The sequence below is a fragment of the Channa argus genome, chromosome 12 (genome assembly GCF_033026475.1).
Source record: "Channa argus isolate prfri chromosome 12, Channa argus male v1.0, whole genome shotgun sequence".
NCBI classification, from domain to species: Eukaryota; Metazoa; Chordata; class Actinopteri; order Anabantiformes; family Channidae; genus Channa; species Channa argus.
The window spans coordinates 12,261,715-12,545,210 of record NC_090208.1 but is presented as its reverse complement, the minus strand read 5'-3'; the positions used below and the strand labels follow the sequence as shown (position 1 = coordinate 12,545,210).

Here is a 283,496-nt window from a genome sequence, read left to right as displayed (position 1 = left end):
AAGGATCTGTCTCTCTTTTCTTCTTTTAGTGCACTCCTTTATCTGTCCCTCCATCCATCTCTCTCTTTCTCTCCCCCTGCTTTATCAAGGCAGTGAGACCCCCTGGGAGGCTTTGATCTCCAGTGCATATCCTGAAGAATTAATGACTTCTAATGTACCAGTTAATGCAGAAAAGGCGGAACATCCATCATAACTGACAATTTAATGGCGCTTTCATAGATGGGCCACTCACATCTCTCCCATTCTCCTTCACCATTTTTCCCTTTCCCCCCTCTTGCTAACAGACAGACAGACACACTCACACATGCACACAGCATCTACATTATCGCTCTGAGTGACTTCATGGTAAATGTTTCTAAAAGGTCTTGAGAATCATTTCATAGGAAGAATAAATTCAATCCGATCGGGCAACCCTTCCTAACGTAAATATAATCATAGTTATTCCAATCTGTAAGTAAGAGTATAACCAGCAGAAACCAGATCATCAGTTACCTGAGAACTGACTTCTACAGGACAGTAACGGAAAAATGTCCAATTATTAGTTCCTTGTTTTCATTAACATAATATTAATGTGCATTCAACAAGTGCAAATGGTCCATCACCAGAAATTCAAAAATGCCGAAGGAGTGGATTAAAAGAAAGTTATATTAAAATACAAATAAATTATAACAGTGCAAAAGTTTGCATCCCCCTCGATAAACTCTCTAGTTAATTAACTTAAGATCTCCAGGGGCAGTCTCTGCAGTTTGCTGAGAGAATCACAAGCATTTTGCACTCAACTGTATGTGAATATGCCTACTGAACATCTTCTTAATAAATTGTGCCTGATTAACAGTTAATCAGCTGCTAAATGGTCCAGAACTACTGGATAATCATGTCTTACCTACATATGAATTAGTAGGTTTGTGTATCTGTTATTAGCAGAAATGCTTCATTACTTACCAGTAAATAACTAACTGCTGAGAAATTAGTTCAGGAATGAGACAAGCCACAGGGTGAAAGAATATAATCACATGTAAGTGATGTACATAGATACATATTCACAACAATCCAGACACTAAATCTGCACTAATAAATATTTATGCGTTAATAATGGATCGACATCGAGGTGGGTACATTTTTAGAGTGATGGCATTTTCATGACAGACCAATATAAACCAATATGGATATTTATATAAACAATCCAATATAGACATCTCTCCAATGTACAGTCCAATGGAGTGTCTTTCAGCTCCTCGTTTTGGTTTCATGGTCTGCAGTGTTCCCTTAGTGTTCTCATTAGTTTGTAGCGGCAGTTGTCTGCTGTTGACTGCTGTTGGGTAGTACAATGTAAACCCTGGTGATTCAATATTTTATTATAGCAATGCATATTATAGCATAATACATAAAGTTAAAAGTCCTCATATGGAGGTGGTTGGAGAGTACAAGATGCAGGATTTTGCTACAAGAGACCGGAGTTCAACTCCCGCACAAGATGCGCATGTTAATGATGGTCGTTGCAAGACCTGTTGACCGTGGTGACTATAGGAAAGAAGTATGTGAGTAATGTTTTCCAGCATGTAGGTATTTAATGGTGAAATTTGATCTTTTAACTTACTCGTACCCTGAATGTTCTGTGCCTAACCCTAGCCCAGTCTGTGTGTAAATTCAACCAAACCATGATGTTTCCACGACGGTAACAGAAAATGTGATGGTGAAACATCCAACAACCAGGCGCGAACGTTCCTGTTGTGTCCAATATTGGCCTTCCTGGGGCGTCCAATAGTGACGCCAAACGGTAACTGTGGTGTGAGTTGTCACAGGTACACAGCAGCAATATTTGACATCTTGGGAAGCGCCATTATCTGACATGGTGAGAACGTGTTAAAGGAACCATAATGAAGCATTTAGCAGCTAGTGACCCTGATAGTCCCCCCAGGAGTAGGTGGAGACCAAAAGAGAGCTGAAATCATAATCAGTTTTACTAGTTAAGTATGCAAGAATCTATAGAATGTGTCTTTGTTGTTGATTCAGTATCAGTGACAATGAAGGAACTAATTAGTCTCAGATTTATTTTTATACCTGCTTCTTAAACTAAAATTAGTTTTAGTTATGGTTGTTTAGGAATATTGTCATTATTATTATTTCTACATTTTATAGATTTACTGTTTTGAATGTATGTTCTTTCATTGTCTACTCGCTTGCTTAAAGTCTGTTTGTTCCCTTTTTACTGTTCAATTTGACTTTATTTGTATTGAAAATAAGAAATTGATTAAGTCATATTTACATACCTATTATAATTTTAAGAGGATCCAGGAAGCCTAAGAATAATTTTATGGTGACTAAAGTATGTCATAGTAAATACTCATTCATTGTAATTTTATTAATAATTTCCTTTCATTCAACACAATATAGAAGGGAGATGATCCCTGGCTTACTGAGCACATCATAAAAGTATTATATCTCATACTAGCAAAACACTTGGACATGGATTTGTAACCACCAATTCATTTTTGACCAATGTAATACAACTTAAATCCAATGGATATTTACGCCAAAAGCAAATTTCAAAGCATAAAAGCAATGGAAAAAAAAGCATCCCTGGCCCAAAAGAAGTGATGTCAAGAAAAACAATACACGTACAGCGGTGTCATTTAGTGTCAAATGCTTAATTGCCCTAATCAGGACTTGAAGTCTGAATCTGCAGTAAACATAACTGTCATACACTGAGTTGCTGTAATACAGCTCACTGTCACTGAGCAGACTAAGAGAGAATTGCTTTGCTGCCCAGCCTCTTTGAGGTGATGTAGAGGACCAATATTCCCCGGAACAGCTTGCACAGGCAGCTAATGTCCCTTTCAACGCATCTAAAATTATGTTCAGAGAACTGTCCAATCAATGGGATTGTCCAGCGATGGGAGACCGAGCCACCTTGCAGCCAAACGAGTCGGTGTTTCATAATGGTGAGCTAAATTTATTGCAGCAGCTGAACTGGTCTTTGCAGGGTTTAGTCTGAGAGGAGGAGAGAGCTGATAGGTTTCACTAGGCTATTTCCAGACACCACAAACATAATTGAAAAATGCTGGAGACCAGGAGACACTACAGACTAAAATCTCAGTATATTGGCTAGACAAAGATGTTGGAAGATAATGAAATTACTGGCAACGTGGCAAAAAGTATAAACAAAAGAGCTGAAACGTAGGAGTAGTTCACAAAAATGGTTTAGACGAGTGTTGTTGCTCTAAAGGCCATGCTTAAATCTTCCTCTGAATAAGACAATAATGGCTCATTCACAGGACAAATGAGGGTGGAAGCTCATTTTACAGTCTGTTCTTCTATCATATGACACTGAACATTCAAAATATATACAGCACCTGACTTTAACCCTATGTGTCATCAACAGGTAACAACAAGCTATAAAACAATATCAATATATTATATTGATGATATGACATGTCAAATGTGTTAAACGGTCACCAATACATCTGAGTTGTATTTCTGGTCACCTGGAAAATGTAAGTTGAATATTTGCTGTTTTTTTTTTTTTTTATTTGTTAAATTTTACCCACTCTTTGGAAAAATATTGTGCTTTATCTACATGCTGCGTGGATCATAGTAGGTTGCATGGAGTTGGTTTTTGAAAGCTGCCTTATTCTGGAAAAACAAGGTCTTGAGAGCAGTGAGACTTGACCAAAATAGTTGTGGTCAGTAAAACCAAAACAAGCTGAAAGATGCTAAAATGTTCCTTGGAGCTGATGGGAACTGCATTGAAGCAACGATTCTCAGTTAGTTTATCAATATTCCCTTTTACAGTTCACGTAGTCCTTTGATCCATTATTGACATAAAAATGTTGGTAGGTGCAGCTTTAACTGACTTACCTTTTATAGTGACTGTACATCTCGTCCTTTGTGGATTTTGTACCTTAAAAAAGGGAAACCACTAAGGGACTGCATTTTTTAAATATCTGCTTTTACTTCATATTTATAAGGAGTATGGATTCTGCAAAATGGTTAAACGGTCGGCACTTATATAGCACTTTTCTACCTTAGTGGTACCCAAAGTGCTTTGCGGTTGCTTGTCAGTCAACCCCCCACACACACATACACACACACCTGACGGCAGCATGGTGCTGACCTGACCCATCGGAAGCAACTTGGGGTTTAGTGTCTTGCTCAAGGACACTCTGACATATGGAGAAGGAGGTGGAGATTAAACTGGTCATTCACAGTGGCAGGATGACTGCTCTACCTCCTCAGCCCCTGCTGCCCCAATAAAATGTTGCATTATGTATACGTGCATTATATACAGGGATAAAATAATGCATTGAGATGCATGGGTTTTGGTTTAGCTTAAAGTTTAGGAAACCAGTATGGACAACGTCCTGCAACAACAAGCGCGTGATGTGAAATGTGGCAACATATACTGGCACTAGTGGATCAATATGCAGTGATGCACAAGTAGTAAGGGAAAATTCATGAAGGTATAGTCAGCAAACATTTCCAAATGCACACGTTTGAAAGGAATACAGATTATATACCTATATACTGGTCTTAATATTTTTAGTATCTGGACACCTACAGTAATGTCAGTTTCCACATCCCATCCCTTGACTTCTCAAAATTGACAGCAGAGTCAATAATAAGTGACAACAACTGAGCTTTGAGAGAATTTACTTTTCCATGGAAAATTTAATCTGTGACAGATGCTTGTTTTTCTGGGGACATCGCTGCTCACAGGGCCGGGCAGGTCAAAAGTACAAGGTAAGCATGTTAGTATTGAATAGGCAGATGGTAGGGGAAAAAAAATCATTGCTATTGATCGCAGCAACCTATCAGATAGCCAAATACAGCAGCAAACTGATCCGATTACTTGCTTCTGAACGTGCAATAATAAGACCAGCAACTCAGCCATGCATTAAATGGGAAACATTATCACTGTGGTGGAGTCAATTACAGTTCTTTATATTATCTCAAGGGTTTTAAGGTGGTTTAGTGTGCTGTCTTCAGGGTGAAGTTCTTCCTTCTGTTCCTTCCAGTCAGTTTCCCCACAAAACACTGTTTATCCAAATACACCAGCTGTCCTATTTTTTAAGTGTGGCCAGAAAGAAATGCAGAACCCCCCTGAGCATTTTCTCATGAGGTAAAACGCGGGCTTACAAAGAATCACAGCGAATAATGAAAGGGAGCAAAATCTGGCTTTTTTCAATTCTGCCGGCTGAGTAGCAATCTGAAGTCAAATAGCCGCCGGTGACTGGTGGATGATGTTTAGCACTAGCTCATTTAATTCCTTTATTATTTCTCAGCGAGCTCTGTGTTTCAGAAATCACAGGAAATTGATTCCATTATCTGTATCACTTCTCGTCTGAGCAGAGCACCTGCATATGAAAAGCAACACACCCGCCATCTTAACATCTCTGCCATTGAAGTGACATTACTATTGTCATGGCAACAATCCCCCTTCTCCATAGAGAAAGTGTAGAACACAGCATCCTGTTTTTGGAGTCAGGTATACCAGATTTAGATTTTGTGCACACCACAGATCATGACTTCAATGACTTTAGGTTCATCCATATGAGCAGAGGACACAGGACTGCAGTGCTCTTGATGAAACTCTTGTGTATGTTCTGTACATACCAACTACGTTTACAGACATGTTCTGGTGTTTGTGAAGAGAAAATAATATTAAGGTTATTTTTTTTATACATATGTGATAAACACATCTGAGATAAAGCACCTACTGTATGTTGTCATGCTGTTTAGGTTTGTTCAACAATTTCTGTACAAAAAAACCCCAAACATTTTCTACAGACTTGTTAATGCAAATTTGATGCATATTTTGCACTTTAGGAGATACCCCGTGGAGTCTGTGAGCATTACGGGGCATGTTGTTGAAAGAAAGCGGCCTCCGTTTGGCCACGTGCATAAAGATGCTTTGTGTGGGTGAACAACAGCGAAACAAAACACAATCCTGCTACATGTTTCATTTCTGCTGAGGAATTTTACAATAGGTGTTGGTAAAGGCAAAAAAGTGTATGATGATGATTAAAAGCAAGCAAGCTGGAATTTGCAGTGAATAATAAAAAATATTCTAAACTGACTTTACAGTGTTTTGAGGAAGAACCTCTAATATAAATCATCAGCAATGGACAAGTAGTGTTGATAACATGCTAAATAATTTTAACGCTAATGTACTTCCAAAGTAATTCTTGAGAGGGACTTGGCTATGATCACTAATGCTGCAAATTTCAAGAGCAAGGAACATGACGGAGAGATCTCTTGTTCTCTACTGTGCCAAAAGAAATCATTACATTAGCAAAAGTGGGAGTTAGGTCCTCAAAATGCCTCTTTGCTGTTCAGTTTGCTGTTCATTGCAGATTTTTATCTGTATTTGTCAAAAAAAAAAAAAGGAAAATAAAAAGGACTGAGCGAAAGTGGAAAAAAAAGGCTTTTTCATGTGCCTATACTCAAGGACATCGACACAGCACCTTGCAAAATCTAATTTCCAAAGTGTGAAATTTCCTCATTCTCCCCCATGATAGCTTCATTTCATAGTGAAAGCTAATTATGGCCGCTATAATTTCCTTCGGCGGTCAAGTTATCAACTGGTTGACTACGGAGCGGCTCGCCAAATGACACAAAATAATTGCTGCTGTAAAATAACAAATGCTCTTCGTGATCCTAGTTGTAATATTTAAGACATTTTAATATACAGCGGCAGCAGGGATACTTATTTATATTGTCTGGCTCTTTGTTTGCTTGTGTGTCACTTGTGGTTACTTAAAACTTTTTTCACTTTGTTTGTTTCCTCACATCCCCTCACACATCACACTTTCTCATGCTGTGCCTCTTAACTTTTTTTTTTTTTCTCTCCACTGGAGCAGCTGTGTCTCTTTTCAACGCAAGTAGAAAAGCAGAACAACAGTTTTACAAGCAAAACAAACAGTCAATCTGCCCCTTTGACATTGTCTGGTTAAAAAAATAAAATAAAATAAATAAAAAATAAAAGGAGCCGACCAGATTTAAGATTCACTGGGGTTGCAATCTGCATGCTAAGGCCCATCAATTTTTCATGGCGCTCACACTATGAGCACTCACAGCCTGAAGGGGGTAATGCAAAATTGATTTGTGTATTAAAACTGCTTAGCCAAGCAGGCATCACTGGGAAATGTAGTGATTACCCCCTTGGGACTTTCAGAAGGCCACGTATAGCCAAAGTGATTGAAAAAGGGACTGTTGTGTCCACACAAAAATAACTTGTGCCGTACATCCTAATTCCAGTATGATGCAAAATAACTCAGATGAATGAACTATTAAATTAGAACTTTCACACACATATTTAAGTTTCAATATTTCTAAGCAATTACAAACATCTTTGGTTGGTTGATGGTGCAGGATCTTTAATGTTCTATAGGGTTTTAGGGGATGTTTCAAAGTTCGGAAATGCATTCATTCTGCCTAACAAAGTATTACTTTAAATGTTTTCTTCTCGCTAAAAAAGAGCAACCAGTCCTCAAACCTTAGCACCCACTGGGGTTGTTGGTCCCTGCCCTCTCACATGACCCACAGAGGGATTTGTTGAAGTAGTGTGCTTAAGTTGGGAGACAGCTGCCTGTTGATATTAACAGTCTTTCGTGCCAGATTCCAAATTGAGATGTCGTCTCTTACGGCATGGGTTTGGCTTAATTTAAAAAAATGTGGTTTCGCTTAAATTATCTGCCTCATCATGTAATGTTGGTCACGGTATTGTACAGCCATGTATAATGACTATAGGTTTAAGTAAGTACAGTTGATGTAATCTGTCATCAGCAATGAAACGATTTTTTTAGTCTTACTTCAAGATTGGTGAATTGCAATATCTTGTTAACCTGGAACCGAAAACCTAGACCTAGACTGATACTCTTAGTTTATATTGTTTCTTGTTTTCTTAAATACATAAGCATTTTCTGTAATTAAAGTTTCTGTAATTAAAATGACTAACAACAAAAAAAAAAACATTTTAAAACTTTTTATAAGATTAAATTGAGAGGTGAAAAAAGTACTCATTATTTGCTTGGTACAATTAGCAAGTAAACAAAGTAGAAACACCATGTTAAACTCTGTTTAGAGGCGAATTTCTCAAATGTTCAGTGAGTCTGACTTTTAATAAGCATCAACAGGAGCTCTCCACAATAAGATGCATTTCGCAGCCTATTTACTGTAGCAAATTAGCTTTAAGAAAAAGTATTAGCTCCAAAAATACCCGCTGGACAAAAATTAAAAGTACTCAGTGTATGCATTACATATCAATATTATTACTGATTTATTATTGTTTGATGCAATAATGTGTTTATTACTTTAATGTCACTGGTAAAGATAGAGCTTATTTAAACAACTTTAAATGATGTTTCAATAGTCATATTTATCAAATCTAACATTTATACAGTGAATTGCTTTACATACTGGAGGGTATATGGGTGAAAATACTACAGTATGTATAACTGATCTGATTCTGAAAACTAGCAACTCAGCCATATGAAATATTGTGAAATATATATATTACATTAGTAATTGTATCTGGAATATAGTGAAGTGTAAGTATAAAGTAGCAGAAAATGGAAACACTGAAGTAAAGTAGATACCTGTGCTTCAATACAGTATATTAAACTGTAGTTATTAGTTTACAGCGCATCGTATTAATCAACAATATTTCTCCCGTGCTGTTGTAAAAGCGACACGCACAGCTGCTCTCAGTAATGCTGATACTGATGTGTGACTTATGATGCCTCATGTAACGTACAACCCATCCGCAGCCTCAGGCTGCTCTGGTCGTGACAAAGCAGCTCCACCTCTCAGAGGTCACTCAGAGAGGGGGAAAAAAAGTGCAAACGCTGGTTGCAACAACACAATGTGTGTCCGTCCTGGATTTACAAATGCTCCCCCATTGGACTGTAACCTTGCCTGCTTGCACAAAACACCAATAATGCATACATATTTATCAAAGCACATTTACAGGGGTCATCAAACGGACTCTGGGCCAGTTCCCCTGCCTGCTTAAACCAAATATGTCCTTGAGTGTCAGAGGTGGATACCTGCTCTTGTGGAATAATTAAAAGCCCTTTATTTGGCAGTTTTAAACGTTATCCAAGGGATCTCTAATGTGGTCAAAAATACATATTAAAAATAATCCTAAAATGTTCAAGAGAATTATTTGAAATGCAACTGTCTTCCTTATCAGTGGGCTTTGAGAAAACAAATTTCTCGGGAAGAATAGCTTCAACAAAGGTTAGACTTCTTTTGCCAGCACCAATGTGAAAACAAATTTATAATGTCCCCATAAATTACATACCCATCAACTCACCCTCCCACATTATGCTTTGACAACACTTCAACTCTGAAAAGCACTCAAAGGTCATTTTTATCCCACAACATGAAAAGCTCCCTCCAATAAAAGCCCCTTAATCGGTATTTGCAACGGAGTTGGCACACGTCACTGCAGCCGCCAAACAAGTGGTGAGTCACGGTCGGTTAATGGTCATCCCAACAAGCAGAGTTTAACACAAATGAAATGCCATTTCTTAATTATTGCTAGTGTCACGTAAGCTTAATTTAGTGCTGACCCGCATGTCAAAACATGTCCTCAACTGAAAGGCCTGCAGTGAGGCAGTGAGCGGCTGAGCTGAGATTGAGCTGATTAGGTGGGCTACTGTACTGTTTGCCACCGAGGAGAAGAGGTGGCTGACGAAGGCCAGCAACATTTACCCACACGCAAACGCACACACACGTACACACACACAACTCTTAAATGATTTGAGCCAAAACGAATTCACCAAATTGCATCGAAATGCTGCCAAGTAAACGCAGGTCTATACACTGCTACGAAGCTTGAGTGGAAAAACAGAAACTCATTCCTGTCAGGAGAAACTTGTGATTGGAAATGTGACTGGAATTGGCAGTGTAGCTTTTTATCCGTGTTTGAGGAGCAGCTACTGACCTTTACGACTAAGAGCTCAAACATGTTGTATGCTACATCTGGGCTTTGGGCCTGGCAGTCGCTGGGCTTTACAGTGATTATGGAAATATTTGTAGATGTCTCTGCCTGGAGAAAGCCCAGGAGAGAATTTACCAGGCCTACCATCAAGCCTTTTCTTGTCCACTTGACTTCCATCTCCTTGCTGGATTCCTCCTCCTGGTGTGGCTTGGTGGTCATTTCTCAGCCTGCAAATTCTTTCCTCCACAAACCTTCTCCAGCTAAACAGAAGTATCACCATGGGGATGGTTCTGTTTGTCACATAACATTGTGAAACACACGCTGCTGCATGCACACAACGACGCGTCGTGATGATGTAAATATAACCATAAGTAAAACTCAGCAGAAAGTCATTACATTAAATGAACAAATGAGATCACGTCGGCATCACAGCTTTCCCCCCAACTTTTGCCAAATAAAAATAATCGGTACTGTTGCTTGAACAAAGGTATTTCTATTATTTTCCCGCCTCTTCCGTGCAAATGAAAAATTATAATAACAATCAATACAGTCAAAATTAAGTCTCTCTCTCTTCCCTTGAAGTGGTTATTTTTTTTTTATGTGTTTTCTTTTGAAGGAGAAAAGGCACATTTCTGTTATGCTATACAATCACTGCAATTGTTCAGTAACCTTTTGTAATTTGTTGATACAAAAAAGCTGAAGCTCGACAGAAAACAAGACGGATCGGAGGCAGATTTACTTTGTGAACAACATTAAGTCAAAATGAGTGATTGGGTGTATTTAGTAACTCAAATGAAAACAAATTGTTAATTTTCACTAAATTTGTTATTTTAATAAGTCATGCCCTCTAAGCAATGCAACAACATTATAGCAGCTAGAAAACATTTAGTTTCAGATGCTTAACTTCAGTACTTCTGGGCTCAGAAACATTTCATCTTTGAATGTTCTTTTAGGGTCACATTCACAATCTGAGCCATTCAAATGTATTTTTTTACCATTGGGCTCCAAAGACAGATCTGTAAGTGCACTATCTCTAGTACGTGGGAGGATCTTATCTAACCTTTCCTGCCTCATGAAAAATTCAGCATCCTGGCCACCAATCTCCGCCGTCTCAGGATGTTATGTCCGATACAGAGGCGGCGGTGCTGGGGAGAGAGGAGGAAATTGCTTTGGACTCCAGCACTGTATGATCAGTATTATCATCTCTATGGACCTCATTCACCCACATATTCTATAGCGGCCTTTACTGCGTACATTCACCGCAGTCAGATCTCATTCCAGCTGTGGATGTGTGTGTGTGGAGAATATGTGCAAGGCCCTGAGTTTGTGATGGGTCTTTGTGATAGGTGGCAGGTTACGTAATGAGGGGGAAGGCGGCGGTGGGGTGCAGAGGAGTTGAGCGGCAAACTGTGGCATGACAGCTTTCTGAACATAGAGGGAAGGTCTAATGTGGGTGAGTGACAGAGATGTCGAGATAAAGCTTCCTGTCAGTCTCGAGCAAGTGCTGCCCACCATCACCACCAACCCCCACCACCCCTTCTCCCCTGAAGGGACAGGCGGACAGGACAGAGGAGATCCTAAATATCAAGTAGCTCCCACGTTAGACAGGCCAAACATCTACTTTGTAAAGACACAGTCTGTCCTCAGTTTTTGCATCTCACACGGTCTCTCTCATACTGTTGTTTTTTTTTTTTGTTTAAGTAAAAAAGAAAAGAATGATTACGAATCAGTGTTATCATAGTTCTGCAGACAGGGGAAAAGACAGTTAAGTGACAGAAAAGGTTCCTGGACAGGTTTCACTTTGCCTTTTAGCTCACTCAGGGCACATTTTACATTCATGTCTTATGGCAAGTGGTTACTATTATTTTTTGGATGTTTTTCAGAGGACTAGTAAGTCCTGCACCAGTAAGAAAGTCAACTTAATGTCTTTCTTTCAGAGAATGGAATAAGTACATAGACAGCACTCCCATGTCTCATGTCGTGTTAAGTTGGGGTTGTTCACTTAGCTTACCACAAGTCGAGACACAAACAGCTTCTTAGCACCTATCAGAGTTACGAAAATACACCTACCGGTACCTCCACAGTTCTTGACTTAATTTGTTATGAATGTTATGTAATTCTATATCTTTGCACGGCTGGGGATGGGGATGGGCTGTGTTCAGTGTCTTGCCTGGAGGCACTTTGACATGTGCTTGGGAAGAGCGGGGCATGAACCTCCGACCCTATGGTCGGTAGTCGGCCACTCTACCAGCTGAACCACTGCCACCCCTCTCAACATTTGCACGGCTGCAATTTACATTTTTTGCTATAACGTTCTTTAACACACTTCTTGATCTTTTCTGATGATGAAAGATCATTTTATCGTGCTGATGTTGAAAATGCTATTATGTTTATTTTACTTTTGAAAGTTAGATAAGACTGTTGACACTCTCATTTCTGACAGTTTAATCAGGTTATGTTAGGAGGCAGCTTAGCTTAGTTTGAAGACTGACCAGGAAACACCTAGCCTGTGCAAAGGGTTGTTAGCACTCAAGCTATGGGACAGTAGGACCAGTAGGTCATTATTATTTGGTATTTTGTGCAGGCACAAAAATGAGAAGTTTAGTGTTAGTGAAAGATTGTGAGGTGAGTTAAAATACTCAAATAATACTGACTAATGACTGGGACACAAAATAGTGTCTCTGAGTTAAATATTTAGGGTCTTTTTATTCACTCACTCACTCCTAACCTTCTCAAGGTTATGGACTCTAAAATACATCTTAAAACATCACTTTGATAATTACTACAGCCACTAGATGTTGCTGATTTCCATGCACTGGGGAGTGGGTGACCTACCAAACCGTAAGTCTGGGCTGATAACAACTGAAAACTCTTCAATTACCTGATGATGACATGATTCAGTTTGGTTGGCACATTTAAATATCAATTATCTTGTCTGTTTATTCTGTCAAAAGGCTCTTTACACACAAAAAGGCACGAAGATCCACATGTAAAAGTGAACAAAAAATAAATAAAAAATACTGAAAAAATTGAAGAATTGTAATATAGATTATGACAATAGCTTCAATCACAAAAAATAATTTTACCTGATGGTTGGCTGCTGCTCCTCTTGCTACAGCAGCTGTGTTTTGGTGATTTTTTAAAAAAAAAATTTAAATCAAGTTTGCTTCTCTTTTAAGTGATTGCATATAACAATTTCTGGCCCAGAAACTGGTTATTTGAGAACACTTGAGTTGTGTTTGACAGAGCGCTGATTTGTTTACAGCATCCAACAAAGAAATGTCTGCTGCTTTAATGCACCGTAGGGCAGATGCAGGATAAAGGAGGTTGGCTAGAATGGCTACTACTGTACTGTGGGTTTAAATGAAAGCTTGAGGCGTGAACAACCCACGCAGCCCTGCCAGCCACCAACTGTATGTTTGCTTTGCTATGCACATAAGTGTGAACAGGACCATCAGCTGCACAATCTCACGGCAATGCCTCGGCCCTTTAGAGGAGTCACACTGCTTTTCTCCGCTGGGGAAAACGACAAGCTCTGTCCGAAAGCAGCGACCGCAGCCCACCCCCTGAGCCAGACGACAGGGAGCAGCCGAGCCAAGGCACCCGGCCAGAGGCTTGCCAGCGGGGATGCCTCGCCGGGGCTGAAGCAGCCTCTCCAGCTGGATGTCCACCTGGGTTATAAACACTACACAGTCCACTCCCCCCTAAGGGCTCACAGCAGGATGCAGCTGCAGAGTCGCTGCTCCTACGAAGAGAGGAAGAAATGTACAAATGTGTGTTGGAGAGATGTAAGGAAATAATCACAGGCAACGTTTGGTGTCAGAATTACGACACTTTTAGGAGTAAACCAAAAAGTAGACTGATCCCATTTAACACAGATGTTACAGCAACATAAAAAGAGGCAGGGGGAAGAGATGGCTAAACTGAGTGCTGCCTCATTTGAAATGTTTTGGTTCGATCAGGATAAGAACTTGCTCTTATTTGAACACAAAGAGGATTTAGAATCTGTTTTTTTTTATGTAAAAAGAAACAAGAACTCTATCACATTATATAGTGTAAATGACCAGTTTAATGTGTTATTCAGTGTTTTTTTCTCTGTTAAAAATAGTTTGAATCAGTGACCATTAGTGCACGTCAGGGTGTGACATTTAGAGTGTGAGACACGGCCACATTTGTTATGTAAATGTGGAATGTGAAAATCAGCACAGGCTGTCTTTTGTGTCTGTGTCAGCAAACTATGTATTAACTGACCGCGTGCAGTCACCGAATGCAGCAATCAATGTATATATGGATGCATATTGTTGCCATGGTTTCACGTCCCGATGAACACTGGGAGCTGATCTACGTTCGAGAGTGAGCTTTGTAATCATGTGGGGTATTGTAATTGGAGAAAAGCTGATTTTAATTGTGTAGCATGTTCAGAATAAGAGATGGATCCGCTCTAGATGTCACAGTTTGGTTAACTTTGAACAGATATTAATGGCTTTAATAACCTGTTGTATTGCTGTTTTTGTAATTTTATTTTATTGATGACCAGTATGTTGACCTCACAGGTAACATTGTTAAAAAGGGGCCAACTTCACGTACTATTAGGAGTCTAATCGATGAGGTAAAGTTGTCTCCTCATAGTGAAGCACAGACAGATAAATTATCTGAAGGTAATCAAGATAACGACTTTCATTTACTCAATAAGCAGATATTAATTATCTGTCCAGCGGATTAGAGGGCAGACTTATTGAGAGCCTTGAGATGAATGGCTTTCTGATCAAGATATAATGAAAACCTTTTTAGGTCCTCTAACCAAACACTCATAAATCTAAATTTTAATTCCTGTGCTTGTTTTGGCAATTACTGGGGATTTCAAACCCGCGCCACACCCTTACGGCCCTGCTGTGTTTTGTTTTCTTCGGGGAATTTGTTATCACAAACACGACGTCTCCACTAGCCCTCTCCCGACCGCCTCTCTCTGTGGAAAAGTAATGAAATGATGAATTTGTGAAACAACCGCAGGGTGACTATGATGAATTTTGTGGTATCTCTCAGATTAATAGCTCAACAAGAACAACTCTCGCTAGACGAGGGCAAATAGGCAAAGCAATCATGATATTTGTGGTTTAATGCACAAAACATGAGCGGCTGCAGTTTAAATTGAGGCTGCAAATATGTCTCTGATGAGAGAGGTTAATCCAGCATTGATTACTCAGGCCACCATGTTTTTTCCACAAACACTGAAATGCAGCTTCCATCCCCGGCTGTGTCTCTCTTCAGAAGCATATTTGCCAGAGGGGTGAGCTGATTTCTAGTGGGCCATTGTGCATTTGGCTGCTGTCCAGTCATTTAACCTGCAAATAGCAGCATAATCTTGGAGATACTCACGAGAACAAATATTGCCCTGCAGCCGAGCCTGTGGCACAGAAAGCAGCCTGGTTGCTACCACAAGCCGATGGAAACCTTATCTAATAACTGCCAAGGCATTCCTCAAGTTGGCGAAGTGTTGGTGGGCACTACGTTTGTGAGTTCTTCTTCTGGCTGTTAGGGGAGCCTTGCTCGGGGATTCCTCTGAAGCTACGAACCTCAGGGAAACACAGGTCGCATAAATTATAATTATTTAAACTCGGGCGGTGGGTGAGGCTTCTCTTATCTGCAGCACAGATACAGTGTGTGGGTGGGAGCAACCTTCTTCAATGTCTGCCAACGGCTACATTAAGTCAGTGCTACTAGATTCCCTGATAAAGCCATCAATAAAAATAACACTGACTTATACAATATCACATGTGAAGCATGTGTTGGTTAGCTGTAACTGTCTGTCATGGATGAATTCATGAGAAAATGAGGCCCCCCCCACCGCATCCTTCCATTTAGGATCCCCCATCCTGAGTTTCTCTTTTGATGTTTTTTTCTATTTTAGGTTTATTTTGTCTCTTTTATGGTTCATTTGAAGTTAATTTCATTTTATGGTCACACCGTGTCAGTTTTTAGTCATGTTATGTTAGTTTGTAATTGTCTGTTTTTTTTAATGGGTAGTTTCAGGGCCCAAATTTTGGTTCATTTTGCAACTTTTTCTGGTGCTTATTTTTCTCGACATTATAAGTCATGATTTCCTGTTTTAAAACTGAGATTATTTAAAAATTTAAAAAGAGTATTTCAAAAAGAAACAGTGACTTCATACAAAGACTTTGGTCCAAAGGCCCCCTTGACCTTCGAAGCCCCAGGCCATGTGCCCGATCGGCTCATTCAATAATCCATCCATGCCTCTTTGCTCTCTAACTTTACCTGTGATATGCTGGATCAAAGATTTAAGTGCAAAGACATAGCATTAAATTAATTAAAAAAGGTCCACATTACCAAGGTTAATATTGCCAATGAAGGCATAGTGGCTAACATTTCTATTCATTTTGTGATTAGGACTTTTACCAAATCACGCTGTTTGTGCAAATTCACAAACTACTACGAAACACAGGTCCACATCACTTTAGATATGTTTAGACTCATCCCGGATGAGTCAACACATTTGCACACCCTCATTTTTTGGGGGGAGAGAAACAACAACAACACAGAAGCCCTAAATGCTTTAAACCTCTAATTAATTTGCTACAGCGGCATCATCTTGCATTACACATGCATTGTTTCTTTGTCTTCTGCATGTGTGCTAACAGGGGGAGTATGTTGGCACATGTGGAAAAAAGAAACGGCCAGCTGCTAAAATTATGTTTTTTCTCTGTGTGTGTGTGTGTGTGTGTGTAGCCTGCCCGGTAACCACGGCACTACCTCTGCAGGGTGTGTGCGTCTGACCACATACCAATCAGTTGCCTGGATAATGAGTATAATTGATTGGAGCCTCATTCAAATTCTGTGGAATAGAGCATGCAAATTGTCCTTGCCAAGTCATAATGAGGGCCTTCTTTAATGGGACAATCAAAATTTTCACTTCTAATTTTGCAAACTGAAGCAAGTGCTCTGTGTTGATTGCATGGTCGGGTGCCAGCATCAACAGCACATAAATAGATAGGTTGGTAGTTTATCTCCATTTATTGAGAAAATATGCCACATGCATATACTTTAAACACATGGATGTGAGATAGCGACTGTGAGAGCTCATAATCCATATTTTATTCACTAGATGTTTTTTTATTGTGCCATTGATTGATTCTGACACTGGCCACAGGAGACGTTATTTCCTATGCTCCGTTGAGGGCTACTAACTGCTGAGACTCTCCATCTCCACCATGCTTACAATGTCAATATCATGAGCACTTGATCCTGCATTATCCTCAAGGAAATATTCACAGTGGAACCAGGCAATGGAGAAAGCACACATCATTTTAACGGCAAGCTCTTTATTCAGCCACAGTGAGGCTATAAACTTTTTAATTTTTTTCTGTTTGCAGTGCAAAATCTAATCTATCTAATATTAATGACCTCATACTGGCAGATTGTAGTAAACAGCTGCTGTAAAGTATTTTGTCTTCTTGCAAAATTTTTTGAACTGAGCATCACGAGGTCATTAGCAGTCCTGTCATTCTTGAGCTAATGAATGAATTAACAAATGAAAGAGGATTTGCTTGTCTTGGGTTCTTCCTTCAATATGCTAAACTGCTTACAACCCCAGACTTTATACAAGCACCAGCGTTCTTGCGGCAAACTCACCGGCCTGTCCTGCGATGGCCTTTTGGCCCCTCCTTAATCTTTCAGGATCCCGTGGTCAATATCTTAAGATTGATTCACCTCTCCAGTCAAATAAACTATTAAATCCATTAGCAAGATGGCTCGAACTTACTTTACATTTTGATTACAATCAATTACTATTTCCTGCCGCAGGTCTGATTCTGTGGTTGTGTCCAAATGTTAAAAAGCTTGATGCTGCAGACTCAAACAGTGATTTTACAAAGTGAAAATTCAGCTACTGACAAAAGTTACTATTTAAGGGCATTGAAATTCTGTGCAATTACAGTTTTGTTCAGCGACCCTAGGCACTGATCATTATCTTGTTGGCAATGGAAGTAGAAAATGAAATCCTGAGGCCTCTAATGACAAAGATTTATAGGTGGGTGTAGTACCATATTTATCATGGATTTTTTTACAAAGAGATTTTCTGTGATGACTGCGGATGATGTGTGGGGAGCACAGACGTGGCACATGAATCAGTCTGAGCCGGATACAGAGTCTGGCTCTGCTACCAAGGACAAAGAGAGCATAATGCCAAAAACCACAGGAAAGAGTCGATTAGCAACCTGGAAGACAGCAACTTCTCAGCACATGGCCATAAACTTTTCGTGACCCACATACAAACCATTACTTTTGCAGTAATCTTATCAAAAAGATATTAATAATAATATTAATAGTAATGTGTGCTTCACATAACAAAAGCTACTGATGCGTATACATTTCACTCCCTACCAGTAGGAGCAGTAGCCGAGTTCATACACACGTCACTCTAACGTGGGAGAGGTCATGAATCATGATGACTAAACTAAACACGGGTTTTTGTTAAACTAAATTAATGACGGTTGATACTGCGTCAGTAATCGCTTTTAGGGGTTCTGTGTTGTATTGTAGCGAATGATCTAATGAATCAATGGGAAGCACTTAACAAAACATTGCCACCAAGAGCAGAGGTCCTAGTGATGTAAGTCTCAGGGACTGACGGGATAAATCATGCAACCCCGAGGAGGCAGAGAAGTGAAAGTCTTATGGTTGTTAGGTGATTGTCAACATTGATTAGTGCTCGTTTAATTACACTGTCTGATGAACTGTACCAATGTATTTGGTCTCTTTGTGAAAGTCCATCCTAATCCATTAAAAACTACAAGCTAGTGTCAATTAGTCAATTACTAAATCAAGCTGAGTCATTAAAAAAAAAGAAAAAGCCTCAGCTCCTTTTCACATATGTGTAAATCTGTACGTTAGTTTCTTTTAATCGCATGAAGTCACTGTAGCATAACCTCCAAAAATCAGTTTTGACTAATTATATATAGTTTTAATCTTAGTAATTATTGCTGATTTATATGTACACGCAGATAATATTTACTCATATATATTTATATAATTGTGTGTACTATTTGCGGGGTGATAGAAATATCATGAAATGCTAAAATATGCTGACATGATTACTGTACTATATGGCAGTAGTCTGAACATTAATGGTAACACTTTTATAACTTGAAGTATGTTGTGTTATTGTCATGAATATGGACATAAAGTTGTCAAAATTATATCAAAATTGCCCAGCATTTTAATCAAGGGTCAGGTCAAATACAGTATGTTCACTTTTAGCAATTTTACTGTGCAGTCACAGCTACACAACAGTTAGCTGATATAATCTGCAACAAAAAACTCTTAGTAGCAGCTAATTCCTACATAAAAACCCCTTTGTGCAGAAAAGGCTCCTATATTTGACATATTTTACAAAACAGTTGTTGCAACCTGTTCTTTAGCACAGAAACACGCCCTGTTTCAACATCTCTGGTTTGTGTATAAAATTGGCCAGTTGCACCCTCAGCCTCATCCCCTTGTTCATCTACATTATATCTAAAATCGCCCCCACCACCAATTTTTTCTTTGTTCAATCCAATTTTCCAATTTCAAGCATCTTTACTTATTAAAACATTCTTTCAAAAACATTCATGCCCCAAACTAGAGCTTCAAAAATCATTTAACATGCCCCCAATATACAAAGGTATAGTGTATAAAGGAATTTCTCTTATGTTAAGTACGATATAAACATAAAGGTCGCCATATTTAGGTACATTTTGCATGTCTGTTCTGTAAGGTGAATGTGCTCTTCTCTTCTTCTCTAAGAGAAAAAAGTGTCTCTCTGATCCAGGAGGGAGTAGATACATAGGTCCTGCAGTGCAACCGTTTCTGAGAAACAGAGTCATCTTCACCTGATACCAAACTGTGCAGTAATAGGGTTTTGGCTGCACTGGCTGATAAAGCCTTAAAATAGAGGCCCCCTAACCAGAGACCGCTGGGCAGAACCAACATGTATGGGCTTACATCTGTTGCATGAGTCATTGGTACAGTATCTGGATATATCTCGAGAGTTTGGCTTTGGAGAGGTGTCGTCGGTGGACCAACTTGACCTGCATTAAACTGTCTCTGGAGCATATTGAAGTTGTGTATATTTTTGTATTTTGTTCATAATCTCCTATTTAGAGCAGACAAAAATGCATAGAATCTTTGCTTGCAAAAGCTTAGATTCCCGATCCAGTTTTGCATGTGTTTGACGCTTGTTAGGCCATTTTTTTTCCCCTTTGCACACGTGCTTCTAGGCATGTTAGCGCACTCTAATCTGTGAATTTTTGCTCAAAATAGCTTCATAAGCTTACTGCAGTCCTACAGTTTGTGTCTGTGTCCTGTATATTCCGGGTGATACAATTTCTGCTAATCCTTTTGGATTAAAAAGACTTCTTGTAATACCTGGAGATGCAAGTCAACCACACTTAGTAGGTAGCGCGTGTAAGCCTGTGTTGCTGCATGAAGAGGAGGGAGTGTTCAGGATGAAGAGACAGACACGAAGAGAGAAGGAGGGAGCGAGGGAGGAAGATAGAACGGGGGGAAGAAAGAGCTTTAATGCCGGTGTCCCTTTTAGACATGCTTTTAATTCCTCTGCAGGAATATCAGCAATATTTAACTTGAAATGTCACAGAATGTCAAGTTGGAAAATGTCACTGGGGAAGGACTGGAGGGTGACCTCAAACCTCCCCTTTAAGATGAAATAAATATGCCTCTGTGGTATTGTAAAGACAGGCTTTTTTTCACAACATGATTTCTCCATTTTTACGGGGGCTATTCATTTTCATAGCAACAGAGGGGCGAAAAGGCAGAAGACAGGCCAGGGAGAGATAAATGAACTCATCAATCGTGGCGAGTGGGGACGCGGGAACGGCTGAGGTGTACCCTGTCATTTTCACCAACCACCGGGTAATTGTTGACTTGCAGCATCGCTGCATTGTTTGCTCTCACCTCCTATATGTGATTAGTCTAGCGAATACTAAAAGCAGTGGTTACTGTTTGCTAAATGATGTATTGGTCAAACATTAACATGTGAAAGCATACATTAAGGGGTGAGTCACTCACTTGATGAAGTGTTCGGTCTAGCTTCATTCAAATGTCAAAGCAGTTTTATGAGGAGAATAAGTTGGTGAGTATTCAGTGCTGTAACCTTCAGAGCACAGCTAAGGTTCTATAAATAGTGAAAAGATAGTGATTTGTTTATCTCGACCTTGTAAGGTATAAAAGAGGCAGATTATTACAGTGCAACTGGAGATGTCTGCACCACTGCTGGCAAGCGAGGCAGCCGAACACTCGAGCCGGCTCCTCACAGTGCTGTACTTTCATTTCAGCCATGACAAAGCAAAGATGCTATTGATGGCCACGCTCCTCCCATCTCCTGCATCACCCTGCACATGCAATCCCCACAAAAACCCACTATACGGTGCTGAACAGTGAAGCGATGCGGAATCTGTGTTGACATTTGAACCGATACAACATAGATCTATAAACAGCCCCTGGGCTTGATGAGCTGGAAACTTACACTACAGTAGGCAGCATTGTGACGTCTCGCACTGTACCAAAGCCTGAGATACAAGGAAACAAAAAGCCACTGTAATCCGAAATCAATAAGGTTGGAGACAGTTAAAATATAACACGAAAAAGAACAGAACAAGTTCAGCGAAAAGGCACAGGGATATTTTTTAGTTTCTTTCTCTCAAGGTGCACCAGGGATTTTTTTTTTTTCCAAAGGCAGAAATGATCCACTTATGCCCTATCAAGACATTAGCAAGGAGTGCTAGGTGTCAGATTAGATACGCACCCGCTTTGCTGCAGTGCATCAGAACATCTCTTTCCCCTCTCCTTCTCTGTCTCTCTGCTACATCTCCCCTCAGATAGCTACCTCAGTGCTTTTAACATTAAGGAAATTGATAATAACAAGATTGAGTCCATTCTCTGCTAAGGTTTATAGGTTCCAGTAATGGACCTAATGCAGATCATTATCAACAGAGCCAAGTTATAATCTGGCCAGGCAAACATATCCAGCTGACCCCAACAAGAATAGCAATAGCTAATACATGAAGCTTGGCAGAAGCAAGTTAATGTTTAACATGACTTTATTAATGCTGTGAAAGGTGTTTCTTCATCTTAGTGTTTATTCGGTCAGAAATGCACAAGACGAAGAGCAACTCACGCATCTTTTTACAGCACACAAAAACACATGGGTTAGGGTTAGACGCTGAATTAAGACAATAAGGTTTAGAAAAATGTGTCGCAGATAGGTTTTAACTATTTCCCTAACTTCATGGGCATCCTCTGACCACACATACATGGAGTTCTCACATACATCATGTTTTCTGGGTCACAATAACCACAGACCGTTGTTTCACACTCGACTCAAATGCTAGTTTCCTGTGGGCTTTCGATACCCAACCACCAGACCCGCCATTGTACCCACATGCATATTAAGCGATTGTCTCATGGTCAATGAAGACACTCGTCTGAATGTAATACTTTGGTTTAGGTCATTTTCCGTTGTTGGTACAAACGACCTACGTCTCTGAAATTCACAGGACAGTCTCATTTTGCTTCACGTCCAATGTGCACATACGTTGGCTCCCCTAAATCACCCATGCATTAGTACACAATTTTGATTCCGTGTGAGAAGGACAGACTCTACCAGTAACAAAAGAAAATGTCAATACAGCAGTTATTGCACTTCTAAATGGGTGTTTTTCCATGATGAGAGAACTGCTCATGGCATTGTAGTTATACTTTAATGATTGAGATGTTTAAATCACTATACAGCAACATTAGTCAAATACAGGTTAGTTGAGTTGCCGCCTATTGACTGTACAGTTGGCAGGTTGTGACCCGTGTCTTGCCCAAGTGTCCCCTGGGCAAGACACTAAACCCCAAACAGTCCAACACCAGCTTTGCAGTTTATGTCTAAACACCGGTCCCAGGGTTGGGGAAAATTGGCTAAGGGTTGCATCAGGAATGGCATCGGGGTTAAAAATCAAACCAATGTTTTGACTAATGATCTGCTGCGGTGACCACAAGATTATGGGATAAGCCCCCCACGCAAAAAAAGAAAGTCTAATAAGAGGTCGACTTGACAGAAATGCAACCCTCTAAGTACAGAGGAACCAGCAGCGATTGAAGCTAATTGTTGCCACGGCTCAGGTTGACTTCATCTTGGCACTTGAACACATTGTAAAGATAACAGCAGCCAGCTTCATTAATACATACATTCAAAGCAGTGTCAGCTTCTCATTGTCAAAACACTATTGTCACCACAGACGGTTTATAGTTACTTCTAAAATGAGTATATGTCTGATAAGAAGTTGTAAATAGAACTAGAGGTGCTGCCAGCCTCTGGTATATTTTCCTGCACGGATCCTTTTAGCTGTACAGCCAATCAAAGTTCTTTCTATAACCATTCAATATGCTGAGTCGGCTGAAAAATAGATCCAACTAGAGCGGACACACCAGGTGACAGATGATCACAAATAGCCCAACGCTGGCTGGTGGACATCTGTCAGCTTGGTGTGTCACAGCGATAACTTCCAATTTTTAATTATAAGAGTTCAAATAACTACTTTTATTTTATACAACTGTTGTGCTGACTAAAACATTGCTCACAAACAACACAGATGTAAAGGATCATGAGCTGCTGAATAGTGAGGGGAAAAAAACAAACCATATAACTACTCGCTATCCTTAACAACTGAGACACAGTGAAAACATGAACTTGCGGTCAGGCAAAATTAACGGCGTGATAACTTGACAACTGGAGACCAGTGTTGCTAGAAAGATAATTATGTTCTTTATATTCACTGTCTCCAAATAAAAATAATACGTTTTCTGATAGTCTTCCATTACTTTTCAGCCTTCAGTCTGTTCAAGAAAGTTAGAGAATTATAATCAGCTACAGTACATTCCAACGTTATACTTACAATTAATAAATAGACCTTTGGAACCAATTCTACACCTTATCACAAAATAAGCCCTTATTGAAATGTTTGGTCCCTGATTCAAACGAAAATCAAGTTTAAAGGTTTAACGGCAGCAGAAATTCAAAGTGTTCACTGAAGGTCAAGCCAGACATGCAGTGACACACAAAGGATGTGTGGGTTTTTTTTTTTTTTTTTTCCTTCTTGAGCTTTTGGCAGGTAATCATATTAAAGGTGCATTATTTCAAGGTCCCAGTCCTTTAAATGTGATAAAGTGTAATCTGCTGTCTGTGGCAGCTAGCTGTGTGTCCTTTTCTGGGGTCAGCTTGCTCCTCTGCCTTTAGCGTGCAGTAAGGCTTTTCTTCTGTCCAGAAAGCTCCTAGGATCCAAGTCTAAATAAGACACACTGATGCTCTGAAATACGTAAGAGATAGTCATTTCCTGCAACTTGAAGGTGCTGAATAATTGTTCTTTATTTCCCAACGCGTTTGTCAACAAGTAGGTGGTCTGGAGCTGCCGTTGGAAAGCGTGGGATGCAATGCTTTATGTAATCTGCACACAAATATGTTATGCAAAGCTCTTTTGATGAAGTTGCAGTCGAAAGCAAGACGTACAGCGGCTGAGACCTTGAACCGAGACGGAGTAGCGGTTAACTTCGATACCCGATGTGTCCAGTTGCACTGCCGTTTCACAGTGTTGCCTCTTGAAAGCCACCCACGTGAAGTGGCGATAACCCACTTGGAACCCAATAATCCTCATTCAGATAATATCTCTTATTACTTCTACCTCTAAAACCGTACGAGTCAAAATACACCAAGGCTTTTAGATCCAGGGCAAGAAAGGATTTATATTGTGTGACCCACCAGGAATTTTCCATTATCTCAGTGTACTGCTTTTAGGGTTGAATAATGTTATTCAACACTAAAACGGCTCCATGAATGACCACATTTGCTGCAGATTAAGCAATCAACAATGTACTCTGATCCTGGCTGACTTTACTTCAACCTAGTTAAAGCAGTTTAAGCCATTTTCAATGTGTTTTCGCTCGTCTGTCATAAATCCACGCACGTAATCTAAATCCACCTGACATCCTCAATACACCGACACTTTTATTGGCTCAAAAACCAGATACCGCATTGTGGCTTACGCACTGTCTTCTCAGGGTTGAGTGATGTCAGGGCAACGTTGCATTACTTCAAGAGAAGGATGAAATGCCAGAGATGTTCCTGACCATGTGCACTCCATCCCGTTTCCCGTTTCCATCAGACCTCGTGTCCCCAGGCTCAAGTGCTCCTACATGGGCCGAGAGAACAGACATTAACCTTTGAGGATAGGGCTTTTTTATATATATATCTGTTTTCAAGACGAAAAGAAAATAGGGCATCTGTTTCTATTGATTTTTCCTACGTCTGCTCTGAGTCAGTGGCCAAGTTTTGAGAGTTTCATATATTCTGGCTCCCTCTCAAAACTACTCCACAGATCTGTTTTTCGATGCCTTAGGGTGTTATTAAGTGTTTTCACTTTTGAGAAATCACAAAATGTACTTTAGGTTTGTCTTTTGTATCAAATCCTATTATTGTCTTCCCTTTCTGGTCATATAAAAACAGCCATTTTTCAATTTTGTCAGTTCAGTTTAAAGATTTTTTGTGCCGCATTTACCATTGCACCATGCTGTTATTATGCATGGCATTCATCTGTGTGACACAGCAGTAATTTCCTATTTAATGATTGCATTGTCCTCTCTTCTCTTCTCCTCTTTTCATGGACATTAATTTTTATTGTATAATAGCTTGGATGTGATGCTACACTAAGTTTGCCTTTATGGTTGTTCATAAACATTGACCACAGTTGCACATTATGGGTGACATTTTTAAAGTGTAAAGTAAAACAAAGTCCTTGAAATTGTCTATGATGAGAGGGTTTGGGTCCACACACATCTCGGATATGTGAAACTAAAATCCTTGGAAATGGAATGTCTGTAATTATTAAGGCAGATGATAATGGAGTAGGAGTTTATAACCATATAAATGAGCTGCACAAACTTAAAGTTGTTGAAATTGCCTCTGCAATACTTGCACGGAAAGTAAATGATCACATTTAAAGGTGTGATTTGGCTGGAAATATTTAAATACACTGCCTGGCCAAATTAAACTTATTGATGACCACCTAGATGTAAATAAGCAAATAGTTTCTCCCACTGGACAATTACTGCAGTTATTAATAGGACTCTTGTATAGGCGATAACAACAGCAACAACAAATCTTGACTAATACAATTTCTGCACCATTTTAGTGAAGAACAACCTGTAACCAAAACTTGTTGTGACCTAAAAACCGTGTAAACCCAATGGACGGACGAAGACCAAATAAAAGGTAAGAAAAAAGGCTGCAAGTGGACCAGCTATTAAAATTATTTAGTCAAAATCCAAATTTGGCCTTTTTTTAGTAAGATGGATTATTTTCTCAAAATGTCGAGCAAGCAATTAAATTAGGTTCTAATGCAATAGATGCATGAATGGAATAATATAAATGTTCAACATTTTAACTGTAATGCTAAAACAAAAGTCTTTAAAACAGCAGACAGGACACAATGTTGTTTTTTATTCATTTGTTCATTCATTATAAATTGTTAATCCATGAAGGTGCGAACGCAGACGCAAACCCAAAAGCCAGGAAACCCGGAAGCTCTCATTATACATCTATGAGCTACACCAAGGGGGCATAAATACCTTAGCTGCTCACACATATTCAGGACATGAGTCTGACTCCAGAGGTTCTCACAAGTCATGTCTGCAGTCTCTTATAATTGCAACAAGCAGAGTATCATTAGCTGCATGCCATCCAAACCACTCATAACACTGCATTGCTACATAAGGGGAATTCAAGGAGGAAGGGGGCTTCATGTGCTTCATCTCACAGGAAGGTGAGCTCTGCCTTGATGTCACTTGACTTAGATTTTTGCTTGTCTTGTACCTCACTTGTAAGTCGCTTGGGAAAAAAGCATCTGGTAAATGACTAAATGTAAATGTGAATGTAAATGGGCTAATAGCCAGAGGAACCTCCGCCATGGTGGCTAACTAAACTTCACATTATTCTTTGACATCCCCACTGTTACTATAGGACATATGAATAAGTTTAATTGATGTTTACAACACTAATAACACTAACCAACTAGGGCCCTGAATGAGTCCAAGTAATTGTTCCACTCAGGTCACTACTAAATACCAGTAGAGTGCAGCAACATGCCTTTGCTGCATCTGGACTGTTATAAATCTACCAGAAGAAGAAGAAAGCAGTGAAAGACATTTACCCAGTCCAGTCACAGATTATCTAGCTGTTTTTGCACTAAAATAGAAAGACTGTCTACAAGTTACAAAATTACAGTCACTCGTGTCCAACTCCAAAAAGGCTAAAAAAAAAAAAACACTATTGGGAAAGCTGTAAATTCTAGATGTGTGCACACTGCAGTTAAAATGAAAACAATATTTATTTTTATTGGTGAACTTTTTTTTTTCACAAGTTTGTGAATTTTGGACAGAAGCAGGCTACAGTAACTGTTGCCTCTGATTGCGATGACAGGCTCTCCATGTCGCTCCATGTTGTTAGAGAGTAATTTCGATTTTTTTCATCTCATATTTGCCAAACAGTTCCTTTAGGGTGAAATGGTGAACTCTAAAACATGGTATTGCAAATAGCAATTACAGTTACATTAGCGTTAAAACGTTTTACAACCCTGCAGATTCTCCTAAACATCAAGGCAACAATTGTCTGCATGTAGTTCAAACGAGCAATACGATTAATTTATTCTTTGTTGTCATTATTTTCCACTAAAACAATCACCTTTAAACAGTTGTTTGCTTTCGTCGATCCCCTGTCGAGTCTGCCACTGCTCACGTTCCAAAATTTCCGACTACCTCCAATCTGCAATTCAAATGGAAAGAATATGCAGAATAGACCAGATGGTGTATCCCAGCCTGCTATTCCCCAGCCCATCAGAGAGCCTTTTCTGTGCCTATTCTTCTGCACCCCCTTTAACAAATACTTTCAAAATATTTACAAATCTCAAGATGTCTCAGATGAACTGATTTGCATTTGTTGAATTAATTTGTTGAATACCTCAAGAAGATTGAGGTAAATTACATATTTAGCCCTGTCACAGTGCCAGTGCTGTTTGACTATATGTTAAAATGCACATACTGTGATGCGAGCTCTGACATTTACCGGCTTTTCTGCTCGACTCCAAGCCAATCAAAACAGTGGGATTTCCATTTCCACCAGACCTCCAAGAGTTCAAACATGCTGACTTTGCCCTTTGTCTATTTGTTTGCATGTACTCTGCCAGTTCAATCATAAAAACCTGTCAATCACAAGTCCATCAACCCACCCAACGACGGGACATTCAGTTTCGCAGCCTTGAATGCTTAAGCAACTTTCGGCTGCCAACCTTTGGCTCTCAAGGACCCCAAAAAAAGAGCAGGAAATGATCATTTGCATCTCTGCCAACCTGTCAAGTTGAACCCTCACCGACAAAATGAGCGCTGTCAAACCCTGACATGACGGGCAATTTTGTGCACACATGCCAAAGCGTGTCAGGAACTCATCTTCCCACCTGTCCTTTAACAACGCCACAGGGTGCCATCTTGCTTTTACTCACTGTGGCTGATGAGAGAGGGGCACCCCAAAATAGACCCCGTGTCTCATGTCCTTCTTGGCAGCAGTTGAGTCTTCTTTGTCATGACACACTGTCAAAAAGCTGCGCAAAGTAGCAATTTGCCCAGGTATGTGCGATCCAAATTTGAAATGCAAGTGAGACATGATCCCTCTAAATTTAGATCAAAATCCCATTAAGCTTGCGAACATCAGTGACACACTAGTGGAGGGTGTGGACAAATAACAAGATGTTCACACACTGCAATCTTGAGCTACTACTTTTCATTTGATGCATTTCATTCCACAGTTGCTGGGTTGTTTTTGTAGATTATTGCTACAGAATGAAAAATATTGATTTTTGTGCAAAATGACAAAAAAAACGTAAGATAAAAAAAAAAAAAACATGATGTAACTAATTTCCCTGAAAATAATGAATACAGAAGTGATGGGCGGGATGTATTTTTTTATTTAGTTTTTTTTTTTTCTTGTTTCTGAAAGAAAAGACTGTGTGGAGTAGACCACATCAGCCCGACGCCAGGTTTATTTGACCTATATGAAGCTTTTCACACCTGCGTTTAAATTTTCACAGTGCACCTTAGCAGCTCTTGATATAGGGTGCCGCTGTGTCATGCCGCTGGGTCGTAGAAACAAGCTGTTAAAAAGCACTAGCGACACCAATATCAGTAGACCTTCCCCAGAAATGAAAAAGAATCATGTCCATTACTGCTGCAGTGGAAATAAGATCAGCTGCTTTGTATTGTAGGTGTTGTGGTGTCCTGTTTTCACTAAGATAATCAGACTGCACGCTATTGTAAAGCCCATAAAAATAGAAGCCATAAAGCAAGCTAGTACCGCAATTCTTGATTAAAAAGAGTAGATTACGAGCCAAACTGACTGCTCCGCATGCAGACATAAGTCATACATGCTAGCCCTGCGTGTGAGCACTATGGGAAATTTTGCAGTCAGGCCCCCCGTCCTGTTCCACAGATAACACGGCACTCAGGGGCGTTCCTTGTACATATCATTGCTGCCCTCTGCAGTTTCACGTCCATTTGCTTCTTAATAAAGATGACACAGCCAAATTAGTTGATAAGGCCATAATAGGCTGCTGTGTGACAATGGTGAATTTCTAAGGCTGAGCAGGCTTTTGCTGTCCCACGATGGATGATTTGGTGAAAAGCTTCATCCCTTTATTAATATAAAGCAGCCATTTATAATGATATCAGTTGTGAGTGTTCTCTGCATGTCCTATATCTAAATCCAACAATTAAATTCCACAGAATTCTGCTCAAAAAGTGACAAACATTTAGAGCTCAATTCCTAACTTTAAACTTTTCATTTCTAGGACAAGTCCATTGTCCTATTTCTTACCCACTAACGCTCAGATCAACACTGACATGAATGTTCAACCCACACCTGTGGCGTGACACACAGCTCAACTCGTTCCCCCTTCGGGCCTGCCCGCTCGCCGGCCCGCCTGCCGCATAACAGGAGAATGCAATTAATGACAGATGGCCAAGCGATGATCACGTCCTTGAGCTGCGAGACTTATTGGCACCAACCACTAATTGTATCACATGCTGTATAACACAACTAAAAGCATAATAAATCTGAGAAAGAGTAGAATGTTTTATGCAAGCCCTCTCCTCTTTTTCCAAGTGGTAAATTGCTCTGCTCTTGAAATATCTACAACCTTATGACACCCATACTGCATTAGCTTAATTGCCTTTTTCTCTGCCCAGGTTCTTGGGCCCTGGGAAAAAAAAAGCAGCGGCGCATAAGAAATTGCAGGGATCTTTACAGTGATGAACAACAATTGTGGCCGATTAGGTGTCATTGCCTGCACAAAGTGATCTGAGGTGAGAGGGCATGAAATTATGATGTAAACACTTTTGAGATGTATTAATATCCCATGCGTTTCCGACAATAAGAACATCAGTGCAGCCTATTCATGTAGGTTTGCATGACATGGCAAGCATACAGATAGACTGATGTGTGAAAGGCAAGACTCGACATTACTCCATTAATGAGAACACTTCATCAGCTCACCTGAGGAGTCTCAGAGTCTGGCATTCATGTCCATGTAGACAGCTTGTGTCACTGCAGGGTTTTTCCCTCAACGCCGAGTGGCACTCCCCCACCTGCCGCACAGCCTTCCCATCTCACCCTGGGCTCGTTACGGGGAGAGTGATGACGATGTCTTGGAGCAGCTGCTGCTGCTGAGCCACGCTCCCTCGCCAACGTGCTAAAAGAAGATGCGTAGCCGCCAGCTCTCAGGTACGTGAGCGATATTTTGTCCTGCGGCACAAATGTGCCGAGGAAACCTTTCACAAATCCCCAGAAATTGCTAAAACAGAAGTGTGCATATTTTATGACTCTAGCCAAGATCAAACCACTCAATATGAAGCACCTAAGGATTGCACTGCCTATCTCAAAGAAGGGTTCATGTCCTCCACTCACGATCAATGGCTGATATTGACTTATACATAAACAACAGAGCTCAGACATGTGTACAGCAACACATCAAAGTGATGAGTGAATTAACAAAAGATCTGTTATAATCACATGCAAAGACCCTGTAGTTCATTCACTGTACAAACTAATCCAAATATTTCAAATTGTAACAAAAAACTGCTTCCACCGTCCTGTCTCTCAGACTTAATTCCCCCCTTTCAGTGTATATCAACTGTATTTTCCACAGGCCAATTTGCAACAGACCATCGTCCCCTGTGATAACTTTACTCTTAACCTAAGGACCTAGCAAATTAGTCTAAGCCTTCCATTCCATTGTCGATTATGCTGCAACACAAGCAGGGTAATAAGCCGTCAGACAAAGTAAATGCCCAGGATGTAGGCAACAAATCTTATTTGGCTGATGCCAAAGTCCACAACGTAAAGCTGAGTCTGCAGCGAGCAGGGCTGCTTACTCTGGAGGGAAAGGGAGATTTATTAACATATTTCATTACACATATTGAACAACCAGGGACTAAGAGGTTCAAATATTTGGATGCAGCATGCAACTTTGGCGTGGGATTTGATGGAAATGCTATGAAATAAATGCAGTGCATTTTAAGAGAATGTAAACCATCATTATCCCTAAAAGGCAATTAGTGATTATTTTCCCTGCTATGGATTAAAAAAAGTGGGGAATTGAAAGTTCACAAGCAAATGACATGAACATATGACTGTTATTCAATAATGTATTCACAATTATTAGCTTTAAAAACTCAGAGGGATGCAAATAACCATAACCAATGCTGGTCTTGTGAGTTAAAAACCTAATGTGATTGCTTTATTTTACAGGTACATCCAACTTTGTTTGCATTCAACAAAATTATTTCCTCATATCCAACTTCCACCTGTCCTAGATAATACATGAACTATTGAAAAAGAAAAGAAATGACTAAGTGGTCTGTAGCAACGGCTGCTCAGCTGAGTAAGCACAGCAGGGCAGATTTCCCCTCCCCACAGCAGGGAAGCAAACTAGCCCAACCCTTAAAACCATCGAGGCAAAGAGAATGGATGGATCACAATCCATCAACCTTGTGCCTGCATTCGCAACCACATGTGCGGTTAAACTCACAGCTCTAAAGAAAGAGGATTTCCAAGGAACGCCAGAATAAAGAAGAGACCACGGTGGCATGTTGGAGTGAGGAAAAAGTGTGAAAGGGTGGGGGGGGGGGGGGGAGCACACAGATGGGGAAATCAATAAGGGTGTGTGAGAAACAGTCTGAATGGCTTGCATTTCCTCACTGGTCATCAAAAGGTTATTTTACACCCAAAAGCATGTATTGATTGCATGCACTCAGCACAGCCTCTCAGAGAAAGCAGAGGAATATCTGCTGGGGGAATTTACACGTTTTTTATTTTTTGCATTAGGATTAGGGTGGGCGTTGGGGACGATCAATGCTTGTTTAATGTAGCTGCAGGCATGAAGACATGAATCATAGGCTCTAGGGCTATTGCATTTTATTTGGCATTATCATTGGTAGGCTTAAGGGCCCAGCAATACTTCACTTTAGTCAACATATGGAATTAAAGTTCCATGTCAACTCTCATGATGGTGCCAAACATATCTGGCACAAATGCGGGCATCCATGACAGAACAAGCTGTGCACAAATAACAGCTAAATATATGACAACCAGGCCAGCAACAGATATAGCTGAGAAAGATTTGGCAGCCCTCACTAATAAATGCATCCTTTATGAAGTTGTTTTATTTGCTGATTTGTTGATCAATTATGAAAAATTATTAAGAGCATCTCCTACTGCAGGTTGTAAAAATAAAATAACAATTGTTAGCATTATTTGTTCAATGTTTTTAACCATTTAGTACACGGAATTACATGACATATTGGCTTACAGCAGATCTACGAAGCAGTGGTGAATAGTTTATTAACATGAACAAACCATTAATGACAGGTTTTCTTCTTATGATTTTTTAACTCCAAGAGTTCTTTTTAAACATGCCAGCTGTCAATAATGGGGAGAAAGTGAATCGAAAAGCAGCACAATCAAAACTTTGTCCCAAAGACAATTTTGGTTTGACTTGTCTGGAATCTTTCCCAAGCATGCGAGACCTTTGGATGTACGCTACTGTCAACTGGCTGGCAAAAACAACCCCAGCCTTTTCAATTCATCTGCAGAAGTCTGAGTTGGAAATGTTTTATTGTGCAATGTGCTTGGTGATGAAAAAAGCAATGCTGGATCAGGGTCAAGATCCATCATGCTGGTAGAAAAGGAAGGAAAAAAAAAAAAACAAGTGTACTTTAGCAATTCTGCTGATGAGGAAAAGTTAGCCGAGAGAGCATGGATCATTTTCAATCTGCCATCATTGTAGTGTTCCCAGCTCTCAGCCCGTCAAGCTCCCAGCCAGGCATTGACAAGGACCACATAGCCAAGCAGCAATCCCGTGGTTCAGATGAATAATTCAACCATAACCAATAAGCCAATGTTCCAGCACTCAACCCGTGACACAAAAACGATAGCATCCCCACTTATGTCTGTTGAAATTACAGAGATTAATAAGAGCACACAACACTGACAAACAACCAACGTGTTTGATTTGTGTGGATTTGGAGCACGGATATATTTATGAGCTGCTTTGATGTGGCTTACAGGGGACAGAGAAATCCGACACGCTGTCCCCTTAAAAAGTTGGTTCGGTTGATCTAATCCAACTAATTGAGAAAGAAGTTGAAAACATGCACGAATCTATCACTGTTAGAGTGAGGGGGTGAAGTGTACATTATCCCAAAGTGAAAGTTGGCACTTACAAAATGTGATTTTATTGTATGTTAAAGAATTCTCTCAGCTCCAGCCGAAGTTTGACACATCATGTAATTTTAATGAGAAACCGTTTCACATCGAGATGTATTAGAATTAAAATACTCTGTGTGGAAGGTCACACTGCACCTGCAAGTTTAAATGTGACAATGTGCTCGATATCAGGTGTTAAAATTATTAGGAAATAATGATCTATTGTTAGGTTGTTGGGTCGTTTATTAAAGAACAGTCTACATGGCTGTAGACTGTTCTTTAAGGGTCCGACCACGTGACGACTGGTCCGACCTAGTTGGTTCTGGTCATTGTTAAGTTAAAAAGTCAAAGTCGCCATTTTCGACCATATTTGTTTTTGGCACAATCACACACAAGAATTTCCCGCTCTCTCGGCATTTGGTAGGTGTGTTTATCCTCTGCCCAGTCATTCCTGACCGGCCGCTAAGTGTGTTTTGGCCCCGGTTTACTCAGGCTTGGGCAACTTTCTGACTGTCTGTAATAGTTTATGTGTAAACTACCCATTAACAGCTGGCGCCAATAAAACCCAACTGCTGCACTGGCTGGTGTGAACTGGAAAGGTGAGAGGGGAAGAGCACGCAGCTCTGCACTATCTGCACACCCGTGAGAAGAAGAGAGAGCTGAAGACGAGGGACCCAAATGTACAAACTGTAGCTTTAAGTCAGCAGTTTCCAATGTCATTAACATTCACTACATTTCTCAGTCCCCGTCACGCACACATGTACACAAATCACTGATGAAAATGTTAACTGTCAACTGTGATTGCACCATAACACCCAAAGGAGGCTGTTACTACATCCTCCTTAGCCTGATTCATGTGTGTACGTGTCAAATGTAAAACGAGCCATATAGCTTCCACCGCTACCTCGCAAGCAGGAAGTCCAACCAGTTCAGCCTGGGCCTTTCTGTGTGAAGGGTGCATGTTCTCCACATGTCCGCATTGCTTCAGCCTGCACTGCGCTGACATACTTCAGAGGACTGAAAAGAACAGAAAAAAGTATAAAAATAACTATGAAAAGACTGAAACAATGTAAGTGGTAAAGTTCACTGAAGGGAAACTTTAAAAACAGCTAAGGTTTGTGTAATAGAGGCTATCTAAGATTTCAAGCCCTTTTAAGTTGAGGCTCAGATGGAGGCCTTAACATCAATGCTAGCTGACAGCGTGATTAGCCACTGACAGCACCATTAACTAGGAAAGTCACCCACATCAAGGGCTATCCTCACTTAACGTTCTTTTTTTACCTTCTTGTGGCACACTGTGCTATCAGGAGTCAAACATTTCTCTGTATTTACACAAGAATTGGCTGTGAAGTGGTGCTGGTTTGTTCACAGTAACTACACGGTGAGATGCTGTAAATTCTTAGGCCTGAAATATTTCTGATATTTTTGCTGATATTGATACAGGCAAGCCACATGCAACCAATAAACAAGTGCTGTAGGGCTGTGGTGCAACCGACTCCGAACAACCAAACACTGCAGCTATGGATCGGTATTGCTTTCTCTTGACAGCGAGTGATTGATCACGGAGCGACATGAGATTTCAAGATGAAAACAGCAGGTGTCTTCTCTGGAGGAGGATGTCGAGTAACAGAGCGTTGCACCCGCTGATGAAACCGACAGGCCGGCAAAGACAGAAACCAGAGCCTTCACTCGCCCACGCACCTTACGTGACTAGAGAGACTCAATTGAAGAGCCTGAGACTGTGGATACAGCAGCTCTTGCTGCTGCTGCTGCCCTGGAAGTGTGTTACAGTGCTCTCCCGCTGTTGTGAAATGATTTTATATAGAGTTTTTTATTTTTCGGGAGGGGGGCAGAGAAACAAGCCCTGGCCAGTGTTAAAGTGAGGTTCTTTTTCAGTAATTACGTGCCTACAGAAAATGTCTATTTTAATGGTTTTTCGATAGTTGTCTCAGGAGCAACGTGATGTTTGCATGCTGAGGATTATGGCGCTTTTTAAACATGCTGATTATAATTAAAGTGCACGCTTTGACATGTCTGATTTAGCTAATCCCAATTAATTCTGCAATTTGAGGCAACTGTTTTCTGCTGTCTTATGCTCATTTTTCACACCCATGACTTATGGATTTCTCTCAGTCAAAATAATGTGTGTGTCTCTCTGGCCCTTTAAATCTGTCAGAGAGTAGCTGGCTTTAGTGTTTCACCAACAAAGCGACTTAACGTAGCGCCCGGTTATCACAGCAACCACCACTGATAAGGCAGACCTTTATCGCAAAGCAGATGTTTAAAAAGCACAAAGCATTCCAAATTTCAGATGCTGCACATTCATCTCCCCTACTGTCCTTCTGTCTGTGTGTCCCTGATTATATATCTATAGAAATTATAATGCAAGGACTGTTCAGAGCATGAGGCATCCATTCAAGATTGATTACATGGATATCACATCCCATCAAGGACATCAGTGGGTTCCTGGCAGGCTAAAGTAATTCAGCCACATGTTCAGAAATGTTTAGGCCGGCTTTTGATACTTCAAAAAGGTTGAAATGTTTGTGATAACATCTCTTGACATCTTTTCATGTGGTGGTCTGAGACTGTGAATGCATCACATTGCAGGTTTTTCTAAAGGGCAGCAGTGACCGCTGAGAAGCAAAAGCATGTTTGAATCATGACATTTCATGACAATTCATGACAACGGAGACAATATCCATGCTTGATATTCACGTCTGCTGTCACTTACAGACCGTTTCCAAACCGAAACGGTATGGGGAAAAATAAACACACTGGTGACATATGTTCATGGTCTACACATGGTTCAACACCAACGCCAACACCAATCCCAGAGTCGGTGGATGACTGCTCTACCTCCTGCGCCACAGTCGCCCCCTGGCGATGTGACAAAATCTTTTTTCTGTGCAAAAATATTTTAAAATGCATATGTAGGTTCCAGCACGTTTTAATTTAAAATGTTGTATTTCTGTTACCCTGTTGAGTTACAGTGGAAGGTCACTAACAAAAGAGGGAATTATGTATTACAAAAGTTGCAAACCTATAAATATTTAATTAATGTGACTAATGTAGAGATGTGGACTTTGCCTAACATCCAACAATTCCTCCAACCTAAAAACCCCCAAGTCTTCTCTTGACATAGCACCCCCATGCCAGCAGGCGTCTTTAGAAATTGCACCCTAGTGGCCATGTATCTAGAAATACATGGACATGGACCTGCCAGCAGGTGTAGTCTCACATTGCACCATAATGGCGACTTACTTCATGAAAAGGGAATATAAAACACTTTGGCTGATAGGTGCACATAAGATATAAATCCTCGTGGCTAAAACTGAATATTTTCCAAAGCACATCAGATTTTGCTCAGAATAAACCTAACTATAGCATAGCTACTGTCAGTGTTGAAATCATGTCGGAAAAAACAGCAGCAAAGCAATTTCAGATTCGTTTAAATTCACAGTTTTCTCCCATCATTGCTGTTTTTTCTGTTCCTGACCTTTTCGATGCTTCATACAGTATGGACACATAATGTTTTAGGATAAGTGCAACCTGCTGCAAATGAAGACCTTTACTGGAGTTTTCGGGGTAGCCATCATGTCCACAAAGGCACAACATAAAAATAAAACCAAGTACATTAGAGGTTTCCAAATAAAGCACCAAGTACATTAATTGCAACCATGCATACTGCTTGCTATACACAGACTATTTTACCTAACGGTGATAATGCCCTCCAGTCTTACAATCCATTAGGACAACACTGCGTTGCTTTAGAGTGAAGTATTTTAAGCATCTCATATTAAAACAAATTAAAATTACCTCAAAGCTTCAGACAAGCCAACATGGGGTTTGTGCTAAAACAGCCTGCACACACTATATAGTACCAGTGACTAAGTCACTGTAATGATTAAATACATGTCCAATATGCAATAATTTTTCTGTGTCCTCTGGAGTTTTTTCACATTCTGTATCTTAACTAAACCTGAACAGAGGTCAACACAAACAACTTCCACACAGTCCAAAGGATCTCATACATCACTGGAGCGTTTAGGGAGGTTGGAACAGTTTAGTGGGAGATGAGTTTCCACATTGAGATGGTCTCCTCCGCCACAGACAGGCAGGGTCAAGGTTGGGAGGTAATCCAATAAAGCTGATTCACTGCGTTGCTGTAATGTAGGGTCACAATGTTCTCAGACACTGGGAGAGGAAGGAAACTGGTAATTGCCCTTGAGAAACACTGCTGCTAGAGTAATGCACTTCAAGCCAGTGGTGAGTTAACCTGACGACATTACTGCAGGCTGGCAATTAAGGCTCAAAACTTTGCTGACTCCAATCTTTTGAGGCATTTAAGTCTTTGGCTTGTTGATGATGTGACTTTCCAAACCAGTAAATTGAGAACGACTCTAAGATACATGGCGGCGACTTCCCGAATGCATTGGGACTGGCCTTAAGGGTGCCAATTGCACTGTTATGGAAATTGCATTGGCTGCTTATCAATAGTGATGTCTTGGGTGGCACGGCCACCTAATTGGTTTGAAAAGCATTGCGCTGTCTGGGAGAGCATATAAATGCTGGATAACCAGAGTATTCAAACAGCAGGTTCCCATGAGAGGAGAACACTGATTATGCATGTAAACGATGCCTCTTCACAGGACATACTGTGGCATAGGGCAAGATCTTTAGCAGGATGCGTACAATTATAGAGCTAACATAATGCAGGAGGTGAGCATACGTAGACATAAAACCATTTTATGAAGATGCAGTTGCACATTCAATGTACTTAAAGGGAGGAAAATGGCAGTAAATAATTAAAACCACCGTATGTGGAGATATTCAGAAATACAGCTTCATGATCACTAATGATCAGCTGTAAGTGCACAGTTCTTAAAGAACCCCAGCACTTTATTTAAACTGAAAGGTCACATCTCTCTCTCTCGGTTTTGCTTGTTCCCCTTCTCGTTTTGCTTTTAAATCTTCGTAATTGTTTTCTGTTCTGTCCGACTGCTTTGCCTCTGTGAAGATACAGTAATATCTAAACAAAACACAAATTGATTCTACTGCCCTTTTTGTGGATAATTTACATGTTGGACTCAGCTAATCTTCAGTAAATTGTGGTCCAAACTTGTAAAGGTCACACATCCTGGTACCTTTTGAGGACTGCCACGCGAGAGAGGCTGTCTGTCCGAGCTCATCAGTGCTGAGAGTCGGCACATGGGAGCTGACAGACAGCATGGGGGATGATCAATGTGGGCGACAGCTATTAGGTAACGGGGGCTGAAAGGGCAAGTGTGTTTAAGTCGAGGCACCAGGGGAAGCATGGTTTCCATCACTAAAATGGAAAAACACCATTAAGATCAGCTAGTCACAGTGCGTTTGGAGCTACAGAGCACAGAACCACATCAAATATAAGACGCACGGCATATTAACAACATGGCAATTAGTCAAGCTTAATATCAGACTGAAGGTAAGAAATCAATTTATATCATTGGTGTTTGTTTAACTTGTGTATGCAGACTGCAAATTAGCACAAACAAAACACTAAATCTTTTGGGAAATCAGTGGTAATATTAGTAAGGAGACTACATTCTAGGTTATAAGCAGCAGTCTTGTTTGCAAGTTTTTACACGGAGTGGAAACAAATTGAACTGGAAGATGGGACGGTGTAGACTTGAGGTGAAAAAGTGAAATAAGGTTCAATGTTGTAACAACTTTATTTATGGAGGGTTTAAAGAATATTGTTGAGAACTGTAAGTACACATGACTATAAATCGACACCCTTTCTGCTCCCCTAACGTTTTCGTCCATTGCTGACATGGGAAACACTGACCTAACTTACAGGATAACTTCAGTCATTTTCAAATGTAATCATCACATTTTCATCAGTCCCCACCACAAACACTCATTTATCATCTCTACTCATGTGTAACCTTTGTCCTTCTGCAGCCTGGATGGTTTCTCCGTCTGTGCCATAGACCTGGAAGATCTGAATCGCACATAACTCCACCACATGCACAGTTGACTGGTTTGCTTCAGACTTCTGTACACATGATGGCGTTTCAGTGCCTTTGTCCAAAATTTCTCACCCAAGCAGTTTGGGATGAATAAACAAGCGTCCCAGAGGAGCTGATGCATTTCTAATAGTTTTTCAAAAACAACATGTTGCAAACCTTATGGTGAGTAGACATGATTCATTGGCCCTGTATGGGAACAGTGACAATAAAAAAAAAAAAATTCTTAACCTACTGATTTTTGGAAAGAAGTTTAGGGTATTGGTATAACTTTGAAAACACCGGGTGGCTTTTTTGTTGTAGTGGACAGTGGTCAGCCCGGAAACAATGGTGTCAAAACACGCAGCTTGCTGCATTTGCATACAGCACAACACTAAAACCACCAGGTGGTGGTGTTGTGGCTGATCACTGTGAATTTCCTTTTAAAATTCAAGAAGTAGAACGTTGGCTTTTCAAAGACGATGTGGTTTGTTTTCCAGGCGCTTTTATGATGCCCCTCATTTCTTTGGCCAACGCGCTGCGCCGCGCCACGGCCTTTCTTTTAAGTGCTGTATAACTTTCTCTGCGACAAGCCCTTTTTTCAGCACCACTGGCCCAACTGAAACCCCAGAGCACTATTTCCAAATTTTAAAAAGGTCACAAAGATGTAAAGGAAAAGGGCAATCATGCCTCCCTCACATCGCCCTGTCACTTATGTGTGTCCACGAGGAACGGTAAACGACAGGAGGGCCTGTGGCAGCGTTTGATTGTTTGATGGCTCCCATAAGGGATCAGTGTGTGTAACCTACGCATTGAATAACAAATAGAAGACACAGCCAACTCAGGCTGGCCCCTTTTCTGCTTGAACACATAGGCATTTTTACATGGACGGCAATTATTGTTTAGTAATTCAGGACAATTGATTCAAATTATGGATGGTGTGAGCGAGACCCCGTATCAGGTCACATGTGGGATGATAAGGGTTACACAGAGCTAAATGAAAACAGATGAGATACACAGACAATCTATAATTGGAAAGTGGTGGAGAGAATGGAAAGAAACAGTTGAAGTTCTGAGGAGTATAAATAAAGTAAGAATCTTCCCAAGGTCTCTGTGTCTTGTTTGTTTGCTTTAGTAAAAGCAAATTACATCACAGCGAGAAGAAGAAGAAACAATGAACTGAGTACATACTCACCTTGCAATAAAATTTAATTTAAGAGCGACCAGAGCACAGCAAGAAGCAGCTGGTGTACTTAAAAGTATACGAGAAGCAGGTTTTGTATCTAAAATTACAGAAATGTAAATATACAGTATATTGAATTGGGATGCTTATGTGTCTCTAGCATCATTATTATGCAACATAACTCAAAATGTATTAATTAGGTTTATTAAGGTATATACAGGTCAGGTAGCTATAGAGCAGGGTCATGCACATACATTTGTTCTGTGTTTAAAACCCAACTGTATCTCAGTGGTAATGCTATAGAAATAGTCTAAGAGTGTGTGCACAACACACATAATGCCAACCGTTTACAACAGATGAAGATGAACGGTGTCTATCATCTCCCACAAACACAGAAGAAGTGGTCATTTTTTAACCCCCTACAGTGGGCACAGGGGGCTAACTTCTTAGTGACTCTTCAAATATTTTCTTCAGATTTTTTAGTGATTTTAAAGCTCACTGAAGCCTCATTTTAAACACCTTGGTTAAAGACTGTGCTAATTCACATTAAAGGACTGAACCTAGAGATGATATTCAATGTTATAACAAAGATAAATGCATCACCAAGTCTGTACAACCGCCATTAATATTAAAAGGGACAAATTCCACCTACATGACATAATCTATTAAAATTACCATCACATAATTTCCTGAAATGTCATGACATGCCATGTGTTCATTTCCAACCTCATACCTTCTCATGACCCTGCCTCTATTTATGGTAAATATGATCTGATCTGATCTGACTGAGTCACAGCAGTGGCAATCTAGCAGTTAGTGATGTCACTTATTTCCAAAACACAGGTGACTGGTGCTGCAATCTGAAAATTGGCCTGCCCAAAAGATCTGCAATTACAGCACATCATAATTAATGGCCTGCTTTCCAGAAATGATTCAACTTTTGTCCTTTCGCAGGTTTTCTTTTTCTTTTTTTTTTATTTTTGCCTAGAATTAAAGCTGCCACCTGAGGAAATGCGAACACACAATTACAACAGACATAAAGGATTGGTCATCATGGGTCACTGTAATTTCAATACTCATCACAGGTGAAGGGTAATATTGTAAAAGCTGTCCTGTGGAGTTAGGCTACCTGTCAGAACGTTGGACCTCTTTGCCATCATGGATGACACTGATGTTACAGGAAAGCACTATGAGGCCACCAAGCCCACACAATCATCAAATGAACTCTTTTACCAGCAGATTTCTGAGGCCTCTATTATGGTCGCAGCGTCTATTGCAGGGGAAAGCATACACATAAACAATGCATAACTTTTAAAAGCTTGTCATGCATAATGAAATGCAGAATAAGTTATTTGAGATCCCAATGTTTCTGCTTCCTTGGCACACAGGAGTTACATGGTTAAAGGTGGTTGAAAGCTGTGGTTGGCAGTGACCATTGGTACTGTGCATAAATCGTGAGGTGCAGGATTGTCAGATACAGACCTATGAATGTAGGAATCATGGGCTGATTTGTTTTTGTTCACACCATTGCTTCATGGGCATAGCCAATATAACCTGAACTTGGAAGAAGGGCATTATGATTAATTCATTTGTTGCCTCAACTGACCTTCATTTATTATTTTATGAAGAGTTCTCATATTTGGAGATCAAATTAACCTCGAATTTGCTTAAAACTTGAAAATGGTGCAAAAAAGGAGCAGTGATTTAGGGCAAACACAATGCAGCTACAGTAATGAAATGGTTAGTCACATTACCAGTTTATGCCAAAAAATAAAATTTGCAGCACAACAGACTCCAAGAGAGTTGAGAATTGAGAGAATGCACAAATTTGGACACAGCTCATGTGTCCCTTGACATCTGCTGGAACACACTGGCTAACGCCATAAATGTTTCTGAGATGTACATAGAGTAAAATTGGATCTGGACATCGGATAACCGACTATTTCTGCTGCTGTATTCTGCTCCATGGTGGTATTATGAATTGGGAAGGCATTTAATTAAATTACACATTTTTTTCCAAGTACATTTACTTACTAGTACTTTTGATGCCTGGAAATAGGGGTGGGCATGCTCTATTGAGAAATGTCCTACGGATTTTGGAACTTTGTCGCATGGTACAGATTTTGTCTTTCAAATGGACAGAGTTTTGGCCCCCGTTTGACTCCATATATTGTTTAAAAATGCAAGGCACACCATTTAGTCTCACCTTAAATACGCTTGCTTATGGATTTCTACATAATGCATCAATCAATCAGACATTAGCATTAGTCAAGGACAAGTCACACCCTCTCTCATCGTCCCACAAGGAAGGTTGCAGATGCTTAAGTGGCCACGTCACACAGGGGTGAGCACGAATGGGAGGCATCACCTTCGGTGTCACTGTCGGTAATGTTGTACATCAGTGCTTTGTCATGCTAAGAAGTCAAATAATTTGACAAAGGTAATAAAGATGAGGCTGAGTAAGGATCTTCAAAATGAGATGAGCTTGATATGTGTGTATTCATTTAGTTGAGTGATGGGAGTTCAGCACATAATTTATTCAATGACTCACTTGTACTCTTCACATACAGCACAATTATATGAGCATCAACACAGTGAATGTGCTCTGCCTCGTTTCACGAAAGTCTGAATATAGACCTAGGTTTCTAAGGAGGAGCACTGAAAGCACAGTTCATCCTATTGTGGCTTGAGAACTCTTTCCACAACAGGTGCAAAGAACCTCACTTTTTTGTCTAGAAGATCAGCTGCTTGTCATCAGTTGCTTCCCCTTGTAGCACAAGAGGCAAAGCAGAGAAGCTTGGTGCAAAATGCAAAAATACATTTAACTTGACCGTTAGCTTTAGCCAAACTAACTAAAATCAAAACGTTGCAGAATGCAGCGTTACACGTACTGTATCATTCAAATAGACTAAATCAAGTGGACTAAATAATGTTTAATTAGAAAGGTGAACTGCATGTAATTGTGAGTGGAGGCTAAGCATTTTTGTGTTGATTTCTCTGAGGTGAAAGATTTAGGTCTGTAAACACACGCGCAATCAATTCGGAGGTAACCCAAGTCTGGCTACGGCTTCCTTTTAAACCAAAGACTTTTTAGCTGCCAGGGGTTGTTTGTGCTCATTCCACACAACACACATACACGTCTTGGACACAGTTTAATTGCAGATTTACTCGGCAGCTCCAGTATTCGGGCCTCCCCTTATATATGTGGTGGACAGCAAACCTCCATCTCTGCCAATAGGTGTTGTTTAAGGTCCTATGGCAAATAAATATCCTTTCCCCCCCAATTTTTGGTAGTGTAATTGAACTCGTCTGGTTTGCAGGGAATCAGCTTGAAGGAATGTTTAAATTATCTTAAAGCAGCTCCCTAGGTGTGGTGCAAATTGCAATAGGTGTTGGTATAGACTTCACACTAGAACTGTGATGTGCTCCTGTCCTTCAGTGTATAAGTGTTACTTTCCAGAACTGACTGAAAAGAGACAAGCTATTTTGCTCTCTTAGCCACAGGGAAATCCGAACATTGCTTAATTTAAAGATTTAAGGCTTAATTAAAGCACTACATGCAGCCAAATTCTAATGAACGCTCTGTCACTTCACTACCCTGTTTTGAATTAAAAACAGCCATATCCGGCTTGCAATCTGTGTAAACAATCGATTTATTCTACTTGCTTTATCAGCCTGGACAGTTTCTGAGCATTATACAAGCTTTATCCTGACTCTTCGGCCTGTCTCGCCCATGCTGGCCTCGTTCCATCCGGCCCAGATCAGCCATTCCATCGGATTATCATTGACAGGAAGTCCGGACCTGCTGAGAGAGGCACTTTCCCCTCATGATTCTCGATCTGACACTGGGACGGACAACAAACAAATCTTTTCCACAGGGAGCGCAGTGCTCCATAATCCATGCTGACCTTCCCTGGCTGCAATTCAGCTTTATTTTTAGTCAGGCTTCTCAGTCAAGAGAAGAAACCTAACCATGTGTTCTTGATGCGGAGAGCACTGCAACAATTTTCCCAGCAGTACTCCACCTCATCACTGCTTTTTTTTTGATGAGTAGCAAAAACGACTAATTCAGTTGCTTGGAGCTTAAACGCAAGATGCCTTCATGACTCAAAATCAGTCCACGTCTCTTTGTGGGCAGAACATGGACATCCTCATGGACATACTGGGGTTAGACAGCATAATTAACAATAATTCTTAGAGAAAGTTACTCATTCTGTTTTAAATTTAATAAGGCACAGTAAGTGGTATATACATTATTTATGCAACACACATGCATATTTTCATAAGTTATGACAGATTGTTTTTCCCAAACATGTATCAATTCGCTGTTAAAAATAGTCCCCTGCAGATGTTTGCTAAAAACTACAGTACAAAGCTTTACCAGGTAATTATTTAGCCTTTGATGGAAATAAAACACTGTTCCGTGCCATAGACAGTGTGAAAGAGAATTTAAAAACATACTAATCCATTTGTTTTATTTGTTTTCTCTGGACTTATTAATAATTAGAACATTTTGGAATAACAACAGCCTCATCATCTACTTTTTAGCTACAGTCAAAAGTTCATCATAAGTGTTTGGATCATAAGATGTAAAATTGTGTCAATCTCTGTCACATTGTTTGGAGGATGTGGATAAAGCTTCACAGTATGTTCTTTTCAGCCCTGTCTACTAAACATTCTGTTCTTGTGCAAATAAACTGCAAATGTGATACATTTTTGTGGATGATTATTCTCAGATGAAAGGTATTATTTGAATGAATGAAGTGCTACAGTTATCAACAGACTGCAAATCACAAGACTGCATATAAAGTGCAGGGCTGTGGTACTACAGACTCCTGTGTGCGGTTGGGTTTAGGCGACAAAAGCACTTAGGTAAAGGTTAGAGTTAGAGGTTTTGTCCAAAAACAACCACGTTATGTAGGAAGACGTACATATTTAATGTAATAGTGTATGCTCAGTCGCCTATTTACAACTTGCAGTTGCAGTATTGTTCTTTAGTTTAGCTTTTTTTTTTTTTGTCCTTTCGGCTTATCCCGTGAGTTCAGGGTCGCTACAGCGGGTCATTGTCCACATGTTGATTTGGCACAGTTTTAAGCCGGCTACCCTCCCCAATTTCTACCTGGCTTGACCGGCACTGCACAGCTGGGGATGGGAATGGGAAGCGTTTTGCCCAGAGACACTGCGACATATAGCCGGGACTGGGGAGCTACAGCCGCCCCCTATGTTCTTTAGTTACGTTATATAGAATGAAAAACACTGACAGAGCAACTGTCTGTCTTGGATAAACTCTAAAATCATATCACTGCACAGTTAAATGACAACATGCTTTGAAAAACAGTTAATTTAATTAAAATTCTTAAATTTCTACAAAGACACTTCTGCTATTTACATACTTTGGTTGAGCATCAAGAGGCCGCAGCACCTGGAGCAAATTAAATGAAGCTTTGTGTCAGAGATATCTCAGTGATTAATATTTAGGAATCTTAATACCTGAATAAGTAGGTAAGGAAGAAAAAAAAAAGGTGGCGTTACCTAAACCTGCATCAGTGTGTGTTTGTGTGTACAGCAAATGCATGCGTGTTGTGTGTGTTTAAGCAGCTGCACTGCTTTCAAGTCTCAGAGAGTAGAAAGTACAGAACCAAGAAATGGAGAACAGGGGGAGTAAATGTTAAAATTACCATATTGATGGATGTTACAAAATAGGGGCTTCATCTTTTTCATCTGAATTTCAATGATGCATAATCATAATGGCCATTTGCTTTGCCTATTTGCATAGTTCCCAGATTTATTCAATTTTTAAAAAAAAATTATTTTACCAACAAAGAGAAATGAGTACAGAAACTACGTTTTCATGTGGGTCTTAATGACGTGTCACAAACTACCACTTGGTGGAGTACACTTCAAGCTGCGAGCGCACTGGAAATTTTCTTCTTTAATGATACTTTAAGTATAAAAAGAGCCTGTATCACAGGTTTAATCACTGACTTTTACAGGTCATAAACATGGGCAAACACATACTGAGATTCCACACTCAGATTCCGATTTAGAGAGAAAGGTAGAACATAATTCATATGACTGCCTGAAGTTACTGTAAGACCCCGCAAACTACAAAATCAATATTGAGATCTCGACACCATAAAACGCATATCAGTCAAGTACATTTTTTCATTAAAGCCACAACGGCTAGCTGCAGTGCGAGACATCAATCAATAATATGCAAGATACCGTTTTGTGTCACCATGTGACTCATACAGAGTTTAGGCTTCTTTGATTGGTTGGAAGGGCGAGCTTCACCGAGTAACCTTTGGAAAGGGAATATCTCTGCTCTGCTGCCAGTGCCGGGGCGGCGCCTCTAGCACCTCTCCCCATCAAGATAAGTTACGGAGCACATCTCTGCTGCAGACACAAAACAGCTGCATGCTATATCTATACATACCATATTGCATAATACCTTTTTAATAAGAATTCTTTGTAGGAAATACATGGGGGATTTTACAGTTGAACAAGTCTTGCATGCTCCGTGAGGCTGCAACCATGCACGGCAGTGCTCTGTGCTAAGTACTACTGTCAGCATGCTGATATTTTTACAATGATAACGCTAATATGCTGGTTTTTACAAAGAATATTGTTAACCATAACCTGCATATGGGTTTACTATATTCACCCTATTAATTCTTGTGTCTTGTCTCGCTACTTTTTTCTGAATTATTGGTAAACACTCAGCATGATAAGTGTGTCATTTTTTTATTACTATGTTTTTAAATAATTTTTTCATTGAATCTTTTTTTTGTTGTTGTTGTTGTTAGCTACTTCACAGTTTTTGTTTTTCTGCTACTTCACAGTTAAGGATACAGTGTTAACATGTGAAATTTCATGTCCTCACCTGTGAATACTAACAGTGAGGACGCTGTCATGTTGCTCCATTGTTTTAATTAGCACACGCAGTGCTGCTGAGACAATGTTTAACCTGGCTGCCTTTGATGTTTCCCACAAAACAGTCCTATAGATCCGCTCATCTTTGTGTTTGCATAAAGTGTCCATGGACAGACTGATGCGGGTTCCTCACTAAGATCTCCATAGCAACACTTTGTCATCTGCGTTTAAGTCAGTCTGTGTAGCAGTAGTGTCACAGGGAAATACAGCCTCAGTACCCATCACAAAGTGACAGCGCAATTTACTTTACTCCCTAATCCTGTTTTCCCCCTCAAAGAAGCATCAACACCTGCATTACTTAAAGGAAACTGGGAAAGAATTCTCGGTAAGTTTAGAGGCTTTTTGTGTCAAAACTGATATTTGAGTTTACGTGTGTAAATTTAAGCCTATATAGACCCGGATGGACTGTATACAGTGTCTTCTTAAGCAGCCATTTCTCTTAAATTGCAGAGAATTTGCAGCCTGCCTGTGGCAGCCCAGAAGCCTATTTTGAAATTCATAACAACTCAAGTCACATAAATAGATGAGATTGTTGTCATGGTCTTATATCATGGCACAGACAGCTCATCCAAACAGTGCAAAGTGAATCTACATAATCTATCAATATGCTGTAAAGCTTTGGGCCTTCAAGAAGACTCAGGAGATCAATGCTTTGCTGCAGGTATTGACAGGACTTTAAATGGTGGCTTAACACAATGTGCAAACTCTGGAAACATTTTTCACAGTTTCTCCATTATCCTGTTGCACATTTGTTTCAGAGAAACAGCCTATACAGTCAGGAGGGGTTCTCTGCAGAGAACTGGGGGCATAAAAGGAGCGAGATTTAAAGCGAAAGTTAATCAAAATCTGTTCACCGTGTCAGGTTGTGATATAAACGGCTTCTCTGAGCACTCAGTGCCTGTAATCATACATCATAGAGATTTAGCTAAATCACTATAATGGACCATGACATGTGTGTCTCAGGGATCAAATCGAGCTGGCAGAGACAGTTATTGCAGAAACAGTCCAGCTTTGTGGACACTGACTGCTAAGATCTTGATCTCGTGACAACAACACTAACCACACTAGTGCTAGCAGTCCAGCTAACAGCTTCTGCTTATCCACAGTCGGATCACTGTGGCACTGGGTTCCGAAACATGTCTCTGTTCTGCAACATTTTCCTGCTCCTCCAACAGGACTCTGAAGCACACAACATTAACACCACATGGCAGTTCTAATGATGTGGCAGACAAGGCTCAGTATGGAGAAGATTATTGCTAGCCCTGACTGACAGTTACAGAGTAAGGGGCTGCATGGCCGCAGGCTGTTTAAAGTGCCCATGCTGACTCCTGATCACCGCAACTTGTAACATGCCCTGGATGAACTCGCCTGGAAAACCTCCGATGGAAGATGCCAAGGAGGCGTCCTATTGCATGAACCCCCTTAACTGGCTCTACTTCAAGCTCCCTCAGAATTCCTCATCCGCTGTGTCTACACAGACAGCATGTAGAGTCCTGTGCGAGACTCGAGTTTTCAGACAAACAGCACAGACAGGAGCCTAAAGGAAGACAATGGATAAGAGAAAATTAAATACAAAGCAATAGTGTAACCATCAGAAAATAGCACTGTTCTAAAACATTGATGTTAGAGAAGTTAGATTAATTGATTCAACTATGTGCACTTTTCTGAGGCATGTCTGGAGACCTTTGCTTGTGAGCATAGGTGAGAGCTGGTAAATTGAAAGCTTTGCCTCACAGCTCAGCTCTTCAACACAACGTTCTAAACTGTTTTTCTCAAACTGGCTCTTGTTCCCAATCTCAAGCTCTTACTTTGGTGCGTAAACTGTTATTAAAACAGTAAAAAAGCAAAATCAGTTGCAACTGACCAGCACCTTTGGATAACCATGACCTGGATGACTTAGATTTAGACTTAGATAGTTAGATTTTTAGTTATCTTAGTGGAAAGTTTATAGTGGTCTCCTCAAACACGCACAAATCATTTTCCATCAGCACCACTTTGGAAGGTCACGGTCATCTCATTATGGGCTTAGCAGGATGACATTCACTCAGCAACAGACTGAAAAACATGGGGACATCTGTCTGGACAATCAAGGCTAATGTGCTATGTGATCTGACTTATTTTATCTCCATAAATAGCAAGAAAAAAAGTGAAAAGAATCCATGAGTCAAATTCTGCCCGTGTCGAAGCTCTAAAAGAAAGAGCGAGGCTGGCAGCCAAAAATCCCACATTTTCAGCGTCTGATGCCCCCTCTGTGGGTGAAATTAGACAACGTCTGAAGATATTGAGAGATTAGTCAGTCGTCTAGTTCAATATGCAAAAAAGTGAACGGTTTAACTGCAAACACTAAGACGAGCTGTTCTGTAGAGCTGTGATGAACTTCACGCTTTAATAGATGATACCCACAGTAGATTTCTCTCTACTTGTTCAGAGTGATCTTTCATGATCTTATTAGCATTGCAAAAAAATACAATAAATTATCTTCCTGAAACAGAGCTGTTTCCTGGAAAATTCCATTAAAGCATATCAATAGAGTCTTAGCTACCATTTCTTTTTCAGTTGGAAGGGATTTAAATTCTGACTATAAATGTACTGATGCAGTGCCATAAAAAGACCTGACAGCTATTTTCTTATTCAGTGTAACTATTGAATAATTTGTTGACACAATCCAACAATTTCAATAATAATCCAGTTTAATAACGAAAGTTCTTGTCTTCTCGTCTTGTTTTCCGTCAAGTGTCAAATTAACTGAGCACAGCACAACACTGTGCCGCTGTATTAATTTAATGAGAAAAATGTTGACAACTATTGTTGCTTGATGCTTCATTCTCTATCATGTTTTCCTCTCTCTCAGCAGCAAAATTTGTGGGAAGCACCAAACCATGTGAATAAAGAGCTACTGTCAGTGGACACAGATACTCAGAGGTGAGGGTCCTTATGGGACAACACACATCTCCCGCACTCATCCTGATTATCACCACTTAATTATAATTTATCTACTGTCAAGTGAGGGAAATTACCATAACAGACAGCACCAACTGCTCCAAAAGAGCAAAGTGCTGTGCTTGTTTACCCCAAAAGGTCTAATTATCTTCAGACTCAGCCCCAAACCCTAAACTATTATACTAAAGCATTTGACACAGCGTTTTGTGTTTTATTTTGACTCTTTGTTAGCATGTACCAGCGTGGTGTACAGACCCCACAGAGCATGATGGGCATATAAGAAAAGAAAAAAAACATCTTGGACCAACATGAAAAGCAGAAATGTCTCGATCTGGAAACGCTGTCTCAAACGGCGAAAGCCTCAAGGTGTTTTGCTCTGCACTTGAAAAGACTGGAAACTGACGACTTTTCCCCTTTTGCTGCCTATGATGTGCATCTTGTGAGCATCTAAGTGCAGGCAGTGTAGGAGCAGTCAATGGGAAGCCCAATGGATCACCGCTGAACTAGTAACAGCACAGGCTGAGCTGAAGTGCTGGGGGAATATGGGCTAAGTGGGCTGTGAAGGGTTGGAACACTTGGAAGAGGAATCTGGCAGGCTGATGCTCCTATTTACATATCAGGGTGCTTAGAAATGTGTGAAAGACAGAGTCATTCAGAATATTACATTCATATTTAACAAATCCTTACAAAGACGACAGTCTTAATGAGCTGGCAAATACTGTAAATGCAAGCTAATAGGAATAAATAGGAAATCCTATACTGTAATCGTATACTTTGTATGTAATGTACAAGTTCTGCTGTATAGTGTCCAAAACAAACAAATACAAATAACAAAAAAAATCACAATTTCCATGGACCATCCAACGAACAGCAGAGAACACAAAGATACTAAACTAACAGGGATTCAAAAACAATTCCTATGATTAAACAGCTGGAACGTGGAAAATTCTGAATTTCTACAGCTCCTTATTCATGCAGCACCTTGTAACATCAAACTTCATACTAGGTGGGTTTTCATCTGTCTGATTCGATGCGCATTTCACTTTGTACACAAAAACCCTGAATGAAAACAATAAAAAAATAAAAATATTTGACTTGAAAATGTTATTGAGAACAGCAAAATGCAATGAAATTAGTTCAACCAGCTCCTTAGCTTTACGAGATATTAAGTTTTGCACAGTGGATAGAAAAATATTTCTGAGCGACACTAGTTTTCACTTTGTTCTGCAATTTAATACTACTTTGTATGACTTTATTAAATTTTTTTGGGATATTAACAATGTATCAAATAACTATGTATTCTAAAAACATACAGCATACTAATTATCTAACAATAAGTGCCTATTTGATCATTGTTTTTGTTGTATGGCAACAATTTCACTGCTTTGGTTCACTCTTAGTGTCCAATGGATACACTGCAGGATGCCGTTTTCAAAAAAATAAATACTGTCCAAAAACCCACTGTGCACTGCTCACAAAGTACCAATTAGCAGACAGAAGATGCTACTAACTAGCTGGTGAACATAGTGAATAGCATTCAGTTCTCTCTGTAGTTGGGGGAGACCAGAACAGAGCTAAAAGGGGGAGCACATGTCTACACTTACATCCATCGGGAAGCCAAAAATGTGACCCCAAATGGGCGTGTAATTAGGAATGTGTTAAAAAGTTCACTATATCAATACAAAATGCGAATGTTGTGTTTAACTTGTCTTCCCAAGTCTTTCTTGCAAAAGATATACTAAACTCTGATTCCATAAATAAACAACTAAGTGTAGCTTTAATATTCATACAACATAGAAACAACTGAAGGACTTTCAGAATTTTACAAGGGTATAAAGGATTTATTTTGGGGGCTTCAGTGTGACTTGACATTTGAAGAAAATAGCCACCGCTTTGCACTCAAACCTCAAAGTCATTTATTGATAACAAGCTGCCGTTGGTGTGTGCGGCCTATGAGTCTTGTGATCCTCAGTACCCCTCCTGCCTCGAACTGCCTGCAGCCACTGTGTGATTATGGGCCTACACAGGGGTAACAGCGGGGCCCCTGATTCCCCCCCGTGCTATAGTCATCAAAAAGTCTGGCCTTATTCTGCCATATCCATCTCCCACTACTGGAAACCTCTTAATTGATGGATGAGGACGTTATGGGAAATGGCAGCAGTCGTTATGCCGGTGATTTTCCTTTAAACGTATCTGCCAATTGGCTGGAGGAGGAAAGGATGAACGACAACTTTCTTGGACCCTGAACATGCAGAAAGACACGTGAGCTGGAGATGCCGCATCGGCAGGGGGCAAAAAAGCGAAGGGTGGATGATTGATAGAGACTTAAAGTGGAAGAGGGACACCCACCTTCTCTCTCACTGAGCGCCTATAGCCACAGTGTCGGTAATTTCCAATGTCTTGAATCAGGAAGGGTTTAATGAAAAAGGACTGTGCTCTTTTCCTCATCTTCATAGGCTCTCTCTTTCTCTGTGTGTCTCTGTCCTTCCTTGTTACTCACACCCAAGCGCTTTCTCTGCAGACGATTTCTCTATTGACAAAGTGTACTAATGAAATGTCACCTCCGACAGCTGGCCAAGAGGATTGATGTGCCAGAACTTTTCTCGCTTTATTTGAATTTTCTTTCCCTGCACTTTCTCTTCTTCACATTTTCTCGCCATCCATTTGGCAACAGTGGAAATTAAATTTTTTGGTTCAGAAAAATCATGTGTCGTGCTCACAAGTTTGGGCTTTAATGCCATAATTGGCATTTTAATGTCTAAATATTTCTAGTCAATAAAGTTCAGCATGCTAGGAAATAAGGCTAATCACTATTTCCCTTTAAGTCAGTTAAGCCACAACAGAGACCACAATATTTGCAGGGTCATGAATTCACATTACGCGGTTAGCTGCAAGATATAATGTTTCCACAGTGGAAAGAAAGCAGCAGCAACTCCAAAGTACACACGGTGACATTTACGTCGCAGCAAAATACTCAAAAAATATTCAGCTAGATTTTGCAGATAATAGACAGTATGATAAAGTCACATAATGGAAGAAAAGACAAAGGTAAAAGTAACAGTTGTTTAAACGTGTTATTTTAAAATAACATGCAAAGGGCCTTGATATCAAGGTTTCCAGGAAGTAGATTTAAACCTCCCCACGCCCCAATTTATAAATATTTTAATTGTTACACTTCATATTTAATGACATGTTTCTGATTAATAAAGCTGTGTTTTGTGATGAAAAAAACTGTCATAGCATAACTCCCTTAAATCAAGACAAGACAGCCTCTAAGGGTGTACAGTATCTCTAGGACATTAAGATTTGGGACTGTTGTGCAGTTTGGATACTATGGAGATCTATTGTAATTTAGAAATATGAGGCTAGGTCATTTATATATATTATTTATGTTGTACTAACGGTCAATGAATCACAAATAGACGAAAGGAACATGGTGCTTATGCTGATGAACATACCGTAGGAAAAACTGTTGCATTGAGGCTTTACTTTTATTTAGGCTAATCATTGGTTGCCCAGAGTAACAAGCCTGTACAAACCCCAAGGAAATTTGCCCATCCAGCTGCCGGCCAACTACTCCTATCTAAAAATTTAATGCAAACTTTCTTTCAAAACTAGGTCCCTAAACCCTTGAAATGGGCACAAATAAGGGGGGAAATTCATAATTCAAGTTGCCTGCCTCCATGACCAGCCTACCAGTCCCCAGAAACCTAGACACAGCACCGCACGGGTCCACTACATGAGCTGCTTTCTCTCAGCCCCAGCAAGGAAAACAGCTTGACTGAGTGACACTTGAGAATTGCATTGCATGCTGAGCTGCATCTCAAGAAAAAGATGGTAGATGTGGCTTTTATTTAATAAATAAAAAGAGAAGACAGAAGTGAGTGTACGTGGAGTTGGGTTTGGTAATTACGAAATTAAGAAAAAAAAGCTGCATAGTTGAAGCTTTTTTCACTTGGTGTATTGAGCATCGGGTTAACTTAAATTTATCCCGTCTGTAAAAATACCTTGTGCTCAAGTCTCAGTTTGCAAGTTGAGTCACTTTTGAGAGCTATAAATAGTCCTGTGTTTAAATTTGAAGGAAATCAGTTGGGGAGTAAATTGACATCTCTCTCAGTTAATCATGTCCTATTGTGGTTCAGCGTTAAAAGTGATTCATTCACGGGGTGAGACACTACATTTTCAATTATCAACACCCACAAATAGCTCTCTCTTTTAAAAGGAAGTCGCTTTTTAATGGGGTCTTAACATACAGTAACAAACACTGACCAGCTCTGTGGCACGTAATTTAACCACCAAATTAAAGTTTAATATGCAAAAATGGTGTACACACACACACACAAACACAGATATACTGTATGTATGACCTGTTCTTCTAAAATAATCAATTAGAAACACAGGCAGCATGCATCCTCTTGCTCACTACCAAAATGGCCTCAAACCGTGAATCAACACTGAATCACACTTGGCACAACGCTGCTGTAGGCATCAAAAACTGCTGTAGGCGTCAAAAACTTTCCAGCATGTTGCACCTCTCACCACACCCCATCATATGCCAAAGCAGGTGTTTTGCCTCTAACGGCTAAAAATAAAAACCTGTTTAAATTTGGTGGTGATTTACCCTCAAAAACCCTGAACAGGAAGCGCAAGGGGGATTGAGCTACAGTAACACAGTTGGGACATTAGCTGCATTTGTTGATATTAAGGGTCCGATGCTTTCTTTCTGCCCAGGGCTTAAACATTGCAGCCTGTACTCCGTCACTTTTATTTAACCTTGAGGAGATGGGAAGCACTGCCAAATAATGTCAAATCAGTGACTTAGCCCTTTAATTGTCTCTCGATACAGCTACAACACTGAAGACAATTGTTCCCTGTAGAAATACAGCTGAATTGTGTCCAAATCCATTTGTACAAAGCTGCCTCTCCCCTTGTTCCTTGTAACTTTTAGAGTATGTGCACTGATTCTACAAATGTTCAAATATATGAATAAATACATATAGAAACACAAAAGAAAAGCAAACGCCCTGGATTTACTTGATTTCAGCTTGTTATGGCCGCACTTCTTCAGCTCAGGTGGTGAAAAGAGCTGCCAAACTGTGAACGCTTAGCAGATTCGCTCCATTCAAAAAAATGCAAAAGACAGAACTCTAAAACTAAATAAATTCTATCTGTCCTGTCTTGCACCTGCATGTAATAAAACGGAAAGTGTTCTTCTCTTAACATTAGGTTTTATTTTCTCCTTGACTTACATTTTTACTTGCTTGGAACCGCACTTGTAAGTCACATTGGATAAAAGCATATGCCAAATGCCTAAATGAACCTGCTGCCAGACAGCTGAGTTGAATGCTGGTAACCATCCTGCACTGAACACCTTAGATTGTTTGGTTTCAATTATTTTATTTGGTTTATTAGGTCATTTCCTTTATTTATGTTCTGTTGACCTTTGTTGCGTGCAGTATTTTTACTATTTCATTTATTTGTTCTATCTGTAGTAAATTATCCATTAGCTAACTTTTGCACAGTCACACTTTAGTTTGAATTTTTCTTTTGTATTAATAATGATTTGTTGGAGTTACCAGCGTGGAAGATGCTGCTGCTGGAGAGACATGCTGTGAAAAGATACACCCTTGGAATTCAAATGTTTACCTATTCTGTTATTTGCATAGATTATATTCCTCTTGATACAGTTTTTACAATAATTAATAGTTAACAGTCTCGTCAGCCATCACTCGTCTTCCTCTTTGTGTTCAGCCTGGGAGGTCAGTTGGTCTGTTCACTTGGCTGAGTATGGGTTTATGGCCCCAGTTTATAAAAAATAAATGGTTCTCTTGCCTCCCTGCTTGGTCCCAGCTGTTTGACCTTCCTGCTTATGAGCATTTAGCAAATGATTATTTAAGAAATTTAAATATGTAATTTCACCACATAACCGAGATTCACATGAAGTGTAGGTGTGAAGTGCAATGAGCCTGCAGTCATCTCGGTGGCAGATGAAAATGATGCTGTCAGAATGGATTGAGGTATTTCAGCTCCTCAAGTGCCATCAAGTGTCTATGTAACTTTTCACACATGTGCACAATAACAAAATGGATCCAAGTATAATTAAGTGAATTGGAGAAACACAATAATGCAATCCAGTAAAACATTGGTGAAAGTCCATCTTGTCCATTTTAACTTTTTATCCATTGTGAACCGTATTTGGTCTCTACCGGTTCGTCCAAGTCTCTTTAATTTTTCATAGAAGGCTTAATAATAGGTTTGTAATTAACATGTCAAAGCCAGACCCTAATTTGATAAAATTCTCAGTTGTCTAATTGACTTAGAGTCGCCAACAAAGTGCAGGTTTTTCCCTCAGAACAGTGGTTGTTGAAATTACAGTTTCATTGAGTTAACTTCGTCATCATGGTTACTAAAAATAACTCAAAGGTCAGAGATCGACCATGGTTAAAGGAAATCACATTTAGGGCTTAGTAGTAAATGGGAATCAAAAATCAATTTTGTGTTTTAATTTTGTTGATTTTTTGGCAATTCCCTCGGTTCACCTGGACATCGTCCCTGTGACATCATGTCATGAAGTCAGGAAACACAACTTCCTGTTTAAATGATCATCAGTGGTCAGACTTGGAATCAAACATGAGCTGCATATAAGGACTGCATGAGCCCAGGTTTGAACAGCTTATCAATTGGGTGTGATTAGGATGATTGTTAGAGTCTTAGTGTCTGTGAGAGTGATTGTGTGAGGAAAGAGAGACACCGACATGCTGGCAGAAAAGACTTGCGTTTAATTTGAGACTGTAGGTCTTCTCAAAATATTGTAATCTTTCTCCAGTGAGGGTTTTTTTTTTTTATGTTTGTGTTAACGTAAATATAAACTGAACAAATGCTGCCCGGAGGAAGAGGGAAAGTCCCACAACACAGAGCAAGAGGCACAACCAGAACGCACAGATGAAGCAGCGTAACAAAGCGAGCTTCAGGCAGACGCCAAGGGTCCAGTGTATCAATGAAAGAGCTGGATGTGAAAGTAAGCTGTGGCCTAACTCACATAGTCTGACAGCTGCCCTTGTATTTAGCCCTGGAGTTGACGAAAGTACGTATAGCACCTCATATACATAAGCCCTAGACAAAAAAACGTTTTAAAGTAACCAGTGTGTTAAATATCAGGTGGCAGGTGACAAAAATAAAACCTTTACAGTGTGTTATACATTATGTACAGAGTAAACTGAATTATAATATGTAGTAATGCTGAGAAAATAAAAAGAGTAAAGTATAATATATTGTATATGAGCCAAAAATGTAAAGGTATTTTTCTGTTTGGTTGTGAAACTGCATTAGAATTTGTAAGGAGTTGGTTGAATTTATCACGGATTCAACACATAATCCACATTCAGCAACAGAAAGCTGGATCTCTTCGTGCATACAGTACATTCAGAAGCAGCAGACATGCAAATCAACCTGTTTCACTATTCTGGAAACAGGAGAGGGAACATTTTGAGGCTTTCATCTTCGACTCTGTTATTTGCTCACAAGCGGCTCCCTCCCTCTTGCTTAATTTATGCTATTTGCATTTAGTGCCATATAATACGTGATAATAATGACATTTTTATTGCCAAGTCTCCTTTGGTCTCTCAAAGCTGAGATCACAGGCACATCCTAGGGCTAAAGGAGGATTACTCAGTAGTGAGACACGGCGCAGCAGAGTTCACATTAAAACACAGACAGACCTCCTATGACGTTATTTGCTTGATTTCGTTCGTAGATGAAAACATACAAAGGAGCAGTGCAGTAAGAAAAAATGAAGACAATAAAAGAATCTTTGCTGGGATTTGATTTCTGGCAAGGAGAGAGGTGTGTGTGTGTGTTCGTGTGTGTGCCGCCCCTGAGTGACTTTTTGACAGCTGTTTGTTTTTGAAGAAGCACTGAGGTAATTTATTTATTTCTCTGACAGATTGTGGATATGTAAAGTGTCTTTGCTCTCTTTGCTCTCGCTATGGAAAATTCCTTGAGCCCTCTTTGTTATTCATTGTTTGAACAACACAATACGTGGGGTGCAATGTAAAACAATTCCCCTTCTAAATGCATAGAATCTGAAAGAATCAATCTTCTGCAGGTACTATTTAATACATTTCCCAGTTCGAATACAATATCGTGAAAGGTAATGAATTACCTAATGTGACCAATGCACAGTCATAATGCTAATTAAGAATTAACTGCTTCAGTTGACTCTCAGCCTTCAAAGCCAATTTGCCATGGTAATTGAAGGAGATGAAACTGTGAGCACAATGGACTTGAAGCAGCATACTGATTGGAATTGATGACTGCATTCACTGTCTCCACATTTCTTGTGCAATGAAATGGCTGCAAAGCGGCGAGAAGACAGAGCAATAGGGTTTATGCAACTTGAAGTTCCGTTTTAATCCTATTTTCTTCTCCATGTTACGTATTAGACAATGACCATATGTTATCACGTTAATTTGCTAGAAGCTCGGGAGACTGTCTTCTAATTTAGCACAGCTTCAATATAAATTGTCCTACAGCAACTCCTTACTGTTATCTAGCAAGCTAAGTTAGTTAGTTTTCAAACTTCAACTAACTTTGTGTTATTAAATAGCACCTCAGCTCCTGCTGGTCTGTGTTCTCCTCTGTGTTTAACTTCTTTCCATGTTACATCTCAATCTATCTGAATACAAGCAAGATAGTTGAAAGGGGAGTCAGTAGGATGTTGCTCTGCAAAAATGCTACAAGCTTGCACAGGGAGAGAGGAAGCTTTGTGCAAATGCAATTTGGGACTGTTTGAATGCTATTTACTGTGATTCTCCCATAGACAGCCTTTATCTGCCACTGGCTTTGTCAATACAGCCGTGACTTTTATTAATACCAATGCTGCACTGTGGCATTGATCAGAGCTTCTATCATCCCGATGATCTCATTTCAGGCTGTAATGTGAAACTAAAGGGTCAATAAAGACATCTTATTTTATACCCATATTTGGCCGGTTCAGTGGTTCGAGGAACTGAAAACCTGCATCTCTACAATAACCATTTTCAGTTTTATTTATGAGCTTGTAATAGCTGCTAACCCTGAGCTGTGTTGCAGAGATGTGCAGTTTTAAATGACAAGTCCCTTTGGACTGCACTACTTGTTGCCTTGTGTTACACTATCCTTTCTCCATGTCCTTGACACATTTACTGTCCTCTTTGGTCCGTGTAATGTTAATGAAACATAGCAAACACGGTAAAATGGTGCAGTTACCATCCAATATGCTACATTAAAATTACAATAGATTGTGACAAAGGTGGGAGTGACAGGAGTATTATTTGGCATGAAGACATATAGCCATTATCAGAATGTCTCGTCATAAAAATTTATCGCCAAAGATCCCATTACAGCGAGCTTTTAGGTCCAACATTATCCATCAAAGCAGCTGAAGTCTCTTTTGGTTTGTTTGTCTTCTCCCAAAAAACATCCTCTGAAAAACTCCCCACTGCCTAGACAGCTATAAACTTTAATTTCCTGTCTAAAAGCACATTTTATACAGCTTTACTATGTCACCCTGTACTTTTGCTTTTCTACAAAGTCAAAGGTTAAAGCAACGGAGAAAATTCACAGAGAAGCGCTGCAGATAAAAGCAATATGCTCCATATTAACTGTTGATATCACCATGCTCCTGTGCCTATTGTTTGTTATCAACACTACATAGTATCATATCGAAAAACAAACCTCGGAGAGAATTCTGAAGAAACACGCGCGCGATAAGGGTGTTGTGAGGTGCCCTTTACTTGCAGATAGGGTGTGTAATGAGGTAAAAAGTGGGGAAAACATCGGATTAATAATACATGGGTCATTTGTAAATCAAAGAGGGGGCGCCGGGCCAGTGAATAGGCTTGAGGATTTATTCTGATTACAGAATGGCAATAAAGGGCCATTTACAACTTCAATGGGACAGCTAGTAATTAAGAAGCCTGCCTTAAAACAAAGGGAGAAGGAGTTCCTCGGGAGTATGCTGTTAACTCCGGGAAGAACCACTGCATGCTAATGGCCGCTCTGTATTTCACCTGCAGTTGGTGGACGAGACCAAGAAAGAAAGTCCTCCAGGAAAATGTGCAGCAGCCATCCATCTTATTACAATATTTGGACCGCACTGCAGCATAATGTCACTGGCCTGCGATGGATTTGCTGCATTGTGAGCTGGAATATATTGGAAATTAAATGAGCGGAGTCAAAGGGGACAGGGAAGTTGGGTGTGATAAACCAACATGGTTGAAAATGTACACCCCGTGCTCTGAAATAATCCAGGCTTGCCATCAAAGGCGCAACCATTTTCATACCAACCACGACTTTTTCCTCGGGTTACTCTAATTAACTTCCACTTTAATGTACCAGATTGCAAACACCAACGTATCGACTACATTAGTGTGTCTGATTTTATCCTCTTGACAGCATGATGGATTAAGTGCTGGTGGCTGCAGTCAGCCACCTCTTTAATTGGTTTGTCTAAATGTTTTATGAAATCAAGATAAAATTCAATCAATGCCCCCAAACTGCTGAGTCATTCTAAAACGGCAGCGGACACTTTGATTTATATCAGCAAGGTGATGTGCGCCCGAGTAGCAACAGCTCAAGGTTAAAGAGCGCTAAAGGTGTTTATGACAGGAGGCTTGGACTGCAACCACCCACACTCAGAGGAGAAGCCTGTGGCTTTTACTGCAGGACACTGAGGCTACAACTGCATAGAAAAAGCTTTAACGGCAAGGCCTGATGGTGGGACGATATAAGACGGTACAACATACAGTTTGATCAATCGCGCCACTGAACTGACTGTTCACATCATCATCTGTTTATTCATCACAACGTCGGACTTTCAATGGAAATCAATGGCCATAAAGCTCCACCAGCAAATATTTGTTTTCTTTATTTCTCTGCTTGGTCTGGCAACTGTTTATGCAATGTTGGCCTCACAACTAGTCATGTTGTAAATCATTTCATGCAGTATCTAGAACTCCTAACAACTAAATCTAAAACACACATAAGCAGGACATGTAATGAACATCTTCATTACTTTGTTAATTAATCATATAGTCAGAACATGCTAGAAAAAGGCCAAAACCACAATTTATCTAAATCCAAGTTGGCTATTTTCAAAATGCTTATTTTATCAGATCATCAATCAAAAACCCCAAATTCTTTGAGTTACTTTTATTACAATAACACACCAAATATGGACATGTGTAATGTCTGATCGTTACATTTGTTACAGTTGAACTAATGTGGAACATTTTCACAAAATTTTATAGAACTCGATAAAGTTGTCAAGATATTCACAATTGTCAACCTCTACAGGAAAAGGCAGGGGTTTACCAAAATCAGGTAATCCTCAGGAGACCATGAATGTCTGTAGCTCGAATGATCCCTAAATTTCTTGTTGATTAATATTCTCTCGATTGACTAATCAATTAATTGACTAAGCTCTAATGACATTTTATTGTTATGCAGAACCCTACTCTGTATTGAATATACACTGAGAAATCCTCCATTTTATCTTGATGTGATTTTTAGTGTGAAAGTCTAATTAGTTTTAATGGGTTTTAGTAATTGCAGATAAATTGCTTATTTTGAATGAGGATTGATGTTTTTATTCAAATGAGATTGATTTCTAATTAAAAGCTAATTGTGCATTAATCTGGGAATCTTTTTGTATTGGAAGCAACCAAAAAAATATATATATTTAATTCCGTTTTCATACATCTGCACATTTTGCAGGTTGGGCTGAAAAGGCATTTGCTGCCCGCCTGCAGCTGTGATTCACCGTATCCTTGCATAGATATTTTTCTACAATGTGACATATGCTATCTGGAATGTCAGCTGAAATGAGAGGACGGCTGAAATGCAAAGCCATTTCCAGCTTGTTCCATTATGGAGCTCAGCCATGTTGCTCGTCTATTGTATGGCTTCCCCCAAGTTATCTGTCAGGCCTGGCAAGCACCCTATTATTTTCTGCCATTTGACTATCCCCTCTGCCACAGTGCAACACTTCTGTCATGCCATGTGATCAGTCTGATTCTTTTGACATCCAGCGATCAGTATCTAGTGATCTGTAATGGCAGTAATGTTTCCTGTCAGAAAATGGTCTGGAGAAAGAGGGTGAGGGAGAGGAAGCTAAAGTGAGAATAAGAGACTCAGAGAGAGTAAGAGGAGATAACAGAGAAACGCAGACAACCTTTATTACAGTCCAGTCTTTACCCAACGTCAGAAGCACAGCGGCGTTTTTATTGTTGTTCCCGTCTTCTGCTTCCCTCTTATATCTGCAGTCTCATTCCATACTTTTTTCTTACGCCTGTGAGTGAGGCAGAAAGCCAATCACAGACTGGGTGTGTATGTGCACACGGCAGCAAAAGCAGCATTATTTGAGAAGCTGTTAGTCCAAAATGGCTTATTCCTATTGATTCGTTGGAAACTCAGAGGTAAAAGATGGAAGAAGCAAACAGAAATGTATTCTGCTATAAATCCACTGTTGCTACTTAGGTGTTGTCTTTCAAGGAGGACACTGTGGTCAGCTGTTACTCTGGACGTAGCACCTCCCCCACCCACGTCACTCCAAAATGACAAAGCAGTAAAGTGCCTCCTTAGCTTGTTGATCTTTTCAATGTCACTGAGAAAGATTGGCTGCGAATAAGGTCTGAGTCGTTTCCACTTTATAGAAATCCAATGTCAACTTAGACCGTGAGGTCAAAAATTGCTGCTAAGAAGTTTCCCTCTTGCTCGGATTATGAGCTAAGTCCAATTCAACCGCATGTGTGCGAGCACACCATTATCCTGTGTGCATGTATCACACAATTGGTTTCGTGCCATGATACTGCAGTAATTACTTTTGCTTGCATCAGAAATTCTGCATTAACTGCATTCACCACTAGTCTCAAAGGCAACAACTGGGGGATAATGAGTGCACAGCAGATAGGAAACGTAAAAAAAATAAAATAAGGTGTAACAGTCCTAATAATGGCAAACTACCTCAGCAGAGGGCATAAAACTTGTTTGCTTGAAATCTCACTAGCTGCTATAATGATGTTCCGTGTCACTACCGTAAAACTCGGCAAGACTCTGTGACAGTAACTCTCATTGTATACATTTTTATGTGGTTTTAGAAAGTCTACTGGAAACACAAAATGCTCCAGAGAAAGAAAAAATACTTCAGAAATACCACTGACGCTGAGCAGAGCAAACACATTTGAAGAAACAGTATATAGCCCAACTTTGTTTTGACCAGTTTTTACTAGCAAATCTGCTCTACAGCTAATCTTACTGTGGAGAGGCCCCTTTGAAGATTTCAGTGACTTGGCATGTACAGCCTGGCAGCAGGGCAGAGATCTTCCTTCAGGCTCTTCCTTCCAACTAATAGCAGAATTTCAATACTTCTAAATTCTAAATTGCCCCGTATGAATGGTGTGAATGGTCTGCCTACAGTAGGCTTCTCTGGCCTGGAGTTAAACTTGGGACCTGTCCAGGGTGTAGCCCCACTTCTCGCCAAATGGCGTCTTTCAGCTTATTGTTTCAGTTGTTAAAATTTCATAGCTTTCATGGAGTCACGCCATAATTAGTGTTGTTTGTAGTCATAGGAGGAAGGATTTAGACGCATTTGCTATTGTTGTGAGCAACAACCAGATTTTAATAAAAAAGTATGGTGCCCAGGTTTGTCATAACATATCCAAGCACTTGCTTTGAATGTGTACGGTGTCTTTATTTAGTCCTATTCCGAAACCAGACATATAGTCCAACATGAAAATATCATAAAACCTGCGTAGCTCCTTGGAAATTAATATGCATGGTGCTCTATGCAGAGGAAAATGTAAAAGTGGGACCATGTCATTTTGTTTAATATAGTGCCGGAAAACACTCGCTCATGGAGCCCATAAGAATTCAATCTGGAGAAAGGCTGCCATCTAAAAAGGAAAGAGATGAACACTGAAGCAGGAGAGGAGCAGTACTTTGCAGTGCATTCAATTTGTGGGAGCAAATAATGAAGCTACAAGTTATCAGAACAGACCAGGAAATGGTTTCTGTTTTTCTAAGCCAGTTAAATCCTTAATCAGTCACCTCCCTATTGGTCTGCATATATCCACAGTCCGACAGATTTGGAAAGTGCGCTGAAAATACATATTTATAAAACCAGAAAAACAACAGTCAAATGTCTGCAAAATAACTTTAAGTAAAACAGTGTTCAAAGTTTGTCTCTCTCTCTCTCTTTTTCAGTGACAGACCTTAAACATTATGTCCAAATTGGATCTGGGGCGCTGCGAGCATAGTCTGCATCTGCTCTGAGAGACATATACACTGAGGCGGATGATCGTTCGAGGAGGCAGCGAAAATTGTCCTGTCATGGTAGAAAATGCTGAGAGATTAATATGGGTGCATTTCACTGCCATCATCTTGCTTTCATTATCAAGTAACAAGCAGTGGGGGTGGGGTGGGTTGGGGGGGGGAAGAAAGATGCTGCTTCACCACTCAACCTGAGATGTGAGTGTGACATTATGTTGACAATTCAGTGTGTGGGTACTGTTCAGACAGACACAGGCATATCAATGCGAGCCATTACTGTCTATAGTAGATTGGCTTAGCTTTGTGTTGAGGTGTAATTGCGCAGCTGTCTGGCATTAGTCCTTCCAAACAAATTGGCTTGGGTAAGACTGTCCTCCAGATGTACCAGAAAAGACACACGCTGCACACGCACACAGAGATTCAAATTTCTATTCTCCTTAGGACATTCATTTACGTAATGCCTTCCTTAGCCCTGACCTAACTAAACCCAAACTTAAACCTAATTCTAACCATAAAACTAAATCTAAAGCCTCAAACAGGCTTAAGTTACAAATTTGTTGGGACCAGCAAGATGTCCTCACTTTGCCAATAGCTCCTAACTCTGTTAGGAAAAAAGTTTTTTTGGCGCTAACTAGTTCACAAATGCAAGCACACACAGACAAACCCACCCACCCACACACACACACACACACACACTAGCAATCTTCTTCTAGTTTGCTTCTATCTTTTGACAATGAATGACAATAATAGTGTATTAACTTGCAAATGTTTATTATTCCACAATATTATTGTATTGAATCATTTAATGAGGGTCAGTCTCCCAACTGGAGCTGATGGCTGCACTTATATTGCGCTTTTCTATCTATTGGTACTTTACACTGCTCACCCCATCACACTCACAATCATACACACACACACTGATGTTGGAGCTGCTGTGCAGCTGGCCAACACTCACTGGGAGCAACTAAGTTGGTGTTCAGTGTCTTGTTCAAGGACACTTTGACATGTGACCGGAGAAGCCGGGGGTCGAACCAGAAACGGGGGAGATTGGTGGACGAACGCTCCACCTTCCTGCGTCAGCCGCTCCCAAGTGTGGTCAACATTGTGGGAAGTATATGAAAATGTACGATGTTGGCATCCTAAAACGAGTTAAGTGCTTAGTGATAGTGGTAACTTATTCCTGATTGTGCCTTTGTACGCACATGAAAGATCATTTCAGACATCCCCATACAAAGCCCAGGGTTACATGGTACAGTGAAAGGGAATCAATGCCTTAGCTAATGCAAAGCAAATAGGACATTTAAATGCCCTTGCAGCTACACAAAGAAACTGCTGGAAGCACTTCATGAATAAATGCATGTGTTGTTTGCATTGTCACACATTGTGCAACTGTGTCACTTTTTCAGTCCTTTTCCAGTAGCAGCAGGGCTGGCAACCCACAATGAGCAAATTGTCTGCAAGGGTTGCCCTTTAGAATCTAATCAGGCCAAATTTTCTTCATAAAGGCAGGAAATATCACAGTGTCACGGATGGATAAACATGAAATTACCTGGGGCATTGGTAATCTTAAGAGGATGAACCCAAATAGTGCTTTTAACCCCCAAGGTCCCATTTCCTCTGTGTGTCCAATATTTTTAACGATAACTTTATTCATTATTTTCAACAATGCCAATGAAGAAGGCTCTGTTCATGTTTAGAGTCAGTCAGTCTGCAGGGTGGATTAGCTTAATCGTCTGTGCTACACTGCCCCACAGGTCGCCGTGTTCCTGTATTTCAGAATTCTTGCTGTTATTTTGTTAGGTGTTGGTTTTTAGTGTCTGTAAGGGTGTTTGTTGATTTAGAAAACGACTGAGTCCATTTACTGGGTCCATCGCTGTTCCTGTGGTGCTACTGTACACTAAACCACTATTGGTTAGGATCCGTCAGTTTGGGGAAAGAGATATCCACTACAACAAATTCTGATATACATGGTGAACATGGTGGCCTATAGTAAAGCCTATAAAACCCACTTTTAGACCTTATGCCTATTTCTTTAACTTAACTTAGGGAAAAGTAATGGAAAGTTGTTTTTTTTTATTTTGTGGCTGAATTTGTCTGCAGTCAGCACAAGTGTGCTTATTAAAAAACTGTTAGTCAAAAAAAAGATCAAATGAATTTCTATGACAACTTCAAGTCAGCAGTCTTTTAAAAAATCAAAACATGATTAATCTCTCCCATAAAGTCTGCGGAACGGAGCCTCCTTTTTATGAATGGACCTTCAAACTCCTCAAGAGATGATTAATCAACGTCTACAGAAGACAGAAAAGAAACGTTCAGTTTTTAAGGGAAAGGGGGGACTTTTGTCAGCTTTGATTCTAATAAAACTCCCTGTAGAATTGCAGATTACAATTAGTCTTTTTTTCTGCCTTTGGATTCACCATTATTACTTGACATCCATGTTGTCAAATACAGTATAAATAATATCAGAGTCTGACCTCACGTGTCAAAAAGAAAGCGATAGGAAATTTTAATGCTGCTTAATAATGCTGGTTTGTTTAAGTGGCTGCAAATAAAGTAGATTTCTATGATTTTATCCACTGGGAATTTTCCCCAAAAGTGCTCTACACCATTTCATCATAAAATATCCTGCATTTCTGCTGTGAGCGCTCATTCAAGCTCTTGCCCACTGGACTGGCCAGTTTCAGGCCGGCTGGTGGAACGACGTGAAATGTAAATTCAGAATTTTACTTTCAAAGTAGCTTCGAGCATTAAGGAACAGCAAACTGCACCTATGAAAGTTTTATTCCAAGCTGCTGATGGTAATCTCGTTCTCATTACCCCCTTTGAAAACGTTTGGTTGGAGTTAAAAGAGGAACAATCGATAATGAACTGGATCTGGCCACATTAGAGCCCTCATCTGGGACATGAAGGCCCCCCCATAAATCCATAACATCACGAGTGACAAAGCTAAAGAGAGAATTTTCCCTCACGCCACAGTATTTTCAGCAGGATCCGAGGTGTCGTTTCCATGTGGATCTGTCTCAGGATATTGACTGAAAGTGAACTGTTATCTAATGCCCCCTCATTTTATCCTTTAGTTTCAATTCATATGGCGCCACATTTAGTTAATAATGTATAAAAAGCACATTCCCCTCTGCACAGGTTCTCTAGGTTCCTCTGTGGCTTTCCCTATTGTTAAATCTAGTCACGTGTGCCCTATTCCCTCACCTGTTTCCTACAGGGTCACATTCCACCTCAGTTAATTGAGTAATTAAATATTTTTATATCTGTGCTTTCACGGGTGGGAACAGCCATATAAATACTGTAATAACAGGGCAGACTTTCTGCTTTGAAGGTCAAGCATGTCGCACAGACTTCTGTCTGCCCATTAAATATTTCATTACTTCAAAATGAAAAATAGTACATCCAATTCAAACATACCTGCAAGTCATTCAGAGAGGCTTTTAGCTGCAGTGTTTACAATATAACGCTATGAGCAGGGTTGAGTTTTTCCTCTTTTGAATCATGTTTAGATCAATGCAATTATTTGCACTCATTTATACGCCTTTAAAATAGAGATTAGATTGATGATCTACAATGTCTAAAATGGGATCACTCCAAAGATATTCTGTTAAGAGTTTACCGGTTGGGTACTGAAGAAGCCTGCTTTAATTAGTGGAAGAGTACAAGACTAAGACATTCGGCATGCATTTAATTTGCTGCAAGAAACAAACCTAGTTGTTATCGATTAATCTGCAGATTTTTGGTAACAGTTTTTTACGGTTTAACAGAAGAAAATTGTTAAAAACAAAGAGACCAAGCTCAAACTTCTAAATACTTAGTTTCCTCCTATCAAAGTTACATTTTATGTCCATCAACAATTCAATCCCACTAGTATGAAAATCTTTAACGCTCCAATGCATTAGACAGTGGGGATGGAAAACCTCCTTTAATGGCCATCGGGAAGCCACGATTGACTGCTTGGAGTGAGTGGAAAGCAGAGGGAGAAAATAATAACGGCGAGAAGCAAGAAAAACAGTGGGCAGGCTTTTACACACAGCTCCAAATCCAGGTTACCTGCAGAAATGTTGTGCCCGTTTTGCAGGTTTACATGTTTCTGTTGCATAGGTGAAAACTTTGATCTGCTGGTGGCAATAATTGATAAGGCATAGGATTGCCAAGGTCAGGATTCATCCCCTTGCTTTGACATTTCAGGAAAAACAACAAACTGTCAAGATGGCAGAGGTAGAATAAATATACTCAGCAAAGTCAGATGGGTTCATTCTATGAGGAGCTTGAATGTCTATACAGAATTTCATAGAAATAGTTTTTTAGAATCCTCATCTGTACCACAGTGGAAGACCCACAAACAGGCTGACGTAGCTTCCATGCTACTACAGCTAAAATTCAAAATTAGAACAGTTCAGCTGTCGCAGCAAAACGACTCGGTGACATTTGGGAGCCATCATGACAGACAAACACACGTGGCTCCTTTGCCTTCCTGCTGCTGTAAATGCCCCCCTTCACTCAATAAGCAATAAACAAATTAAGAGACAATTAAATGCTAGGTCCAATGTCAGACACCAGTCCCTCCCTCGAACTCACCGTGCCGCTCCTCTCGAGCACGGGGGAGGTTAACCCTAGCTACCATTAACATTGATCAGGCTGCAGCTACCCCTGCGCGCAGGGTGCCAGGCCCCTGCTGTCCAATCTCCACCACCGCTCTCACCTTGGTGCCATTCTATCATTCTCAGAGTAAAGACCCCAATGTTAAACATTAATTATTCCACAGGCCAGGACTCATTTGCCTAATCAGCATTTATGGGACTCAGGGGCGCTGCGGCCTGAGTTGCAAATGCCAATATCCACTCTGTTGGCGGGGGCAGAGGGAGGGGTGACTATGGATCAACAAGCCAATATGAAAGAACTGATCCATCATTTTGTCAGTCATTGTCCAGAGGGTGAACTTTGTGTTTTGCCAATGAGAAGATGCAGCAGCGTTGGCAGGGAGGAGGATCAACAAGCTACGCCTCCCTGGCAGCGGCGTGACCATGCTGAAAAAGTCCAATCACAGCTTTTAATTACAACAGAGGAGGAGCTAGAGGTGAGGGAGGTGCACGCTCCTCTTAGCATCACTATACGAAACAATGTGGTGTCAGAATTGGTGCCCTACAAGTACTGTGAATTTTATTAATTTGTTTGAAAATCATAATACTCTTAAAACCCCACTATCAAAACAGCACAGACTTATGTGAATGACTGTTATTAAAGACACTGGACCAAAGGGTCCCTGAACTTCTCTTCAAACAGATTGTGTACACGTTGAACCAAAGTGGCAAAGAAAAAAAAAAATGAAAAGACACACAGTGGCCATATTTCAATGGTGCATAAATTATAACCTTTTTTCCTAAAAAAAAATGCACTCAATTCCATTCCAGCTTCCCACGCCATACAAGCATAGCATTTACAGGGAGCTTTTAACCGATTGCATTATTTAAAAAGCCACCCCAACGCACAAAAGCAATTTGGTAGAATAGCAGCCGTAAAATATAGCTTTCAGTATTCAGTCGTGGGCACAAATGGTTTGTCTTTCATCACCGCTTTTTCCTGTGACTGCTTCTGTCCTCTTTTCCAACATGGCACCCCCCCACCCCCCACCCAGATAAGTGTTACTACCACACTTCAATACAATTGATCTCACATCAGGTACACTTGAACCTTCCAACCTCACCCAATTTATGGAGCATTTTCTAGGGCGCTATTTGAATTCACATATTTAACTTTTGGCAGCGAATTCATGGTGAGCAGAGGATGGACAAAGACGCCACAGATGTTCAAATTCCCACAAGGTCAAAAACAAGGATGTGTTGTATTTTGTGAAGCATGTTCCCATTTCCAGGGTTCTGTAACTCAACGTCTGAAAAATATACGAAAAATTCAAAAAGACATGTCGGTGGGCAGTAACTCATCCCGGTGAGGGATGTGAAAAGGAGGGGAACTATGCAACTAATTAAAATGCTGAAATGGTGTAACCTTCAGAGTTTCTGTGTTTAAGCATGGCTTCTTGCTCCACCAGAAAGTGGCAAATTAAATCAGGTCTGAGCAGTGACACGCCGTGAGAGACAAGTTCAATATGTATGATTTATCTACTTAGACAAATGAAATCACTGTCAGCTTATTCTTGCGAAAAAGGTTTCGATGTCTATCCTTGGGAGCAAATGCAATTTGTATCAAATTTGATTTTGTCAAAACTTTTTTTTTCCCCCTCTTCCCCCCAGTGGCTCAGGGTAATGGCTTTAAAGGGTGAACTTGCAGTTTTTTTTTGTTATACAGGGCGACATATCCTTTGTCATTGTAAAGCAAAAAGAGCAGTATCGCTGCTATTGTTACATAGTGAAGATAAGAGACATGAAAAGACAAAAGAATATTAGTATTGTACAAACTTTGCTTATTTAATTTAATTTCTAATAAAAACAGCAATGCTTATAGTACAGTGCATTGCTCATCTCAAGCTATGCAGGTAATTAATTTCTTTTGTTTGCACGACAGAAAATTACATTTTGTTCACCTTGTCAGGGAATATTAATCCATTAGAGATGTCATTTTTATTATATTGTAAGGGATTTTTTACTGAAATGTATTCTTCTTCTGCTCCCCAATTGGAATGCTTACATTTTCTGATATCTGCCGATACCAAGTTTGATTACATTTATCGGTATTTATCCACAGTGATATTTCAGTATGTATGTATTTAACACATGAAAGAACAGCTGTATCTTACACTTTATTTTGTCCAGAGTTTCAAATAGTGGAGGCACTGTTTCAAAATGATTAATGATATAAATGAAACAATGGCTGGTAGAAACTAACAGGATGAGATCCTCTATGAGTTTAGACATTTCACACCACTGGATTTACTAGTGCTAAAACATTCATTTCACTTATGCTGGAACATAAGTGTTTTTTTCACTGACAGGTTTAGACACAATCAGCAAAAGCAGCAATAAGCACTAATTCTATCTGAGTGTTGTGGACACTGACACCTGCTAATAGTTGGCTAAATAGTGAATTTTGCCAACTAATTCAAACATTAGACACAAATTTTACTGCCACGGTCGAGCTTCTGATTTCTTTAAATAATACTGTGCCGATACTGATTCCTCCATTTCTTAAAAAAACTAGTTGTGAAACTGACCAAATTTTCTCTCAAGACTTTAAACTCTGAAGGTCTGGATCTCATGCTCTGAAAAATTAGTAAACCCACTGACAAAGTAAGGCTGACTGAAAGCAGAACTACAAAGAATAACATGGGTTACGATGAAATTTTGTATTCCTCAAAAAAAATGGATCCTTATGATTTTAGTATCCCTCAGGATGAACTGCACTATTTGTAGCAATTCCCTAAGTTTTCAAGTAGCAGTGGTTTGGTTCATGGCCAAATTACAGTAGATCAGATTTTATTCGATTAGCTTCAATAGCTCCCAAAGCATATAAGCATATAAGTTCAAACAATAGTATTATATACCTCTAAAGTGCAGTAGTACAGTGATGGATGCAAAACATACATAAGCTTAAAAGACATACAAAATCTCAAAATGATGATACTGTTTTAGTTGAATGTTACTGACAAAGTACTTCCCTACATCTGCTCTTGCAATAATATCATGTCATGTGGTCAGAGGCTCCTTGAGGTGATACGACTAGATGCTGTTGAAGACTGACGGATGCATTAAAATGAGAAGCAGCATCTATGGCTGCTAATTTAACCAATTCTGCAGAAAATCTTTTCGGTTAATGGAGACTTTTCAAACTGATACCAAAAATAGGCGCACGTCGTAAACGGAGTTTTCAATTCTCACCACAGGCAACAGAAGCAAAGTGTTTTAAAAACAGCGCTGACAGAGGATGTGTTTTAAGCAGCCAACACTTTTTTAGTTTTCAATTGACGAAACTGTCAAATACATTAGATCCAAACAGCCACTTTCAAGTAGGAAACTTGAAAGCTTCTTGGATGTAGTCGGCAACGTGAAGGTTGACGCTGCTCTGACTGAAGCAAACACCCTTTGAAATTTGTAATCTTGGGATAGTTTGTTGATATCTGTGTTGTTGTCACCTATGGATACAGAGTGCTTAAAATTATTTACTGACCTTTTCGTCATATGTTCCATTAGATAACCATTTACCCAGCCGCCTTCAAGATGCCTATAAAGAAAACCAACAGGCGTAACGACCGGATTTAAGTGCATTTCCCATTTATCCTCAGCTCGCCAGCCTATTTAAGTCCCCTGGTCTCATCATCTCCCGAATAGCACCCTCAATGGCCAACACCAGTCTGAATGATAACAATGACAAATGTGCTTACTTTCATTCTACAATCACCATCACCTCCAAATCCATAGTAATTTTCTCCAAAAAGGATATTCACATTAGCAAAGTGAATGATTTATGAACTTGTCCACAGCTTTAAATACAGAAACCACAAAAGGGAAGTTGGATAATCCCCCATTATATCTCTTAGTGGAACCTTTTAAAGAAATTATAATAAGACATTAAATAGAAATATCCACAAAACCTCATCCCAACAACAGCAGTAAAGAACCAACTTCAAAATATAATAAAAGGAGGCTTTATGTGATACACAAAACCTGTTGTGAATGAAATAGGTGAAATTTATTTTAAATTCATCTGAAAACTAACTGAACAATCATTCCAGAAACTAAAATACTTCGCATTGCTGACTGATGTGTGCAGCCTTCCATAAAATATATATATATTTATATTTGTGGCTAAAGAAGGAGAAATCAGCTGTAACCTTGGTATTTTGTTTTTCAATTTAAATCCAAACACTTAACCAAACTACAAATAAATGGATATATTTTAAAGATAAAAAGTGATGAGTGTTAACGACAGGTTTTTGATTCTTGTTTAAAGTAACCATCTGTCTGTCGGGATTTTAATTTAAGCTTTACCAAGGCCATCATGGCTGCAAAAAAAAAAATGTTGTGGAGCAAAGGTTTTGATACAAATAAAGACACTTAGCAAAAGACCTTGTGCCTTCTTTGCATGTAAAACAAGTCAAGAAGTAATTATTGATGTAGCACAGGATAAATACCAAGAATAAAATGTGAACAAACAGATACAGCAAACAAGTGCTGCCGGACAGAACAAAAAAATAAATAAAGAAAATAAAACCCTGTCAGCACGAGTGAAATACCAGGCAAAGAAATGTCACATTTACAGATAAAACATGAACACAACAGATCAGCATCTGAGGTTGAGCAGTGAGGCTGAAAAGCTAGTGGAAGACAGTGCCAAGAAAACGAAGCATCTACAGTACATCCACCACCTGTTCATACAGGGAGTCACCGAATCGCAGCTTGAATTTAGTCAGGGAAACGTCAGCTCCAAAACAGCTGAGGAGAGGAGCCAGTGTGGCTGAAAAGAGGGAGATACTCGAAAGTAATTTCATCTTGTGATCAACAAAAGAACTTATAAATAGAAGTGGGAAGCTACACAGCACCTTTCCTCTCTCACACACCGTAATTGCTTTCATTGTTTCACATACAGTACAAGACACGTTTCTACTGCATAGTATAAAATAGGTGATTGACACACTTTATAGCCCAAAAGACATCGCATTAAAGTAGAAAGTTAGTGGCTGAAGTGATTCTAGTTTGTTCAATTCTTAAAATAGTTCATTTTAACCGCGAGGCCTGAGAAGTAAAACAGAAACCATGAACTACAACAGGAAGACCAATATGTCAGCTGAGATATTGTTGTCATTTAAAGCATATGTAACGCTGAAATACTGACATGGGCTCGAACAAATCCATTGTCTTTGGGGTCCTAGTAATCTTTAATATTTCAAGTGGGACAACAAAATTAAGCAATTTACTAAAAGTTATGGTGGTAGACACCAGATATCATTGCCTCACTAATGAGTAAATGGGTGGAAAGATAATCCCTGCTGTTTTTCTCTTGTATTCCTTAAGTGTTTTTTTGTTTGTTTTGTTTTTTTTGCATTAATGTATTTTCAAAATCAATTAAACATTTCAACTGTAAATAATGCTGTTTCAATGATCCAGCACACCCAGAGCTATAGAAAATAGGATAATGCATATTTGTTTGTTTAACGATGCCTGCTATAAGGCAAGTTCCGAGATCCCCAAGGCATCACTGTTTCCTGATACAGCAATAATTGATGATGGAGCCCCCAAACAATGCTGCGGTCAAAGAAACACGTAGTTTTATTTACTGGGAATCCTGAGGTCCCTAGCTGTGTTGAAGTGATGTAATGGGGATCCTGCTTGTACACTGGTCTTCCTCAGTATGTTCACTTTGCTGCCATCTATTCTACAATGAGAAGACCTAGGAAAAGAGTTATGGAGTCAGTCTAGCTGAGGCAGTAATGTCCAGATCTCATCTGAAAATACCAGCTGGCTGAAGAGGGGGATTCTGTACTAAAGATAAGAAATAGTCTGACCTTAATCCCCTAAATGGAGCTTCCAGTAGCCTCAGAAAGTCAAAGAAGCAGTGCTCCAGCCAGTCTGACCATACCCGCTACTCTCTCCCTTCAGTAACACTCCGCTCTAGCTTCATTTTTTTTACGAGGCAACCTGCCAGTAAATGTCTGGTTTGAAAAAAAAAAAAAAAAAAGTCATGTAAACAAAACGCTTGGAAAAAGCTGCAGATCTAATCACAATTAGGGATATAATTGCTTACTGGTGACTATTTTCAAAACAGAATAATGATTTCCAATGTGTTTTGAAACATTGCTTAAGCAAACAGAAGTGGAGCTGGGCATCAGCGTTAAGGCGATCCATAAAAATGCCCCCAAGATATCGCTACTTTTCTTTGCCAACAACAATTTAATTTCCAGAGAATCTATTTGCAGCACAGGTAAAGCATATTTGTTTTACATTTCTACTGGCATTATTATAATACTTTGTCACATCAAAGCGATTTAGTGTGGTGTGGACATACTGTACAGTGCATACTGTGGACTTTAAAAGAAACTAAATTACATATAGAACCTGTTCTCGGCTCAAATTTAAAAAGTGATACCAAGGGCATACATCTAAATCAGGGGTATGTGAAGACACGGATCATGTTAATGGTTTCTCACAATAACTATCAAATGTGATTTAAAAAAAGAATAGCAACAAAAAAATGAGATGCAGCTCATTGGTAAGTGGAGCTACGGTGAGCTATTTTTAGAGCATGGTGACCCCTGATCTAACTGAAAACATACATCTGAAATGCACAATAACAACATTAGAAGTATATTAGTAGGAAATGGTCTTTTACTTCTGTTATAGGTATAGTGAAGATAATAACTAAAGTGTGAGGACATTGCAATTGGCTGAAGGAAACAACTTTGTTAGATTATGGTAATATAGTGGTTAAAATAAATAATAAATAATAAACATAATTACTTCTAAATATTTCTGTAACAATGTACCACAACATAGTCATTTCAATCAATGAGTTGTGATGCTTTAAAACTTGAAAACGATTGTGCTTCCCTGATACTATTAATTATAGTATCCCCCCCCCCCCTTTGTCACATACTTTTTAACATCCACAGACAGAATTGTAACCAATAACAACTACTACAACTACAAGGGCACCTCTACTTCCATCGGTTAGTCAGTCATCTCCACACCCCAGGGTCAGTTGTTCGACTCCCTGCCCCTCCTGACTACATGTCAAAGTATCCTTGGGCAAGACACTGGACCATAAATTGCTCACAGTGGGTCAGGTGAGCACCTTGCATGGCAGCCGCGGTCATGTGTGAATAGATAATTACTTCATAACCGTTCGTCTTACTTCTACTAAGCCCTTGAGATTGGGAGCCTTCAATTACAAAGAAATAAATACACTTATACACGTCAGAAATATGTGAAAAGTTTGCTATGTTTCTACTTAAGATAGTACAACCTGAAGCATTCAAATGGTAAAGGAAGGGAAAAAAAACCCTCACAAGTTGAAGCCTAATGTGTGTAATGGCTTATTTGTAGATAATTAAAGTTACTTGACAACAATTAAGAACAATTAAATCTGTAATGGGCAGGTAATGGATAATCCGCCTGTTGTGGCAGCCTGAAAACTCAAGTCAATACTCACTCCGTAATTATGAGTTATGTTAGATTAATAACTGCAGTAAGCCTCCAGTGCATGCAAGGCTGAATGTGCTGCCAAATATTAAGGTGATACTTCATTATCTATTCATAATTCATCATTAAACATTATAGTATCTCACTTAAGCAACTGTTTGTGCCCGTTACGCAGTATTATGAGCAAATATTGTACCAGTCCAACATTTCTCCTGGGTTTTGCTCCTTGGATTCAGCAAACTGTGAAACACTTGGGGACACCCTGAGGGACTGCTTACATTAAACATTAGCACTGACAGGTGTAGATGTTTCATGCCAACAAATCATCTTGCAAATCACTCTGGTACGTTCTTAGGTACTGGGGCTGTTGCCAAGAAGCCTACTTTAGTCATGTGTGAGCCGCTAGATCAGGCCCAATCAAGTCTGAATCAAGACCAGGTCCAGAGGGCATTCGAGACTCAATCAAACAGAGACTAGGGGAATGACAGAGATTTGAGCCAGGAAAAAAACAGTATCTATGCCTGTTAAAATGCCCAAATAATGTTTTGCCGAGTATTGAAAAGGTCAAGAAGGCTGAAAGATCTTCTGTAACAACCATTTAATATCTAACATATAAATGTAAAAAGGGTCTGGAACTGGCAACTATTTGACAATGCAACATTTGTGATGTCCCATAGCACAACATAACAACCCCTGCATTATATACTCCTAAACAGTGGAAGCATTTCGGTATTATGGCCCATAGATGTTTCTGCTGGGTCTCTGCTTTAATTAGCCACATTCTTTGTTCCATTGTTAAACTGTCACTTTTTTATTACTACCCATCTTTAAACTACACGAAGCTGTGCCAGAGGCATGTCAATATGGTATCCAACTCCTCAGCCGCCAATAGGGGTTGATAAGAGTTATAAATTACTTAATACACTCTGTAACTTCTTTTTATTGCTGGGAAGAAAATAAACTGAAGTGGAGCAGTTAGAGAAAAATAGATCTTTGAACCTAAGGCAGGTTGAGACAATATCCAGAGTTAATGCAAAAGCTAAAACTGTCACGAAGTCAAAGACAAGTGTTTACAACAGATACAGGACGTGCACACTCTAAAACTCACTTATTGTTTTTTTTTTTTTTTTTTGGAATATTTGACTATTTATTCTGTCTTCAAAAATTATATATTATTAAAGAAATGTTTTAGGGATGAGCTAAGATGTGCCTCAGGCATCGACGTTTATACAGGTTTGCCGGACAGAAGATCACTTCAAGGCACCACCAGCGCAAAGATTTCACTTTTTGAGCATTTTTGAACCATTTTCCTAATTACTGTTTTAAGTTTGTCTTTAGGAGGCACACACACGCGTTAATAGCATTGTTTTAAAGAAAAGGAGGCTTTAGCAACTTGAATTATCAGCAATTTTCAAGGTGTGCATTTTAGAGGGCCCTAGTCTGCACTCAATACGTTATAACAACAGGTACTTCTCATATTTGGAAAGCAAAAATAAGCAATTTTGTGCTCTTACTTACAAAGAAAGCTACTGAAATTGGGAGCAGACAGAGTGACAGACAGCGAGAAACGGGGAGATTATGAGTGCTTGAGAAGTATTTTTAAGACACTAGTGATGTATGTAAATCGATGCCTCCTCACTCCTTTGTGTATTTGAAAGAACAGAGAGGCTGTGGCTCTCTCTACAAAGAAAGATGGGGCATCATTATGAACTCCTACATTGCCCCCTGTTGGTGATACACAGACATGCATGATGAAGGTCTGCAGAGATTGAATCCACCAATTCATGCAGTGGGGCCATTCCCCCCATACAGTAACAATATGAAGCTTATGTCGGAATGATCTTGAACTGATTACACGGCCATAGAAAAAGACTGAATGGGTGGATAAAGATTAGAGTGTGTCCATAACATTTTCCATTGAAGGCAAATCGTATGTTGTTAGGTGAAGGAATCTTCATTTTATGTCATCTTTTGTTGCTTATTGTTTGCCCAGGGTGAAGAAATCGAACCAACGACCTGGGCTGGGAGCACACCTGGTCAGCAACAATGGAAGAGGGAGGACGGGATGGTGCTGTAGGAGTGTGAGAGCCCACACATTGGAAAATGAACTGCTGTCTTTCAAACCAGAAGCCCACATGATGGGAAAGCAGAGAAGTGGCTAAAGTGACTAACAAGGTGCTGTCACTGCACTGTGACAGCGCCTTGTTAGTGACTTTAGCTTTAAGAACTACTACTACATTTGGCTCCTTCTGAGAGCAAAGAGAGATATATAAAGAGAAGTAGAAGTGCGGAAAGCAGAGGCAAGAGATACAGAGAAGGGAAGGGGAAGGAAGAGAGAGAGTAAAAGAGATACAGCCACGGATCACCGGCCCTCTGTAGTTCAAGGAAAGTTCATTGGAACTCCTGCTCGGATTCATGTCATCTGTTTAGCCGTTCATTGGTCCCCGGGGTGCATTTCTGCTGCTTTACAGTCTGTTCAACTTGACAAAAGGGCAGGAGGCTTATCAAATCTCCAGCAGCCAGGAACAGGTTCTCAGCCAAGTTACATATTTCAAATGAAATTCACAATATCAATTATGGATCTCTCCCTGTGTGGACAAAGCAGTTTCAGTTTCTCACTGGCAATTGTAAGCATATGATGGTTTGGAGCATCTGAAGGAAAAACAACCAGTTATTTGGCAGGCAGTAATAGTAGTCTAACTAAAAACAGTGTCTCTGTCAGTGAGTAAGTGGGCATGCAGACCGGTAGGAAAAATTGCTCCTTCTGTCTTTGTCCAGATGACTGAAAAGCGACGGGAACAAAATGGGGAATCACGTGTAATTGCTGCGACAAATGCCAGAGTGGCAAATGACTGTTGTCAAACTGAGACAGTTTTATAAATGTAAACTGGGAAATTAGGTAGGGGATGGTCCTCGCAGTCTCCGGTGAACAACTATTTGTGCGCTGTATGTATCAATTAATAAGCTTCGCGGTGACAAAAAAAAAAAAAAATCATTACAATGTGAGCTGATACACTTGCAAGTCACCGGTGTTAGACATAAAATACAAAACATCAAAACACCAAGTCAAAGGACATTAGCTTCTAATGCTGCTGCACTGATAAATAACATTTTAGTTAAATGTCAATTTAGGCTACATAGAAGCTCAAAGAGTAATGAAATAAAAAGGCTCTTTTTTTTTAAGCAAGTGAGTCTCAAAGAGGTAGATAAGTGAGCTGAAAGTAGATTAGGTGGAAAAGAGTTATTTTTAAATGGCTTTGACATTTATGAAAAGGCCTAAATGACTGTGTAAAATAAAATAAACATGTCAGAAATCCACAGAATTACCCCCCAAATGTTCTATTCACCTTATTGAAGCATTTTAACGTCTTTCAGCTCGTTGTTTTGGTTGCTCCATACAAACATAACTACAATCAGCAGGCAGCTGTTTTAAGGAAAAAACATCACTAAATACAACAACGTGAGTGAATAGCAGCCTCGTAGTAGAACATCGAGTTGCTAAAAGGAGCTACAGTAGAAAGGAGAGTCAATATTAGGGCCATGACCAAGCCAGTAGTCGGCCCTCAGCCAATAGCAAGTCATGGGCGAGTATCTATGACCAATCTGATTGGCTGTTCAGATTAGTGAATAAATGCACGAGAAAAGACCCCGTAGTCCCATTTGCAAACCTTTTATCCAACATATCCACGATAATAAGTAGTTACTAATTGTCTGTGCTGAATGATAGTTGTGTAAAATGGTAGGGATACAGTGCTTTGTTTAAATTTTGTTTATCCACAGTCCCACGTCTTCTGCTTTCCCCTTCCTCTCAAACGGGCTCAGAACATGAGTGTGCTGGTTGGCCGTTAGCTGTGCTTTTAGCAGTGCCCATTATCGGCCAAACAAAGGCATAGAGAGCCAACGCGACGACAGTGGGTCTTCGTTGGTGCTAGTGATTTGATTTTGTCTTGGTGCGTATCTGCCCTTAGAGTCGCATTCATCAGGTGGTTTAGACGTGTAATAATAATTACTCGCTATAGGGCCCAGCTTGTAGGCCTGTTATTAATCTCTGCTGTGGCTTTTGTGCCTGCGTTGCGTTTCTCTTGATTCACATGTCTTTACTATGTTCAGCAGGAGGAGGAGCATTCACACTAAGTGGCATCAGTATGATCTAAATATTTTTAGAGTGAAAAGTTGAAGCTCTTTAAAACTCAAGCCTTGCATCTTGCCACCACCCAATTTGAAAAGCCCCCAGGATACAGCTGCTGGACAGCAGGCGAACAGACAACCAGGGAAACACCGTACATATGCTCGAACTCATAGTAAAAAGTCAACCTTTAAAACACAGGCCGAGAAATGCAAGGAGCTAAAGTTTCGGCCTGCAACGTGATGCTACAGCACTGACTTATCCGTTGGCACAACTCCTTCCGTGATGCTTTAGTAATTTGCGAGGCTTGTCCTACTTTGTCTTTTGAAGTTAAACAATGGACCTCAGAGGAGGAAGGACTGTGAATATAGAGGCTGAAGCTTCTATAGCATATGTGAGACATATATCTTCTAGCACTCAGCAATGTATTAAGCCACATTCAGAGCTGCAGTGGATTCAGTGGATACTGCCATTTTATGTTTTTATCCCTCAAATGAAAGGTAGAATTGTATTTTATAAAATTTGCCTCTCCTCAAATATATCATTTTGACAAACAGACCTTTCCGCTATGAAAGACTAATAAAATAACTAGCCACTTTCTACCCCGAGCACCTTAAACTTTTTTTACATTTTTAATTAAAAAATAAAAAAAATCAAGACTAGGAGAAGTAAATATTACATGATAAAAGAGGAAAATAGAATGATGTAAACTAGTGCAGGAAGGCAGGATATAAACCAATCGCACCGGAATAATCCTTTATGGGAATTTCAGGAGTGCCAAGTGCAGCACTGATTTCCGCCTCCTTCATCACTCAAAGAACTGGAGGTTTTCCTTCCTGAGGGATGCTTCACTTTGCCGCTACACGCAGCTCAATACGCTCGGAATTACAAAGAAGGAATGAAGCTGCTCCGATAGCAAAGGGGTGGCCCTATTCCTTGGTCGGTAAATAATATTAAAACAGTATACTATCTCATGTTTTCATTATTTTCTTTTTCCACCTACTGCACGACAATATTTTATTATGATACTCTCATGTACACAACCTGAAGCTGCGTAAAACAACAGAGACAAACATACCTGACACGTTCTTCCTGTATTGAAAAACTCAGTGTGATGTGTAAAGACGGATACACTCGATTTCTATCATGTATCAAACATCATTATCAAGCGTCCAACAACACAAACATAGAAATTACAAACGACATTTTTAACAGAATAAGATGCAACCTTCAAACGTATACCCTCTGGTTGAGTGGTGAAAATGAAATTGTTAAAATGTGCCTCCACATTTGTTTTATTATTCAGCTTAAACCGTGCTCCAATGTGATTAAAATAACTGCAACTGCTGAAAAGGCTGGGATAATAAAGCAAGAGGTTGTGTGCATGTATCATAATTCTTCATTTAGGCACTAATTCAAATTGAAAAACAATATAGGCTCATAGCGGTGACATGATTTGCTCACGCTTCTTTTCAGCAATGGCTTTGCTTAGAGCTGAGCACCTCTTAATTTGAGGTGCTGCTGTATTTTACACATTTCAAACAAAAACAACATTATATTGTTCACAAACACGTAAATACAAAGTGGGAGACTTTGAAAGATGTGTTTCTTACTGCAGAAAACAATTCATCAAATGTTTCTCAGCTGGAAATGATTTATTTCAGCATAGAGCGAGACAAAATGATATTTAATTTGTCAATCAGTTCTGCTGTCACATTGGGGAAAGTTGAGTTTACTTGGAGTTTATGTTTTAGACATCTGATTGTGATATGCAAATTATTCTCTCCTTATGGTTTGTGATTGGTAAGATTATGAATGATGACTTGTCCTTCACTGAGAAATAACTGAAATCTTTAGAGTTATTATTTCAGGTTACAGTACTTAATCATGCAACAGTACAACAGAAACATAACATATTAGCCCAGTGAAACATAAATAATTACTGCCTTTTATTTTAGGTCAGAAGAACTTCCATCTCCATGGAAAACACTGCATATATTTAAAAAAAACACGTACTTGAAACTAAACTGCATGACCAATCAGTCCTAAAACCATGTTGCTTCCATCCACAGCTGCACAAAACTGTGGAAAAACAGCAGCAAAATGGCAAATAAATCATAAATGAGCTCCATGCTGCTGCCATGTCTTTTTCCTGGAGCTGATAACTGTCTTTACTTTTGCTTGTTGACAGCTGCACAAAGTTCATCATCTTTCGTCTGCATTGTTTGTAGTGTTACTCTGGCCACATGGTGTATACAGACACTACTGTGTTAATACCTTTAGATCACTTTAACATCAAGTGGTTTTGCCACATTGCAGACAAAGCAGAGGATTTTTCCACAGTAGACCTGTGAGTCAAACAACTTTCTTATGTTTTTATTACATGTAATATAGTAAAATGTCGTTTTTCAGCCAAACCACAACAGTTTTTCTAAAACTAAAACTTGGTGCCCATACTTATACCATATTTCTTTGTGCCTAAACCTAATCAAACCATTATTGGCACATCCAGTGTTTTTAAACTGTTTAGGATGAAAAACTGCATTAAGCCAGCCGCCATTTTGATGCCCTTGTAAGAGACAGCGGTCACAGCTTTGTGGGTCTTTTGAGACAAACCGTGCATAGGTTGCAAGACTAGTTACTGAAGCAGGATCAGGTCAAAAGACAAAATATATGTGTATTACTGCAAAAAAGCATGTTATTTACACATTCTTCATTAACATTTTGTTACAGTCTGGATTGATATCGTCTTCCCAGTTGTCTCGCCAAGATAGCTGCCTTTTTGTGATTCTGATTCTCTTCCAAATACTGACTTACTATTTAACTTTCTATTTATTAAATCTCAAACGTAATAACACATGGAAAACATAGTCAAGATAACATTGTCTTCATATGCACAACAGCAATTCGTGACACAAGTGTGTAATCATGCTGCTTTAATGAAACTCGACTTCTAGGACGTATGTCAGAAAAAGACAGAGGACCACCACACCAGCTAACGTCAGCACAGCAAATCGAAACCAGCCACCTCCAACCACTAGACAGGTCTTCTTAGCCAACTTCCCAGCTTGCTTATTATTCTGTTTGGGTTGCCTCCATGCCTCTCTTTATTGCACAATTCATGGCAGCCCATAAAGGCCATTACGGAGCAGTTTAAAGTGACAAAGCATGTGATGTGAACAAGAAGCAGGGAGGCCATTATCACCATCTGGGGGCAAGCTGTGGTGCCAAGTCCAGCTGGTACCAGCAGCCCCACGGCAGTGCCCCCACGACGACCGAGTGTCCGCAGAGTAACACATGGGTCTCACAACTCTCCTGGAATACCACTGAACGTCATCAGGATTTAATGAGGTGACAGTGCATTGTATCAAAAGCTAGTAGGGGGTCTACTGCTGCCTTCCACTCTCCTCTCATTAAAAGCCTTTTAATGGGCTCTGAGGAGGGCAAACCTCCTCAAACTGGCTTAACGCTTGTTCAGGTTGTCAAGGAAAATTATTCTTGTTTAAGGATGAACTTGCTATTCAGCAATGAAATATTGATTCGGGTAAACTTCAAGGGAGGCACTAGGATAATGGGACAGTGTCTATAGAGCTGATGCCTTTCAGAAACTCAAAGACTGGAGAAAGAATACAGACCAGACTTTAAATTTAGCAGCTTAGGTGAGAAGTAACACTGAAAGTAGCTGGAAAGAATGTAGGGATAATCACCTAGTGACACGCCATCACTACTCCACAAAGTGCAGCATGTAGTCCAAGTTTAAACAAAGAAACAAAAGGCTAAAGTGAACACTGACAATCGGTTTGGAGCTTGTGTGACATTTAAAGGCCGGGCTACGCTGGCAACCTGATGACATTTTCTTACACCAACAGCAAAGCATGTCAGGTAAACAGATGAGAGCGAGTAAAGTATAATCTGTATACATAACACAGCCATTTGCAAGCCAGCAGTACCTCATCATGTTTGCGTTCACTGTGTGCATTGAGCTTTTTGGGTTCACGCCTCAAAAGCAAGCCTGCAGCCAAACAAGACGAGTATATTCTCCGTTCAAAGTGACAGTTTATGGAAATCAAACAGGAACAGGCATTAGAGCCGTGGATGAAGAGAGTGATGGTTTTTGAAATAACTAATTACGCCATTAAACACAACCCTGCATTTCAGAAAAGGGCAAACAACTTCTATAGTACAAAACACAATCTGTTTGCATGTCAAAGTAATGTGGCACTAGAAGATAGTGGTTAAATTAAATACAGGGCCAAATGATATGTTAATTACCATGACAGTAATTGTGGATTTACTCATTTAATGAGTGCAGATGCCTAAAAGTAGATAATAGGCCAATATGTCCTTAAGGTAATGTGATTAACATAAAATGAGCTCTTTTTCCATTCACGCACAGACACACTCCTTAGAAACCATAGTGGACGTGATTTAATGCGCCATGTGTAATCTTTTAATGAAAAATTGCTTATTTCTCTGAACACTGAGGAGTAATATTTTGTCAAGTATGTCACAGATCTTACCAGTCAAGCAGATCTGGAGAGCCAAAGGGTTCATAATTCAGTAAATGTCAAATGTATTTCTCGGCGTGTACACGAACACTGTATGGTGAAAAAAGTGCCAGCCACCCACTCTGGATGTTTCTATGCCATCCACAGGCTGTTGACTGTTGTTATCAGCACATTAGCTATGAGCCAGTAGTTGCCTCCTCCAATGCTGCGCAAGATCAGTAAGTCAGCATCATGCAAAAGTATGAACCACGTTGTCATTTGGTTAAAGGCACAAAAAGTAGCGTATAGAAGATGAACTACTAAAGCAGCACTTTGAGATGATATAAAACCTATACGAATGTATTAAATCACTGTATTAATGCACACAGAAGCTAATTAGATACACTAAGCTAAAACTAAAGCAGCCTAATGCATCATAAGTCTACACTAATGTCCCCGGTGATTTTAAGGTGCCTTTGAATGGTACTGCATTATACAGCCTTACTTAAGTAAACGGTGTGGACACAGTAGTACAGAGACATGTCGGCATACTGAAATACAACGGCAGTGGTGTTAGACCGCATTTGTTTTAGCTGGCTGTGCCTAATAAAGTGCCAGCTGGGTGTACGAGCACTGCAAAAATGAAAGCTCTACTATCGTTTGACCTCTGGACAGTTCTTACAGGTAATGCTGAGAATGCAAAAACTGTGATAGGATTTATTCTGTCATTACAATTTCTGTCACTTTAAAGTAGGAAAAAAAAAAAGGAAACGTCCAACAGGATGACCTCTATACTGGAGATTGTGTGACAGTGAAGGACACTTCAACCACTCCAGCTAATCTTTAAAAAAAAAAAAAAACCTAATACTTAATCGTTTTTGCACTTACTGTCAGTCTCTGTACTGGGTTATGACTTTCAAACCGCCTTGTCAAAAAGTCTGAAAACAAAGTTTACAGATGCAATGTCTTTTTTTTTTTTTCTTTTTAACACATTTATCATGTATTGTGCTATGTGCAATTGAGAGACAAACTTAAAATCCCTCAATGATTCTTGCATAGAGACACACTCTGTGATGTGAGGGGAAGCTATAGCTCTTCAAAACAGCGGTTGTCCCTGGCAATCTATAAACATACATCATCCGGTAACAACACATTCATCACAGAGCGGCAAGAAAAGAGCTGAGGAAGGAAAGGTTTGCGTAATACCTCTGATTAAATCTGTGGAAAGCTGCATGAAAGTTACATTCTCAAGCAAAATCATTTGTTCTTGGCAAATTAGTGTGGGCAGGTGCTATTATTCTCGCATGAACTCTTTGGCTTTGGGAAAGAAATTCATCTTTTCAGAAACAGGAGACAGCAAATCGCTGTGAAGTTATTCAATCACCACATAGTGATTTAAGTAAAATTACCTTTTTTTTTTTTGCTTTAAATGCGACTGCTGGGCTTCAGCGTAGATGGCATTTAGAGCAGTGATAGCGACTGTCAAAAAGGAGTCGCGCTGGTTCAGAGAACATGAGGACTGAAAGAAATAAAGTTACTGGACTCAGTGTAACTGCAGATTTCACTTTAAAGCTTCATTGACCCCTTAGATGAATAACCTATTGCTCCCCTTGCAAGGGCAAAATGCCAAGGTCTGAGCCTCTTCCCTTAAACAACGATTTCCACCGACAACACCTCAACGTGCTTAACTGACGCTTCCGTGCAAAAACCGCCACTGAACCCTGCTGCAATATGAATAAATAAGCAAACATACGCTCATCTTGTGCCCCCTCACACAGCAAGTACAGTTCTGAACTCAATTTCACACTTCACTGCCTTCTCAGACAATTTAGACAGGCTGATGCCAACAGCAGAAAGTGAAGAGACAATGCATTTATTTATCGACTTTTTGGCAGAAGGGGGGGATTTGTCAGACTGTGTGTGTGTGTGTGTGTGTGTGTGTGTGAGAGAAGAGTGAGCGTATGTCTGTGTATATGCAAGCATGTGTCCATGCGTCTATGACATAGACACATTGGAGGGAAGCAAGAGAAATGTGACTCAACCCCGAAGAGACACACACAGAGAGAGCGCGCCGGAGAGGAAGAGCGAGACAACAGGCATATCCAGGGGAATTGTTTTCTTAGTCACTCATCCGGTGTTTGTCCCAGCGCTTCAGCAATGTGTCTGAGGAGGACATAAAACGCACCCCGTCCACAGAGAGACAAACTCCACCGTGAGAATGCTGACAAAAAAATGCAGCTTAAATAAAAGTAGGCCAATTGTCACCACAACTCAAAACAAATCGTGCACAAAAAACCATGTTGCTTAAATGTTTTATGCAGTACGTGCGCTACAGGGCTGCATGTGATGGACCTTAAACGCAACACACATTTCGGAGACCGAAGCAACATTTTAGTTCTGCAAAATGTTGTTTTGTGTAATGCAGTTTCTTGAAATGTTATGGTGTTTCCAGTTTTTGTCAAACATTTTGTTTCCTGAAATGATGTTGTCTTTTGTAAAATGCCACTGTGTTTCCTAAAATGTTGGTGAGTTTTGTGAAACATTGTGTTTTCCTGAAATGTTCCTCTGTTTCCTAAAATGTTACAGTGGTAAATATTGTGTTTTTTCAAATGTTGTATTTGGTATCTCGGAGCCATCATACTACATATGTGTGTATATGCTCTCACTCTCCTGCCTGTGTTTGCTACAATGAAAACACTTTCCAGTTGGACCTAGTGTTTAACCTATAATAAGTCCTACTACTGTACGTGTGTGTTTTTAGGCTCTGCTGCTTTCATTTAGAACATCAGAATCCTTCTTGCCCACTAGGAAAAAACAATTTCAAACTTTACCATGTTGATACATGAGGAATAATCAGTTTGGCTCCATGTTATAAAAATACTACAGTAAAGCTACAACGGAAAAAAGAAACTTAAGAAAAGTGAGAAATCCTTTTTATTCTGTGTGAATGTTACAGAACCATTTCTTGGTTGCATTTTTCATTCCCCCTGTCAGTCTCTTTGTGTGCAGGGGTCTTGAAATAGCAGCCTAGGCTCCTCTTAAAACAGATCTTTAAGTCTTTATTTCTTATCAGTTGCACACACTTTGCAAAGTGGCGTCAAGGACAAAACATTTAAGCTGGCAGGGGGAAAATAGAGTGCCTTTCCAAAGAGGAATTTCTGCCTGAAATTTATTCAAAGCACAGCCTCGAATAAAGTAGAACTGGAGGTTCAGGTCCACTGAGTAGTTCCTTATCACAAAGTCTTTGTGTAATTGACTCAGACATATCAAATAAACTTTGTACAAAATTCACAAGTAAGCAGGTATGACATTCTAATTGGCTTTTTCATTAAGTCTTCCGGCAGGGGGTAATGTCTTTGAAATTAATGTGACATTTTCAACTCCAAAGAATTTCAGTCTTGTCCAGTTGGGATCTAATACAAAGCTGTGATGTTTAAGCTGTTGGCATCCAATATCCAACTCTGAACAGACACACACGCATAATTAGCACCGGGGATGAGAGCAACAGAGTGGCATCTGAATTAAGCAGAGGTTTCTCATGCAAGGGGAGTCACAGGGTCAAAGTGGTCTTTCATGCAGTGGTAGCTGTACTTCCTGAGACCACTGTGGGAGCAACTGCAGGGAAGGCACATTATTTAGTGCACTGGACAGAGTCACGGTCACAACTATAAAACAATGGATCAACGGCTTTCGGCTCGTCCCTTCAGGAGTCGCCACAGCCGAACGTGTGTCCGGCACGTGGATTTGGAGTTTTTACACCGAATGCCATTCCTGCCACCACCCTCTCATTTGGCCGAAAGCAAGGTCGCCCTTCCATCCGAACCCAATGCTCTACCACTGAGCCACCAGGCCCAGTACAATTATATAAAACTGCACGCTTGCTAGTACATTTTACTAAAAGGTCAATATGAACAAATATGACGCTCAAAATAAAATATCTACGTAGCACCAATGAGTGTGAGTACACTTTTCCTAAAGAGTAACTTAAAGGGTACTTTCTGTCAGGGTGCAATACATCCCTTATAAATACAGAAATGAAAGTGATTGATATGGAACACACTGAATATGCTAACTAGGAAAACTAAGGAGAAAATAGCCCGTGAAAGAAGATGAATGTCGTCTCTTTTCCTGCAATGTGAAGGGGTTAGTCTTCCCCAGTTGAGTTTTATCCAACACTCTGTGCTATTATCATCATTTCCCACTAAGCAGAAGCTCCCAGATACTCCCCAGAGAGCGGCATTGAGCTGTACTAGCGCCTTTGCCATGTTACCATGGAAACATTGCCATGGCATAGCCCATTACAGAAACAGTCACTTACACATCATTTCGGAAAAGCTTTCGGGGTAAGATTTCAACTACAGTATAAAGACACTGCAATTGTCTTATGCTCAAACATTAGACCTGAATCTCATATTACACTTTGTTGGGAGTGGTTTTTTTTTGTTTGGGGGGGGGGCATGTGTGGGCATGGGTGTGTCATGAAATTCTGCTCATATAGCTTTCATTAAAAAAACATTTTTAAAAAAATTTTTGGGGATGGAAGTGCATCATAGGAGGTAAATGCTGATGGCTGAGAGCACTACAAAAAAAATTCCTAAGGGTTTGCCGAACAATACTTTGATTTAATGCAGAATAAAATCATATCATACAATGAACTACTGTAATTATCGCTCCAGAACTTGAACTGCTGAATCATTTCATCAAGCAGAAATCTAAAATAACAATCAACTCCCCAGCAGCCCCTCGCCTCAGCATCTATGTCCTCCAGCACCTAAATGACCTTGATGAGGTTAAGCACAACACAACTGTTTCAAGTATTTAGCAACGGGGAGCCATTATTCTGCAGGTCTGCTTGGTTTGATTAAGTCACGTTTTAAATGCCTCTACAGATGCGTAATGAGCTTTATATGATATTGATAAAATATCCAAAGTGACTGTTATGACTTCTCAGCTATCTGAAAGACATTTCGGAAAAATCATCCCTGGTGAAAGCTGAGACGAACTCTCGAGGGCTGTTTGTTTACCTCGGGGGAGAACAGACAAAACGGGGATGGGGTGGGGATCTTCTTGGCCCTGACTGCAAAAAACAAACCTACTGAGATCAGACATGTGCTACATCACAGCTTGCATGTCTGCGAGGGACAATCATCACTCACACCCCCAACACTGATTGCTCTTTTATGACATGTCATTACTTTAGTGACTAATGAGTCACCTGTGAGTAGGTTGAGGTGAGGTTATCAATATCGACGAGCGCTATAATTGGTGGACGTTCGCAGTGAATGCACGATGAGGTGTGATGGATCCTTTCGTTTCAAGGTGTTGATTTTTGAAGTGACTCATCACTTCCATGTGACCTTTAATTGCGCAAAGTGATAGTCAATTCATCTTTGGAGAAAAACAGCGTAAAAGCTCAATTGTGAAGGCTTAAGGGGGCTGCATTTGCCTGCTACTGATTAGTTTGGGTTGGACCAGATTAAAACGAACGGACGGGACTGTTGATTAATGTTAAAGTCACTTTGAACACACCTTGATTAATTCCTCCAAAATCGTTAGTAGTGCGCTGAACTATTTAGCCTCTGACAAACAAATAGTTCATTTCCTAAGCTCATAACCAGGAGCAGAGCACAAATTCATTTGACGATGACATTTTTCCTCATCAACATTGCACAGAATGATTGTGTTCTCATTTGTAATGAATACATATGCCAACATAATTTCCCACTGAATTATTTGCAGACGGTACTGACAAATGAATGACAATGTGGAGCCACACTTTGTGCAAACTTACTGCTTCAGGCAGGCTGTGCAGGTCCTGAAGAGCTGGAGCTGATGGAGAAGCTTTGGGTACTTGGACACGAAGATAAACAGACGTCTTTTCTGCCCCCCAGCACGCAGATTCCATTTACCAGCAGTCCCAGTAACACCTGTTCCTGCTGAGGTACATATCAGGAATGACATTTTAACATCTGTCCCTCATCAACTCTGTGCTTGCTTTAACATTACTGATACAGTGACCTCGCTTTCAAAGGCAACACTTGAGAGGTTCATTAATTAAATGAGCAAAATAACCATTATCGTTACCATTACAATCATTATCAAGCTACAAAAACTGAAGGGCACATTGATTACACAGGGGCCAGCACATGCTCGTTACAGCTCCTGCCTTTCACTTATTACTATGTGGGAATTTTGGCCTCACAGTGACCAGTTTGCAGCAAAGTCTGTAGTTTCTAACATTGTATTATGAATTAGAGAAATTAACTGCAAAAGTACTTATTATTATTATTATTATTATTACAGCAATCAGTGCAAAGCGGCTGACGTATGTAGAATGTACAAATTCTGCAACATTCAAATGCTATGAGACGCCATGAAAACAATGCAGAGCTGACGTTTAGACATCTGGGATGATGGAATTTGACTTGCATTCATCCAAGTGTTGGAAAAACACAAGATAGTAATACAGACTAAGCTGGGAGAGATTGAATAAGTCTGTATTTTTTTTTTAGGGTAAATAAAAACAAACTACAATTATAACCAAAAGTGTCCATATCCGCATATTAGACAATATGCAGAAGCAAATGATGTGATAAAGGATTTTACTCATTTTGCGGTGCAGTTTATTGCAGTATTGTACAATCCCTTGCGGGTCCGTCAAGTCTTTGGCATCAAATTAAGGAAAATAAACAGTGTAATTTAACCAAAACTTGTACTCACACATTTTTCAAATCTCTGCTCTTACTAGCACTGCAGGGTTGTGTCTCATCCTGCCCTGCGTATCGGCAGAGTTTCTGATGCAATTGTTACTGGCTTTAAATGAATGTGTTCTTGTAATGGTAACCATTTCCCAGAATTCAGGAGGAAGCTTCTCCTTGAAAACCTGAAGAGCCAAAGGGGGGAAATCTTCAATCAGATTACAATGTTTCTTCATCTTAAGCCCATTTGTGGTGAATCAGTCAATAGATTAACAAAGAGCAAGCAAATACAAGGAATGCAGTTATAGGTAGTACTACTGTGTATTGGGGAACCAGAAAATGAACAGAACCATAAGACTAGTCCAACAAAATGATCAGCAGAATGCATTGTTATCTAGTAAAACCCATTTTAAATACCAGATCCTGATTCTGAAAATAAGTTGCTACAAATAGCAACACTGGAAATCACTTTATTCACTGCCCTCAGTAAAACAATTTCTGGTTGTTTTTGCATCAAAATGTCATTCAAGCTGCAAACTGATGTTTCTCTATAACCTCCAGAACAAGAGATAAGCAATCAGTTGGAGCAGCGTAAAGCAGACACTGGCTGGTTAATTGGCTGTCAAGAAGCGGAACTTAAATAGCACTCCATTCACATGACATGATGAGGAAGAGGAGAGGGTGTTGGGACTGTAAGCGTTTGTGTGGCTCACTTTGTTGGTCGCATGACTCACGCATATTGTATAATAGTTCGAGCGACTTAGACCGTAACTTCATGTCTGCTGTAGTCGCCTCCATAGCTTCGGAATCCACAGGAGTTCGTTTATGCTTCATTGTGAATCATAACATCAAAAGGAAAAACCTTTCTGTTGGTGCCAACGAGCAGAAATCGGAAGACATCATATGAATTCTGTGTTTAGACCCTGTGTGTCGCACTTAAAAGTAAAGGGAAAAACAAAAGAGTTAAGAGTTTCCCTGCAGAGCTCAGTGCTGCAATGTAGTTAAACCACACAACAAGGCCATTAAATGAAGGCTAAGGAACGTAAAACCCTGATGGTGAGACAGACAGAAACCCACCAAGCAATATACTCCTCTCTTGACATTCCTTTTGACAATTACTTATGTAATACAATTGCTTGCCAGCTGGTGGTGGGAAGCAATTTTGACAGTTTTATCACAACTTTGACAAAAGTAATTTAGTTGGCTCAGTCCTTTTGTGCTTCTGTGGGACATAAATCATCCAAATAAAAATAAATAAATGGCACCCCGCAACGATTTGACAGTTCAATGTCTTCCAGGCTCAGCACAAATGGTGTAGTCTTCACCTATAGCATCATAAAAATGTGAGTTTCCAGGGGCTGTATGCTGCCATCCATCATGTGTCTGGGGGACAGTTTGGTGGTCTGCTGGTGTTCATTGGACAGCTGGGACTACAATCATGCAGATGTTTAAAGAATGGCTTCTCAGAAAGCGCGATTCGTTTAAAGAAAGGATACAGAAACGCTCAAGTGTTTTTTTTTTTGGAAACCTTTAAATTAACATCAGCATGTGCGTCTGTATTTGCAACAAATACAATCCCAGTACGGCGGCATGGACACAATAACAACAGCGTTCCCCCGCACCACTAGGCCAGTGCAGATTCCAAACGTATTTATTTTAAATTAAATGGTTCAACAACAGTTACAACTTTAGAAGTATTGCTTTGAGTTTTATTTCCACTAGGAGGGAAGGCATTTTTTTTTTTTGACTAATGTCTATTTTATTAGACATGAAAGCTTTTATTTGAGTTATTATACTCAAATGAGCTTCAGAGTGTTTTTTGGTATTGATGCAGAAATATATTCTGATGCTCACATAATTATCTTGGGGGCTATCGCTCTTAATTCTCAAAGGAGAGCTAAATCTTTTGCATACTATTATAGATTAGGGCTGCCGTCTGCATACTTATTTCACTGGGAATCATTCATGTTTACTGATGAAGCTTAACTACATTACACGAACTTTTAAAAGCCCTGCAATATTACAGATTTACTAAGCCTCCTATTAGTTGTAAAATATATTCACTTCAGGCCATCTACCATAAAAATCTCTGTGAAAAAGCACAGATACCCTCAGGATGGAGCTTGTTGATCATGTTGCAGTTGCTGTGGCACTGGGAGTCTGCTTTGATGTAATATTGTGACATTCCATTTGATTATGCTGATTTGATTGTGCGAGGTGATCCATCCTGCCTGATGTCTCTCGATATCCTTCAAAAGCATTTTGCTTTATTGGCTTGTTGGTCTACCCGCCAGAATTTCAATGGCTGTTTAATGGTATTAATGCACCATTTGAATGCAGACCCTGAACTTGCAAGGGGGGGAAAAAGCCCATGTGGAGAAAGCATGCACAGAATCTGAAAGTCAGATGTCAGAGGAGTCAGTGCAGGGGAGGAATTTTCTCCAAATGCAGATACTACACTGGAGTGGAATATCAAACGTTCAAATCTCTTTCACAGATTGTGGAGTGTGGTTAAAAAGAAAAAAAAAAAGAAACCTAGAGTTCTTCTCTTTCAAATGGCACCAAACTTACAATAACCCACTTCACATTTTTCAAAAATGGGTTCTGCCAAGCTTCTAGCTCTCTGAGAAAAAAAGCCAAGCATTTATGCACGCAAATGAAGTGAATGATGAACAGATGTGCAGCACACCTGTGATCAAACTACAACAATTGTCATTCTTTTTCCATTCAGTCAGAGGTTTCAACAGAGAACAGAAGGATCCATTATTGCAGGACAAATAAGCCTTCAAATTATGTATGACATCTACTGCTGAAAATCTGAAAGATCACAAATGAACACAGACTTGTGAACAAGTTATAACTATAGCCACGACTGACGAAATAATCTCTATATTAAAATATAATCAGCATATGTTTACACGTTTTCTAGTCTGTAAGATGGCAATCATGGGTGTTTCCTGTGCGACAGTAATTAGCACTGTCACAGAATTAGGCATTAAATCAAAACACAGTACATCTAACGTCAAACATCTCCTCTACTTTAAGAAAAACGTGATTTGAAACGTCAAAAAATAAATAAATAAAAAATCAAATGTGTCCTGTGAGTCACTGCTGTGGGAAATCATTTCATTTAGTCATACAGAGGTGCTAAGTTATTTATTGCCTGTCAGCATGAGCTGTTAGTTCAATTTAATTTGTAGCTGCAGAAAAGAACACAGTTGCTACAGCGGAAATTTGAAGAGAATTACTTTATTTCTGCAAACAGGATGTGTGTTTTAAAAAATGACTTTACCACTTTTCAATGCAGCGTTTCCCCATGATGCCACATCTAGAGTTTTATATTGGATTGACGAATTTTGCTGTTCTATAGCTACATAGCACACGAAGAGCGCAAACATTTAGAGACCCCCCCCAAAATCTGGAAATACTGCAAAAGGACAAATACAATGTAATAATTAAAGCAAGATTTTATAAAAGATTTTGCAATTTAAAAAAAAGGAAATGCCAAAACACAAACGGCAGAAATGTGCAAAGGACGTGATTAATCTGTCTTGACATAGGAAAAGTCAGCGAAGCTTTCCTGTCTAGGTGTAAGAGAGTAACTATACAACGATGCAAAACAACTACAAAAAGTGACCAAGATGGAAACAATGACAGTGAAACAATGACCTACCGAGACACAAAACACAGGCGAAGACATGTCAAAAACCCATACACCAAGACAAAACTACACGGCGGCAAGTTTTGTGGTCACTTTGTGTTTCTTTTACTGTGGTGTGCTTGCTCCTACATGGGGCTGTGGTATCATAGTCTGCCCATGTGCTCACTGCACACAAGAAAGAAAAAATATTGTCTTAAAAAAAATAGGAATAACTGTAGCACTATTTCTGCAAACACTCAAAAGTGTAGCACCATAACAAGGTGGTTCAAACTCGGCATAGTTAATAATGTGGAGTTAAGTTTTGAGTGAAGCTACTGTCCTCAGCTGCTGCACCATCAATATAAACTTCACTTCATGTTTTACCACCACACACACACACACACACACACACACACACAGACACACACACACTAGTTGTGTTTAGTGAGCATGTAATTCTAACAGTCTATACCTCATCAGCAAGTGGTACAAAGGTATTACAATCACAGTACTTAATTTACTCAAGAACTGACGAGGTACTTGTATTTTACCTTATTGTATTTTAATATTATGCAGCTTTGTAGTTCTACTTTTCGTGTTCTTTTATGCAACAATTATAGTTACTAGTTACAAATTATAGACTCTGCACACCCACCAGTTATCAATTACCACGTCTCAAGTCTATAATGGAGCCTAACAGGTAACAACCACATGCGGTTTTACTAAACTGTGCACTAAAATTAAAATCTGGTTTAGTCAGCATTTTCTCCAGCTACAACATTTTTTTTGTCCTTTCGGCTACAAAAACATACAATAATGCACAGCGTATAATGAGTACTTATACATCTTACTGCACATGCCTTAAATGTGTAATACTTTGAATGCAATATATTTTAAAACTATCTGAATATTTTACACTTATTATTTTGTCTTGTCATAAACGCAATTGTTGAAGGAGTTGATTTTGTTTTAACCTGTTGCAGGTGACAATAAATAAAACGTAATGTGGACGTCTGCACAAAATTTCAAAAGTCAACTCATCTGGACACTTTATTATGGATCATCATTAGACCCATGCTGTTAAGTGTTGCTAAAAAACGCCTCTCCCCTACTTTGTTGCTGCACATTTCTTCTGTGGATTGACATTTGTGGCACTGTGCACTTAAGAATCTTTTCCTTTAATGTCTGTATCTCTTTTACCAAGGCAACAATCGCTATGTTTGAACAGTCTTCAAAGGGTGTGTAAACACTAATGCATCTCAAAAAACTTAAAATGTCACAAAATTTTATTTTAATAATTTAATTTAAAAAAGGGAAATTCTAGATTCATTCCATGTAAAGTGAAACATTTTAAGGCTTTATTTCAATGTTTAAAGCTCATGTTCAATAATAAAAAATACAAAAACCAGCATCCCAAAATTTAAATGTAGTCAATTGTCAGACGCTTTTATCCAAAGTGACTTACACGTGAGCAAGCAAAAATCTAAGTCAAGGAGTTCAGTCTAAATCATGGGCACGATTCCTGACTTGACAGTTGTCCAGAAGGTGATCTCCAACCCCCTTCCCTAAAGAGGGGAAGCCATGGAAATGCTGGCTCTTTGCAGAGTGCTGAATCGAAGCACATTCATGGGAAGTTGACAGAAAGGGAAATGTGTGGTAGAAAAAAGGTGCACAAGCAACAAAGATAATCGCAGGCTTAAGAAGACCGTCAAGCAAAGCCGATTCAAGAACTTGGGCGAGCTCCAGTAGGAGTGGACGCTGGAGTCTATGCATCAAGAGACACCAGGGCAAGACATCTTCTGGAAATGGGCACCACTTGCATTCCTAGTATTAAACCACTAGTGAACCAGACACATCAGAAGCAGTTTACCTATAGGCCAGGGAGAAAAAAAGAACTAGGCCGTTGCACAGTACTTCAAAGTCTCTCTTTTAATAGGAAAATAAATGTTGCATTTCATTTGGAAATTAAAGTCGCAGAGCCTGAGAAAAAGTGGAGCGGCACAGAATCCACATTGCTTGAATTCCAGTGAGGCAGTCGCACAGTTAGTGACGATTTGTGGTGTCATGTAATCTGCTGGGGTCGGTCCACTGTCCAGATTTCAGAGCAGTACACTCTTTCCATCTGGTCACACACTTTACGAATATGCAAATTTCATTTTCCAGCAGGACTTTCCAGCAGCTGTCCACAGTGCCAAAAGTAGAATAAACTGATCTGCTGACCATGATATTACAGCGCTTGTTTGGTTAGCTAACGTACTGAACCTGATACAGAACCTATTGTCAAGAGAAAGCTGACAAACACTCGACCCAACAGCACAAACTGAAGCCACCTGGTTCCATTAACACCTCAGCAGTGTCACAGCATGATCACCTCAATGCCACATTGCATGGTTGTAGTAATTCTTGTTAAAGACCAGCGCATGAAGGATCATTAAGAAGTTAGATATTTCTGCACATAGTGGATTTTTAATGTTCGTGAACTGTAAGTTGTAACATTTGAAATTAAAACCAAAAAAAGCCTTGAAAAAAAGTTTCCAGTTTTTTTGATGAACTTCTAAATAACAAGGTCAACAGTACAATTATCAAGCTTGTACATCTAGAAAACTGCAGTTCGTCTTGATTCCCCAAAATATGTTTATTATAGCACAAATCAACGCACACGGTATGTAGGTATAAATCCATTTACAGAACATCTAACATAAGAACACTAACAATATGTTCATTGTTTCATCTTAAGAATAATTCAAACTCAAGTTTGTGAGACTGTTACACTGTCAAAAAGAGTTGAGGATAAACCACTCTCCACTAAATGTTTTTTATTCTCTAATGAGCATCGCACACCTGAGGCCGGGTCACAGCACTGAGGAAAGTGACAGATGTGGCTATTAAACACATGAACCGTCGAACACAAGAACTTTTTGTACAACCTTGTTTTTAACTTTGATAATAGCACCATTCACGGACGCATCCTACCTCAATATTTTAATGATTCACCAGGTTCATTTGAATTCAAAAAGTACTCCTTTAACAAAACCGTATCATCTCACCTCCATCAATCCATTTTTCAGCCTACTCATTTTGAGGTCTGCTTAAAAAGCTATTTATCTGCTCATTCTAAATCATAATTGGCATTCTAATAGCAATAAAATGACACAGATAAATACTCACCAATCACGGAACCATGAGCACTTTAGAATCGCTGTATCCTTTTTACTAAAGTGGACATTTTCCTCTTGGAATCGTCAATGAGTACAATGATACGTGCACATAAATGCATTGAGAATGGTGCATTTAACCCTCACTTTTCTCAGGAAATAACCCTTTTATATGCAAATGCTCAGGAGGCGACAGGCTTCTTATACATTTCATTGTCTCCTTTCGGGGTCTGGGGCACAAAGCTGTTTTGCCCTGCATCTGCATGTAATTGCCAACACACACACACACACTGTAGTTCAAACTAAATCAAAGCGGAATGTGAATAAATTATAGTAAAAACACTGATATAAGGAGAGTGGATGTTATGTTGTTAGTTCTAGCTTCTATACAGAAGTATACATTTTTTTTTCAAGTGGATAAAACTATGAAGTTCTTTAACTTAACACAGAAGAGGTCTTATCTTGTTTTAGCAATTTCTTAGCCAGGGGCCACCAGGCTTTTTTGGTCAATTTACTAAAATTCTAAAGTGTTGACTCGAACTGGAGTGAGGCTTTAGAAGAGGCAAATTTGAAAGAGACAGCAGTAATTTGTCTTACTATCCATGCTTCAGCTTGACAAGTCAAACAGGTGCTCAGTGAACAAAATACTGCCAGTGTGTCTAAATGACAACACAGCACTGCTGCCACCTGCTTTGGCTTGCATAAGCATCCTCTAACACTGAGTAAATGGGAATCTCTGCCATTTTATATTATTAAATACCATCATTACCAAGAAACCTTGACTTCCATGCTGCTTGTGACTATTTTTTACTGTAATGTGAGCAAATAAATCATCAGTTACACACTACCTTGCAAATTACAAACGTTATCAGGAATCTATGGGGCAGGGTAATAGTGCCATCTAGTGTCCAATGAGACAACTACATTCAACAGTCTTGTGTTTACGGAAACCCAGAAGACATTTACTCAGCAGAGCTGTTTCTTCCTTTTTAACTCACTGAACCTGAATTAAACAGTCATGTTCATCATTCCAATATGGAGTAATGAAAACATAACTTAAATTATAAAACAATGCGTCAGTTTTTTTTTTTTTTAATATCTATAATGTGAATCAATACTGTATCCACCCGTTCTTCAGAGTGAATAAAATATCCTAAATGAAAATACGGCATTTTATACATTTTTTGCTGTAGAGGACTTATTTCCACCACTTGCTTTCATCAGGGCTTTGATCGCCCTGGCCCTCATTTCCAATTCCAGGAGCTCTAGTTGTTGAATAGATGGCTGGCAAACCACAGGTGCACGGCTTGGAAGCAGTCCTTCCTGGACAGGCAGACTATCATCTGCAGGCTGCTGCAGTACACTCTGTTCTTTGGCCATCTCTTCTGTCGCAGTGGGAGAAAATGCTAAAATCTCATTAACACTTTTGTCTATGTCGCTTTGAAAGTCTTTTTTGGCTTCCACTGGTTGAGAACCCGCTGGAGGTTCTGGACGTGCTGGGTCAGCAACTTCCTCTGTGCCGTCCCCTACTTTTACTGCTCGAGCAACATCCTTAACAGTCTGTTCTTCTTTGGGTCCCTCTATGTCACTATCGTAAGTGTCTGCGTTTATACTTAGGACGTCGCTCTCTTCGCCTGACCCACCACCATCTGTAAAGAAAATGTACAGACATTTTACATCATTTTTCATAGCTTTTCTCTGCTTTGAAGTCTTTCTGCATTACATAGTCATTACCTTGCTTAGGGTACTCCGGTTTCGCCGTCTCTTTGAAGCAAGAGGTAGAGTCCACATTATTGTCCTGCCTTAATGGAGAAAAAGAAAACAATGACAATAATAACTCACACTACTTACACTCCTGAAAAGTGCCCTGAACGCATTCGTAAACCATTCACTCACTGGCTTTCCAAGGTCTCCAGTGAGTTTTCATCTCCATTTCCAGATGTCAGTTCTTCCCCTAAACACAATAAACATTTTTTGGTGACTAAAAATGCTTCATTTATAATAACTAATAGTTCAAAAATTACACAGCTTTGAAAAAGTGGTTTCTCACCTGCTAAGATTTGAAAAAGATTTTTTTCTGAGATCGGCTCCAATTGCTCCAAGCACAGCTTTTTGATTTCGATTAAACTACAGTCCTGTGAAGGATCGGGTGTTAAATAGTATGTTTGACATTGCTTTAGAAACGGTCAAAAGCAACGACTAGAAGGCTACAACTACATTCTCTACTTTAGTGACATGTTACGTTATATTTCAATTCTAATGTACTTTCTATTGTTTTATTTTTTCATTTTTCTAGACAGCTTTACAGCTGATTTGTAACTAAAGCAATAACAAACTCGCAAACAAATAAAACACTTTGAACAAACGTAACATAAGCAATGTCATGTACCTAACAGTTTTTAAAGTTCTGCGAAAATAAAATGTAGACAAAGATGCTTTGAATCATAAAATAATATATGTGCACCACATATACACAAAAGATGCAACCTTTTCAAGAAATGGTGACCATTGTACAAGTGCTGGTGGAAATCAACCAACAGTGCTAAAATATGACTATGGTCTGTTGTCTTTCAAGACATAACGTTGGAAGACAAAACATAGTACAAACAAACCTGTATAAAAAAGTGTGGCAAAAAGGTTTCATTTTTTATGTAAGTAAAGTATGGGGGGCAAACACTTACTACAATCAATAGACATTTTATTCAATGCATTAATTAACGCATGTTAAAAACATTTATTTGAGGAAAATGTGGAAATAAATATAACTTTTATTAGTCTGTTCATAGCGCCATGTTAAAACCCTCACAAATCAATTTACCTTGAGTTCATCAGGCAGCATCTTCCGTAGCTTCTTCTCCCCCAGCACATGAAAACATTGCTCCAGCATTTCCCGTTTGTCAGTGATGTAAGCAGTGATGGGTTGAAATGGAAGGCTGAGGTCCAGTCCCCCCTCTTCAATGTCACTGCCGATCCTGTCTAGTTCTGCGTCAGCAAGCTCATCCTTCAAGTCCTGCTTTAGAGAGTCAACGAGATACTATATAAGTGGTATGTAAACCGTTAGAAGGTAAGAGGTTGAGCTACCAATGAAGGCAGTAACAGGAGAAGTCATCCACATTACACAGACATTTGGAAAACAAAACGGACACAAAGGGACAGACAGACTGGTGCATATTAAAGCTTGTCCAAAGACTTGTTTAGAGGAGCAGTAAGAAAATTGATCTTGTAGAGCTTGGTCTTGGTCAACCAAACGGAAGGTGCTGAAATTCATGGGCTAGAGTCCTAAATGCAAATTGAGCTGGCTATCCACCGAAACTACCTGGTTTACAGTGACTCTAGACTCGGACATAGCTCCCTAATTAATAACCGCTTAGACCATTTGGCAAGCTGGTCCCCAAACTACATCTCAAAATGGACTAAACGTTAAACAAACCTTTACTTCGTTACAGATTTCAAGGATTAACCTTCACACAAATGGTATTTATGGAGCTTTGACGTAATAAGACTTAATAAGTCTTAATAAGAGTTTTATCGAGGTGTACCTCAACTGTTATTTAAACGTGTACACTTACTTATTATAGTCTTTGGGTTCACTACGTGTAGCAAAAACGTGAAGTATCAACACCACGTATAAACTTCCAACACACGTCAACCCGCTTCATCACCAAAAGACAGGGGGTTCGCTTGTTTTCGTTGTTTACGTCACAACCACAACGAAATGGAACTTGGTTGCGTTTTAACGTTACAATTTAGCAAACGAAACGGAACTCGGCCAATGAACAACGTCATGGAATCTTTTCAATACTTTTAATTAAAATAGACGATAGGACATTTACGTAAAACGTGGTGCTTCCCCACTAGCTCATTTAAGTTGCCCCGAATTTAGAAGATTCAAGCTTGGTTTCTGGAAAGACGTCTGATAAACTTTCCGAACCCCAGAAATCTAGAAGCTCTTAACCATAACAAACGCAGATACACCGTGAAGCTAACAGCTCTAAGCAGTGTTAGCATGACGGTGACTGAATCTCTCACCTCCTGGCTGAGCTCCGTGCTCCTCCGTTTACCGCTGTCATGTCGTTCTTCAGACTGCGAGTGTTTCCGTTTCTTCTCAGCACTGCCGGATTTCTTTTTAAGCATGTTAAGCGAAATGAAGTCTCTTTTCTTTACAATAGACTTGAGCTCACGATCGCAAGTTGAACGTCGCGCGAAAAGTGTGTCACAAGCAAGCGACGAGCGCTTTTGACGTAGTGAAAAAGCCAAACGTAACGTGTTTGTTAGCGCCGCCTACTGGACCGGAGGAGTCCTGCCTCATTTGTTAAGTTCATTGTCCTACTTAACGTTTTGTGTCCTTGTTCTTTTGTATAGCAGTGTTAATTAACTTTACTATGTAAAACAAAAACTGAATAGAAAAATGTGCATTAGGTTTTGATACTTGTCCAAACTAACTAAACACATGAGCTAATGTTTTGTAATTAAATTACAAAATACTGTTATATCCCCCTCTGACTACAAGATTTATCAAATGAGAATTACAGGATAGACTGGATGTATTTGTAATTTATAAGTGTAGCGTATGAGAAGAAGTTTTTTGTCTTTAGAGCCACAGACATGCAGGCAAGTGTGCCAGTCTGATGCTATATGATAATCTATGAATCTTATATCTGCACACTTTGACGGAACTGTTCTTTTCAGTATGACACTTTTATTGCCGTAACCGCACAGATAGAAATGCAAATGCATTAAAACTTTATCCCATCATCATTCTACACTTCAAGGCTCACTTGAATTCCTAGTTACAGTCCATCCCAAGTCACATTCACAGTATTGCCATATCGCAGTTTCCATCAGCCTCACCATGCCATCAAATACTGTGTGTCGGATTCATTACTGCAAAAATCTTCAACCCTCCAAACCTCTGCTCATTTACATGATTGAAGTGTCCCTTCTTTTTCAAATCAGGCGGTACGATCCTCATCACTAAAGGTATTTTTGTTTCATAAACAATGTACAAAGGATTTTGGTGTAGCTGGATGGTAACACATGGGTCATTTCTGTTTGCACACCTGAGAGAAGCTACACTAATAATGATGCAAAACTAAGAAAATGTATTCTGTTGCTTTGCATTGTGTATCGCTCATGAAAATATGGAAGTACTATACATAAACATTAAAATAAATACATATAGTCTTAAAATTAAGATAAATGTATCCTGTATATTCTAAGGAGAAAATAGTACAGACAATAAAACTTCAAATATAAATTAAAATAACTACAACAAGGATGCAACCATAAAAGCCCAGTCGCTAAAAGCTTGTCTGAAGAAGAGTGTCTTCAGTTGATTTTTAAAAGAAATATCAAATTCATACAGCTTAGCATAAGAACCCATTGCAAAGCAAAAGTTTTTTTTAACTTAATGGAGCAGTTCATATTAAAAAGACTTTCAGTGCAGGAAAAACTTTGCTTAAAATTTCTCCAACAAACAACTGCTCCCTTTTCACGCCCTCCTTATTGGCGCCCAGGTAGCCATGCATTTTCTTTAACTGGACCGACCGAGACACAGTTTTCAAGGTGGTGACGACACAACCAAAGCTGTAAATCACTCTAATTGGCTTCCCCGCCTCTGCCTGAAATAAGGTGGGAGCCAATGCAATGGCTGCCCGGGCACCATGGCGACAGCTGTCTCCACATAATGCAGGTTGTTATCCTGATGCCATCCGCCAAATTATGCAGTGGATATGGTGGGAGGTGTGCATCGATCACAATCACGTCACAGTGTGTTTTCTTTGCAACATCTGCTCCCTTGCGTCTGGATATCACCTCGTTAAAAGGACAAGGATGGAGCTGGCACTGTTGAAGGGGACGCTGCGTTCAGGAGCCATGAAAAGGATCAGAAACACATTCACAGTGTGTGTGTGTGTGTGTGTGTGTGTGTGTGTGTGTGTGTGTGTGTGTGTGTGTGTGTGCGTGTGTGTGTGCGTGTAGATCCTGAGACCTATAGGCAAACCAATTATCACAGCAATATTTTACAAAGCTTTCTGATGAAAGACAGTTCTGCTCACAATAGCACATTATTGTGCCTGTTAAATTAAAGATTGCTCATAAAAACTGTTTTATGTCTCTCACTTTGCCTTCAAGATAGCAAGAAATGCATGGAAAATGCTGAGGAACTGTTCAATTAGTGAAAGAAAGAGAAACTTATGTGGCTGTCTAACCTCAAAAGAAAGCAAAGAAGAAAAACAAAGAGCGTAGCTTGATAAGAAACTAAACAAAAAACAAGCTCATGAAATTAAACACAATATAAAATATATGTAATACAGTCTGACGCAGGGACAACAATAAAAGTTATGATACAATATGCTGCATTGTTTTAGGCCATCAGATTTAGCGTGATTTGACAGCGGAAAAGCAGCAAGTGCGTGAACTTTGTGTCTAAATGCGTCACGACTTTACTGCCAATAACACACTGTGGTTGTATTCAATTAGTCACCTCTGTAAATCTTTACACACAACACAATACCATCTTTTTTCAAAACTGAAGCCGTACATAGAGTAAAACCGTTCAGGCATTACTGCTTAAACAATGTGGCATTTTCAAACAAGCTTTACGAGCCAGCGACTGTTTTCAAAGGAGAAAAAAAAAGAAACGTGTTAATTTAGCTCCGAGTACATAAATCAACACCCACACCTATCAGATTCACTCATTCTCCTTCACACGTCTCATAGTTTTGAACACATTCCTTGATGCCATATAAGTTATACGTGCGAACTCTCCAATCAACACTTGTCCCTCACAAATCAACACTTATTGGCAGTGGGATCGCTTTAGTGTAGAATAACAATTTCTCTGCCAGCTGAGCTGTGCATCAACTCGAGTCACTCGTGACTTAGCGAAAAACTGAAATTTAAGTCTTTAGAGTTTGTCTTTCTCTAACTTTACCCCTGTGAAGTCCGAACAGCTTAGAGTATTTTATTTAACATGTGAACATGGGCCAGGCAGCAGACCATTCTACCAGCCGTCCAGACTGTCCCCAACTATGTTTTCAGCGAGCATCCTCAGCTGTCGTCATCGATAACAGTTTCAATTATCCTTAAACAGCTTTGTGCAGCAGGCAGACAGCTGTCACCAATTAAAGTGAAGTAAGGTATTACTTGTCAGTGGTTATACAACTATAACCACTGGATAACGTTTTGTCTTAATTAGCAGTCTTCTCCACGTTTTAGAGACCTTTCTTTTAACATGAAAGTATCTGCTGCTAACTTCTCTTTTTAAAATCACCTCATTCTAGATTGTAACCTTTGAAGAAGCTGCAGTAGAGCTCGTCTCCCTTGACACGGCCCATACTTGAAATTAAATATTCGCATTCACATTATTTGTGTGCTTGTGGCAACAACTGTTTTTGATAATTAAGGCGCTTGTGTGCATTAAAGAGATTAAATGGATGCAAACAAGACCACTGTCAACACAAACAGAATAAGACATCTCATTAAAACAACTTAGAGGACAACATAATAGTACTGAATAATGGCAGTGAAGAATTAATTTTCTCCATTTGGTTCAAGATCACAGTACTACAGCTTCCCTCATTCAGCAGGATGTTAACTTAAATATCAATTGTTCTTACTTAAGGAGGAGCTTTTCTTCACAGCGCTGCTCTGCAGCTTGTTAGAGGACTGCAAAACAAGACAGTGTGTACACCGCGGTTGCCTTGAGTAATAAACGCCAGAGACGTCTTTTAAACATCTATTCACTGCCTCGTGCTGATGTTGAGTGAAGGTGATTTGAATCTGGTGGGAATTAAAACTTTTGCAGTGTTGCCTTTTGCCTTACAAGAGTGAGTTTCCTACCACACAGTAGAAGAGGCCTCTTTTGAATATTCACGACCCTCTGAGGATTGAATTAGCCATGTTAAAACAGGAGCAAGTAGGAAGGAGGAACACCTCAGGATCCCACTGGGTGGAGCTAGAAAACATAGGGAAGAGGGCCGTCTGGTCTACCTTGTGGAACTTTGAATAGGCAGATGATGGATAGTGGAGAGAAAGTGTTCCAAGACGTTTTAAAGTTATATTTGCACTTACAGTAAATGTAGAGTGTAGCCATGAATCACCTTGTCCACTTATCTTGTTCAGGATCATAGTGGTGCTGGAGACCAGCTGTCTCTGGCCGATCACCATGGTGCACTTTGTACAGGTCGCCAGTCTATCTCAGTCCCATAACAGAGACACACACACAGACAGACAACCATTCACACCTTGGGATAATTTAGAATCATCAATTAACCTAACATGCATGTCTTTGGACCGCGGGAGAAAACCCACACAAGCATGGAGGGAACATGCCTGACGTGACGGCATTATGAGAGCTCTTAAAAAAATGTAAAGAAACAACACAAAACAATTCTTAACTTTTTGTATGATTTTTAGCAGTAGTCATTAAAATGTACTTGCAATTAGTCCATGAACTTGAACGTAAATGGATTTAACTTATCTCAACTTTAAGGAACACTTTCAATGACAGACTTATAGAACACATTAACTTGCCCACATAAGTTAGCGGGGCAGGAATATGCAGTACATGACGTTCCATCAAATCTGGATTTACTCTCAAAACATTTGGTTTGCCAAAAACTATAACACTGCACCTCCACCGAGGCTGGTTTTTATTAAGTTTTTTTCCTCAAGAGAGCTGGAGCACATTTATGCTTCATCCCTCTATTCCAAGTGGATATTGTCTGGAGAATACCCGTCTTAAATCTTTGCTGTGCCATAGGAAAACAAAAAAACAAGACTTTATTCACAGCCGGCGTGCAATTCACATAAACCAGTCAAGTGATGTCAGTCATTCTCATATTCCAGCTGTCACTGCTGTAGTTTTTCCTACTGGGATAAGCCTCTCAGAACCCAAGCCTTGAAATTGTTTAGTAAATAACAAGATTAAAAAAAGTGCATTTCTTTATAGGACAGGCTTAAAGATGGGGAGGTGGATGTTGGATGAAAATCACACTGACATGTCTCATCTGCACATATTCATCTGGGACTAGCTTATGAATAAGCAACATGTGGGAGAGAGAGGGAAGGAGACAGTGGGAACTCGCCCCATCTGCACTGCAGCCAGGAAGAGCAATGAACTTGGAAGGTTCTTTGGAGTGCAACCAGCGGCTCACTCGTGAAGCTCCCAGGAGCTGCGCTCCATGTGCATTTGAGTTAGAGTGAGTGAACAAGCAGGCAGAGATAGCCTGTCGGCCTAGCAGGGCGAGATGAGGACCAGCCACAGGATGGGATTTGCTCTTCCTTTCGCCTTTGATTCAGTAATTGAGGGCTAAGAATGGGAGGGAAACTGACAGGCTCCTGGCCCTCAAGGGCTAACCCCTAGCCTCTCAGAATCCACATGCATGGGTTCATTCCCAGAACCCTCAGCCTTGGTTGGGCCCATACATTTCTCATTTAACAGAGACCAGGAACAGAGAGAGATGAGTTCATTGTTATCTCCTTGCTCGGGGATTGTCTGAGGCTATACTTTCCACCTGGCTGTGTTCTTCAGCCAAAGTCAAAGTACAACTTCCCAAGAACAAACGTTATCCGTAAAGACAGAAAGGTTACGTGAACTTTAAAATAGATCCTATAAATGGGACCTGTTATACTTGTTTATCATGTAAACTTATACCTGGTCTGTCACTTTCAATATCGCTGTTTGACACCAGCAGGTGCAACAAAAATAGATGTTTGAATTACCAGTGTGAACAGAAGGCAAAGGCCACTCCGTGAGGATGCAAGGGATGGTCTTTGAGTTAAATGCTAATATCAAAATGTTTAACAGCTACAATATATGCATGTTCACATTCTTAGTTGATTTTACTAATTAGCATTACACACAGTACAAAGTACAGCTTGAGGCTGATGAGGCTGGTCACGTCGGTCATGAAGAACAGCATTAGACATTTTTTCAAATGTCACTAGGCTTCCCTAAAATTCAAGTTTATGAACATCAACGTATAATAGCATAGCACAAAAAGTTTGGCTACAAAATAATTGATGGGTTGATATTGTGCTGTATGGACCCATGGGCCAGTTCAGTTATAAGACACAGGCCATAAGAAACACAGACTGTCCGAAAGAGGCACGGATGACACAAAATGCCCCAAAACACACTGGACATATGACAAAACACACGTAAAATGTTAAAAAAAAGGGACAAAATGCATCCAAATTAGACATAGACCAAGTCAAAATAACAGACAAAACAACAGTAACGAACACAAAACCTTCAGAGAGACGTGTCAAATTTGTACAAAACTCAAAATGACCAAAAAGAAAAGATGGGGGGCCCTTTCCCTGGCTGTACCCTGTCGGTAGCCGGTTGTCCATAAATATGTATCATCAAAGGCGAGCTATGCTGTAATTTAGCACTTTCTGCAACATACCATAACACATTTTATACATCACTTTCAATAAACATTTATAACAATTTCAAAAGAAGAAAATCAGTGAGATAACTCAATGGTACAAGTGCTCTCCCTGTCGCCCATTCTCACAGTCTTGATCGCTGCTCTTTAACATATCACGGAAAGCGGGTCGGATCATGTTTTTCTAATATTATGTTCACAATTTAAACTCCCAGAGTGGAAAGAGATGCTTTAATGGCTGAAAGTATAAACCCAGAACTACCTTTTGCTTTATAATGGGCTCCATTTGCTTAAAAATAACACGTAAACTCAAAGCAATGCCATGATTCACCTCATAAAACCTGTAATATGCTCTAATGTGCAGGTATGTCGGCACACAAGATGAATCCAAAGGTAGCTTTGAAGGAACAAGCCCTGCAGCAGCTTCTAAGTATGATTGACAGCAGCCAAGCCTGACATATTAGTGTCATTTCCAACTGACAGAAGAATATTTGCAGTCACATAAGCTGTGGATTTATCCGTGCCTAATTTCTCTCTCACACTATCTCCTAAAGACTCTCTCAGAGCAAACCTGAATCAGGTCAGATAAAAATATATAGAAAGCAACTCAAGGACAATATTTTTAACCGTTTGTTAACAAACGCAACCCGCAAAACAGGATTTGTTTTAGAAGTCGAGACTGTGAGAGGTTTGTCTGCCTTCAGAGACTCTCCAGCATTTCCATAGATGGCACTGTTTCATAGCAGAAGACATGGAGCGGCTCTTTGCTGCCCAGAAACAATGATGCAGCAGCAGACCTCAGCTCAACAGGAGTATGATGTCATGCTGTGATAAGCATGGACCCAAAGATCCTATGAAACATGATGTGTCGTTTAAATTATTCTGAAACAACATTAAAAACATATTCTGCAGCACATAATTCAATGGTTCTGCTTCGTTCCACTCAAACATTTACATATGTTGATGTTTTTAATAATGCATGTGCAGTAAACTTTCTGAATCCTGCGTCAGAACCACCTACTGTAGGTGTGAGGAAATAATTACTTTTCTCTCATAAGTCTCTGCAGAGGGGGAAAAAGTGGGTGTGACAACTCAGGAGTCTGGGTGGTGTCTGGACAAAATGCCTTTGTGAGTCTGCAGTGTTTATTAAATGCTCCTCAGTGTTGACTGCTAACTTGAGCGTATCAGTCTCGATTTCATTTTGATTGCACAGAATGGCTGTAGAACATTTTTAATCATGGTGTAACTGATATATTTTAAGCCTTACTGTCTCGGGAAAAAATTAATTGGGCGTGAACTGGGAGCATAAGGAGCCTCAAGGCCGACTGCTTCACTTTTAGACCTTTACATTGTTCGACCAAGTGATATATTTTGCAATCGCAACATTATTCAGTTTAGATCACAGATGCAAGCATGATAACAAGCTCCACAGTGACATTAGCAAGTCACTGTCTCCGTGCAGCCTCCACAACCTATCAGCAAGTTGTATTCTTGTTATTCTGAGTCTTGGTGAAGGGGTGTATTTGGGCTGGAACAATGTTTGGGCAGGTGGGACACGCCAGCTTATCCTCCACGTGAATGTCAGGACCTGAGCTTTTCCACTAGAGACATGTCGAAACCGCTCAGATCCTCACACTTGCCCTTTCAACACATCAAGTCTCGGCCCTTCACAGGTGGCTTTGCAACCAGATAATCAGTAATTCGCTTAACATTAATTTTTTAATGCCGTGTCCGATTGGGGAAATCACTGAAGTCATTACATTTTAAACTTTATTACCATAATATTAAAAACAATACTGAGTTTTGCTACACTCTGATCAAAAAAAAAAAAAAAAAAAGTGATAAAAATTACAAAACTTACTTTTCCTGACGTAATTTATACATACAGGGCAAAATTAATAAATTGTCCTTTAGGGAATTAATGAACAAACAAAGGTTTGGAGGTGTGTCTGACTTTGTGGATCAAATAAGGGATTTACCACTGTGTATGATGAGTTGTCCCCACCTTCACCAATGTGGCGACTTTAAGCAAAGCATTTCGTTCACCTTTTTCTTTTGGAGTTGCCAACTGTGAGAAGCTGTGTTTGATCTGAGAAGTTCCAGCCTGTGAATGTGAGAGAAGTTGAACCAGGGCAACGGGGCTAAAGGAGTCCGCACGCTGAGCAGACCTAACAGGATACGTGGAGGTCGCGCACACACATTACATGGCCGCATCGAACCTCGACTCACATGCAGCGTGAGGGAGTGTCGCACTGTCAATCAGCCGCCCTTCAGCTCTTTGATTGGAGGAACAAAAAGACCTCCAGCGAGCTGGCTGACGACTGATTATGCATGACGATAACATTTCAAAAGCGTCGCACCTCCTGAATATGACAAAGCAAAGTGTTGAGCGCGAGCTGCTGCAATTCCCAAACTACTTTCAACTTCAACCAAGTGCTGCAAAACTACAAAATGCAATACATCATTGATGCTTCATCTATTGATGTCCTCCTGTCACTGGTCCACTGTGTACCCTCATCATCCATCACTAGTTCCTTCTTGTCTCTTTTCTTTCTCCTTACACCTGTACTCCTTACAAATGAGCTCCCAGGATGCAGCCTGTCTATCCCACCACTATCAGCCGTTCCACACTATTCTTCACAGTTGAGCTAAAGTGTTGGCTCAGATAAAACAGCTCTATGTCTGAGCGCAGGAGTAAGATCGATAACCAGGATGGATATAAATGCAGATCAGGATTTGGCTTCACTGTGAAAATGAAAGGCATCACAAATGAAGGCAAACAAAGGGCAGTTAGCTCCAGCTGAACCTGAAAGAACTCCTCTTTGTTTTCGCGCATTTTCCAATCAGAATTGCAGATTAGACACTTTTACATCTTTGAGAGAGAAAAAAACAAGCATTTGAACAAATATTCACATGAATTTCCCACTTTGGCAGACCCAGCAGGTCTACAGGTCTGAAGTTAGAGCTGTTTAAAAACCAGATAATATTTGACTGGATGTGACCTTGTGTGTTTCTGTGCCAACATGCAGACAATCCTACTTTAAAGTATCTGTGGTGACCAATTTGGAAGCAGCACCAGACTGACACTGAGGTGTAAAATGCAGATGTCTGAGGTGTGAAAATCGTTCCTGGCAGGGTGCCCCCCCCCATGGTGTTTGGTGTTACGCACACTTTTCTTCACACTCACAAATAGTGCCAATTCCCAAAATTGTATTCATATTAGAAAGAGCGCATGATTTAAGGTGGAAATAACTGCCAATAAACAAGAGTGTGTAGCGGGTAATGCCGCTCACTCGTCTGAATCTGACCTGATTTTACTGTTTCCATATAAGAATTTCTCAGTCTGTCCACTTGTAAACACATTAAGTTTTTCTCAAAGGAAACAAGCACAACCTTGGACATTCATGTTTCTGATTAAGCTTTTTAGTTCTATATCAGACTAATTACAGGCTTCAGTAGCTGAGGTAGACATTTATATCATATCATCATATCATCCCCAGTGTCACAAGAGGGGTTCAACAACAAGAGGGCTTCAACACATACACACAACACAATACAACATTTAAAGGAATGATTTTTACAGCTGGTCTAAATACAATACAATACGTCCCTGACAGTAGGTCAGAGCTCTCGCCCAGATTTCAACTGCACTGCAAGAAATAGTGGACAAAATGCACAGCCCTGATTTTGTGCAAAAAAACATGCCAGAATTCACATTAAACTTTAATAGTAAGAGGATTTCATCTCCACTGCTTCAGTGTTATCCATGCATAATCAAACCTCCCCATGTGATCCAAAACGCAGCCAAAAAGGCAGAAGTCGCATCATATCTAAGCAACATCAGTTTCAGAGTTTTGACGCTCGCCCACATTGTGGCCAACTCCACTGCAGCTTTGCACGGTGCATTGAAATATTTACATGTTATTATCTTATTTCAACCCGAGTATTTCTCAGCAATAATAGCAACAATATTGAAATCCCATGTTGAAATTAACCGCAAAAGGTCTTAACGGTCACTTACTGCAAGTACCTCACTGAGAAAACTAATTTCCGGATGGCCAATTTCAACATGTTTGCCATTTTGAGATTGTCGGTGTTGGTGCACAGAAGATAATAGCCAGACTATAGGCACAGTACTGTCGTGACCACTGTGACCACGCTGCTGTGCTAACCACTTCAGGCCACAGAAAGCGGCGTCCCTTTTTTCTGGAGGAGGACAATTGGACATCATTAGCCATCATTACCTACTGCATGTCACCACCAGCGTAGCAGATGGGCGTGGTGCCACCTCATTGACACCACGGATCACGGCTTTGATGGAGCAACCTAACCTGTGTCCCTGTGTCCTACAGCACTTGGCACAACCTGCTCATTAGCAGGTCCAAGGGTCCAAACCTGCCATCTGTCCCAAGGCTAAGGTTCAGAGGGGCCCCCACCGTGGCCCATTGCACTCTCTGTGGCCCTCCCAGTCGAGATGCCAAGGAGCAGAAGGTGACATTCCAACTTTCTGTCTCTCTCACTAAAACTCCAACTCCTCTCAGCCACAGGTTCGGTTTATTCTGAGAAAGCGTTACCGCCGTGCCACCAGTGACTACAAAAACAGGTGGAGAGAGTTTGCTTGTGTCTGTATAGTTTGTTTACAATGTGAATACGGAGCAGGGGAGAGTGCATCTGTGTGAGAGTCTCAAATCGGAAGCATCTGGCTTTGAACGCCTCACTGTGTGCGTACACACACTCCCCCCCGCACAGTTTCTTGTACAGCCAATGGTGGTGTGTGGAAGAATGGGCAGAAAGATGATGCAAAATAAACAGTTTTTCCCCCTCTTTTCCCTAAAACACTTTTTTTTTGTTTTTTACCAGCAGGGTAGTGACACTTGATAGAGATGTACAAGTCTAGCTCAGCATGACAATGCTCACTCCTCTCCTCTGAAAGTCGCACAGAAAGACCCTAAGAGAGAGAGAGAGAGGGGAGGATCAAGAGTGGTGGGAGGAAAGAGTGAGAGATGGGAGACAGTGCTGCATCTCTGCTGTCAGAGCCTGAAGCCTGACTCGCACTGGCGTTCATCTCATGTGTCACACAGACTGAAATTAGGATGGGCTCTCATAGTCATCAATCAGGGGCAGAGACTTCGCAACTGTTGCGGCTATAAATGAATTTCACCATTTAATCACTTTTAATCTCCCTCCTCTACAGGTACATCCGCTCTCAACTTGACTTAATCTGAGAATAGATTTTATAAAAGAATGTAAGTAATGTCTTTAAAGGCTGTTAAGGAAAAGTCCAATTTCTTTTCGACACTCCATTAGATCTGATAGGGTTATCCATTTGTTTTCAATCACAGTAATGAAAGATTTGAATGCTGTAAAAAAAAAAAGAAAAAGAGAGGTAAAGAGGAGAACAATCTGTCCTTATGGGGGTCTTTTTTGCTTTGTTGGCATTAGCGGGAAATATAGGATGTCCTGCTAAATCACAGCAGCACTATCTGCAATATAAACTACATTAAGAAGCTTAATATAAACTGATGTATTGATTATGTAGCACAACTGCTGTAAAGATTTCACAGCAGAGTAAAAGTTTATATTCCATTAGCTACACGGCTAATGGAATATACACCATGTCATATAACTCCTCCTAAACAGTGTACACACAGCTTACTGTGCTGTACAAAGGTGTCACAGCAGCACCCTGATACTACATTTCTTTTTCTAACTTGAGCCACTAGGGGCCAGTAACAGATCATCTGATTATACACACACAAGCATTTGTGTCCTGACACTGCTGACGGTAAGTTCACCCAAGACGGCCAATGTCCAACGTGATTTGATCTGAAATAAACAAAGACACACAGCGAGGAAGGCGCTGATGGGTAATAGGTATAAGTTATTGTCCGGCTCAGTTCATAATCTCATGACAACAAGAACAAAAAAAATAAAAATAAAAGAATCTGGCATCTACCTTAATGTTTATGTCATTCTGTGCTGGAGCATAAAGAAAACCTTCCTCACAGCCAGCCCCTGCAGAGGGATGTGATTATTTCAGGGGGATTGTGCACCGATGGAGGAGAGGACATAAAACATGGCATTAATGTTGTGTGTTGCAAATGACTCCACCTTTGATACCCCTCCAGTGAGCATTCAACACAGCCACCTCTTCTCCCGTTTTTTCCCCTCTGGTGACAAACTCGGGCCGTATATGTGAAGTTTCTATAGCAACCAGGATGAACTCATCAGTTAATTTCCCCACTGGCTGTCAGACAAAGAGAGAAACACACAAACGCACACAAACAACAAGGACTGGGCACCAGGTTGACTTTGCAGAAGTGAGGTGAGCTTCAGTTTACTCAGTACAGTAACTGTTGCTGCTGAAATGTTAAAGGCAGACGATGTCATCTGGAAGTGTCCTGAAAGAGCACGATGACCAAGACTACTTCCTCTGCAGTGTGAGTAGTGAGATGACAGTGGAGTAAATTTTAAAAGCCGTCTTGATGATGTCATCTGGAGGAGTTTTTCCAGGTAGAAGCAGAGAGATATTTTGATATAGGGAGCACAGATGAAAGTTTTATGCCATTTATAGACACGTGCTCCACAAACTGGAAATTAGTGAAGTCGCCCTTTTAATCATCATTTCATGAACTCAAATGTAGGGAGCATCAAAGCAGGAAAAGGAAATGACAGCAGTCAATGTAAAGCTGGAAACCCTGTTTCTGGACAGGTGCCTAAAGGAAACAATGCCAAATTTCTAACCTCTTCTCTCAAAGTGCACAGAGAGGACAATAAACATTGAGCCGGAAAAAAAAAAACAAAAACAGGAGTTCGAGTGCAGAGGACAGGGCACAACCTGCCTTGTTAATGTCTCTGTGACAGCAGGAGATGCCTAATGTGGGTGGAACACACACGGCCTCGGCATTGATGGGCATTCGAGGGGGCCGCTCACACGGCTGGAAATCCGGCAGCTTTTAGGCTCTGACTGTGGCTCTAGAGGTCTTTGGAAATGTCAATCATGTGCCCTTGGACCCACATGCTGGGATCTGGGCTTCACAACTTAACTTGGCCCTGCAGTTCTGTTGCAATCAACACCTCTGCAATCACTTCTTTTACTTATTAAGTTATATTAATTTTTGGAATCTTGAAAGCTTGCCACCTTGATGCAGTGACCTACAAGTGAAGTTGTAAAAATCCTGGCTTCGAAAATCACGAGAGCACTGTTATACTGAAGAGCAACTTCCAAATCTGACATGTGTGCAAATTCATTCATTGGCTTTCTCACACAACTGCATCGGATATTATCACAGCATTCAATGGCGTTTGTCTGTTGTTGTCATTTTGTGACCATTATTTAAGTCTTTTTGTGTGTCGTCTCTTTTCGGTTTGTATATTAAAATACTTGGCAATAAACCCATTTCTAATGACATTTTTACAAAAACTGGCACCTTTCGATCCCCCATGCATCCACCCGACCTCCTCTGTACAAAACGTTGCAGAATCTAAACTACATCACTGCATGGAGCCAATAATAAACTGTAGGGTCGGTGGTTCAAGGTCCGGCTCCAGATGGCCATATGTAGAATAGTCCAAGCCATCTGAGTGCCAGTTCTACGAAAACATGGGAAGGGTTCCATTCTTCTGTGTCAAATCAATGTGCAGACCACACAATCTGCTCTGGCGACTGAGGTTAAAGCCAGAAGAGAAGAACAATAAATAAAATGAACTAAAAACATTTTCTGTGGTGCCTGAGAAACTGATAAAATGCCTTTAATTTATTTTATCAGCATTTTAGGTCACGTTTTTGATTGTTATGGCCATTTTTGCGTGTGAACAGTGGAAAAAAAAGTTCCGATTCTGAAATAAAAGTCTCAACCATTCAGAGATTTACTCATCTGTCCAAATTCACTTGAATTGAAATCTTTTTATGTACTTTCACAGCAAACATCGGTATATACAATTAATTTAGTTAATTATAATAATAATTTAGTTAATTAATTATATACAATTAATTTAGTTTAATCACAGTTCTAAGTAATTTGATTCATATTTTGAATAACTTGAAAGCCTTTAAAACCTCGAGCTGTTGTGCAGAAATTATGCGTCATTTACATATTTCTGCTCTCGTTGCCTGATATCCACCAGTCTCCCTGTTAGCTCCTAGTTTCCAGGATGAGATATGAGAACGGTATTGATCTTCTCATGTTAAACCTGACCCAAAAGGTTTTTCTTTAACACTAATGCCAAATATTGATAATCTTAAAAAACAAACGTGACGTTTTGTTTTACTATTCCATTATCATGTTGAAACTATATGATTTATCAATAATTATAAACACAGTAGTGCCTCTGACATAAACATAAACACTGCAAGACTTGAGAAAAGTTGCTGCTGGACTGAAATAGCTTAAAAATAATAATCCAAATGGAGCCCAATATTTGTTGTGTTATTGATTTTGCCCTGCTTTTTCATTTTTATGAGCTTTCCCATTTTCCTGCATGTTGACAAGAAGAAACATTAATCTGGTTGTGTATAATCACTAAAACATCTATTTGATTTCCCATATATGGCCTAAAGTAATATGATTTATTACAGCTCAATCATTTTATCTACGTCTGTAAACATTTTAAAACATCAGTCTGCCACTTGTCATAACAGACACAGCCTAATAAGTTCAGGTAGAGCAGCATGGACATTGATTTGCAGCTCTAATAAACAGCGAAGCTAAATGCTTGGGCCAAAGTTATTGCTGCTCGGTATGCTGAAAGCTAGAAATACAAGCATCCAGTGGTAAGTATAAAATGTTAATATTGGATGTTTAACCAGAGAATATTAGGTAGGTGATAAAAATGTTTTTCAGGTGCTGACCAAGGACTAAACTCTGGCGAGCCACTAACACAACAACCTTCACTGAGACACCGGGGAGCCTGCTTTAGCCTTAAATGTTTGTCTTTTGTCTTTTTTTTTGTCTTTTCAACACACTTGTCCACATTTTTTCGAAACTTATTGTCTACAGCGAACAACAAGCTAATCCTAACATCATTTTTGTGCAATCTCACAATTCAGCAGCTTCTTCTACTTGACCGCGAGGACCAATTTCTTCTCACGAGTTGTTATTTCTCCATTATTGTCCTTGTTGGAGTCGAAGCAGGAATAAAATAAATTGCTGCCTTAGTGAAGGAAGATAAAATTAATACAATGTTAATGAAGCAGATGAACTAAATTATATTTAAAAAATGTTTTTCAGTTCAAATATAAAATATATTTTCATTCTTCCATTTTTTGCCTTGAGGTCGAGTCGAAAGTTGGCGGGCCGTATTTATGCTGCGTAACTCCACCTGATTACTAATGTAAGCACAGTCCTTCATAATGCACGAGCAGCTGTCGAAAAACACCAATTAGTAAAAGCTTGTAGATCAGAAAGAGGTGAAGCGTGTCATTTATGGTCATGATCGTTCTCAGCCGTAAACGTTTTGATGCGTAGACTGAAGTTCCCTCAAAGTCTGCCGTATTTCTAGGTATCAGCCTTTCACATTTCACAAAGTGCTCTCTTCCTCCTCCTTCTGCCTTGGAAACGGCCTAATATAATCATATCCAGCCATGACAGTACTTCAAACCAAGCAGAACAGACAAGACTAAAATGGCATCAATAATATTCTGGAGGATAGAGGCTTGGTGGTGGGGTATGGTGGGTGGGGGGGCAGGAAAGCTTCTTAAACTTTTACATAAAATTCCAAACAATTTCATCAGAGTCTCGTACGGATGGCTAGGTCACGCCAGGTAAAAGCTTTGACATTGTCACCGGCACTTCATAATATAAACTGCATCGGTCTGCTTCCGCCTGTGTGGCCGTGACACCGTCATCCATATCTTTTTGATTGCGGATGGACCTGCCACTCAGCGAAGTCCGCCACCTGTCAATCACAGGTTCCACCGACGCATTAATGACCCTCATTATATTGTGCGGCCATATGGCTACGGCGCTCTGTGTGTGTGCGTACAAGCACGTGTGCCTGTGCCACCGCGTCTGCACTGCCGTCCTGAAAGCAGATTGCACAAGAGACGAGGCCGGGCTCTTGGTCACCTCCCTCAGAATCTCATTGCCGTGGTTACACTGACAGAGGAAATATGGCTGCAGAGCTGGGGGGCAACCGTAATGGACTCTTTGCATCTGCTTCAGAATGTCATCCCAGATGTCCCCTTCTGTCCAGCAGGAGCAGGAGAATGAACACCAGGTAGGGTCGAGTAATGGCTCTGTGAGGGTGTCCAGGGGGGAATGGAATAGAGGAGGCACGTCACACTGAACCCTCTAAACATTAAAAGTGTCCATCTTTTGATAATAATTTGTTTCTAAAAAGTGGTTAGGGTGGGTTCTGCAATCAGAAAATATACCCACTGAAGGTATTTCCATCAAAAACGGGCACAGGAATTAACCTTCAGTATCACCATGGCCTACAGAGAAGATTAAAAACATACTGGTGGGCAATTCCTGTATCTGTTTATTCAAAATGTAAGATTTGAAATTTATGCTAATTGTTTGCGAGAGATACAATAGTTGAGTAGAGGGAAAGTAAAGTAAACACGTAAAAACTGTTTTACTATTTTTGGGTTTAATACCAAGAGGAGTTCGAGGGTGTTGACAGGAAAAATGCATCCATTGTTGGATGCATTTCTTTTTCTTGTTTCCATCAATAATCACCTCCGACTCGTGAAGCAAGAATCAAGCTCATTGACGTCACTGGTGAAAAGGACCTCCGCTAAGTGACTTCCTGCTAGCTTCCTGCTTCCTGTTTTCTAATGAGTCTTTTCAGTCAATTGTTATAAATCTAAATCTGCTTTCCAAAACTGACCTCAATTCAACGGCTTTCAGCTTGACCCTTCAGGGGTCACCACAGCGACGTAGATTTGGCATGTGCTTTTACGCCGGAAGCCCTTCCTGCCGCAAACATCCCATTTAATCTGGGCTCGGGACCAGCACCGAGGCTGTCCTCAGTGGCTAAGCTGGGCCACACCTGGTGGGGTGGGATTCGATCCCACGGCCTTCTGTATCCCAACCCAATGCTCTACCGATTGAGCTACAGTGCCAGGCCCCCATACGAAAACATATAAAAAATATAATATTCCAAAATATACCTCAATTAGCCATAATAAAAAAAATATTGAAAATGTACATTTACTAGGAGGCATTTGTTTTCGTGGCAGCAAAAATCTAAATGAGACATCAGGTTGCCATTACTCTTGAATGCACCTCATGATGCCACGGGGGGGTTTCTTTTTAGATCATTGTTTAAACATGACATATTTCTGACTCTCAACGTATTCAAGTGAGGTGGGACGCTGGAGAATGGTAATCAAAGCTTCTACAAACAAAAACAACCAGCTGCAAATTCTGAGACCAAACAAATGCATATGATAGAGCTCTTTCCCCTCAGAGGCCAGAGCCATTGTGCTCAGTTTTAGGTGACGTTTGACAAGTAAAGTGGTGTGATAAGCCGCCTGACAGCAAGGTTGAGACAAGAACATGTACAGGTTCCAACACTTGGCAAAAGACTCCAAAAATGTGGTTTTGGTTGATAAGGGATAACCTGAGTCTGAAAAGCAATTAATTAGGAGGTATAATTTAAGACCTGCGTGTTACGAATTCCATTTTAAAGAATGCACTTTTTTTTTTTTGTTTTTTTTAAAGATACAAGAGCATGTATAATATAGTATTCTATCACAGATTTTCAGGCCAGAGAAGGGATCAAGCTGTTTTCTTTACATCTACTCAAACTATGCTTGACCACTCTGACTCATGGTGCACAGTCTCGCTGACTGGCCGGGCTTTGCAGGGGAGTTAGGGCAGGCCTGTGCTAAAATTCATCCAGTCTGTAAGGGCTTTCGTGCAAATATTTGGTTTATGGCTCTATGTGGACTTCCTGTATATGTACACAAGTGAGATTTCTCATAGTTCACAGCTCTGCTGATGCAATCGTGAAAGACGAAAGGTGACAGAGGCTTTTCTTGTCTTTGGAATAAGTCTCGGAACAAGGTCTTTAATTCCCTGTGATAATGTCAGGGACATAATACCGTCCAACTGCTCTAGGTCTGTCAAGTGTGAAAGAATTAAGCTTATTCAGTCACTGTTTGCAGTTAAATTGGGAGTAGTCATTTCAGAGGTCACATGAAGGATGTTGCTTTTAAGAAGTGTAAGTATGACAAACCCTTTGAGGGTTTGTTGTTATACTGCTATTCAAAAGTCAAAGATGTTGGGTTTGGTACTAGAATCGGGGGGATTTCACTACCTAACAGACGCTCTGAGATAACACTCATCGAGAGGCGGTCGATGAATGAATAAGACCTGGATGCATGTGGGACCTGAATTAAAGTATAAAAGCTACATTTCATGAAGCCCATGGAGGATGTAATAAGCCTGAGATGATTTCTGATTCTTCAGATCTTCAGAGAATTAGCAACTCTCCATTTTAAAATTTCCAAGCCAAGTTAAAAATCAAAACTCATGAGAAGCTGCTGTGAATTGATTACTAAATGTATCCTTTGACTGTTGAAATTCGATATGCACATGCCGGTTCATCTTGGTCTTTTTGAGCAGCCCACTATCCGTGCAAACTGACTTCAGTCACTGCAAAAGCCCACCAGGGTTTTACAGGCTGTGCGTCCAGAATCCGGACATTTGAATTCAACAATACAACAACCACAGCAAAGGAAGCCCACAGAGCGTAGAGCAGCAAGCCGAAATGTGCTCTTTGACTAAAGCTGTTAAGCCTCTGCAGATCGATTGGCTTGGCCTTTTAGTGGCACTGTACACACACGCGCAGCACACAGTAGGACATTGTTCGCTCTTGCACAGACATGCATGAACAGAACCTGATGCAAACACATCGCATATGACAGCTAATAACAAATGCTTTATTGAGGGACCCAATACAACTCTCCTTGTTGCTATGGATACCGTTCAACTCTGTAATCACCGTAACATATTACGAGTTAATCGCTTATAAGTTAATTTGTCTCGGTCAAAGTTAAGTCTCTTCAGGATCTCTCAATACAGACAGAGAAACTGATGACACTTCTGTATGTACAGTAGCTTGACAGTTTTCCCCTGCAGTATGTTGAGTACAGCCACAGCATTTGTACTGCGAGTGCTGTGTACTCATCACGTAGGTGCACGCAGCACTCCGAATTTTCTGCTGCTCTGCTGTTGATTGACAAGAAATTATGAAAAGACTCATGACTCAGGACTCGTGGACTTGTGACATCAGTCACAAGTCCACCATCTTGGTTCTATGATTTAACACATTTCCGGTGGAAACAGGAAGCTCAAATGGGTCAGTATGAGGCAGTGGTACATCCCAATGAGGAATGATTGTCCGTGTCAAACTATTTTCACTATGACTGAAAATGGTGACCACTAAAGATTTGCGGTTTCCAACAGTGGAAAACTAGACTCAGAATTGCTCATTTGTTTAATTAATTTTGTTAAATAATATCCAGGCTGGCTTGTGTCAGATTTCGAGTGTGATCTCACAAAGACAGGAGACTTATTCGAGGGGTTTGTCTAGCTGCTGCGGCATTTTGAAGGTCAGCCATTTTGTGTGTCCTTAACATTTTTTTTCCCTGATGCAGCGAAGTATAGTCATGGTAAACATATGTATCTCCTTCTTTTTAGCCGACTGTGCTTATCTGAGAGAGTGCAAGGTGCTGATACTGTTAGTTTTCAAGCTGTGGCACCCCATTCAGATCTGGCTTTAAAGAGTGGGCCTCTGTCTTCCCTGCTTTGTATTCCAGCGAGAGTAAGGTCAAATCTCATTTGAAAAGGGACGAAAAAATATATTGAAAATAAAATAAAATCCCTCCTGCATTTGGGGAATTGACACAGGCCTTAGCAACAGGCTGCCCATCTGTGTTTCTAAAGGAGGCTTAAGACCAAAGAGATGACAAGGTGGCACTTCATGTGTGGCCATGACTCGGCTCCATCAAAATAAAAGCCTGGGTGAATTGTCCTGTGCTCAATCAAGCTTTGCTGATCAGTATGCACCTGCAGGCAGATGTGTGTGGTGCATTAATGGGTTCTTTCCTGGCTTTCTTTTTAACCCCCAGCCCTCCACTGCATAACAATTCCACTGAAAATCGACTTTTGTTTTTATCCTAAATTTTCAAACACGGGCTTGTGTATGATGTCGACCCACCAACCATGATTTTCTTCAAATAAGCAAAGATCACAACCCTAAGTAACCCATTTGTCTTCCTGTTTACTTACTCTCCACTTTATGCTTCCACAGTCAGATGCAGTTTGATAACAGTGCCATAGCTACAGATTTAAACATCTGCTCATGCTCCCAGAACAAGTCTGGGCAAAGCTGTTGGGTCATAAAACCCTGTCAAAGTGAATAATGAGGTGGTCTCTGAGGCTGAATGCGTGCCAGACCAGGTAGGTGACGTGCTGAGGGCAAAGCATGCTGGGAGCTGCGGGATTCTGCCGACAAGCTCAGCAGCGCTTTGTCATCTGCCAAGTAGGCTTTTGTGTGTACTCTGAAGCGTTTGAGCTGTCAGCGAATCGGGGGAAGTCGAAACCCTTCATGATGTCAGATAAACACTGGGAGTGGTGTAGCATGCCCGGCTACAAAACAGATTGAAAAGCGCTGGGAGGCATTAGAAAGACAGCGAAAAGAAACAGCCGGGCATGATAATGTCTAGGCCATGAACTCGCCTTCAGTTTTGTTTTCCTTCTTTTACTCCCTTTCCCCTTTTCCAGCAACCTTGTTGGCAAACCAAGCCTCTTCACAAACCCATTAGGCAGCGTGGTTTTGAAGCGGCAAGAGGCAGTGAGAGCCCGCTCGTTATTTCTCCTCCATTGTCAACGAGATCACTGGTGCCCTTTCAAGCGAGTGCGTCACTTTCCAGACAAGATTACATACAAAGTCACGATCAGTGCTGAGACTTGAAGACACACTTTAATGGACAAGACAACATGATATGGCAGACCCAACTAGATGACAGAGGTGGATTCTGTGAGGATATAGGAAACAGAAGCAGCTGTCAGGAGACAAAATATAAACAATATGAGTAATGTATTTTTTCCGTATATAAATGTACTCAAATAGCCAATTTTAATGTGTTCTGGCTTGGACATTAGTATCAGTAATGCGTTGCTTGACATGCAGAGGTCCAACATGCATTTCCCCCGTTACAGGGACTAAAACCTGACTCATTTTTAGTCACACAACCCTCCAACCTTTCTGGATGAGAGACCAGGCTAACTCTGCCCGGCAAATTAATTAGTTATGAGTCCATGTGAGCTTAGTTGCTGAGCCCTGGTTCACTCGTGGCAGTGTAAACAAACCCAGAAGTGATTTATTTCTGGGTCCTGGATATGGACTTTGAAGTGGAACAAGGTCTGGATCCTGTGACCTGCATGAGGTTAGTTTGGTTAAGAACAGAAATACATTCCTGTCTAATATTGAGACATATAGGTGAGATAGCTTTTCAATGTTCAATTAAGACCACGATCTTTCTCTAACCTTAACCTTGATCATCTATTAATTAGCACACATGTTTTTTTCTAGCATTTTAATTAGCCGTGTTCACGAAATTAAACAAATGCTTTTAAATCATTTTAAAAAACTGTAGAATAACACTAATCTTGTAGTACGTTGGGAAAGTCAGCTTTATTTTGTAAAAATTTTGGTGTAGCACGCTTTCTGTTGGCCAGAAACTGGATTTTGGGATGGTTACTCGATTCAAAGAAAATAAAAGTAAAAGCAAAGAAAAACAATTACGGAATCGTGTTTACCAGGGATTAGTTGACGTAAAGAAATAATCTTTGAAGAATTCAAGTACTTGGGTTGATTAATCTGCTGATCAGGTTTGTCCTCAAAGTGTCTTTGGGCGATTCATTTTCCATTGTTCTAATTATCGAACTGCAATAATCAACCTCCTCAAAAAGAAGACTGGCAATTTTTATAAGACCAAATGTGACATGATGTGATGAACAGGGAAGGAAAGTAATTCACCACTGATTGCAAAGGTGACTTGAAGAAAACTAAATTATTACAATAGCCCTAATCAGTCAGCGCACCAGACAGTTCATGCCTGACAACGCCGTGACAGCGAACCCCACCCACCACCTTCAACAAAGGCGAGCAGCACTTTGGAGACGGCAGCTGGACAGGAAAAGAATCGCTGGAAGGCGCTGAGAAATGTCTCTGGTTTCACAGCGGTGTGGAAACATTCATCGCTGCAGGAGATCCTAAATGAACACCAATCAAAAGGGAATAGAGGCTCACACAGCAAGTTTGAACCCTCATCATCCCTCGGCATGAAGCCTCAGAGAGGTGGGCGGCTGTCTGGTTTGACATAAATAGCCCCGGGACTCAAAGTGCGACAATACTTGGTCATCATAGCCATTTCTGACGCAGCCCAGGCTTGTTAAAGATTCGATTAAACTGAACCCTGTCACAGGCTGTGTCATCACAACCCACCAGCTTGCACAAGGGTCATTCAGACACATATAGAAGACAAATTAAAGCTCTGAATTGGCTTAAAATAGTACCAAACAGAACCTTATATGCAATGCGGAAATGTGAGCTTTACTGCATCTATAGTACATGTCAGAGGAAATCTCTGAGATTAAAGAAATAACCGAAGCTCGGTAAAACCAGAAATATCAGTGACAAATATAATGGCTACCATAAAAGCGAATATGTGAAAAATTATTTAGAAGCTGTAATGTCATTTCTTGAGATGGGAAAAAAAAAGACAAGAGGAAAGAATAGATGGTATTTTCGTTCTCTAAATCAAACCAGCAGACAAAGATATAGAGTTAAGCATGGCGTGCATGCATAAAAATGTCAACAAAGGCAATTAACTGAAAGAGGAGGGGAACTGATCTACCACTAAGAAACACACAGAAAAGTCTAACAGTTTCCACCGGCTGTAGAGGGGGTCGTATGCTGGGGTCTGTTCTCAGAGAAATACACACTAACTAGTTCAGTCAGAAAGATAAAAGTCGATGCAGCACTTATTTCTGGGTCCTGGACAGGTCTCCAGTCTATGTAAGCCAACACAGGGAGACATACACAGACAGACAACCAATTAACCAAGTCACCAATTGACCTAACAGGCAGGTCTTTGGACTATGGAGAGGAAACTGGAGGAAACCCACACACGGGGGGTGAACATGTGGACCACTGGATATTTACAGTGTGGACTAACACGAGATTTTACTCACTCCACTCTTGACATATAGGCCTATCACCGCTCTCCTCTCACAGAGGGCAGGCCTGAAGCACTCGTATGAGTAAAAAATAATTTCATACCTAAATAACAAATCATCAAACCGATGCTTTAAGTCAGTTCAAAGTCAGAAAATAGAGCAACCATAATTAGGTGTCAGAGCAGCTTTCCGATAGCAACAAAGGCTTTAAAAGGGCAATTTTTTCAAAAACTCAGATTTGGGGCACTTGTGGTGGAAATCCCCAAATGTCAGCTTCTTCCTTTTATGTATGAAGCAGCTTTAGGCAGCATATTGTTATTGCCACAGGCCATGTGAATTGTGTTTTATGTAACAACCCAGTAATAAATAACAAAAACACTCTGTTTAGTATCGTTGGCTGCAAATGAGTGAGTCAAACCTGCTGTCATAACATTTCAAACCTGTATTAATCCTGTCTTGTTCTAAAGAACAAGGCTAATATCAGCAAGGCCAATATTCAAATCCACGTGTGTGGTTCATCCAAATCCGGAACAGCATGAGGCCTGTACTGGGACTGTGAAGACCGTTCGACTACATTTACATTTTACATTTAGTCATTTATCAGTTCACCTACTGAAATGCTGAAAATGTGGCTGTTGTTGCAGGCCTCACATGAATTTTTTTTAAAACTTGCAAGTGTAAAAGAACTGTTGTTGTCCTGTGTTTTTGATTTATTTTCCATCTTTACCTCCTCCACACAAATGTTTGAGGGTTTAAATACTGCACAACAGTCTCACTGCGTGTTCAGTACATTAGTTGTCACCAAATAGTAACGTGTATCTGTTGGTTGACAGCCGTTGGTTTAACAGCCAGTAATAACAACCTGCTGCATTGTATTATGGAGGAGGACAGGCTTAAATTAGCAGGTCATATTTAATAAGATCCAAATTTTTTTGGATCAGTTTTTTTTTTTTTTTTTTTTTTAACGTTCAAGATCTTTTATTTTCAGGATCGCTACAGCAGATTGTGTGGCCGCACATGCATTTGGCACAAGTGTTTACACCGGGCGCCCTTCCTGAGCTCGGGTACCGGCGGATCAGAGTGCACTGGCTTGCGCAACCAAAGCAGCTGGGGTCGGGCAGTTTGAGGGTTCAGTGCCTTGCACGGGGACATGTCAACAAATGGATGAGAGTCAAGGGGCAATCACTACCAACTGAGCCACTGTTCCTTTCCATTTGTCTGGATTCATTGACACAATTTCTTTATTCGCAATGTCTAATTTGTTTATGTATGACTGAACGTTTTAGGTCTCCGGGTACTGAAATTAAATACTTTCAATACAATACAGAAACGAAATGAATAAAATTAAAAATAATAAAAATATAACATAGCTTCTTACTGTGATTACTGTACACATACAAATAGTACAAGTCCTGGGAGGTGTCTGTGGTAGTTTGACTGGAGTGACATGAACAGAGACATTGTACCAATTACTGCTTCTAGGCAGCTTATAACAGGTACCCTGAAGCAAAAACAGCACACTCAGAGTACAGAGGGTGATTATAGTCTGCAAGATGGCAGGAGCTTTCTGTGAAGCTTGCCTGTCGAGCACATCATTGAATCTCCTCTAAGTCCTGTAATCTTCCCATTCCGACCGTCAATGCCTTTTATTGTATTCTTGTACTTGGCGTGGAGATTGGCAAAATGTCAAGACATGGGAAAGATAGTTGTATGTACAGCATGATCTATTACGGAGTGCTACCAGCATTCAGGGTCGCTGTCTGCGAATTTATCAATGAGCAGTGATTTTATAACAATAAAACTAAACAAAAAGTAAATTACTTGATGACAAAATGACAATCCACTGCCAGGGATGCTTTTGGGACAAAGAAATGACAAATCTCAGTCCAAAAGTAGCTTTCAGTCCTTTGAAATAAAAAATACCTCTTTCTGTTCTTACCTGGCATTCGTGCCTGTACTTTCCAACTGCCTCTTATTTTAGAGGGGAGACAATCGAATAAACGTTTCATGAAATGGCTTGAAGGGTTTGGACTTACTCTGCATGTTTAAATATAGCTACACATCGAAGAAACACACAGGGGGAGAATCAATGGTCTGTGGGCTCCATCGTACACACACCCGCCTCTCTGGATCTGTACCCTCTGCTCCTAACCTCCCACCTAAAAGTTGCTAGGGGATAATGGTGAAATGTGACAAGTAATCTTACCGTAAGACTTGAGTTTTATCATCTCTGAAGCCCCCACCCGACTGACTGCCTCTGGCAACGTGCCCACGAGCTCTGCGTTCTAATGAGCGGAGAAAAAGAAGAAATAACATACGGGGTGAAAGCCATGACATTAACTGAAGATACTCAGGGTAAACAATGAGATTATATTAAGTTTTGGCTTTTTTGTCACGTGTGGAAAATATGAGTGGATATATCAGTAATCTGATTTTTCAGTTTGCAATTTCCTGGATTTCTGCCTAAATTGTAATGTGATCTGATCTTCCCAAAAGTCACAAGTAACAACAAACACAATATTTCTGAGCTGATAAAACACAGTCATGTTTATTGAACACGCCAGCATCAGCTGTATGCAAGCAGCAAGCAGAGTAATCTCAAAGACTTTAGATATTCATCAGTCCAAGTTATAGACATAAGGTCTATAAATGCAGACAATATAGTACTGTGGCTACTCTATGGAAGTGGGAAACCAGCCAAGATTACTCCAATAACAAAACGCAGACTGCTTAGTGAGGTAAAAAACACCCCTAGAGTAACAGCTAAAGACTTAAAGGAGTCATTAGAGTTTGTTAACATGTTCACGAGTCATCCATATGCAAAATATCAACAGGAAGGACACCACAGCGGAAGCCATTGCTCTCCTAAAACCACACTGCAGCATGCTTGAAGTCCACTTCGACAACCCCCCCCACCAATATTAATGGGAAAATGTCTTATGGCCAAATCAAACAAAGGTAAACTTGTTTGGCAAGAACACACGGCACTTTGCATGGTATAAAAAGAAAACTGCATATTCATAAGAATCTATTACAAAACGGCTTCCAGATACAAAATATTGTCTTTTGCAAAAATTGTCATTACTTTTTTTAGCCTGCTGTACATGAGTAAATATTTTTATCACGGCTCCATTTATGACTTTCCAGTTAGCTCCTCCAGTTAGTTCGGTTTTAGTTGTTTCTGTTACAATAAATGAACCGAACACAACACCCACGTGAGTCGGCCTAAGGCCAACAGCATTAACGTGGACCAGTGGCGCCTAATGACCACACAGAAGCAACATGGAATCCAAACCGAGGTTCGGGCCAGATGCCAAGACTCCAGATGTAACGATCTGGATGACAGAAAAGAAAGTTGGAGATAAGTGCATGGCTTCCTTTATTGAATCTGACAACTATGGTGACCGTGCGTTTAGTCCTGACATTGTGAAAATGTGTCAGCATGCCATACATTTCTGCCCTAAACAAGCAACCGCAGATTAACAACTGTGTGTAAATCCCAAGGACAGATAGATGAATACAGGAGATGCTTTATGCAATGCAGTAGCTGTTACAAGTAATTCATAATAATTCATGTATACAAAGTAATAAGATATCAATAAAGTCAAAAGTTAAATACTATCAGTACACTGTGCAATTTAGGGAGGTGAACAGTCCTAAAAAGCCAGAGATATGTTCCCTTATTGTCCATTGAAAGTGCTTTAGTGCTTGCTGTATACTGTTTGTACTCACATGCAGAATCAGTGGATGTATGTTACAGTTGTAGCTACGTTGCGATGAAATGGAGAAGTTCCGTCTCCTGACACCGAACAGAGTCGTCGTACAGACTTATGACTCTTGGCAGAAATGACCTCCTGTACCACGTTCTTTGTCACAGCAGATTTGAAGAACTGTCTTGCTGAAGCTGCTCCGCTGTTTGACCAGCAGCTCACAGAGAGGATGTGAGCTGTTCCCCACGATGTTTGACAGTTTGTGCAGCAGCTTTACTAATCAGTTTAGTCACTTTATGACTGTCACTGGCTCTGATGCTGCTGCCCCAGCAGATAACGGCAAAAAATATTGCACTGGCCACAACAGGCTGGTAAAACATCTGCAACATCTGGCTGCACACATTTAAGGACCTGGACTTCCTCAGGAAGTACAGTCTGGTCTGAGCCTTTTTATAGACTGGCGATGTGTTGCAACCATGTCTTTGGTCTTAGCCACATTTGAGATGAGGTGATTGTTTCCACGCCAGTCCCTAAAGCTGCCCACCAAGCCTCTGTACTTCTGTGGATGACAGGAGTCTGGTTAACACTGGAAATCAGACGTGTACAGGGTAAGAAGGGAGGCTGAGAGGACTGTCCCCTGAGGTGATCGTATGTTGCTGACCACCCGTTCAGACACACACATCACAAATTGTGGTCTGTCGGCCAAGTAGTCATCATCCATTCCAACCTGGGGGCGATAGGCAAACTGCAGTGCCTCCAAAAGTTTCTCACCTGAGGTCTCAAATGTGACAGTACCAGACTCTCCGGAATTTTCAGGATGTGAGAGCTACTGGTCAGTAATCACTGAGGACAGATGGAGATGATCATGTCACACATGGGCAAGACATCAAAGCGTTAGGACACACAATTAACGCAAACACTTTCTATACATTAATGAAGGCTGCAGCACATATTTATAGTTTAAAATGTGTCATTTATGTAGGTATCTTGTGAAAAATATGGGAAAAGCTCATTTTGTTCAACAAAAAATTCCAAGACAGAAACAATTTCAATTTGCACAGATTTACAAGGCAAATAAAAATTTATCTATTATCAAAGCATCAATTAAAGACCATTGGATAAACGATTAAACTTAGAAGTTCTGTGGGCCAACAAATGTCTGAAAGAGAAAACTGAAATCAGAAAACAGAAAGGTTACACTGAGAAACAGAGCAGATGCTTAAACTAGTCAGCTGAGACTTGACCTTCTAATCTAGAAAGGAACGAAAGTGGACACCGGTATTAGAAACATTTTTGTTACGTTCCAAAATAGCTGCATATTTAGTGATACTGAAAACAATTGGCTTAACCTTAAGGCACACAGCTGTAGATTTGAATTTGCTCCAAAAAAAAAAAAAAAAGTAACATAAATCAATAGAAAGCCCACACAATAAAAGTGTCAGTAGGATAGTTTGACAAGAAAACAAATTCATTCTCGGGCATCTGGCAGACAAAATATCTCTTCGCCTTTGAGAAAGAGCCACTCAGCTAAATGTGAAATAAAATGCCTTACCCACTGTGGTGCAGTCTGTATTTTGGCATCCCATGGTCTGAGTTATAGGATGGATGTATGAGAGAGTCAACAAGAGCCTGTAACTGAAAGCCACACTCAAAGTGAAAGACATGAAAGGGTGAAAGCAAGGACTAGACAATAACACAGCATATAAAAAAACTGAACTAAAGAGAGTTTCAAAATGAGATCCAATGAGTCAATGGACAAACACAGCAATATACAAACAGAGTCAGAGATGCATTACAGTTTGTACAAATGTTTAATCATTGGTTTTGGCATGAAGCATTTTTCAGTACAAACAAGACTGATTGTTCTTTGCAACAGGCATGATAGTAATGTAAGGACTTAGCACGGCACACAAATGATGTCAAGCTTTCAAAATAAACCAGCACGCCTGCGAGGAGACCGAGCTGAAGATGTATTTCTCAAATAAGTGCCAAGTGTTGTAATTTACATAAGAAAGAATGTCTGGGTTTGTAATTGTTAAGACGATGTTTTAAATTTGTGATTTGTCGTGTAGTTCAATACACAATGTTCTGAACAATACGAATGTGTGCATGTATATGTCCCTCAGTCAGATCAGCGCAGACCTACATCTTTTAGTTTTGTTTGTTTTATACCTATATATGCATTTTTTGGATGGAGTGGACGCAAACATGGGGACACCCAGGTTGGGATGTCCTGCAACCATTTGCCTACCTGCTTTATTTTACTACCTCAAGTAATGCAGAGTTACTGCCAGGGCTGTAGCTCTTCTCGTGTCTAACACACCCACTGTATGGACGCTGGTATTTTCCCATGGTGTAGAAGCAAATGTCGGACACCATCACAGGTTTAGAATTAAATATTATTAGCACCTGGAGTAATGACCTCTAATCTGTAAGACAATAACCATGCTAGTCTGTTCATTCTCTATACAGTACATGTGTTAAAGATACCAGTCCCATCAGGACTTCACACTTTTTCTGTTCTTGTGCAACCTAAAATGCCAAATTGTGCACCAGCTTTTCTTAAAAAAAAACACCACCACAAAAACACAATACACGTAAACATGTTTTACGGAATGTTTTTGAGATAAAATTGCAGAAGCAAGTGAAAATTGCAAAGTTTATCTATGCTGTAATTTATTAAATATAAAAGGCAACCTGTTCCAATAAAAATAAATCTTCTCAGTAACAGTTTGTCATGAAAACAGGCAAACGTGACACTGTCACTTTGGGAATTACAGTCCAGTACAGTAACATTAGCACTAACAATGCTCATTTAATTTAAATCACTCGGATTTATGTGGCATATGCAATAGATCTGAATACAACAGCATTTGTCACTGTGCATTATCGTCTCTGCTGTCCCCACGTTCCAGCCATTGTCCAGGTGAGTTTTGCGAGAGAAAGGTGTTCATCAATCAATGACGTTCGCTTGTGTTTGAGAGAAATTGTACAGTTTACACAGGCTATCAGGTAAATGGTTTTTAGCAGTAACTTTTGCAGCCATCCAACCCTTTTGGGAATTCTGAAAGTCTCCGGCATATTAATGACGGCTCCCACGTGGCTTATGTTTAACTGACTGCTACCGTTGCATTGACTCAACTGGAGCCCCTAAAAAAAACACAAGTGGAAACTGTTTTCAACCAAACGATGGCACTTTTAACTGTAAAGGATCAACCCTTAGTGGTTGTCATTTAGGAAGATTGACATTTGTTTGCTGATTCTGTCTGACAATTCTGTCTGAAATCAAAGCGCTTTTGTTTCCAAATGTAGAAATGTAAGCGTTTACCGCACTTTTTTAAGTAAACTCCAAATATGCAAATGGAAAACTGGACCAGAGTATGACCGTTTCCATAAACATTCAGTATAAAAGAACGCTGCAAACATGGCGTGTTGCTACCAGCATCGCTGTTGTATATGGGTTTTCATTGGCTGTTCAGAAGGCACATTGTGACTTTAATTATTGCACAAGGCTAAAATATATATTATAAATCAAATATAACTTCTTTGTACAAGTTGATTTGTCCACACTTTATTATATATTTATGATAGCATTTATGACCCTGAAGGAGTTTTGACTCTGCATTTCTCCACCATTTGTCACGAAGCTGAATATTAATGATTGTTTACATTGCATTTTTGCATACAGGTTTGGCTGCATTGTGATAAATAGGGCCAAATACAATGTATTACTCATTGTGTTTCAGCGCAAGTGACCAGTGTCTGTCAATTTCGTTTGAGGTTTGCTGCTGTCATGATGTAAGTGCTGTGTGCTGTGCTTTTCTCGTGGACGCTACAACTTCACTGCTTCTTCTGTGGTCTTCACAGAATGCAGCGGCAGCTCGTCCGAAGCGTCCACTGGGTTGTCGTAGGCTTGAGAGTCTTCCTCCCCATGCTGGTCCTTCGCAAAATTCACAAACACCTGGAATATCGACGAGGAACAGAAGGCACTTAATTGCAAACACATGATAAAAATGTATAATACACACAACGGCAAAGGGCCTGTGGACGTTTCTCTACCCATCTCATTTTTGCTTTCCCCCACACTCTGCCTCTAAAACACAGAAAGTTGTACAGACAATGGGGTGCATGAGAATGAGTTACCAGACAAGGGCTATGAAGCATCAAGTAAGTGTCTAGGCTCACACAGCGAATGTCAGTTTGACATCTTTGACCAGCTGAGAAAGAGAATAAAACAATCATTCTTCTCTCTGTGATGCCCATTTAATGTCAGAAGAAATCAATCCTATGGCTTTTATAAAAGGCTGTGTGTATTTGATTGTGCTGTAAACATTGCTGTAATCTAGGCTTTTTTTGTTCTTCTAGCATCGGCTGTCTGTTGCGGTACAGCTACACAAAGATTTTACGCTGCAGAAAAAAAGCAACAAAGAGGATCACATAAAATGATAAGAGCATTGCTTTTTCATTAAAACGTTTTTAGTGGCTGTGTGAATATAAAAAGTGGATGTGAATTACTGGACCGTATTTAAAATCTCAATGGAACAAAAAAAAAGAAAAAGAAAAATGTACACGTCATTTAGCCTATTTGAATGAGATACTATTCGGACTCCTATTGATTTAAATACTTCTTTATAGCTACAAACTAACCCATAAATTAAATGAGGACAGAGAATATACACGTGGGACAGCATATATGAACACACACACAAAAAACAATATCATCCCTTTAGGCTTTTGTAAAAAGAAGAAGTCTATATGATAAAGGCTGATATATTTATTGAAGACAGTCCTGCAGAGAATTCCAAGTTCAAAGAAACAACACAGTACAAACACCCAAACTTGGCTTTTGACACCGAAGCACTTCGAGGTTAAACGCCTTGCTCAATAGCGAGTCGGCAGCGGTAATGAGCAGGGGCAACTTGAACATGTAATTCAAAGTGGCTGCCTACATATGTCGACTTCTTGACCAAGACGGTTCATGGAGCTGTTGGCTAGCTGGGTGTGGAAAAAGCAAAGCAGCAGACCACCTTGTAACTGAGGAGCGAGCTATGCCTGCAGAACGCCCAAGGCTAAAGTTGCTGCTATTTGTGTGATGTCAGACCATCGGCACTGTGCATCAAGGTCATAGTTGTCAAGGCATCTTATCAGGGGAGAATGAGTAAGAGGATAAGAATGACAGTAGCAACAAATACACCCTCTGCCCATCTTCTCTGGCCTCCTGACCCTGCCACTGACTGATATTGACTTGATGTGAGGCGGCATGCACTGCATTTTATATATACAGGCAAGGCTGTTTAGTTTTGCAGCAGAATTTCGGAGTCTGGTTTATATTTAACTTTCTGAAAAAAAAAATTGTATAGTAAAATAGCTTTAATGGAGGAGTTCACAGCGATTTCGACTGAGAAAAGCATGATAAATTCATCCTGGGCTTTGTGATATGATTTTCCTCCCTAAGTACTTTAAGCATTTAGCTAACCATCCATTCATGACCTCGATGTCATGCACCAGTGCTGCAGAGTGGCTCTTTCTTAATAACAGATGGATACAGGCACTAATTACATTACAGGGGATGTATTTGGGTGTTTACTTTATGCCCACTGAGGCAGAACTGAGGAGGGGATAGATGTTGAATCAGCTAATTAACCTTCCCTCTCTCTCTCTATATATATATATATCAAAGAAATCCTTGCAACATTTGATATATTAAGTTAATATCAGAAATTCAGATGTAACAAGAATATAAATTATGTTTCTTTCCATGTGATAAAGCTAAGTAATATTTGAGATGTGTTTAGCTCTGCTTTGGCCTTTATCAACTCCTGAGAAACACATTGGGCTCTTTCACCACTGTGTTCACCAGCTAGTCGCCAACACTGACTACATGTTTTTTTTTTGTTTTGTTCAAGGTTTTCACTGAAGCAGGTCCCTGCTGCAGCTGGAAATGTGACTAGGTGGGACCAACTCTGTAGAGCTTGGGTAAATTGCAGGGTTGGGAGAGATTCCTCTGGAGGTTGCTAGTGATCTGTTACACATTACGCATAGATATTTCATGCAATGTTACTAACTTAAATTTGTTTTGATGTAAACAAAATTATGCAATCTCACAAAATAATCTAGAAAGAATAATTCTACTACAATTTCATTATTCCCTTTACCTGAAACGAAATACTATTAGCACAGTTTTCTCGTGCACTACAAAGACTTTGTTAAGCATTTTATTTATGTAAAAGGTAAAATTAAAGTACCAAATAGTGCAGCAGTACATTACCTAACAATGTACTAAATAACTTACATTACATTTTTAAAATTTGAGGTTGCAAATGTACCGCAGCTAAACAAAAAATATTAGCTTGTACAGTAACCAAACCCCTAATTGACACTTTAATACTTAGTTTTAAAAGATCTATTTATATATATAAAAAATAAAATTCCCACCCACCATTTGGTTACTGTTGCATGACTTTTTAATTTGTAAGTTTTTGGTTTGAGTGACCTTTACCGAGTATACTAAGTACCAGGCAGCGTGTGGGACTTACTCTTCAGTTTAAGTCAGTTATTTTGACTGTAAATAAATTCATAGCATGGCTGTTATGGATTGCATTCCAATTAAGAGAAAGCAGGAGGCACTATAGAACACTATGTATCACCACTGTAGTAAATAAGATTAGTCAAAAATGGCTGTTTTCTTGTCAAAAATTAAATTCATGTATTTTATTCTAGTAAAAATGAAGTGTTTGTAAATTAATTAGTTGATCATCAGATATTTTCCACTCTTTACATCCTATAGTGAGGAATGAACCTAAACAGCTGGCAGCTGAGTTGAGCTGAGTAAAACAAAAGATGTAGAAGTATAAGCGATAAAGATATCTTGGAGGTAAAAGGTCATGTCTGTCTTTGGTTGAGTCGTGACAATTTTGGCCATTGTCCACACACAAAGCAGCAAATGCTTGACATTCCTACCACATAATCTGCTCCTGACAGTTAAGAAAGCTGCGTTTTCCTTTCAAATGCTCTGTCTGCTCTGCACCGTCTTGGCCATCAGCATTAACGCCTGAGCCCCACGCTGTGTGGATCAATATTAATTGTAGTGCGACTCGGGTGTTATATTATAGGTCGAGGCTCTTCTCTGTAAATCTCCAGCTGAAAGGTGACTGTCTGGGTCTCCACAGGTTCTCCGGTCGTCCTCTGTGCGCTCTAATGCTGAGACCTTGTGGTCTCAGTATGATTCATTTACTGCCTCTGATCTGGTAAATATTGACCACTGCAGAATGATGGGCAATTTGACTTAAAGTTAAAACATAAGTTACGCAATCCTGTAGATAGCTAACAGCACTCTGTGAAGTACAAGCAACATTCTGCTAAACAGGGCTTTGGGAGGAACCAAATCTGATTTTATACCAAATTAATTTAAAGCACTTAGCTTTTTATTAATCCCTTTCCTGTCATAGTTGTAGGCTTATTGTCCCCTAAAGTGCATATTTCACTTAAATGATTCTCCAAAAGATAATTTATCTTGAATTATGGTTTATCCACAATGGGATCAAGTTGATAATGAAATGCTTAACATCTTTGTAGTATTCTCTATATTGCATAATTTGATTTAAAGACAGTGGTGCCCACACAACAAATGAATACACACCTGACTCACATCTCTTGTGTAAATTTTTTATATTCAAGGAGAAGCTTTTTTTACCCCATAGTAGAGTGGAGCGATGACCTTCCTGGGACCCTCAGGGGTCATTTTCACCTCCCACCTGGTCATCTGCTGCTGAGCTAATGGTGGGCTTGCAAGACCAGACACACTTGCATTCACCTCTGAGTAGCAGATTGCATCGGGTCCCTGGGGCCATTCGGTAAACACAAGGTGAAGCCAGTCCATAACATGCATGGGGCTTGGTTTATCATGCCAATAAGGTCTGGCTACAGCACTTGTGCTGGAATATAAAAAGGACTTTGGCTTGGGGAGAGCTCTCGACAGATTAAAAAATAAATAAACAAAACAAAACTTTCAGTCCGGATTCTTGATCAATACTGGGACCTGATGGCTGAACCATCTTGGCTACACAAACTCAGTGGAGCGCTCATTGGTCAGTCTGACAGGCTAAATGGGGGACGACAACATGTAGGTAATGATAGATCTTTAAATCTTATCCAGGACTGAGCAGCCTTGCATTAACCCAGAGCACTTAAAATGCTGACTGCACTGATTGATGACCTAATGAGCCGTTAAACTGAGCTGTCACTGCACAGAATTACAGTAGGACAATACAACAGGGGACCAGATTCTCTACAGTCTCACATAACATTTCACCCACATCAGAAGGGAAATTTAGCTAGATTGTGAGCTGAAACCTGCAAAAACTTTGCAGGTGCTCAATACCTATCACTAAACGACTGAACAACTCCATTGTCATGCTCAATTTAGTTAGAATACACGACAAACAACTTTCATGGCTGTGTTTAAATTGACCCAAGCAATGACAACACTACATCTGCAATGTGTCACTACCCCATATGCATCACGAACGAACCTAAAGTTAAGTTTCCACAGTTTAAATAAACACTTTAGGCAAAGCACAAACACATAACGAAGCCCGTGGACTAGAAATGTGTTTCCCAGTACATAACAACAACTGGGCAAAATGTGTGCACTAGTCATTGAAGCAGTGACAGTGTTTGGGTAAAAGATTTAGAATATGTTTGGCAAATTTCATCTCTGCCACTTCTGATGATTATGCAGAAGACAGAGTTCAGAATAAATCTATCGTTTGGTTTTTATAAGTAAAGTGTGGATGATACAATAGAAGTGTAATTGTTACATTTGAGTCATACAAATGAAGACCTAGTGCCAATCAACAAAATCTGTCTGTCCATTATCTTAACCACTTACCCTGTAAAGGGTCATGGGGGTGCTGGACACTATCCCAGTAGTCATTGGATGAGAGGCACCAATGGGCAATTTAGAGTCATCCATTTACTGCATGTCTTGTGGATTGTTGGAGGACACCCACGCAAGCATGGGGAGAACATCCAAACTCAGTTGGATCTAAAACGGGAACCTTCTAGCTATGCTAACCACTCCACCAGTGCGCTGCGCCCCCAGTCACCAAAATGATTATTTTTTTAATTGTTTACAAAGTACAACACTGTAACCTGTGTTGAGCGTTGGGGGTCAAGGATTCCCCCAGAGGAGGTGCAGATGCGGAAAATTTAAAAAAATTCCAAGCCTGATAAAACAGGACGCAGTTTGTAGCAACAATTTTCTTCACAATAACCAGAGTTGTATCTTACTGCACTTTGAATATGTTAGTTTCCCTAAAATTAGGTATATTGAATCTAACCCCTGTATCTTGATATGTATGATTATTGTTAGATTCTCACCTAAATACACAGCCCTAATTGTGCCCATGCATTAGTTTGTTATATGCTTTAGTCCTGTAATAAGAGCCACACTTTTTCTTTCCTGTTTTTGGGTTAGGTTTAAAATGGTATCGTAAAGCATAAATGTTTACAAATGTCTAATAAAACAAATTCTGACCTTGACAAACACATTTCTCGCAAACTACAGCTGTAAATAATACATTAAGAAATCAATTGTTACTGATGTTCCAGTCACAGTGCAAAAAAACACTAGTTCTCATAGGAATATAAGACTCAAAAGGCTCTGGAAGTACAGTTAGGGTCCTACCAGTTCATACTTTAAGCCTTACCTGATCTAGAGTCGTCTGGGACACCGAGTAGTCCTCCACATGCAGCCTCTGCTGATGTTTGGTGAACTGGCTGAAGACTTTGGCCAAAGCTCCCTGCGCGTAGGGCAGCTGATACTGCAGTGTGTTGTGATGCTTCTGTTTTAGGATGCCGCCTGGGAAGGTTTGCTGAACAAAGTCCTCCACTGGCTTCAAAACAGGAGGGGAGCCACCCACCCTTACAGTCACTGTGTAGCCATCACCAAATCTAAAACAAGAGTCCAAAATTAAGCATTCAGCACAGGGAAAGAACTGCAAGTGACCGCGCTAGTGCCAAATTGCTCACGGCTGGTCATCTAAATAATGAACTCCTCTTTTCTCCTGTGGTCATCACATGGCGGGATGGATATTAGTGTGGTGTCTTGGAAGACCAAGATGAGAAAGGAAGCAGAAGAGATGACAAACTTTAATTGGTCTCACATTTCCCCTGCCATTTCAAGGTTTTTGGATGTGGTGAGCTGGATGAACAGGTGACTCACAAGCAGCTGAGAATAAAAACAGCTCGACTTCAGCAGCGCAATAAAGTCACTAGGTGATAAACTTGTTAACTTTACAGACAACAACTGTAGTGCTTGTTGCTGTTGTTCTGTTCTTAAAGACAGAAAAAAGTAATGTGGATTTTGTTTAGATACAATATCTGACACTGTGAGATGAGAACATGTTGAATCTTAGACGTGAACATGGCAAACTGTCTGATCAGGTCAAAAAGTGTGAATATTGGTTGACAGCTGATTCTGCTGTCCCCACGTGGCAAAACCTCAGCTACTGCCTGTTTTATTAATATGACTACAAAATGCTTTGTCAACAATATGTCAACAACTTTGTATGTGTTAATGAAAAATTCCAACACATTTTACTGGTAAAACTTTACAAGATGAACAACATCCTACATTTAAAATATCGTCCCAAATGAAAATGAGCCATAGCTAAGCTCTAAAGCTATTTAGCATTCTGCATCTTCCCAGTTGTATGCTACGTCTGGTGAGCACCAAATAAGACTGTGCCTTGTTATTCTGTCGTTAGCACTCTCATGACCCATTGTTTTCTGCCTAATTAATTCCCTAATGTTGGATTTACTCATGGAAATGTCCACGTGGGCTAGTACAGAGCTACATGCAAGTCAGAAGCTCCCTTAGAGGCAATTAGAGATATGGTGAATAAACTACTTGATCCCAAAGGGAGTGAGGGAGAAAGTGAAGCTCTCTGCTGGTGCTGAGAAGCACAATGAACGGACCCTTTGGGTAGTAGAGTCTTTTCAGCACACTGCAGAAACTAATGTAACACTGCATCTGCAAAAGGTGTATACGGGACTGCTTACTCAATGCTACGCTATTTCCATGTGTCAATTTAATGTTCATTTTAGAACAGGCTTATACAAAGGCACATTGAATGGCAGGTCTAAACCCGCTTCACTAGGCCAGAATGCATCGTGGGATCTAGTCTTCATTACATGGACATATCTGCCGGGGGCTGTTCTGTATATGAACCAATCACCTGCTTCATCATTCTAATAATATTTGTGAGGCCCTTCAACTCCTGCTACAAGATCTTCAACTGCAGCCACTGATCCAGGTGAGGAGGATTGCATAAATATTCCTGTTCTATGATGATACACACATGTTAATGAGCTATCTTTCCATGACCACATTTGCCTCCAGCCTGTAGGCAGGATCTGAGTCCTGTGCCTGCACTGTGATCTCAGGAGCAGACCACCGCGAGTGATCAAAAGCGTTCCCTGTCAAAATCTAAGACGTAGTACTGTAGATGTTCTGAAAATAGTGCTGTGGCAAAGTGTGTTTTTTTTAGTGATGAAGCCGAACCAAAGCTGACATCTTAAAAAAAATGACTGGGAATAATACTCAAAGAAATTCTTGTAGTGAGCCTCTGGATCATCTTTACACAACTACAGGAATGCAAGCCAACAGTGCCCACATGACAACATCAGTGAGGGGAAAGTGAGTGTGGTTGGACAGTGAGGTCTTGTTGATTTTGATCAACTGCATGCAATCTATTTGTGACATCTACTGGGCACACTACACAAGCACACGATGATCTTATCCTTATCACTACCATTGTAATGGAAGGGATCCCTGCAGGGCTGTTGGACAAGATATTTTTGGCTGTGCAAGCGTTTCTGATTCTGGTTTGTGTTCTTATAAAGAAAGTTAAGATCATACCAATTATAGACGCATATTGCAGCAGTCAGATTGCATTATATTTGCTAACGTTGTGGCACCATTTCAGCCTACATTGTTTCATCCTCCTTCACGTCTGGGTGCTTAAATTAATAATCAGACAAGACACCCTGTCTGCAAAGCTGCATTCTTAACACAACCTGTCAGGTTACTTACAGCCTGTCAGTTTATGACTTACTTTCGTTTGAATTCTTTTTAACTTAAAATTCAATTTTATCTTGAAGCTAAAGTTTGACAAGAAATGCTCATTCCCTGTGTTGACTAAAATGAACATATTTGTCATTCTGAGGACAAAAAATAAAAACTGAAAAAAACAAAGACAAACCTACAATGTGTATAATATTAGGAGTAAAGCTTAATAAATAGGACAAATCTAACATACTGTAGGCTTTGAATCTCAGGACTAAGGAAAAAAATTATTAACACTGACTGGAACTATCAGCAAGTCAGCGCTTCATTGTGCTACTGCCCTTTGGGCAACCTCTGAATCGTTCCTAATTATGTAACACATTGACTTGAGCTCTCTTCTAAGTTTTCACTGTGTACACACATCTTTTGCAGCCAAAAATGAAAAGGAACAGCAGGATCATCACGAACAGCGAAGCCAGAGTCTCAACAATGACGCCCTTATTGCATCACAATAGAAATTATGCCATGGACTGCTCGATCCTTTGTTATGACAGTAATTATATTAAATTCTTTAAATTTGTTATCCTCAAGTAACTACATGCTATTTTGATATGATCACAATTTAACGATGTGCCAATGACGTTAGTATAAAAAAACTATAATAATTGGGGATAATATACAGCAAAACTGGCATCTGTTAATGGATATCTGTAAATGTAACATTCATTTGGCTGTTTACACTTTTAAAAAAAAAAGGTTCTTTCACTGTAAAGACAAGAATCTATCTACATCTATCTTGACCAGGTGTTCAGTCCTAATGATAGTAATCTGTCTCCCAAAACTCTTGTTAAAAATTTACACCCAAAACTGTTGTTGCAACTTTTGATAAGATGACATTAAATGATAAAGACAAAATTATCAATATTTCAAATGTTATGAGGATGGCTGTTACTATCATCCAAGGATGATACGAGCACTTTTAATAGCAAGTAAAACGCGAATCCCTCATCTGTAGTGTAAATGCACATGACTTTTATAAGATGTAACAGACTACACAGTCCGTAATCAGACACCACCCAGACAATATCACAGCCATCCCCTCACATCAAGCTTAAGTCATCATCCAATCAAGACTATGACCACAAATCCCCTTGTGTTTATTACAGCTGCCGGCTCGGGAAATGTGCTTTGTCCAAGGACTGCCAAGCTAAGCCAAGATGCAAAAACATTTTTTGCAAAAATCCAATAAGCCGAGGCAGCATTGCGGCAAGAAGGTTTGGTATAAATGTTTGCAGCACGTGTGGGTAATGAAATGCTGCTCGTCAGTGACAGTAAGAGGGCTTATCAATTAGCTTCCTCTCATTCTCTGTCTACCTTACTTGTGCTTCTTTTCTGGCTGCAGCTACGCAGGGGCTTCAAGCAGCACTCGGGGAAAAATATCTTTCTTTCATATTCATCATTTTTGCTCTGCCTCTGTATTCACAACAAAACAAGTTCTTTCATCAGTGATAACACTATCTGTCTTGGCGCTCCTCACATAAACTGTGCCTGTGTGGGGGAAAGTGGGCTTGGATATCTGAACAGAGTCTGCACTGCATGGTCGTCACAATGGCACATACAATTTAATTATCTTTTAACTGGTGACTGGCAATTCAAGATCTAAAAGTAACATCAATTTGAGGGGAAAAAAAAAACAAATGAATTATGTTTAAAATCTTTATGCCACAACATGGTCACAATTATTTCAGAATATTTCTCTTTCTTACATATGGCTCTTCCTCATTTTCATTATTCTGCCTCGATCTTCTCCTTCACCCTGGCTGCTAGAAAGTCGTTCTTCCATGTAATTTAAAACAAACAACAGCCCGATACAGATAAGGGCACGGCTGGCAGAGAATAATTCTACTGCCTTCCTTCATCTGAGGGAGTTTGCAAAGGTCACCCTCACCACTGACAAACCTTGTATGTGTGTCCACATGGGGGAGGGCAGATGCAGGGCAAGAGGTCACAGTGTGGCTTAGGTGGTCTGATGCTTTGATCATGCAGGAAGTCATCTAAAAAACTTCCTTAGTCTCTGGGGTGGGGAGAGCTCCAGGCAGAAACTCCAAAGGCAGGCACCATGAGGACAGTGGGTGGATACGGCTGATGGAAAGATGATCTTTCCAATCAGTTAGAGCCTTTTTTAATGTATAGAAGCAATCAAAAGTGTCTTGACGTATGTCGTATTTCAAGATCAACTGTGGATTTTTATTTTGGAAAAATTAAGAAAGACTAATTAAAAATATTTCTGTCCTGACTCATGTTGTAATAGTTTATACATGGTCCATGAGTCCAAGTAGACGTATGTGCCAAATGTAATGAAATTCCCTTTTCTGAGACATGCATTAATGAGAACAGGAAAAATGTGAGGTCACAGTCAAACTAACCTGTGACCACCAAAACATAATCAGTTCATTTGTGAGTCCAAGTGGATGTGTGGTGCCAAGTTTGGTAGGAATCCCAATCACGTTTCCTGTGCTTTTGTGCAAATTTGAATTAATCAAAATATTTCTCCCCGTCGGTACTGTACTGTGACAAATTAACCAAGTATAATATTAAAGAGCTGAAAAGCAGCTCATGCTGACTGTGTGCAGTTTTAATTTCATTAACACAAACTATGACAATAATTTGTTGCTTACAACCTATTTGTTGTGATGAAAACGCAACTAAGTAACATTTCGCAACAACCATAATGAGATATAAGAACATTAAGAATACATGAGCTAAATTAGTCCTCAGTGGATAAAAAATAAACGATACTGTTAAATATAGACAATTGAATAATTTAATTAGTTTTAGGAGCATAGGGACATGGACCCACTATTTAGACACAAGTAAATTAAGCCTTTCGCAAAAACGTTGCTAGGAAGGAGAGTAACAGCTGTAACAGCTGGCTCAAAGTGAAGAAATAAAAAAAAACAAACACGCCAAAGTTACTGATGGAAACTGGGTAGAAGTAACAATGTAATGGATGATATGACTGGAGTTTATATTTAACCTTGAAAATAGTTAAAAGCTATTCAGTCTGTCCTTAGAGATCTAAGTGATTAGTAAAACCTGCCTGCATTTATAAAATGACATATTTACAAGGTGTTTGCATGCAATACTGTGTTTCAAAAGTAACCATACACAAAGACCATCATCTAGCCTGTAAAAGTTATTACTGCGGGCTTTTCAAACATATACATGGACACAGACCTCATAAAATACCCAGCCATATAGCAATCTCTACAGACCTTGAAGGATCTGATGCAGATTCTTGCCTTGCTTCTGCCCACAAAAAAAAAAGCTTTGATATGAAAACTAATAATAAACTGAACAAGAGCCACATTCCAACATAAATTAATATTCCAACAAACTATCAAGGGTAAAAATGCTTTATACTTTAAGAGCAGACAGCTCTCAGATACGTACAGTATACAATGCACCATCTGTGTCTCTCGGTGTTCTAGCAGTCTTAATTACGCCTATGTCGTTGATGCATTGTAAACCACAAAGAGAATTATTTTGTCATCCATCTCCGCTGGTGACAAGCACTAAAAAGCCGTAAACTATTTTGTTAATGGCACACCTGCAGGGCTCGAGCAGAGTGAGTGGGACGGAGTTTATTGGACTTCTCCGCATCAACTTTGAGGGACTGATGCGAACTTTTAGACGTTTGCTCTTGTAAAAAAAAAAAAAAAAAACTCTCTGGTGCCCACACTGCATTAAAGCCACTTTACACCCCACGTTTATACGATGACGTGCTTTAAGTAAGGAGAAAATAAGACTCAAGCCTGTGGCGTGTGCTTACCTGCAGGTACTCTATGAAGTGGGGATATGAATGATATCAATCAGTGAAAAATCCTGCATCGGCTAGTGGTTGTCCTTCCTAACTGACAAGATTATAGGGGAGCTTTGAAGCTCTTTTTATTGGCCCCTCCACTTCATTTGGGTTTACTTAACACCTGGGAGCTTTCATACCGTCACACTGCTATACTAAACCTCTATTTACAGCCTCTTGCACATTTTAAAACTTATTTATTTCTCCTCCTCTCCATCGGCCTTTCATAAATTTCTTGAAGTGCTACAGATTTGAGGGGTTCAATATCAGGACAGGTAGGAAAGATGTTTTTAACAAGTGTGAAGAAAGGTAATCAAGGGGCTTATCAAAATGGCTGCCGTACAGTTCAGAATACACAGCCAAAAACCAAATCCCCAGCCCATGCCACATGCTGACCAGCTTTCTGTCTGTTTAAATGTGGTGTTTTGGCTCATTTGGGGCTTGACTGATATACAGAGGAGGCGTTGTAAAGTAGGAAAAGGGCATCTCAGTGATAAAGACAGGGTCACCACTGAACTTAAGGGGGCAGCACTAACAAGCACTTGAATGGCTGGGCCGGAGGCCTTGCCACCTGAGAGCAGCAGATGGAGGAATAAATAAGGGTAATATAGTGAGAGGTTTTTGAAGGCGAGAAGTCGTTGAAGGAGGTGATGGGGGAGTGAGGGCCATGAATATGGGAGGGTGAGCATGTATTACATATGAGCAATAGGGGGTCAAAATGTGAGAGCTGCCCCTGTGGTGAGATTCTGCACTCATTTCAGGGGCTTGTGTTAAAAAAGGGTTGGGAGCGGGGTGGCGGGGGGGGAAGCGGCAGCGCGGCCAGCCACTCACACCCTGTGACAATAGCGTGCACCACCTGCCTCTACTGCTATGCATCCCCTCCCTCTCTCTGCTTCAGCCCCTGCTGTCTGATGGAACTGTTCCCATCTGCAAACTGGCAACAGCTTGTGCATTTGCGAGAATCAGCCCCTCCATTCCCACATTACTTGGTCAAGCACAAAATGCTGGATGGTCAGTGTTTCACCCTGACTGATGAGGCTCACAGCAACATAAATGCTAGTGGCCCATGCGCTAAAGCAGGAGTGGGGGTTCGCGTGGGGTGTGGGTCAACATGGCAGCACAAACATGTGGCGGGATAGTGACGAGAAAAGAAAACAGAAAAGACAGTCCTTAATTGCCTTTTCCGTCATTAACAGGGTCCCACACCTCATGAAACATTAATTACACCAAGCGCTGCAGAGATAGGGACGCTTAATTAGAAATTATTCACTGCGTGGCGAGAACTGAGCGATAGCATTTCAGCAGCATGTAAATTGTCCGTGAGAGATCTAAAATAAGCACGGCAAAAATCAGTGTAGACGTCACGCTTATCTGGCTTCCTCTTGCTTGCTGTGTGAAGTGTGACTCCCTTTTACCTGATAGCATGTGGAGTGAACTAGGACACGTGTTAACCCTCTGTGTTTAGTGATCCTATACTTCCTGTGTGGTTCATAAATTATGTACATCACCCTGCTTTTCCCTTTACAGTCAGGATGTAATTGACAGAGAGGTTCTGTCCATTACCCTAACATCTGGGAGGGTCTGAGTGGCACATCGCCCTCCCACTCAAGCCCTTCATCTCTCCACCCTTCCTCATTGTCACTCTGTTTTAGCCCCATGCACAATCCCTTTTTCTCTCTCCACAGTGGTCTAAAAGCACAGCCAATATGACATTATGACGCTCTTGATGGGAAACACCCTTGACACTGCTGCCCCCCTCCCTTGCTGTTGAGCTTCCTCTGATCCCCAGCGCGAGTTGAAAAATGGTCTGCTCCACCCCTCATCCCAGGTGTATTGATCTTTCTCTCCATCTAACGTTTTCAACCGCATATTCGTGGTATGAGAATACCTTTTGTGCATGTGTGTGTCCTTCCTCTCAGAAGATCACACAATGCAGTGGTAATAATGTCACCAGGCTGTACCTAAGGTAATGGATTGGCCTCATCGCTGCATGCAGGGCTTAGGGCACAAGTGCTGGCCTTGGGAAATGTCACGAATACCAGAGAGCTAAGAGTTAAACGCAGGGGGTGTCTGCGATGGAGACGTAACAAAACACATTAGGAGAGTGCACAATGTCAGAGATGGTGCAAACTGGAATTCACGAGTCTGGAGGGAAACAAACGTGACACTTCGAAAAACAATGAACTGAGGCTCACAGATCTAGATGCACATTTGCCTCCATTATGGATCTTTTCATTTTAAATCAATGCAGTCATGTCGATGTGTATATACTAAAAAACACCATATATACAATGCATACTGGTTAGAGAAAAGTTAGCAAAAAGACTGGAAACTGAGGAAAGCGGCCTGGGTTTGCTCAAAAGTAACAAACTCTACTTACAAGCGCATCTACAGCACAGGAACAGACAGGTTGTCTTATTTGTTTGCTATTAAAACACACTGAGGTAAGCTAGTGGTTTCCTCAAAGTCCCAGTCTCTTTGGTAAGCTCTGGATCAGTGTACTGACATAGGGCTGGTATCGTTCTCAACTAAGACATTAAAGAATGAAAATAAAAGGATTTCCCAAAACCTAATAAAGACCCTGTGGACCTTATCTGAGATTTGACTAATACTGCATACTTTTTAAAAAAAAAAAGGTGCGTCTCTTTGAGCATCTTCTATGAAGTACTTGTTAGTTGTAGCATAAAATAATAAAACAAATACATTTTTTATTTCCTTCCTTAAAAAACTAGAACCGTATTCTTTATTACCAATATACAGGATACGCGTGCCGTGTTATTTATATATACTGTATAAATAACATAAAACCTCAGTGGGAGACATGCACTTCTTTCATCTCAATGAGTTTGAAAGTTTTTATTTTTTACTCCGCTCTCGCACTAACACACAGGCAAAAGAAAGAACCCTCACCTGCTCTTCAGATGCTGGATGCTCCCAAGACACTTGAAATGACCGTTTACCATGATGGCCATGCGTGTGCACAGTGCTTCACACTCCTCCATACTGTTGAAAAAAATGAGGGCATCCTTACTTTACAGAACAGAGACAATGGCATCTTAACGGATCTATTTGTTGTAATGGAGATATTTGAGGGATTTTTTAATCATGTCTGTGCATTCAGCTGCTAAGATGTCACATTTAAATACAGGGTAGAACTTGATTCAATTTTACATTATTTTGCTTAAAAAGATCTCAGCTGATACGCTGAAACTTTTTCTCATTTACAGTTAGGGTTAGAGCATTAGTACATGTCTCCTTTGACACCTTAAATGGACGACAAATTTGGTAATTAGCGAAAAAGGAAGAGACCATCTGCAGTTCTTATTATCTCATTTTTTCTCTTTCGGTGTTGGGTGGAAGCACTAGTCATTTGTACCTGAAACCTGTGAAGCCTTTCTGAGAAATGGTGCTATTAGGATTATGACTTTGTAAAACCTGGTGAATTCGCCACTTAACAAAACACAACCACCTGGTCACGCCATGGATGATTGGATGCAGCTCAGTCACACCTACTGCGACAACACCAAAGGCTTTTATTTCTCCATGAAGGCAACACGCGTAATGGGGGGTAATATATTCCAAATAAACAGCACATATTGTTCACATGACCGGATTTAAAAACTCTGGCAATTTGGTAAATGGTAAAATGAATGGGCATGGTGATTGTTAAATGTCCCATATCAACTTGGACCACCAAGTTTTAGGTAAGAAAAGTTGGGAGACTTAAATTTCTTGGATAATGAAAAGACCTCAGGACTTATATTGACAGTATGTCTTTTACAGCAGTAAAAAAAGACCCAGTCAGTCAATATGTCCTCATGCTTCATAAAAGCTTCATAACAGTCAATACATTTCTGACAGCCAATAATAACTGTCACGCATTTCAACACAACACATTTCACTAAAGAACAACTTAAATCAATAGCGATTACAATATATAGAGCTCAGATTGAATTTTCGACAATTTGGTTGCTCCCTGCTGATCAGTCAACATACTTTAGTTTGGTTTCAGTTGGTGAATTGTGAATTCATCAGCAAAATTCAATAGATAAGGAGTGAGCTTGCACCTGTGTGATGTGAGAATGACTGAGCGGCCCTCTTTGATGATACTCAGGATGCAGTCCCAGAGGAAGCGCCGAGCTTTGGGGTCCATCCCAGTGGTTGGTTCATCCTGCAATAAGAGGAGCCACTTTAGAACAGTCTCCATTATATCCCACCCTGCCACCTCTTATTGAGAATGTATGTAGGTGCTTTACCAGTAAACAGCAAATACACAGAGAAACCTGCGTGGAAAAACACAATGAGCAGCAATATGCAACACATGACAGTTTTCAGATCTCAACTTTGTGGCCTTTTGCACCGAAGTGCAAGGCATCATTTTCTACCACCACAATTCATTGAGAAATGAAACTTGTTTGTTGTGGTGGGCCAACACATTTGTAAGGAGCTTCACGGTGTTCTGTTGTTCCCGGCATTTACACACACTAGAGCAGAGACACAACTGAGAGACATAATTGAAGATAAATACAGGACACACACGAGAACACACAGATAAGCAGAACATACTGAAGGTATACCCATGCACACATAATGGAGTAACATACTGAAGCACTCTCCAACACAACACGACACACACAAACACACAATCCTCCGTGACTTGCTGTTTCTTTCTCCTCAGGGCTAGTCTGTCCATGCATGATTAGCGAATGACAGTACTCAGTCCATTGGCTGATTTAGTTCCAGGCCTGGTTCTCCCTCACTAGCAGAATCGTACAAATCCCACGGGGTATTTCCATCACCATATCCAATGTGTCCCTGCGCAAACCCTATGTGGCACTGCCTCAAGGCCGCCTGGGCTCCCTGGGCTAGCACACAATACAGGAACTGACACAGACACTGACAACACATTATCCCACTGCCTCAAAGCGCAGACTAGCCTGGCTCAGATGAGTAAATAAGGAGGTCTGGAGCTCCATAGTCCAAAATCTGAGCCAGAAAGCAGAAACAGCTGGTTAGATCATTCAGTAATTTATTATGGATTACTCATTACCTGACTTATTAGCAGCATAACCTGAAGAATTGATGTAAATTATGCAACCTAATGCATGAATTACAGTTTATAGGCAGCAGAATAAATGGCAATATGTTGTACAATATACATCTGGATATGATTTGACATGGACATTTAAAAATAGAGTGGAAAATCTAAAATGAGTAGGCTAACAAGGAAACACATTTTTGCATTTCCATGTTTGTGCTTTGGTCAACCATGTGAGTAGCTTGTGGAATAACAAGTAAAATTTTAAATAATCATAATGAAAATTTATACTTCGGTGAGCCCCCATAGGGAGGCCCCAGTGTGATTTAATGTCATTAAAGTTTGTCCCTCATAATAACATGGACACATATTTCTTAATGCACATTAAAGCCGCTTAATTGAATGCATGTGATGCAGCACATTCTGAGTCATACCTTTAATAAGCTTGCTTTATGCTTTTGCCCTCAGTTCTAAGTCCTGATGAATGGGGATTTAATCCACGCAAACACAGGCTCTGTGCACTCTACATTATCCTGAAAGAATTGATTCTTTCCTCAGCAAAATGAATTAAAACATGACCAGTGAGTGACCCCTCACTTGTCCACAAGTAATCTACATGAAATCCTTTGGGTGAGAATTTGCAAGTTTCATAGGCGGCTTGTTTTATGCTCCTCACTTCTGAAAGCATGTGTTACACCAGATTCCTACACTCTATCATCATCATCATTTTACTACTGTCTAGTCCCTGTGAGCTTGTAAAAAAAGATACAAAAATGGATAACAGCTTTAGTGCAAACTTCTGCACAGAATCAATAAGCATTTGAAATATTACACTCACACAGAATTGAAGGAGAAAGTTTTCAATATGTGGACCAAATGAATAAAACTGTAGCTCACCAGAAAGACTACTGGAGGACAACCGATCAGGGCTATCGCTGTAGAAAGTTTACGTTTGTTTCCACCACTGTAGGTTCCTGCTGACTTGTTGGAATATTTGACAAGCCCCAACTTCTGGATCCCCCACTCAGCAACCTTTACAAATAAAAAACAGTCGACATAATTGTGTCAAGAAGAAAGTTCACATAAGCATCATCACCAGACCTGTGTTTCTTTGATGGATGATATCGTCGTTTGGATCCCCGATGGATTTACAGTTCTGTACCTTTCAAGGACAAGTTTTGACAGCCGGAATAAGTAGACTAACCTTAATCACAGACTGCTCCTGTACTGGTCTCCCTGCTATTTCAACAGTGTCTCCTCAACGCAATCAGGAGCGTCACTAAAAAGCACACCACCACCAGGTCTCATAGGATTGTTTATCCATCAAAATAAGCGCAATCTGTAGGACCTTCATATACAGCATATTCCCTGCACATAAAGTTGATGTATTTGTTTACTGATTATGCAAATATGACAACACAAGGGCCCTGTTTGGACAAAGAATGGCCACCATGCCACAATGGGCTACAGTATAATTAAGAGTTATGCTAGCAGCTCAGAACTGGGTCCCTTTTGCACTGCAGCTTAGAGATCAAAGACCTGGCGTCGCGACTGAGGCCTATAGTTGCCGCCAGCCTCTTCCTCCTTTGATCTTACAGTTGTAGATGCGAGCAGTGCATGAGGAGTGCAGGGGGGCTACATAAGGCCAGCCATACCACTGGGCACTTGAATAATGTAGAGCGATAACCCACAGCTGCTACATTTCTACCATTGGCCATTTTTTATTATGTATAGCTTCTCCCACTGAGGTTCTCTTTCACTTCAATATATGCTTCAGTTTGCCAACAGTTAAAAAGTACCTGATATTTTTCACTGTGTTCTGAAGGGAAGTAAACATGTTTACAGTTTTGAATTTTCTTCTTTTTTAACCACAATTAGGACAGGTTAACATTTCAACCTGCACTTGGAGCCTGATATCATCCATACTGATGATTTAGTAATAGAACATCTATAAGTAAAACAACAAATGCAAATCTTAAAACATACAAGGATTGGTAGTACAAAAGGTAGTTACCATGGTGACTTCTTTTTCTGGTACTCCTCGTAACCTGGCGTACAACTCCAGATGTTCCCGTCCTGTGAGCAGGTCGTCAATAGCATCAAACTGGGGACAGTAGCCCATGTTCTGGTGCACGTCCCTCATTTCAGTCCGTATGCTGGTAAGGAAATCATAAGTTATTTCAGCACTGCCACCAATTTCACTTAAGTTTGAGTTAAATAAGGGTATAAAGGGTATATTAAATGCTTTACTGTGTGAAATAGTATGAGATGAAATATGCAATGGTAATAGAAGTCCAAGCCCAAGTCCATGGTTCAGTGATATAGCTCACTGTATTTCAAAAAAATAAGATTAACGTCGAACTCGTCATGACTCAAATTCGCAAGAAAGAGAACAATCTGAGCTGAGTCTCTCTGTAAAAACTTTCCTTAATTAATAAAAGTGGTTGTTTGGTTGCCCTATGTTTCCAGGATGGTTCGGGGAAACAAGTACAAACTCAATAAGAGAAATATGGCTTCACAATCTTCACACCTTAAAGAGGCCATTAAAATAATGGCAGCAGACATGCAGACGTGACCTTTTTGCAATCTACAATATTACTACGTCATCACCTACAGGCAACAGATGTTGTAGCTGATATTCAGTCATTTTGTATAGTTGTTTCTCACAGATCATTCTGGACCTATGTTATTTTCCAGGAGTAATGTTCAGCCTCAGGGAAGCTAAATTTGATTTCAAATGTCTGGAGGCTGTTGGATCATAACAAGGTTATGGTAAACTGAAAGCTTTACTGATTTAATATTTTGTTTTGTTTTAGGTGACGAAGTGTCCATGGGCAACACGCTGAACCCCAAGTTGCTCCCGGTGGGTCAGGTGAGCACCTTGCATGACAGCCACTGCCATAGGTGTGTGTGAATGCGTGGCAATTTCGCAATTAATTAAAATGTACTTTAATCTCTGTTGAAGAAACATTTGTAACAGGTAACTGTGAATTAAATATTATGTTGATAAAAAAAGCTAAACAATTTTACTCTTTTTTTCCATTTCAAAATAAGGGGGTACTGACTTCACACATGACTGTACATCTATAGTTTATTAGCAGAACTTGCACAGTGTTAATGGTACAGTAGCTATTAGTGTAATTAAATATGGCTTTGATACATCAGCTGTTACAGCTTGTTCTTGGTAAATCACAAAAAGAGATGCCAGTGAACTGCTACTAGACGTTAGCCAGCTAGCTCTTTTAAAGTGCGACTGTGGGGCAGGCAGGTAGAGCAGTCATCCACCTATCTCGCAGTTTTTGGTTCGATCCCCGGCTCCTTCGGTCACATGCCTCAGTGTCCTTAAGGAAGACACTGAACCCCCTCTTAGTTGCTCCCAGTGAGCGTTGGCCGGCTGCGTAGCAGCTCCCCCAATTGGTGTGTGAGTGCGTGTGATTGTGAGTGTGAATGGGTGAATAAGGAGGAGTGTAAAGCTCTTTGACTGCCAACAGGTAGAAAAATGCTAAAACTGCAGACCATTTACCATAATACCTGCTGAATGCAGGTAGGAACTGCTACTGCTTTTTCAGCGTGCAATCCAAGACAAGACATCGTGCACAACTACCACAACAGCAAAAACTTCTGTTTAGGATATAATGCTTCTTCTGTTCTGCCGATCTGTCTTCTTGCCAATGTACAGAAAGCATCGTGATCTGAAAACAGGAGAGTGGGTGTGCTCACATCTAGGTTTGTCTCTTTTCAGTTTTTGTTTCCCTAAAGGTCTCTGAGGTTTTTCTTTTATCTCGGTTACCAACATTAGTCCGCTGTGTTAGGCCTTGCTCTATTCAGCTCCTTTGCTTTGTTGAGCACAAAGTCAATTATCAGATGTTTAAGTTAAACTATAGCAACCGCTGCGACATGCAACTAAGTGCAGCTCATACTCAACCATACTTGGTTGTGCTGCCTTAGAGATGCATACCAAGGCAAAGGAACACACTTGTTTGTTCCTAAAAATAAGGAAGAGCCTCCCTTCACTCCAATGCTTGAGTCTCATGTAGCTGGTGTCAAGGTATTTTTTTTAGCATGTACAAAGATTTCTTATGACTGATTCTGTAAGGCAGAGACATAAAAACAGAGAAAGGTACAGGGTGAGGGTATGAAAAGGAATGAAATACATGCAAGATGTGCAAGAGGAAGGTAGAAAGAGAGAGCAGAGTCTTCAGCTTTTCTGAGAATATCGCAGCGAGGAGACATGAGAGAAGCAAAGTTGAAAAGGCAGACACTGCAGAATGCGTATGAGGTCTTGAAACAACCCAACAATGAAAAAATGAGAAAATACTGCGTGAGGGATGGAGAAATAGAAAGCTGTGTTGCACAGAACAAGAGTAGTTGAGCTCAATCCCCATCTGAGCAGCCATCTTGGGTGGCTAATTATGATGAGCTACTTGGTGCACTACTGAGAGTTAGTGCCTCACCTGTATCCATTTAGGAAGGCCTCTCCACTGGAGGCTGGGATGTCTCCTGTCAGCATCTTGAATGTAGTAGTTTTCCCAGCTCCATTGATTCCCAGCAAGCCAAAACACTGGTGGAGATAATGGAGGGAGGCTTCTGTTAGGACAACAGTGTTTTGTACACACTAGCCTCAGCAGAAAAGAGACAGGAGACAATAGCACTAGATGACAAATATCAATCATTCTGTATGTAGATGGGTTTTCTTTTGAACAAATCCCCTACATTAATCCTTTTAATAAAGTCTATCTATGGACTATATAAATAGTGTGAATAAATAACTGAAAATACAATTTATTGAATATGCATGACTGCTTCAGTACTCGGCAACACAACAAATTGATGTATTTCTGCACACAAACAAAACAACAGACTCTAAATCAGTACGGCAGGCACACCAGAACAAATACTCTAAGAACCTGACCCATCCCAACAGCATTTCCTCCTACCTCAGTAAATTGCTACAACAAACATTATCCTCACTTCTTCTTTCGTCCCTGATGCTGCTCATTTTACTCGTCTCTGGAGGGCATGCGGCAGGAAGTTGTCTCTGCGGAGCCCTGCGGTCATGTGACCCGCCGTAGGTGCTCTAGCTCCAGCATAAATATTTGATTTCTGTCATTCATTGATCCCTGCTTGTTTGTGACCTGTGCTAGTGAATGCATAGGAGGAGGCTAAGCTGGATGTAAATAATGCATGGAAATGCAGTGTGTGATCAGCAGAGCCCTGTGAATCACAATATTCCACTGGCATTTACACTGGGCTCTGAGTAAACAGTGGCAGGGAGGATGGATACCAGCAGAAAGCCCAACGAGCACGACTGCCTGTCAGCATTTGAGATTATGTTAAATCAGTGCATGTGTGCAGTGTGTGTGTATGTGGGTGGGTATAACTAACGTGGGAACATGCTTCAGTGAGTAAGGATGCTTTACATAGACAATGTCTGTGTCTCTTTGTCCAAAGCTGTGTAAAAGTTCACTTTATTGCATTGCTGCCTTCGGTGAAGTTAATTTCCTTCTGCCAATTTACAAGTGTACTGAACTAAACACCACTGGGTCTTCGTGCCTTTGCTCCACAGACGCCGATGCTCTAGCAGTGCTCTTCTACAAGCCTGCTTGTGTGTTTTGAGCACACACATGCTTGGCAGTGGCATAATGGCAGAAAACAAGGCTGATAAGGAGATTAGTGCTTTTCCTACCGCCTTCTTTAAGCAGTCCTTGGAAGATATTCTGATTCGACTCAGCACAGAATCCCTGCTCACTGCTCCACGGTCTCATGTGTCAATATTTAGTAAATATTACCATTAATATTCAAATGTTGTTGAAGGTGTTAAACTTTATTTTCAGAGGCAACAGAGAATGAAATAACTTTTGCCATATGGGTGTTGGTACTGAATTTTTGAAAGATATCAAATACTTAAATGCAGGGGAGTCTTCTAACATGTATAAAAGCAAACACATTATAGGTTTGAAAAGGTGCTCGTGTGATTGAAAGGCATTTGGCTCACCTCTGCGGCAGGGACACCCACACATAGCCTGTCCACAGCAGGGATGCTTTTCCGAGGGTATACCTACAGGGAGCAGACAATAAAATGAATCAACCAGCAAGCTGGAGAAAGAAAGAGAGGAAGGGGGGAAACAAGGCAGGAGGCAGGAAAGTGTGGGGAGCAGACAGTGAGAAAGATGGCAGAGAGGATGGCATGAGAAAATATGGGGTGATAAAGCAGAGCAGCAGGGAAGAGGTGAGATGGAAAGGAGCAGGTGAAAAAAAAAAAGGTGGAGGGAAAATGAGAGAAAGTGAAAGAAACAAATTTTAACAAGGAGGGATAATTTGCTACATTTAGAGCAAGCCAGATGGGACAAGGTATAAAAAAGTAAGACGCTTAGTAAAGGGGAAGGAGGAGAGTAGAATGAACATTAATATTTGTGTCTGCAGAGACGGCATTCACGAGGGTGTGCGCCTTCACTTTAAAAACAACATCAATGAGCAACACACTCACAATACACAATATTTTGTGACACCGACTATGAGCCAATTTGCATTTAGTGATCTCAACACAGTGACGGGACATAGTGAATGAGCATGAGCTGATGGGCATAAATAAAAAATTATAAATAAAATCACCGCATATTGTCAACGTAGAGTTATGGTGGATTTTCTAACAAACATTTTCCTTCTTAAACATCCACTTTATGTGAACAATAGCAGTTATTTGGAGTTTATATCCAATTGTTGAATGTGCACCCAAAGGTTCAATTCTATGCAGGAATCCTCACAGGCACGTGTTGGTGGCATATACTGTGCATCAGCAATCGCCAAAGCAGAGTATGTAAATTACAAGTTATGAGGGACAATATTTTAAACGAAGAGCTCCAATACACTCAGAGAGGCTGAAACTGTCAACACATCCAAGCTCTTTAACACTGGACATCACTAACATTTAAGTCCTACAGCAGCTTAATTAACTAAAATATTATGTTGACATTTAGTTTTAAATGTTTAGATTAGCATGCGTTGACAGTAATAAAAAAAACAAAACAAAACAATCCTACATGACTTTTTTCCCGTTAGTTTAGAGACATCCTGTCAAAAACAGAAGTGAGGGGGACAAGACAATCCAGCTGATAGATGTCAAGACACAAATAATAAAAACTAGATCCCATGAGATGCAGAATGTCCTCTCTCGGGATAAAGAAGAGAATGAAACTTCGCACATTCTGATTGTGAGTCAGCATCCTGCTAAGATCCTGTAGCGACACTGGAAATGAGAAGGCGGTTGATGCATTTCACATCTCACTTGAAAACCTTCGATGCTGCATCCACATCTGCCCCGATGATCAAGCCTCGTCAGTGCTCACTACAGTGCATGCAGGTCAGCCTTGCCTGAAAATCTCACCGGAGCAAGTGAAGAAGCTACCACGTGAAATTGACAGGATTTATTAAAACGTATGTTTTAAAATATAGCTGAAAAACATGCGACAAAAAATAAGTATTTAGTGCATGAGGTGTTTTTCCAATGTTTGATACGTTTCCAAAGAGGTTTCAAAGCAACGTTCCCTTGCTCTAGCACAGAAAGACAAGACAGGGCCTTTGTTGTTGTTTGCTGACTGTGACAGGACATTTAGCATTCAAACTCAAGGACAGACCTGTGCCCTTTTGAATCATGAAAGAGTGACTACTGTTTGCATCGTTTTTGGGTTTTCAAAAAGTGAAAACATAGGCGTATGAAGTGCTGTGCATTTCCGTGAGTGTCAGAGACAGAAAGAGCGAACATTCATTAAAAAGTGACAGCATATGGTTCTCTACGTTTCCTGCCTGTATAGACACTCTAGGCCAAATATACATCAATAAAAAGGTGGGCTGTCCCAGCTGCATTCACAATCCTACCAGGCAAATGTAAATTTAGAACTGCCACTTCAAGCCCGACTATGACATTGCATTTATTACACTGTTGGCACATCAGAAGACTTTGATAAAACCAGGACTTGTACAGATCCATCATTGTTTCAGTGCCACCTGGCAGCTGCACTCAGTACTTATCAACCCGAGTTATTCATACATACAACTCTTTACCGGTAGTTTGCTACGTCGAAGCAGCAGATGTATAGATGAAGATACACAGTATAATTCCTGCCTAACTCGAGCGCCACTGCGGTGGCATAGTAACAAATGTGAAATTAGATGAGACAGTTGAGAGAATGTGATGGCAAATGTCAGGAAGAAACCCACCATTCAATAAATCATTGGTTGTTGTGACACAAATACATACTTATTAAGAGTTTTCAATTCATAATCTTGCATATGTATTAATTTTACCTAATCATACGTTATCAATTTACCTAATCTCTACAAATACCCCTGGCTGCAGAGGTACCCCTGATTCCTTTTGCCCAATGGGATTTAAGGGAATGAAACGCACACGAGAAATTATTGTGGCACAGAAAAAAAAAATCCAACAAAAAAAAAACAAAAAACAAAAAACCACAATACAAAAATCATCTACATACATTCATCATCCACATGAGCATACTTGTTATATGCCAACCTGCCACTCACCGCACGTGTCTTCTGAATTTAAATAGCTGTCACAGCGTTCTTTAAAACTTTCCCTGTCAACTTAGTGAGTGACTGGAAGGTTAAATTGACAGCTCGGGGCCCGGAAAATACTCCCAGACGGACACACATCTATTACAATCCCCATCGATTACAGTGCCAACGATAATGTAACAGCTGACCGGAGCTAGCAGGTGGGGCGCCCAGCAAAGCGTTCCTGTTTACAGCAGCAGGAAGAGGAAGGGGTGGAGCAGGAATCTTACACATGATTGATGGCCTGTCGATCGCTTCAGAGGCATGCTTAGATTTATGACGGGACCCAGCCTGTGGTGCATGGCCACTGAAGCAATGCGCTCATTGATCAATTTGCTATCTACACCCAAAATGGATGGTGCACAGCTGTGGTGGGATTCAAGTAGGGCACTACAGGAAGAATGCTGATGACTTCTGTCACTGAACTGCTGTCTTTGTTTGGCAAAGGGCCACCGTCCGCCATAAAGCTGTGTGTGGACAGCTGAGCCATTCTTTGGCATTGTTTTGGAGTCGTATTGACAGTGAAAAATAGACCTTTGTTTTAGAGACTGTTTTGATGACTTTATACTGAATTTAAATACTTGGCTCTGTTTTAGCCAAAAGAGGCAAACTCCTGCAACCCTGCACCCCTTTTCACCTTGTGAGAAGATTTGTAATACATTACCCATCCAAGTGTTTTAACCCAGCGCCTCTTCAGTAATTACCCTAGGGAGCACACGTCTATGTCCGTGAGCAATGAGTGAAAGATTAAGTACGGTGAGACTGCAAAGACCAGGGGAGTAGAGGAGCGAAGAAAGGTGGTAAGAGCCAGAGGCTGTTAGATCGCCCAGCTGTCGGCACTGGAGCTGCAAAGCAGGCTGCTGTGGCGACACTTCCTGCTGCTACGCCACCCGCAGGGGAAGAAACATCTGCCGATAGATGGAGCGTTAATCTCGCCAGTGTTGAGGCACATATCATCACAGCAGGCTCGACTTCACCTAAAGCACATAGGGGAGGGCCAGAGCAGTGTAGGACCACGGGCCTTTAAATCCCTAAAAATGCAATCTTGTTTGGTCCCATGCCCACTTATATTTGTGCATGTTCACAGCTGCAGGCCAGCAACCTGTCTTCCCCAGTTACCCTGCAATCTGAAAAATGCAGGTGCAATTGGAGGGGAAAAAAAAAAACTTTAAAAACTCCTCCCACCCACACACGTCCACATGTACAGATGTAGTTGATTACTGCAATTTAAAAGGTGTCCAAGCTATTACTGTGTAATGTCAGAAAAAGAATCAAATTAGACCTGACTGAAGACATTTCCTTTTTCATCTCTTTATATACGACTCCTATCCCAATAGAATATATAAAGTGAGATTTTTATTTGGCTTATTGCATAGTGCTGCATGATTTATTTAATCTCAACTGCAGTGTCAGCCTGTCTGATTACATAACCACAAAAGGCTGCAATATAATTAAATTAATACGTACATGTGTACACGTGAGACTCCATTATGTTTGTGCACTATTTGCTCATTACAGAGATTAGTAAGGTGGGTTGATTCTAATGTTTGCTTTAAAGTTGAGAAATACAGATTTTAAAATTCTCTGCAAGTCCGTAATCGCAGTGGCACTCTTTTACCAAATTGTGCACCGCTAACACTGTACTTAAAAGTCCATCAAGTAAATAAAAGATGAATATTAGAACGACAATAAAACGCGGGTATTAAAATGGCAAGGATGCAGTTTTTAGTAATACAAGTATGTCACTCAAGTGCAAAAATTCAGACAGGTAGGGCATAGTAATAGGTTTATGGAGCACACAGAGGTCACAGTTAAGCATCCTGATGACGTGAAGGAAGACGTTTTGTGAATCGTAGACCTGTGGCTTCTTGCCGTTAACAATTAAAATCAAGCTCATGTTTTAATAAAGCCAACAAAACAAATACACACATAAACTGACGGAAGTAGGAAAACTGTATCATGCACCAAAGCCACATTGGTTTATGAGCTCCAAGGTGCCCTGCGTAATACCTTAGTGAGGTCATAGACCCTCAACAGGTCATTCTGGGCTCTGCCATCATGCACTCTCGCACGTTCTCGAGCAACATCGATATCCTCCTCCTCTGCAGATAGTGGCTTTGCTGAAATAAGCCTGGCAGAGACAAGTTAACCACAGTTAATACCCTTCGTTAAAATTAACATGAACTCACATGACAAATTATCGTGGTCAAAGTTTAAGCCCGGTGAAACAATCTCTGCAATTTTCATAAATAGTTAGAGCCACAGGCATTAGTTTCCAGGGCAACCATGCTTTTGAAGCAAGTAAACACGATAAAAAAAAAAAAAAAGAAAAGGAAAAGCATTCACTGTGTAACAGATGTTTTACATAAAATGAATTTACAACAAATTAATTATTTAAATGGGGAAATTAATAGAGATGAAATGGTTTACTGGTTCGTCTTTAACAAATGCCAATTGACAATATACCAAATGGACAATTACTGGATCGGGAAAAGGCATGACCAATTAATGTAAGATCACATTTAAATGGACAGAAGAATTAAGGCGTTGGAAACTTTTTCTCAGTCAGTTTTGTTGATACTCGGAAATGACACAGTTTCTTTTACCTCGGTTTGCAGAAGAACTTATACTGGATGAGGATTGTAATAACAAACATTACAATTCCTTGGATGGCCATGGCACAAAGGTTCTTTCCCACCATTTCCCAGCTGAGTGGATCCTTGAAACGGTCTTCCCCTAAAAAAAGGAGGTAGGAAGAAAGGAGGGACAAAAAAAATCATGGCGAAAAAAGTCTATTCCCACAGGAGAAGGTAAGTAATCAAATGCATTATTATTGTGTGTCAATTTTATGTTAATTGCCAAGCCTCATTTTTGGTTTAGCAGAAACATTGTCAAAACACTACGAAATTACCGGACGTGTGTTTACTTCCAGGCGCAGCACAACATATCCATGTCAAAAGTTTGAGGAGAGCTGGAGTTTGTCAGCTCTGCGAAGTGTTTATTAGACATATTCATAGGTGAAAGCCAGCAGTTTAAAATGGCACTTAGACTTAAAAATAAAATAAAAACTGCTGTCAGCGGTGTCATGTGACACGCTGTACTTTTCATGTTGAAGCCGCTCTCGGCTAATGAACACGTACTGTAAGTAAACCTGTGACAGCATCCTCCAAACATTTTACATTCTGCGTTCTCTTTCCTCCTTTGCTTAGCTTCTACAACCCTTGAGCCTGAGGGGATGAAGGGTAAGGAGAAACTAAAGCGTTTTCAGTCTCATTCTATAGTAAATAGCCCCTCTCCACACCAGCCCTTTTAAGTTGTGATTGCTTTTCTCTTCCTGCTCTCCACCAACGCCGCAAATGATTCTTCAAACCACTATTTCCTGCTCCATCTCGCTACAGATAAGACTCCTCTTCCACTTTCATGTCCCTCTTTGCCTCTTGATGGCCTCCTTAACCCCGACTCCACCTCCACGGCCCTGTCCCCATTTTCTTTCTTTCACCTGCCTGAATTTAAAGTGGAGAACAGAGCTCTACGGGGGGTTTATGAGTAGTGTTACTGGTCCAATATTTCGGTCCCTATTAGGATAACAATGTAGCATTTTAGGAAAGTATTAGTTTAAAGTAAGGTCATATTTATAAATCACATTCCACATCCCCTAATCTAGCTACTGATGCCCCTTTACTTTTCATTTAGCAATTCCATCTGGTCAAAATTCCAATTTGTGCCGTAGTGTTTATTTATGACCAAATAATAGCAGACCTAATGACACTGATGTAAATCTACAAACTAGAGCTGCGGGATTTGGTCAAGAAGTCATATTGCAATTGCTGTCGACATTGCTGCGAAATGTGACTGTAATAACTGTAATAAACACACAGATTACTGATAATTTACTAATGTGTGTATCTAAACAAACAATACAAAAAAAAATTTAGTATTAGATTAGTATTAACACAAAGTATATAATTAAAACGGGCAATCTACAATGAATTATGTGGAAGCGGTGGGGCCTTCTTACCAAAACTGCTGAAGAGGGTTGCCATTGCCTGGTTCTTGGCCATGTCTATTAGCCCTCTGCCCAGACAGAAATGTGGGAATATCAGCAGCACCTGCTTCACTATGTTGTTAATGCGGGAGACGTTCTGTTGATCAAGAAGAACACACACACACACACAAGAATTAGAGACATCTTTAAATATTTGAGGTCTGACTGGGAGTTATTCAGCACAACCCAATATCTTGACTAACCGCCTAGAATCAGCAGGGTCAGAGGCGCAAGAGGTTTGGAAGACAGTGTGCAGTGCCCTGATGCAAGTGTGGATAATTAACAAACATCCTGCGCTCAATTTGCATGCTGAGTGCTGTTGTGTTGCCAGGCTCCTAATGGCCCGCTGAGGAAGTGCATAGCATTTAGGTTCAACTTTCTTGATGTCGGAATTTAGCAAACATTAGGTAACATACTGTGTGATGTGTGAGCTGGCACACAGACAGCATGTGTAAACACAAACTGATGAAGTGGTGCACAGGTAAGCAGATGTTTACCCTTACAATCTTAACTAAGGGTAGAAGAAGCACCCAGAGACCAAAGAAACACAGCTGACAAGAACAGAAAATGTGAAAACACCTACAGGCACTCTGATACTGTACACAGAACAAAAACTAAAAACCACAACATGTTTCACTTTTTCACAAAATACTTAAAAAGCTAGTCACATGTAGACAAGGCATTTCCTGGGTACAACGTGTCTTTCTCCCCAAAACTACACTGTCCCCTTTTCTGTTTCCATTCCCTGAGGGCACAGTTCAGCAGTTGCCTAGCAAAGCAGAAAAGCAATAATTAATTAAAAGGAGACTCGTCGGACAAGGCTGTAACAAAGTGGCTCAAAAAGGGAAGACGGTACAGTAAGTCAGGGACAAAGGAAAGGGGAAGAAGGGAAAAGGCACAGAGAAGGAAGACAAAATATTACTACATTTGGTGCAGCATGGTGTTCAAAAGCAAGTTCATGCATTATGTATAGAGCTTCATTGCAGCACAGTCTTCAAAGCTCCTGCACGCTTGCAGAAAGACTATAAATTCATAATTTCTGTATTTTGGGTGAGCCCAGGCAAAGGGTAGGTGGGGCAGGGATGGCAAAGCATTTTGTTAAAGCTGTGTACGAGATTTCTCAATAATGGCCATTGATGTGTCTCAGAATTAATCAGGGATGTTTGCGCTGCCAGTGATCTGTGATTTATATGTTTTTAACTGGCAGTTAAGAGTCTGACAACAAACAAACAAAAATCAAAAATGAAAGATACCAACTTTTTAGTTGGAATCATGCTTTTTCACTTGCATGCAGACACATGAGTTAAGCTGTGTTACTATTATCATATATGTAGCGGTCACAATACATCAGGAGAAACAGACAGTTGAGCTTAGCTTAGCGTAAAAACGCGAGGCAGGTGGAAAGCGCTGGCCTGCAACTGTTTTTTTTCAACTTTTTTTACAGGAATACAATAGATACATAACTAGTATAGAACTTCATGCTGTTCAGAACAAATGTATGCAAGTCTAATTCAGACTTATTGGCCAAAATTGTATTGGTGACAAATGTGAAGAATTTTTACAGTAATAAAAAAATTTGGTGCAGACGTGAACTACTTTACATACTGATACATTAGGTGGTAATTTGTACTATTATGTGAGCATTTAATTAGATTTACGTAGCTTTTACAAGTCTTTACCTACAAAAAAGGTAAGTAGTGGCTGAAGCTGTAAAATAAATGCAGTGAAGTAAAAGAACAATATTTCCTGTAAATTGTGGTGGATTGAAAGTAACACAAAATACAAGTAGCTCCAAACTTTACTTTAATACTGAGGTAAATGTACTTAGTAACTTACCACCTGCGTCAGACTCAATGTACTTGAGATTTGCAGTTTATACAATCTAGCATCATTTAAATTTATGATGAGAATGACAAAAACACTGCTAACATTACTAAATGTTTGAAGATTCTGTCTTCTTTTAATATGTGTGTTATTCCTAGTAATGCATCATACAAGGGCATCCATGTCTAGGAGATGAAAGCGATCCAACTTAATCTTCTTCCTTTGTGACAAAACATACAGTAATGTTCAAGATCAAAAGTGGCCACATGCATATGTGAGACGATTTTCTGCACGAGTAGGTGGTCACTGGCCTAGTTTCTCTCAGGCAGATATGAGAATGTGTTGAAAAGGCCCCATTGATCATGATGTCAAAGCAAACCTTCAGATGTCCAGCAATGTGTTCAACAATAATTCATCACTCCTTTTATCTACATTTACACATTTGCTTGAAGACTAAAGAGTACAAAGAACCGCAATCACACGTCCTACGTAAGAATACATTCCACTCTAAACGTGGAGTGGGGATCATTTGAATACATCCCTTTCATCAATCAGTGCATCAAGATTCATGAAAATCAGCATGAAATATTACAGATCATTCCTATGAAGGCTTATACTGAGGAGAAAGCCGGAGCTGAGGTGCATTCGGAAACCTATTTTTACATAGAGATTCCAATAATAAACACTTCTCTCTGTAGTGTATTTCTCAGCATTGGCTTTTAGTTCATATCTGCCTTGTGGTCACAGTAAACTAATGTGATTTCTATTTAAATATAGTTTTTTTGCAGCTGCAGTTAGGTTTAGCTAAGGAAGTTATACCTTATATCTTTCCTTTTTCAAACACTTAATGTCAAACATTTTTATTCCCCAGTTGTTCGTAAACATATGTAAATGTTTAGGCAGACATGTCGTGGGATTTGCTGAAGGCATTAAACACTCAACTTCAACAGACAAACAAATAAACAACAGCTACCATTTTGGCGGAATGCAACTCATCTGTCTGGCAGAGGGATGCAAAGGGACCCAATTTGAGATTAATGCATGAAATCAGACACCTTCCCCTGAGTGGGTGTTCATCGAGGAGATCTAGGAGGCTTGTAGTCGGGGATGATGAAAAGCTAGACAATTGTTCCCTTTATGTTTGTGCTATATGCTTAGAAATCATTTTCAAATGGTTTTGAAGGTGTTATAGTCCGCAAGGCGCTTATCTGACCCATATCGCTACTTGTGCTTATTCCCATAGCACAGCTTCATTTTTAATGTCAGGAATCACAATGAGAGCAGACACAATATATGGCTCCAGCAGTCTAGTTAGATATTTCTGGAGATTATATCCACGTTTGTTCAGCTTCTCTAGTTCTTGTGGAAACCTGTATATATAACAATATATACAGGTTCATGCTGTGAATCTGTTATTGAGGAGTTTTCGATAAATCCTAAATTTGTGCTTTTTTGGGGGAAAGAGGTACAGAGAATGGTCAGCAGTCAAAGTCTTTGCTTCTGTTTTGAAGATTAGACTATATAAAACTACTTTCTGTTGCAGCAATTTTCATTTAAAGCATTTTTAAACATTCGGCCAATAATGCCAGATAACACACAGTGACAGGTAGACAGTACCTGGTCACACTGCCACACCTGTAAATTAATCCTGGAAACTGTATCTGCGCCTGTGGTTATCTCTGAGTGGCACGTGGTGGAGGTATTGACTCAGACACTGCTTCAAGCATACGAGGCAGGCTGGGATTGATGCAATCCACAGGGAGCTGGACAGTCCTGAGGGGAAGAAAATCTCCCATTGGTCTCAAGACAAAACTGGGGCACAGAGTCTGTAACACTGCGGTTACTTTTTCTATTTCCTATCTTGGAAAAAAGTAGTGCTGTGCCCAAAAGGGATCCACATTCAGTCTGCGCTTGAAAACAGTGATCAGATTGCAGCCTGCAGCTTTACTTTTGACTGGCGTTGTTTAACTAATGCCACCGATGAGGAGTCTAAAGATGAAAAAGCTTTAAAACAGTACAAGCGGCAGAAGGAGAAGGCTAGATCTACCCTTTCTGCTGAACTCAGGCGCTATATTATTTATTTATCTATATAGATCTCACTCTCTCTCTCTCTCTGTCTTTAGCCATGTCTCTATCTACAATCAATCTGTACTATAGACATATTCAATCTGAACGGGGGCACGGGAAACCTGAAAAGTAATAACACTTGATGATTGATGTTGACCTATAAAATTCTCTGATCAGCAGCAAAACTCAGTCAGATCAGTTGAATTATCATGGACCCCTGTCACTCAAGTCTCCGAGAAACTCTCTCTGTCCCTAATGTGTTGGACGAGAGGAGTGTGCAGTAAATCCATCCCTTTACACTGCTGGTGGACAACATACAGCCCATTAAATTATCCCCAGTGGTGCCCTTTATGAGTGCTAAGCTCCGCTAACACTGCATCAATAAATAAATTAAATGCAGAGACAACAAAATGGCAACAGTGACTTTGTTTGAAGAGAGATGTGCCAGATGAAAACACAAATTGATAATGAATGATAGTGATAATGAAATCACAATGCAAATGAGACAGCCTCGTTAGGAGACAGGAAACATCCCATGCCATTGCAGAGCGGCGCCAGAGGAAACATCAAGTCAGAGGCAGGCGCGTCAAAAGGGGACAGAGTGTGCAGAGGCAAAGTCTTTCAGACAACATTACGCTCCGTCTGTAGTGCCGGCTCAGAGCAGTGGGAGACATTCTGATGAAGCATCAGATGTTTAAGCAGCTTGTCAGCAAGTGAAGCACTGTTGTGTCTGTTGACAAGGAATGACTGATCAGCGGCAGTCTAAAAATATCAAGTGGGAAAATCCTAGTGTGGGTGATGTATGCTAATCGGGCAAATAACAATGAAGTCTGCAAATCAAATTAGACACATTTAGTTCAAAGACCAAATGAAAAAGCTGTAAAGCAAACACTTTTCTAAATGATAACCACCTGTAAGAAACCAGGGTTCTGCTACTGAGTGCACCGGCTATTACAAAAACTCTTGCTGGAGGCCATACTTTCTTATTTGAATGATATGTGATTTACATTATAATCACAAGCCAAATGAGTGACAGTTGACGCCCTCCTCCCCCTGCCTTCCCCTACAAACTCAGCTCTCCATTTGTTATTTAGCTCTTTTTTAGTGTCTTTGTCTTTTGATTCCCTGGAGACAGAAGCAGCTTGCAGTTAAAATGAACAGTTGCTGAAAGATGGATGAGAAAAGTTCTCCCAAGACCCAATTCTCACCAAACGATTAAACATTAAAGAGAATAGGGAAAATAACTCCTTTAAAAAAAAAAAAAAAAAACCCTTTAGAGGATAAAGGAAATATATTAAGAGTTACACCGCTCGGGTACATGCTCGCACCTACATGTGCAAGGAAGCCTTTGCTTCAAGAACACAGAGCACTTATCTATGATTTAAAGTCAAATTAGCCATACGCTGCTATAGCTTCCAAATATAATGATATGCAGCTATGGGAGACTGCGTGTGTGTCTGTGCCTGCTCTTTCACAGGAACTGCATCTTGTGTTGTGTTAAAATTGCATATGCAGGCGTGGTTTAACCTTCCCTTTTCAAATAATTTCAAAGTGTTAAAATTGAAACATGCTTTGTCCCTTGAGCTTACATGCATTTTGGTTTGCTATAAAACAACAGAATTTTTACTAAAATGACCCAAACTAATGCTGTCCTGTTACACCATACTTCACTCTCTGGGAAGGCAGAAGAACCAGAAAGACACCACCATATAAAAACTGACTAGGGTTTACTAAAATGCATGCTGACAAGCCACAATGCTCCTGGGAGAATGTTCTTTAGACAGGCGAAACGAAATAGGAGCTTTTTGGTAAGATACATCAACTGTAGGTTGACAGAAGAGAAAAAATGAGCCTTTCAAAGAAAAGTACATCATCCCCACTGTGAAACATGGAAGAGCCTCAGCTACTGTAGCTTATGTTATGGGTTTGCTTCGCTGGGTCTGACACAGGCCTTGAATCTGTGCAGGAAGTGATGAAAACACAGAGATCATCAAAGTGTTGTGGAGAGAAACATATTGCCCGTGGCGAGAGGGCACCGTCTCAGTTGCAGGTCATGGCTCCTCCAAGAGGATAATAACTGAAAACACACTGTATATCTAAATGCACCAAGACAGAATGAGGAGGAAACATCCTGATCTGAATCCAATCCAACCCCCCCCCCCCCCCCAAAAAAAAACAGATAATGGGAGTGGGCCCCTCTCATGCTCGACTGCAGTGATTGCCTGAAAAGGCTGTTATTTAAGTGTTATTTTTAGAGTCCCAAACTTCTGTCAATGTCTTTTTCACTTGTTGTATTATTTAAAATAATGCTACATCAAAAATGAAAATCAATACCCCAGTTGTAAAAAAACATGCAACAGAGAGCAGTGGATTACAATTTTTACTTTTGTCAGATGCAGCGTATTTCAGAATAAAATTGTGTCTTCTTTTGAAAGCACAAAAACAGTTTTCAGCCACATCCGTATCTACACGAGTGTCTTGTTTTTCCCTTCAGAATGTGTGTGCTCGTGTGTGTGTGTGTGTGACTGCCACTTACATCATCATCAAAGAGCTCCATAACAAAGGTGGCCACGCTGCCATTAATACCGATGAAGAGGTTGATGCAAGTCAGCACCACGTAGGCTGTGCTGGGCACACTGAAGATGAAGGAGGCGGGGTACATCATGGGAACGATAGACCACCTAAAGAGAACAACACGGGGAAACAACAGTTCTCTGACCTGATTTCAATCAAAACTATAGAAAAGTTAAAATTACACATAGCTGCACTCCAGTTTCATGGCACCGCCAGCCTCCTCTGATCATTTGCATGTCCAGTAAGTGACCCATAAAAGCTCTACGGCACAGTAATTGCCACTGTGCTCGTTACTGCCATATATTAGAGGTATTTGTAAGGCAGCGGTGTAGTGGTGGGAGCATCTACGGGCCTACATTTATTTGACAGAAGAGTCATTTTACAGATGAAGACTTTCAACACAAATGATGTGCTGAGTGTCTAAAATATGGTGCACTGGTATACATTAAGTACTCGCCATGAAACGCTTAAAATTAGCTGCAGTGAAATGCTGTCCACTACTTCATAGTTGTGCATCAGTAAGAGCCTTATAGTTATTATAGTACTTTATATAGGGTAATTGACTGGCTTCTGACTATGATAGTTTACACACAGTTTCTGTGCACAACTTTTACTTGCAATGGTTTGTTTCTATTACTTTCCCAACTACTCGGAGATACACCCCCCCCCCAAAATTGCCACCATTATGCCACCGTTCTCTAACATTACATCTCCATGTCTTCTTTAGCTGCGGTCAGACAGGTTTTTTTTTTTTTCTTACCAACAAGTTTACAATCTTGCGTTTGTGCGTTTGCTTCATTTTTACAGTTGTGTGTGACCAATTAGCTATGAAGCTAGCAAGTTATGGAGCCACGTCAGGAGAGACAAATTTGTTCGCACAGTTTGCTTGTCAGACAGTGGCTCCCTCCAGGCTTGCAGCTCCCCAGGAACAAAAGTCTCAACAAATAGCAACAATCAGTCTAAAATGATTTGCTGCTGACCGACTCCAAAAGATACTTGTTTGTTTTTTTTGTTTTTTTTACACTTTTTGTCAAACTTGTTTTCTTCTTTGAGATTGAATCCCTTACTCAAAGATGGTATGTGCTGCATTCATGCTTTTATGCACCACTACACCTCTGAAGAGTCAGTGGAGCAGTAAAATATTTGTCATTTAGAAAAAATGTCTGAAATACATTTTTATTCATGAGTTATCAATGTGTAATGTTTGACTTCATTTGATATTTTTGACTTTGCTGGGTGTTTCTGACAGTGTGACAGATGTTCATGGTGTTCTCCATGTAACACCTCATTAACATATGGATTTTCATTGGTTTTCTTTGCAGACTCAGCAGAAATTGAGCGTAGTACCTGCCTTTTATGAATCAAATAATGAGAAGTGATGGTCTTCAAACTAAGCGACATTTCTTGCTACCTTAATTTACAAAGGAAGTCAACTAACTATACACACAAGCCAGCAGCAGCATCGCTGGCCCAAACAAGCATGTAGCAAGCATATACTCAGCATGACATGAATACTACTATAATGTTTTCTTGTTTGCCTCCCCAGAAGATATTACGTATGTACAAAGACAAAGGTCAGATCTGACAGATGTTGCTGTAATTGAAAGAAGATACAAAGTGAACAGACCCAACTTGTCATGAAAAAAGTAAACCTTTGTTTTGAGTATTTCATTAAAATAATTAATTAAAGATTTAAAACCTGCCATCACTCATGAAGTGATTGACATTGACAACTTTTAAGAGGCAAATACAGAAAGTATTATTGTGTACTTACCCGTACAAAACAAGCAGCAGAATCAAAGCAGGCAGGTTTGGAGGAGAAACATAGGCTTTTTGTTGAAAACCGAGGAAGATCACAATCACAATCAAGCATGGGATGATGTAGTTACACTGTGGTGGAAAAACAGACGAGCAAAGGAAACAATAAGTAGCTTCAGCAATCAGAGTTGGAGGCCTGTGCATCGTTTAAACATCGCTTTTTAGGGTGACTTTGCTTTTGACCTTCTTTTCTCATGTTCATACAAAACTTAAAGGATGTGTAGACTCACACATATTCTGCTTAATATTTTCTAACAAATATCAATAAATGTATTTATCATGAAAAGACAAACATACTGAACTTGTATTGTAAGTTGTGTAATGCTGTTATACATCCTACATTGGATTCACGTTTCATTCGTCTACAGAGCTTTTTTCCAGTGGAGGATAAGTGATGTACTTTACTATAGATAAAACATATAGAATGTGTCAATATACAATGATTCATGTGTGTTAACACTTTATAGAAAAAAAGTTACACTGAAATATTAAGGCGCTTGGATCTAGGACTCCCTGTAATATGTCTATTGTTGATAGAGCTTGCATGCTAATACAGAGAGCTTTAGGCTAGAATCATTAGACTGGCTCCTTGGGAATCATCTGTCTTCCACTCAGACAGCATTTATCCACCATAATGATGAGCGCCCTGATGGCTTTTTAGATTTTTTTTTTTTTAAATAAAGGGTACCTGATAAAATGTTTACTTCCATTATGCCACAGGGAAACTGCAGGTAAACCCATAGAGCATAACCAGCGGGGGGAAGGCAGTGTCGATAATTAAACCCTTAGCCAATGACTGTTGCTCAGGTGAAGCTTTCCCCAGAAGTCAGCCGTGTCAAAGATACGTTATCAATTACAAAGCACCCCCCACCACCACACACTCAGAGCCTTAGGTGGAAAAAATACCTCATAGATTATCAAAGCAAGGTAAAATAAGGCCTACGGCACAGGAGTCTGGCTTTGGTTAACCAACATATAGCATATGTAATAAAGTTTGCACCGAAATTTATCTTCTCAGGTGATACAGGGTCTAAACTACACTGTACCTGAAGACGTGATGATGAATTAGGATGTGATACAGCAACTTGGGGAAGCAGGTACTCACCATGTCCCAGGCAAAATTGGCCACCCAGTAGACAGCTGGGTTTACTCCACTGACAAATTGCAGATGCTTGGCTTTGTTCACCCTCTCTTGGATGAGAAAGAGGACAAAGCTGGCAGGGATGAAGGACATGGCGAAGATAACGCAGATGGACACCACTACGTCAGTGGAGGTTGTGGCCCTGGGATTGAATAAGGCACAGCAAACAGAAAGTTGAGTGCAGATATTCGAGTGTACTAGGACACGTCAAAATATCCTGAAGACATTTGTTAATGATTCATTTCACTTTTTAAGGTTGAAACATCTTTCTTGATATTAGAAAAAGAGAATTCATATCACAAAGAAAAATGTAAGCAAATATTAGTTGTAGCCTTACTACTGGGTGTCCGTATGCCATAATATACAGTATGAGGTCTCCCCTTAGGGAGGTGTAAATAGCTTTGGAAGAAAATTGCCACATAAATTGCAATATGATATATCTTCATGACACAGACAACTTTAACTTAAATTGAATCTAAATTAAATGGTTCCATTCTTCTCGAGGAACTGATTATATTTATATGGAATACCTCCACTCTTGATTTGCCATCTCAGTGAGCACTACCCACTGCTGTATACCAAAGCATTCACATACAACTTCCTCTTCCAACATCCTCAAGGCCAAAAATATTTATAATCACCGCAGTCATTAGAAGAAAAAAAGAAGAAAAGGTTAAGAATCAACATGGTGCTATGGGAAAAGTGTACTCAAGATTTTGTCACTTCTAAAAAACAAATTGCTGAATTAAAGTGAAGAGCTTCCAAGAAAAGTAAACAGCTCTGTGGCTGACTCTCCTGTTCCCAGGAAATGAGCCAGATGACATTTACACTGTGTTGCAGCAGCATTTGGGTCACTTCCTGTTATGCAGTGAATCCACTTTACCTAGCAAATTTTATTACACCTACAGAAGTGATTGATTGAACTAATTCGGTTTGTACAGATGACTTAATTAGACAAGCAACACCTAATGAAAAGCACTGGAAACGCTTTTAGTGGAAAAGCTTGTCGTGGTCACGACAGGCCAATTCAGTGTCCCCACCAGCCAACAGGTTATGAGAGCAGAGGAGCAGTGATGAGAATTTCCCTTTGTCCTCCAAGATGACCTTCATTTCACTGTTATGAATCTTCATTTATGCCATGCAACCTTTGAAAATGTCCTTCGCTGTGTCTGCTCAATTAGCATTGGAATAAACTGTGGTGTATTCTTTTAACCCCCCCCCCCCCCCCAACAGTTATCCTCACCCTCAGCCAGTGATAATCTCTCACAAGACTTCTAGACTAGTGCGAAATTAGCATATTAAATAAGTTACCCTGTGTGGCTACATGGCAGTATTTATCATCACCAAACAGATGCAATTAGAACACATAAATATAAAATCATTTACCGCAGTGGGTGCCTGCCCACATTTCAAGAGGTTTCAAGGGCTGCGTGCTCTGCTTGGGTGGGGAGATAATGTACTGTAGGGGACAAAGCTGTGAATGATCTAACCCCGAATGCTTGAAGCTGGCTAATTGCTGTGAAGAGGAGGGTAAGCAATCTGCTAATTAACTAATAATGGAAGAGCAAGAAAGATGAGAAGTGGGAGTAAAGCTTTACAGAGGTGCAGGGCATAGACTGAAATTTTAAAGTAGTATATGGGGGCTGAAAGCAAAAAATAATTATCAAATCCGAAGCCCCAGGGACAACATTTAGCTCATTATTTTTATCGTGGAGCAAGAGAAATATGTCAATTTTGATACAAGTCAATTATAAGTTAATAGTTCAAGCACATGTGATTTTTTTTAAAAATGGGATATTTCTGCAGAAAGCAGGCTCAAAAACAATCAGAAACATGTTAATTCGCAGCACCAAATTACACATCAAATTCAACAGGCTGCTAAGAGGTTTTTGTCAGTTGCCAAATTGAAATTCCTCATCAATTAAGAAGTGAAACATGTGTCTCCACAAGCTGAAATGCTGCCAAAGTCTGACATTTCTGAAGATGACCAGATGAGAGCAAATTGGAAGGCCTCATTTTTGTGCCGCTGCAGATGAAGCAGACACCTCGGTGTGAGTGAAGTGGTAATTTTGATGGCTGTAAGCACAGGTTTTCTTTTCTCCACGATTTTTGTGGCTCGTGACATCACAGGCATTGAAACTGGTCGTGAAGCGTACTGGAGGAGGATCGTCACTTAGAGTAAGATGGCAGTGAAATTCTGGGGAACAAGTCAGTAGTGATGATTTATTATCATTGTAACAGCTCTAACGGTTGTCTTGCCAATTAATTTAGGGAGGGGTCAATGAGGAATGGAAATGACTTCTGAGCTTTCCTTAGCTTTCAGGTTGTTTTTACACGGCACAGAAATATTTTCGGCTGTTTGAGGCTTTCTTTGCTTCTGGTTTTTCTGCGGTCACAAAGACAAACAACGCCAGAATTCACAAACATTACTTTGGCTAACAGCAAGCAAATAATCACAGCATTCACAATAAGATAAACAGCTTCCTAAAGTAACAGGGAACAGAGAAATGTGGGTATTTTATTCCGAGCATGTAAGCACTCAAAGCTGCAAAACTAATACTTCTGGACACAGGCATTATGGACCAAGCCAAAAACACAAAATCTGACAAATTATCGCCTGTGAAGTTTTATGGCTAACGTGCTGGTACTGCGGGCATTTAAACTAAAACAATAAGCTAAAAGACAGTTAAATTGCCTGTAGAGCTGACGTGACCTTATGAATCTGTGATTAGGCTTTGCGGGTTTGTCACTATGAGCAGCACCTTTCACATCACGCTCTGTCATTCGGTTGTTCATTGAAAATATTTTGATAATAGAAGCTTTTAAGCAACTGACTTCCATCGTGCTCGGTCATCTGCTCAACTAGTCTCTTGCCCCTATTCTTATGCTGAAACCACTTGTTTGACAGTGAAGGAGTATCCATGCTCATCTGGAAATCACGGTATATAAATTGTAGTTGCCAAACTCTGCACAGAGGTAGAAAAAGAAGAAAAGAGGCTCATCCTGAATCCATGGTAGGCAGCCGATCGTAATTATCTCCTAACCCTGACGCAGTCCCCCTCCCTAACTCAGAGCTGTCGTCAGCAACTGATCACTACATAAATACCTGGCTGAGTATTGCGCCGCAGCACCAGTGTAGAGTACAGAGAAAACTGCTACTGCGTGGTGATTGGTAGCAGCCACTGAATTGCCTTTATGATGTCAGGAGTTGTGGCTATGGGACGGCAATTCACTGCAGTGGGATGTATCCCCACAGCTTTCCAATAAAAGTGTTGATTACAGTTTGGTCTCTGCGCGGCCAAAAGGCTAAATATTGACAACAGATTATGGGGAAGAATACACACAGAAATCGTTGGTCATAATCAGAAAACAAAACACAGAAAACAGATCCATATGGTATGAGCCTGCATGTTGTGATTTAGCATGTCATTAATCTCAGACTCTCATGGGGAGCTACTCTCTTGCTAGCCCTGGGATAAAGCATGAGGAAAAAATAAATAGTATATCCTTGTAAGGATCTCCCAAGGGCATATAAATCTGTGCATACTCAAAAGAGTCCCTCATCTATCTATCTATCTATCTGTCTGTCTTGCACTTCCTATTGTATTGTCTCATTCATCTGTTCCTCTTTTTTTGGGCTGTCTCCACTTTGTTTTCCTCCCACTCCACTGCTCTGTCTGTCTCTCTCTGTCCCATCCCTCTCAGCTTCCCAGCCGACATCTATCTCTCATTGTCATAGAACTGCATGCTATTGTCAGAAAACAAAAAAAGTGTGTCGGCCAACAACAGAAAATGAAATTTAACAGCCCTACATGTCGACATTTTGAGTGAGAATCTGTGGGCAAGGTTTTCAGCTGCAGCTTCTTGAAATAATTGCAGCATATGATGCAAACACAATGGAGTGTTTTCTGCACAGGTTTAGATCCTTGACACAACATGCATTAGTTTTATGTATAGGGATTCAAAATTAGGTTGTACATACAATATTTTATCCCAACAAAGCCACCCAAGCACAGTTGTGTTGGCAGTTTGTGACAGTCCTCTTTTTCAGACAATGTTATCAGGACTAATAATGAATTTCCTTTGCTCCGCAAAACTGAACCCCACACCGACTCAGTCCATTTCACTGTCTGCTGTATAACACAGATGCAGATGTAGATTTTCGGTGTTGTGACTCACATGGCCATGAAAGAGAGCTGCTCCTTGGTGAGGTTCAGAGGGTGATTGGACACAGAGATGCCGTACTGGCGGGGATCCTTTCCTGCAGGCAGGTTTCCCCTCAGGATGGCGTTGTTGGCTACACCGAGGAAGGACACCATGCCATGCCACGCTCTGTTGTAGAACCACACCTGCCAAGACATTCACAAACTCTGGCACTCAGAGAAACAGGTAGAGGCTCTATAATCGCATGAGACGTATATTACTATCTACAAAGTGTGGCCTGTGTGTCTTTCTAAACTATGCCCCAATGAATTCAGATTGCCACAGATGGACTCCAGTCAAGTCAATCTACGCAAACAGTATGTATCACAAGGGGGTTTTAATTATTGTTGTATGTTTTTATTTTTTAAAAATTACAACACTATAACATGTCCAAAATGTGAAGGAGGTTGAATATTTTCTAAAGTGACTTTATATGATAAATCACTCATAAACCTTTTGTTTTTCACAGTTGAAACAATGAAAGATGAAGAAATGAAAGAATTGCCAGTGAGGAGTTACTTTTATCATTTACACTGAGGTCCTTTGTGCAGTACATATTTTCTATTATGCGTTTGTGTGTGTTTATATATTTGTCTCTTATAATGGCTACAAGACTGTAAGAGACAGATTTTAGTCCATTTAGTGCACAAAGACGATGAGAAAGGATTAATCATCCCTCAGAACATTTTGGGAGACATACTGTTCCATAAGATTAGACTACAGAACTAAAAACATTTCTTTTGACTTAATAGAAGATAAAGGCCTGCAATGAATGCCAAATCCTGATGTCGCATGGTGTGCTAGCTGCAGACGCAAAGTTAAAAAAAAAAAAAAAAAAAAGACACTTTCTTGTGAATGTAAGTGATTCTCTTATGGCTGCTGGGCTGTAGAAGAAAAAGAATGGATGAAAGGGAGTGGGAGTGAAAGAGGACTCCCCACTGACAGTGCAGTGCGCTAATTAAGAGTGAATAGTGTTTGAGTGTCGGCCTAACATAACACTGCATCACAGAGGAGGACATGGAGAAGCCCAGCTGCACACACACACACACACGTATGCTCGCACACATACTTGTGTATCTCTACCCGTTTGCGGCTCTCCTTCATTCTATTTTCACCGTATGTCGGACACACACATCAACAAAAAAATCATCTTATTATTCTCTTTATTATGTTTCCCTGCTCCTGTAGTTTCTGAAAAGCTGTGCAGCTAAAAAAAATCTTTAGATTTTTTTCAAGCCACCCACAAGTAAAAAGACTGCTAAATACATGAGGGTGGTATGGAGTGAGTAAGAAGACACTCCCATTTTACTTCTGAAACCACTTTAAACATGAATTTGTTTTGGAGAGGAAAAAAAAACTCTAGTCTCACTATAAGTGATATAATCAGGATTTTTTTCTTACCTCCAGATATTCAACTCCAATTTGTAGTCAACTTAAATTGTGTACTTAAACCTTCGGGACTGCTTTTTTGCACATTACACAATGAAATAGATGAAAGCATATCATTTGTATTTACTGCTGTCAGGGAAGCTTGCGGCTGGGCTCGCACTTATTTAATTTTAAAAGTAAAATTGCTGTTAGTAATTGAGTTGCTCTGTTTTGTGTCCTCTGCAGCTGGAAAAAATAAAGTTGCATTAAAAGATAGGATCATCAGCCCATTCCCTAAATTTATATAATTCAAGGCGTCATTATTTGTACATATGCTATAAGAGTTGATGCAAAAAAAGGGTCATTAAGAATTTATGGCAACATACATTATCTTAGGTAAAAGTACAAAGGTGAATAGGTGGTTAACCCCTTCACTGTCTCTACCAGTTTCCTATTCCTATTAATTACTAGTATTCCTCCATATAAATCTAAACAGAGCCAACCTTGTTTTGCCTCTGCCTCATTAAAGTTTCATCTTATTGGATCTAATCTAACAGTATTGCAAAGAAGCACCTGGCAATTAATACAATACCTTCACGTTGTCCCTGGTTCCCAGATTCTTCAGGAGCGTCTCAGACTTCTGCAGGATCTGATCGGTCACATTACTCTAATGAAGATGAAGGAAAACAAGAAAAAAAAAGTGAGCTGGAGACTTAATTGGATACACTTGGAGAACCACTACTACTCTTTGAAATGCAAAACATGAGGCAGAGTGAGACAAGAATTAAGACTTCCAGAGAGCATTTCGGGTAAACTCAGCCACTTGCTCAGAGTTGTGGGGAAGAGAGGGGGGGGGCGGGGGTCCCCTGGAATTTCAGTATGCAGTAGCTTCTCCCCCCCTTTGACGTTTCCGTCTCATAAATTTTGCGAAATAATTAAAATCAAGAGAGAACATGAAACCAAATTCACAAGTAACAAAAATTGTCTAATAACCCAACAGCACCAATCAGTTTTGAGTACAGTAGTATGTCTTCATGCAGCACTCATACTGTATTAAAACAGAAATGAAAACAGGAAAAAAAGTGTTTTTCAAAAAGTGTTTGCTTAATTTTGTTTTGAGGGGAGGAGATGAAAATGGCAGAGAGAGAGAGGGTAGACTGGACAGGTTGCATTAAAATCTGCTCTACTCCTCTCATGTTTCTTGTGAAATGAGCCTTGGGATGGGAGCTTGAGATGACAGGCATGTGATTTCCAAAGTGTCATGTTGATATCATGCTGTTCAACCCAGCCATAAGAGTGCTGAGCACATTACATGTGTGATATAAATGCAAATAGACCTCCTGTTGGACTCATCCTTCATTGCAGGGCTATAGCAGAGAAGAGGAGGGAAAAGAAAGGAAAGTGGATGTGGCATGGATAGAGGAGAGGTCGGTGGTGGAAAAGTGCTGGTGACAACTGGGGAGAGAGGTGTTGGGCGGAAAAAATAAGTGCAGAAAAATCAAGAGAGACATCCCCAAGAATTCAAGAGTGTGCTCAGGTGCAAGTGCTTGTCTGCACTGAAAGAGCGAGTGGGGGGGGGGGGGAAACAGCCACAGAGGTGTATCTCCAGCCCCCAAGATAGCTACCTAAGGACAAGGGACTGAGGAGATCATAGCTGTTGCATCTTTTTCTATCCCACAATCCTTCACTCAGGCAGTTGTACACAACACAGTGACACCACAGAAATGTGGAGACATTTCTGAAAGAATTTATTCAGGGCATTCTTTTTTTGCCCTGCGATAGATCCACTATGCTCCTCTGGCATAACAAAATGTTTACACATCAGCTCAGTAACGCAGCATGAATGATCACAGTGCGAAAGAGGAGGGAACAAAACGCCCCCATCTATGCTGACAGCAGTATTTGTGTTTGTAACACCCCTCTGTTCCAAGTCATTACCTATTCATATACCGGGCAGAGAACACGACTCCTACTCTTGTCTGTAATGCTTCCTCCAGCAAAAGCTAAGGAACCTTTACTGTATTTTGTGCTTTCACTTTACTCCGGTTTGCATCGTGCCAGGCAGCAACCACCACCAACGAGAGGCGGCCATCCTGAGGATTAGCGGAGGATAAGATGAGATGAGAAGTGGGCCGGCAGCTGCCTGAGCCTAATCCTTGAAAAACTCCTCCCAGCTCAAGGACAATGACAAGGCTGGTTTGGCCAGTGGACCTGCCGGTGCCACGGCTAACGACACAGTAATAAAGCCACTCAAGTGTGTGGAGACTTTTTTTGGCGAGTATTCCAAAGTGGCCTGCACAGTTCAGTGGTCATATGGTCTGTCTGCCAGTGTGGGTGAGAGTGTATTTAAAAACTTGCCAGTAGGGAGCTCACGGTTTGTTAAACTGGGGGCTTATTTTTCTGAATTATTTTAATAATAATAAAATATTGTTTCAGGGGGTTGCAGAAATATTTCAGGGAACAGCAGAGACATTAACCATCTACATAACATGCTGTGCCATCTGAGATACATTCCTCAGCTTAATTACACAATTTCCAGCACACAGGCTTTCTTGTTCCGATCGTTCCCGTCAGCTCCTGCGACAGAACCCCATTTCTACCTGCTAGACAGAGGAAATGCAATTACATAGACATTTCAAAACCCACTTCCCAGTCGTCGCAGGTGGCTCAGAGTGCAAAAGCACGCTACCTCCCGTTACCGTCTCACATCCAATGCAGCAGAGAGCCAGACATTTCCCAAGGACAGTGTAGCACTTTAATAACACGGAACGCAGAGCTGGGACAGCTAATGCCCGGCCATTAGAGTTACATCATCACTGCTGCACGAATTAAAGTCACATTAGCAGCGAGATCCGGGAGCCAGGGTAGGGATGAGACCGGAGATGCTTGGGGGGCAAAGCTATGTGCTGATCTCAAAGTAGTTTGAACGTCCAAAATTTGAAATGTTAATGAGACGGTGAGCGAATGTGGGTGAGCCTGAGAAAGTGGGATAGAGAGATGCAAGGAGGGGACAAAAAGGTGGTGTGAAGTTCAAGAATGACTGTGTTTGAGTAGAAGTGTATTTACATGTATTGAGCCGAGGTAGCTGAAGTAGATGAGGTTAAATAAATGTGAGAGAAAAAAAACAATGTTTGTGAATGTGTGTGTTCTCGCTCTGTATAGAACCAGATTTCTCGATTTACTCAAACAATGCACGGACAATCACAGCCTGTTGCCATGGACACTCGACAAAATGGATCAGAAGAATCAAAACCACTTCTCTTCTTTGCTTTTATTGGTTTTTTTTTTTTTAATAATTCGAGATTTAAGCAGCAACTAAAACTCCACTACAAATGGAATCACCTGTATCTAAGACGCAGGGAAAATCAAACAAAGAATGCCACCCTCAAATTAGGAGTGACCTACTGCAACATTGACAGCAGCAGAAAAAAAAGCTCCTGAACCAATTTAATTTAATTTAATTTTGGACCAAGAGTTGCAGCACAGAATTCATAAACGATGTCAAGTTGTTAGTGACAAAGTTATTTTATTCTTGGTTTTATACCTTTGTCTTGTTAATTTACAAATAATAAACATAAGGGGTCTTTGTTAGAGCCCCTGGGCTATTTTCCAAGTGCACACCATGTCTGACCATGTACTGCAATACATAGTTTTTTCCTAGCAGAAAGAAGTTAAAATAATTCAAAAGCATCAACAGGTATGACTTAGTGAAGGCTAGTACTTATCAAAAACTGTACCTGAAATGACCTAAAGAGGTTTTTTAGATCCCCGAAAGCAGCTTCGATTGTTGCCTCTGTCACCTGGACTTGAGAGTTGATTGCTCCAACCGAGATCCCTCCATACCTGAAGTGGTGGACAAAAACAAGAGAAAGTGGGAGGCTCAGGTGGAGGTAAACGCGTGCATTAGTAAAGCCAAGGGTACACACACACACACACACACGTAGACACTTGCATTTTGGTACTGTGCATAGCTACGCATACACAAAGACACATAGCGTAGTGCAAAAGCAAATATTACTGTGAAACCATGAGAAACATTCACTTAAGCACAGGCCCTAAAGCCTACAACTAATAATTCTACTCACTGATTTCTGTTACTGACAGTTTGCTACAAATGTTTTAATACACAAAAGGACAGGTTAAGGGAAGCATATCAAAGAAGAGCCCAGCAGGATTTGTCAAAGCCAAACTACTGCATAATGTGTAGAGACGGAAGGATGTGTGCAGGATTATGCCCTTTCATATTAGTACAACTCTCAGGTGACCTTCACAAAAGTGGATGCACCAACATGCCAATAGCACTGCAGAAAGTAACTTGGCTTTGTCGTGTGAAAAAAGTAAAAATTAAATTGTATGACCAACTTGTGAGGACAGTCACAAGGCTTGGAAGTGTCACCAGATTAGCAGTCATTGCAATATGATGATTTTTTTTTTTTTTTTTTTTAAATCTACTGATTGTACTGCAGCATATCGGAAAAAAAACAAAAAAAAACTTTCAAAAAAACGTTAGCATTCTTTGACCTGCATTACCTCGTTTTACCCGAGCGCTCAAACGTCTTGAGTAAGAAGTCTGTCATGTTCCGCCCTGTTAAATCCAGCAATGTGTCTGTTGTGTTCTGGACCCTCTGTTAAAAGAGACAAAGGCAAGGAACATTTATTTCATGCCAAGAAGAAACCGAAATAAAAAAGTTAAAATGTTGGTTAAAAATACACAGTATTACTTTGACAATTGTTTTTCTTTCACTGAACCTAAACTCACATTCTCATTAATGGATTTTTGGCCACTTGTGGAAAGCTGTAAATACAATGCTGACACATAATCACCTTCCGAAGTTAAAACTAGCAACGTGTTAGTAAGCAGCAAACATTTACACATCCATCACACACAGTGTCACTACGAGTTGTGTTTGTGACCACATAAATAATATACAACAACTCAAAATATTTATCCTCCTTTAACCTCTCGTTTCTCTCAACGGTTGAAGAAACATATTTGGTTTATGAGCCGCCAAGTACTACAATGTTCAACAGCTCTTCGCCAATTCTGCTCGACAGCTGCTGCTGAAAACCAGGTTCTTGAAAGTGGTAAAAATAAACCATGAGCTACTATTAGGGGTCGTTTTGCCCGTGTGTGCTTGTGTAGCTGAGTGCAGGATGGCCAGCACCACTGAGTCAACCAAACTTAAGAGCGATAAAAATTTGCACGTGATCTCTGTTCACAGCGCCACGGGGCACACACTCCCAACCCTTATCATAATAGTCAATTAAGGCTGGCTGAAACCTAGACCCCCCACTAAAGCTGCGAAAGCTGCGTCTAATGTCAAAGGACCCTATTTAGATGCCCTTCTGTGGATAAATGGGTACATCCAAACATCCAATTAACAGAGGGTGTGACACACCACCGTGAACATGCTCCACGTTGTACTTCCCAGCACACAGATAGAGACGTGCGCACCAACACACACACACACACACACACACACACACACACACACACACACGGCAGGCTGTTGTAGCCCTGCTTATTTACAGAGGTAACACTATGTTAATTAGCAGCGTGATTCTTGATAAAGTGCAATTCAAACCCCCGACTGCAACAGTTTACCAACATACCCCCTAGATACGCTGGTTATCTACCAGTATGTACAAACAGAGCGATGTGAAAGCTGTTGGGTACACATGGTGTGTTGTGTTTCATATACCCATGTGTCTCAATTATGTTTGCTTTATACAACAAAAGACTGGACGTCCTAGTATGAGAAAACATTGTTATGCATCTTTGGCCCTCCTGGGCCCACAACTCTTTGTTTGGGTGTGCGTGTGTTTTTCATTCTTTTTTTATAACGCTGGACAAGCAAACAAAAAGAGGAGAGGCTTCAATCAATAAACAGAAGTTCTATAGCATGTTGTTTGAAGCCTCAGCAACAGTAATGTCAGAACGCTTTTGTTCTGCTTAAATACATGTCGACTTAACCCAAAAGTTTGCGTTATACAAGCGAACTCGAAATTAAAAGTCCCGTAACACCTATTCCTTTATCCGAGCTTAAGAGTGTACTGCACCATCAATGATGCCCGGTCCGGCAGAAGCTTCGCATTTGGATCTATGGGTCTAACTAAAGGCTTCTCGGTCCTTCGTATTATATGTATATTTTCAGCCGGTTATGCTAAAATTCTTGTTTAATGCTAGAAAAAAATACTCCAAACTTAATTAAAATATAATGGACAAATATGTAATACTCTTTGTCTAGTACTTCATACACCTCTCTTTTTAAATATCCTAGCACTGGCTAAAAAGCAAGGGCAAAACGAGCACTACAGGGGTCTTGCACCCTGACCCAAGGTACATTTTCAGAGAGGAAGCTGTTTGTCACTACCTGAGTCAGGGCAGTGCATGACAGTGCTAGTAGAAGTAAAGTGAAGAGGATAAGAGGATAAATTGAGGTAAACCCAGAAGGTAGGTATAGGGATGAAGAGAGATTAACAAAGCCACTAAAAAGTGAAATAAGATAAGAGAGCGGAGAGTAAAGAGGATAGAAACCAGCTAAAAATTGGAGAAAAGAGCAGTGGAGATGATACAGGAAAGAGAAGAGGAAAACTGGAATCACCAAGCACAGAACAAACACAAGGAGAAGGCAGAGGAAGAAGAGAACCCATCTGGCTTATGAATCAGAGATAAGGAGGACGAATGGCACAGCAACCTTGGCTTATCTCTGAACAAACATGCTTCTCTTTCGAAAAACCACAGGAACTCAGAAACAAACAAAACTAAAAATAAGAGATTTTACACTCTTGCTGTGTTTACGAGGAATTTATACCCGAGCATACAGCCAGCGTGGGTCTAATTATTTTGGCCTCGGTCCATATCCCCCATCAAAAGACCGAAATGGGAACATTACGTGATTGTGCAATACCTGAGCCTGCATCTTTTCCTCACTATCTGGGAACAACTTCGGCGAGCTTGGCATTCTGTCCATAGCAACGGTTCTCCACCACACAGTGGTAGCTTGATAGCTGAAGAGGCAAACAGGGGTGAGGGAAATGTAAACTAAGGAGTAATCAAATCTGTTGAATGAGCCGCTATACTCCAGCGCCAGAGAGATAAAAGGCTGTGCTGTGTTCTGATTAATCCTGGCACTGTTTATACCGCGCTCCACCTCTAAGGTAAAATTTACATTTTATCTAGTGCGCACAAAGAGGAGCAATCACAGGAAAGCAGAATCTTCCATAATTAAACAGTTTATGTTAAGATGTACGGTCACCTGTCCTCTGACTTTCAAGTTCTGTATGTGGTGATCAGGTTAATTGGGTTTTTATGCAAGTTGTATTATGCTTTAATAATTTATGTGACAGGTCGTCTGTTGTGCAATTGTGTTTCACATCACAACAGCTGGAGTACTGTGTCGATCAACCAAGACAACGAAGAAAGCTGCTCAGGTTATTTTGTCCCGGGTTATGAAATACTAAGCTACACATGTCCAACGAAGGGAAATATTTGACTCATCTAGCCATTTACCTCACGTAAGGTGACAACAACCTTTCAGCTTTTGTTTTGAAACAGAGAAATGATGTGTCACACTGTCAGGTTATCAAAGCTTGAATATGGACTAGGTGACATTTCTGTGGCAAAAAACTGCCCCGAAACTCAAACTTTCCAGATTAATTATGGCTTCGTTGACCATTATCAATAAGTGAGACCTTAAGATAGCAACAGTTTGTCACTCATAGTGATTTAATGTTCTGTATCAACATTACACAAAAAATTGGGATCATGACAAATAACAAATTAATTATTTGTTTTCTAAAGGTACAACATGCTGTATATTCTTTCTGGAAGACTTTGAATTTTTTTTCCTCTTTCTACACAACTGGCAAACCTACGATGAACTCCAATAGCTGAGAGATGAGGCCATAGAGAGTAATTTGCGAGCAAGCTGTAGTTAGGCCAGTTTCCAAATGATAAAGACATCAATCGCAATATGGTAAACGTGGCGGCTTTGTCAATTCTTCGTCACGCATTACGCCCTATTTATCTATGAAGGTTAAATATCACCAGTGAACAAGAGTCAATACCTCAGAATTGATTTCCATGGAAATAATGATTTCACTACCTACTGTGGTGCTGGTGCATGTTTTGTTTCCCCCCCTCTTTCTCATCTTTCCTTTAGTTTTTCAAGGTCATATTTGGAATATGGGCAGGACAGAAGATAAAGAAAACTAGTGTTAAGTCGGAACACCGTCATGATTTATTCATCAGGGAAGGCTTTCGGTCAAAGGGAATACATTCTTACAATGTGCTAAGCTTCTGTGGTTGGTCTCTGCCTTGGACATGCCACAGTCTACAGGTGAGCAATGATGAGAAATACCTATGTTCCCAAACACGTATAAGCATACTGTACATACCTTTAAGGTTGTTTAGCAGCATGCTCTTTATATATTTATTGACCAATAGTTCTCTCTCTGTATATACTGGGCATGGCAGCAGCACTTTATAATACTATGCTTCCATTTCATGACCTTTATGTACTGAATTGCATTTGAAACTGTGTGTTATGACACAATTGCTGTCATGTTTAAAGAAACTACAGTACAATGCAGGTAGAGAAGGTTCTTTACAATAATATTGGACCAAAATCAGCTTCTTTATCTCAAACATTCATACACAGTATCTTCCCACCACACAAATTAACACACTATCAAAGAATATTCAGCTACTCTGTATACTTGTGGCTTCTTATCCTAAATTTATAGTTACTTTAGCCACAGAGTGAAACAACTGTCATAATCTTGCTGCATAATAATAACTGTGTCCTCAAGGTTGTTTTCATAAAAAAATGAAAAGAAAAAAAACGTCAATTTAAAATCCTTTTACAGGATCTAAATTGGAACAAAATAAGATGTTGTAAATAAAGGAGGACTGATGCAAATGAAAGTAACGAGACCTAGGCAAGACCGGGTGCTTGTAAATGGTCTTTTTACTGAGCCTAAGTGTACAAAAAGTACCAAGCACTTACAGCAGGACACAAAAAAAAAAAAAAAAAAAAACAGAAATGCAGTAAAGGTCCAGAGAAATAGCAATTCATACATTTATATAGAAAAAAAAGAGAATAGACTATATTGAAAAATATTTTTTTTTTAAAGTGGGGTAGTTTTAAGTTGAATGAGCAGATTGAGAGGAGGAATGAGTTCATTTTAAAAAACACAAAAAGAGGATGAGGAAAGACAGACCTTGATGGCCTAACGCAGTACCAGGGATGGTACAAAGATACAAGCAGCAACTCAACAAATGAGACTCCCTGACATAGCTGTCACAGGCTAGGACTGAATGTCACGGTAAAGAAAAGGTTATACAGGGCACTTGTCTTGTTTGACTGTCTCAACAATCATCCTCTAACACGATTTTGGGACAGCTGCTCCTTTAAAACAGTGAAGTGGCCACTGATGGCCTTGTCACATGAAGGAGCAGCACAAGTTCAGCGCGGCATTACAGATCCATGGCGAGTGTGAAATGGCACATTACAAAGAGCGGAATACTATGTAGGTATAATATATGGGATTGGAAGACAGTTAAGAGAGTGGTACTTTCAAAATGTCCTTTTACCTTTACCAACTTGTCTTTTTTTATTTTGTCTCATTTGTTTTTCGAAGATGACAAATGAAGATGGAGTTAAATATTTGAGAAATCCCACCGCAATTATTAGACAAAATCTTTTTAAAATATCTGGATATGACTGTCTGAATATCCTAACTGGGCCAGAACATTTTATTAACACTCCTTCACTTCTCTCTCAGAAGTGAGGCTGAAAGAAGCTTTGCAACCGCTTTGCACATTGAACTCAAAATGACTGTTTAAACTTGTATATAGTCATAAGAGATGACAGTCTACACTGAAGCACAACTTTAACTGTCTAATGTGTAATTAGATTCCCCCACAATTTTTCTTGACTTACTAAGACACACATTAATTAGATATAATGGTATTTTGATGTAACTGCAAAAGTGATGTTTTTACATTAAAGTTATATGCAATCAAAAGACTTTGGCAAACATTTCTATAGTTTGTTATATTAATTCAACAAATTCATGCAAAAAACAAAGACTTACTTTTTCAGATAGCACCGGTGAAATGTGTTAGTTTTACTAATTAGATCATGTGTAAAAGGTATAAAAATACACTGTAAAATCATATTACTCTGACACATTTTTTAAAATAATCACTACTTGGATGTTTTGGCACTTCAACCCAAAAGTGTGTGTTTGCACGTGGGCCAATGAAAACTTGACCGCTGGCTTCAATGTATAATAAAAAGTAGCTCAAGCTCTAATAAATAAAGACCTAACGCAGTCATACTATGCGAGGCTGTGATGGATTTCTTACATGCAAAGAATGCTTATGCTGTGCCTTTAAAAAGATTTATTTATATAATTTGGGCAAAAAGTACAAATGAAATCCTTTATTTTAAAGTAAAACCAAATCTCTACAAATTAATAGAATTTAATAAAAAATATAGTTTACACATTTACTAGTCTAATCAGTTTTGTGAGTTCCAAAACCAACTGGCTGAACCAGTGATTTTTTTTTAGTTCAGTTGTTTTAAATGCGTGTATACTTTATTTGTTTTTATTAATTAGTTTACGTTGTATCAGTTTCACTTTGACAAGAAAGATTTCTTTTTGCCAAGTTATATCAATGATCGTGACCAAAAGGTGTAAACGTAGGCTTTTTACAGGCACTGTACAAACTGTCTTTAATGACATCTTCATAAGGTTAGTTGGGAGGCAGATGTATTAGTCAGTGGAATCGGTGTAGGTTAAGTGTAATAGAGTGGGAAGTGTTGATAAGGCCGTCTGCTCTTCGTGCAATTGAGAGATAAATGTTCAATTTCATGAGTATATCAAGTGCTGATGATGACGACTACTGCAAGCTGCTCAACAAAGCATATATATATAGAAATAAAGTCACTAGTGTGGTTGTTCTGTTTTGTGTTAATTCACTGAAGTGACAGATAGCTTTTTTTATAATAAGTCATTCAAAAATCAGATACTGTCACATTCATCTGTAAAACGGTCATGTTAAAAAGCAATAGAAAGCACATATGCACACAACTTGTAGTGAGAAGGGTTGTGGGAATCAGCCTTAATGAAATTGTTTTGAAGAAACAAGATCCAACTTGTGAGTAAATGTACCATATGAAAAATTTAGGCTGTTAGACACTTGGTTCGAACTCACGTTGGATGTCTGTTGCAAAATAGCAGTTTGTCATGATGCTGAACCTGAACAAAAAGTTATCCAACCTGCGCTTTACATTACATTTTGTTTTGCAAATTGTGCCACCACAGACCAATTGTCTGTGTAAAACTGCAATTCTAAAATTATAGCTAGCTTGTAATACCGATGCCGTATTGCAGCTAAATCTCAGGTATCGGAGATCAGGAAGTTCTTCCTTTCATCCTTCCGCGTGGAGTAAAATACTTCAAATAACTGCTCGACCAACATATTTTACATATATTACCAGATTTAGGTAGGGTTAGGACTGAAGCGTCCAAATTCAAATTTCTTAAGATGCAGCCACATGCCACAAAGCCCGAGTAATCAGACAGAGCCATCTCTAATAAAATGACATTGGAGTAGAGGTGGCAGCTTTGCAGTCTATTTTCTCTCAAGCTTAGATTTCTCATTATCATTGGGAGACAGCAGTGCAAACCATTTAGCTTCAAATGAGATGCTACTCCTCACTCTGCATGGTGATTCGTTCAGTCAGCAGGTGGTTGTTTATAGACATCTCCGACTTGCTCATCGATCTTACCTGGATCAGGTCAGATGGTTCAACTTTCAACATGGCATTTGACCATGTGTACTGTAAAAGTAATGGTCTATAGTGGGACTGGTATTGACTTTCGGAGTATGAGACGTTCAAACCTCTCAAGACTTGTGTGAGAGAGCAGGACAGATCAGGTCCTTTGCTAAGTTTATGCTGTTCAAACTGCTTGTCCTAAAGGATGCAGTGAAAAGCAAAAGGATGGCATATGCCTGAAAGAGTAAAATGACATATTGTGGGTATATTTTAACAGAATTTTTAGCAGGTATGGGGGATGAACTGAATCACTGGCAATGGTGAATTGACTGCATTTTGACCGGAATCAATTTTAGCCCTACTTTCATGCAAGCACGCTACTTCACAAAGAGGCGGCAGCACAAAAGGCTGATTTACATTTTGCAATCCAATGCAAATTCCTAGTTAGTAAGTACCTTTACATTTTCAAATCAAAATGATGCTGACTGGAACTTTCAGACTGCAAGCCAAAAGCTTCCATGATAAGCATTTTTATTGTGCTGTTATGTCACTGATTTATTATTTATTTAGAATATTCCACACACTTTTCCTGCAGCATATTCGTCTGTGTCACCCATACAGTAAGAGGCAGCCACAAGCAATGCATCTACTTCTAGCATCTAGTTTAGTCTCTTGCCCAATGTACCTCGGACACAACTGCTAAAACTTAAGGTGGTAAGTAGGAACCGCACTGCCCTCCCTTTAAAAGGCAGTTAAAACACTAACCTCAGGTGGTGGAAGCCCTCCTGCACCAGGTGGACAGTCCGGTAACATGATTGTCCGCTCAGGGGTGCTGCACTGACACGAGGGGGAGGGGTAAGACATGCTCCAGTTCCCGTTGAGAAAAATGTCTGTGACAGACTGATCAACAGATGGAGTGAACCACTCAGATCCACTAGATGAACATGGTAACTTCCTACAGAGAAAAAAAAATATTCAAAAGTGAAAGTCAGCTGTAACTGTCGTGCAGACTGGTAAATCAGAGAAGTTTGATAAGAAAATAATAATTATTGTAAATAGAGATTTTATAAACAATATATTACAGGACATTTAATGCAATAGTAACGTTTTTTTTTCCAACCCAGCATGAACAACACCAGACACAAGTGCTGCCTTTTAAAAATGCAGCAAAAAACAGCTCTGAATCAAAAGATACGTGATTTTGTTTAGGAAACTTAAGCGCATTAAGCCGCCTATGGCATTTGTGATGCATGAGCATTCCTGAACTATGTGGGCTCGAAGCTCAGTAATAATTACATTTCATTCTTAGGTTTAAAGAGGTATTCATTATTTAACTTATTCTCATGAGGATGTCATGGAGTGTATGTGAAAAGCTAATTATTTATTCATATAATTGGTTTTCAAAATCATGCAGAACATTCCATGCCAACATTCTTGTTTTACATCTCATTATTTAACAGGATTCCTTCAAGCAGGCAAAGACACACGATCCGACATGTGTTACTCCATGATTGCGTATATACTGTATGCAAACGGGTCTGTGACCTATAGCTACACACATATCTGTAATGCTTGTGGACACATGATATGACTGTATTTTTGGTTTCCTATTCACTCTTAACACTTACGGTATCGGATTTCCATCCATGCAGCGAGTCCCAAAGCCAGGGTTGTTCACCAAGGTTTCCACCACCTGAGACACCTCGACATTATCTCGAACATCATTGCTGTAAATGTTGTAATCAATAATAAATATTAGTTTAGTAAATTCACCTTCAAACATTTTAGGTTTTTAGATGTATTATTTTGTATCACTTCAATCCATCAGTATCAGCCAGTCTGTCACAATGTCAATAAAACAGGACAAGTATTAAAACTTTGACTTATGTTCTAATAAAAAGCAGCTATGACACAAAAAAGGGAAGAGCAATGGCATGAAGCATAGCCCATTTGTCCAACTGTCCTTATTGAAAGAAATAAGGGGGAAAAAAAGACGCTTGGCTTATCAAAAGTGTTGCTGCATTGCTTCAAGGAGATTTTGATTTAGGCTTCCAAACTGGAGGACAACTGATTTACACTAGAATCACCCACCTAGACAGTTAAAGGGAAACACCAATCAGAAACTTGGTGGTCTTGAGCAGTGATTGGGTACCGTCATTCCACTATTAGGAAGTCCATCCTCAGCAGCTGAATCAATTTACTGAATGACCTCTGCGGCCTTAATAACATCAAAATGCTTGATATTTAAATCTAGACATATTTAAGGTCCTGCGCTGATGGACTATGATGACGGATTTACAAACGCCAGTCTGTCAACAGTCAATAAAAGCTGAGTGTATGGTAAGACCAATTACAAGGAGCTGTGTGGTACTCTTGACCTCAAATTTGATATGGGTTCTATCACATTAGGCGGCATATTATTAAACATCAGGAGCTGGACAATTCAGTCAGTGCTCTGGGTGTGACGTGATGTTAACGGCACAGCAGTTTTATTGATTTAAATAATTTGAGTGAAAAACTAAACGAAAAAAGAAAAAAAGCTGAAAATGGTGAGTGTTTGGAATACAATGAAATGCCACCACCAGCTGGGGTTGTATGTCTGCTGCATGCCTTCTACTCTTTCACAAGAAATCTGCTTTGGACACTGGCAAAGCACAAGAGTTTTGATGTCTGCTAATGTTAAAACATCTTAAACAACCTGACTTCCAAGAAGGCCTGAATGGAATCAAGACATGCAATACTGGACGCTCAAGTTAACTTAGTGAGAGATTATTGAGTGATGCCATTACATTATGAGCCTGTTCAAGATTCTGTGTACAGTATGAATGGGCTCTTCTCAGCCTTTCATTATTATCTGAATGTCCCGTACATATCTAAGTCCTGTGTCACAGTCAAACAATCTTCCATTCCAATTTCATTCTCATTACTAACCACGCACACTCTGCCCTTTATCTTAAGGCTACTGTGGGAGTTAAAACACAGTCTTTCATAAAGACCATCGTGATGGCTTTCTGCCAGCAGTGGCCACAGCACAGCCAACTGTTTGAATTAATACAGTGTTCATTGTCTCATTTAGAGGCGTCTCCGTGAAGGTCATGCGGTCATTTCCTTGGCCACCAGTGAGTGCAGTTGAAGTGGTCCGATTGTAAAAATGGATTATGTGCAGCCATCTGTTTTGCAATTAACAATGGCTGGGTTACCACGTTATTCAAGATAATAAAACTATTGGATGGTTCAAAAATGAAGACTTGTGCATATACACAGAAACAGTGGAACTAATGAATAGTTCATCTAGTCAAAATGAAACATTATAGAAGTAAGAACTGAAACAATATAAAAGGAAAGTCAATTGTGGGCTACATAATAATATGGGAATTACCCATTTGTAGAATATGAAAAACACAGGGAGCTTTCATCACTTGTTATTTCTTTTTATAGATAAATATCTTTTCCAAACATGTGTCGAACAAAAGCATTTAAATATAGAGGGTGCATTATTGACAGAACTATGCATTATCTTTTAATGAGCACAGTCCAAAGCCCGTTGAAAGCCTAAATTAGACCAATATTAATCTTCAGCCACCCCAAGCCAAAATGGATCATTGGCATTTATGTGCACATAGTACAACAATGCTCCTGAATGGACTCTGAAATGAAAAGGGCCACTACTTTTAATCACAGTCATCAACTAAGTTGGATGTTTTAAAGTCACTCAAGAGAAGAAAATATTTAATAACTTTCCAAAGGGAATGTCAGACAAATTAGGGGCACTCTGGTCCTGGAACATGTCACACAAGAGCAGTTTGCTGGGATACGCAAGAAAACTGAATGTGCAGTTCATGTTTGGCCACTTTGGGGAAAGTTAATTGAGGAGCTGGCTCTAAAATCCCATTAAAGACTTTTTGGACCCTTGTGTGTGAGCCAGCGGTTATGTACCACTAGCGGTGTGCTGTGATGGCATAAGGTATGGAATATAAATCAGTTACAATATTTTGTAGAGTCACATAAACCATTTTGTGTCAAGAAAAGGCGCAAAGGAAATTAACTATTTTACCACAGTTATATGTAAAGGTCTCATCAGTTTTGGGAAAACAAATTTGTAGCTACTAAAATGAAATAATCTTTTATGGATAACTATGCTGGCTGGCAGCAGTTCGCAGCGACAGCAGAGGAAGTAGAAGCAGCAAACAGACAGCGGTTTAGTGTTTCAGCACCATGGACAGAGACAGTCTATGTCCAATGTTTTACCATTATAGACTGAGACAGGGACATAAATACTGACTGTGAATGTTTCAGCACTAAATCACAATTGCACCGAATTTATTTTCTCTTTCATTTCTTTAGGTAATTAAAAGTGTGTGTAAACGAGAAAATGTTTGAAGAAAAGCACAACTGTGTAATTTTTGACAACTTAAGGAAGATGTTTTGGTAATAAAAAAGTAATGAAGTTAACAAAATCTCAGTGCACTGTGAATCTTTAGTGTTGTAGCCTCTATTTTACAGGTAAAAATACATACATTCAACATCCATATTTTGGATGTTGAATGTATAGTTGTTTTGCCAAAACCTGTGGGACCTTTGGTCCATAAAGCGGATTAGCAGGGTGTCCCTCAGAAAGCACAGTGCTTGATTTTGGTTTGATGAACTACTACTGTAGAGATAAATAGAAAATTCTTCATCATTCTTTGCAGCTGTATGCTCATTAATCCACAAAGGTGCAGAGCTGAAGCAGGAAAAAGGTAACAGGAATTCAAGCACACTCAAGGGACATTTAGACCCTGAATGGTTCGTGTACAATTATTTTTAAATTGAAGAATTTACATTAATTATTTAATTTCAATTCAATTCAGAGCAATCCAACTTTATTTATATCGAGCCAATTAAGAAACAAGACCTAAAGATTTACAGAAAACACAGCAAATCCCCTCTGGGCAGGCACTAAGCTGGAAATTAAGAAGAAACAAAAAAAAAAAATGTGGTTGTTAGGTTCACTTTGACCCATGCATAGAAGAAGAAAGAGAAAAAGATAAGGAAGTAAAGATTGATTGTGACATGTGACATCATTTTGCAAGATGTTGCATTGATACGTGCACACTTTTTAAAAGATTTTCTGCCATTAACGTTTTTTACAGGATCGCAGCCCATTGTTCATTTACAGAGCTGTGTTTTTCCATTAGTTTAACTACCAAGTTTAATTTATTTTGCACACGCGCTGGCTCTGTTAAGGCTAAACATCCGTGTGCGAATTCATCATTGGAAAAGGTTCTGGGACACAACAAGAGAAAAACATGCAGGTTCAACCTGGGTGTGAGCTTTAAACACTGTATTATATTAGTCAGCAATGGAGAAGATATGGGTTGAAATACCAACAACAAATCTCATTTTCCGATATATCATCACATTGTTACCTGAAAAAGGTGGTTTGAGGAAGACCATACATCCAGGGTTGCAGTTCCAGACTTGGATATTCAGTGAAAGGTGGGAGGATGAGTGAGAAGATCAGAGACAGGCACACAAAGACCGCAGGCAATACCACCTAGGAGCATGGAGACAAGTCTAAAGTCAAACTACACCAATAAACTTTCGGATTTTACTATTCTGCCACATCTGAAAACTCACGTAAATCCCTGTAATATGTCAGACAAAAATGCAACATGCACAAATTCCAGCAATTTGAATGAAATCCTAAGTAATTTTCAGGGAAGTAATTTGCAAACCTGTACAGGATTCAAAAAAACACTTCCACAGATAAATAACAAAACTGCCACAATGAGGTGCCATCTGCCACCAGGGCCACAAATCATTTCTTGAGGAACCCAGAAATAAACGTGTTTAAAAAGTCCCTTCCTCAAAGTGTCACTTCATCGTGGACCCAACAGAGCACACGTGCTGCAGTTATTCGAGGCTTTTTTTTAAAAACACATCCTGCGGTCCACTTTGGTGGTACGGACACATGTTTAGGCGTGTAACCACGACAGTAAAATAGCTATGCGAGCTCGATTTCATCATTTCTCTGCATCCCCGTACTGACGCCACATATTACAAAAATGACAGAAGCAATCAACGGTAACACAGGACCACTGCAACAACGTGCGCACATTAATTTGCTCCCCACTAATTTGTTTGGGCTTTTCTTCATGCTTTATGGGTTTGATTAAACACTTCCATCATCAGCTGGTCACTCAGAAATAATTAGTTCCTTGCCATTCTCGTTTGTGTTTTTTTGTTTGTGTTTTTTTTTTTTAAATCAGACACTGCTTTATTCATCCTACCCAGTCCCCGTCATCCAATCCTCTTTTCCCCGCCATGTCATTTTCTTTTCGTTTCATTGTTAGAGCTGAGAAAAAGGTCAATGTGAAAAATACAAGATATCTTTAATGTTTAATCACTTGTGAGTTGGGGCACTCTCAGCAGCACGGGGGAAGGTTTGCATGCACTTGATTAATTGTAGGGCATGCCATTTGCCAATTTAAGATGCTACAATTGAAATTTCTAAATTTACTGCATAGACCTATGGCTGTGGAAACGGGCTTGGGAAAAAAAGATAAAGCGCAGCTATGCGACTGAAAAGCTTAATGGCAAACTGCAAACGAAAGAACTATTCTATTTTTGTGTGTCTCTCTCTCTCTTTCTCTCTCTCTCTCAACAGTAATTGCAGGTGACAGCTGGTACTTCATTGAGAGAGATCTGCAAAGAACAGGGAGAAGTCATTATGCTCACAAAGCCAAAGCACTCCCATGAACAATGCATGAGTTTATCGCCTTCTCAAGTTTAGCGGGGATTTAAAGGAGAGGACAGGATTATATGCAAAACAGGTATAAACAACAAAACACGATTAAGATGCGTTTTATTTTCTGCAAAGCCAAATGTCTCATTAGATTGAGTTTGTTTCCTCAACAAACACTTGTGTGTATCCAATTTCATGTATGAATAATAGCTTCATTGCTGCACCTCGTGCTAAAATGGATAATAGAATCACCTTGTATATTTTTACTGATGTGTTAAAGTCATCTTTTCAAACAAACAGTCAGTAAACCTATTGTTATATCCTGTGGAAACATTACATTGACATCATAAATTATGTGGCAGCATCACTTTGATTCAGAAACGAGAGAAATCTTTTCAATGACACGCGTGCTTTTGATCAACGAGGTTGCTTGCAGCTGAATGGGGTGTTGCAGTGAGTTCAGAGTGAGCCCTCCGACTCGTCCACCACAACGTGGCCAATAATCTGACATTGCCAAGGCTCGGCTGTCCCCAGTTTTCATCCCCATAAATCACTCCTTTTGTGTTACGCGGCATAATTCCTTTTTATATTCTCCTAACTGCTTGTATTCAAGGAGATTACCTCACCACACAATCATATCTGCTGACAATAGGAGCTGTTGACATTAGGGGAAAAAAAACCTTTAGCCAAATGAATAAAGAGGGACACGTAGGAGACGTGCCCTTGCAGACAATGTGCACCCTTGTACGTACACACTCGCACACTTATCCTTCTATCCTCTGCGTCCCCACTAAAGAGGGACGTCCAGGATTGACAGTGACTAATGGGGATTGGTACTGTAGCAAATTACAAGAAGAACCAGTACGCCTCAGAAAGGTGAAAGGCTCTCCCCCCTCTCCATCTCTCACACACACACACACACACACACACACACACACACACACACACACACACACACACACACACACACACCAGTATCGACTGGATGAGCGTCACTTCAGTCATTTATTAGTCATTTCACAATAATTTCAGTTGTCATAACTGAAGGAATTTGATGTAAAGTTTAAGTTTAAGCTTTTTAGAACTGAGGGTGGGGAGTGGGGGTCAGCGACCTGGACGTTGCCATTAACCAAAATTGGTTTTGACTTTTTAAAATTAAACATTGTTTATTGGTTCTGACTTTTGAAATTATGCTTGCGAGGAACAAAATAATATAGACGTACACATAATAAGCTAATAGCAGTCTGTCATTTCTGTAATTGTTATGCAATCACATTTAATACACGGGCTAATGAAAACACATGATTAGCACGCCGTAAAACGGAGGAAAAACAAATCATGGGTGTCACTTTGCCTTTCTGGTGCCAATCACAGCAATCAGGCGAAACCGATGGCACTCTAAATGCAAAAACACCTGTGCTACACAAATACATTAACGGTCTTTGGCAACGTGAGGCAACTTCAACATAAGGCTATACCTTATTCCTTAGTACTGCATAACACCGGGCATTCTTTGGGAGGTTCAGATGATTACTGGCCATGCAGCTTACTGACATCATGTTACATCACTTTAGGTGCTGCTCTTCACACTTTTCTAAATGTTCACTACTATTCTGCTTTCACTGTCGATTCCTGTTCCCACGGCTTCAATTCCATAGCTTCTGAGTCTATCAAGATGGATGGCGTGACTTTTCCAATCAGATTTTAAATGACCTTACTCTATCATATATGTCATTAACTAATTCTGAAAGCCAACATGTATTTCATACATCCCTACCTTGATCCTCCTGTGCAACCCTCCTAGTATAACCCTTCAATACATCAATATGACAGACTGAGACCATTACCTGGGCAATGAGTCCCTTGCGGCTCCTCCGGGCATGGTGGAAGCGTTTGATAAAGAGAGCCAGGAACTGCCTCCTGATCAGCTTCCACCCGGTGATGGCTGTAGATCCCTTCCCACTGACACTGGCGTTCCTCTTTAAATCTGGAGTGGACATTAACTCGCCACGTTATTTATCATCTATGCATATGTAAAAAAATTAAATAAAAATTGCTGAGTACGCTTTCCAGCACTGCTAATGGGCTGATCAAATATGACTTCAGTGTTAAACCTGCCAGCTGCTCATTCTCTGACAATATTTTTTAACACATGAATTTTAGAAAGTAATTTGGGTGTGACTTAGAAAGGAGTGCTTTGTTTACAACTTTGTCTTTATGCCTCATAAACTTTGCTTTCATTAGGATAATAAAACATTCTTTTTGAAAGATGTTTTCTTGATGAAAGACACTGTATGACTGTATGCATGCTTCAAAACAACAAATCCTGTTTGAAAATGACTTGTTCTGCAGATGGAACTCTTATTTATTGTAGGTGCCCGTTTCAAAATGGCTCACGAGGTAAAAAAAAAAGTCAAATCAAATTCAAAGTAAACTGGATTCATTATTTAAGAATAAAAAGTGTGTACAAATATTTGCTAGGAAACCTACCTTCCACTTTGCTTGTGAATCTCTCCCTTAATTCTGCATGAGAAACAAAAAAAAAAATCAAGTTTCTATGTAAAATAAAACCTATAAATTTTAGCAATCAGACATTCTTTGTCCTTTGTTCAACACACTGAAAAATGTTTAACTGAAATAAAAAAAAAATATCATAATTTTGGAGAAACTTGCCAGTCTTTCCAGAGCCTTGCTCAGTTTTGCTGCGGACGCTGGCGATGCTGTTCCGCTTGGATTCACGGGAGCTTCTTTTGCAGTCTCTCACAAATACCTCCTTTGTTGCTGTGGGAATACAAATAAGATATGTTGTTTTGGCCTGACCCAATTTAGGGTTATAAATAACAATAAGACTAGCTACCTGCCCTACAAGAGGCCATTTTATTTTCTGTAAAAGCACAAACCCAGGTGTTTTCGGAACATGAAGGAATCCCATTTTGCAATAAAGTGAAAATTGACTTTTCATGAAAAAAAAGAGAAAAAACACAAGCTGGAACTGAGGCCAATTAATGAGAAATAAAGACTTGACTGCATAACACAGTATCATTTAGTGTGTACATATACAATATACAGTATATACAGACAATCTACAGTAAGACAAATTACTTTTTTTTTTTTTTTAAAAATACACCAGCAATAATTATAAGCACTGCCAACAACTTTGTGAAAGCAGTTTGACTGTGCTCCTCTGTTTTATGGCAATTATTTCTATATGAAACATGTTTTGCAGTTTATCAGTGTAAAAGTCATGTTTTAGAAATGGTTACGCAGCTTTCGAACCCAGCATCATCTTTACAAAAGGAACCAAGCCAATTTGATTTGCGTGGTATTGGTGCCAGATCCAGGTTCCAACACCAACTGCATAAACCAAGCGAAGAAATGCAAAATTCATATGTTATAGCAAAACTGGGTCCTAACTGTAATGGAATCATGCCATTCAACAGACCATTACCAGTGATTATCAGCCCATAATTATTCTTCAGTGGGTCACGCTTCATGTTCCAGTAAGCTGAGTAGCAGCAGTCCAAAATTTCTCACATTTTTAGAAATTCTGACATTCTCAAAAAATTTGTCTTTGGTTCGCAAAACTTTCCCGATGGTCATCTCAGAACATTTCCAATGGTGGGACATAAGACCACCTTTTTCAGGCCATAATGAAAAATATCACCAGGTTTGGAAATATTTTGTCTGAAACTGCCTAACAGAAACTTTCAAGGTGCAAAACTTAAAAGCTCAAAAACTTCACAGTTAGGTTTACACACTAATATACAAACATGTCTATTGGAAGTGGGAAACAAACCGCTGTCTACAAATTGAAAGACCATTGCTTTTATGGCAAACCATCGGCCATGTCCACCTCCCAAGCAGACATTCTCTGTATTTAATTGCACAAGTTACTTGGACCAATTTTGATGCTATTTTGTTGCAATGTATTTTTTCATCTTACCACTGACACAGTCATTCCTGCCTTTGTAATACTACACTCATTACACTACCAGACCATACTTATAGCCTGATACAAGTGGGTAACGTTTGACAATAGTTGATGGGGCTGATTATGGGGACAGAACTGAAACTCTAATGATCAGAAATACAGCTATGAAAATGATCAAGTTTATGCCAGCGTTTGTGCTTGGGATTAAGCAGTCAGGGCTCAGATGTTCAATATGATAATGTGTATCCCAATACATGTTAGTATGTGTCCATCTTGTCAACTTACTTTGTATTTCTGCATCCACTCCAGTATCATCTGCTACTTTCAGAAATATCTGTGAAAAAAACAATACAGGAGTCTTCACTCTGGGCAGTTAAAGTATGCTACTTATCAAGTGTGCATAAGCAGGCTGAACACAGACCACTGATAGACCAGTGATCTTATTTAAGATGATGTATTTCAGTGATTTTGTGTTCGGTTACTAAATTCCAAATACATACAAAAAATGTGCACAGATTTCTTGCAGATGCCTGTTATCCCTGTCAAGCCTCTGCTTAGAAACAGACCAGAGAGACTCTAACCTTAACTTGAGCACCTGCCAACTGGCCTGTCTAAGAGAAGTGCCCTCCTTGACTTCATTTATTAATTCAGGCCAGATGTCAAAATAAATAAATCCTCCTTCTCTTTCTTTCCCTTTATGCACATTTCTGGGAGAGAAATGTATTTTCAGTCAAAATTATATAAAATAAAATACTGAACCCTGTAACTCTATACTGAAAAAGGCTATTTATGCCAATAACTAAAGCAAATATTGCTATATGACTAACTTCCATGACACATCCTATCTATCAACACTTGTGTGATAGAAAATCCTCGTGTATTTCAATTGAAATGTTGTTGCACTTCAAAAGAAAATATAGATGGGTGAAATAACCTTGTCGTGTCTGAATTTTAGAAATTCAAAAGGAATTATTCACATTGCCTTCAGGCCATGAGTATGTGATTCATATCGGAGGTACATAGAGAGCATTAGCCAACAGTCCCTCAGCTTTATGATTCAAGACTGGTCTGCAAGCCAACACACTGTGTGAGTCATTCGTTTACAAGAAATAAGACCATGTACTGTATGCAATAATAACAATTACAATAGCATCACTACTTCTACAGTATTAGTACTAGTAGAAGTATGTTGGCTAAATGCTCATGAAGGTGTGTATTTTAGAGCAAGTTTATACAGTGTGCACTGGTGAAAGTCTTCAAAATGCAGAGTAAAGCAAAATTGTCTTTGACTAATGCCTCTTTCAATTATGTTACATGATGCTGGAACTACTCCACCACATGTAGTTTTACAGAGTTTGAGGCACTTTACACAATAGTCTTCTCCTGTATATTATTGTCCAAACCACGTAACTGTCAACGTTTCATTAATTTAGAAAAACATTTTTATTTTGTGACGCATTTTAAGCTCACCCACTGGCTTATTTTAAGTTTATTCAGCTTAAGAAGTAGAGCTTTCTGAACCTATGACGGTACATTAAATCCTTCAGTGATTCCAAAAAATAAAAGAAGAAAAACAGAACTTTAATAATTTCTTTGGACATCAAAAATATCCTAACCATTACATTGTTTTTTTGCTCATAGAAAACAAGAACAAAAAGTCTACAATGTAAACATGATGCAAGCAGTAGCAATATGCATCATGGAAAATCTGGTAAAGATTAAAGCCTCACTGTAGGAGAAAGTTTTAAACGTACAGTACTGTGGCTGCTATAAAGTCTGCCTGGTTTTAAAAATAGTGTGCGGCCTCTTAATTTGCTCCTCAGTCAAAGAACTAAACCTCACAGCTTGCAAGGCTCCGACCAGCAACAATACCTGTGCAGCATGACCAAGATGGCTGATTTGATAGACTGTGTATTATAATTATAAAAGTTTTTACTGTAGAGGCTTTGTGTGTGACTTATTTGAGAAAACAAAGGAATAAACAGAAAATATAAAAGCACTGGCATTCAAACTATCAAAGTGGAAACCAACAGACCATCTTCACAACACATTAATGGATAATGGCTGCATTCCATGGCTCTGGTATTGTTCGCTCGCAACACATTGCGACAATTAATGGAACAGAGCCATCGTTAATGTTACTTTTTACACCTGCGCTTTTCCTGCTTTGACAAGATAAACAGTTGGTGTAAAAGGGGTTTATACTTGCAATTCTAATTAAAAAAGTTGCTTGTCATTTTAGTCCCATTCAAGAATGGTATAATTTGTGTTTCCTGAGTTGGCAGAGAGAAATTTGAAAACTGAGGAAGGAGGAGGAAAACAAGGAAAAACAGTAACTGTGGTGTAAACTGAAATTAAAGCTACAACAAAAACAGAACAAATAAAAATATCTAAAAACTATGGGTAACTTTGCGTGTTCCTGCATGTACTGCATGTAGACATTCTCCACATATCTGTGCCTCCATTCATCTCCTAGCTGGCTGTCAAATGCTTAGTATACCTCCTCCAGTGTAGTGTCGGAAATGCCGTAGCTAGTCAGGCTGAGGTCAGCCATGGCCAGGTCAAGCTTTTGGAAGAGCAGAGCAAAGGTCCCATCTCTGGCCCCACCATAGGGCAAAATGTAGGTGATCTCCTGACCGATGCTCTCCAAGAAGACCGCCTCGGGGACATGGCGCCGCACAAGCTGACCTACAGCTGTCAAATCTCCTTGAAGAAAAGCAGCAAAAATACACACAAAACAAGTTCCAAAGGGTGGAAAGATTTCACACATACAAACGACAGACATCTGTGAGAAATACGGGCTTTAATCTCTGCTTCCATGGATCCATGTTTGTTCAAGAACCACCACAGCTGGCTGTACATACAATATTTAAGCATCAGCATCGTCCAAATGAACCGAACGTGATAAAACGTCATCAAGCTCTTTTAGAATCCACCGTGTAACATATTGGGATCACAACACACCTCATGCTGTGACCTTTAAACATGCTGAAACACATCAGTGAACATAATTCACCTGCTTCATTCATTCTGAAGCTGGGTCTTAGTGAGAATCAATCAGAACAGTGTTGCAGAACGCATCGCATCCATTATTGATCCAGAACCTCTCATACATAATTACTGCAGCTTAACAACCACCGGCTTGGTGGTTTATGAAGAAGTAAATGGAGCAGCTTCACACATCAGACTGAATTATTTGTGAAAATGTGGGTGTGTTTATGTCTATTTGCTGGCGTGTGTAATAGAGAGAAATGTGCTGTCACTTGTAGAGAACACAAAGACTCACACTCTCTTTTATGACATTATGTACAATTACTTCATAGGTGTGAGCAGGTTAGATTTTGATTTATTTTTCATGCATCAGCTGGAGCCTACCAGACAGTTTTCTTCTGATCATGTCTTGCATAAATACTTCTGTTTACATGATCAAAGCCAAGAATGATCAAATCCAATCCAATTGCCAGCATGTGTTTTAGTTGCATGTCTATCTGTCCTGTTTTTTGCTGTCTCTCTGTACATCTCTACATCTCTGTAGTGTGTGTTGGTTAGGTCATTTCTAGGTGGATTAATATTTGAGGAGGTGCTAGGTTTTTGGTGGCGTAACATACTCAACAGTAAAAGTTTGTTCTAATGTTATAAAGCAGTCCTATATAGGAAAATGTAAAAAAAAAATAAAATAAAAGTCATAAGCTCGAGTGTACAAAATCCCAGCCTTTAAACTTGGTGACCTGGGGGCACTGTAAACAAGTTACACTCTTTTTAGCTCTGTTTTTGGCCTCTACAAAATCTTTAGCTGCTCTGTCTGCTGCTTTGTGCCGAGTGGGCAGCAAACAGTTGGTTTCTAGAGATATTTAGCTGGAAAAAGCTGCCTGCTGTGGCCAAAGACATTGCTGTTAGTGCAGCGGTAGTGAACCAAAACAGCAAAGCTGTGGGCCAAACAGCCAAACAATGAAAAATGACAAGGAAACTGATGATTAGACTCTACAAAGCTGGGAAGGTAGAAATCCTTGATAGGTTTATCCCAATCAGAGATCCCTTCAGATTGTCAAGGAATCTTTGGTGTATGCTGCACTTTATATTAGCAAAATTAAAATAAAACCTTCTTAAAGCTTGTAGTGAAGACCACCAGATTCTGTGCATCCAAGTCGCTTACGGCTGTACCTCACATTAATGCACCGTCAGCTGATAACTAGCAGTGCTGATGTGTTAACTCCCTCTTCAAACCAAAACAAGTAATCATTATCATCCTTAATTTGCAAGAAATGTGTCAACATTTCTAAAATATGCCTTTCAAGCACACAATTCTGCACACGGTTATTTTCTCTTATGTCTATAGGTTATTCTGCATTCGCAATTCTTTTAACTGTCTATCACTTAATGTCCTACTTTTCCCATGTGTAACTAACATTTTACTGGGACATTAAATTGCACTCTCTCAGCTTTTTCCCAACTAACAAGAAATTCTATGAGCCAGTGGGTCTTCAACACATTAGAGATACTATGTTGTAGTTACTGTTCCCAGAATCTTTTGTCGTTTTGATCGTGCTAAACTACCTACACTGCTGTGTCCTACCCATTTTGATAACAGATTAACAAAAATATCCCTTAAAACAACAGTTTCCTTGCAGCATGATTGGAAATAATTAAAGTAAAGATTCTACCTGAAGGGTCAGCGTCGCTCCAGGTTAGGCTACCAATGCCATCGTCTGGGCTGGCCCTCGATGCACAGTCTTTGTCCTGTTAATCAGAATTGCATTAGAAAGGCTTTACATTGCCCTACCACTCAGACTGATGACTAGTGCCTCCTTGACAACTGCTGTTTTCCATTCATCAAATAATGGATGACACCCACAGGTTTCACTTATCAGTCCTAAGACAATGCACAGGAAATGAAGGCGATATAGTAATTTCAAAAAAGGTTGAATAAACCTCATTACATTTGAAAGAACTCTGTGACATTTATTAAACACAGTTTAATCACAGCAAAATTAGAGACAGACAATGAACCTTTGTCAGGCTCTGTATAATACTTACGTTGGCTGTGTAACTGCAAAATCTTCCATTGAATTACAAGTGATTAGTGAATAGTACCTCCTTTCCTGGATGAAGTCATTATCAAGGAAACGGTACTATTCTATCTTGCCCACAAAGGTGTTCGCATGTTTTATTTATTTCAAACAAATGACTCCGCTTACCACAAAGAGCCTGCAGACTAATGGTAATTGCTCTAGCCCTGCTGGCATCAGTGCATCTTGTTCATTTGCTCCTATTGATTAAAACTAAGTGCACGAGGCACCATTGGCGAGCAAAAGAGAGATTCCCCCCCTTCTCCCCGGTGACAATTAGTATCATCCAGCATGTAGGCATTTGCCACTGCTCATGCTGGGACAGACTAAACACAGATCATTTCAGGGGGAGGGTGGCAAGAGAGAAAGAGAGCACTCAAGAAAGCAAGAGGGGAGCTATGTTCAATAATAGAGTAGAGAAAGGTTGTTGTACTGTCAAAGGGGGTTGCAGCTAAAAGTATTTCGTTGATACATAAAGTCAAAAACCAGGATCCTCTTACTGCAGGGCTATGTGCTATTTAATAAAGGATTTAAAAAAAGGGTCATTGTGTGGTCAGGCAGGGGTTGACATACCCATGTGCAGTATGGAGAAATATGCTTGGCAGGGTTATTAATTTATACTAAAATCAACACAAAAACTATTGTTTCTGTAAACATTTTCAAAAACATGAAATATCTAATATATAAAACAGGAAACAAACTATAAGAATCCATTCATGGTTGCCGTGAACCTAAAATAAATATTGCATTAAGATACAAAAAAACCTGTATCGTAATAAATATTCCATTAAGATACAAAAAAACCTGTATCGTAAAAATTAAGCTGAATGAAGACCAATCTTAAAATGTATTGTCCAAGCTTCCATCAAAGGGAAAACATGCAAAGAGAAACAGCAATGATTGGAATGCTGGCAGTGCATCTAGCAGGCATTAGTCCTAACATCAGCTCTACTGAAAATTACCATTAATTGAAGAAGATATATGACTCATTCATTTTCAAAGAAATAAATGTTGTACTTGATCGATATTTTAAAACTCTGCAAACTGTCTGTAATAATAAACCTAACTCTCTGAATTCAAAGTGCAGTTACTAGGTTATTAACTTGTTATACAGGGTTGACGTTGAAAATCAGTCATAACCTACTTAAGCAAAGAAGTGAATAGCTTAAATATTTATTCATGGCCTTCTGTGCATTTCAAAAAGCTTTGTCATTCTGAAATGGATAAATAATAAAATAAATGAAAAATAACTGAAACTGATTAAACCACTGGTGGACCTAAAAACACTAAACAAAAAATTGAGATTGAACCCAAGTATAAAATCAAAATAAAACTAATTTAAAAATGTATATTATAACGCAGCAAAATATGATCAGTTATTCCAAGGTTGTCAACAGGTGAGAACAAGTTACATTTAGGCCCTTTTCCAACATTTAATACCACTGTAAATTAATTTGACCTTGACCAAACTTGGGATGGAAATACACAAAAATGAAAATATGTGGGTTTTTTCCAAGTAAACACATTGATTTCAATTCAAATTAAACAGTATGGTAAAATAACAGTAACTCGTGTCGTTTCACCGCCTTGATAACCATTGTGCAAAGTTTGAAACACCATCAACACTCAGTGTAGTTTGCTTGGCAATTTTCTAAAACAATTAATCTTCATACTTGCATTTCCTTTGTTTAACAATGCAGCACATACCAGAGGTAGCTATTCTTTTCTGGTCTGGCGGACTAGTGAAACACTTAAAGAAAACATTTTGCAACAATGGGACTAAAAAGCCCAAGCCAGTCTGAATATAAGACAACTCGATACTTTCCAGCCTTTTTAAGTAAAAGTGTATTCAAGACATTTTATGACCTTGAATGCACCTGGGGCCTAGTATTGTGAAAACCAAACATTATAATCACAACATCCCAAAATTAAGTTATGGTTAAAATCTTCCTTTCATTCCCATCATTTTACCAAACTTTTAGTAGAGTCACTTCTCACTTCTTATCTTTTTTGACCATTTCATGGCACAACAAATCAAAACGCCAAACATAAACTAAACGCCATCTGGAGTCACGTTTCCAATACAAGTCTACATAATATAATATTCTTATTTCCTCCTAGGGGGACTATCTGGCTTATTAGTGGCCTTCTGTGAAAGTAAAATAGCTTAATGAGAGTGGACCTAGCTGTAAAGTTGAGGGCAATAAAAGCAAAACATTAAGATATAGTAAGATATAGTTTCTTCAGAACTGCAGTGGTTTCTGTAGAGGAGAAACTGGGGGATAATTCTGTTTCCATAACTATTAGCAACTTCAGAACAGTACACATAGCAATTTCATCAGTTGTTAATATAGAAATGTTGATTAGTGTAGCTTCAAAGCCCCAATTTTCTTTCTGTAAAAATTAAAAGCAGGCCAATGAAATTCAATCCACATAGCCAGTAATAAAAGAAAATCAATGAGGTGAAGACTGAGGAAATTGGCAGCTGTATAAGTGGACAGAATGTCATCCATCCAAACAGCTACTGTATTTCTACAAAGTGGATATGTGCATGACCGTGTCAAGTACAAGGTTTAAGAAGGTTTAAAATCCAATCACTACCCAGAATTTACAGGAGCTGTTCGTACCTGTTTAGGCCGATTGTGTATAATACCATCACGCTGAGTTGTCATCCTTTCAGTCTCATCTCGGACCAAAGTGAGGTAGTAACCGCTGCCAAAGCATTTCTTCAGGAACAGTGAGGAGCCGCAGCAACGCAGTTTGCCGTTGGAGATGATGGCAATGCGATCACCTAAGATGTCTGCCTCATCCATGTGGTGTGTAGACAAAATGATGGTTCGACCTGAAGAGAGACAAAAAAAAAAGAAATAAAAAAAGACTCAGTGTCCTCTAAACACATGCCTACTCAGGTGTGTGTCTGGTTGTGTGAGGCACAGACAGTGTGTCTAAAGTATAGTTAGGAAAAACTGCAAGTCCATAGATTGCAAATGTAAATTAGCTACGGCGCAGACTGGAAATAATACTTCTGAGGCATTTTTTTTCCTTTGGACCTAGTTGGTTTTGACAGCTATCATTATGGAAAAGACACCTGACAAGTAAAGATGCTACAGATCTAAATTGTTCCAATCAAGCCAATATCACAATCTGTCTCCGCATGGCAATCACTGCATCTCCTTATTGCAGATTGCACTGTGTTTTTACCAGCGCTTATCCACATGGCAACAAAGCGAACTCCAGAAGAGTGTGTGGGCGTGAATCTGGGACAAAATTAAAATAGTGAAAAAGGCCACCATAAAGCTACTTTGCAGCATTTCTATGAGACCACATTTTATTTTATTTCAGCGCCCACTTTTGTTCGGCAAATTCTTCATTCGAGAAGCATCAAACTGAGCACAACTGCAATGACAACTTCAGCGTGCACTGCAAGGTTATTCACAGGTGTTCTAATTCCTTTCATATCGTGCCGTATCAGATAACACAAATTAATTATCACATACCCTGGAAATCAGAAAAAAAGGGACGAGGGTTGTAATGAAGTCACAGCATGGTCACGTCACTGTAATCTGCATGAAAGCAGTGTCACACAGTACTGGGTAACTTTTGATCCAGACATGTTTTAAAGCAGAAAACATTTAACCCAACACCTTTTAATATTAAGTGACAAAGAAGGAGACCTGCTTAGAAGTCAGTCACTTTGAAAAGAATGTTCTAGCTCAATAAAATGTAATGTTTTTTATGCCAATAAATTAAAAAACAATGGTAAAAATGGTTGCAGCAAGATTTTTTGCAAATGGTAGTGGCTCTAAGGATGGTAGTAGCACGTCTTTGGTGCAACTCTTTGCTCCAGACTTATACATCTTGACAACTCCTGAATAGATTGTATAGCTATCAATGAGAGCCAAATGATGAACCCTGATGTCTCTCGCAATGCCTTAAATTTAACTCTAGCGATGTAATCAGGTAAAAAGTTCATGTTGTTCAATACTTTTGTTAAAAAAACATCACTTTCTGCTATCTAGCACTTAAATCATATGATTGCTAATAAACTAAATTAGGACTATGAGCAGTGTCAAGGTTACACTTGCTTAACATCAGCATGTTGTCCTGGTCACTGTGACCATGTCAGCATGCAGATGTAGCATTTAGCTGCCAACAGACAAGCTCTCGGAGCCAACAGCATGGCTGTAGGCCATTGGTCCAGCTAAGACATATTTTTGAAAAGCAAGTTCCAGATCACAGCATCTCCACACAGACATGACAAATGTACCGCATCGAGCCTATTCATCTCCAAATGTGGCAAGGAGACACACGCTCAATTTCTTGCTGACCGGATGGAGTCTTGGCCCTTGCTTCAACAGATTTGTTGCTGTTTGCAGCAAAAGGTCAGGTGCTCTGCTGAGCATGGTGGCTTTTTGGCACTAAGCTAGTTAAATGTATATCCTCATAGGTCACGTTATCCCAGTGCTCAGAGGTCATTAACTGCAGCACAATCCAACCACTTTGCTTGACTAAATATTTCTGCTGTGTTGCCTTCCCCATCCCCCTATTTTGTGCCTTGGAACCAGCGGAACTGCTAAATCTATCCCTTTTCAGTTAAGTATTTCTACTATATGCTTTGCCATGCTGCAAATCTGGAGGCCTCTCTATATAAACTCCAACAAAATACTGAAATTGAATGAAAACCCAGAACCCAGTCAATTTAACATATGGGAGAAAAGGCTTTGAATGGGGTGGGCTGAGGAGACTGCTTGAGGTTTAGTCTGACTGTCTTGCTCACATTGTATGGGATGCACAAACTCATGGAGGATTTACCTGGGGATTTGCTGAGGTTTACAAGGAAGAAAAGGGGGAAGGGGAAAAAAAAAAATCAAAACTCAGTGGCATCGTCCATGACTTGGGAACCAAATAAATGTGTTTAGACTGCAGATGGCCCACAAAGGTATTCTGATTTATAGTGTGTTGTGGTGCATTACAGCACAAAGTGATATATCAACTGGAGTTGGGTGTGTTCAGGTAAATTGGTAGTACTTGCACTGCGTACAATGAAGTGAGGCTGGAAATCTGGTTTCTGTTATTTACCTTCCTTCCTTCTAAATCAAACTGATAGAAATAGATTTCTCAGTGGTTGACTAAGGCTGGATAGATATTACATGCATTGGCAGGAAGATGAATTCTTAGACAAAACGGTATTAACTGCTGTTTTGTGTCGATAAATTCTGATCAATACGTGTTTAAATTGCCTTGCTGTTTACAGCCTGTCCACTGAGTTAAGAGGGGAAAAATGCTATTACAATTAAAAACAAACCAAATTTAATATTAAAAACTGGCCATGTGTGCTCAACTCTAAGATTTCTTCACTGTGAGAGATTCCCAAAATGTTTATTGGCACAACTGAAACTCAGATATTTAGCTTTTTGCAACAAATCTAAACATTCAATGAAGGTAATATGGGTTAAAATAATTCCTAAATGGAAAAACTGTGTGACAGGTTGTAAGATATTACAGATAAATGTTTACAGCTTCTTGTGCCTTCCCTTTCGAGCGATTATTTTCAGTAAAGAAATTTGGTTTTAGACAAGTTTGCATTAAAAAAATCTTGACAATGGCTTTTTACTATGTCATGAAATCACTTACATAAGGAAACATGCAGAAAACAATAGCTAATTTATGCCATTTCTACAGCAACACTGGCTTCAACCCCACATTAATTTGGATTGCTGGGGGGGGAAAAAAGTGCATTTTGTGTGGTACTTAAATTCTTCACTACTGCCAGAAAATGCATGCAACTACAACCAGAGTGGACGATAAATAAAGCAGTTACAAACATGCACCTTGAGTTTAATCAGTTTCGGCAGGGTGACAATAACTTTTTCAGACGGGAATGTAATGATTCACACTCCTAATTATTGACATTCTTTCAAATGGATACATGTGTCTTATATGCCATGGATGTTATTCTGTACATACTGAACATTTCAGTTGTTATAAATACAGTATAAAAGTTCCTTGTTTCACGTATTTGAATGATTTAAACCAAATTTAAAAAAGAAAACAACTAAAAAAATTTTTGGGTCATCCTGACATACAAATGGTTTCCCACATTTCTTTTGCACCTCTTCTTGCAGGCTGAATCACCTATATGTGATGGGTCTTTGTATTCAACGTGAAGTTTAAGCTGCTCAGTGCTGTAACATACCGGTTTAATGTACTGTTATGGCATATTATGAAAGGCTTGTTGTTGTAATTTTTTTTTTGTAATTTTTCTTTTTTTAATTATTTACTTTCAGTGACTGCATGGCTGCAATGTACAACATGTTAAAATGACAAATTCAGTAAGCTGGTGGGAGAAATCCTTGGATATACAAATTTCATTAGCTATGTACTCTAAAATATATTGGGCTGTGTATCATGTGAAATAAAATGTCATAGCAGTAAAGAGGTATGTGGGATGAAAATTAAAGAGAAGCGAGAAAACCAAAGCTTTCTGGGCACTAAGGTTATCAGTTACAATCAATAAATCAGGGGATATACAATGATGCTGTTGCAGCAAAAACACACAAGGCTAAATGTGTAAAATCCATTATGAATGAATATCATCCTCAAGGCCCATTTAGAATATACTGAGCAGGGTAATTTACTATGACTATTAAATTAATAAGTTGCTAATTCACAGTTTAAATCTTCACCTTTTACAGTACATTATATATGTTCTAATAGCACATGGCAAAAGAGTTATTAAAATCAAGCTTCAATGCAAATATCTATGGTATAATTAAATTCGTGTGCTAATGTGCTAACATATTAGCATTTTGATGAACTTTTTTTACTTGATAAAGTAAGCACATCCCTCTTAAAAATGCACTAACCTATTACCACATTTATGTCCATGTTCCTTTTATCTTGGGTAATTTGAGGACAGTTTGATCTGCACCCAACCAAATAACCCCCCCACTGAATTTAATCAAAACACCACCTACTTAGGGCAATCTGGTCAAGCTGTCTGTGTTTTAAAAACAAAAAAATACTTCCACGTGTAATTAGCTAGGAAGAACTACAATAATAAGTCCAATTTCACCATTAACCTTTTTTATTACAAATAGACTGTCCGTAGCCTTTTTTACTTAATGACAAACCTTGCTGACACTGTGGTGCAAAAACCAGTGGGAAGGCACAATACATGACTCATTGAATCAGCCAGAATGTGGGTGTTTTCATTATAACAGAGTTATCTCCAGCTCCCAATTGAAATGAAAGGACTTGATTAGAGAGAGAGAAGCTAATGACAGTGAGGGCGGAATGTCACTCAATGCGCATTCAACATTTAGACATCTGCAGAGAGAATGTGTGACTATAATGCCCATGTCCTGCTTACAGCCACGAGAAACCACAGAGCACACAGGGCCTGAAAGTGACAGAGTAACTAATATGGCAAACAATTAAGGACTGAAGCTTCTCACATTCACTTGTCTTCCCTTCCATATCGATCTGTCTTAGTACAAATAACAATTTCTCTCTACCTACAGTTGTCTAAAGCCCCTTTCAGACATGCACCGGATTTCAGACATCTTCCAGACTCTCTCTGGGGTGGGTGTATGTGTGACGGCAAACGCCCAAGTCTGTTGGCCCTGACATTACCCGGGACTTTACCCAGCCAGCTCCCTAGTGAAAACTGCGTGTTATCCTTTTCTCATTTGTGAATACAGGAGGTAATACTCCGGAGAATTCACCGTGAGTGTAACCAGGATTGATTTGGGCGGGTCGATGACATCGTTCTTTTGCAACTGCTACGAATCTGGGCAAACACATTCTCTTTTCATATTTCCCGCAGACGGTTTGCCATTCTTTGTTTAATACTGCGGCTACTTCTAAATACATTTACTATTGACATTAACGTCAAACCAGCCAACATTACTGGTGAGTGGGTAGTCTCGTCCGCCATCTCTCATGTGCCGGAAGGAAAACACTTCCGCAGCTTTGTTTTTGCGTCATGTTCTGGCCCCTAACTGAAGTGTCCAAGCACCACCCCTTCACAAGTATTTCTTCACAAGTGAGAACGCATCTCACCTTCCCTAGATTTCATGTCAAAATGGTGCTTATGTCTAAAAAATTCTAAAGGCTTCTAAGGAAGGTTCATTAACAGCTTTTATTTTGGATACATTTGAGCTTTATCAGTTAAAGGTTTGAAGCAATTTGAATCTGAAAACATATGGAACTTCTACACCATTAGTGAAGCATTGGTTGTTACAACTGATACCGTACCTTGTTTGTACTTCAACAGCAGATCCCAGATACCCCTGCGAGCATAGGGGTCCACTCCTGCTGTGGGTTCATCTAGGATGACTATTTTTGAGCTGCCGACAAATGCTATCGCCACAGAGAGTTTCCTTTGCATCCCACCTAGAAGAAAGAATAATTAACATTAGCCAATAGTACCTCAGCAAGTTGTGTGTATTATGTGCTTTTATAACAAAAATGTAAAAACTGCTGTTGACATGGAGCTGATACTTCTCTTAGTCCTGGGTAGTACAAATTCTGCCTCTAATAAAGGAAAAAATCCTACAGTACATACGTAACCATCTGTCAACATTAAGTTTTAGACGTGAATGGACACAGTATTGGGGTCTGATTATGGAGTAAATATTTCAAGATGTCCCTGTCCTTGTTTTATTGTCTTTTGCAAGGTGTGAAATGATTGATGGCAGAGTAACAGATGCACCTTACTTGAGTTTTTCCAATCTCCACACACAGTGAGCTCTTCAAAATGCATCCAATGCTGTGCTAATGTAGTGGAAATGTCAGCATAGATCAACCTTGAAAGTCATATTTCAGTGATTTTGCTCACAAGCAATCCATGACTGGGGACAATTTATCAAGCAAGACTTGCTCATGCCCCCCTGACAATGAATTACAACCTGTGACACACAGGTACGGCGACTGTGTTCGTAAAGACAGCCGCATATGCTCACAGTTGAATGGTATAACAGCGCAGCTTTATCCTTAATAGAAAGGATAATCTGCAGATGATATTGCCTCTCAGGGGAAATGAATGCACAAAGCACACAGACTGATGCACACATTTAAAACAGCATTTAAATCTCTGCATAATTTCAGTCAGTCACCTTGTGTGATACACCTATGCAAATGATGTCAACATACACACATGAGGACGCACCTGACAGGTTCTTAGCAAGATCCTTCCGCTTATGTGGTAAACCAACATCTTTAATCATCTGGTCCATCTCAATTTTCACTTCATCGCGGTTGCGTCCTTTCAGCCTGGCATAAAAGTAGATGTGTTCCTCTACTGTCAGCCTGGAAAGGTTACAACAACGTCATAGGTCCCATATGATTCACGTACAAGGCGGCACAAGTGACCAAAAAGTACATCACCTGCCACTTCTTCATACGCATTTGTTTGAAATAACATGTCACATTTAAGTATCCAACTGCACTTTTGTGAACTCCGGTCTCAAGTCTAAACGTTTCTGTTGAACCGAAGTTGCCTTGCAGTAATGCCTATAGCTATATTTACACGCAAATTTTAACCTTTCTTTATAAAGAAGCTTTGACCCTCTGGATTAATTTGAAATCGAATTAATTTGCAGGTGCCCAGCAATAATTATGATGTAGGACTTGCATAGAGTTTTAGCTAATCAGTTGGTGGAGAGAGGAAGAAACAGAGGGGAGATTGAGGGTGAAATGGAAAAACTAAACAATGCTGAATAATGGTTAAGAATGATGTTATTAGGAGAAATGTAGTGGGCACAATGAACAAAGTTCGTGTTTTGGGGGAACAGAAAAGAGAAAGGGCTTAATGATGTGTTGATGTGAAAGACGAGCTGAGACTGAACCCTCATTATGCATATGATTAGATCTCTGCTCTGAAATAAATGTTTCCTTTCTTTCATGTTACTGCTAGATTCACTCACTCATTGAACAGGACATTATGCTGTGGGCACATTCCCAAATACTTCCGGATGTTGTCCATGTCAGTGTGGATGTCATATCCATTGATGAGGGCTGTTCCCGACGTAGGCGGGAAGAGTCCTGTCAGAATTGACCTGCAGAGATTTAGAGACATAAAAATGACACAGTCCCCTTAATTCATTCTGTTGCTGACTTGTCCTTTGTGACAAATAATCTTTCAAAATAAAAGGCTGGTAGGGCATCTTCTAAATTTATTTTCATAAATACGTAAAAAACAGTTGCCAATTCTCAAAAAATAGAATGTGAATGTGTCACTGTCTGTCCGTATCACATTTATTAACTTGTGCTTTTTTCCTTGCATTAAGTAATTATTTATTAATTACTTGGTAGCATAAACACCTCAATAACATTCCAAGTGGTAAAAAGTAGTTAATTTCGGATGAGACAATTCCTGCATCTTTGTGTTTTTGCACACAAACGCAGTTACAACGCTGCATCACACTGATCATTACTGTGCACAGTAAACACCCACAATGCATCCACACAGCTTTAGCGTGTGACGTATACCTTCCTCCATCCTTTCTGTTATTGTGCTCTATTATGTTTCGTTACAGTGGCTCAGAGCGGATGTCTTTCCTTCAGCTTTAGTCTTGCATCACTTGCTCTCTCTCCCTCGCTCATTTTGTTTCTGGGCCACTGGGTTTCATTTATTCCCTGTCATCCCAAACCCCTTCCAACCTCTTTGCTATTTTTTTTTTAACAGCAATTAGATAACTTCAGCCATCAACGCAGCAGCTGACTCTGCGTGATAAATGTCCTCTCAGAAGCTGTCACTCTTTGAAAGCAGTGACCACTGAATTAATGTAGCGACAGTACAGTCGGCATTGTGTACAAGTTAGATTAGTTACACCCTGTGAAATTACATGAACACTGAGCCAAGTGGCAGAGCATGGGAGAAGCAGATAATGCAACTCACATTGTGGTTGTTTTCCCAGCTCCATTGTGGCCAAGAAAAGATGTGATCTGATTCTCATAGAAATCCAGACTCAGTCCATCCACAGCGAGCTTCTTTCCAGTCTTGTAGATTTTGACAAGACTGCGGATGGAGACCCCTGCTTTCATATTGGGTGGTGGTTTCTCCAGATACTCTTTAGCAAAGCATGAGACATTCATAAACACAGTCAGCTGAACGATAAGTGAAAAGCTCGTGAAGAAATCAAAAATGCCTTTTAAACAGGGAAAAAAACCATGAAATTACACTCCGTAATATACTGATGCCGCTCATTTTAGTTTGAGAAGTTTGTATCTGAAAACATTTACAAACACTAGAATAAAACTGTCTTTTTAAAACTATATTTGTTTGACTAAAAGAAAAGGTTCCTTTCCCCTCTGAAATTCTTTATTTATCAATGTATAAATATTCTTTTAATGTCATATTGGCAAAAAGAAAAGCAAATACGCTTTTCACTAAAAGAAATACCAACCACCGCTCTGTTTGCTCAATGTTAATTGGAAATAGTTTTTTTTAGCAAGTTCTTGACTTGAAATTCACCTTTCTTCCTTTCAAAGCGCCAACCTCTATTATCACTCTGTGTGACAAATAAGGTGCTAATGTTTGTTTGCAGCCCATCCCAATTAACTTACACGTATTATTAGAACACAGTTCCCTCTAGAACACAAGCAAGCTGTTGAGAGTCTGACAAATACATAATAACTGGGTGGTTTACACTACAGTTGCACACCACACCACAGGTGTGAATTGAAAATTATATGGCAGTTTACCGTTAGCGTTGGAGTCCTTCAGCAAACCGGGGTCAACGTCAGTCACTGAAGCTCTCCCACACCAATAAGAAGCAGTGAAAGGGAAGTACCATGGCTTGGGGATTCCATATTGGCCTTGGATCGAGTGTGGAGAACATTATTCACATTTTAATAACGGTTTGGCTTTAGGGAATATTGTGCTTTACAGTGCAGGTTTCCTCATGACAGTCTAGCACAAATCCTACCTTCTTTTAATTAGAGTCGATGAAAAAAGCATTAGAACTAGACTGTGGGGATGGCAGCCCCGGCTATTGATTTAAGTTACACCACTTGAAGGGAACTAAAGCACCAAGAGTAAACTAGAACACACAAAGTTAGCTTCTTTATACTTTTAGATACAAAATCACCATAAACGCTCCTTAAATGATATTTAAAAAGTGGTTAGATAGTGTACAAATCTGCTCAAAAATAAATACCTGGAAAGACATTCTCAATGTACCAGGTGAGAATCCAATACAAGACAGCATCTAAGAGCATCATGATGATTGATACAATGAACGTGTAGCGTTCCCCCTCCTCTGGACTCTTGCCAATGTTAGACCACTGGATACCAATGCCTTGCTCCTCGTACTTGGCAAAGTTGTCGCAGCCATAGCCAAAGGCCACGCATGACAGCAAACTCTGGAAATAAAATGAACAAACAGCTGTAGGTAGACATGTTGGGAAATACTGCATGCTCATCTCCCTTCACACTATGCTAGAGAAGAAGACTCATAACAGGCCGCTGTCACGTAGCTTAACATGTAGGTGGAGCCAGCCAGGTGCAAGTAGGTAATCTTCTCATCTATTACTTGGCAGGAAAGAGAATCGATGTATATGATATATAAAATACTTTTTTACATCTCTGACTTGTGGCCTAAAGGAATATTTCATTATCTTCATTTTTTGGTAAAATAATGCAGTACTTTTACTAAATTGAGGTGATGACTTAATCGTAAAAGCAATGCTGTTACCACCTGAGGTTATACCCATTACTAAAGTATCATTAAACTGTTGCAGCAGACAGAAGAACAATCTACTCTGGGATCAGCAAGTTTAATTGCTGCATTGTCTTTGTAAACATCTTAAAGGACCCACTTTCTGGACAAAAACAACAATGAAGACTAAAATGTGTGTGCCGCATACTAAGATCTGTTGAATCGCTCTTACAGTAGGAAACTGCAAATGATGTGTTGCCCATGAGACATCATCTGCCATGGCCTATCACTCTGCATTGCCATGCTGCCTGCCAGCTGTTTCATCACGCCTCATTTACTCACAGCATTTTCACTCTGGCAGAAGCATTTGCTAAAGCTTCAGAGACGCACCATCACGGATACTGTCTACCCGACAGTAGGCAGAGAATCTGAAAAGCTCTGCAGCCACGCCAAACCTCTAGCCTGGCTGCTAACACCGCTGGCAACTTCCTGTGTTGTCCTCCACTGCCCATCAACGGCCAAGCAATCAACAGTCAGTCGACAGATAAGAGGTGACAGCAAGGCTATTGGGCACCCTTCCTCGACCTCTGTATGAACGGCTGACAAAACGACAGAAGCCACTCCTCTGGCTTTTGAGAAAAGGGCACGAGTTGAGACACAAAACGAGCTTCTTGTATTGACCATGTCGAGACTGCAGTTGCAGCCACCATTCAGCTGGCTGCACACAAAGAACATCATTAAGAGCACCAGTAATCAGAGTTTCCAGTTTTTCTTTTTCTAGGACGTGATTTCCCATGACATGTTCAACAAAAAAGAGATGGAATGATGGACAGGTATCACAAAAGAAATGATGAGTTTCCTGTAAAATCTGTAATTGTCAGTTGAAGTTTAACATTAGCACATCACAAAGTCTGTTTGTCTGAAGGGCATTTCTAAGATTTTTTAAAAACAGAGGAGGCTTGAGCAGCAAAAATAATTCCATTAATCAATAGATTGAGTTACAGAGGACCACTGTAGTTTAATAATTGAGCAATTGTCCTATTCATTTCTCCAAAAAAAATGCATGAGTCAATCTCTTGTTTCATCTTCCCCAATATGAAGATTAGGTTTTCAGCATGGATACATGCTGATTTGTGTTTTGTCAGGTGAAACAGCAACTCTTATTCCTAATGTTCAGACATTTTACAGACCAAACAACCTATCTAACAGAGAATAATCAGCAGGGCATTGCGATAGCTGCAAGGTTAGGACGTATACCACGTGATTTTGCAAAACCATAGATCAATTAATTGATTTCAACAAAGGAAAATCTGAGAAGTTAAAAATATTTTGAAGGAATTTCTTTCTCATGACTTCTACTGGATGGAAAGATTCATTAAAATATTTCTGGTTTGCCAGAACATAAAAGAACTCCGAGGTCTTTCTTGTTTCTACCTCATTAAAAACTGAAAGCAGAAGAGGGAGAAAATTGTCAAAGTACAGTAGATAGGAAGTTGGATTATGAATGTGCCCTATCTTATAGAGGCCCTCTGATACACTGCCTGTAGCTCGATCTTCGTTGGCACATGGCTGCAATCTGTTCCTATAAATTCAGGTGATCGTTTGAATTTTTGTTCAGATTAAAGACTTCATTATCAAGAACAATGTGGCGTGGAGAGAGAAAAAACCTCTGCACGCACACATACACGTCGTTGATAAAACATAGGGATGAACTGGAGAGTGGTTCGGTCAGGGGAACATTTCTCATGCTAATTAGAGGGCCAGAGGGCTATCCATCTACGTGGAGCTGAGGGGGAAAAAAAATTCTCAGCGCCAGGGGAGGACCTATCAATGGCAGTTTTTGTGGAGATTAAATAAGGTTTCAGTGCTTTATTTGTAAAAAGCTTACCAAACCTGCACGCAGTCTGTAAAAGAAAAATAAGTCTCCTAAAGGGAAAAGAATGACCTCATTTTAAAGGACTTAGTTATAGACAAGCAATGCTTACTGATACATTGGTATGCTGAAACGTCGGCAAAAGTGATTTCTGGCTGCGTGTAACATATTATGACCATTTACCTTTAGACTACAGTATTTCCCTTGGCCAATCACGCCTAACACAACATTGTCGCAATTGACAACAACATGACCTGATAGAAACTCTGGGAAGACGCACTGATGCAGCCACAACAATGAACATTCAATGTTTTGTGCGTCTTTGTCTGCACAAAGGACAACTTGAGGACAAATGATACCGCCACCGCCATAAAGGTCACACAGAAGGACTACACTGAAAGTATAGCAGTGGTGTACTATTTATCTTTATCCCTTGGAGAATAGGAGAAAATCCCCATTTTCTTCTTGCCTGTGTTCTCTTATGTAAATGTTTGTTTCTGTCACTTCAGAATGTCCAGTTTCAAAATTCTACAAGTACCTAGTGTGTTAGAACTAGTGACTATGAATATTTAAAACAGTTCCTACATCCTTTTGTGTTTCAATTTAAATTTCATCGGACTATCGATTCATCTTGGAGGCACACACTTCATACATTGTTTATCAGGAGACCTCTGACTTGTGCCTGTTTGGATTTTATAAGGAAGAGGAGATGGATAAGGAGCCAGTAACTGTGACTCTCAAAGTGTGATTATAGTGGCAAAAACATAACCTATGAATATAACTCAAAACTCAGCCATCCCTCATGTATGATAACAGCGAGGGAAGATATTAAAATAAAACATGTCAGAGCTAAAGACGGACTTACCACAGCAACCTTGGCCCGGAAACTCATGACGTCCCTCCAGGCATAGCAGAGGACGTGAGGCAGGTAGAGGACAAAGTAGATGAGGCCACCGCATGCGGCTGCTAAGTTGGCCTTAGAGAAGAAGACGCTAACGAAGAAGCACTGAGCGATGGTGGCCAGGCAGAACACCAGCAGGAAGACAAAGATTACTGAGGGGTCACTATACTGGAGCACTTTTCCGTACTGTGGCAAAAATACAACATAAAATAAAAGTGAAAGATGGGAGAGATAGAAATATGAACATCAATACAATAATGTAAAAACACAGAAAGTCCCTTCAAGTGTGGCAAAGAAGGCTGATCAAGCAAACAGATTTAGAAAAGATTATTGTTATGGCTGATTTTGAAGCAGGTGGTAGAGTAAAAGGTGTTTGAAATGGTTAAAATATCTGACAACTGTATATTTGCCCTATGGGCTCATATTACATAATCTCCAAGTCATTACAGACTATGTGTCACTCTTTTACTCTGCCAGTTTGAAGGAGGACCCTTCTCTAATTTTAGAGAGCTACTCATGAATCCATCCATTCTCCCACATTACACTATGATGCTTATGTCTTCTCTGAGCCTAATTCGCAAAGGCACTTGAAGTGTTAGTATAATGGTGCTGCTGTAACGGATGCAATTATGATTATAAACCTTATAGAGAACACAGTTACACGGAGCTGTATAAATGTTCATTATTGGAACTCTCCTAAATTTGCTTAGACTAAATGAACTATCAAGTACCACAGTGTTATCAAGTGAAACGATCCCATTTTAGTGCTTAGATTTCACTTCAGATTAACATCTTCATTATTTTAAACAAAAGTCTCATTAGTTCATGAGACTTGATGACAAAAACTCCCTAAAAGTAGACCTGGGTCCTCCTTGAATCACTGTTGAATCATTTCAAAATCACCTTCAGTATAAGGGTAAGAAGAAGAGCGCTGACAGTTAATGGCAGTGCACTGGACACTGCCCAGCTCAGCCAATACATGTCATTTCTCAGGCCCATGATCCTCACTGTCTCCTTAAGCCTCGACTCTTTCTCTGCAACAATACTCTTAACGATCATGGCCACAGAGTAGATCCAGGCTAAAGTCATGTATAAGGGGAGGGAACGTGATAACTGCTGGAGGAACCTGTAGGGTAGAAAAAACAGACCAGACAGGACAATGACCTCATTTACATCTGGCACTAACACGTAATCTGTATCTGGAGACCTTATCCACATAATGATATCTCATCAGGTATAGGTAGATTGAGTAGACTTGTCATCCTGCAGTGCTCTTCAACATCCTGTACATGGAGCCTCATTAATTAATATGAGTCCTAAAGCGTCATTAACTAATACCTGGCCACTTAAGGGCAGCAGAAACACAGTAGAAACAACATTGATATTATCAACCGGTTAAAATTATATTTCTAGTACAATACAAAGCATGTTACTTTTAATTAAGAGTTGTGTTTCTGCCTACCTGACAAGTTCAGGTATGATATTCAGTCTCAGAAAGTGCTAATGAGAACACCGATATCAACCCCAAGTAGTACAGAAGACCCTTTCACAGGCATTGGGTCACTTAATCCTTTGTTATTAAAAAATATAAAAAATTGGTTAGAATTACTCTAAGAATGTAGCCAAATTGTATCAGACTGACATCTAATGAAACCAGCGCCACTAAGCATTCTGATTTAATGGACTCTGAGCATTTATTGCAGTAACATGCCGTTTCCTTTTCCAGGCTATATCCTCAGATAGGATTGAATGTTAGTAACAGGAGTGAGCAGGGACACCTTGCCTGACCAGTGACTCCTTATAATGGTACTCATAGTGGTGCAAACTATGCTTTTGATACAGTGTTAACAGACATCCTAAACCCAGATATCAGTTAGCATGTTGGTTAAATGGCATAAATAGGGTCTGTTGTTATGAAGACGATGGGTATGAAGGGGGTGAGATTTTTCAAATTTTTTTTAAAACATGAAATTTGTCACTAAATACATTTCTGTTTTTTTGAGCTTTTATGTGTAGTAAAAGAAACATTCACTAACAGGTGGCAGTTATTAGCTAAAAATGATCGTGATGTGGGGAACATGTGTATTGGCTAAATCAGATTACAAACTGAAAGCTTAATTGTGTTAATAAAGAAGTTATGCAAGTGAGATGTACTCGCAGTTACTTGTAGTTTTTTGTTTTGTTTTTTACTTCTGGCGCTCTTTATTTCTACTTACTAAAAAAGTCAACTAAATCCGCTACAGTGGGATAGTTTTGGATGGACTAACAGTACAAACAATGATGTAAAAACTAAAAAGAATGCCCTTTGTCAGAGTTCTGTAACATTTCTAAACTATTATTATTATTCCTGTATTAATCTGTAGACAGGATTTTGTTGTAGTAGGAAAGTGTACACTCAGGTGGGATCAGTTACAGTAACTACTGCAGCTCGATAAATAATGCATCATGTTTTTTATTTGAAAAAAAAATCTTATTTTGCAAAAACTATAGTTGTCACAGGGGAGCAGCAAACAATACTCGCCCTGAAAATATATAAAGTAGCATAAAATGTAAGTATTTTAAACTGGTACTCAAATGCAGCACATGATTATTGTGTTGTCTTGTAATGTTGCATCACTGGCTCAGTGATGTCTCTTTTAATTTCATTTATTTTTTGTCCTGCGTGGACGAGATTGATGAGATGTCAACAGCTGTCTAACTGTGAATGTGATCTTTTATGCATTTGTGCAGGCGTTTGTTCACAACTAATTAATCCAGTTTTAGTGGTTGAACAGAAACATGACAAAACATCTGAAAGGTGGCTTCACGTTGTCAAAGCGAGGGCATAGCGTTTGGGAGAGGAAACGTGTAATAATTGTACCTGACCTGTGTTTTGTTTTGTTTTATTTGTGGGGAAAGTGAAACAAACGCCTCGACTCAGCTGTTTTGCCTTGGGACCCAAAAGAAGCGACAGTGCAAATAGGGTATCGGTCTGGTTGTCAAATAATAAATGCATTATCTTCTCCATAATGGAAGAGAAAACATGTGCTAACTGACAAAGACTCCGATGCCAATGATAAAACTAGTTTTTGTCACACCTAACCCGGATACAACGTTATGATAATAACCATTTGATTTGCTATTATTATTAATGTGCTAAAAATGGCCGTGAAATTATCATTTAGAATGGGCCTGTGATCTGAATACACAACATGCTTGCAGTTGCTCCTCCAAGGCACTCAACTAACTCAATTTATTCTTATTAATGTTTACGAATTGTTGATGGCTTGCAAACACATTAGGCTGATGGGAAATTACATTTCACCCAGCTGTTCAAATATCAGTTTTTATTTACCAGTTGGATTTTCCAATTAAACTGCAAGAATTGATTAGGACGATCTAAAATAACCATCCTTTATTTCATTAACAACGCCTACAAAACGAGTCATTTGGAAAATGTGCTCTATCTGAGGGAAACCAATAATAATGGGGCCACGTCATATGTTACCAACAGCACAAATGGTCTCGTTTTGCAGTAACAGGGCTTCGTACGTCTTATCTAATTGATCTTTAAGCAGAGGATCATTTTAGACCATTATATTTCACCAGATCAGAGATTTATTTTTTTATTATTTAACATTTTCTGAATATGAAAATTTGTAATGATCATACAGCTCTTTTTTTTTTTTAAGCTTCATTTCTTGAAATGACACCAAACACCATTTTGCTTTTTTTTCTTCAGTGATTCTCCAGTGATTGAGTGATTGATGTTGGACACATTTTGATGAATATACATGCTTTGCATTATACTGTAAATCATAAGCTTGGTGATAATAATATGCCAAACACATAGGTTTAAAGTCTAGCAAAATATTAGATACAGTACTGTAAATCTATATCTCAGGGGTTGTGAGCCAAATATTAATCTTGCTTGTTCGGCTCACACATTTTTCATAAACCAACAGATGATGTATAGTGTTTTTCAAACTAATATTAATATTTTAATTTTATTAAAAATATACTTTATATAAAAAGGTAAAAACAGCTAATCTTATTTTAATTTATAGTCTAGTTTGCTCTCCTGAAAATAAGGTCTTTGGTTCATCCCATTAGGTTATTAGGGTTTGACTTAATGTAGAAAAGTACATTGCAAGCAAGTGGCAGAAAATGATTGTCATTCCAACTGTAATTTACAGCAGCAAAAAGTCACTTGTAAGATTGCAAAAAATAGAAGACGTCTTTATAAACAAGGCAAAGGAAATAAGATAAATCAGTCAAAGGAATAAAAAGGTCAAATACCTCGAGTGATTTTAATTTGTTTTTACGTGCATGATCTAATTAATTAAAATAATTATTGAAAATTATCAAGCTGATTTAAGGATTCATTAATGATTTGACTCTCTGTTTATTAATTGGTCAAAATTATACCAAAACACAAAGCATGAACAATTCTCTCGGATGAACGGCCCACGAGTCTCAGATTATTTGGTTGGATGCATTTGGTCAGGTGCCTTTTTCTTAGTCCTCTTGCTTTGATGAGCTTCACTGTATTTTTTATGTGTTTTGCATTTATTTGTGAAAACAATGATCTCATATAGTCAATGATAAAAGTAATACTAATAATATTTTCCTAAATGATTAAAAAAAACATACTTGAGACTGTATGTGAAATCATGCCAGTGGTGATTATTTTAGTAATATTTGGTGGAAATTTCTGCAGCATTCAGCATTGTAGCCAAAAAGACTTGAAATGTATGGTAACCTTTGCAAACATGCACCATATTCACATGTTGATGATTTGTGTTTTGGTATTTTCCACTGAAAGTCTCTTTTCTACTGACCTTAACCAAGACACTTATGAGCCCACATGGGACTGTGAGCAGAACAATGTTCTCTGCGAACCTCGCAGACCAAAGGGCACCATTTTGAATGCCAACAACACGCAGCACTTCCTTGAGCCGGAGTTCCTTCTCCAGCACCAGGCCTTTGATTGTCATGCACACAGTGTACATAAAGGCCAGCACCAGAAACATGGGGAGGATGGTTCCAATACTCGCTATGAAGCTGGTTGTAAAAGAAAGCAATCAAAAAGATCAGGGCTGCATATTAAAAATTGATAGGAGCGTATATGGAAAAAGTAGTCTTTGATTTAGAAGGGACCGGGCCAGATGGGTGCCAATATTTTTTATTTTTTTTTAAATCAGCTGCATACTCACATGTGTATTTACAATCAGTTGTCAGTTTATAGGCAACTAGGTACACGCTATAACAAAGACAGCCTAATACAGTCCTGCAGTAACTATTTTCTTTGAGTACAACATAAAGTAGCTACATGTTACCATGTGCTGTGCAAGTTAGCATATATTAAAGTATAATTAACTGCTTGTTTAACACATAGATATCAGCACATATAAATTCACACATACATACGCATACATGCTTTGAAGAATAATGTGGTCATTATCTGAATTGAGCATGCATTCACCTATAGTTTTTGGAACAGTCTAGGCTACAGACAAATCAAATGTGGGTTTTAAAACAAATATTACATAAATATAGTTAGAGTTAATGAATAAAATGTTAAAAATGTTTTGGACCAATTATTAGAATATATTTCCTAATGATGGACAGGTATCTGCCACTATTATGTTTTGCCTCCTCAGAATGATATTGGGGAGCAAGGTACTGTATACAGATGGAGGTAATTAGAAAACTATCTGTAATGTGCATGGGGCAACATTTTTAACCATTTAGTCGAAGCTGGTAGAAGCATTCGTGGGTAGGAGGGAATATTTCATGTATTGCCACATATCACTGTGAAAAAAACCCACATCAAACACGTACCACTGGAGACAACGATCTGAGGTGTACTGGGGCTTTCTTGGCACAAGTTTAACCTGAATGACAGATGTAAAATTTCATTGAGCCTAAATTTTGCAGTTCTGTGGGTCTAAACCCTTTTGTCATGTATTTCATTGCAGCCTCAATCATATGCAACAAAAACACTGAGTTGTTTTAAAGCGATACAGTGCTATTGAGGTGCTTTTTTGTTTTTCCACTGAGCTAACCCTCATAAACTTGGGGCATCAGCTCGGTCAAGACATTTAATGCTGCCCCTCCTGCCAGAGATGATGTATGATTTGAGGCTGTTACAACACAATAAGACGATATTAAACAGGCTTCATAATGCCACCAAAATGCCATGTCAATATCATCTCCTCTGCCAATATAACAAAGTGCTTCCTTCGCTTTATTAGACAGTGAAGGAGGAGGTACAGTAAGTATAGATTTCACATATCACTTATGTTTGCATTCCATCCTAAGGACAAAAATCAGGCAAAGCACTGTAAAAATGCATAGATAGAACACAACATGAATATGCACAGCATATTCATATGTACTGTATATGTCAGAAAACCTGATTTTGTTTTTTTATGTAATTCAGGGGCAAGTTTTTCTGAATTCCTAACAAGTTAAAATGGGTCCCTCAAACGTGTACTTTACTTTAATTGTTAGTTACCCCTGCATAAGTGCTTTTGCTCTGAAGCTGATTTTGAATTGCTAATTTATTTTTTTCTCTCAATATATTTTGCTTTTAAACTGGTGTCAATTATTTTGGGTTTTTTTAAGCAGTACTTGCCCTCTTTGTGTCATCTTACCATGGCAGACTGACATTTTACCAAATTAACAGGGTACCAGCAAAATAACAAGTACCTTTCTAGTACAGTTCCAGTTTCAGTTTGTGCAAGGCTTTAGGTATAATCAACTTATAATGAATGTTCTGAAAGAAAAAAGCCGGAAGTAGGTTCAACTGAGAGAACTGAGGAGAGAGACTTGTTCGAGAGGACACTTTCCCAGTCCTTGTAGGTTGAATCACTTTTAAATGAGATCTTGAAAGCAGAAATGGTGAACTGGCCGACACTGGACTTCTTAAAGTTCAGAAACAGTGCAACAAAAAACACAAGTGTGTACAAATACAATTGCCTCTGTCAGTCAGCACATTTAAGAGACCACCAACTTAATATACTTCAACAAATAATGCTAGGTCACACATTTACATCTTTTCTTGGAAGATGGCAGCCTCAAGTAGCAACTGCATCAAGCTGAATGCTAATTCTGGCATTATCTGCGCCTGATTCCACCCTAACATCTCTGTAACAGCTGACAGCCTGTGTGACTTAACTCCTTCTGTGACTTCAAGCACTGGAGGGGGAGAGATCAGTCATGCACACCGTGTCTGACACTGACAACCTTGCCACCAGATGCTCCTGAATTATACATTTGCCAATCGATCAAAAGGTGCTTAAGTAATAGAACTCCAGGCAGGTCTGTGTTACAGGGCTCCAGTTACACTGGCAGCCTGACCTAAATTTAGGGGAAGCTGGAAGACTGATTTCTCAGTAAATGGAAAGATAGTAGAGCACAGCTTCCCAAGAGGTTAGTGTACTATGCAAAAAAAAAAAAAAGGTTTCATGTCTCATTTTGAGCAAATATACCATTGAGTTGCTTGGCTGCATGTAAATGAGCAATTCATTGAAGGAACAGGGTTTATTATTCAATGGGGATTATCTCATTGCTGGTATAAATTATTGCTCAAGGAGAGAGAGCTATGTGGTTATGGCATAAAGAGTGCTTACGATCCCATATGCCATGTGTTTTTCTTTTTTTTTCTCACCTAACAGAAAGATCACATCAACAAAATATGTGCCATTCCATTAAGCAAAAAGTTTAGAGACCCAGCTGCAGATTTAACTTTTAAATTACCATCTTAACAATACACTGTAAGATAATTATGAAAGAAACAAACTCTAGACCACTAATAGTGATACACTATTTGAATTTATCTCTAATTTTACATTGTGAAAATGTGTATATATCAATTAATTTTAAGCACGTCGATAATTGGTGAAGTTGCCCTTTGAGAAAGATGTAAACAATTTGCTTAGTAATACATCAAAAGTACTGCACATTACAGATTGTCAAAAATATTTAAAATTGATCACTGATTTACCCCCTAAATGGTTTGCTATTTTTACAATACGTTTATGGAAATGTCTTAAATCTTCTCCACACATTAGACACCTGGTATTCAAGTTAATATGAGGTAATAAACACGTCAATGAACCAGAGTTAATTTTATTATCACTAATCAACTTTTAGTGAACGTCATATTTTAGAAGTGGTTTAAATAAATTGCTTCCAATTTTCACAGTTCTACTTGTCGACTGTTAACAAACTCTTTTGAAACCTCATATATTTGAACTAAATGCTCGACAAAAATGACCCAAAAAAAAAACTAAGGTCCAAAATCTCTGTTGTTAAATGTGATTTTACCATAATAATAAAAGGAATGTTTAGGAATAAATGAATATGACCTGATATATAAAAATGTTCATGCACACCGTTGGTTCAGGTTGAACTGCTGAAAATAACCCATGGATCCATTTCCTGCTGATTTTGTTGTTGATGTTTTAACTACAAAGCATCCTGAAGCCTACACACATTTTACCATGTTCTGCAAAAGAAAAAAAAAAAATGTTTGGACCCGTTCAAAAATGCGTTTAACAAGTCCCCACAGTTTGTATACCCTTTTCATTTCAAAGCAATATCAGCTGAAGTTTGTAGATGTGAACCAGGCAATATAAAAAAGAATACTGAGGAAGTCTATGAATATTTTTATCCACATCACCCTGAAATACCATCCTCCTGGTAAAGGAGAAAAAAAACTGTTATGCAAACCAATTTAACCTTAAATTACAAATGCACCAGCAATTAATGTGTTATGTACACGGCAGCATTTGCCTCCATCTGATGCTACAAAATGCCAGGTTGTCTGTGTCACACAGGGAAAGAATTAAAAAGAAAAGAATTAATAAACAAACCCATTAATCCAGTGGTCTTGTTGCACACTCAGCCTCAGCACTAATAAAGATGTTGATTGGCTATACAGTGAGCTTAGCATTCTGACCCGTTTAGCATGTTAATCATGTTCATTTGCAATGAAACAAAAGAAGTGTCTGGTCATCGTGGTATCTCACTTGTGTATTATTGCCTTAGTGGCATTCATTTGCAGCCTATACTATATGTGTCATTTCTGCCTTCCCTTCTCCAATGTAAACAGGAAGAAAACATTTAGAGAAAGCTGCAATTACAGCAAAATGAAAGCCATGTTTGCTCATGGCTACAAAGGTGCTTGTTTTATGTGGTGGAAGCCACGCAGACCACGATGTCATCATTACAGCATGTCACTACAAACATGAAACAAGAAAATCAACAGGAGATTATGAGCTTGTTATGAGCTTCAAATGTCTCATTTACGCCCAACCTCACTGTCACCCACTCTCTTTACCAACAGTGCACACGAGGTTAATTGGCTACTAAAGGACAAAAGTGTTTCCCCTTTACATTTCGGAATTGAATATTGCTCCCATCCACTGCAGGCCTGTGTTATGCATTGCTGAGAGCAGCCTCAGATCTCACATGTGAATGTGAAAGACCTATTGATGTGATCACAGCCTCAGGATTCAGACCAGAGATCCCTCTGAGCCAGAAGGACCAGTTTATGTGCCCCACAGGGGTCAAGCTTTATCCCGTGCCATCATCTCAAACTTGTGCACAGTGTGAATACAAAGACATTGGGGGCTAATACAGTTTGGTTATCTCAAGTACAAAATGTCAATAGGGTCAGTTGTGGTTGAAGTGGCCAATGCGCGTGTTGATCCGGCGCTTTACGGGCAAAAGCCGTGAAAAGGAAATGAGGAATGCCTTGAAAGGCAGGTGTGATGTTAGGAGTTTTGATGATTGTTGGTGTTAGTGCAAATATAGTAATACTGTACTACAGTGAAGTAAAAATACTGTTTTGGAACAATTGAAAGTAACAGAAGAAATACAAAATGGAAAGTGATCAATATGTCTTGTCTAATGACATAATTGCCAATGGTTTCCTGAGCTTCTTGTAAAATCGTTCCTCTTGGAGAAATTGCTACATGGTATACTCAAATACATACAGTATTTACAGACATTTTAGTTAAAATATTTTGTCCTCATACTTTTTTTTTTGGCTAAACAGCGTAGATTGTATGCTTCGATTTTATACAGTACATATACTGTATTAATGTAGTGGATTATTCATCCCATATTTCCCAAGGTGAAAACATTTTAAATTCTCAATGGCACATCTGGAAATTTTTATTTCAATCTTTTTAGTGCAGACCACAACACGTCCATCTGAATGCACAATGTTCTTTCCTTCCCTTTTGGCCAGCAACACTACACGGTTCAAGATTAAAATAATTACCACCGGGGTCCTTTCCCATCATGCCTGTCTGTGTTTTAGTGCCTCTTCCTTTGTGTGATTTCACTCTCAATTATTTATGAATGAAATAGCAGTTTTCAAGTGTTAATAATTTATAGAAATGCCCAAATGGCTAGGCAGGCACAAGTGTAAATGGTGGAGGGACTGAGGGTATTGCGGTGTTTTACAGCCCTCGTTTATCTTCTGTAATTATTAATCCTTCGTTTTAGGGAGATAAACCAGAGTCAATGGGGCCAGCATTAGCAAATAATTCTATACCATGACTGTCTAATTTTAGATCATTATCACAACAATGAGCTGTAGCTGATAACAAGAGTGCTTTTACTGCTTTCTTAAACCACTGTGCATTACCAGCATTTGGGAAAATCTGGTGGAAAGCTTTATTTGTTGTGGAAAGGGAATAAAAATGGTATGTGAGAAAATCTGAACAAAATGCATAAGTCAGGATGTCGGTCATCTTCGGTCTGCAGCATGGTTTCCGTCTAATGTATAGAAGGAATGATTTTGTGCTTTACTTAATCAGAAATGCCGAACCTCTCCACTGGGTGCAGTTCAACTTCCCTTCGGTTAGTACTTGTAAAACCACAGGCGACAGGCCAAACCAAGTGCAGTTATAGTAAACAGAAAATGTGTGTGTTACACCAGGTGAACTAAAGCAGCGATGAGACTACTTACTTTGAATATAATTTTTTTATAGAACAGTATGTTCTATGTTCCGATGTCTGTAAAGTACAAGGCATCATTATTCCTCACCTTTATTTATAGACTAATTCATGTAGATATAAGCATATCTATTGGATCGTCCTAATTGTCTTTTCCACCAAATTCTCTTCTTTTTACTTGACTCTTCGCTTGAATATGTAGAGCCAAACCTTTACATAGTTCACTGTAAGGTGTGTGATATCCAAAGCACATAATATTCTTAAATTAGATGCCTAATCTCTGGAACTGCATTCCCCATGGGGTGTGAATATTTTGTGTCTATTGAATGGGACGTACTGTGTTGTTGGACTTGCATCTCCCTGATAATTATCTTTTCTCTTGATGGCATCACTGGGCTTCTACTTTATTAATGGAGATCATAATGTTGTGTGGATGGGAGTAATTTCCCAGACTCTGAGGAAATCTTGACTGTGGAAGATTCAGAGTAATACCACCTCGTTTGTGTCCCATGGTAAATTACAGTATCTAACATGATAGAAGATAGTGCTATCAGTGGATACATTGACAACACAGATGGAGTGCTGCTATCAGTTCTGCATGTGAGGAGCTGCAGAATGTGAAAAGTGTAGCATATGATCACTTTGCTAAGGATGAAATGTGTTGGAAATACAAGGAAGGAAGAAAGTCACAGTGGTTGCCTAAATAATTCAGCATCCATCAGCTATTCAGGAATTTCCTGTGGTTTGACTAAAATCAATAGTTTGGCCGAGTCTTTCCCTCTTACTGCCTCCATTCATTTCTTTCCCCCTCCTAACCCCTCAGTGCATGATTAAATACAGCATGTCCTGAGGGATATTACATTTTTATTAGTGACTTAACAGTGACATTTTTAAAAAGGAGTTCCACATTTTATTTCCTTCATCTGTGATCAGTAATACCACAAGACACTGGTAGGAGAGCATCACAGATATTAAAGAAAGGGTGAGTTAAACAAACAAGACGGAGCATCTTGAATTGTCCACAGGGAAATCTGAAAGCCCTAAGTGACTGATAAGACCAAAACTCCATGTGGTGGCAATGACTGGTAACTCCCCAGAGTGAACAGGATTTTATTGCTACTGTGTGATACCTCCTTTCTCTTCCTCTAATCACAAGGCTGACAGATAAAAGCTTTTGTACTCACACATCATCCACGAAGCAAGGGTATGGCATTTGCTGGACAAAAACACCAAGGGGTTGACTCTTTGACGTTTGCGCTCGTATAATACCATGGTCCATCATATCCTGCAGGTAGGCAAAGCCTCCCCATATATAGCGCAGGTCGTTATAGGAATTGTCTCGAGCCCCGGGAGACCATGACCTTATTAAAAGCAGACACAGCACAATCGGTCTTAGCAAAGGGCAAGTAAACTACATCCAGAAAGCAAAAAATACTGTCAGAATATGATGACTGACACTTAAATGTGATATTGTAACAGAGCAAACGTCATAAAATATATATTTATGCATTCACAATATTTATTATTTTCATAAACACACACACACACACACCAATCAGCTCCACCTTTACCATCAGTGATCTCTGACCCCTACCCTAATTGCCATCAGTATTCGGAAATACTTGTGTAAAATTTTGATAATCTGCTTTATATTGAAAGACTTGTGCTTTTTTTTCACGACTGCTCAGAGTGGCCATGCTGATCCTTGTCTTCCATTATATTATTAATATCACAAATCTTAATGTTGTGACTTACCAGTTTATATCTTTTATAACAATTGAATAACAACTGAACATTAATAGCAATCCTAAATCTGTACGGTATGTTAAATATGAAGCCAAAGAGAATAGATGATAAAATGATTGGCACAAAGGAGACATTGGCCTTGGCCCAATTCTGTTAGCGGTGTGGAGGTATAATAAATAAATAAAGATTGTCAAAATAAGATTCCAGATGTGTTGATAAGTTACATGCGAACTTTAAAGGGTAAAAAAATCTCTTGGTTCTAAACTCATCTTTAAAAGAATAAGGTGAAAATCCCGTCAAATCGTCATGCAAGAACATGAATAAACCTTTTTTTGCCTCCCAAAATGCCAAACCAATTTGAATTAACATAAAATTAGTTGGATTAAAAGAACATTCATTTTTCATTAAGTTAATGTAGTGCTACAATATGTATGAAAACAGATGAGTTATGTCACATACCTGTCTTTCACTTTATTGGTACGCTCTACTTCATCTATGTCCATGCGGATTTTGTACTTGACATAAGGAGGGGGTTGGCTGGAGTCTGGCCGGAGGTTTTCAAAGACAACACCAGCCCAGTAGGTCTTATTCTCCAAAAGCTCCCGTGCTTTTCTCACCAGATGGACTTCAGTGGCAACGGGCTCAAACTTATTCAGGTCTAAACACTGTCAACAAATACAGAGATATCACAAAACTTTACCTTACAGTAAACAGTTTTTAGCCCTTTTAAAATAAATCCACAAAAAAAGGATTTAAAAAGGGGGCAGGCAGAAACTCACTGGCAGAAGGGCAAATAGATAATAGTGAAAAGTATCACTCAGCTATTGACTAAACCACAAAGAGTGTAGTTCCAAATTATCTGGAGCTGCCAGGGGGTGGGCAATGTTTTGGGCTTCAGCAGAGACAGGCAAATGAGACACAGCCTCGCAAGCACTCCCTGTTCTGTAGCCTTGTCCCCCTGTTTCATGAGACGATAATGAGCTAGCCATCCTGGGAGGCAGTCGCACCTGACAGCTGTCCACACATTTCAGTGCTGCAATAGTTTTATCATTTCTCCCCCAGGATTTTGTATTCTATATCAAGCTAGGGTGGGAAACAAAATATCACAACAACAGCATTTCCTCAGTACATACTAGTGAGGATGTGACAATTTTTGAATGGTTACATGAGTCCCAAGTTTGGGCAAGTGCAGAATCTGAAATATGGAAGAAAACTCTCAACATAAGCTATGCTAGATGACATCATGCTAGGTGACAGAAGTTCTATGCCAACTACAATATGTGAACACAAAATTAATTCCTAGCAGGTCTACTGTTGACCAAATTAGTGAAATAACTGGACGACAGAAGCATACAGCTTGCAGTGCACCTTTGAAGTTCAGCGTTGTTCTCTGACACTAAAATTATCTACCATGATGTTTCTGGAAGGGATAGAAAAATGTGCGTGTAGGCATTTGTGTGTGTTTGGCCGTCCAGCAGCTAAGGCTAAGTTGTCTTTCATAAACAATCTTGCAGCATCTCTGGACTGACAAACTGGCCCCGCTGATAGCTTGCCAATACCATCTTGGTCAAACTCTGCTGTGCTGATGCTACTGACTTTGTTTAGTGATGATGCCAACACAAATGGATCCCCACAACATTGTAAACACGCTGTACGATAAGACATTGGTCGAAGTGCTGGGAAAAATGGCAAAACTACAAATCAACTTTATTTGCTCAAGTCAGAGATGTCTGGAGTTATAGTTTCCAACAAAAATAATTTAATATCCTGATTTTCTGAGCATCTAAGAGTTATTGCATGCAATGCAAGATCCTCAATATGCATTAAAGTGTTGTTAAAAAGCACCCATGTAGATAATGCAACAGTGCTATTGACTATTATCACTAATCTCATTTGTATTTTATAAATGCCACCAATATTTTGCCAGTTAAGTGAAGCAGGGAAGGAGCAGCAGCAGTTTGTGGCTCTACTTTGGGCCTATGCTATTAAATAAATCCAGTCTGAGTCTTTAATGTTTATGCTGGTGGTCACACAATTCAGTTAATTTGTTCACAGATGGTATTTAAGGGATACAAATTATGGATATGGGAATACTTATTCTCACGGAGTTTATCTATTGTACTATGTGTTGTACCTCTATCTGCACATTTGAGACTTGTTAGCTTCTTATACCTCAATTTTTTTTAAGACTAATAAAAGACAAGTATACAAAGTTTTTAAACCTTCATTTACTATAAAGCAGTTTCTATATTGTATCAGTGGTCTTAACTTGTGTTACTGTATTATTTTATTTATGGCTATCGCACCTTCTTAGACTGCACTTTCCGTGCTGAAATTGCTGTTTGTACTTATCCATCACTGGCTAAATCCCAGCTGATGTATACACAAGAGGACAACACTGTAAAGGCTTTCTAATAGCTGTCATTAGGCCAGGAACCAGATTGAATAATGTTGGAATTTCACTGAGCGTGTATGGCCACCCCAGAGGTTGCAACATGCCATATTACCCAACAGGGGTTTCATGTTATGTGGGTGTAAGAGTGTGTGACATGATGTGTACATGAGTTTTACACAACTGTATGATCTTATAACATAGAGAAAGAAGGGGTTTGCTGCAAACTGTGCCACAGATCAATATATCAATGTCAACTGTATGTGTTCGTACTTCGAGACACTAGTCTGTTTGATATCGCAACAGCTGCACTATAGTTAGATCCACAACAGTGTTTTTGTGATTATTATAGAAGCAAAATGTAGTGATAGATCTTCCTCTGCATTTGACAGTCGATTATATTAAAATTTAATGAATAAAAGACCAAAGTCTTTGCTGCTTGTTCTTGAAAAAAAAAAAAAAAAACATAAAAAACTGTCATCTAGAAATGTCTTCAGACAACAGCCGCCGAGCACAGACACAGCAACTACCAGATACAGTAAGAAAACAAGAAGTAAAGCGCTAAATATGGATGCGTTAGATGTAAAGTCTCCTGCAACCCTGGTGTTTTGCCAGAGTTGTGAGAGAGTTGTAAACAGAAAAAAATTGAAGTGCAATAACTATGGCAGCAACACCAAACTTCTGCCAAATTTCCATCTTAAATTTGTTAGTAAAAGTAAGTGTGGTGACTGACAATAGTGATTTCCCACTCAGAATATGTAAACATTATTACATGTCAGCAATGCAAAGTAAAATAATTTCCTGATAAATATATTTTAGTTATCTATATTTCATGAGTAAGATGCTGCTCAGCATGAAAACAGTTAACTCAGCTTGGTCCACCAAAGAAAGCGGATACATCAGAATGTAACAACTTATTTTCTACCAAAATACTATCTATTTGAAGCACAAACCACATGATTTATATAACGTGAAGCGGATTTATACCTTAGAAGAGAGATTCAAAGAGAACAGTGGTGGGAGGGCAGAAGACTTAAATGTCAGGGCAAAGCTTATTTTTTTAAATCAACGTTTACTTTGCTGAGGAGGTTATTCAACCCTCCAGTGCATGACTGAGCTAGAACCAAGCTGAGGTGCTTCACATTTATTAAGGCTACAGACGAAAGAATTACATACACCCAGGAAGTTGGAGGCAAGCTTCAGGATTTGGGCAGTGGCATTGTAAACATCCTGCCAGTTGTAGGACGCCACGCTGGTTGGACGATCCTCTGGAGGCCCATTGTACAGGAAGTTGGCCAGTTGCTTGGCTGTCCACCCAGTACCGTTGAGAGGCTGGTTGAGGGCAGCAGCAAACACTGGATTTGCCAGCAAATCCTGATGGAGAAGGCGAGAAGATGGGTTTAATTATAGTTACAATGGTTACCGGTAAATGTGGCATGAATGCAATGGAGCCTGAAGAAGGACAAGAGGGTTTTAAAGGCACCGTTTATTTTAGAAGAAAAAGCCAAGGAGGTCCGCTTTATTCTATAGTCGCACTAATATTTTATTCCTCCTGCTGAATTAATTAGGAGCGTTAAGACAGAGGGCACTGCTGCACTTTAGGCTTTAAAATGTACATCAATTATTCTTATAGCCAAACGTGTAGGTACAGTTTACACTTTGTATGTGCGTGCTCTCACACACAGCACTCAGTGTGCACATATAAGTACATACATTAAGGCCCAGAGAGTGACAACTATTTACAAGTTTAACACGGAGACAAACACAAAAAAGGTGTTGGCATTGCCGATTTGCCCCTCTCTGTTTTGGCAACATAATAAACATGGGTAGCATTGTACATTACAGCTCGATATTAGCAAAGACAAAAAAGAATGGGTTTAGTAATTTTGTAGATTGTTTTACAAACTGATAAATATTTTTATCTTGTAGAACAGTGGAAAATACACATCTCTATTTAATTTCATAGTAATATCAGAGTTAAATTACAAATATGTAAACCCCCCTTTTTTCCACATAGATGAAGATGTGTAGATGCAATTATGACAAAATTAAATAAATAAAAATCTGCCATCCATCTCTCCATGCTTGCCTGATGTAAATACATGGCTGTAACTGCCTTCTTGGATCCTGTATTTAAATGTACTCTCCACATCAGATGCTCTATGAGCCCAAACCGCCACTATCGCTGTAGTCATTTCATGGTCCTTCGAGCCGGAGTTAATATCTATGTTGGAAAATGGCTCCACAAGCCGTTCCACCAGGAGACAATGGACAGCAGAAAGGAAAGGTTTGAGCGATGCAGGATCCCTCCAAAGTATTGACAAGACTACAAAAGTAAACTTTTTGGCAAGACGTTGAAACTATTAGGTGAGAGCAGAATGCACTTTATAAACTTCAGACTGTTTCAGGGGGATGGACAATCTGAGGAACACCAGTGAGCTCAATAAGTATGTGAACCGCAACTTTACCATGACAGGAGTAAAGCATGTGAGCATTAAAGACCTGCTTCATTCTCCCACATTAGATAAGGACCAGAGCTTCATCTCCAGGAAGTTCATGTGCCAGAAATTCCTATAAATCTCCCTCAGTACCTCATATTTTACCCTCCCATCACAAGACTTGTCTCTCATATACAAATAACTAACCCGCCATCTCATTTCCCCATCCAAGTGTCACCAACCTATACACCACATAGCCAAGTTGTACTAGTTTCGTCCTCAACTGTTTTATTTCAGTGTGTGCTTCCCCTTTCAGGAAGGTAACATAGCAAGTTTCGACCTCAATTATTTACCGGCAGCTCAAATGTAACTTAGTAATGTTCCTATGTGGCCAGATTAAACTAACTTCATTAACAATTCAGAGGCTAAAGTGAGTTCACCAACTAATATGAGTTTGCAGAATTAAGTGATTAACTGAAAACAATGAAAAAAAAAAGAACAAATGACTGCAGCAGCAGGTCTGTTTACAATGGTTACAAAACACAAGCAAATTTAAAAGCAAATGACTTAATTTAACATGCTGCTCCACTCACTCTGCTCCTCTGGTGCGTGATCTGACACTGCCTGTCAGTCAAAGCTGTCAATTATGCTGAAGACACTTGCTATTAAAAGCAAACTTTTCAGAACACTTTCCGCTTGGCTCACAACCCATCTGCTGACGTGGGGAGGGTAGGGTTTATGAACTAGACTGCAACTGTGGCATAGAGAAATTTCTCTTTTTTTTTAAGCTGGTCTTATCACATTATTAATATCCATATGTATATTTCAGTGCCTACCTTGGTCACTAATACAGCCCGTATTTATGAAATGCACTCTCCCAAAATACACAGCCCTTGTGTTCTTCATAAATACACACCAAACTCGAGGCCCATATGAAATTTCCACGGAGGCTGTCCATAATGAGACGAGCTTCAAAAAAACTTGTCCCTAATTTTGTCATGTCATCCATCTGTGTATAAAGTCTTTGTATTTTTCTGTTGAATATCCAGTTCGTTTCTAAATATTCACTATAGCTCTTACACTATAGTCTTACATTTGATATATTCTTTGCATTATTTCAGCACTTCTCAGCCGTGTTTTATGGTTATTACAAAGAAACTAACGTGTATTTCTGAAATGCTAGAAATCAATGGCTGTTAGTAACTGTGCAAGTATAATCACACGCTAAATGTATACTATATATATTTATATTTTGGACGAGAAGTAAATGGTTCTAAGCTCCAAACAAACAGCTTTTTCATAATTGCTCCCACAAGTTGGTTTCAGTACATTGCCCTTTAGTAGCTGCAACCATTTCACTCACTTACACCGAGTATTTGCATAGTTTCCTGCTGCTGTCAAATTAACACACAATAATATGACACAGTTTCAGTAATGGCAGTGTTACTACGTAAACCAAAATGAACGTAACAGTGATATTTACCTGCCATGTATACAGGCGACTACTGAAAAGGAACCTAAACCTGTTGAGATAATGATATTTAAGTGATCCATTCAACAATAGGTATATTTTTAGCAGAGTTCCTTTCAAAATCCAATCTCCATATCATATCTTAGTATAATTGGTCTGTATTCACACTTGAAAATGGACCACGTGGACTGACTTTTGGAGACGAAAGGGCGCCACGCGTCTGTTGAGAATTGGGCCTCTATGGCGTGAAAATCTGAGTTGAGATTCAGATGTGTTCTGGCCAGCGTGCTCAGTGGCATTTCAGTGTCAACACTTCTGATGATATTCTGGTTAACCTTAGGACAAAGTGTCAAATTAAGTAATGTCTATGCTGCATGTGACCTTTAAAAATCCCTACATCCATCTTGGTGGGTCTTACATTAAGACCCATCAAACATGTGTGTTTAAACTCTGCAAGTCATTCTGAAATAGTGGTCACGCTGGAAAACTGACTATTAAACTGGCTCAGTGTTTGATATCGTCATCTGGCCAAAGCTGAAATGTTCAGGAATCTGAGCCGTGTGTCAAGTTAAATTGTCATTAGAGGGTCTTCTAGTGAATGAATCAGAAGCATTTTGCCTTTAAAAAACAGAGGAAATCAGTGTCCCATGGCAAGTGTTCCGTCAGATCTCAATCCAATCAATATAACATTTTAATAATTAACAGTTAGTTACATGTAAAAAGTTACAGTATCAAAGTGCACACTTTAAGGTCTAAAGGGAGTTTTTTTATGTATGCATCCTTTTCTTAGCAAGAAATTTCTGAAATGCTTATAGTTTGCCCTTTGATGCAGTTACATAAACTAATTACTTCTCTATAGATTTTGTTGTCAGTAATGGCGTCTGTCATTGCTGCACTGCATTTAAGGAGCCCTCAGATGCAGGAAGACAACACCTAGCCATCACTTTTCAACATTCTAGGTAGCCATGGAACCAGTGTACAAATTATACTGTGTGTTTTCGGGGGGCTCATACTTGATGGGGGTGCTTAGTTTAATTACGGTACATTGGCCAAAGTGTAACTAAACTTACGTGTAAGTATTATTAGTGATGAAACTGCTACAAAAAAAGTCACTTAATCTTTGTTCATGTAAGACATCTTTGACTAGATTCATTAGATCCTGTTCGCACCAATCTGAAGAATGAGTGTGACAACCCACCTCCGACACTCATTACTGGTTTCTTTTAACCACTTCTTTTAACTACGTTCACAAACTTACTTGAACAACAGGTCTCTGTAACACAGACCTTCGTCTTGGCTGGTTTCAACAGTGTATATTAGGTAAAGGGTGAAATAATTAATATTAACAGTTATTACTTAGAAAGATGTTTAGGCCTGTTACTCTTCCAAACTAGACTAATTTGTTTCACATTTGTCATTTGTTATTGTGAGAAACAAAAAAAAAAAAATCACTTAATGTGATGAAATGAGAAACACAGCTGAACTGGCACTGTGGGGGTGATCTTTTGTTTGATCTGTGCTCAATAATTAGCACAAATAAGACATAAAAACAGTCCGTGAACATTGATAAATAACATACACCCTGAATAATCCTGTTACATTACTGACAGCAGATCAGTGAGATGTGTGTGTGGCTGCAGCATGTCACTACCAGCCATCACTGCTCACTGCTTACAGAGTAAAAATGGTATAGTCCACTATCGGGGTGTTTGATTGCATACAAGACACTTCTTCGGGGCACACGTGGGGGTTTTGATTTGGGTGGTCAACTCCCCCAACCACACTCCAGAATATGCAACATGAACGTTACTACAAAGCTAGCCTAATTTAGTTTGTTAGCAAATCAACCAAATTTATCTGCCTTTGTTTGGAAAACCATCTGCATCGCATGCAACATGACATTAGATCGTGGTTGCTTAGTGCATAATGGAAAAAGGCATATTATTGACCAATGTCGTTATTAAAACATGAGTCAGTTTGGCAGCAATCTAAAGAGTCTTGGGTGTCTTCAGTTGTATTTTTCACAAAGTAGCTGCTCCAGCAGCCTGGGATGTAGAATAACTCTGTCTCTGCTGATACTACATATGTTGTAACAACCAGTGTTGCCAAATCAACAGGGATTTATGGTTATAACTTCAACTTTGTTATGTTAATGTTCAGCTACTTTTGTTTCCTAAGCCATCTCAAAAACATGCTATAGTACTGTATGTCCTATACAGCTCTTACACCCTACATCTTACATCACAAAGGTGGATATGGTCACCATGGTAATTGGTCTATCAACTTAAAACGGGTCTGTGACCTTGAAGGACCTCTGAAGATGATAAATCTCCAAAGCCACCTGGTTTGTAGTGAGAGATGGGGAGAGAGAGAGAGAGAGAGAGAGAGAGAGAGAGAGAGAGAGAGAGAGAGAGAGAGAGAGAGAGAGAGAGAGAGAGAGAGAGAGAGAGGGCGGGAGTAAATGAAGACAAAGGGAGAATTGCCAGCCCATTTGTGTAAAGGTTAGGGCTAGGGTAATGAATACCATGGCTATATGGAGCTCCCAATGTTTGCTTCCCTCCAGCTGCCTATAAGCTCATTTGGAGTGACACTGGAGTAATGTTAGTGTCAAGGAAATATGGCATGAGGTAAAAAGAGAGAGAAGGGGAGAGGCACAGAGAGAGAAGTGGTGGCGAATGTCCCCTATTTCTATAGATAATCCTTTCTGCCTGGATGAAAATTATCCTGCACTTATCCATAATTACTTTCCATGGTTTCCATAACTAAGAGGAAGGAGCAACAACACATCACATACAAAAAAAAAAACACACCTGCAATATATGAGGCCCCCCTTTTTTTTTTTTACCAGACTGTTACTAAAAATTCCATGCATTTTCAAGATGTTCAATTTCATGTCTGTACACAATCAAAAGTTCTGCTTTCACACAGTGATGGTGGTTTTATGACTTGCCCAGCATGGAAAACGTGGTGACATAATAAAGGTGTACATGAGTTGATGTAATTTACAACTGAAAAGGGGGTTAGAAAATGTAACATAATTTGTTCTTAATTAAACTTGAGAAAGAGGTAATGCCTTTGGACGTGAATAGGTTTATACAGGATTGTAGGCAAGAAGCAGAGTCTTTATGCTCAGCTAATGGCCTCCTGGCTGTAGCTTCATACTGTATTTATGAAAATGGTACGAGGAAGTCATCTAATTCAGTCTACCTCTAAGCAATATATGGCATAAAGATGCCAAAATGCTGAATTTCTTTTTAAGTTTGAACTTAATCATATAGTGAAATCTGATTATTGTACATTTGTATAAGCATAAATAAGCATTTGTAAATATTGAAATAATAATAAAGTTGAACTATATTCTTTGAGCAGTCTAGAACACCAAAAGAAAACTTTAAAAATGCGATTCAGCTTATTGTTTAGTTTTATGTCTTGTTAGTGCAGAACCTCACCCGTATGGTATTCACTTGAGAACTGTTCTGAAAGAAATCCCAGACCCATGGCCCAAGTTCGTCCCACAAATCAGCAAGCTCTTTTAACTTAGCCAAGGCGTTGAACGTAGTATTTGCCTAAAACAAAAAGAAAAACAATACTTAACGACACATTCATCTCACCTTTCCCTGCCTGAAAGCATACCCCCCCTGAGCCTCTCCTGTGCACTCTGAGGCAATCCAGACATGAAAGTCCTCCGCATCTGCACATTTCAGCTAATCCCTAGAGGAAATAATCACATTGTAACACTGCCAACCCCCATGGTGACAAATGTAAATAGGGTTATTTACCCCTGAACACTGACTTGTAAACAATTTGACTATGTCTGGTGTGAAGAGGGCCTCCTGTGCCGGCACCGGGCCACTCGCTGTGAAGTCGGCAGATTTTGCTCCTGCTCATTTTGTATGCTCAATGCAAAATCCTCACCCCATGCCTGTTGTTTGTTTTGCATATGCGGTTATCAATGCTAATGTCTTGAAGAAATGTCATGGAAATACATTACATTCATTACATTTTAAGAATAGGTCCTCTCTAACTATTGTATTGTTTTTATTTTTGTCCCCGGGTGGTAATGTTGACCTACAGTGTTTAGTCCCCCTCTGGAAGTTCATTCCGATACATGTAATTGTTCAAATCCTGTGCATGCTGGATATATAAACACATACACAACATAGATGCAGCTTTCACCTAAAACTTAATTTACACTGATGTTAGCAAGATAATGAACCACTTCTCAAGTACATGGAAAAGTCAGAGTCCATTTAAATGGGTTGCGGTTTTCTATCTGAACTTACTTCCTTCACCATGAGGCGAGCAGCAGGTGTCTCAGGTGTGTAGAGGACTTTCCCAAGCAATAAAGGCTTGAAGGTGCTCCAAATGTTGCGCAGACCAGGTGTGCCCTCCAGGGTGTCAACAAGAGTCTGACAAAAAGAATCTACAGAAGAAAAGATAAAAGGGGAGAAGACAGGGAAAGTCAAGGCAAGACCTAGAAAATAACTTAATTTTGGAATCCTGTGTGTATACTGTACGTACTTTCATGGAGCAGAATGGAGGAAAAGAAATAATGCATTTGATCTGTACAAAACCATAGAATTTCAGCTCCCACGACAAAAACTTGATAAATATAGCAACATGAGCTGGAAATTAATTCAGTGGATACCTACTATAACAAATTAATCAACATTTTTCAAGTTTCTACTATTATACCCACAATAGAACTCAAATATAATTTTCTCAACCAAGAGTGAGAAAACATGAAAATATAAGTCCAATAAAACTATTAAAAAAATAGAACTGACTTTTTAAAATGTATCTTTATGAATAAAGCAGACATGTTTTTCAACAGACATGCTGTCAATTAATAACTGACAATATGTCATTACATTACCCTACAGGGCAGCTCATATAAACACTTTTAAACCATATAGACATTACTGAGGGATGAGTGACAGTATCACTTTCACTCAAATTTATTTATTGTGACTACTAGTTTTGTATACATAGTCTCAATTATGAATTCTTATTTTCCCATTTTACCACTTCATAATGGTTTGGACAAATGCCATCTACACTTCAGGCATGTTGTGTAATAAAAAACGAGAGTATTAGTGAGAATGAAAGGAAAGGTGTTCAAGACCAGCAGTGAGACCAGCGATGTTGTTCGGCTTAGACACAGTGGCACTGAAGAAAAGACAGGAGGCAGAGCTGGAGGTAGCAGCGCTTAAGATGTTGAGGTTCTTTTTGGGAGTGAGGAGGATGGACAGGATCAAGAATATATACATCAGAGGGACAGCTCATGTTAGATGTGTTGGAGATAAAGTCAGAGAGGCCCGATTGAGGTGGTTTGGACATATTCAGAGGAGAAACTGTGAATATATCGGTAGAAGGATGCTGAGGTTGGAGCTGCCAGGCAGGAGGTCTAGAGGAAAACCAAAGAGGAGATTTCTGGATGTAGAGAGAGAGAGGACATGAAGTTAGTTGGTGTGAGAGAAGAGGATGCAGAGGACAGAGTTAGATGGCGGAACACGATTCGCTGTGGTGACCCCTGAAAGGAAACAGCCGAAAGGAAAAGAATAAGCTACAGCCTGTTGGAACTTTGATAGGAGAAGTGCCTCCCAATTTAAGTTTATGATAGTTAAAAAAAAACTTAAACATAGTCATTCCAGGTCATTAAGTTTATGGTTTATGACATTTAATGGAATTCATATAATAGCGGTTTTAGACCGTGAGGAGCTAACATGTGAAATACATGTTTTGTAACATTCCTGACACTGCCACTCTTCACAAGCAAAACCCACATACACCACCAAAATAAACTATTTATATGTATATAAACTACAGACGAACATGAGGCCTTCAGTGCAGAGACGCATCCTGGTAGTGAAGGGAGAACAAACGCAGACACTAAGTGTTCTCCTTCGTTACAAGGAGGTCAGTGGATGGCTGCACTCAATACTTCCAATGCGGGCTCACTGGGGTCAGAAGAAGCCTTCCGTCCAGAGGCTGCTCCGCAGCTCTTCAACCCCGGCACAATTGGCCTGCGCTGATAAAAATGCTTGCTCCTCCACACAATCACACTGTGTGGCAATGTGTAATGGAGGGGAGTCTCAGACCTTCCTCTTTGTTGATATAAGCCAATACTGTGGTGTTCGCACACTACAAAGTACACAGAACACATGGTGACCCCATCAGACAAGGGAGGAAATGTTTCAGTGATGCAATGGTTCAGTGTGCACTAATCCAGAGGGGGGTTGGCCATTCTTTAGCCCATGGCACAACACCAGAAATGATTACCTATGAAGCTACGCTATAGTGTAAAAGCTTTCCTGTCCTACCAGGAGCTAGTCGGGGCCAACATGTAGTGGATGGGTTAAATAGTAAATATCATGGTTAATGTGACACAGGATGTGGCTAACATCCTGTTAGATTTGGGGGAAGTACTGGTACTTGTTTCTGTTAGCGGTTAAGCCTCCACCTGTAGATAGACTGGCGTGTGCCTGTTGTTTTATGTAACTATAAGTGCAGAGGCCGTGTATTGACCTGTTGGCAAAACAAAGTAAAGACGGAGAGTAGAACAGTTTCCCTAATATCCCCTCCTTCCTTCTTTCCTACTAAATCAGCTACAGGTCATGCGGTACCAGAGGGCTTCCCAACTATGGTTTGGAGGCGTGTCCTGGAGCAGAGAATGTCATCACTCAGTTGGGCTGTAATGGTATTTCTACTCTCCAGTCAGCGGCTCAAACTACTGTTTCAGACGGGCAAGTGTGCAGAAAAAAGCCCCGAGTAAACAAGTTAGCGCCGGTTTCATTGGACAGGTAAGCCAGTATCTGAAGCGACAGCAGACTCATGAAATATTGTATGGAACTTGTGCTTGTTGCAAGAAGTTGTTTTTGAATGAGCCTAGGGTCAAACCCTTTTCAAAGGTGAGGAGGTCTACTCTCCTTGACAAGAAGTTAGCTGCATAGAAATTCTTTTGGACAGAAATAATCTTATCCTTCTTCTTATATGTTGCTGTTGATAAGAAAGTCTACAGTCCAACAGTCTGTTATAGGGCTTTTTTCTGGGGAATGTTCCAGCTAAGTTAATACAGTAAAAAGCTTTCATGAAGTAGATATAAGGCGAGTTCCTGGTATTTTATTATGCATCAGTGACCAGATGGATGCAAAGTAATTGTATTAAAAAAGTAAAAACACATAGGCAGAGGGGGAAAAACAGTCGAGACCTGAGTAAATGAGGAAAAGCTTCTACGGAGCAGAGGAAAAAAGTCAATATGCTCAGTAGTGGTACAATCATTACTAATTTAACTTGCCTACCAACGCACATACTGGTTGGTAGGGTGCTGAACAGGTTACGTGAGGATCTGCACTGCAAGGAGGGGAACCTGGATTAGGTAGGCAGCATGTGTTTGGATTGTGCCTCCAATGTTTTGACTGCAAATATGTGATTCTTGTAGTGTGGTACTTCAGACGATTAATTTAGGGAGTTGTCTACCAGTCAATATGACCGTATGCCTTTTTGATTTGTTGCTATCCGTCCCTTTATTTCAGAAATCAGTCATCACATCAGTGCTTATTCTCTTGCATAAACCACAACAAGGCCTCCTCTCCTTCTCATCTCACCAGGGCAACATTTCCTCCATCAGGGAGACTTTAGTGGTCATTTTCAGTGCAATTAAATGTTAGCCTTCCTGCCTACTGGCCATCTTTCCCAGATGCTCCTGGGATGTCAGTGTGCAGACAGCTAATGGACACCCTTTAATATGAGTCTGGCCAGCTGTTCCCTCCATAGACTGCACAGATGTCGCTTTCTGTAATCATAAAACCTGAAAGACAGAAAATGTGTGAGACACACACATGCACAAGCTCTCTGCCCAATCAGTCTGTAAGTTAAAAATGTCCAAATCCAAACATTTGTTATTATGCAGATTATTAGGTCAATAGCTGACTGATCATGCCAGCGATGCAGAGCATGAGAGGGACACAGAAATGGCTCCCAGTCTGGAGATCTAGTCCCATGATAGTTTAACAGGACCAATCTAAGAGCTCACAAAATAATTTAAGGATTAATAAAGAAACAGGTATACTTTCTGTGTATTACGTATAGTGTACCTCCATGACTTATGTGACTTTCTACATTAAAAGATGCCGCAAACAATTCACTGGTTGTGTATTACATGCAGTACAACTTAAAACTGTCTATGTTTAACTATTGCTGCACACGAACGTTTTACACACATTGAGACACAATTAAGAAACATGCAATTATCCATACTCCTGTATGGTTCCATTTTCAGCTTTCTCCAACTTGTGTCTCCTGCACAGTCAGGCATTTTAAATATGAGAGTTATGTTGATGCACACAGATCTATACTAACATGCTCAGACAAAAAATAAGTTCCACTCAACCATTGGTATAGATGACAGGGACAAATGCATAGCACTCCAATACTAGCTATCTTTGTATTGTGGAAAAGATTTATCCATTTTTGATATTTTGTTTGCTAAAGACAGCATCAGATTACAGAGGTTGCACATTTTACACGCTGTGACTTGTGTCTCTCTTTTTTTGACAACAGATCTTTATTACAGAACGACAGCAAGAGAGAACAAGAAATCTGTTCTTTACACCAGATTTAGCCACAGTCAAACAATTGCTTGGAGCCTACAGTCAGCCCCAAAACTTACCTGGCAAACGTAATCAATTTAAGCTGCGCCCTGGAGATTGGCTCAACTCAGCACCACAGTGAGACAGCGCTGACAAAACACTACAAATGCTGATGCTATACACGCACGTAGTCTTGCACATTCAAAACCACACCAAAAAAAAAAAGATATTACTCACATTTCATTTCAGAGACACACACACATCCGATATGTACACTGAATATGACACGCCAGTTTTCGGTGAACGAGCATCTGTCATACAAACAGGACAAATCAAGTGCTGTCATTTAAACAAAGTCAAATAAGGTTCAATAATGCCAATGAGGTCATTTCCTTACCAGATGCAGTGGGAGGCATCCTTTATATTCAGTAGTATAATACAAGCGATAGAGCAAAAACTACAGTAATAGACATGTGCTACGGCTTTGAGGGGTCCAGTATATATTAAAAGGGATGGGCTTTAAACTAGAAATAAAGGGCACCAATTAGTATTTATTCAAGAAACACTCTGTCGTTGGGCCAATAGTGAGGCTGAGAGCATGAGCCTCAAGATAATCAGAAAGCAATCAGAGTGATTCACATCAATCAAAAGGTGTGAGATTATATTGATAGATCAACATGAGTGATTCATCTGGGAAGCTGTTTATTGTAAGTTCAAAATATTCAATATGAACTCTTTGCTGCTTCTAAAGCTAAAAATGTATCCTTGATCAATCCTTGATTGTTTAAGTGCTATATAAATAAAAGATTACATTACATTACGAATTGGCCAACCTCCTCCTGTTTCAGAAGAGTCCATAATGGGCCAAAATTTTAAAACATCTTATACAACAAAAGGGGCAAAAACAGACTTTAATAACAGGCTGAAATGCATTTGGAAAATATGTTTTAACACAATTCTGCACCAAATGTATAAATTTAAGTGTATGACACTGCAGAACCATATAATTACTTCTTATTCATGCTGATCTACAGGGCAATTTATCAAAATGGTAACTACTAACAATTACTGTTTACTGTCATAGAAGAAGCGTTACCACCCCAACTATTCTGTATAATGACTCAGAAGTTTTCCTTTGCTGTCAGCGATTAATTGGGAAGGGAATATTACCGAGCCGTTAAGAAAACATCAGTGCTGGCCTTTATTGTAGCTATTTCCCCATTCCTTTGAGTGTACTTTTACACTTACAAAGGAGTTGTAATTGCCCATTACACAGACACATTGCATATTCCAAATAACTGTACATAGACAATAAATGCCCTGGCAAATCCAAATCAGCAATTAGCATGCTAACAGAGATGTTAGTGCTTACTTTGTATGGACGGTACAATGTCTTTGCTAATTTGTGCTGGCACTAGCATGCAATTCCATTTTACAGTACAACTTGACTCCCTGGGAATAGGTTTCTTATTAAAATCTCGTTTTGTGCAGTTTCCTCCTAAGAATAGGCTTTTAATGAAACAGGAATGCATGGTCTCTAATGAACCCGAGGCTGCAAGAAGTTACACTGAAGATCGAATTCTCAGGGGTTTTATGGAACAAACATATTAAGCGATTTTCAAAGCTGCCCCGACCATCGCCTGTAATTGTTCAGTTGCTTTAATTTACCTTTATCTTTCAATTATTGATATTTTTCTTTGTACACCATTATTGGGAAAGATGTATATGCACATCTTTTTAAATTTCTTTCTAAAAAGGTATTATAACTAAGTAAAGGTACACTAAACTAGTATTGCATATTGTGGACTACACAAAATAATTTTATACATAACATTTATAGAATTTATACTATATACATTAAGACATGTTAATGCCTTTGTAAACCTGTATTATTTCTGTCAATAGGATAAAGTGGGCTCTGAGAAAATACAGTACCATCAAGGAGATCAGTGTTCAACATAACTTATTAATCCTCAATATTAAAAACAATCAAAACCCTGTGTGGAAAAATGCTCATCCTTTAAATTTGTAAGTTTGTTATTCTTTGGGGATCCAACCATACATCAGAGTCATACACATGGTCATGCCAGGTCTTGTTTTAAAAAATCACGTGGATTACAATCTTTAATCCTCATTGTCTATGGGCCCTGATTCAAATATGTTATATTAACTGTTAAAGAGAAAAACAAACCAAAAAAAAGCCCAAAGCCCACAAACACTGCACTGTATGCACCAAACAAATGTATTTTTTTTAAATTGTCAAACTATTTTGTCAATGCCTGACAAAGAGCTCAGATAGTTCAAAATGTTTCTTTAGTTATTTCAATTTTCCGCGAGCTTACTATACTGTATAGTGAAGTGTGTGGATCCTTTGTCAGTATTTTTGCCACTGGCATGTCCTTTCACAATTACTTTCAAAGTACACATCACAGTTTGTACAAACCTGACCTGAATGGCTGCTTAGAAGGATTTGCCACATAACACCAGGATAAAGAAAAACAGTTCCATTTCAATCAATACTGGACCAAGATCACATTAACTTTAATCATTTGTAAAGCATCATACAGTAGTTTGGTGGTGCCTCACCCTGTCAGTACTACCTCAGGCCCTGACCATTAGCCATTAGGGCCTTTTCTTTTCACAAGCTACAAATAGAAAATGGCCAGTATGTATATAGCACTTTTGTACCTTCTTGGTAGCCAAAGTTCTTTACTGTTGCTTCTCCTTCACCCATTCGCATAGTAATGGAAGCAGCTACTATGGCCCCTAACTACTAAAAGCAATCTAGGGCTCTGTGCCTTGCCCAAGGACACTTAAACAAAAGAAGGAAGCAGTAAACCTGGGATTGGTGAAAACCACACAGCCTCCCCTACACTGTGACACCTTCAGACTGTATAGAGGTGACCTCTCAGTTTGAGGTGTTGATTTATAGCATCTTTTCCAATCTGTATGTACAGAGTAAATATAAAGTTGTCAACCCACTACACAGCTCTATGCTTAAAAACAGATTACTGCAGACATACCTAGAAAGCGGAGTCATTACTGGATTAGTTCAAAGGGTATTATATTCACCTGACTCTTTCATTGACAAATGCATGTAGGCTCTATCCTTCTATTTTTATTCATCACATCCTAAAAGCCACGAGAAGGCTTCTTCACCTTCAGTACAATCATAGTGAATGCGAGAGGTGAGGTCCAGATTTTCAAAGTACTGTGAATATACCACAGTGTGTGGCTACCTGCACTAAATCTTTCATAACCAGCGCCAGGCTGCTGCAAAACAATCTGTCGTTGGCTATAGCTGTGGCAGGTATTCTGTACTATGTTAAGATGTTTATTTTCTAAAGATAATCAGAATTATGGAGGACAATGACATCCTAAGGATACACTGGACCAATCTATGTAGAGCGAGAACCAGACAGTATAATGTGAGAATCAAAACTGTACTTACACTAGGGATTGTAACTTTCTTTTTCAATAGTTTTTATGTTTTATGGCAGCTTCAACTTCTTCAGTGAGCCCCAGCTTCTCATTTAACCACCTGAGGGCAAACTGGTCAGGGTTCAGTAAATCAATATAGCACTGGAGAATCTGAATACAAATGCTGGCAATATGGCTGCCATAGTTTCTATTCTAAATTATATCAAATCCTACTTTAGAACTCCAAAAAGTGTTTTAGTAACACCATCTGTCCTCTGTGGGAAGTCTGGGTTGCCATATGCTCATATTTAGGATGTCATATTTTTGTGCCTTGTGCCGCTGCACCACCCAGACAACATCATCAGTTTTCGGTTGGGGTAAGTTGCTCTGGACTTTCCTCTCCATTAACAAAACACCATTATGTCAAGGTTGGGAGTGCACAGCTTTTAAATGGAATGAGAGTAGCTGATTTGATTGGCTGCAATTGATGCCAACCCCTAACGCAGCTGACGATTATCCATTCCTACTCAGAGCCCGTTTCCAAGTGTTGCGCAGGTGCCAACTGTGCCACAGGTACCCGTTGCTGGATGTGCACAAGCACTGACATCATGTACAGAACTATAACACATTTGATGCCATACGGGATTTATGCTTCTGGCTTCAAATTTACCAGGAATGTTAAGAGATGTGTGCAGCATGCATTATGTAACTGTGGTTTCTGAAAAAAGTAGATGGCTTTGTCCATCTCCTGTAAGTATTTACAGTGCTATTAATCTGAAATGTAGAATGCATAAGACAAGTTTTGTGTACCAGTTTTGCTTTAAAAGAGTTTGCTGAAGCACTTACCAGAACTGTTGCCCGTAATGGAGATTGACTTGTTGTTAGCCACCTGTCTAGGAGAGCCTATGCTGAGGGTCATTTTGGTGGAATTGAAGTCAGGCTGCCTTCCACACAGCAGCATATTGATACTGCCAATCATGTCTTCTTGGAAATCCAATGAACTAGCAGCCTTAAAGATCATAAGGTTCTGCAACCTGGACAACTGGATTTAAGACGGTAAAAGGAGTTTTAAACAGAACAACGATATCATCAGAGTATAAATGATATTAAAGGACAGACTAGTAAAACGAACCTCCTGAATAACTGGTGTTGCGTGGCTAGTGGTTTTTCCCAGTAGTGCCACTGTGTCTGCTGTATTAAGATCCAAAGGTGAAGGTACCTAACAAAGGGTATAAACATGTTAAACTGGTAAACACGAACTGGTTTACAATATAACAGTTACAAAACGTAACAAAGAAATGTTGCTTGCATAGATGTTTGCCATCTTTTCAAGTATAGAACTGCACTGAAAGTTCTATAGAAAAGTAATATAAATATATAAAATATATTTTTCTGTATTGCCAGTTGCTACAGTTACAGCTCCAATTTGATATGATTTTAAAGTCACTGGTCCTTGACTAAAAACACTGGTTTTAGATCAGCATGTCCAATCAAAATACTATTTGTGGCAATACCAAGACCAATTTGTGTATATTGATCTGTAAATTGTCTCCCAACATCATCATCCCTGGTACTGGGTAATGAGATGACAAGTGTTACTGTGTGTTACGGTGACATTCTTAAGGTACACCGAATGAGTCCAATTAGAAGAACTAAATGGCGTGCCCTTTCAAACACTGTCATTTTCATCCGTCAAGTGTCAAACACAGGCCGTATTATGCCTTCAGCATACAGAATGAAGCTTGTGTGCAGGACAATGGTCCAGAAAACATAGGAGACCACAAGGCTTAAGGAGGTACGTAGAGAGGTAAGTGGAGTGGGAAAAATAAAACTCCGTTCACAAATAGAAGCCGATTCAAGCAGAGCTTGGACAATAGCATGGCCGATCAATAGGAGGAGAGATTTCAGCATTGTCACATTAGAAGGCAGATAAAGTGAGCCCTGGCACTAAACAGGTTTTCACACTCATTTGTTAAACTCAATTTCCAGACCGCTTTGTTATTGAAGGCTCAGATGGTTGTGTGTTTCTTTTGACAGTCAGGTAAGCTGATTCAAAAAATAATTCTATGCAAGTGATGTACCCAAATACCTGTTTTGAATTACACAAAAAGATTTGTTGAACTAATAAACAGCGAAGGAAATTACACTATCGGTGACGCACTAAAAAGACAGACTTTGACATTTGAGTGACTCTTGTTCGGTGCCACATACTGTGAAATGTTTTTTGTTTAACCATCTTTCATGTCTATTGTGTTCCGAAATGATTTCCAGAAACCCAGACACAAAGTGGTGAAACCAATGTCTAAATCACCATCTGCCACTGCCTCTGTGATAAACCCTGACTCCTTCCCTTGTCCTTTTCTTTATGTTGTGGTTGTTATCACAGTCATTCAGCAACGTCAAGCTTTAAGTACGAAGACTTGATGTTCTTTTCCATCCATTTGCTTGAGGCACTGAAGAGCTTTTCCACCATATCTTGTCTGAGCTTTCTTTTCTTTTTTTTTTTTTTTCTGTGTCTGAAAATGCCTGTGGGCTTAAATTGTTCAAATGCTCTCTCCTACAAACTTCCTGCCTTATCATTTATTTATTGGATTTGCTGTCCCATATATTTTCTCTCAGAGATAAACCCGAAGAAATGCAGGCTTTCATCATCCCAAAGGAAACAGAGATTTAAAATAATTCAAGAAAACATTGGTTTTAATAAATAATTCCCACCTGATTGCACGCACTCTAGTACAGTAAGCAGACGCACACATGATGGTGACAATTTTGAAAGCTTTGACCCTCTGGGGGAAGAAAAAGGATTTCTCCCTCAAAATGTAAGAAATATAACTATATTAGGACAATGGTGCAACAATCCAATTTAAAACGTGTCATATCATTGCTAGTGCAAGTTTTAGCTTTAACAGATCTTTTTACGTTACAGAGCCAGACAAGCATATGACATTTACCTTTTAAATTGGTTACTCCATTGGCTGGCAAAGAAAATCATCTCTTCATTCAATTTACTGCAAGCCATGCAAAAATTATAGTTGAACCAACAATGTCTCAGCAATACTTAAGCTCTGGAGAGTGTTTCATCTTACAGTATATAATTGATAAAATTGCCAAGCTGAAAATTACTTGCTGCTATGTTTTCTTTGGGTCATTCCCATCACAATTTCTGCATAACAATTGCCTCAATGAGGAAAGCTCAGGAGGAAAACCAGAAATACCAGAAGCACCTACACCTTAGCTCACACACTCTCAGCCACCGTAAGTGGCAATGACTGGATGGCAGAACCTTGTGGCTCATAATGATCAGCTACTGTATGTACTGTACTGAGAAGACGTGTTAGATTAAAAAACAACCTGTATCAGCAAAGAATGAGTAACAATGTAAAGGTACACAAAGTACACAAGAATATCACAAGGAATCGTGTAGTAACTGTTTTTAAATGTAGTAACAGTTTTCGTGGACTGCTTCTATAGCAAATTTACAAACAAATGGAAATTAAAATCCCTTAACACAAACTCAGCATACGTTGTGTATATTCAGAATAGTTAGCATACAGAAAGTACTTTGCTTAAATATCAATCAAATACTTCAAGCTACATGTATTTGTGCTGTACTGGTTTAAAGGACAACGCAAACACTGCTTTCTTCATCATTTAAACAGCTTGTAAATGATATAATTAGTGCAGACACTGTGCTAGATGTGGTTTACATTTCTAAGCGTGATTCAATTTGAACTAGGAATTATTCCATGTATCCCCATCGGGCCAATTATAGAAAACAGTTTTCAAACCAAAATCCATTTAATTTCTAGTTATTGTCACAATTAGGCCAACTGCATCAACTGTTAGGACACCAAAAGTGCTTTAGATATTATCAGACCCACATTAGACATGTTGTGACATTTGCTCATTGTGAGAGAAAGGGCTAGAAAAGCTCACCTCAAAAAGAACTTTCCTCGCATCCAGGTTTTGCAGGAGTGCTTGCTGGGCGTTAATCAGCTGCTGGGGAGTGAGGGAGCAGCTGACATTTTGAAAAGCCTCTTTTTCAGCCTGGCTGCTAAATTGGACATACCCATCCAGACCTGTCCCCTCACATAGGATCCTCCTCAGGTTGTCTGGCCTCGGGATGCCATTCATCTGAAAAAATAAACACCAACTTTGGTAGAAGTTGACAAAAAACATACTTTGCATCTGACCATATTTTATTTATTCGTGTGTTGTATCCTTTGGGATGTGGTCCAAGCAGATAGTGTGTTAGTCTGCTTAAAAATACGAAAGAAATAAAATTAAGTTTTTAAGAGTTGCGTGTTGATCAAGATACTATACACACTCATAAAAATAGTAAAAAGTTTACACCGTATACAAGCCGGACAGGATGCGGGGGAGAGAGGCTTATGAACAATACTGGGAACTTTCCGCTTTTCTCTCTTTATAATAATTCCTCCACAATTAGCTGTAAGTGGCAAACTGCTTATAATACTGGTATTGGTATATAGAGTATAAGGGTGTAAATTAGGGAGCATAACATTCATCACTGCTATTACTGATATAAGGTAATTTCATTCCAAATTACCCAATAGAGACATCTTTGGATGGCTTTTTGTCAAACAAATGCTATTGGTTTGGATTTTTACTGGTGGTATGGTTAAGAAATAATACTCACTGGATTGATGTAAACCTTAGCATTCATGAGGCTTTGGACGACTGCCGGTGACAATGTCAAATTCTCTTTCAGATGCGTGGTGAAGGTTTCGTTGTCTCTAAGAATGTTCCTTAAGGTCACCGGTTGAGCTTAAAGAGAGAGATGGTGAATTATTTAGCAGAACTGCAACTAAAGCAAGAAATTCAAGCATCAGTATATTTAATGTACTGCAGACACGGTGTTGTTTGTGATGTGATGCTGACAAGACACATGTCATGCTAAAAGGGAAATTACTTCCCTCGTTTTTAACTAGTCTCATTTTCTGCATGGCTTTGGTCACATATCTTCCCTACTCGCCATCTGCACTGCAGATATTTTGCAGCCAACCCTGCAGCCTTTCTGTGCCTTTCCTCTCTTTGTTTCCACACTACTACACACAATCTGGGGTGCATGCACAAACATGTGTGAGACTTGTGTCATTGGCTCTAAAGGATATCTACACCCATCATGGAAGATAGCCTATCATGAAGGTAAGAGGACAAGAGTCCTTTTAGTCCAGTGGAAGTTTGGGTTAAAAACGTCACATAGTATTTTAGACAAAGTTAGTGCTAAAGTTTCTCCTCTAAATCACTGCAGTACACCTGTTGAGTATATTGTTATTCCAACAAGGAAGGGTCAGATCAATCAAAATAAGGCCTAAAATAAAAAGAAGAATCACTGTACGCTTCATCTATGCAAGTTGCTGAACAAATGGAACATCAAGAATGCACAATTCTTGATAACATGCTGATTTGGTTTTGTTACACACGTTGTTTTGAGTGGAATTACGGACTGATGAATATGAGATAAAATTATGCTTTCTAGATGACTGTTCCAATTAAATCCTTCACTGGTGCAAGTAGGAGCTGAACACTTGAGATGCATGAGTGTGTGAAAGAAGACAATTTGTTGCTTAACATGTCCCAGATTGTTAACCAGACAGTTTCTCCTGATTAGCTGCACACAGTGAGAATTTTTAAGAGCCAGCTTCAAAACCAACCAACTGTTCACTGTACAACCCCCCAACACACACACACACACACACAGGCTCAACATAGCAGGGATCTCCATACAGTACATTCACACCCCTCACACTGTATTTATTCAACATATCATTATCTCAGCAACACATGTTGTTGAGATGATAAAGGGGTTGCATCATTTAATTGGATTACCCTGTTCGCCAGTGTAATACATGCAAGTTAGTCAATTATCAGAATGTGGGGCAGAAGTGACACAGTGGGTGATTTGAGTTCTAGTTAAGATATGTGTTTTACAACAATGATTCAATGTCATCTTGAAATAATTGTTCTGTTTGATACTGTGCTCACTATAACCCTTGATTCCTGCTAAACACATATTATTATGCCACTCATGCCTGCAGGAGCATCATGTCAGAGGGACAGGGCTAGATAATAGGGAAGTAGAACATGCTCGGGGCTCCTTTTGAACACTATTGCCTTTCTGATTGAAGTGACCACCTGAGTCTTTTAATAAACCCTTGGTAAAAACAAAAAAGGACAACACAATCACCTCTGCCACCCAAGTCTTTTGATAGTACTCCATCCTTATTCTTGTTAATGACCTTTTGTGCTCTCACCTCAGACAGTGAAACCTATTAATTATGCCCAGGCTTAGATCTTTGATGGATTTAATCTTGTATATTACGAGCCAGCGACCCCAAAATGCAAATGTCCCACAAGCCATTTGTTGAACAGCATCCACCCCCCCCACCCTCTTGCCTTTTTGCAAATTAGGTGCAGTATGAAAATCTGAATATCATCAGGGTAAATGAGCCTAATGCAAAGCAGCAACTTATCAAGACAAATGATCTGTCAGTCTGCACGGCAAATAGCATCATAAATAATCATGCAACATTGTTTTTGAGGGATAAAGGGGAATAACAAATCCTCCAACTTGTCATCCACATGAAGGGGGATATTTTCCTTGATGGAGAGTACTTAAGAAATAGCAAGTGATTGTTGTTGAGACTGAGTATATATGGCAATCATTTTTTGGGACAATTACTCAGCAGCAATTAAACATTTTTATCAAGAAAGAATCATTCACACTTTACCCATGATGCTCTTCACCAATGTAAGAGGTAATGTTTTAAAATATTCTTAAAACAAGGCCCTTTCATGAATTTATTCATTTTAATATGGTCTCTGCATCAAAATGTTTACTTTTAAATTCACTTACCTTTACCACGGTTAGACTGCGACAGGACTAAAGCCCACTGGTTGAGGTCATCTGCCAGTAACTGTGCTTTGCTAATAACGGAGCGGTTCACCAGGAGGGTTTGCAACTCTATCAGCATCCCAGCAATTCTGGTTTAGCCCAAAAGACAATAATAAATTAATATGATAAAAAACCAAAGCATCCATTATCAACTGAACTTTGTGGAAATGTTATGTATAGATATAATTTTAAATCATAGCCAAAATATTATGCTTCATTATAAGGTCCAATGTATTTGACAGCCCAAAAGGAACAACCCTGTGCATACATGGAGTTGTTGAAGTTGTTGACTTGTCCTGGTGTCTCCCCTGGTGTTGGATAGTTCAAACAAGGATTGTTGATGTTACACACCATACCTTGAAGCCATGGCAGCACACCAGCCGATGGCATGGCTTTGTTTGGGTAGTGACCTAAGGGAACAGAGGGACTCAAATCTTATTCATCTTCTCAGCTGCATGGCTAAAGCTTTTGGCAAAGTATATGTCAAAACAAAGTTGTTGTTTTTTTTGTCTACTTAACTTGTATATCAGCATTTTGACATGAATATTAGCTCTGAGTTATAATTTTATTGCTCAGAACTGGGCTTGTACTTACATTGGTCTTTGTAAACCGGTTTATTGGTGGACCGCACCCACACCAGTATGAAGAAGAGAAACAAAGGCCAGATCACTTCAATGACCAATCGCACCTGCAGAAATGATAGATGGGTCTTGTTTTCATAATGAGTTTGTGGAATACGGTATTGTTTACATCATTTGCACTCGTTTCTAATAAATTAAAGATGTAGGCATTATGAAGATGAATCTTAAAGTCAAATTAAAAATCTTATTAAGATAATACGGGGTTGTTAAGGCGTGCGGACACCAAACAGGGTTGGTTTTTGATGGTTTTAATTGTTGTAAACAGTAATTTCATATTAGTATGATACAATCGAAATACATAATTTCCAAAATATCAAGCAAAATTATCAAAATCTTAAAATACAATACAATACAATGCTACTAAAATTTGCTTCAAGTTTAAACGATTATTCTAAATACAACCAAATACAATAATATAAATACAACCCAATCAACTTGGGTTCAAGTTGAAAACAATAAAAACGGAGGGGCCGTCGAGATGCCGTAAATGATTTACCAAAATTATCTCATGGACTGTGAGCCTTTGTCCATCCATATAAGTTTGTTTACAATGTAGCTGCTCACGCCATAGTCCATACATTATGCTGTTTGCCCTGCTATTTTCTCCAACTGCTTACGGGATTAAAGGAGTAACCTCTGCTTGTGACTCCCCAAGCCAAAGCTGTGAAACACTCCTTATCATTGCCTCACCACACTCAATATGATCCTGGATGAAGAATATCAGTCATTTCTTTACTTTCATACAACCACTTCAATACTTCCTTACAGGTAGCACCCATTGTGACATTGTCAGGCTTTTTTTTTTTTTTTTAACCCCCAGGAAATAAGTGAAGAACAAAATCTAAAAAGCAACTGGATGGCCTCAAGACTTCTTCTCTAGGTAGATTTATAGGCACCTACCTGGGTTATTACAGAGTCAAGCTTCCACATTTTACAAAAACACCTGTGTGCTCAATTTTACCACGTTCAGTGGACACGGCGAACCATTGGAGTTTCTCAAGGTAACGTGCATCTCGAAAAGTTGAAGGCCAGCACATTTCACTTTATACAGGCAGTTTATCTCGATTGTTAAATGTTTTAAGCAGGAAGTAATATTGCATGGTTTCTAATGCTCCAGCTCACTCACTCCCTTGAGTCTTTATCCCACACCCTCTGTCATCGAGGCTTTTACGTGTCCCTAGGCATACCATCACTCACTAATCCCGCAAGTCGCCCACGAGCCCTCCCTGCTAACCTCGACTGACCTGGTCTGTCTGCGTACTCATTTCTCTCCTTTCTAGCAAAAGAACAAGCTGGAAAGCGCCATCAACCCATCCCTAGCTACAGCTTTTAGTTCGTATCAGATGACTCACATTAGCACTTATTATAAGGCAATAATGGGATTGTTGTCTTCAAGTTTGAACTTTAAGATAGGCAGGGGTAAGGAAAATATAATATATATTATTTGTTACGCCACATCTGCATGGAAACATACATTTAGGCAACGTTTCTGCAGTATAAGAAGAGCAGGAAAAGGGTTAAACACATTTATCAAAGTTCAGTCGGGTATATAGGCATATCGGGACTCTTCATTCGTACAATTTTTTCAATAAATTACAGATTGGAAAATTGCACATATTTCAAAGAAACTAGATAGAATTTCAAATTCAGTCCTTTATTTCCCTCCAGTGTGTGTGTGTCGGTGAGAATATAGTTCTGCTGAGAGGGTGAATTATCATAATGTATTCCAAAGAAAAGGCATAGAGAGGGAACACAGAGATCGTGGGGACTTTCTCAGTGTCTGGCTCCCCAGGCATTTGCCATCGGACACCAGCTTCTTTGTGAATAGATAATCTCCACCTATGAAATTATGTGAAATACTGGACCATAAAATCAGTTTCATGCCTGTTATAAAATCTTAAAATGCTTGGTGAGGCATTCATATAATTGGTCATTAACCTTCACAGGCCCTCCAGAAGCACCATTGTCCTTGCTAACTCCCACTGGTTTAGTAATAACAATATTTCATGTTGACATTGGCCAAATATCCTACATCCCAAGCACAAGACCACCACTGTCCCCTAACAGTCTACGAGAAAAGTAGGCCCATATTTCATCCTTTCTAAAGGATATCATCATGTTCTTCAACTGGTTGATAGAAGAGTTTTTTTCCCCAGTTACAACATTGTAAAATTGCAAATGATTTTGCCTTGAGTTACTCCAAGAAAGTATGAACTTTGATAAAAGCTCATTTTTTGTGTGTAGATATCTTTTGTGCTTCTCTGGCAACAGGCACACTGCTGTGCCTCAACCCCTAACAAAACAAGTGGGTGGATGTGACTCCTATCATCACTGCAAGGGTATAAATCAGAGAACACAATGCAGCTCTTTCTAACAGCTGTCTCTTCCTCAAAATGACTCATAAGGCTAACTAGATCCTTGACAACTTGCTCTGACCCTTGAAATGCAGTTCTGACACATGGTGTAACTGTATCTTCCTGCAGCATGTGACCTCTTGGCCAACGTGAGTGACATCAGAGGCAATAATATCCCCACATCCATTAATGGATGATCATGTATAGGCTGGTGTGGGATGAGAACAGGGGTGATGATGGTTGAGGAAGGTGGCCACAGCAAAGGGAGAATGAGACTAAAGCCTTAACACTAACGTTTAAAGGTGTTTACATAGTACCAATGGTGCGAATAAGCGACACGAAAATGCAAACATTTATAAGCACCACACGTATACTTTGAAGAGCTGCTGTGTTACTGTGTCTGAGGTAAAATATTGCTCTTTGATAAACAAACCAGCAAGTTTAGCTCAGAGGTGCAACTTCAGTAAGTAAAACAGTAGGTGGTGATCAGTCTGTGTGATATTTTTTAGTGTGTGTGTTTGTGTGTGTGTAAATGTTTAATGTTTTTCTGTTAAGTTGCTTCAAGCTGCATTGTGAATGGTCAAAGGTGCTCCTGTCACCATCAAAAAGGGAGAAATCGACCTGGGGATGAAAAAAATAAATGCCCCTTTTTCTCACATTGATGTGAAACGCCTTGATCACACCTTCACACCTTGATGTGAAACGACTCATTGACATGTTACTGGTTCGAAAAACATTTCAGATGTACAAAACATTCACTCGGGAAATTTGCATCCAGTGTATAAAGACCTTAGGAATTAGGTTTTAAACTGACATTGGCGATTTGTTAAATAATTTGTAAAAAATGTATTGCAATTATTTCGGGCAGTACTGTGATTGCTAATTAAAGAATGTACACGATATTGATAATTTTCAAATGTGTATTTCTCAAACTGAAACAAAAGCATGGATTACCAAAACTAAAAATATTGGTAATTATTTTAGGAACTTTATCTTTTAACAAAATGTGGTTAATTGCACACTATTTTACTATACAATTTATCATAATCTACTTCTAATATCAGAAGCCTTAACAGTTTATACAGTAGACTGTTGTCGACATTTCAGTATCTTCTAATGTAGTGGGTGCAAACACGGGGGGGTAACCTCCTGCTATTAAGGTTTGTACATTTGATAAAATAAAATGGACCGTACTGTAAATAGCCGCGCTATATTGAATTTAAACTTTAACAAGAACAGTTTCAGTTGGTATGTATATATGAAGACTAAAAGCTGGAATAGACAGCATGTTTTGTTAAATGCAATGAATCTTTGTAAAACACTGACAGTTGTAAGAAAAGCGAAATGAGTATTTGCCCTTCAAACGGAGCTTTTAACATTCATCACTGCCTATCTGCTTCCATTGGGCTGAAAACCTGCTTTGTTAGATCTAAAATACAGGCAATGTGACATAACATCCACAAGAGATAGATCCCTAAAAATTGAAGGTGACACTTTGAATTGGTCAGCATTAGGGCAAGACTGTGCTTGCTCTCTACTGGGAGAGTTTAAGGGGTTTACTTCTATAGGAGACAATTTTCAGAGTAAATCCCCTTTATTACCTTTCCCTCCCATGAATAACTTAGCTGCCTTTGATAACACAACTCTGGGACCAGATCCTCATTTTGCCCCCATTGCCAACCAATTTTAGCAGCTATATGTTGATTTGCAAAGGGGGTCGGCAAATGTAAGTTTACCTTTTGTCTCTTCCGGAGTGTGAAGTTCTTCCACAGGAGCAGAGTGAACTGTGTCCAGAGACCCATTACAGCTTATCCTGGCAATATCCTGCCAAAGCGTCACTATGGCAACTGGCCCATTTAATAAAACCTGGAGGGAATAAAAGACAGAGTTTGGTTTTAATACAGAGAAGCAATGCATCTTGGGGGAATGCCACTAATCATTCACTTCCCCAGGCCTTGGGGCTTGTGGTGCAGCACCTGTTCTATGAATTATCACCTATACTCAGCAAATCTCAGGACAAAACTATGTCTTGGCACACGGAGGTTACGCAGTTTAGATCTACAGTAAAGAATCTTCATCATTTACCATTTGTTGTTTTATTTAATGTACAGCATGTAGTAGATGGGAAGAGGCAAAAATAAACTGTGCTATTTAACCCATTAGCCATCACTGTTAGTTTTCTGTTATTTAATCTATTTCCTTTCTTTTTTTTTTTTTTTTTTTGGTGAACAGGATAAAATAAAGAAACTACATTGCCATTTGCCTGACTTTTTAGGTGGATCAAAGGTTGCTGTGAATTATTTACTTCGGGTTTTACTAGCCACTAAACACTGGTTACAAAGATAATAACACATTTTTATTACATGGAGGTTTTTACACCGTTGCATCAAGCTATACTTCTATCAAAATGTTGTGATAACCCTTTATTTTTAAACTTTAACACACAGCATTAACAATCCAAAATTTTAAGCATTTTTTTATTATAGTACTAGTATAGTACTAAGATAATGTGTGTAAAAGTAATTACATGTGTTTATAAGCTATGGGACTAACGTGTTAGCTTTGTTGTTATATACATTTTGATTAGGATCTACTGACACGGTCAGACCAGGACATTAGCAATTTACACTTTATACATAAACAATTACTGGAATGTTAAAAGAAAGACTGCTGCTTTGATGTGCTAATAACATATTTAACATTGCTGGAACATGAAAGAAGACCCCAGGTGATAACATCCTGGACGTTGGTTTAATTTCTTTTTTGAATTGATTTAAAACTATGTATGACGAGCAGGCATTAAAATGAAAGGTGACCATAGATGTCAATTAACCAATTTATAATACATATTGTATGTAAAGTGGTAAATGATCTGTATAAATGACATTTATTCAAAGCGCTTTACAGTCTTGCTTCCAATTCAAACGCACTAATGACAGTGGCTGCCATGCAAGAAGCTCCCCTGACCCACTGGGACATTTTGAGAGAAGGAGCTGGGAGTGGACCCGCTGACCTTGTGGTTCGTGGAAAACTGGTCTAGCAACTAAGGTACAAGCAGCCACATACTGTACGTACTCTAAGTATGTGGGGCAAAGGGGGCAAAGAGGTTCACTTTAATTTACAGTCCACATTATCTAATTTACCATGTAAACACATGAAAGAATGGAGTCACAAGGTGGTCTATATGGTGACTATATGGTAAAATTATAGCCAAAAATTCCCCTCATCTTTCAGGATTTCCAGTTATGTTCATCTTGCGTATAAAAGCTGCTCCCAAATGAAAGATTGTGTCTTATACAGTTCTTTACTTTGCCTGTTGTGATGTCTTCTCCCAATAATCCTGCACCAACACCACACATTGTCAGTACATTATTAAAATGATATTAATCAAATTTCCATATGAAAAGGAGTTGTCTTTGCATGTTGTGGTTTAAATCGAATCTACAGACTTTTACCTGCTATTAACACTAATAGAAAGAAAACACACAGAATGCTTGATTTGAGATGCTTGGATTTTAAGTATAAAAACACAAATAGAGGCTTCTGAAATGCTCCAAAGCACTTAAAGAACATTGTTATGAAATGCTAATATTCAATTCCAAGGTGTCTTACAGGGCACCTCCCTCGCTCAGTGGAGACTTAAGAGGAGACACTAGACATTACATTCACTATGTGATGCAGGTTGGGATGGTGAATGGGCTTTTTAGCCCAAGGGTAGTCCTGACAAATGTGCCACCTTTTAACGCTCCATTTCCTCTTTCTGTACGGGTTCCATCTTCCCTCTGTGTGTTTACATTATTTACTGCTACTTCATGGAGGTTTTATTTACTGTCATGGGAAAGTTGAGGCTCTCTTACTGCCAAATAAACTCAAATGGGTGGATGAACTACTTCGATGAATCCTGACCAATAATCAATTTAAAAGTATTGGTGAGACGGCAAGCACAGACTCTCTTGGCTAACATTTGGTTTTGCTGTCAATACCTACACTGTCGTGTAGGGCAACTGGTTTCAATAATGCCAGGAACGCTATATTTTTCATCAATGTACCACATATCACCTCCTATGTGTAATTTTTCTTCTAGTATACACTAGCCTTCAGTTAATAGCTTACTTTGTTTATCTTTGGGGGGACATGGTAGTTTTGGAACTGCACGAGGTTCAGGTATTTATATGTACATGGTCTAGCATTATCATGTAACTGAACTCCACCAAATGCTTGTATAATTGAATATGTGCTACATTCTCTCGCGCTGCTTTCAAGCCTCGTCTTTTGAAACATGTGGTGCGTGAGAGAAGGACAGCTTGGTACCACCTCCACTCTAAAAATCACGTCAAGCATGAAGGGTAAACAACATCTCTAAGAATATACTCAACCCATATGTCAAATGTGTGTGCGTGGGTGTGTGTGTGTGAGTGTGTGTGTGTGTGTGTGAGAGAGAGAGAAAGAGAGAGAGAGTGAGCAATCGAGTGAGCGAGAGAGAGTTTTGTTCACATCTGAGAAATGAGATTGGTCTGTAAAAGATGGTATATGCGTGTGGGTGAGTGTTTTGGAAAAGCCAAGCTCAAGGACTCTTGTTCAATTCCACATCTAAAGAATACATAACAAGCAACAAGAGGGTATGATTGTCCTTTGCATTGCATTTGCAGTGTTACAAAAAACACAGTGAACATGGTTCTCATAAGAACCAAAATCTTTCCGTGTGAAGTCTGTTCCAGAATATCATTTTAATCTACAAGGGCGAAAAGAATAACTGAAATAGGTTCTTTATGCCACTTTTTGAGTTGTTTTTCACATAACCGTGGCCATCGGGCACTGGCATTACATTTTCTCAGCATCATTAGTTCTAAAGAACACCCGAGGAAAGGTGCAAGGAACGAGGGGGGGAAAAAAGAAAGAAAATGTAGTGATACAAAAAGCAAAAATAAAGTAGTGAGAGGAGGTGTAGTAAGTGCTGATGCATGCCTGGCATTTAGGGACTAGGGAAAGCAAAGTGCATTAGTTCAGCCCCTAGGATGATTGAAAGAGTAAACAGATATTTGTCATGTATCATGAGAGCAGAGGACAACAGAGGATGCCAGCAACGTCCGTTACAAGGGGACCGATATAGCCTTATGAAGGGTGAAATAGTCCCTGTGCTCCTTTATTCAACTGGTCGTTTTTCTTTTTCTAACTATGTCTACTGTAAGCGCCTTTACAATGTTACTGCGACAACAGGAATTAATACTCCACACTGTAAAAAGAAGGTTCAAAGAGACAATTATGTTACTTGATGAAATTTGACCAGAATTAAACCGATTAGCCTAAATACTCTAAAAGAGAAAGGGGGGGTCCTAAATATAACACTGTATAACACTTTGCAAAAGATTCTAAAAATATACCATCCATCCCCTTAAATTGAAACGGCAAAACATTAATACGATTTTTCTTCTATCTCTGAAGTAGACAAAGCCACAAGTCCCGCAAAAATGAAAATTCTGAGGTGTTCTTCTGCCAAAACAAATATGGCAGCAACTGGTAGCAACTTTAGCTGAAAAGAACAAACCGAAGAGAAGAAAGATGTACAAAACACAGATTTGAGTTGAAATCCATGAGGCATACGGATGTAAAACAACTGAAATAAACCTATATTTACAGTAGATCTCCCCGTGGTTGTCACTGATGTCAGATATTATGCAAATATTTTACATATTTAAAACAATGTTGAGAGACATGAGTGTGACTTTCAGCAACTTTAGCAGAGCAAAACTTGCAGTTGGCTTTACTTTTGCTGCCGTCAGTCAGCTTAAACCAGTTTTTAACGTCCAACTACCTGTGGGGGTTCACACTGTGTCAGAGAAGTTTCATAAGTCCGACTACAAGTACACAAGGGCAGAATCGAACTGATGCCTGATGTCATCAGCATCGGGACATTCCTATAAATTCCAAACCCTGAAAGACAAAATACAGTTTGAAATATCTAAAGACCATTCATTCACCAACATTTGTATTTATGGTTTTATTAAAACAAAAGTGCAGTACAGGAAATATTTCGCCAGGGAAATGCTTTAAAACACTAAACCCCAGTACTATAGGCTTGAAAAATGGCTTTGAAAAGTTTAGATTTACCTGCTTGCTCCTTCACAGAGGTTCAATTCACGGCAGTTACAATGAATTCCAACAGTGACCTAGTTTCCCGATAAAAGAAAGTACCGCAACGTCCATAGAAACTTTTCAAACCACTCAAAAAGAAAGTCTACTCTGTCCATTCGTATGCTCAGTATGTTCCACATCACTCTTTCACAATATTTCAAGGATGTGACTCAAACACCTTGCGTTCGCCCCACTATGAGCGAGGAAATCAATGAATCTAGTGGCCCCGTCAAGCTCTATCTAGTCACTGCCACTCTAGTCTAAGACAGTATCCACAATGTTTCCATCAGCTATATAAACATTAATTCCTCACTGATTGCTGCAACTATAGTTGTACTACTACAGCTTACTTTTTTCATTTTGAGTTTTGGTTTCAGCCTCAGCGTCTTTGTTAACACTGAGCAGCCATGCTCTTCAGCCAAAAAGGCCTCTCGGAAATGCAGGCTTTCTATAGGCAGGCACCACGCTATTTCCGGGTGTCTTGGCTCTTTTGCATCTCAACATTACTTTCACTGTGAAACTGCACCTCACTGGCTATCAGCATTCTGTTTTCTTCTCCAACTTGACCCTATACTGTAGCTTTTTTATGCTGATACGTAAGAGTGTTTACTGCATCTACTTACAGCAAATTATGTAACAACTTGACAGCATTGTAAGCATTGTATCACTCCCGACAATTGCTATTATGCAAGCTCTTCAGGGGCAATCACAATTTGCAACAATAGAGTTAATAGTATAAAATCTCTCCTAGACTATATTGAGCATTTCTTTCAATTGTCCTAATCCTGGGGGCACATGGGGATTTTGTAACACAAAGTGCTATTATGTTTGCCATTTTTATTTTAACACTGTGACTACAGAAGATTCAAAACTCCTCAGCATCTAAAACAAGGTATTAGTGTCATGGATGGAGAAAACAATGAATATTACACCAACATTTATCTACTTGATGGCCTGACAACGGCATAGTCCCACAATCACTTATATGCGCTGAAAAATTGTGCCACTCTTTGAAAGACGATGTGGTAACATTAAGTTTGCATCAAAGTGCAGCAGCATAACATTTGCTACACTGATGTTAGCTCTGATTTTAATAAATAAATAACAATCTGAGAGTTCGGTCACACAAAGGCACATGGTATAAATGATCTACAGTATATTTAATGTGTGTGTTTGTGTGTGTGTGTGTGTGTGTGGGGGGGGGGGGGGTTCCTTTTCTAAAAGTGAAGTAAAAAAGTGTACTGCAAATACTTCATTATTAAATAACATTTTAACACAGTACTCAAACTAAACCAAGCGATCTAAAAGGTTATTAAAGCCGACAGTCGATCTGCTGATAGTGCATCCTTAGATCTTTTTGTAACGCACTGAGTAAAAGTGTGTACACGCTTTGTATGCCAAACATTGCACCACACCAACCATCACTGTGGTTGGTACACAATATTAAACAACCAGTACCTTGAATTTACATTAAAAAAAATAGTTTAACTTACCACTTTAAAAATCGTTGCGTTGTTACTTCTGTCACTATTCCAACCATTTTGCACCAAACACCATTTAATCAAAGACTCCTTAACCTGTGAGGCTGTTAAAATGCTTACACTGATATTAAATCAGTGATTGCAGGTAATCAGTTTTAGAGAAGTAATATTTCCAAGCTCTGGTAACTGCGTCTCCCGGGGCAACTTGTCAATCACTTTTAGCAGCTAATTACACATTCATTAGGAACAAATGAAACTAATAAATAAAAAAATATAGTAGCACTTAACAATTCATTAAGACATGTCATTCAAGAAGAAATATAATATGCACCAACAGTATGCAGTGCAGAGGTTCACCATATGTATCACTGCTTCTTTTATTGCCTAGCAGTAGCAGTAGAAATCATTAACATGGGCTAAAGTTCACAGGCTCTTCTCCTCTGACTCAGCAAACATTTGAATATGAGCACATTCAAATTTAATGATATTTGTTCAACACCTATAACACAACAAAGAACAATATGTACCTCATTCGGTTCTGTTATTGAATACCACGAATGAATCTACCGAAATCCTTTCTCTCCTTCTCAGCTCCTTTAATTTCCATTACAAAAACAGCCAGCCTCAAGACCCGTTTAATAAATGCTTTCAAATATAATAAGCAGTTCTCAGGGCTCTCTATTTGATCTGCTACAGACAAGATAAGTGAGGGAAAACAGAGACAACCGTATAGATACCCAGGCCTGAGTGTGAGCTAGCCTCAGGAGTAGAGCGCAAGCTACAACAACAACAACAAAAGAAGAAGAAACACAGCATCACACAAGACTTGGCAACCAAACATGTGTCCTTTTTTTTTTTTTTTTGACAGAAAACCTGTCAAAAACAACCTACCTCCAAGCTGTTTGAGTTTCACCCATCAGCACATCTTAGGGCCTATACATGGATGTTACCGGTTTCAACTGTCGGGTCGTGTGACTCTCGCAAAAAAGCCACACTTTTACACCCTCTTTTCCTCCTAACAGCCTGCCTACCTCTCATGGTGTCTATCCTTTTACCCAGAGTCATAAACTATGCAAATGACCTCAGCTGAGTCTGTCGTAGCGACTGTAGCCACAGTAATGCCACAACCAGCAAGCACACAGGTGGTGTACTTTACACAACGTGTTCCCCTAAGCTTTACCCTGTAGCAGAGCACATATGTCTGCTTCTTGTAGTCCTGCCTGCGTCACCTGATAAGGCAAAAAAAGGGTGAACAGGAGCACTGCCCTACATTTCAGTGGCCTTGTTTTTTCATTCGTGGGGCTGTTTGAGTTTGTCTCACGGGGGTGTACCGTACATTTTTTCCAAATTAGTCACCGGCTCATGAGCTAATCCTAAAATTAAATCTGTTTTTTTTTTAAATACTAAAAACGTCAATAATAAAAATTGGAGATCAGATTGGATTATGGCATTATGCATTTATATAGCGAGATGGCCCCAACAGCAGAAAATTTGGATTTTGAGACAGATCAGTGAATGTGTCACACGGGAGGGGGCAGCCAAGTGCATTCAATGCAGTATTTTATAGCAACTATATAATTCGGTAACAAGGGGGCCAAGAGTTTATTATGCTGGGTGATAAAGAATTATACCAAAGGTGCAATGGGAGGATATAATTATGTAGATGAGATATGTGTTTATTGAAGAGGTGGAAAGAGCCTCACACTGGATTGTGTTAGATGTTGCTAAATGTTTCTTTCTTCAAGACAAAGAAAAATATTTAAGTTCTAAACACTCAATCAGATCAAAATATCAATAATTCATATAAAGACAAATATTGAAAAACCTATGTTTGGTTTTGACCCTTTTGAACTTCTAATTACAATTGTGAAATACCTGTGCAATATTTCCATATTAGCTACCAATCTCTACGTCTATCAGTAAAGAAGTGTAAAAGCTGACTAAACTGTGAATTTCGATTGTGATTATGATCACACACACTAGCCATTCGCCCTTCATGCTCTTTCAAACTTTTCTGTCCCTCACAATCACTCGGGGGTCACTGTGGCTTGTTCATGAGGTGTAGGTGTATACTCTCAATTAGTTACACACACGCACCCACGCTCATACAACCCAGGTGAAACCACAACTGCCCAAAAGTAATTGCTTCAACTAATGAAGTGCTGCTGCTCGAAGGTGCCAGCACGGCGGAGTACACCTGCTGTTTCCAAATCAGTAAACCTTGCATTAGTCTAGCCATACTGATGAAAACAAGGGACACATTTGCAACAACGCTACCTTGCAATTTGTGTCGTGCATACCTTAAGGAACAGATGAACACAACCTCAACATGAGAAGAAACAACGCGCCGAGTCCCCCAAACTGAGGATCCGGACGTACGTACAGTGAATACAGCAAAGTAAGGAACCGGCTATAACGCAAGTAGATATTCAGGCTATCAAACACTGTAACTAATTCAAAGGTTTCCATCCGTCACGGCTCAAAGAAAGCCCACATCACCATCTCTCTACTCCAATCATTATGGAGCTCTAATGTTTGCTGTGATCTACAGAAGTAAAAATATTCCTTACAAAACAACTTACTGGGAGATCTAACAAGCTCCTTTGCAATCCTTGCTGATTTTATAGCCTTCTCAGCGGGAACTCAGGAAAAATAAATAAATCACTGACTGACTTTTGTGCCTCAAAGTTCAATCTGGCACTATTACTTGGTTAGACCATCGTGTGTCTGCATGTCTATTTCAAAATGCTAAATAAGATAAATGACCACAGATTAATAGTTCATGCAAGTACAGTCAATATCGCAGGCCTCCTACTGATAACTGGGTGAAAAGCCGGATCGAACATCACCGAGAGGTCCCTGAAAGCCTGTGCTAGCAAGCTAGCTGGCTTCCTTCTGCATTTCCTTTCTGCCTGTTGATGAGGTGAGGAGTAAACACACAGGTGCTTGTTAGCCATGTTTATCCAGACAAACTAGACAGCTGACGGACACCAGGCAGGGATAAACATTCAGCAGCCCTATAGGGTCACAGCTGCCATTTTGGCTTTCGAATTCGTGTTATGTCTTCCTCTCAGCAGGTGGGGAGTTATCCAGGGGAAAGGAAAACCAGAAAAGTTGAGGGAGAAAAAAAAAATAAAAATACTTTTAACAACCTTCCTCAACAGATGCCGTTGCCCCTTCCTGTCTGCTGGCCACGGGTACAATTGTGTTTGTTTTCACTTCAGCTGCTCACAGCCCACACAGACCGAGGCAGAACAACACTTTTCCCAACCCCCTTTTTCTAAAAGTGTGTGGTCTATTTTGACACAACCACTGTATGGACTGCAAGAAGAACAGGGTGTCTAGAAAAACAACACAGTGACACACGGACTCACGAGGCCATTAGAGTCGAGCAAAAGAACTGTGCCGTTATTTGAAGGCAAATCATGTAGTCAGGTTCAAACATTAGAATTCAAATAAATACGCATTTATATCACTTTATCCCCACCCCGCTCCCACATATGTGCCGTGAGAATGTAGAGCAATAACAAAAATAAATAATATATACTACTAAACAAATAAATAAGAAATATCCTGAACAAAAGTCAAGCCGATCTGAATTGACAGTATTATAAATGGCATTTCCAACAGTCATATGACCTTAAACAACGCTACTTCAGGACTGTCATTTGCTTTTTCTCGTTAAAAATGAAGTCTAAAGGAATAAAAGCTAACAGACAATTTGTAGCCTACCTTGTCGAGGGGCTAGTCTGTGCCCCGTAGAGTCAAAGCTGAATGACACACTGTTGTTGCTAGTTCCCTTACTATGTTCCATTACTGGGCAAAATGTTCCTCTAGTTGAGTCCAGAAACTACACTACACCACCCGTCTACACACTGCGTGGCACTAGAGCTAGTGGCTAAGTAGCTGCACATGGGATTTTAGCATGCTAACCTAGCTTATAGTAAACCCTTTCGTGTTGCTTAAGTACGCAAACTCAGTGCTAGAACTACATTTTTAAATGATTTAAATGTTAAAGAAACCACAGCATAAATTGGCACACACGTGTTCACATTCATTTCCATTATTAAAAAAAGAAAAACAGCTACAAAACACTTTGATACACTGGGCTTCACTTGAGCAACAGTTCACAGGCCCAGTCTGCCAAACAGGAAGCTGAAGGTGTCAGAGCTTTTTATAGGTGGAGGGAATTGGACTGTACCATGTCAAGTGGAAACAGGGAAGATTTTACTTTTTTCAGGGAATACGCTAAAAAAAGAATAACCTTCAAAAGGATTTACAGGATGCTTTAATTATTAAAGTAGAAGCGGCTTCTGGTATATACATTAAAGCCAGAAGTAGCATCTCATTTTCTGTAGTGATGAAGAACCAATGCTTTGTGAGGGACTGTATCACTATGAAGCAAATAAAAAAATGTGTTAAACAGTTAAAATTAAAAACATGGCATACAAATGCTGATATTTGCAGTAGAAATCCTTTTATTTACATTGTAGGTTAGTGAGTGAAAAAAATATAAAAACATCACATCAGAATATTAGTGGATTTCCTGCTGCCGTGATTGGTAATTTCTTTAGTAAAATCTTTAGGATGAATCCCATTACTTTAACATTACAGAAACTCTGAATCAATAGAATGAGAAGTGCACCTGGTATTTAAAACCAGCACATCGTGTCTGGCATGAACACGATGTGATGAAGCCTTTTTTGGTCAAATCATGTTTCATGGCAAAGTGAGGCAAAATGTTTGCTTCTCAGGCAGCTTGGCTCTCGGTGTTTTTCTAAAAACAAGATTAGTCAGTCTGATCAAAAATGATGAAGACTTCAAAAAATACTCATGTTGTCTGTGAGCACATTTAAGAGACAACATTTGACAACATTATTTGGGACCGTGTGAAAAATTCAATGCATTCTTATTAGAGGGTGAGTGTGGCAACATCCACATACAGCACCTGCCACCCCAAAGAGGACAGGAACTGCATTACCATCAGCACTTATATCGTGCAGGTGAGGCTACTCGCTGCAGGTGAAAATGATCATCTAGTGAGCTATCACATGTGAATCAGAAGAGGACACGTTCGCCTACACTTTCCCTCGGCCAGCACTGAGCATAAACAGCAAAAGGGAACACAGTGTTTGGGAAACTGACTCTACCAAATTAGAGAGGTTTAAAATAAGATTTTTCTCCTCTGTGCATGTAGACAGAGTGTGAGCAATGGTCTAATTTTCTGCCAGGCAACAGCCAGGTGTGACACCTGCTGCCACATGCTGGCATGCACAACCACAGGAAAAACAACGCCAACACAGCCATTTGCCAGCATATTGATGGGGCCAACATCAGCACCGGTATCATCTGCAGTTGTTGGTGCTGCTCCATCAGCTTGGCTAGGTAGATTTTCATAGGACTGAAATGTTGTTAAGAAGTGTCTTAACATACTGTGTGTAATACTGACAAAGTCTTAGAATTACATCAATAGCAGCGGATATTAACCTTGATACACGCATTGAGTGAAGAAAGATTTAGTGCTGTACAGTATGTGTTAGCTTTTATTTTACTTCAGCTTTGATCAAGAATTACTTTCATTTTGTAGATCCAAGTTTATAAATTATGCCAAGTAACCCATCTCTTTGATGAAATGTGTAAGCATTTCGTCTTTTCTCTTTCAAAGATAGCTATTTTAAAAAACCATTAGGGATGGACGGACCTGTGCATTAAAGCATGAATACTGCACATGCCATCAAGATTTTATTCTAAACTTTAAACTCCAACAAACATTTCCCAAATGTGAGATGACATGCTGCGTTACAGTCTTGATTTTTAAAGTTGGGAAAAGTCAGCCCCACATTTGCAAAAAAGATAAAAGTACTACTAATGAGAATTTCTGCTACTTATTTTTTCTGCATCCCTTGTGGAATTATCAACTATGCTTCACTGTGGAATTGGATTCCTGTGTTATCTGTAAACACCTAATTTTCTCACTTAGAAGCTAAGTTTAAACACACATGTAACTCACAATCCCCTAACAGTATGTAATACAAGTTTTCATTTAAATCTAAATGGCAACGAGGTGGGACCATAGGAACTTAAAGAATGAGAACATTTTACAGAATCATCTGCCATTCATGTTGTTACTGTCTGTACTATGTACTGTTATATATTATTACCCTTCATTTTACAAATTTGACACAACTGATACACAAACAGCATATTTACTTAATGACAATGTGGTTTATATGCACATTGATATTAACCATGCAAAAGTTTTAAAACTCACTATCCTTGAACCTTAAGCTTGACCTTAAGGGTTATCTGACTTGAGGACACATTCTTTCTCTTGGTCTGATCAAGGAGTGTATAGGTGTGTCTGCATTTTTGTGTTTTTTTGTACCAGACTCTATTTCTAAAATGCTAATCGTGCAGAGTTTCCCTTAATAAGCTCTGCATGCTCCCAACAGGTGAGACCTCCGGGCTCTAAGTCTGGCCCATCACAAAGAATTATTTTGCCATTTGCAGGTCCAGCTTGACTATTCCACAAGTCATTATCTGGGAGAGCAACATCCGGACTCACGGATGGCCCTGGAAATCTGCTACTGTTAATTAAATTAAGACTCAATCTGCTGGACAGTACAGTAGCAGCAGAGTAGCCTGAGTCACTTAGATTTTATATTTTCTTTTTTAATACAGATGGCGAAAAAAGTGAATATGAAGGGAAAAGATCTGCCAACTGTGCGAAATCAAATGACCTGAGGCCTACATTGGTGCCAGCGTGATCAAGCATAGTGACTCTGCACTGGCAAAGTGGCAGTTGTTCTGTAAGCAGATTTTATTCCCGCATGCATCCAGTAAATAATTTCACCTCTGGTAAAAAACAAAAAAAAACAAATACATGGATCAATTTTATTACATCTGCACAACATACATTTAGAGAAAGTGAGTTTTTGTTCTACTTGTAAAGAAGAGATGGTTAAGGTACCACAGTGGGGTACTTCACTTTTGACAGTTCACATTTGTCTATTGAAGTGAATTCATCTGGATATACAGTAGTACTAATAGAAACTAGATAGAAACTAGGCTAGATGATTGCTTTGAAGATGATTAATAAAGGTTTTGAAATCGATTTCAAAACAAACCTGGAAGCCTGAGAAATTGTAACTTGGCCTCTCTTTTTAATTCATATCAAAAGCCTCGATGCTGCATTCTGAACTAGCTGCAGGGGATGAACTGATCAACTGTGGAGTTCTACAACAACCAATCCAAGATTAAATACAAGAAAAAGTTATTTTTTTCCTTGTTAAAAATATCCCATTTGGAGATGTCTCTTTGTAAATCAGTCTTAATAAAACTACTTTGGAGTTGCAAACTTCAAACCTGAATGAAACATGACGTACATGCCCCTACCAGCTAATTTGACATTTCTGCATGAAGTAGAGAATTTGACGGATAACAGAGAATGCAATTAGTGGGTAAAAAAAAAATCTCTAGAAAGTTTTGAAACTTTCACTATGAGCAAGACAGTGTTGTGAATAGCTTAGCTGGATTTTACAAGCGTTGGAGCAAGATGACTAAACAACAAAACTAAATAACCTGTGATAATTTTTTTTAAATCTACTGTGTAGCCGGAGTCGGACTTGGGCCCAGACATATTTGGCTCTGCTTCAGACATAATGATTTTGACAGCAACCTTTAGCTTGTTTGGTTGATGTGACATTTATCAGCTTTAACTTATCTGAAATCAGTTATACTAGCCTGCTTAGAAGTTGTGAACAGAAAAAAAAAAAAAAAAAAATTGGATTTTGTTGAAGCCACCCCACAAATATCCTATCTAACAAGTAAAATATCTTAAATCTGAAAAATAATAATTTTCTTTTATTTAAGTAGATGCTTTTTTTAAATTTTGTAGTAGGATGCTTATAATTATACAACTATTACAGTAAATGCTTCACCAAATATAAAGTAATATCTAAATCTAGTACTGTACATTTTCTGAGGCTGTAATTTGAGGATCTGAATTAACGACATTATATACTTAAGTGTTTTTCCAATTTCTCTAGAAGGAGCTGAAGTGGTTGATTCATCATCAACAGGAGGCCTAAAAAAGACCATCCTGACACATCTTTGTAGACATGTTAAGCTTCACATGGGTACCATTTATTGCAGGGCTCTTGCACTGGATTGCATTGTGCTGAATGTTCCAGAAATGTCCAGTGACGCTGCCAGTGATGCTAGCAAATCAGTTCTTTACGAGGCAAATTAAAAATAACAACTGAATAGAGGAAGGCCTCTTTGTCCCCGTTTCTGCAATGTGCTTGGGAATTATTGTGACTTGTGGAGATAACACAGCCCTTTGAGTGGCTTCAGACAATCTTATAAATGCAAGAGCATGATGTGGTCACTGGACATTTTGCACTCTAGACCCTTATTAAAAAGTATGAATAGTTTTGGGCATGCATTGAAGCTTGCCTGAACAGACAAAACCGTCAGAAGTTTTCCGCACCACATCAGCACACAATAGGTAGTCAGTGTGCAGAAGAGATTATTTGTGCTGCATAGCCACATATATCTGAGGCCTGGACAAAGCCTAGTCTGACTGATGCTAATATCTGGTGTCTACTAGAGATCGATCAGTGTTTTATTGTAATAAAGCTCACCTGGAAAATACAAAGCAGCCTTTGACATACGGTCAGCTGTCACTGTGAGTCAATGAGGAAAGACTGCTTACAATGATACATAACCTGTTATATCGAGTACCAAGCAAGTAATGGAATTTTAATGTTCCATTGTTTATGGAGATATCACAAATCAACTTGTTTGTGATTCCTATCTTTCTTTTACTTCTAGTTTATTTCCATCTCTTGTGTGTGGGTGCCTTGGTTCAATATCTAATTATGTTAGCAAACTGATAAAAATAGAAGGTATGATCTTGGAGAATAGGGCACTCTCTTGAGGAGAGAGAAAATTGATTGTCTAGGACAAATACATAAAAGTTTTGCCATTCCTTGACAAAAATATGCACAATTGGACAACTTCTAAGAAGCTACTGTAGTATTCTGATGATAATAATCACGGTGCACGACTTGAAATTTGACATTTATTATACTCTAAAGTCTTCAGTGTGAATAAGTATTTTAATTTAGTGAGTAGTGTACTATGCCCATTGTCAAAGAAAACAGCACTACTAATGGCAGGCAATGTTCCCCGAGTGAATCCTCCACCAACCCAGACACAAATGGACATGTATTAGTCAACAGCTGTCAAATCAGCTGTTGACCTGCTTCAACACACTTTTGAGAAGCAAAGCAAAGATTAGTTAGAAATCTTAATAAAGCAAATCACCGAACCTTTCAACATTTCATTTCAAAACTGCCAAAGAGAGAAAAGATAGGTAAAAAGATTGGTTTGTAAAATGAATCCCGCTTTTTGACACTTTTATGCACTGAAGGTATTGACTGCTCAAACTAGCATCAAAAGATACAAGATAATCAGGGAGATTCTATTAAGTGTGGACAATTTACACTGTACATTGGCCACTTATTCGAAATGAATGAGGTAAAGGTTTTTTAGCATTTAATAGTTAAATCCCAAAATATTTGCAGAAAGCACAGAAGTCACAAAAATTGCCCAATATCATTTGCAAGTCATATTTCTGATCAAGAAAGTCTGTAGCGTTTTACGGTACATGTCAAGTATGCCAGTACAATGTGTTTATTATGATCATTGATTTCTATACATAATTGTTTTTTGACTCTGTGAAAGGTGGAAAAGGATTTTTTTTTCTCTACTCTGTCAGCAAATTTGAAATTAAATGACCATGGAAATTTAAATGCTTTCGCCATTTGTCTTGGGTACCAAATTCTGATGCCTATTAAAAGTATAACAGGCATCAGAATTTCCTCTGAAATCCAATGAACACATGCTTATTCCAAGTAGTGTCTATGACTCATAACATCAGGATAAACTGTCTTCGACTACTATTTAGGTTCTTTTAGTCAACCTCTATGGGAATCGAAATGCTCTTTTAGTTCTTTTTTCATTTGAAGAATAGTCAGCTTCCTTTTTAACTGTGCTGTTATCGTGGTGAGTAGAAAGCGCCTAAACTATCCTGAACAACTTATTTCATGTGTGAGGAGACATTTCCATAAATCTGCTGTATTACTTAGCTGTGTGAACCATTTGTCCAGGTTCCATGTGTAAAAAAAAAAAAAAAAAGGACTGAAGATATAGTGTACGAGCGCTGGACTGGAAAGAAGCTGTTAACTCATCACAAAATGCCACACATCTACTGTGTTCCCTATTCTTTGCACAGTATGGTCAGGGTAACACAAACACTGATGTTATAAATTGATCTCTGTGTGATGTTACAGCCTTGAGCTCTAGCTAGGAATACAGGAAATTGACTTGTATCTTTTCATGCTGCATTTGAGAACAAGAGGTTGCTCGGATTCACCTCACTGCATGAAGGAGAAGAGTCGATAAAAGGTGGATAAACTGGCTGGAGGACGTTTGCACGAGCTGCATCAGTCTCTTAATAAAGACCATCACTAGAACACCACTTGGAGCCGCATCTGCTCGATTTTCCGCAAGCTTCAAAGTACAGTACAAGTGATTTCGAAGGTAAAGGTAGGTCACTCCCTGTCATGTGAATATAGGGTATACCTGCAATGCACCAGAACTCTATATTCCACCCGCAGAAGATGACATGGGACCATTACAGCATTTAGAAAAATGGCTTTCACTAATTTACTTTGGAAAAGAAAAATGCGTGCACATTGAAGGACTTTCATTAAATCAGATTTTAACATTTGTTTGCATTGCCTAATGGTAAGAGGTAAAATGATCTCTGACAGGTTGGTAAACTACCATGAAAGTATAAAACAAAAGGTCAACACAAGATATTTTTATCATCCATTAGACCCCGCTACGCTACTTTCTTGACATATTTTTATCTGGTCTTTCAAACTGTACAGGTCTGACCTTGGATTCGCACCTCAGAGTGCAGACAGCTCAGACTGATCCAAATTGCTCTCTGTTCAAAGTCTGATTGGCATTTCGAAAAACAGCCCATCGATTTGCCCAGGTTATTTCCTCCACTGTGACACACTCCCCAGGCTGTTATCCCAGCAGGTAGTTGACTTGTGGCTCAGTGTAAGAGCAAGCAGCATGAGCTGGGTAAAACCACCATGTTACAAGCCATGGTTGAACTAAAACAGCAGCAGTGGACAGCTGCTTACCAAGACATACAGCTGTATACACAGATTGAACTGCACATCTTTATCTTTGAAGACCAACAGGATATTCAAGAACAGCGAGAATGCACAGCGGTGCTAAAAGACGCCAATGATGCTGAGCCTGTGTATCTTTAAAAATCTCTAACTGATAATATATCTGCTCTGGCAGTATGGCCTTGGTATACACAAGGGTTTCCAACTATGAGTAATGATGCTGTCCCATCTCCCACAGGATATGGACAACACTTCATCTATGAAGCCTGGTATCTGGCTTGTCTACTCAGTCTAGTTTTTATTATTAAAAAAATTGGTCACAGCAAAAGTGACATTAAAAAGCCACATATCCACATCTGTGGAGAAAAGTGGAGGCTTTCTAGCCCGAAATTGCCTGCAACAAGGACAGACCAAGAAGAAACATTTACCTGAAGTCCGAGTTGCCAGAAGGCTGTGTTCAAATCCACACCTAAATGAACCCTTCATCCACATCCCTTCACAGTAAAGCCGCTGGCCTGACAAAAATATTTAGCCCTGCCACTCTTTCGATATTAGATATGTCATCCTCCATTGGCTCTGCCATGGACCAATGTCAAACTAATTTTGCCTGTGGTGATTTTCTCTAACATGAGCAGCACGATAGTTTTAAGAGGAGATGATGCTGTCCATGAGAATTTTTTTTTTTTATTCTCATGTCATTTTGGGGGGAAAAAGTGATGTGACTACTAATAGTATTTTGTAGGTAGTACTAATATCCACATGCAGTAACACAGCAGATTCTAATTAGCACAGGTAAAAGAACTAAGTAGTGCAATCACCTGATTCAGTGCATTTTCTTCCTGGATGCTCGAGGCTTTGTTCCCATGCACCTAATTTTTTGTTCTGATTGGAAGGTTATGATTTCCATAGCTATGTCACCTTTTGATATTTTTGCCAGTGTCTAATCTTAGTTTCCAGCTTTTTGTACAAGCAGACAGTTAATTCATTGTTCATACCACTTAAAGGCCCTTCACACCTTCGGGAAAGTGACACTGATTTTTCTAGGACTCTAAGTGTGCGCAGACTAGAATTGATTGACAGACTGACGTCCTCACTTTCTGTTACAGTAAGATAGGACAACTTTATCCTATTGGTATATTTAGTGACCTGCTTCCCAGGACAGATAACACTGCATGCATTAAATTCTCATTTTTCATCTTTAAACCAGTTAATAGTCACTTAACAATTTAGCCAAAAATGTTTCCCTATTATGCATTTTACCTTTGCTTAGATCTCCAGCATTACTGGCACAAATATTAAATAAAAGTACCCAGGTCCTTTTAGCCAACCTGGCAAGATATAAGAACTGACAGGGAGAAAGAGTAGAGAGGGGAGGGGTCAAAGAGGGTATTGCGCCGCCAACACAGTGACAACTATTTGGCAAACCAACCACTGCCTGGCTGCTGCAGTATGATTTTTCACCAAGGGAAGGGAACTTTACATGAATCGTCAGAGCAAACATTGACCGTGACAGGCTGACCATTAAGGTAATCCATTACTGG

The 283,496-nt window shown here is 39.5% G+C and overlaps 2 protein-coding genes across 10 annotated transcripts; both read right to left on the bottom strand.

The window, feature by feature from the left end:
- Window positions 1–100,430: 100,430 nt before the first annotated feature.
- Window positions 100,431–103,592, bottom strand: LOC137137370 (caspase activity and apoptosis inhibitor 1). 2 transcript variants are annotated; one of them, XM_067523559.1, is made up of 6 exons: window positions 103,384–103,592; window positions 102,173–102,367; window positions 101,405–101,489; window positions 101,251–101,308; window positions 101,089–101,156; window positions 100,431–101,003 (listed from the first exon to the last, which is right to left on the bottom strand). In XM_067523559.1, exons 1-6 carry the CDS (start codon window positions 103,486–103,488, stop codon window positions 100,528–100,530), a joined length of 987 nt encoding a protein of 328 aa, XP_067379660.1. In that variant the 5' UTR covers window positions 103,489–103,592; the 3' UTR covers window positions 100,431–100,527. The 2 variants fall into 2 exon arrangements, with proteins under 2 accessions (XP_067379660.1, XP_067379662.1); XM_067523561.1 differs by having other exon boundaries at window positions 102,173–102,364; window positions 103,384–103,591.
- Window positions 103,593–132,451: 28,859 nt separating this feature from the next.
- Window positions 132,452–271,946, bottom strand: LOC137137369 (phospholipid-transporting ATPase ABCA1-like). 8 transcript variants are annotated; one of them, XM_067523553.1, is made up of 52 exons: window positions 271,631–271,945; window positions 268,939–269,057; window positions 264,863–264,992; window positions 260,726–260,819; window positions 260,400–260,541; window positions 260,093–260,220; window positions 257,873–258,000; window positions 257,149–257,346; window positions 254,345–254,431; window positions 254,059–254,254; window positions 245,485–245,624; window positions 244,651–244,767; window positions 238,469–238,666; window positions 235,360–235,565; window positions 234,339–234,515; window positions 227,019–227,241; window positions 222,163–222,384; window positions 218,924–219,128; window positions 218,469–218,582; window positions 217,663–217,834; window positions 216,689–216,820; window positions 215,932–216,071; window positions 215,019–215,156; window positions 209,387–209,601; window positions 206,355–206,430; window positions 204,194–204,399; window positions 201,979–202,027; window positions 200,436–200,543; window positions 200,253–200,285; window positions 199,610–199,749; window positions 196,444–196,571; window positions 192,664–192,762; window positions 191,801–191,990; window positions 183,774–183,868; window positions 182,981–183,086; window positions 179,836–179,910; window positions 177,852–178,021; window positions 173,637–173,814; window positions 172,488–172,603; window positions 170,676–170,820; window positions 164,222–164,345; window positions 162,810–162,939; window positions 162,214–162,334; window positions 157,625–157,687; window positions 156,084–156,190; window positions 153,644–153,785; window positions 152,527–152,661; window positions 150,848–150,874; window positions 150,659–150,762; window positions 149,502–149,594; window positions 140,370–140,613; window positions 132,452–134,620 (listed from the first exon to the last, which is right to left on the bottom strand). In XM_067523553.1, the coding sequence occupies exons 3-52, from the start codon at window positions 264,926–264,928 to the stop codon at window positions 134,492–134,494; spliced, it is 6,771 nt and encodes a 2,256-aa protein (XP_067379654.1). In that variant the 5' UTR covers window positions 264,929–264,992; window positions 268,939–269,057; window positions 271,631–271,945; the 3' UTR covers window positions 132,452–134,491. The 8 variants fall into 8 exon arrangements, with proteins under 8 accessions (XP_067379654.1, XP_067379655.1, XP_067379652.1 ...); XM_067523554.1 differs by lacking the exons at window positions 227,019–227,241; window positions 268,939–269,057 and adding an exon at window positions 223,102–223,324 and having other exon boundaries at window positions 271,631–271,946; XM_067523551.1 differs by lacking the exon at window positions 268,939–269,057.
- Window positions 271,947–283,496: the final 11,550 nt, after the last annotated feature.

Bases quoted from the DNA above. Each gene is read 5' to 3' on its own strand.
- LOC137137370 (XM_067523559.1), bottom strand. From the start codon at position 103,488: ATGCTTAAAAAGAAATCCGGCAGTGCTGAGAAGAAACGGAAACACTCG. The intron at 102,368-103,383 runs GTGAGAGATTCA...GACTCTCTAAAG, and splicing joins GCACGGAGCTCAGCCAGGAG to CAGGACTTGAAGGATGAGCT. The intron at 101,309-101,404 runs GTGAGAAACCAC...TATTGTGTTTAG, and splicing joins TCTTTTTCAAATCTTAGCAG to GGGAAGAACTGACATCTGGA.
- LOC137137369 (XM_067523554.1), bottom strand. From the start codon at position 264,928: ATGGGTCTCTGGACACAGTTCACTCTGCTCCTGTGGAAGAACTTCACA. The intron at 200,286-200,435 runs GCAAGTTTCTCC...TTTCTCATGCAG, and splicing joins GCAAGGCTCTGGAAAGACTG to AATTAAGGGAGAGATTCACA. The intron at 152,662-153,643 runs GTAACTACCTTT...TTATTTGTAAAG, and splicing joins CAGAAAAAGAAGTCACCATG to GTTGCTGAGTGGGGGATCCA.